At 45.0% G+C, this 273,168-nt stretch overlaps 34 protein-coding genes and 2 long non-coding RNA genes across 82 annotated transcripts; 23 read left to right on the forward strand and 13 right to left on the reverse strand.

The window, feature by feature from the left end:
- Nucleotides 1-678: 678 nt before the first annotated feature.
- LOC117188716 lies at nucleotides 679-1,119 on the forward strand. The gene has a single exon (XM_033392984.1). The coding sequence runs from the start codon at nucleotides 679-681 to the stop codon at nucleotides 1,117-1,119; it is 441 nt and encodes a 146-aa protein (XP_033248875.1).
- Nucleotides 1,120-6,341: 5,222 nt separating this feature from the next.
- On the forward strand, nucleotides 6,342-7,049 carry LOC117188938. Its single transcript, XR_004473005.1, has 3 exons — nucleotides 6,342-6,453; nucleotides 6,766-6,913; nucleotides 6,968-7,049. It is a non-coding gene; the product is annotated as an uncharacterized LOC117188938 (long non-coding RNA).
- A 40,813-nt stretch (nucleotides 7,050-47,862) lies between these two features.
- LOC117188717 (eukaryotic translation initiation factor 4 gamma-like) lies at nucleotides 47,863-48,555 on the forward strand. The gene has a single exon (XM_033392985.1). It carries the CDS (start codon nucleotides 47,863-47,865, stop codon nucleotides 48,553-48,555), a length of 693 nt encoding a protein of 230 aa, XP_033248876.1.
- On the reverse strand, nucleotides 48,550-51,882 carry LOC108164190. 2 transcript variants are annotated; one of them, XM_017299807.2, is made up of 3 exons: nucleotides 51,634-51,881; nucleotides 50,158-51,577; nucleotides 48,550-50,106 (listed from the first exon to the last, which is right to left on the reverse strand). In XM_017299807.2, exons 1-3 carry the CDS (start codon nucleotides 51,770-51,772, stop codon nucleotides 48,612-48,614), a joined length of 3,054 nt encoding a protein of 1,017 aa, XP_017155296.2. In that variant the 5' UTR covers nucleotides 51,773-51,881; the 3' UTR covers nucleotides 48,550-48,611. The 2 variants fall into 2 exon arrangements, with proteins under 2 accessions (XP_017155296.2, XP_017155297.2); XM_017299808.2 differs by having other exon boundaries at nucleotides 49,977-50,086; nucleotides 51,634-51,882.
- Nucleotides 51,883-53,806: 1,924 nt separating this feature from the next.
- On the forward strand, nucleotides 53,807-55,261 carry LOC108161162 (odorant receptor 23a). The gene is made up of 2 exons (XM_017295383.2): nucleotides 53,807-54,765; nucleotides 54,818-55,261. The coding sequence occupies exons 1-2, from the start codon at nucleotides 54,047-54,049 to the stop codon at nucleotides 55,257-55,259; spliced, it is 1,161 nt and encodes a 386-aa protein (XP_017150872.2). The 5' UTR covers nucleotides 53,807-54,046; the 3' UTR covers nucleotides 55,260-55,261.
- On the forward strand, nucleotides 55,258-56,109 carry LOC108161524 (probable proteasome subunit beta type-2). The gene is made up of 2 exons (XM_017295802.2): nucleotides 55,258-55,453; nucleotides 55,510-56,109. The coding sequence occupies exons 1-2, from the start codon at nucleotides 55,357-55,359 to the stop codon at nucleotides 56,043-56,045; spliced, it is 633 nt and encodes a 210-aa protein (XP_017151291.2). The 5' UTR covers nucleotides 55,258-55,356; the 3' UTR covers nucleotides 56,046-56,109.
- A 5,532-nt stretch (nucleotides 56,110-61,641) lies between these two features.
- LOC108164200 (serine-rich adhesin for platelets) lies at nucleotides 61,642-68,494 on the forward strand. Of its 29 annotated transcripts, none has more exons than XM_033393798.1 (29): nucleotides 61,646-62,655; nucleotides 62,712-62,807; nucleotides 62,865-62,960; nucleotides 63,009-63,098; nucleotides 63,158-63,223; nucleotides 63,281-63,376; nucleotides 63,434-63,529; nucleotides 63,587-63,682; nucleotides 63,740-63,835; nucleotides 63,893-63,988; nucleotides 64,046-64,079; nucleotides 64,174-64,235; nucleotides 64,598-64,693; nucleotides 64,750-64,845; nucleotides 65,057-65,152; nucleotides 65,210-65,305; nucleotides 65,363-65,458; nucleotides 65,516-65,611; nucleotides 65,821-65,916; nucleotides 65,974-66,069; nucleotides 66,127-66,222; nucleotides 66,280-66,375; nucleotides 66,433-66,528; nucleotides 66,586-66,681; nucleotides 66,739-66,834; nucleotides 66,892-66,987; nucleotides 67,045-67,143; nucleotides 67,199-67,294; nucleotides 67,347-68,494. In XM_033393798.1, exons 1-29 carry the CDS (start codon nucleotides 62,612-62,614, stop codon nucleotides 68,353-68,355), a joined length of 3,516 nt encoding a protein of 1,171 aa, XP_033249689.1. In that variant the 5' UTR covers nucleotides 61,646-62,611; the 3' UTR covers nucleotides 68,356-68,494. The 29 variants fall into 29 exon arrangements, with proteins under 29 accessions (XP_033249717.1, XP_033249705.1, XP_033249698.1 ...); XM_033393799.1 differs by having other exon boundaries at nucleotides 61,648-62,655; nucleotides 63,018-63,098; XM_033393807.1 differs by lacking the exon at nucleotides 66,127-66,222 and having other exon boundaries at nucleotides 61,644-62,655.
- A 4,437-nt stretch (nucleotides 68,495-72,931) lies between these two features.
- Nucleotides 72,932-75,779, forward strand: LOC108164202 (gustatory receptor 23a). Of its 2 annotated transcripts, none has more exons than XM_017299832.2 (3): nucleotides 72,932-74,403; nucleotides 75,429-75,587; nucleotides 75,647-75,779. In XM_017299832.2, exons 1-3 carry the CDS (start codon nucleotides 73,528-73,530, stop codon nucleotides 75,728-75,730), a joined length of 1,119 nt encoding a protein of 372 aa, XP_017155321.1. In that variant the 5' UTR covers nucleotides 72,932-73,527; the 3' UTR covers nucleotides 75,731-75,779. The 2 variants fall into 2 exon arrangements, with proteins under 2 accessions (XP_017155321.1, XP_033248485.1); XM_033392594.1 differs by lacking the exon at nucleotides 72,932-74,403 and adding an exon at nucleotides 74,509-75,369.
- Nucleotides 75,780-82,049: 6,270 nt separating this feature from the next.
- Nucleotides 82,050-125,730, forward strand: LOC108164146 (protein O-mannosyl-transferase TMTC1). Its single transcript, XM_033393424.1, is given in 9 exon segments — nucleotides 82,050-82,658; nucleotides 110,992-111,090; nucleotides 116,582-116,979; nucleotides 116,982-117,112; nucleotides 117,860-118,688; nucleotides 118,771-118,885; nucleotides 124,542-125,022; nucleotides 125,088-125,172; nucleotides 125,241-125,730. Coding segments are annotated over 8 exon segments (2,478 nt in total). The 5' UTR covers nucleotides 82,050-82,658; nucleotide 110,992; the 3' UTR covers nucleotides 125,582-125,730.
- LOC108164144 (TBP-related factor) lies at nucleotides 101,226-102,336 on the reverse strand. The gene is made up of 2 exons (XM_017299749.2): nucleotides 102,026-102,336; nucleotides 101,226-101,963 (listed from the first exon to the last, which is right to left on the reverse strand). Exons 1-2 carry the CDS (start codon nucleotides 102,187-102,189, stop codon nucleotides 101,345-101,347), a joined length of 783 nt encoding a protein of 260 aa, XP_017155238.1. The 5' UTR covers nucleotides 102,190-102,336; the 3' UTR covers nucleotides 101,226-101,344.
- Nucleotides 125,731-126,169: 439 nt separating the features above from the next.
- On the forward strand, nucleotides 126,170-131,845 carry LOC117188889. Of its 2 annotated transcripts, XR_004472939.1 has the most exons (3): nucleotides 126,170-130,918; nucleotides 130,979-131,469; nucleotides 131,526-131,845. It is a non-coding gene; the product is annotated as an uncharacterized LOC117188889 (long non-coding RNA). The 2 variants fall into 2 exon arrangements; XR_004472938.1 differs by having other exon boundaries at nucleotides 129,353-131,469.
- Nucleotides 131,846-141,918: 10,073 nt separating this feature from the next.
- On the forward strand, nucleotides 141,919-152,644 carry LOC108161723 (ATP-binding cassette sub-family G member 1). 3 transcript variants are annotated; one of them, XM_017296044.2, is made up of 11 exons: nucleotides 141,919-142,269; nucleotides 148,935-149,158; nucleotides 149,986-150,275; nucleotides 150,337-150,482; nucleotides 150,610-150,848; nucleotides 150,916-151,211; nucleotides 151,272-151,440; nucleotides 151,499-151,599; nucleotides 151,662-151,817; nucleotides 151,889-152,097; nucleotides 152,160-152,644. In XM_017296044.2, exons 2-11 carry the CDS (start codon nucleotides 149,068-149,070, stop codon nucleotides 152,296-152,298), a joined length of 1,836 nt encoding a protein of 611 aa, XP_017151533.1. In that variant the 5' UTR covers nucleotides 141,919-142,269; nucleotides 148,935-149,067; the 3' UTR covers nucleotides 152,299-152,644. The 3 variants fall into 3 exon arrangements, with proteins under 3 accessions (XP_017151533.1, XP_017151532.1, XP_017151534.1); XM_017296043.2 differs by lacking the exon at nucleotides 141,919-142,269 and adding an exon at nucleotides 148,452-148,535; XM_017296045.2 differs by lacking the exon at nucleotides 141,919-142,269 and adding an exon at nucleotides 148,605-148,729.
- Nucleotides 152,645-154,391: 1,747 nt separating this feature from the next.
- Nucleotides 154,392-157,573, forward strand: LOC108161722 (hepatocyte growth factor-regulated tyrosine kinase substrate). The gene is given in 6 exon segments (XM_017296042.2): nucleotides 154,392-154,536; nucleotides 154,714-154,798; nucleotides 154,866-155,130; nucleotides 155,422-155,814; nucleotides 155,873-156,824; nucleotides 156,827-157,573. Coding segments are annotated over 6 exon segments (2,253 nt in total). The 5' UTR covers nucleotides 154,392-154,505; the 3' UTR covers nucleotides 157,354-157,573.
- On the reverse strand, nucleotides 157,524-159,320 carry LOC108161161 (phosphoglycerate kinase). The gene is made up of 3 exons (XM_033393629.1): nucleotides 159,130-159,320; nucleotides 158,966-159,074; nucleotides 157,524-158,900 (listed from the first exon to the last, which is right to left on the reverse strand). The coding sequence occupies exons 1-3, from the start codon at nucleotides 159,285-159,287 to the stop codon at nucleotides 157,821-157,823; spliced, it is 1,347 nt and encodes a 448-aa protein (XP_033249520.1). The 5' UTR covers nucleotides 159,288-159,320; the 3' UTR covers nucleotides 157,524-157,820.
- A 452-nt stretch (nucleotides 159,321-159,772) lies between these two features.
- LOC108161724 (pre-mRNA-splicing factor CWC25 homolog) lies at nucleotides 159,773-161,641 on the forward strand. Its single transcript, XM_017296047.2, has 3 exons — nucleotides 159,773-159,884; nucleotides 159,940-160,162; nucleotides 160,225-161,641. The coding sequence occupies exons 1-3, from the start codon at nucleotides 159,867-159,869 to the stop codon at nucleotides 161,517-161,519; spliced, it is 1,536 nt and encodes a 511-aa protein (XP_017151536.2). The 5' UTR covers nucleotides 159,773-159,866; the 3' UTR covers nucleotides 161,520-161,641.
- LOC108161725 (phosphoglycerate kinase) lies at nucleotides 161,532-163,150 on the reverse strand. Its single transcript, XM_017296048.2, is given in 4 exon segments — nucleotides 161,532-161,908; nucleotides 161,980-162,595; nucleotides 162,598-162,923; nucleotides 162,998-163,150. Coding segments are annotated over 4 exon segments (1,245 nt in total). The 5' UTR covers nucleotides 163,060-163,150; the 3' UTR covers nucleotides 161,532-161,667.
- A 3,992-nt stretch (nucleotides 163,151-167,142) lies between these two features.
- LOC108161726 (bacchus) lies at nucleotides 167,143-171,762 on the forward strand. 2 transcript variants are annotated; one of them, XM_033393634.1, is made up of 4 exons: nucleotides 167,143-167,212; nucleotides 167,765-168,151; nucleotides 170,832-170,988; nucleotides 171,057-171,762. In XM_033393634.1, the coding sequence occupies exons 2-4, from the start codon at nucleotides 167,906-167,908 to the stop codon at nucleotides 171,104-171,106; spliced, it is 453 nt and encodes a 150-aa protein (XP_033249525.1). In that variant the 5' UTR covers nucleotides 167,143-167,212; nucleotides 167,765-167,905; the 3' UTR covers nucleotides 171,107-171,762. The 2 variants fall into 2 exon arrangements, with proteins under 2 accessions (XP_033249525.1, XP_017151538.1); XM_017296049.2 differs by lacking the exon at nucleotides 167,143-167,212 and having other exon boundaries at nucleotides 167,659-168,151.
- Nucleotides 171,763-176,095: 4,333 nt separating this feature from the next.
- On the forward strand, nucleotides 176,096-177,427 carry LOC108161160. Of its 5 annotated transcripts, none has more exons than XM_033393632.1 (8): nucleotides 176,110-176,194; nucleotides 176,246-176,297; nucleotides 176,367-176,437; nucleotides 176,502-176,531; nucleotides 176,593-176,628; nucleotides 176,691-176,902; nucleotides 177,077-177,230; nucleotides 177,290-177,427. In XM_033393632.1, exons 3-8 carry the CDS (start codon nucleotides 176,380-176,382, stop codon nucleotides 177,412-177,414), a joined length of 615 nt encoding a protein of 204 aa, XP_033249523.1. In that variant the 5' UTR covers nucleotides 176,110-176,194; nucleotides 176,246-176,297; nucleotides 176,367-176,379; the 3' UTR covers nucleotides 177,415-177,427. The 5 variants fall into 5 exon arrangements, with proteins under 5 accessions (XP_033249521.1, XP_017150870.2, XP_033249523.1 ...); XM_033393633.1 differs by having other exon boundaries at nucleotides 176,120-176,194; nucleotides 176,251-176,297; XM_033393630.1 differs by lacking the exon at nucleotides 176,246-176,297 and having other exon boundaries at nucleotides 176,096-176,194; nucleotides 176,703-176,902.
- A 566-nt stretch (nucleotides 177,428-177,993) lies between these two features.
- On the reverse strand, nucleotides 177,994-178,733 carry LOC108161719 (methyltransferase N6AMT1). The gene has a single exon (XM_017296039.2). It carries the CDS (start codon nucleotides 178,706-178,708, stop codon nucleotides 178,028-178,030), a length of 681 nt encoding a protein of 226 aa, XP_017151528.1. The 5' UTR covers nucleotides 178,709-178,733; the 3' UTR covers nucleotides 177,994-178,027.
- Nucleotides 178,700-179,195, reverse strand: LOC108161721 (SNAPIN protein homolog). Its single transcript, XM_017296041.2, has one exon. The coding sequence runs from the start codon at nucleotides 179,124-179,126 to the stop codon at nucleotides 178,716-178,718; it is 411 nt and encodes a 136-aa protein (XP_017151530.1). The 5' UTR covers nucleotides 179,127-179,195; the 3' UTR covers nucleotides 178,700-178,715.
- A 128-nt stretch (nucleotides 179,196-179,323) lies between these two features.
- Nucleotides 179,324-182,951, forward strand: LOC108161716 (transportin-3). Its single transcript, XM_017296035.2, has 5 exons — nucleotides 179,324-179,609; nucleotides 179,682-180,773; nucleotides 180,846-181,012; nucleotides 181,078-182,439; nucleotides 182,495-182,951. Exons 1-5 carry the CDS (start codon nucleotides 179,385-179,387, stop codon nucleotides 182,553-182,555), a joined length of 2,907 nt encoding a protein of 968 aa, XP_017151524.2. The 5' UTR covers nucleotides 179,324-179,384; the 3' UTR covers nucleotides 182,556-182,951.
- LOC108161717 (sorting nexin-21) lies at nucleotides 182,939-184,759 on the reverse strand. Its single transcript, XM_017296036.2, has 4 exons — nucleotides 184,559-184,759; nucleotides 184,351-184,491; nucleotides 183,594-184,287; nucleotides 182,939-183,534 (listed from the first exon to the last, which is right to left on the reverse strand). Coding segments are annotated over exons 1-4 (972 nt in total). The 5' UTR covers nucleotides 184,560-184,759; the 3' UTR covers nucleotides 182,939-183,398.
- Nucleotides 184,760-185,051: 292 nt separating this feature from the next.
- Nucleotides 185,052-186,037, forward strand: LOC108161718 (gamma-secretase subunit Aph-1). Its single transcript, XM_017296037.2, has 2 exons — nucleotides 185,052-185,548; nucleotides 185,617-186,037. Exons 1-2 carry the CDS (start codon nucleotides 185,153-185,155, stop codon nucleotides 185,938-185,940), a joined length of 720 nt encoding a protein of 239 aa, XP_017151526.1. The 5' UTR covers nucleotides 185,052-185,152; the 3' UTR covers nucleotides 185,941-186,037.
- Nucleotides 185,963-186,614, reverse strand: LOC108161720 (transcription initiation factor TFIID subunit 10b). Its single transcript, XM_017296040.2, has 2 exons — nucleotides 186,206-186,614; nucleotides 185,963-186,151 (listed from the first exon to the last, which is right to left on the reverse strand). Exons 1-2 carry the CDS (start codon nucleotides 186,569-186,571, stop codon nucleotides 186,056-186,058), a joined length of 462 nt encoding a protein of 153 aa, XP_017151529.1. The 5' UTR covers nucleotides 186,572-186,614; the 3' UTR covers nucleotides 185,963-186,055.
- A 541-nt stretch (nucleotides 186,615-187,155) lies between these two features.
- On the forward strand, nucleotides 187,156-187,855 carry LOC108163785 (transcription initiation factor TFIID subunit 10). Its single transcript, XM_017299268.2, has 2 exons — nucleotides 187,156-187,480; nucleotides 187,540-187,855. Exons 1-2 carry the CDS (start codon nucleotides 187,238-187,240, stop codon nucleotides 187,795-187,797), a joined length of 501 nt encoding a protein of 166 aa, XP_017154757.2. The 5' UTR covers nucleotides 187,156-187,237; the 3' UTR covers nucleotides 187,798-187,855.
- A 37-nt stretch (nucleotides 187,856-187,892) lies between these two features.
- LOC108163787 (histidine triad nucleotide-binding protein 1) lies at nucleotides 187,893-188,598 on the forward strand. Of its 2 annotated transcripts, none has more exons than XM_017299269.2 (3): nucleotides 187,893-187,982; nucleotides 188,033-188,180; nucleotides 188,269-188,598. In XM_017299269.2, exons 1-3 carry the CDS (start codon nucleotides 187,960-187,962, stop codon nucleotides 188,536-188,538), a joined length of 441 nt encoding a protein of 146 aa, XP_017154758.1. In that variant the 5' UTR covers nucleotides 187,893-187,959; the 3' UTR covers nucleotides 188,539-188,598. The 2 variants fall into 2 exon arrangements, with proteins under 2 accessions (XP_017154758.1, XP_017154759.1); XM_017299270.2 differs by having other exon boundaries at nucleotides 187,898-187,982; nucleotides 188,039-188,180.
- LOC108163784 (rab-like protein 3) lies at nucleotides 188,577-190,218 on the reverse strand. The gene is made up of 3 exons (XM_017299267.2): nucleotides 190,123-190,218; nucleotides 189,320-189,440; nucleotides 188,577-189,263 (listed from the first exon to the last, which is right to left on the reverse strand). Exons 2-3 carry the CDS (start codon nucleotides 189,405-189,407, stop codon nucleotides 188,614-188,616), a joined length of 738 nt encoding a protein of 245 aa, XP_017154756.2. The 5' UTR covers nucleotides 189,408-189,440; nucleotides 190,123-190,218; the 3' UTR covers nucleotides 188,577-188,613.
- Nucleotides 190,219-191,024: 806 nt separating this feature from the next.
- Nucleotides 191,025-213,482, reverse strand: LOC108163833 (synaptotagmin 1). Of its 8 annotated transcripts, XR_001775730.2 has the most exons (12): nucleotides 213,387-213,482; nucleotides 211,901-212,215; nucleotides 205,653-205,913; nucleotides 205,332-205,591; nucleotides 205,182-205,274; nucleotides 204,560-204,754; nucleotides 204,330-204,506; nucleotides 199,083-199,197; nucleotides 197,594-197,727; nucleotides 194,953-195,190; nucleotides 194,583-194,850; nucleotides 191,025-194,519 (listed from the first exon to the last, which is right to left on the reverse strand). XR_001775730.2 is itself a non-coding variant. In XM_017299340.2 (11 exons), the coding sequence occupies exons 3-10, from the start codon at nucleotides 205,891-205,893 to the stop codon at nucleotides 194,984-194,986; spliced, it is 1,422 nt and encodes a 473-aa protein (XP_017154829.1). In that variant the 5' UTR covers nucleotides 205,894-205,910; nucleotides 211,901-212,215; nucleotides 213,387-213,482; the 3' UTR covers nucleotides 191,025-194,850; nucleotides 194,953-194,983. The 8 variants fall into 8 exon arrangements, 7 of the variants coding, with proteins under 7 accessions (XP_017154829.1, XP_017154834.1, XP_017154833.1 ...); XM_017299340.2 differs by having other exon boundaries at nucleotides 191,025-194,850; nucleotides 205,653-205,910; XM_017299345.2 differs by having other exon boundaries at nucleotides 191,025-194,850; nucleotides 199,083-199,191; nucleotides 205,182-205,268.
- An 18,561-nt stretch (nucleotides 213,483-232,043) lies between these two features.
- LOC108164187 lies at nucleotides 232,044-234,446 on the reverse strand. Its single transcript, XM_017299805.2, is given in 4 exon segments — nucleotides 232,044-233,551; nucleotides 233,554-233,911; nucleotides 233,973-234,075; nucleotides 234,138-234,446. Coding segments are annotated over 4 exon segments (1,629 nt in total). The 5' UTR covers nucleotides 234,320-234,446; the 3' UTR covers nucleotides 232,044-232,565.
- A 2,519-nt stretch (nucleotides 234,447-236,965) lies between these two features.
- LOC108161521 (seminal metalloprotease 1) lies at nucleotides 236,966-237,891 on the reverse strand. Its single transcript, XM_017295799.2, has 2 exons — nucleotides 237,656-237,891; nucleotides 236,966-237,590 (listed from the first exon to the last, which is right to left on the reverse strand). The coding sequence occupies exons 1-2, from the start codon at nucleotides 237,858-237,860 to the stop codon at nucleotides 237,043-237,045; spliced, it is 753 nt and encodes a 250-aa protein (XP_017151288.2). The 5' UTR covers nucleotides 237,861-237,891; the 3' UTR covers nucleotides 236,966-237,042.
- A 6,776-nt stretch (nucleotides 237,892-244,667) lies between these two features.
- LOC108164260 (odorant receptor 35a) lies at nucleotides 244,668-246,088 on the forward strand. Its single transcript, XM_017299900.2, has 4 exons — nucleotides 244,668-245,553; nucleotides 245,612-245,707; nucleotides 245,773-245,955; nucleotides 246,020-246,088. Exons 1-4 carry the CDS (start codon nucleotides 244,672-244,674, stop codon nucleotides 246,086-246,088), a joined length of 1,230 nt encoding a protein of 409 aa, XP_017155389.2. The 5' UTR covers nucleotides 244,668-244,671.
- A 5,138-nt stretch (nucleotides 246,089-251,226) lies between these two features.
- LOC108161157 (seminal metalloprotease 1) lies at nucleotides 251,227-252,792 on the reverse strand. Its single transcript, XM_017295379.2, has one exon. It carries the CDS (start codon nucleotides 252,790-252,792, stop codon nucleotides 252,007-252,009), a length of 786 nt encoding a protein of 261 aa, XP_017150868.2. The 3' UTR covers nucleotides 251,227-252,006.
- Nucleotides 252,793-253,972: 1,180 nt separating this feature from the next.
- On the forward strand, nucleotides 253,973-254,981 carry LOC108164261 (seminal metalloprotease 1). Its single transcript, XM_017299901.2, is given in 3 exon segments — nucleotides 253,973-254,229; nucleotides 254,287-254,595; nucleotides 254,598-254,981. Coding segments are annotated over 3 exon segments (756 nt in total). The 5' UTR covers nucleotides 253,973-254,012; the 3' UTR covers nucleotides 254,828-254,981.
- An 874-nt stretch (nucleotides 254,982-255,855) lies between these two features.
- Nucleotides 255,856-256,801, forward strand: LOC108161432 (seminal metalloprotease 1). The gene is made up of 2 exons (XM_017295695.2): nucleotides 255,856-256,123; nucleotides 256,182-256,801. The coding sequence occupies exons 1-2, from the start codon at nucleotides 255,910-255,912 to the stop codon at nucleotides 256,727-256,729; spliced, it is 762 nt and encodes a 253-aa protein (XP_017151184.1). The 5' UTR covers nucleotides 255,856-255,909; the 3' UTR covers nucleotides 256,730-256,801.
- A 1,049-nt stretch (nucleotides 256,802-257,850) lies between these two features.
- On the forward strand, nucleotides 257,851-258,953 carry LOC108164285 (seminal metalloprotease 1-like). Its single transcript, XM_017299933.2, has 2 exons — nucleotides 257,851-258,105; nucleotides 258,155-258,953. Exons 1-2 carry the CDS (start codon nucleotides 257,883-257,885, stop codon nucleotides 258,775-258,777), a joined length of 846 nt encoding a protein of 281 aa, XP_017155422.2. The 5' UTR covers nucleotides 257,851-257,882; the 3' UTR covers nucleotides 258,778-258,953.
- A 2,628-nt stretch (nucleotides 258,954-261,581) lies between these two features.
- Nucleotides 261,582-262,571, forward strand: LOC108161397 (seminal metalloprotease 1). The gene has a single exon (XM_017295646.2). The coding sequence runs from the start codon at nucleotides 261,628-261,630 to the stop codon at nucleotides 262,414-262,416; it is 789 nt and encodes a 262-aa protein (XP_017151135.2). The 5' UTR covers nucleotides 261,582-261,627; the 3' UTR covers nucleotides 262,417-262,571.
- The last annotated feature ends 10,597 nt before the right edge of the window (nucleotides 262,572-273,168 follow it).

Raw genomic sequence — 273,168 nt, forward strand, 5'->3', positions numbered from 1 at the left:
GTACTTCGTTGGGTCCTTCCCTGCCAGGCCCCAGGACCTCCCTGTACGAGCATGTAAAATATATATAAACTTTGCACACTTTAAAATTCCATCTTTTAATCAATTTAATCACAGAGAGGTATGTGCTCTTTAATCAAATCCAAGCTGAAAATTAAATTGTTGCAAAAAACATGTTAAATTGAATTTGATTTGTTCGAGGCACTCCCTTTGAAGTTGTCACACATTCCCCCGCTGTATGCCCCTGTTCGCAGGAAGCTGGAAGGGGCCTGAGGTGGACAGACAGCCGGTATGTGTATGATGAGATTATTTGAATTACCTTTGCAATCAAATTGACACCACATAGACGTCCCGGACTGACGGGGACAGACAGTTGGACAGCAAACTGACGGCGCCAACCGGCTGCGAGCCCCAGCTCCAGCCCCACCTCCAGTCTTCCATCGAGGTCCCTTTGTCGGTGGAAAGTGCAGCAGGACACACCACAGGCTTCTCCCAGCTGTCAGTCCGAGGCACTTTACATAACATATTCTCCTACGAGCATGATTCAAATAAAAGGTACCCCAATCGCAAAGCAGGCCTGGAAGTAGGCCTTTAATTGGACGTTACAGGAACCCCACCCGTTCGTCATAAACAGTCGGGCTTTGGAAGGAAGCACATCTCGAAAAAAAAAAAAAAAAAATAATGTCTGATGTGAGAATAAAATTCGATTGGGGCGACGCCAGTGTGGATCAGCCCATGCCACAGGCCTTCAAGGAGAAGGAGGTGGCCAAGGCCGGCTGCCACACCCCCCGGGTCTACCGCTTCAAGGACATCTACGAGGGCAAGAGGAAGCAGCTGCTGAGCAAGTGCCTCGAGGCGGAGCGCAAGCAGCGCGAGTTCCACAGCCGTCCAGTGCCCAACTTTCCCCAGATCCACGAGCGCCAGGCGGCCAAGCCCGTCGTCCACCGTGTCACCCAGCCGGTCACCCCCAACGTGCTCAAGAACTCTGCTCCGGCGGAGATGAGGCGCCGCCAGCGGCTGGAGGAGCAGCGCCTCCGTAAGGAGCGTGAGGACTACCAGAAGCACCGCCAGTTGACCACGTTCCGGGCTAGTCCCAGCCCGTTCAGCACTACGCCACGTTAGTGGGGAGTGGCCTTCCTTTTTCCCGTCATCCCTTTGCCCCTTTTTCAATTTTGTTTTGTTGTTCGAAGAAATTAAATTACTATAATCAGCACAGACGTACACCCATGAGTGCATGAGTGTGAATGACTGCACAATCAATTTGTTCGGCATACCCTTGGCGAGGGGTACACCACCAAAGGGTCGAATATTGGCGCACTACAACGAAATCCACCTCGATAGGGTATCCCACAGTTCGGTCTCCCAGGCGAGACCCATTTTCTGGTTTAAAATGGCTCGGGTCGGTGGCTCCATCAATCAAGTGGCCCCCGACCCAGCCCCAGGCCAGGCCACAGCCAGTCCGCAGGGCAGGGCCACGCCCACGTGTGCCCGTACAAACAATTTGTTGTAAGTGTATCAATTGATGCGCCCCCGATGCACGTACGAGTGTGAGCTTTCCACGTGTGCCAGTGTGGAGGAGGAGTACGTCACATAATCAAAAGCACAAATACTAAAACAAGCACTCAAACTGTCAAAGCGATGATTGATAGTGTTGACATTCGCTTTTTGGCTCCATCAATGCCCCACCACCCCTGGCTGGGCCCCTGGAAGCTGACTTTTTGTGCATTGACTTTCTGTTAATGGGACGTTTTGGTGGCGGTGGGGAGGGGGGGCTTTGGGTTTTGTCCATTTGAAAAAGATTCTGATCCCTATCCCTCTCTTTCATTGATTGTGCGAGCGTGTGTGTGTGTGTCTGAATGATGAATTGCATTGCATGTGTTTATCGAGGTACACTGAAATTTGTATTTATTGCAAATTTGCTGGCCAGTTGAAAGGTGAGCATCCATCACCTGCTCCCCGATTGAATAGCAGTTAAGCAATTAAATTCCTACAAGACTCAACAGCAGATGAAATTAACACAATTACCTCATTCGATATATTCATTTCAGTTATACTTTTCGCTATATTTACTTATTGTTTCAATATAGAAAATTCTCTTCCCTCTTAACAGCTTGTGACAACGCATCTATGTTATTTCCAGACTGTTAATACAACATGTGGCCTGCTTAACAGTCTGTTAAATGATGCCAGAGCGAAAACTGTGCTAACGGTTAAGGCTGCCAGCGGGGAAGTTTACTTTTCCTGCAGCCTAACAGACCTTTGCTTCTGTTAAGGCGCACTTAACAGTGGTTTTGAATTAACGGACGAGAATATGTTAAGTTGATGGTGCTTTAACATACTCTGTTAAACGTGGAGCCAAGGGGTTTCTCTTATTAGTGGTTTTTCTGGGTAAGCAAAGGTCTCTCGCTGGCTAGATTCGCTTTAAAAATATACAAAAACAAACCAAATTGTACTCTACTTTCGTACCTATCATTGCTTTTAACCCTAGCTAGAATATTAAAGTACTAAATGCAGGAATTATATGATAATTTTAAAGGAAATGCATTAGTTTTAGAAGAAATATCGTTCATCGTTGAGCCTAGACAAGGGTCTTAGGAAAAATGTTTAATTTTTGTATATTTATAAAGTATTTGAAGAAAGGAGAAATCTGCCCAACACGACAGGTGTTCTATATAGAAAGGCAATAAGGGAGAAGAGCTCCTATATTCGATTAGTCATTATTCCACAGATATTCCATGCTGTATTGTTAAGAATTCTCAAGCTAAATGAGCAAAGTGGATAATAATCAATAGCAATGAGGACTCTACCGACTGAGAGTACCCCTCAGGAACTGGGCTTTTAAGATCTTTTGAAGATCAGTCCTATCTACCCTGTTCTATATATGTGGTATATGGTGAGGGTGAAATAGAATTACTTTTTGGATGTTTTACTTCTCCGAACACGACTTTATTTTCCTGATGCGCGATCTACCTACTCTTTATGTGGCCGTATCTTCGGTATTTTCCTAGAGTGGCCGTATATTTATGGATTATTGATTAGGATGACTATCGCTGATAGTTATCTACACAATATATAGGTCAAGTGTGAGCTGTTACAGACCTATGACTTATTCTACCTTTTTCTTCTACAAGAGAGGGATTTGTGTGCCAATGAAGTATTAAATATAACCAAGAAGATCCTGGGAGTAGGTCTCCCTTCCAAGCCTTAGCTCACGGGCTCTCTCCGGCTTAATAGAAGAACTACCTCTAAGATTTTCTTAGCTTTTCTTAGCTTGGATCAGGTAACGAAGAAGCTGCTACCAGCCTTTAAGGAAAGGCAAGGCGACAGGCATCGACAGGCCAGAAGCGGCGTGTCCCACATTCTGCAGACGGAGATGCAAAGCTCTGTGGCAACGGATCGGAGCTGAAAGGAGAGGAAAGGAGAGCCAAACATCGCAATTGGGTATTCAGCGCGGAACAATGTCCCGAATTTGATGGGCGGTTGCATGGGGTAACGGATGCGTGGGCGTGGGCGGGGGCGGGGCGGCGATGGGGGGGGGGGGGGGGGCGTGCGCTCGAGTATATGTTTCTGCTCGTCTTGGGCTTTTATTTTGTGGCTTTTATGAGAAGAAGCTTGCGGTTAAATGAGACGCCTGCCGGATACCGGATGCCGAATACCGGGTTGCGTCTCTCTTCCCCTCTGCTCCACTGTGTTACGGGGGAGCACGGAATTTAATAACGCTCTGATGCATGCAAAATAACACACATAAAAAGTAAAAATGCACACGCAAAAAAGCAAACAAAGCCCCCGCTCCGCCGGAGAATTGCACGCGGGATGCGAATGCGGCGGTATCCAAGAGGCGGTGGGCGGTGGGTGGTGGGCGGTAGTGGAGCTGCAAGCGCGTCGGTGAAAACAATTTTCGCAGTCAATTTTCTTTTATGAGCAGAAAATATTTCGCTGTGAAAATATTATATGAATATTGGCAGCCGTCAGCCGAAGGCGGTTTCAGCCTCTGACTCTCAAAAACGGAAGCCGAGCTTCGAGTGGCTTACCGGGGGCAGGGGGGGATCGCATATTGCAAAAAACTTGCACAGAAGTGGCCGTCATATTTAAGTGCCGCCCACCCCCCTTCCATAGGGGGAAGGGGGGGGTGCTACACACTTTAATTGCAGTGGCAGGCCTGACGTTGAAGCGTGCCACAATATTGAATCGCTCCAGTTTCCAGTTTCGAGTTTCGAGTTTCCATATTCAATTTCACTTTTCGGCTTTGTAAAGGTTTTGCCAAAGGGAACTTTGGACATGTCGAGGGCTGCATACTCGTATGTGGCGGATTCCCTTACAAACTTCCCTTACACCGACCAAGGGATACCCTATAGGCGAGCAGAGCTGGGGGAAGTGCAGGAGATTTACAAAAAGGAATCTTTGTATCTTTGTTCACAAAGAAATCAAAGCAGAAAAGGTCACAAATTTAAAGAAAGATCCATAAAAAGTGGGGTATAAAATCTGAGCGAACGCCCAGCGTCTTCAATGAGGCTCATAAAACGAAACAAAGGGCCAGGACCAGGACCATGGATGGCGATGGATATGGTGGGGCAGGGGGCAAGGGGGCAGGGGGCAGGGGGCGGGGGGTGTGGGGCTTGGGGTGGCCAGACGCACAGCAATTGCTGCAGAAAGTCAAAGTCATTAAAAAGTAATGTCATCGTCAACATTTCAGCGCTGCTCCAACCACCTCTCCACCCCGCCCACCGCCCTGCCCCACCCCCAACATCGCCCACAGTAGCCCCTGGCGCTTAGTTGCCGTTTCAACTCCTTCAGCCCTCGTGCGCTCCATTAATGATGGATGACGACTCGAGTCGACTAGCCCTCTCTCTCCACTCCTCGCCCCTCTCGGCCTGGGCCAGGGGTCTCGTCTCCGCTCACCGAAAATGATTTGATGAAAACATTTGAAATTTTTATCGGGTGCAAATTTATGCAGAACTGTGGATGTCATCGCCGTTGCGTTGGCCGCAGAAAAATGATGACGATGCCGTTGTGACGTTGAAATATGAAGGAACATTACCTTTCTCCTTGAGATCTGCTTCTGACGCCACCCCCCCCCCCCCCACCCATGGCAAAAAGGGAGCAATGCGAGTGCCGCCTGGTGGCTGCCGATAAGAAGTCTTTGTTGTTGTTTTTATGGGATTCCATTTTGATTAACATTAGGATTGCACTTAAAATTTGTAATAAATGACTTTGAAATTGATTGGAAGCTCACATTCCTCTCCTTTGTACGACCGTCAAGGCGTGCCACGCTCGAATACACTGCAAATTAAATCTACTTCGTTGCAAACGAAAGAGAAATCGATATTTCTCTCCCCAGCTTCGAGTTCTCTTACGGGGATCAATGAATTTAAAGGCGCTTCATCACCACCCACTTTGTGGGTATATAGAGGCTGTAGAAGGTAAATTTACCTGCTTACCGGCTACTTTTGCTTATGCTTATCTCTACTTCTGTCTTCTTCCTCTGCTACTGCAAAGAGAGATCAATTCATTTGCACTTCCATGCACTGCGCCTACACCGCGCACTGTAACTCTCTCACCAGTCTCTCCATCTCACTCTCACTCCCACACTCTGTTGATCTGAACACAAGCAGCATGCCGAAATTATAGAATGCGCTCTCTTTACGATTCTTATTTGCACACTTCGTTCTTCTCTTTCTCATTAAAAACGGTGCCAGAGTGCTCACCGTAGTGCTGAGACCCGAAAGAGAGTTAGCGAAACACGTTGAAAAAGTTCATCATGGCCGCGCTCTCACAACACGTGAAGTAAGAAGAGAGGATTAACTGGAATAGAATCTTGAACGCTTAAAATTTCACCCACGCACTCTCCATCTCCCCATACCACCCCCACAGAGCATAGACAACGAACAACAGACAATAGAAACAACGAAAAACGCACCCACATTACAAAAACAAAGACGCTCTCAACGTTTTTCCCAGCTTCGAGTCAATGCACTGTTCAAAAATGAGAGAAGAGAGGAAACGCGATGCAAATATTGCCGGTTTTAGATCCTCTCAGCGAAGGTGCGATATTGAAAGACATTATTAGCTGTTCTCCCCCGCTTCAGGTCTTCAAATTAATAAACCTTTCCTTTGCTAATGATCTCATCAATGCACTGCCCATCTCCACCCACCCCACCCGTCTAGAGCATAAGTTAACGCAACTGCAAGCACACACGCACACACTGCAAAAGCAAAAAGAGAGCGCTAACGCTCTCACCTATTACGTTTCGTTCACCTACGAGTGACCGAATGCTGTGTCAAATTTGAGTGGGAGAGAGAGCAACTATAAAGAAGATCAAAGAACAAACGCATTTGCGCCGCTCTCACTTTCATTTTTTCACCCGGTCGAAGCGCGCGTTCGGAAGTCAGCTCCGCGTTTCAATCCGAGAAAAGGCGGAAAATGGTGAAAAATCCAACGGGAAAAATGGCATGCAGGTGTGTGAAGTGTAGTTTTGTGTAGTGGTGTAGTGATCCGACATAAATATGCAAAAAAAAGTGTCTTAATTCAAGAAAATGTGTGGAATAAAGGGCGGGGGCGCAATAAGAGGTAGAAAGAGGAAAAATGGCGGCATAAATGCAGTTCGACGAAGGAAAAGTGCGGAAATTTGTGATATATATATTTGATATGTATGCAGATAAAATCTTTTTTTTGCATAATTTCTTTTTTTCATGTGTGAAAACTTAAAAGGTTTTATTTTTCCGTTGTCTTGCTTATTTTCGTTTCGTTTTTCGTTTTCGCAAAAGTAGCTAAAGAGAGAGGGCGTGAGAGAGCAATTAGGAACAGAAGCAGGAGATCAAAGAATGAACGAATTTGCACCGCTCCCTCTTTCATTTTTTTACCCGGTCATGAAAATGCGGAAAATGGTGAAAATTCCAACGGGTTTAAGCCACGCAGGTGCGTGAAGCAGTGATCAAATAAAAATTTATAAAATAAATTAGTTTTTTCAAGGGCTATGGCGCAGAAGCAGAACAAATGGCGGCAAAAATGCAGTTCAACGAAGGAAAAGTGCGGCAATGTGTGATAAATTTGATATACATACATATGTACATACATATGTATATGCAGTTAAACATATTTTTTTTTGCATAATTTCTTTTTTTTTATGTGTAAAAATCTAAAATGTGTTTTTGTCCCGTTGTTTGGTTTTTTTTTCGTCTGATCAACTTGGCAAAAAATTCGTCAAGTTTTGTCCCTTCCTCACTCTCATTCCTCGAGAGTAGTAGCGGGATGTTGCCAAGAAGAGAATCAAAAGGGAATGAGTGCTCTCGTTCCAAGGAGAAGTTTTGAGCTTCCAGCGCCGACGGTAAAACCGTGAAAACTGTTGTGAAAAGCCGAAAAAGCGATGAAAAGTGCTAAATAAGGCAAGAAAATTCTGGGCCATGTTTGTGGAGAGTCAAAAGCTTGGGAATAATTAAAAAAATATCGCAGAAAGTGTGAAAATGGCACAGGAAACATTGAGCGAAATGCATGGTACCACGCCATGATGTCACCTTCGAGCTTGAGTTTTTTTGCTCTCTTCTTTTTGTGAGAGCAATGCCCATCACGACGGCAAGCAGCGAAAGGCGATATGGGAAAAAAGTGAGTGAAAATGTCAGAGTTTGAGTTTAAAAAGAAATATAATTATAATTCTAATTCCTGATGAAAGTAAAATATGTTTCCCAATGAAGGGTTTATTGGGGAAGAAAGTAGGTAAATGAAGGTTGCTTCCGATGTGTTCTGTTCTGCATAAACTGGTGGGGGATACACACATTTCCTTCAACAATAAATATGTATGTTGGAATTTTCTCCGAAATACAGTGCAGTGTGTACCCTGCAGGTCATTGTTTCCTTTAAAGTGAATATTTCTATAGCTGTACAATGGTCTCTCATGTTTTTCCTGGAACATGCCTGTGGAACAACTTTGTACTTTGTCCGTTGCTCTTGGTTTATTATTGTCTATTCACCTTGCTGAATTTTTTATTACAGCGCATTTATTGCATAAACTTTAAGCAAATTGCAAATGAAAGTTTCTGGGATTTTACATGGCAGTTTATTGCATTGAAATGGGTTGTGAGGGGGATTGTATCTGGTACATGCGGGGGGTGTAAGGACCATTACGAGTACGAGTACGAATACGAGTACGATTATATGGTCATGTGCCGGTATGAAAGTTTTCCTTTTTTTTTTATGCGTATGTAGCCCCCAAGGGGCAGAGTGGCTACAACATTCTCGTACCGCTGTGTGGGACTTCAAGTTTTTATTGCCGACGGCTGTCTCAGGGATGGTTCTGGCGGATCTGTTGTGGGCACGTGAGCTCCCACAGGTGACGATGGCCTCGTTTATGAACAAACAGCAAAACAGCAAAATGTTGTCAACATTTCAAATTTATTTGTTCAATATAGTACAGTGCAAACACACACACAAACAGATGCCATCTCCTGTATTGTACATGTGTATGGCGGAGGTCTACATATGTCCGTGTTGTCTCTGCTTTGGTGGTGGGTGTGTGTGTGTGTGTGTGTGTGTGTGTGTGCGTCTGTGTGTGTGCGTGTTATTAAATTAAACACAGAGCCACCATCAGGACTGGGCCAAAAGCATTCATTAGCCACGTTTACTGCACCCGTGGCGACCTCCATTCTGGCTGATGAGTTTTTTTTTTGTTTTTGTTTTTCCTGAAAGGAAAACTTTTTGTGTTTGTTTTTTCGATATACCCTGGCTGATGGATTGGATAAGGGATAAGTTTTGGGGAATCACGGAATCAAGGGATGTCTGATACCATCAAAAAATTATTTGTTATAATATTCAAGGCATTGAAAGATTTCCCGAGAGGCGACCAATAAAATTTATTCCAAAGGAGCTTGCCTACTGGGTATCAATCGGTCGACACTTCCTTTGACGAAAGCGAGGGATCGAGCATTTTTTCATTACTTTGTCTATTTGCTTAGCATTGTTGTTTCTGTTGTTTCTGTCGCTTTTGCTGTTGTTGCGGCGGCTGCTGTCGCTTCGTGACTTTGCCGTCGGATGTTGGGTTTTAATATTTTGCTCTTGCTCGTCCTCCCCTCCCCCACCCCATTCGGCTCTCTAAAGCGTCACGATGACGACTACGTGAGCCTGTTCGCACTCAGAAATGATTATTGCACACCATTTTGGCAAATGGCGCTGGGTTTTCGCTCTCTTTGCAGAAAAACCATTGACATTTAAATAGAAACATACATATACTTGTTTGTTCGGGGGAAAGAGAGAGGCTGAGAGAGGTGGGCTGCCGGCAAATGCGATTCTCTGGGCCGCCCCGCGCATTAATTCTAATTAACTTTTTGCGGGCGCCTAAGCCAAAGAGGTCCGACCTCACTGGCCCCACCGCAGTCGGTTTATGAGTACTTTTTGGTGGCCTTCTAGGCCCCGGGCAGGGGGGTAGAGGGTCTGGCGCTGGAGGGGCGGAGGATTCTGGCTCCGAATTGCGCAACAAATGAAGTGCAGGCAATAAAAAGCGACAAAGGCAAATGGCAAAACGTAGTCGTTGCCGGTGTTGTCGGTGGGTCCCCCCCCCCCCCCCCCCCGGTCTCCTTGCTGCGTTTCATGCGTTGAGCCATGAAAATGGAAATGAAAATTTATACGCTCTGCGGCGGGTACGGGTCCTGGCCGCGTCCTCCGTGTGATTAAAACACCTGCGCCGACAGCTGCCAGGAGCAGACCAGGACCCAAACAGCAGTACCATTAGTAACTGGAATTTCCCCCGGAACGACTCGACTACGGCGCGTGATTGTCCCCGGCCGGCCGGATGGCTCGGCCCGGATCGGATCATACATAGGTTTTCATTTGGCCGGGCTAATGAAACGTCATGTTATTTATGGCCGGGATGCGATGCGCCCTAATGCAAACGCATTTCTTCTCATTTGGCTAGAAACCGGGCTAGAAAAGCATTTCCCACAGAGAGATTTCCCAGGGCTCGTGGGCAGCCTTCCGTGCGTACAACAAATATTATTAAGGAAATTAAGGAAGAAACATCTAACGGAAAAATAACATATAAGCGGAATGGATATGAGGTGTATTTTAAGGGGATATTCGTGGGTAATAATGATTATTTTGATTCGATTAAAAGAGAATTGAAAATGAAACAGAAGAATCATTTAGATCTATCGTTTATTCCCAGTTAAAAAGGAGAACCTCGTTAGAGAATTGTTTTGCGGCTAGAAGATGATAGTTTTTTTTGTGCCATGGAGGAAGTACATGACTTCCTGTTTATCTTCCCACTCTCTTCCACAAAGAACCAGATTCTTTGGATTATTTGGCGATCAGTACTACGTGAAGGAGATGGAAAGCAACAAAGAGATCTCCGAAAGACTCCTCTGTAAATGGGAGTTCAATCCGAAGTAAAGCCAGTAAAGCAAGAGGGAGTGCCTTTCGATTAACGCTCGTCTTCAAGCGGAAGATAAAGCAGGGAAGGGTACACACGATACCTTCTACATATTCGAGAGTGGAAATAATGGTATAGGAATTGATTGGATTGGCATGGGGATACATGCCACATGTGCTGTGCATTCTCCAAGGAAGTGGATCCCTAAGATGGCGTATTCTGTCATTCCGCTGGGGTTTCAGGAAAGGTTTTAAACACATTCCTGCCGGAATCATGCCAGGGAACTTCCAAACGTGTTTATATTTCAATTTTCCTTAGTTTTGAATTCTATTCCAGTAATTCTTAGATGAAACTATCATTAGTTGGTGTTTTCCGCTGTCCAAAATGCACATATATGGACCCTTAAGAGCCTAAATTGTGGTGCTACTGGAGGATGTTCAGGTCAAGTTGGAGGAGCAGCTCGGAGCCGTCGGATACTGCCCACAAAATGTAACAAATAGTAGTATTATCCGTATACTATTAGTAGTGGATATAGATTATGCCTTAAACCAACCTTAAAGTTAAACTCGAGACGAACCATTTGACACGCTGTTCAATTTGTCTTAAAAATCAGTGCAGGCCGGGAGTAGCCCCCAAGCCCCAATCCCCATACCCAAGCCTCAATACCCGACGAGAACCGATCCAGGCAGGCATATTGCTCACTTGTCGCTTCAGTGAATGGGCTTCGGCTTGAGCCGGGGTCTCTCGGACCTTTCGCAACCCAAACGTGTTCGGCATTGATAAATTTGCAGGCGGACTCGGGGGCTGGCCCCCCCCCTGGCCAACGGGGGACCCAAAATGACTTCCAGCGGTCACGCCATTAAGAATGCTAATGTGTCTATTCAATGCGAATTTTATGCAAATGGCGGGCGGCGGCAAGGTTAAAAGCAAAATAAGAGCCGCGCTCTGGTAATGCGATAAAAAATTTGACACATCATCACTTTTCAATAAAATCAACAAATTTTATTTGAGTCACCCAGAGGATGCGCCTCGCTGCGCCCCCCCCACCGCCACGAAACTTTCTCCCCAGTCGTTTTTCTTTCTTTCGAAAGCAAAAATGGTCGAAGGCCCGGAAGGATGTGGGGACGGGGCAATGGTAATGCCATTTTCTATAGGTGGTGGCTGGCGGGTGGCTGGCAAGGGGGGGGGGGGGGGGCTGGTCCCCATGGGAAGCTTATCCATTTTGGCCATACGGTTTCGGGCATGTTTCGTTCGTTGTGTGTGGAAGAGCTTTTCTTTATTTTCCTCCATTGTTGGCTGCCTTTTCTTTTGGCTTTTCGCTTTTGTCCGGGCTTTGGACCATGGCCATTGGCAGCATGATGGGATTTCAGCTGGAACTCGAAAATACTTTGCGTTTCGGCAAATTTGAAATCCGGTTATGTTACTAATTTCCCCCCCTTCCCCCCATTCCCCCGCTTTCCATCTGCGCGGCTCGAGTGCATCGTTCTTTTTAAAATGGGCTTTGGGGCTCACTGGCATTCGGCATCAATTACAGCTACGCTCTGGATGCCGCTCGATGCCGCTCTCGAAATGCTAACCCAAAATGTCAATCACGTGATTGATGGCACTGACAATTGAGCCGCCGCTGGGAGGGGGAGGGGGAGGGGCACTGGGACTGGCACTCGTTAGAATCGCTCTCTCCCAACCCCCGCTGCTCTGTACGGAGTGGAGCCTTCGAATCCCCTTGGCCTATGTCATGTCACGGACTGCGTTTTTCGTTGCTGTCAACTCACGAGCCGCATTTCGACGAATGTGGCAGCTCAATTCCACATTTAAAAGGGCGGCTTTCCAGCCTCTTCGATGGGGGGGTTTGCCACTGAGAACTATCTAGAAATAATACAGAATAATACCCTTAAATGCCAAAGTCTCACAGGCCTCATCCTCATCCCTGGAGCTGTGTAAATAATCACTTTTAACGCCTCGTTCGGCACGGGGTGCCAAAAACATTTACCTTTATTTTCTTTGCTTTAATTGCTTGTCCTTGTCCTTGCCCTTGTCCTTGTCTGGGCCAAGGCGTGGCCCATTCGAAATTTGCTTCAGCTTTCGTGTAAGCATCGCGTGCAATTAGTTTTTCCCCCTCAACCCAGGGAAAACATACACCATTCAATTGAACAAAACGAAACGCTTATCAAACCATTAAGCAAACAGCAGAAACGACAACCAACCAACAAACAACAAAAAACAATTAAGATTGCTGCACAGATCCGCGCTTTTGAGGAATATTTCGCCAATTCAAGGCATGGAAATGTCTTTCGTGACCATCGCTTGAAAGTGAAGAAGGAAAACCTTCAACTTTCTGAAGAAGTGGAACGGAAGGATAAGAGACTTGGACATCAACGTGATTCTGAAGTGGCAGAGATATCAGGGACTTGAGCTTCTGCCTCAAAACTCTTGGAACTCGAAGGAATGAAGGGTACAACGATGTGAGCCTTCTTTTTTCTTTGCAAATTGTAGGAGGAATGGTAGCTCCCTGACTCCGATGTACTACACAGAAAAGAACGAGCTGGATATCAAATCGGAATTCGTTATTTTATGGGATCATTTTTTTCGTATTTTCTCCTGGAAAACCTTTGGAAATCGAATAAGTAGGGAAACAGAAGGTGAACGGCTAACATAACCGTCCCGCTCGCACTAATGTCCGCCTTGTTCGACGTCCATTTCAACCCTTAAATCGTTGGGTTGTCGGTCTTTCCCATGATGCAATTATAAAAGGTGGTCTCGTCGGCAATTCGTCGTATAATTCCATCCATGGTCTTGTCAAATTGATATTATTTTCACTAAGGACCGTAAGTAAAGAATTTTATTGTTATTTTTGTGGTTCAGAAGAATTAAATATACCTATTGACTGCTTAAAAGAAAAAATCCATGCATTTCCAACAAAATTTCAATATTTTTGATTTTAGGAATAATCTTTGGTGATAATAATATTTATTTAATATATTATATATATATTATAATTTGTATTTATATTATATTTTGTATTTATATTATATTTTAAATTTATTTTATTTTATTATATTTTATTCTATATTTTATATAATACAAAAATAATTAATAATTCATTAATAATTAATTAATTAATAAAACAAATTTAAAATATAATATAAATACAAAATATAATATAAATACAAATTATAATATAAATATAAAATACAATATAGAATATAAATATCAATATAAAATATAATGTAGCATATTTAATTTTTATTATTTTTTTTATTTTATTTTAAATATCGATTGTTTTATTTTTAATAATACATATTGTAGTTTGCTATTTTAAGATCCAAAACTAAGGATTAGTTTTCTCTGAAGAGCTTGAAAGTCCTTTCTGTGCGACTGCTTTGAAGAAATCTTCAATAAAAAATCATTAATAAATTATATTTATATTTTCCAGGCGTCAGCACACCCTCGATAAAGAAATGCTCTTCCAAGTGGATGAAAGGTAAGCCAATGTCTCTGCCTATATTTTATCCTTTTAATAATCTAAAGACAGAAAGATTAAGGTCGCCCCTTAGAACCGGCCTCCCCCCTTTTATGTTTCGGGCCATCTCCGGAGGCAGTGCCCCCATCTCGGGGCAGCATTCCCATTGATCTTTCCTACATGGGAAACTATTAACTTTTGAATTCCTCTCGCAATCCTTCCTGAAGACTCTCGGGTCTCGTGGCATCATTAAAAAGAAAAAGAACGCTCTCTCTCTCTGTTTGGTGCAAACAAAAAACACACACAAAAAAAGAGAGAATTAAAAAAATGTGACGTCAATTTAATTAAAAACTTATGAATGAGTGAACAAAAAGTTTGCTCATCCTTAGACCTCAAGATGTTTTTATCGTTGTTGTTTGCACAGGCGGCCCACAAAGGCCCACCCTGCCACACACACACACACACACACACACACACACTGGGGCAGAAAGTTTACGCCTTTTTGTGTGGCAGTGGGGTGTTGGGGGGCGGGGGGCGGTGGCTACAGATCAGCATACGTACGGACGTACGACTCTGCCTGGAAAAATCATCAAACTTTCCATAGCGTAAAAATATAATTGGAGAAATTTAAAAAAAGTTTTGTTTTAGTTTTTTCCCAGAGAGCGATGAATGCCAGATATATCGTATGGTACGAGTATCGTATCGTTGGCTTTGCAGAATTATCTTGAACAAATCCAATTGCCAAATCGATTTCAAAAGCCGCCCCCAAAGTTTTCGTATCTTTGTATCTTTGTATCTTCGTATTTGGCCAACGCTCAAGAATGCACTGTAAATGTATTTACACAATTTTGTCTCTCTCTCTCTCTCTCTCTCCGTCTCTCCTTCTCTCGGTCGCAATTTCACATTGGCATTCCACATGGCATGAACCCCCCCCCCCTCCCCCTTGGTAGTAGTGCGGCTTTTGGCCATTTCATTGTGTGTGCAGTGGGGGAAAAAGTGAATAAGAAAATTTGTTTACCAACTTTCGGTGTAATTTGTAAACATCAAAGAGAATGGCAGGGAAAACATGTCGCCGACTGAGTCAAAGGGATCAAGAGTTGCTTTGCGAATTCGTGCGGAAATCTGCTACGTGTGCGGCATGCCAAGACGCCAAGAGACCCCATGTGCACGGGTTGGAGCCCCTCGGGGCCACTGACAATCCGCATTGGAAATGATCTGGGAGGAGGAGGCAGGAGGGGAGAGTAGATTCAAGGTAAAGCATCCATTTATGAAGGTTAGATTTAAATGCAAGGGAAGGCTCTTCAAGCCCAGGACTCTGTGGAACCTGCTGTTCCGCAAAGTTATGATAACAAAGAACTAATTAAGAAACATGACGTCCTTATGACAGCCGCTGCCTCGCCAGGCTACAGCATCGGCTACAGCATCGGCCCCAGCATCGGCCCCAGTGCCAGTGCCGGCCTCGGCCTCTGCCTCGCTGATAGCTTGATAGCCTGATGTACTAATTAAGTTTTGAACGTGACGAGAAATGGCAAGTAGCAATTCCGTTGTTTGATTTTTCGCAGCAAATTTCTTCGTTCTCGATTTTTTTTTGCCCCCCCCTCTACCCGCCCCTCTGAATAATTAGCTGCAAAGTGGCCAAAACTTGATGAGCTTCACGTCCAGCGTGGGCGTGCGGTTTACTGTGGGCGAAACTACAAATTAGAATTCATTTTCATGATGCCTCTTCGACGGAAACGAGATCCAAGCAGCAACGAGAGAGCATGGAGCATGGAGCATGGAGCATAGATTAATTATGGGTATTTGTAGGTATTACATATCCGATAAATGGACAGACACACACACAGTACATAGTAGAGGCGATTCAGTTACGGGTGGGTATGCCTGCCCTTCCAAGAGGGCACGAATCTCGGGACTAAGGTAACCATGATTGCTCTTAAGGCTCCTGCTTCTGGTTCTGGTGCTTCAAGTCGGCTCCTGAGACCTCTGACCTTTCAAAGTTGGTTTAAGAAACCTTTCGAACCCGCGAAAAGAGTGACAGCTGTGATACTTATTGTTTTGGATATTATAGGACCCCTCCTATGGCTCATATCCTGCTTTGTTTTCTCCTATTTTTTGGAGCTGGTTCTGCTTTCTAGTTGCAGAAACAACCGCCTTAATGTCTTTTCAAGATGTGACTGTTTTTAAAGCCCCAAAAACTACTTTAACAAATCCCAGATACACCATAGCTTTTTTTTAAGCCTTCTGTGTCTTCCGAAATTCAACAGAATGTTTTTTATTTCACGCATAACTGCAAAAATAGTAAAATAAATGAATACAATAATAAACCTGCTTTTTTCAGTGGTTTTAGGACTTTGTAAATACCTTATCGATAGGTTTTTAATGGCAAATTTGTGTCGCATCAGTGTAACTTTTCCCACTCAACACGTCTACGGGGAACCCTTCGAACGGTGGGATTTCTTGACAGATATGAGACCTCAATTCCTATCCATTTCAGGTGGACAGCCTAGGCTATCGCATTTAAGTAATTTTCAATCAATTTTCGTATATATACGGTGTACAGACAGTGCCGGACTTAAATGTTTTTCAAAGCACTAACTGTACAATTTACGGCTGTTTTAAGAGCTCTTCCATCGCAACTTTTAAAAGAAATATATTTTTATCCAATAAATTAGTCAATTTTCTATAAGGCTGACTAATTTTTAAAGGCCGGACCTTAATGCATTATTTTTTGCAATTTTTTAAGCCAAAAATGGTCTTTAATTTGTCGCAAAAAAGTGCAGGCACATGAGCTATGTTCTTCCTATTTCATGGCTCTGTAGGTACAAAGTATCTATGTATATACACTGCTCTTCAGTAGGTTAGACGCAGCCATTCTTGCATTTTTATTTTTCAAGAATTGAAAAAAAGTTGATATGCAAATATTGGCTAACCAAATAACCAATTCTTCAAGTATGTCATTCGAAAAAATAGAGAAATTTAGCAAAATAATGTTTTTCAAACAGTTTCTTAAAGCTGTGTTAAATAAGGTACTTTTTCTTGGTCACTAGAATAAACGCACTAAAACTAATTAATTTTTTGAAAGCAAAGTTACTTGTATTAAAATTTAATTTTTAGATTTATTAGAAAAAGAAATAAAATAATTTCAGTAATGACTACTGCCTCCCTTTTTCCGAAATAACTTCATATATCCGGTCCTTTTTTGGATTATATTTTATGATCTATCTTTTCCCATAGCCAAGACTTATTTTTACCAATTCCGCTCAGGCTCTGGCACTCAGGAACTCCGAGTAAAGCTCGAGAGTAATCCAGATGTCCCTGCGTCTCTGCACCTCTTTTCTGCTCCCCCCATATCTTTGATTCAGATCGGCTTTCGCGCTTCTTTTTGAGGTTTCATTTCATTTCGTTTCGTTTCGCTTAAGAAATGTAATTACCACGAGAGCGGAGAGGAGCGGAGTGGAGCGGAGAGGAGAGGAGAGGAGCTCCTGGTGGTGTTTTCCTTTCGGCTTCCTTTAATATGCATTTTTCGCGCTCTCCACTGCTTTTGTCTCCACCGAATGGGGGAACGGGGGAGTGGGGTAACGAGGAGCTATAAAAATTACCGTCGGGGATTAAGAAGTTGCGCTATTATCATTCAAATTATAATTACTTGCAATTGTTTTTATAATGTTCATTAACATTTAGGGCCTTCCGAAGCTGCCTTCCAGCAGTTTTCATAACATTTTCCGACATTTTCATAATTATTTTTTAAATTGTAATATTCCTCCGCCCTTGGGGGGGGGGGCTCTGATAGCACGTGTTAATTAGATTTTGGCCCGAAATCTCCTTGAGTGTCCTCCCCTCCTCTAGAACATATCTGACCTTCCCCCCCTCTCCGGGTCTCATGTGACTTTTGGTAAGTGTTAAATTTCGCGGCGCTTTCTTTGTTTTCTGCCAAAACAACAAATGGCCCGCAGACACGCAAATGTCTTCTGGCTTCATGGCTTTCCCCGCTGGAAATTTGGAAATTAATATTCCACAGACACGAAGAGAATGCTTCTCCCTGCTGTCATTTATCTGATGATAGTTTAATTAAATAATTTTCAAAGTGGAGTTCAATGCGACACTGCATTCGGAGAGGCAGAGGGAATTCCATCAGTCACAAATTTATGATTTATTTTTGCAGTTTTTTTGCAGTTCAACGCCCACAATTAGTTCCACTCGAATAAATCAAAACAACAGATCTGTAAATATTTGCACAGCATTCGGCTGGCATTTGCGGCTTTGTATTTTTATGCATTAAACCACAATGGTTTTTCTCTCTCTTATATTTATTTGCTTTCCATAACTCCTGGTGGAACAGACAGTAGACTTGCCCACAGATACATCTACGTATAGATATGTATCTGAGCCTTTAATTACGGCTAGGGGCACTAAATTCTCGGCTTACAAAAGCCCACCCGCCCAGTATTTGAATTGAATTTGCGTCGCCTTATCGAGATTTGACGTTGGACGTGCTCCGATTCTAATTTGTGTCCATCTAATGCTTCGCCATCGCCATTTCTCGCATTGCTCCCTGCTCGGGAGTCCCCTGCTCGGGAGTCCCCTGCTCGGGAGTCCCCTGCTCGGGAGTCCCCTGCTCGGAGTCCCCTGCTCGGAAGTCCCTGGTACTCTCGAAAGCCGAACAACTTTTCCCAACAGCACAGCACTTTGTTCCCAGACATTTGATTGAGAGCTCTGCGAAATGCAAATGCAATGCGGATGTCATTCAAAGAGTGACTGAAGTATGGGGAAGCCAGAGAACAAGTCACTCAATACCCGGACCCGTACCCGGACCCACACCCACACTCCACACTCCACACATCAGCACTTCGGATTGCATTCGATTGCAAGTTGATTGCGGCACTGCGAGACGAGCACTCCTCCGACAGGATCCTGGTACGAGTTTGGGGCGCTTTAAAAGTGCAACGGCCATTACTCCACGGGCTCTAAAATGTGGCAAAAACAAATACGATTTGATGCACAAATTTGAGTGGATTTAAGGATGTGTTGTTGGTGTTTGATTCCAGATGAAAATGCTATATAAAAACTGAAAGATACATTTATCCTTTTGTTCTTTAATGGAAGCCAAGCAAATAATTCTTGAAAAATCAACCAAAGATGCTCCTTGCTGGATTCCTGCCTTAAAGTGGAATTCAACATTTGGAAATCCTTTTTAAGAGTTCCATGCATTCCCATCCCCAGCCCCCTGTTCATTGAAATCCCAACAATATTCAGGCATAGTTTACCGACATTTGGGTATCAGTGGGTCGATCCTTTCCCTCCGAAGGGGAGAACGATAGTAGTTGTTGGCCAAATCTCAAATGGAGTCACATTTTCAATGGCTGTGCCACAACTTTTGTCAACGCGGGTGGGGAGAGGGGGAGAGGGGGGGGGGAAGCCGGAAGTTGAAGTTCTGTTGGGAATTGCAAAAATTTGCTGCCTGCCATTGTCATTTTTGTTTTGGGCCACGTCGCGGTGCTGGGCCATTCGTGCGTTTTATTCCCGGCCCAAAAACCGTGAATTCGGAGCCCAGCGGCGCAAAATCGAACAACCCAAACAGGTCCCACCCACCGCATCCCGGAGAGCCTTTTTCAGCCATTGAAATTTCAGTGCCATTGTCAGATTTCGGTGTTGCCTGTCATGCAAATCCCCGGCACAACGTGAGCAGACCGTCAAAATTATGTTTGGGCCGCGGCTGACTCTTAAATTTGCCAAAAATATCCACCGATTGGGTTTGAACTAGTTGCCAGCAGCAAGACGGACTCGATCTGCCCCAGAATGTGGCAACATTGTGAAGCCCAATGTCCGAATGTCCACTTAATGCCATTAATGGACTTTTAAGTGCCGGCCAACAATGTTCCACCCTCTGCCGCTTTGTTTGACTTCTTCTGCTGCTCCATTTGGGCCAGGCTACCACCCCACCCCACCACCCCACCCCACCCAATGGGGGGGGTCAGTCTCCACTGTGGTTCGAGGTGCTGATCCTGACGGTCCTCCTGCAACGGCTGCGACATTTAGCCAATAATCCCTTGGCTCGATGCTCCGACACGTGCGAACTTTTCGTCACTTGTTTTTGTGCCACTCTTGCCTCTTGCCACTTGCCACTTGCCACTTGCCTGGCCATTTTCGGCACGAAATTAAATAGTTTAAATAGGAAGAAACACTGTAGTGTGTGCTGGAAGTTTTGGGGCACACAAAGTGGAGTTTTGTTGATCAAAGAAGAACTGTTGCGGGGCCGTAAACTTGCTTCCTTTGGGGTTTCAGGGGAGCTCTTGCAGGTCCTTTTTATATATTTTCAGCCGCACCATAGATTGGTGTATAAATTTGCGTCTACTTTGCATCTTAATCTAATGAGTAATCTAGGGTTTAATCTCTGGAACTCTTCTAAGGAGCAACTAACTTTGAGCTGCCATGGCTTCGAGCAGGTTTCTTTCGCTTTAAGTTTCAATCAGAATTAAAGCAAGAAGTTCTGCCAGAAATTATACAGAAATCTTTGCACTTTTCCTTTTTCTATGTAAAATATACTCTTTAGAAATAGTTTATTGATATTTTTAATCGCCGTAGTTCTGGTTTTTTTTTAGAATAAAAGGGTTTTAAGGCGATGGCCTAATCTGGGCTGCGATCTGCTGCGCTGCTGCTGCTGAAGCTTCTGCTACGTCTGGCTGCTGCGACACTCGCTTTTTACGACTTCTTTTGCTGTTCTTCTTCTTCTCTTTCTGCTGTGCTCTCCTTATGTCGTTGCTGGCTTATCTGCTATTAATCTCAATCTGTTATTTCTGTTAATCTGCTGTTAATCTGCTCTTGTGCTGCTACTACTCTGCTATTGGTCTGCTGTTGATCTCCTGTTCATCTGTTGTTACACTGCTGTTGATCTGCTGCTTGTCTGCTGTTAGTGCTGTTGATCTGCTGTTACTCTGCTGTTCAACTGCTGTCGATCTACTGTTAACTTTATTGTTCTGCAGTTGCTCTGCTTTTTGTCTGCTTTTACTCTCAGCTGCTGTTCTTCTGCTGTTACTCTGCAGTTGCATTGCTGCCGATCTGCTGTTACTGTTATTGATCTGCTGTTTGTTTGCTTTTGATCTGCTGTTAATCTTCTGCTACTCTGTAGTAGATCTGCTGGTACTCTGCTGTTTTCTGCTGTTACTCTGATCTGCTGTTACTGCTGTTAATCTGCTGTTAATTCTGCTGTGGATCTGCCGCTACTCCTCTGTTACTACTCCTAATCTGTTGTCACTGCTGTTTGTCTGCTGTTACTGCTCTTACTCTGTTGTTGCTCTGCTGTTACTGCTCTTACTCTGCTGTTGCTAACCGCAGCCCCTTCGGTCAGCCTGCCCCACTCCCTCTTACGTCTAGGCCACAACATACCTGCCCTGCCATTAATTATCAAAACGTTCTCTTGAATTAATCAATAACGAAAACCAACCAAAGCCTCCCAAAACCAAATTCCAACCCCCCTTTAGGCCATGATTCATTCCATGTCCAGATTGGGCAGCTCCAATGGAGCGTAACAAGTGGTCGGCTCTCTTGAGGGTCTCGCATTTCAATATGCCCAACATTAATGGACCGCAAGTTCAAGAACCGCATAAAATACGGTGACTTGAGCTCTCGCCCAAGTCCGTTCTCATCCCGGCCTGTCTCGGAGGGATTTCCTTTCGACTGGCATAACTTGTGGAATTTATTTTATTTATGATGCTGGTCTCCCGGCATATGGCATGGTCTCTGGCTTTGCCTCTGCCACAAGATATTTAAAATCAAATTTGTTTAATTTACATGCATAAACGCGTCAAATTTGTTTTAGAATTTTGTGTAACAGGCCGGCCAAGAGGGTAGTAGGGGGGGGGAGCAAGGGAGCACATGTGTGCTCAAGGCAACAACTGTTTCCGTTAATATAAAATGCAAATTTTGAACAATTTTTAGCAGTGCCCCCGAAATTGGTCAGCCCTCTGCCTAGCCCTCCCACCCCCAGGCCACCCTGGGGCCACCCTGGCATTCGGTCCTGCGGTCAGCAGGAGGAGCACAAGATACGTTCAGACGAGCAAATCGGTTGGCTGGCGGTTTGTTCCTTTTGGTCCGTAATGGCGAGGGGGAGTGGCAGGGGGGCTGGGGGGCTGGGCTGATGTTTGGTCAAATGCAATGAGTAGTAAAATGCTGTTAGAAATTATGGACGCCGGATGTGGCTTATATCCCTTCTGTAAACGCACGGAAATGTGTAGCCAACAAAATGGAAATTTTTCCAAAGCAAATGATGTTGGAAAAACAATTTCATGATGTTTTGATTGCCACAGCTACCACAGCGGCCATATGTGCGTAAACAGAGCCCCAACGGATCCGGGATCCATCCATCCATCCATTCATCCATCCATTCATCCTTGGGTTGTGCCAGGACTTGTTTTCCTCGATTCGATTGACAGTTTTGTAATTTAAAGCAGGCCCTCAACAATTTACAGTTTAAGGACCTCGCCTTTGGGTGGGTGGGGGAGGAGTTGGGGATTCCGGACAGCTGCCATATAATTTCCATATGAATCGCCCGCCGGCGATTGACTTCGATTTTCGCCATATTTTTGCAGTCATTTTCTCGCCTTTCCCTACCCCCGCCTTACCCCCCGCCACCCCTGTGGGGGATTTATTTATTTAGTGCTTATCTCCGAGGCGCATAAATGAATATCAAATCGAATCGCTTCGATTCTATTTCCCTTCAATGGCTACCAACAACAGAGCCCCCATCCATGGGCCCCCCCCCCAATGGCTGTCCATTTACACGCGGCTGTCGACTGTTTACATTGGCCCCAAACCGGAGGCGGGCGTTCAAGAGGAAGAAGAAGAAAGCAGGGACCCCCTTGGCGCCCCCCTTGGCTCCCCCTTGGCGCCCCCCTTGCCACCCTCTCGTTGTTTTGTGGTGTGTGATAGTCCGGGCCGCCTCTCATTTTCAAATCCGATTATCATCATTCGGTAGGAGCCCAGTTATTGTTGACGGAAGGGTCTATTACTTCCATTAGATTGATTTCGCCTGAAGAGAGAGACCCCATTAAAGTGTCCCAAACGGTTAGCGGCAAAGGGATCCCCGGGATCCCAGGGATAGCCAAGGTAAGCCGACAACCAAGGGGTGCTTTTTTGGTGTTTGTTTGTCCTTGTTAGAGCCCCTGACAATAGATAAAAGAGGTGTTGCTTACTGGGGTATCGAGTATCAAGGACTACCCGGGAAATATCGGATAATAGCAGTCTATATTCTAGCAAAAAAAGCTACAAATTTGGAGCCCTTTTTGGGCACAGCTCGGTTATGGTCTTTAAAGAGTTTAAGGAGTTTCTCTGGCATAAATATTTGCGCTTAATTCGAGCGGATCTCTGGATCGGACACTGCCAGGCTCTGGCCAGGGCTCCGATCAAGCCTCAAATTGGGAATGCCATCAATCAGAGGCAGAGATCCTACCAGTTGGAGAGTCTCTAGGCTAGGCTAAGCGGAGGAGTTGGCTCTCGAGAGTAGGCTTTTGGCAGAATTTGATTGTCTTAAGGGTCCAGCCATTCGATTCGATATAAGAACAGCCTTCGTGATAATCGAAATCTGTTTCTGGGTTAAAGAATTTCACAGATACACAGTCGATGGCACTGCCTCGGGGATTAGGAAATCTCTAGCAAATCCCAGCCAGAAATGAATGCAATCCGACTCTAAAAAAACATAAATAGACTAAATAAAAGACATAGTGGGGATCGTGGAGGTTCGTGGAGGTGTTGGCCGACCGTGAAGTGGCAAAAGTTACCTTAAAAAATTGTAGAAAATCGAAGAATCGAAAAAGGAAAGACACATCTTGACAAATTGTTGCCTGGACAAGTGCCACATCCGGTGCCCCTGTCCCCTGCCCCCTTGTCACCCCTGAGGAACTTCAATTATCTCACACACTTTTGGATGGCAGATGGCAAAGTGTTTCACTCGCCAAACAAGCTCCAGATTGCGCCTTTATCTTGGCCTCTACATATTCTTGCAGGCAATAAAAGTTTCTGGGCAATAAATCTGCAAGTTTCCAGAGCGAGACGGAGACCGGGAGAGACCTCGAGAGGCAAAAACATCTGCAGTTGGCGATGCACACAAATTGCGAAAGAGTTGGGCACAAAACAGGTGGCCCAGGAGGGCCAGGGACCAGGCCAGGGACCAGGCCGTCGTCAGTGGAGGAGCATTTTATGTCTTGCAGGTCACTGATTTACTTGGCCTCCATTTGGCTGGGGCTGGAGCCTGGTTCGGGTCGGAGGGGGGGAGGGTGGCCAGGCTTATCAATAAGGCTTTTGATATTTGCGTTGATAAAAATGGAGCCCGGCCCACGGCCCCTGGCCCCTGGCACACCCCCCCCCGGCTCTGACGAAAGTGTTGACGCATACAAATTGTGCATTAGCGAAAAACTCGCAGCTTTCGACGCAAATGCATTGCGGGGGCAGCAAAGGGGTGAGGGGGGGTGGGACCAGTGGCCAGTGGCGAAAATCTGCGAGCATCCGCATTTGCATAAATGCAATTTAAAATCTGAATTATTCATGAGGCCCCCGCCATTTGGCCATTTGTCTGAATGACCACTTGTGGCTTGCTTTCTCCCCCCCCAGCCACCCACCCCCTGGTTGGGGAACCAATACTCGTCCGATTGTGTGTGTGTGTGTGTGTGTGTGTGCATTTTTTTTGTGGCACTCGGGGTCCTGGCATGTGACAACTTAATGGTTTTCGTCTGACGAAAGCAAAAGCATCGAGAATTGCCAATGTCAAATTGTCGATAAGGATTAACTCCTCCTTCGTACTCCTCCTTTGGCGCTGGGTTTTAGTTTTAGTTTTAGCTGCACTTTTGATTTGCCGCCCAGGATTGAAGCTTTGATGTTTATTTTCGATTTTGAATCTACTAGCTGTATGCCTTTGTGCAATTTATTGAACAAACAAGCGGCAAATGGCAATCGGTGAAGATATTTGCCCAAAACGTTGGCTAATGACGGCCTTTGATGCGGTCGAGGCACTTCGAGGCTTCGCTTTGTGCTAAAATCAATTTAGAGGGAGGAACAAAGGATAAACTAAGACAAAATATGCCACAAATCGGAGAAGAATAGTCAATGGAATGGTGTTAAAGCGGGTCGCTCCCGTGCAAGGAAGGGTGGGGCTGGATCTTGCCTGATTTGTATATGAAGAAGGATTGATACGGAAAATCACTTCAAATAAATGTAGGAAAGACATTAACGGGAGTACCATTAACATAGAGAGAGGAAACTATCGAATAGAAGAGAGGATCGAGTAATCGAAAGCCGAAGAGTAAGAGCCACGAGAGAGAGAGGTTGTGAGCGTGTCGTAAATGGAAGCGAAAGAAGAGAAAATTGGTAAACCCTTGTTAAAATTAAATACAAGACAAATGAACGAAATAAAGGTATAATTTATGTGAGATTTATAATAAAGTATCGTTTATTAATAATGTTTAGATCGAAAAAGAGTACAAAGTGTATAGTTTCAAGGTCACGATTATTGAGTCTGTTATCCCGACTTTTAATCAACTTTCTCGCTTCTGCTTCGAAAAACCGACTGACATATCGATAGCCCCCTATCGGCTAAGTCTGGTTATATCGGTTAGTTCTTATCGATGGTATCTTAAGATCAAATGAATCCATCGACAGCAATTATTGCGAGGAGGTAGCTTTAAATGCAATACAACAGGGAGGCGCCACATAAATTAAGCAAAAAGAATTAATTTTTAAAAATATTCTATGAAAATTAAATGAAAATTCTGCTGAAGGTGGAGGCCACCCCTGGGTGCGCCCTTGGACCCTTTTATCCTTGCTTATCTGAGTGGTAGTAAGAACATGGGGCCTTAGCCTAACAGTGGAGATAATTGTAGGGCTTTAAGGAGCTTTAAGGCTGTTCCAGGCCCCACATGGCCCCCCGTAGGGTCTCTGGATCGCAACATCATCCTCCAAAACATTGAATTTTGTGGGTTTTTTCTATCCGCAGAATAGAGTGGACAATGGAAGTAGATACCGGTGTTGGGCTCTCCTGGAGAATCTCTAATTTAGAAGACAAAACTATTATAACCCAATATTAATTTCTGTAATGGGCCAGACCGAAAGTCAAATATTTGATCTCCACTCTCCAACGTAAGTGCAATATCGCAAAGTTTTCGTTTGATGTCGGCTAGGCTTTGTCAAAAACTTAATCGCACTTTGCAAATTGGCTAATAACGAAAAAGGGGAGGAGAAGGCAGGGGGGAAGGAGGGAAGGAGGGAAACCTTTTTCACAAGAAAAACCAAAACCAAAACCAGAAACAAAGCAAAACTTTTCCACTCTCTTTTACAAAACGTGTTTTGGCTCCTTGCTCATTTTCCCACTTCCCCGCTTTCTTATTTTCCTTCTTTTTTTTATGTTAACAATATTATAAAACTTTGCCGATTTCTTCCGGGCGTCAGTTCAGGTGTAAAAAAGTTGTTGGCCGAACTTTGCCTCCGGGTCCGCGGCCCCGGGAAGTGTATTTAATTTTTCAATTACCCAGGGCCCCCATACTGTCCCCCATACCCATACTGGCCTTGAGTAAGCCCAGAGCATGTGGAAAGTGCAACATATAGGCTTCCGCCTCGGCCTAACCCGGGATCGGATTACGGGAATCCAATAAGTCCGAGGGGAAGTCCCGAGCAAGGATGAGCAACTGCAGATGTCACAGTCAAGAGTCGTAATCACAACAGAGTGAAATTGTTTTGGACGCCGGCCAATCGGGGACGGGGCGGAGTCGGATCCGGAGCCGGAGAAAGAGCCACAGACAGACCTCCGAGTCGGGGTCCATCGTGCTCTGTGAGATAATTTCCTGTCATTATTTTGTGGTCTTCCGCAGTCGAACGTAAAAATTGCGACTCAAAGGTTTATTTCCAGCAAAACGGACAAACTGCCGGACGGACAGCTGGCACAGATTGGGACTCGACTCGACTCGGGGCTGGAAGGGAGTCTGTACAGGGCAGTCGCAGAAATTGACTGCATTGCCCACGGGTCAACAAATAAATTGGTTGGCTGAGCGGCGGCCAGACAGACGGACGGACAGACGGACGGACGGACGGACCCCAGCCCGGGCTGCCATGTTGATTTTGAGGTCATCGCTGATATTGCGGATGCGAATCGTTTCTGATTGCATTGGCCAGCTCCAATTGCAGTGTCGGGCAGAGCCGGGCAGCCTCTGAGATGATGATGCAGTAACCGCAGTGCGAATGCCACTGCCGGACCGAGACCCGGACCCGGACCCGGACACGGACCCCGGCACGGACACAGATGCAAACCGACTCTACGGTGTATTAATTGTGGTCTCGACTGGTGAGAATTTCCATTTGCCATTTTAAGTGCGGCTTGACGTTGTTTTCATTCCAGTTAAGGCCATAAAAAGTCTCTGCGTCAAATATTTATTACAAACGGCCCACACACACACACACACACCACCCACACATAGACACTCCCCGTCGGAGGATGGAAGACAGCAACGTCCTTTTTTTTTTTGGCAAGCACACCTGCAGAATGCTAAATAAATCAAGATACTGCACTAGAAAGGAAGGATCGACTGGTAGTCGACCCTAGAAAAGAGCTCAAACCAGTTCACGTCTAGAATATGGAAATTATAGACCTTTTTTCTTTAAAAAAATTGTAAAAAATAAAGCATTAAAGTCAGGTTTATAGAAAATTGATTAATTTATTGGATAGAACTATTTTTCTTTTGAAAATCGCGACGGAAAAGCTCTTAAAACAGCAATAAACAGAAGAGTTACTGTGGTTTATTTTTGGTGCTAAATATTTGTTGGAATATATATCGCTAGGATCTAAAGAAATGTTCCCTCTTGAATGCATCGCTAAAGAACTTATTCATTTTAAATATAATAACCAAAACGAAGGACTGGCAGGAAATAAAGTAAATAGTAATAAAATAAATAATAAAATAATAAATAGTAAATAATAAAAAAATAATAAATAGTAAATAATAAAAATATAATACATAATACAAAAAACAATAAATAAATAATAAAAATATAATAAAATAATAAATAACAAAGAAAATATAAATAATACAAAATAATAAATAACAAAGAAAATTATAAATAATACAAAATAATAAAAAAAAAATAGTAAAGAATAATAAATAACAACAACAAAATTAAACAATAAAAAAATAATAAATAATAGTAAATAATAAATAATAAACAAATAATTAGTAAATAATAAATATACAATAAAAAAATTATAAATAAATAAAATGAGTAACGCAATACAAATTTTTGGCAGTCCGCCTTGCTTTTGAGCTGGCTTCAGGCTGTCTTGAATTTGCGTTGAAAAGCCAGAGAAAGAGCGCTCGAAAGGCGAGCTCGTAGAGTGGAATCGTGGAACAGAAGAAGGTCTCCTGATACTCTTATGGCAGCTCGATATTAAAATTCATTAAAATTAGAGTCAGCTTCAAACGGCAGATTAATACAAGATCTTTTCCCCTTCGTCCTGTATGAGGGCCACAAGCTGTTGGAGTTGTATGAGGAGAAGAAGCTCACTCTTCGCAGAGCAGCAGCGCCGATCAGGGACTCGAAAGAGCAGGAAAAAGAGCCTCCTATCGAAGGTTTCAGCGATGACGATCCAGAAGAGAAAAAAACCACATTATTGGGCAAAGTTTTGAACACATTTTGTACCAAAGAAGGCACTGTTTCGTCTGCTCTGGGCACCCCTATCCTACAAGCCCATCCATCAACATGTGGCACCCTCTTGGCCCCTGCGTGGGCATACCCCTGACACACCCTGCAGCCAACAGTTGCAGAATGCGAGCACAGGGTAGCGTTTTATCGGCTAACTCACCCCCACAGCTGCACAGACAAACATGTGTGTGGGTGTGGCTGGGTGGGTATGCGTGTGTGTGTGGGAGTATCTCTGTGAGTGTTTTTGGTGAATATTTCACGAATTGAGCTGTCATGCAAATGTGGCATTTCTGTTTTTGAAGTTGACAGGCCTCGAAAATTGCAGCATCGTACATCGAGATTGAGGAATTGACACGGACATGGGCGGGAGGGGGAGGGGGTAGGGGGGATACGGCAGTGTGTGCGTGTGTGACTTATTGTTGCACGGCTGCTGCCGCAATTGTCAGTTCCATCAATCAAAGCTGCCTGACAGGCACTTGAGCGAGAGCCCGGAGCAGCCTCCGTTGCCTGCCAGTCACGGCAGTGGGAACGGCAAAAAAACAATTTCAGTCTATGACTGTCACCACGAAACAGCACAAATTTTCACACTTAATACGCTAATAACTCGGCCCGAAGTGGGACCAGAGGAGGACCCAGGACGCAGGACCCAGGACCCTGCAAAGAGCCCAAGAAATGGCCAAAGTTTTATTGCAAACGCCACACAATTTGTTTGTATATTTAAATTATCATACAATTTCAGAAAGTTTCGTACAAAATGAGTGCTGACCACGCTGCCCTGCCCTCCCCACCCCCCTCCCCAACCCCCCTCTCTGCAGTCATCTTGGCCCACTTTCTCGTGGGTTCGCTTTGGGCGCTTTGCCAATTCGGTGGGGGCTCCGTCTCGTGGCATTTGAATTACATTTTGTGTAATTTTGCGGAAAAAAGTTTTTTATTTGCTAATTTCGTTAAATTAGAAAGGAAAATGAAAGAGAATTGCAAATGGAATTATAATACGCGCCGCGAACAATTTTTGACAGTCTCTGGAACGCTGGAACGATGGATCGTTGGCCAAAATAATTACACATGTAATTTCGAATTCTTTTTCAGAGCGAAAGCCTGCCCCAGAGTCCTGGGGCACCACCACTATCTCCGATTGCTGGCAGGCAGGCACTTAATTTGTACAAAAGTTAAATAAATAACAAGGAGGAACTCTGTGCATCTGTAAACGGGATTCGGGGGGCCTTGGGGGCCTGAGGGGGGGCTTGAGCTGACGTGCGGCTTTTATTCTCGTGAAAGGTGTTAATTGAGTGGCTTCATTTGTTCAGCGGAAATGCCCATCAATTAGGGTAATCACGCAACAAAGTCACAAAACGCCCCCCTCCCCCCGCCCCCCTACCAGCCGCTGATGCCACGCCCCAGAAGAGACCTGTCTCCGACTCCGCCTCCGCCTCGGACTCTGTCTGTGGCGGGCGTTAGTCTAAAAAACTGCGTGACTGACACGCCATGCCAGGACTTGAACGTCTACATCCACATCCGGTGTCCACTGGCCATGCCCATGCCCGTGTCTGTGCTCCAGCTCTGGCCGTGTCCTTTGTGTTTTGGCTTTGTTTGCCTGCCACAAAGGCAAAAAGCGCTCTTAATTGGGCGGCTAACAGAAAGTGGCTGCGTCTTTTCCTATTCACATGTCAATCAGGGCGAGGGGGGGTGCGGACTGCCATTAGGGGTATCAATTTCAAAAGAGAAAAGCAGGGGAGGCTCCCCCCCCCCCCCCCCCCCCTGCTGGCACAATCAATTTATTACACACGGCTGCCGACAAGTTCTGTAGAGTCCAGAGACCCAGACGGACGGGGCCCCCAGAGTGGACTCGACAAATTTACATCCCTCTACACACACACACACACACACACACACACACACACACACACAATGCAAATATTGTAGAGCATAAAACGGGGCATTGACGAACGTGCTGCAACATCAAATGATGAGATTATCGTAAACTCGAGCTGGACCATAAAGCACGGGCCCAGGCCGAGGCCTAGACCAGGACAACGGTCTGTTGTGGCCGTAAAAACGCTTAATAGTCCATTAAAGGGATTACGAGGGGGGGTGGAGGAGCAGAGCAGGATCAGGGACAAATGGGCCTCCGACTAGGAGAATGCTCTGTGGGGCCGGGCGTTAAAAATCAAACAGTCGTCTGGGCGTACGGGGCGTATGCGTATTATTGATAATTTCCTTAGCGCGCGGGAGATCGAGTGGGGGATGGGGAGTGGGGGGCGTCTAGGAGAAATGGCAGATTCTTTAGTGCAGACCATTTCGCCCGGAGGGGGCTTAATGCGAGCAAATTAAACTAAGCTCAGCAAATTGCGTTTCAGTCACGTTCCGAACCGAACCGAACCGAACAGAACGGAAAAATGGCTCCATTTCCATTCCATTTCCTGCCGCATTCCAAAATAAACACATGCATAGAATGGGGCCACGGGGGGGCGGGCCCTGCCCCGTTCAAAATAATGCAATAAAAGTGGCATAAAAATAAAAACCAGAAGGAAAAAAAAGAAACACTCATATATGTATCGTACAGCGGCGGAAAAATCTTGCAAAAGAGCAAAAGAAATCATAAATGTAATTGAGAATTTTATGGGGGGGTGGGTGGGTGGCTTAGGGCTGGGCAAATAAAAGTTGAAATTGTCGCGTAGGAAATTTCTAAGAATAAAACAGAGCCTAAAGCGGATCCGCATTCGCATTCGCATTCGCCTTTTCCCATGCATGACGTTGACGCTTTCCATTTAAACTTTCTGCGACAGCTGCGGGCAGGCAGGGGGGCGGGGGGGAACACACAAACACTCAAACACTCACAATGGGCGCCTGCCTGTTCGGTTTATTGCCGGCAATCAATTAAAACGAAAAAGTCATTTGTGACAAAAACATTCACAGAAAATTTGACTTTTTTGGTAAACTCCCAGCCTATGCCCGAGGAAAATCGATACACCCACACCCCCCGAACACATACACATGTAATATTTCAATGTCACAGAGTCGCCCACGCAGTGGAGGGGGTGGAGGGTGGTGGGTGGTGGCTCGTTGGCCTGCACTTGCCAAATCGAATGGAGGAAAACGGCACAGAGACATTATTTTAACCCTTAGAAATGCGCCTGTAATATTTTAGGGTTGGGATATTAAAGAGCTCCCTCTTCCTCTTCCTAATAATCTTTAATGTATTTTGTTTAATTTTTTTTTTTTAGTGGCTTTCAAACTCGATTCTTGCTGTTTGCTGGAAGAGCAATAGGTACAAAAAGGAGGGTCTGAGGGACTGTGGAAAGAGTCCAATGAGTGGGTCGAAGACCTCCTCTGTGATGGATGTGGCCTCTGACGATTGTAATGCTGTTGATTTTCTTGTGATTTAGATGGACTGGGGGTTGGGATGGTCTTCCAGTCTGAGTCTTCTGTCAGGTGCTCCTCTAGGGTTGTTGAAGAGTCTCTTAAGTGCTCCAACGAGATTCGGAAAAGGCGAAGGTATATGCTGTGGCTCTCTTGGTCTATTCATCTCTGAAAACTGTGGATATTCCACTCCCAAACTATTCTGGTTTATGGTTTTGGTGTATTCTGAAGTGTGGGAGTTCTTTTTTCTTAATTATAATACTGAATTCGATACTAATTTAATAATAATATGCAACAGATATATAATATGCTCTAATTTCAAAATGAAATGTATTTTTATAGAATATTTTTTGCTAGTTGAACCATCATTCTGTTTCGGTTTCTAATTAAACACAATATTTTTTTTGTATTTATTTATTACTTATTTATTTTATTTTGTTTATTTCTATATTATATTTCAATTCATATTTATTTATCTCTATATTATCTTATTTTCTGTTTCAGTTTTTAATTAAAAATAATAATATATTCAATTTATATATTAAATATCAATATTTCTATATCATATATTTTCTGCTTCACTTTTTATTTAAACTTAATATTTTTTTTTCTGAACTATATATTTCTATATTATATATTTCTATATTATATATTTCTTTATTATATATTTTTATATTGTATATTTCTCTATTTTCTGCTTCTGTTTTAATTAATTTTCTATTTCTATATTTTATATTTTATTTATATATGTTCTGCTTCTGTTTTGAATCAAACACAATATTTTCTATTATATATTTTATTTATTTTTATATTTCTATATTTTGTTTCTATTTTTCTCTATTTTCTGCTTCTGTTTTGAATTAAACACAATATTTTCCATTTCTACATTTTATATTTTATTTATTTTTCTATTTCTATATTTTATTTTTCTCTATTTTCTGCTTCAGTTTTTAATTAAACATAATATTTTCTAAAATTGCCATCTGTCGTCATAAATTCAATTTAAATAAAATTAAACATTTTCCCCAAGTGACGGATGCCCCAACCCCAACCCCAACCCCATCCCCAACTCCAATTCTGTACTGCTTTAAATAAATGTATCCGAATACCCGTACTGTGCTCGCTCGAGTACCCTTCACCTGCGTCTGTCTGTCTGCTCATCCGCTTATCGGCTTTGCGTAGTTTGTGGGCCAGAAACCCCCCCTATTACCCCCCGCCTCAAAGGAAAGCCCCTTCGACAGGGAGTTCGATTGCAATTAACTAAATACACGGAAAACCCAAGCGATTTTGGCACGGCCTAATGAATATGCATATACATTCCGATCCGATTCGTTCCGTTCATTAAATTAACATTAACATTATTTAATGTATGTATTGTTTCGGTGGCAGGGCCATTGTTGTTAGACTTTTTCGTGTCCTCCGCCCCTCCCCTCCCCGTCTCGTGCTTTTCTTTCTTGTGCATACATAGATTCTAATGGACACTAATACATCGGCGGGGCATGTGTGTGTGGCCCCAATAATTGATATTGATGGTCGTAATCTTATTTAATCCCTAATTGCAAACAAATGAATGGAACCGAAAGTGCGTCGCGGTTTGAGGCAGATACCAAACATCATACATAAATTATTTTTACACACACACACACACAAGCACAGGGGGGGGAAGGGGATACATGGGCTTTCATCTGAATTCCTAAAAACATGCAAATACTTGGGCGCAGGCCACCCGCCCACGCTTTCCACAGACAAATGGAAGTAATTTCTAATTAGTTTGATTAGTCGAAAATGCCACCCCCCTCCCCAGACCTCCCCCAGCCTATAGCCCTGCTTTAATTAGAGACACATTCCAAGGGAATAACAAATTAAAGCCACACTCCACAGAAGAAGAAACAAACAGTTTGAGGTTTGGCCAAAACATTAATTTGCCTAATTAAGAATCAATCATAATTGGATTCCAGAGCCTGGAAATACGTGACTCGCCTGAATGATTCGCCAGCTCGTAGTCGAGTTTATTCCGCAGCTAATTAACTTCCCGCTCGATATTACAATATACGACACGACTTGGATTTTTCAAACGGCATTAATTTGATTAAACGGCGGGGATCACGATTTATTGTGGCCAATGGAAGGCGGCATTTAATTGGGGAATGCACTAATTAATGGAGGATTTGAATGCCCTTTGTGCAGGGGATTGTCCACACGAAATTCAGGGAAATCTTTCATTTAATCTACGGATGAGTCTCTCCATGAAGGCACCTCCAAAGCCATCAGGGGACACTGTCTAGACTCTCAATCCTTCACAGTGAGTTCTGCAGGAGGAGGCGTGACGTCTGTGACAAGGAAGAGGAGCCATCGGTCCCCCAATTCTTCTGCCCTGGGAAATCGTCTACTTCGGCATCTCGGCGCCGCTCTCCTCACACACATTTCGGACCATCCAAGACCAAAGCGAGACCAAAACGAGACCAAACAAAAAGCGAGACCAAAAAAAAAAAAAAAAAAACGAGACAAAGCGAGACAAAACGAGACAAAAAAAAAAAAAAAAAAAAAAAAAAAAAAAAAAAAAAAAAAAAAAAAAAAAAAAAAAAAAAAAAAAAAAAAAAAAAAAAAAAAAAAAAAAACGAGACCAAAACGAGACCAAAGCGAGACCAAAACGAGACCAAAGCGAGACCAAAACGAGACCAAAGCGAGACCAAAACGAGACCAAAACGAGACCAAAGCGAGCCCAAAGATCCCTGTCCAAATTCTTCCAAGCCTCCAGATGGGACTGCCCTTAATCTGTACTAGTTTAGGCCTTGGGGGCAAGTTCTAGCTTTCCAAAGAAATGATTTTTGATAATTCCATTCCCCTCTTTTATGCGTTTAATCGATGCCATAGCTTTCCATAGAATTCAAGCTATGAAAATCCATTCCGCATATCAAAATCGAAGAGAATTCCCTCTGGGTGGAGTTCACTTAATGGATTTCTAATCCACACACACACACACACACAAAACACACACAAACGGACGAATTTTAATATAGAAGAAGCTTCTTTTTTGTTTTGCCTTTGGCATTTGCTTAAGTGCCGGGCCATAAGGATTTCCGCTTGTCAGCAGGAAATCGAGAGAAATAAAGAACTCCTGCCTGGCTCCCTGCTTCCCTCCTGTGGGGATATGCCCCCCAATCACAGCGGCAGGGCATTGCATATAAATGCAACAAATCCATGGAATAATATGGCTTCAGAGCGGAGCTTTCACGGGGATTACAGGTGGTCCCCCACATGTGGAGCGGGGGGGGACGGGACGCCCATTGTCACGGGAGCGACCAGTGGCGATGCCAGTTGTTGATTAAATAAAAGAGTCCTCACCAAAAAAAAAATCCCCAATAGACAGAGCGATAGAGAGGAAGAGCGAAAGAGAGATCTCAACAAAATCGTAGTAAAAACTAAACTGAGAAAAAAAAATTTACATTTCGCATCGATTCCCTCGGCAGTTGAGAGCGGAAAAAGTTGGGAAAGCAGCTGAGACGAGGGCCCCGCCGGGGGTGGAGGCGGGAGGCAGGAGCAGGAGGAAAAATGTAGAAAGTGCAACGAATAAATAATTCAGGCCGAAATGTCAAACAGCGTTGTTGCTGGATGATTTCTGCGGAAGGCAAGTCCTGGCAGGTCCTGTGTCTATGTCTATGTCCGTGTCCGTGTCCATGGAGGGACTCCATGCTCTGGAGCATGAATAAGTCAACTCTGCCAGCCATTGTCTGGCAGGACGAACCACTGGAGATGGAGATGGAGCATCCCCCTCCCCCATTCTGATCCTTCCCACCAGGACAGGGTCTTCAATGCTCGTCGCCTTTTGTTAAAAAGTTGTTGACGTTGATGCTCTCTACGTGTAAAAAGGTGAACAACATTTGTAGACGACTCCAGCTACGGCTCCAGCTCCAGCTCCAGCTTGTGCTCCTCCTCTGACTCTCCATCTCAATCTCTTCACAATTCAAGTGGCACTTCACACTCGGGCGTCATCTGTCTGCCAAGTGCCCCTTGGAGTTTGCTCACGTCACAATTATTTGCAGCAATGGAACTGGAAATGTATACTCCCAGTCGCAGTGGCAGTCGGAGGCTCCCCCGTCCCCTTCTCTATGGCTTCCAGAATTAATACATCAAACAGCAATCGCCTGATCCCCTGCTCCCCTGCTGGCCGGCCACAACAAAGCGAAATAACAAGTAATTTCCATCAGAGAGCTGTGGAAGCCACCCACCCTTAACCGCCCCCAGACCAACCCCCTTCTGGACCGAAGTCTCATTGTATTTCATTACTGGATGGCAGTTTATTAAAAAATTTGTGCCGGCCTCCGCACTGGAGAGAGGCAAGTAGCAGTGGAACGACACCAAAATGTAATAAAAATCTCAGAACTGAACCCGGAAACAGCCTGTGGCTGGGAATCACAACCCTCACGACTGTGAGACCAGACCAGACCGGGACTCTGGCCAGCGGATAGAACGAAGAACCATCAGGGGTTACGGACTAGTTTGCTGGGTTCTAGCCATACTCGTAGAGTAGAAAGGGTGTATACTGATCCATATACATACGAGTGCATTTAAGAGGCAGAGGAACGGGAGACTCTTCCTTTTCTTGCATTTTTGTTTGAGCGTCGAACGCAATGAGTCGTCGTGTTGTCTCTCTCTCAAATTCTTACGCCAGCAGCAGCCCTCTCTTCGCTCAAGCAATAACCGACACAGCACTGCCGCATTCCATTGCTCTCCTTCCTCCATTCCTTTGTGATCTCTCGCTCTCTCAAAGACAACAGCACCGCGCCGCACTCGGCTGAGACGGCTCTCTTTTGCTCGTTTTTGCGTCGCTCTCAGCATAAATGCGAGTCGAAGGCTTAAAAGAACACTCTACTGCGTGGTTTCGGTTCTTTTTTTATTGTTATTGTTTCTCAAGGCATACATCTCCGTCATACACATCCATACAAAGCCACAGATGTATTCTTACGCAGGATTATGAGACATTCAATCCGTTCTTTCGTTCTTTCGATCTACAGTGGCTCCTTTCACACTTGAAAGTGCTATAACTTTTAAACCATCCAACCTACCACTAAAAATCAAATGTATACTAATGGATATATATTTAAACTTATTCCAAACCAACCTCATATATTTTTAAACATTTTTTTAAAGACACTTAACAATTAAAAACAGCTTATACCACGACTTTTTTGAACCGGATTTCTTATAAATCTTTTTTTTGTATTTATTTGACTTTTAAACAAAAAATTAGTATTTGGTAAGCTCTCTTTATTGTTTATAGCCCTTTTCAAACTATTTTGCATCGAGTCGATCAATTTTCTTGTGATTTATCGTGTAATTTTCCCTTCTCTTTTCTACGGTTATGCCAAAATAAAGAAGGAGAAGATTTTTACAAGCAAAAGAAGGAGGCATTAAAAGTGTTTAACCAGTGGGTCATTCCCAGTGGTAGTACTTCCAGTATTTCCTATGGGATCCGAATTTTAAAGAGTTGTCTATTTTTGAGAGAACTTTCCATTTAAAAAAATTAAATAATGCAGAACACTGCTGAATATCGAAATATCTCGAAATATTCCCATATTTTGTCGCCTCTAATTAGATTTGCCCTCCAGCCTTCGAGCAGCCCTTTTGGAGGGGGTTTCATGGCATTTTTTTCGCTTATGGTCATCCCCCTCAGTCCAACCCTCTTTTGGGGGGTGTGCTGCAAGGGGGTGGCTTCCATTTCCCTCCCCCTGGGCACTCGGCACTCGGCAGAGCGACTTGTTTGTGCCACCGTGCAACTGTTGCTTCTGTTGTCTGGCGGGTCCTTTGTTTTTCCAGTGGGTCGCATCATTAATTCTGTACAGTTATTTGCCTGCATCCTGCCCAGACCGCCCCCCCCAAACCCCTCTGGCATCATATCACGCCCTCGTATCGGCGCCGCGGCGTTGGCTCCATAAATTTCGATAATGTGTCAATTTATGAATGCGGGCTCCGGCAGAGATACATATCTATCTGTATCTGTACGAGTGTATCTGTTTGACCAGGCGAAGGGATTTCAGCTGTCAGCGTCCATTGATTGTTTTATTGATGGCCAGAGCACAGATTGACTTTGAGGGCATTCCGGGCATGCTTTATGGCCTGACAAGTGAATAGCCGGATGAATAGGATAAACAACTGTGAATAAGCGAGTACGAGTGTGTGTGTGTGAGAATAAGTTGTCAGTTTAAAGATGTTTCCTCAATCGATGAAAAGAAAACAGGCAGTAGGAGATAAATGGGAGAGTTGAAGGCATTAGGAAATCAATAGAACGATAACCTGTGTTCCTGGTAATCACGAAGGGATATGCCTGTGGCATTATCCTTATCCCCGAATTAATCAAACATATTTCCACAAATTCCTAGAACTTCAGACAGCAAAATGCTTGAGAACTCGCCAGTAATTTGCTCAATTTTCATTCATTACTTGGCTTTGCTTTGCCGCTGGCTCTTTTTGTATCTCCGGGCGATGCTGCGGTCTCGGGTCTGGGATCCTCCTCAGCATCCTCGTCCTCATCTCTCGAGCATGCCGTGTAGCGACATGCGATAAAAGGCACTTCATTTGCATAAATGAATTCTGTAAATTCTGAGCAGCACTCGACGCGGCCGGAGATATCAGATCGGAGGGCACTGGGCTCATCCACAAACCGCCATTCAATGCGTGGGCGAAACAAATTGATATGAATGGAGCCCCCCATTGGGGGAGTCGGTGCCCCAGCACCAGAAGTCCTTGACTTGAGTTTTGAGAGGCACTGCATCGGGGGCTTTCTATTTAATTAACATGTGAGCGCCTCTCGAGCGGCTGAAGAGCTGCTCCTTCACTCGGAGGAGAGATGCTTTTTGTGTGATTTTCTGGAGAGGAGGGGAGAGGGGGAATGCCCTTTTGATTAGTACACCGCCATTTGGTTCATTAATGCTGCTGCAGCAATCAATTGCAGCGCGTTTCCACCCCCCCCCCCCCCTAAACCCCCGCACCCTCTGCACCCAGGGATATGAGCTGCAGGGATACACAACTTTTATCATTATGATGCGCAAATGTTGGCAACTTTTTCACACCGATTCATGGCCCGCAAAGCAAATTAGTTACATTTGCGGGTGGCTCTGGTAAGCGATTTAGTTTGCTGATAAAACTTTTCGCATAAACGCCAGGACCGCGCCTCGGGGTCACAGCCCAGACCGAAGCCACCCAACTCCTAGATTAAAGCAGGAATACGCATACGACGTGTGGAACGAATCATGACTTAATTCGTTAAAAATAGGGAAGGGCAAGTGGAAAAGGTCTAGCCCGAAAAAATTAATTGCCGTGGATCGAAAGAGTCGAACATTGGCATTGGAGCCCTAGTTTAGGCCACAAGAAGACACCTTGTAGAAGCCTCTCTCTGGCTGGCTCCCTCCTCAAAAGAATGCCCCTCAACCCCCGGATACTACCTCATGTCACACCTCATACTCGTATCTTCCCCGAGCACGAGAGAATTTGTAAATTGAAAAGTGCTATTTGGAAAATTACATTTGAATAATTGAAATGGCAAATGTTTGGCAGTTGAATTTCTGACATTTTCGAGACTAACGAGGTCGCTCAATTTGATGAGACAAAGCCGGATGAATAATTCATGCAAAGAATAAACTAAACCACTCGCAAGCACTCGAATGCCCATGCAGGTGGCAGCAAAAACAGGGTGGGGGGAGGGGGAGGCGTACCCCAAACATATGTACGTTTAATATAGCAAGCAAGGAGCAGGAGCCGGGAGCCAGGAGCCAGGAGTCAGGCACCAGCATTGTGTGCCTCGCCAGCTGTGTGGGTAATTTGTAAACGTCAAAAGGCAAACATCGAGTCCTGTCGGCTCGGAGGCTGTGGGCCCCAGCCATGTCAAAGATCAGTGCCAAACCGTACACGTTCTGAATGAATTCGCACGTGTCCGGAATGGAAGATGCTCTCTCTCTCTGTCTCTCTCTGTCTCTCTCTCTATCTCTATCTCTATCTGTGTCTGTGTCTCATTTTAAATACAATTTATTGTGCATGTTGCCCCCAGCCTTGGCTCATAATCCGCATTTGTTTCCATGGCTTTTAATATTTGATGTTGCCCCGTACCGAAATGTGCCAAAAATGTGATTAATAAAATAGCCAGCAAACATGTGTCATACCTCGAGTGCGTGCAACGTGCGAGTCTTGGAGGAAACATGGCTGGAAATTAGTCTGAATCCCCCTCTGTGCTCCGTTTGACAGCTGGGGAGGCGCCCCCCCACCCCTTAGAAAAGCTCACGTATGGGAAGACGTGTTCAATTTCAATTTACCAGGCCCCCTGGGCCTTAATAGTGCCAGTATCGCCAAAAGAAATGTACCATCGTGTAGCACATTCTTCTAGACGGCTACTGTCCAAATTTCAGCCGAAACGGACTCGTAGAACCCCCCTGAAAAAGAACCTTTCTGGAGGTCTGCAAAGGCGAGGCCTCTCATGGGCCTCGATGGGCTTCGGCGAATGACTTTTTCAAGCACGGGTTCAAATCTGAAGGCACTGGAGGGTAGAGGAGTGCCAGAAGGTTTGAGCCTCTCTCGTACGAGCCTCTACAGAGTCCCAGAGAACCAATAGAGGTCTTAGCCTGGTCTTTGCTGCAAAATAAATGTGGATCCTTGACGATCCCCTTTGATGGAAGCTCATTTCATGTTTGAAATATTTAATTTAATTTTAATTGCCATTCCGCGCCTTTGATTTCCATTTGTAGCCGGCAAAGAAACTCGCCTCAAGAGGCAATCATGTGCCGCGTGGGGCACTCCAGCCTCATGCCGAAAAGCATTTAATTTTCTTAAAGAGGCGCGTAATTAGTTCTGGGTCCCGGCAAGTGCTCCTTTGACACACTGTGGCTAGAAGTGGAGCCACTTGAAGGTCTTGCAATTATTATTTTCCAGAACTGGGACTCGGGGAAGTCGTGGCAACACGTTAGCTGCTCGTCCTTGCGGCTGGCCAGCAGATACGCTCGACATGCAGTCAATGGCAAACACATCTCGTTTCCAAGACGAGACCAAGTGCTGAGCACACACAATCAGGGCAGGGCAGGGCAGGCAGGGCCACCGCATCCGAGTGCACTCTACCCGGGGCACCACATTTGCCTATTGTTTGCCTCAGGTGCAGGCCAGGCTCCGGCAGGCTCTGCAGCTGTGGCACTTGGCACGTTCACCTCTCCATAGAGGGGCGGGAGGACTGCCTGTTTGGCAACATCCTTTCGAGTGCCCACTTGAAGACAACTTTGTCGCCGCGCCCCGACTCTCCATTTGGGACCCCCAGGCGCAGGACCAACGGCCCCTCCAAGTAATACAAAGGCCAGGCCTCCTTGAACTGCGTAATAGCGCCTTTCTAGAGTCGTTCAGCGTTCACGAGTTGTGCTCGAAAATTTGCATTTTTAATGAAATGACAATGCGAATGCCCACCGGTCGGCCATCCGTCAGAGTAATTACGAATATTTATTGTGGAAATTACTGCCAAGGAGAAGGGACCGAGCAGAGCCATGAAGGCCACCCATTCGCGCATCATAGAGGATGATTCACATGGAATTTTCGGAACTAATTGACCCTGGACCTCATATTGGGGATCATTTGATACAAGGGAACCTCATTTGAAGTCTCTGACTCTGGGTCTCATTGGGGTTGACGATTAACCAGATAATTCCTACCTTAACGTGTAGGTTCTGGGGAATATATGTAGCTACTGCGTAGCCCTTTTTGTAACCCTCTAGCACTAAAACGGATTCCGAATACAGTAGAAGAAGGAGCAGGAACGTTGCGAGCCGCGGCAAGGTCCGCGGCTCTACTTAGGCACCCGTTACTCAGTCAGTATATATGTAATCTTATGATTTAGGAACCTATTCGATTTTATTGTAAGCTCAGGAATTATTACCAGAGCCGATGACTGCCCTTCTGTCTCTGTTTTTTTGCAAAGCAGAGCGCGATTTGTCTCAATTTTGCTGGCACTTGTCGGGAGAGAAAAGAGAGAAGAAAGAGAGAGAAAAAGAGAGGCAAAAGAGAGAAAAAAGGAGAGAAAAAAGGAGAGAAAAAGAGAGAAAAAGGAGAGAAAAAATAGGTTTAAAAAAGAGGGAAAAAAAATACAGAAAAAAGAGAGAAAACAGAGAGAAAAAAGAGCGGATAAAAAGAGAGGAAAAAAGAGAGGAAAAAAGAGTGAAAAACAGTGAGAAAAAAGAGAGAGAAAAACAGATAGAAAAAAGTGAGAAAAATGAGAGAAAAAGGAGAGAAAAATTGGAAAAAATGTGATTAAAAAAGAGAGAAAAAGAGAGAAAAAGAGAGAAAAAAGAGAGAAAAAGAGAGAAAAAATAGTAAAAATGAGGAAAAACAGAAAAAAGGAGAGGAAAAAAGAGAGAAAAAACAGATAAAAAACAGATAAAAAGAGGAACCACGACCACGAAGAATGTATTTATTCATTCTGTCTATAAAATAGATCCATTCTTAACCGACTATCTTGTAGATAGGCTGCTACTCTCCACTACATCACTTGATTAGTGAATTAGAACTATCTTCAAAATTATAGATGCTACACTTCCGTCCTTTGTGGTTGTCCGGTTTTCACAGTAGTCTAGATAAAGCCGCTGACACTTGGATTTATCAGACATGGATATATCGTCTCGTCTATCGATGCTGATCAAGAATCTATAGTATTCCTCAAGGGGGAACCTTCTTCTCCTTCCACACAAAACCCATTAACCCCTATGCTCCTTGAGCACCTTGAGTAAAAAGATAAAATATCTGTGTATCTACATAATTGGGACAGGCTAGTGGCTAGTGGCTAGTGGCTAGAGGGGATGGGATGGGATGACGAGAGCCCAACGAAACCCCAATCGGGGGGGACACACCTTCAGCTCGAATCAAAGTCAAAAGTCACCGCCTTCGGGGTCGAGCCCGCCATTTGACACCGCCGTAGACGGCTGACTGACAACTTAATTGTGGTTCCTGGACAAACAAGTTCCGTATTTTGGACATTAACGAGCAGGTGGGAGCCAGGTGGGAGCCCGGTGAGAGCCGGGTTCGCGGCAGCCCCAAACCCAGTGACAACATTAATAATTCAATTTCTTGGGGGCCACAAACGGAAGAGGAACCAGAAACCAGGAACCGGGAACCGGGCACGTACCTCCCACATTCTCCACGGATGTTGTTGCCCCAATATTTGGCAATTACTTTCTGTTTGGCTCTAGCAGGCGCCAGGCGGCAGGTGAAAGCGATATCCTTAATCTATTTAACCTTCATGTCACTTGGGTCTAGGTGGTGACTGGTGGGGTGACGGGGGGGGGATGGGTTGGGATCTAAATTACCTCTCCTTGGGCGCCTTTGGGCGTGTCGGCACATCCTGTCACGGGGGCTAAAGTGTCGTTTTAATAAGCGCTTCGTAGAATCACCTTTTTCCCTCTCCCCTCTCCACCCCTCTCCACACCTCGATGTACAGGCCTGTTTTCATTTTTGCTAATGGCCCACACGACGGCCATTGTAAATTTTTGCCTAGACGACCCAAAACACCCTTCCTCCTAGCCATTTTTGATGCCAAAAACACTTGTGCCGGGCCCGAAGCTCCTTGGGGAGCTGCAGTTATGCATTCCGGCAAATGAAGTGGTTCTAAAGGCACCAACTTGAGTGTTTGTCCCTCCTTTTGGCACTTTCGAAGACCCAGCTGCGTGGAAATCTAAGGAATCCCCAGCAGAAAAATACAAACCGAAGGACATTTACAGGCCTGCTTCGGTGTCGTACGAATTTGTGTGCCTCTTGTGGGCTTTTTGCTTTTCGAAATTTAAATTATATTCCTTTTTAAAGGGAAGAAAACGAAGTATTCGTGACTTAAGGATGGGTTTTGTATAGTTTTGCCAGAGGAAAGCGTTTCCCACCTCAAAGTGCAGGCATATTGTTGATCAGATTGTCCTTTCCATCTCACACCCGATGAAACTGTGCCATTCCTCGGCCCTTGCCGCGGCTCACAGCGTGCCCTGTCGATTTTTGTCCCATTTGCGGCCACGCACTCGATCACTCTTCCTCCTTCTCCTCCTCAATATTTGTGGCTAATACGTTGCTAAGTGGCCGGCAACTGTGTGCTGTCTGTTATTGCATTAGGATGGATGGATGGATGGATGGAGAGTCTTTCAAGTGTCCATCAAATGCTGAAAGCTCTGAAATACAGCTCTATTTTGACATCCAATTCTCGAGTGGGGCTGCGGTTCGTAAATGCGTTGAGCCATTTGCAGATGTAACTAACAGATACAAATCTGCTGGAAATACATCTGCAGCTGCAGGACAACAAACATAATCAAAATTAAAATAAGAATCTCATCGCTCAGCCGCAGACAAAGCCAGACAGAGAGGGAGAGAGAGAGAAAGATACATTCCGGCAGATATGAGACACGGCGAACAAACGACAAACGACGCCAACAAATTACGCTTTTTCTTTCGCTTTATTGTCGGCAATTTATCCGCAGCTAAATTGAAATACACACCATTTACCTGCAGACAACTGACTCCTTGGACAGTGACAAAACGGGCACGGGTCGGAGTCGGGCTACGGGTGGGAAACTACGGAATGGCAAGGCTTGGCAGGGCTTGGGTTAGATCGTGACATCATCTTCTGGTGACCTGCAGTCAGATGGGTCGAAATAGAGGGGAATTCTTCCGAATACAAGGCTGAAATGGGGTCTGTGGTTCCTGGGGAAGTGCCTTGAGGGTCTGATGTCAATCGAAGGATGTTTTTGGGGTCGATTCGATTAAACCTTAAGGAAATGGAGCTTCAGACTCGTGTGTAGCCCCTAGGCCCTTGGAAAAAGTGCTACAATCACAGGTCTGCCCCCTGCCTGCCATGCCCCCATTGGCGTGGCGCTCGCGTCGGTCCGGGACTGGCAGAGTTTTTGATTTTAATTTAGATAAAGTGCGCGCTATGGAAATCAGTTTCGCTGTAACTTTCGCGGCTTATCCGCGCTCCGATCCGCGCCCAGACAACTAAACACTCCATGAAGGGGGGGGGCTGCCCCCCGTGGAGCTCAAGGTAAGCTGTAAATTGCACGCTTTCATGTAGATAATTAATCACCGGGAGCGTTCCGCCGGACTGGGGAGCGTGGGGGGGAGCAGTGGGGGTTTATTTTTGCATCGAACTCCATCCAGTGCGATATTTGGCCTGGGGCTGGCTTTTGCGGCGAATGTAACTGCACTCCTGTGTAGATTTATTCCCGATCTTATCCGTATAATTTCAGGCCGGACGGAGGTATTGTGTGGTTGGGGATTTATGGGGCTTGGGGGCGCGGAAGTGAAATCAATTATACGCCCCGTTAGACACTCGATGCACGAAAGGAAACCAAAATGATTTGCTAGAAATTAAAGCAATTAAACATTTGGCAGGAAATCGAAAGAGATGCAAGATTTTTGGGAAATCCAGGGATCGCACTGGCTTGGAGCCTGGCCAAAAAACAATCAAAACTTAACTATCGAGAGACACGGCCAGTGATGGAGCCAAGGACCTGCCAGTGCAGTGGGGAAAAGTGGGGAAAATGTGGAAAATATTCAAATGTAACTCAATTCCCAGCCAGCCACCAGAGGACGAGACATTCTGATTTGATTTATTTATAAGTTCAATTTGTGGACATTATTTTTGCAATACCAAAAGCCAAAGCCTTGATGTGGACACCAGGGACTGAATGCAGGCGAAAGTCAATTCAATTTGCCAGGGCCAATATTTCTAAGGGGCAAGCGACGGGCAGGGCGCCAGCCACATGCCACAAAAAGTTGCAGCAAACAACAACTACGGCTGTGCTCTGCCCCACACAACAACAGAATGGTGGGGGGAGGGAGGGGGCACCAAGAGACGGTGTGCTCTCTGTGCTGCACATAATTACATGAAAAGAAAATTAGTGTCGAGATTCGCCTCGAGAGCCGCTCCAGGTGAAAACTTTTAATGAGCAATTTTCTTACAAAATTTTCCAAGTGCTGGAGCATTTAATTTTTAATTAAGAAATTTCTTTTTCGGTTACGGTTCGCGGAAGGACAGAAAGCCTTTCTTCGACGTCGTTTAGGGCACCAATAATTCTTCTGTATTTGGCCTGTTCGAAGTTCGAGGAGTGCGTGTGGGAGGTGTTTGCTTTTATTTATCGGTGGCCAGGAGAGCGCGTCCAGACCCGTGCTAATGGCCGATTGACACGCCACTTGGCCTTGATGGGGAGGCTTTTAGCCCGGCTCGCACTAGACCGAAAAAAGCACAAAAAAAAAACGAGAGAGACGAAATGGTGCTTTCACACGATTAATGTGTGTCTGTGAAGGGGACGATGTGTCCGGTCCCCTCCCCCCTCACCGTACAGGGAGCCCTCTAATGAGGTGCTAACAGAGCGTGCTGATTGCTGCCATTTTTGATAAGCAGTCGGCATTAATATTTCCTTCCTGGCGTGGCTTTGCTTTCCAGCCCCGAGCCTTCCCCCCGACTATATTCTAGGGCTATTCGACCCCCCTATGGGGCCTTGGAATATAAGTCATTGATGAGCTCTAAAAACATGCTTTAATTTGGAATCAAATAAACCCCAAATCAAAATCTAAGGTGCAACGTCTCTCGGCTGCAGAAAAGGGCTACGAAAAAGAATGGCGGACTGCACGAATGTGTTCCGGTGCCGGCGCCTGGTGGTTGTGCGGGTAGTGCGTTGAGATGTGGCATGCCCCCGCCCTCCCAGGGTGAACAATTAAAGTGCCATTTCAAATATGTATTTCCATATTCATAAATCTGCCTGCATGCTGGGAAAACTCTCTTCTGTCTTCTGTTCTACGACCATCGACGTTGTGTCGTTGTGGGGGGCTTTCGGGGGGGCTTCCGGGGGGGGCCTGCTGCGACTAAATCAAGTGTCTGTTCGGTGTCAGTTTAATTGCAAACGTAAATTGGATGCTGTCATTTGGTACGTTTTCATTTGTTCGAAAGTTCATGTCGCCCTCGCCCCCGTCCCCGTCCCCGCCCCCACTGTGGGGGGTTGGGGGGTGTGCCCTAGAAAGATCCCAGAGCTGCTTCCATTGACTTTTGCTGCCTGTCCGTTCTGACGGAAGGACATGGCTGGCAGCTGCCTCGGCAGCAGGAATCTGCAGAGAATGCAAACGTTGCACAAATCTCAGAGCTCTGTTAATTAGACTCATTTCGGAAAACTGGCAGCTTGTGTATTCGTATTCGTGTTCCAAATTGTCATTTCTGGCAAGGAGCAGCAGGTCCTTGACGGCTGGCTTGTGGGGGAGTCCACAAATGTTAAAATCTAGACAAGATCGGGCTTCTAAGGACCCAGCTGCCAGAGAGGTCTCTGGCTCAAAATAGTGAGCGGAAACGCTCATTCGGATAAGATTTAAGGAATTATAGCTTCGAATGTGGTTTCAAAGACAGGAATAGACATTTTTGCGTTGATTTCGAGTTGATTCGGGATGAATTTCCATATAAAACATATAGAAACAATCCTTATAGACTTGCTTATAGCGAATCTCAAGGGGAATTCATGGGAATTCGTGGGAATTTGTGGGAATTTGTAATATAGAATTGATTTCTGCAGAATATGGCAATGCAGTGTTCTGGAAATAGATTCGTTGTATAGTAATAGGAAAGGTTCGACTGTATATGATCTAGTAATGGGGTATAAGGCACAGTTTAGTAGTCCCTATAATTATCGCTAGATCCATGGCAAGGAGACATCGATAGGTGTTATTTTGGGACTATATTGGATAGGTGTTTCCCCCCACTAGTGTTTTGTTGTTACAGATCTCCACTCACTGCTCACCCGATCACCCGTAATATCTGATTTGAATCTAGTGTCAGCAAAGAGTTAGCACCTTATATATTTTATACACCCCATACCTATACGAAAATATAGAAAATATTGAAATGGCTGCACGAAAAGAGCGGAATAACATAAGGATAAGGAAACTGGTGGCTGACTTCCGCGCCGCGTACGACCCGCGCGTGAAGCAACTGTACGCTGACATCCACGAATGGCAGCGCTCGCATGGAATCGGCCGGGAATGGACCGAGGAAAGGGCCGAGGAAAGGGCCGAGAAAGGGCCGAGGAAAGGGCCAAGGAAAGGGCCGAGGAAAGGGCCGAGGAAAGGGCCGAGGAAAGGTTCGAGAAAAGGGCCGAGAAAGGGTCCGAGGAAAGGGCCAAGGAAAGGGCCAAGGAAAGGGCCAAGGAAAGGGCCGAGAAAGAGGCCGAGGAAAGGGCCAAGGAAAGGGCCAAGGAAAGGGCCGAGGAAAGGGCCATGGAAAGGGCCGAGGAAAGGTTCGAGAAATGGGCCGAGGAAAGGGCCGAGGAAAGGGCCAAGGAAAGGGCCAAGGCAAGGGCCAAGGCAAGGGCCGAGGCAAGGGCCAAGGAAAAGGAAGAGTCGGCCAAGTCGGAGCACAAGAAAAGGAACGGAAACGGCAGCAGCAGTGGCAGTGGCAGTGGCAGTGGCAGTGGCAAGGAAAAGAACATAGCCGTCTACTGGCAGTACGATTTGAAGGACTTTATGCGGGGGGAGATTAGGCTGTGCCACCATGGCCATTCCCTGTATCTTCATGCGGTCTACGACTCCCGTAGACGGCCACGGGAAATGAATAGTGAAATTGTGCTGCCCGTGAATGTGGACCCGTGGAACATATCCACCAAATTATCATCCCGTGGCCTGCTGACTATTACCGCGCCTCTCAAGACCGATGTTCCCGAAGAAAAGAAGCGTTAAATATACATTTTGTTTCGTTATTGATGGTAGTTTTTGTATTTGGATCAAGACTGAGGCTAGAACGGGCAGGGTGCTTGAAGCGGAGGGCAGGGTGGCCAGGACACCACCGGCTCGGGGCTCCAGCAGGCAAAGGGGCAAGCGTTGGGCAGACACGGGGCATTGGGCAGACACGGAAGGAACATCAGGGGCGGAGCGGCGCCGAGGGCTGGGCTCTGGCCACTCCTCAAGTTCTGCAGCAGCTCCGTCTTCAAGTCCTCAATGGGGGTCTTGCGGCGGCAGCAGTTCGCATCCCATTCGTCGACAAGCGGGGGGCAGCCCGGCATTGAGAAACTGTCGCCGTACTCGCTCTGAGGACCGGCAGGACACGTCGGGTCACACACTGGGGGACTGGGATCCACTGTTTCTTCCCCGTTCTTTGGGTTTTTCTCATAGCTCGAAGAGCTCTTTCGACTAGAAGCACTGCCCAAGCTTGTCGCGGAATTCCTGGGCGTAGTTTTGCACGTGCAGGACGATCTAGTGTTCCTTCCCTGAGATCCTCTTTTCGGGGGCTTTGTGACGGAGTCTTTGCCGCAGCCCCTCGATACCACCTTTTTCTGCTTCGATTTCGACTGCTCTTTGGGGCCAGGCTTTGTATTTGAGGCCAAGGACTGTTTCTTAGCCTGTTTCAGGTCCCAGCTGTCTCGCGGGCTTCCCTTTTCCGGAGCGGGGCCACTGGAACCTGTTTTATTGGGGCACGTGGGGCAGGTGCAACTACCCATGGTGGGAGCACGGCCGGGGGGTTCTTTTTTGCGGCCCTTTTTCGGGAAAGACGTCGCTTGATTCCGGGGGCTGCTTGGAGTCTTGGGACATTGGAGTCTTACTTTTTTGGGGCAATTGTTTCGCGGTGCGTCGCCCGGCTCCGGGCACCCGCAGGGCTTTAGACATTTGGGGCTGGCGCTTTTGCGGCACGTCTGGCAGGGTCTGGGCGGCTCGGACGGACCTATCGGGCAAGGCGACTGGGGGCTTATCCTGCAAGGAGCAAGGATCCCCGGTGGGTTGTCCCCCGCGCGAATGGTCAGGCAGATGTTTATTTGACTGGGCTGCACGGGCTCGATCGATTCGTTGCGCTTATTCTCGTTGCCTCTACAGCTGGTACAACAGCTTTTGATGCACTGCTCGCTGCAGCTCTCGCTGCTGCTCTCGCTACAGTTGTCGCTGCTTCTCTCGCTACTCCTCTCGCTACAGCTTGCGCTCTCCATTGAGCTCTCGCTGAAATTGTCGGTGCTTCTGTTCCTCGAGTACTTCTCGCAAATACTGCACTCGTCAGAGCTACAATCAGAGCTTCCAGAAGACGAAGAGTCACAGCTTTCTTCGCGACTCCGAGCACCCTGGGCGTTCTCGTGGAGCACATTGAACATGGAATATTCCTGGTATTTTCTGCCATCATCTTCGTTGGGATTTTCCAGGCCCGGTCCTCTATACAAGGTGGGGTAGCGGCTGCCGCACCCACACCCTACAGAGGTCAAGTTGAAGGCATTACCCGGCTTGTAACCTTTTAGTACCAGAGATTTTCTATTAAAAAGATGAGATCTGTTGAGGCAAAGTTTCGATTTCTTAACAAACCTAGAGATTCGGTCCCTCAGTGTTTTCCGGCCAGGCTGTCTTCCATCTTGCCCAAGAGAGTGGTGCGATCCTTTATTGGCAGCCAGTTTGGTGGCAGATGTCGACGGTAGACTGTCGCAGCCTGCATCCAGGCCCTTGGGCGCCGACTTGTCTTTGTGGGGAAACAGGTGGTTCCGCTCTCTTCTCTTGTAGGGTATCTCGACGGTGGAAAAGGGCACAATTCTGCTTGCCTTCCTGTGGCATTTTAGCACGTAACGAGGTATTTCCGAGCTATCAGCGTAACCTTTACGTTTAGGGCAGTGTTTCGATTCTAGACCATCTGGGGAGTACTTGTGCGGCTCAGGAATGTCTACAAAGTATTCGTACAGCTTAGAGGGAGTTTCTCTTCTTGATTTGTGCTTTTTCTTCTCCTCGTAGTGCGGGTTTCGATGGGGAACTTCTTCCTTGATAAAGGGCCTGAACCGTCGCGGAGAGTCTTGGCTCTCCTTCGCATGTTTTTTCTCTTTTTTCGAAGAGGCCTGCTTCTCCTTGTGATTGAAGCTATCGCAGTGTCTGAGCCTAGCTTCCGTCTTATGATATCTATCAGGATATTTATCCACCTCCGGCTTGTAAAATTTATTAGACTTTCTTCTATAACCCTTTTCGTCTTCTCGTCGTGCAAGGTGCTTGGTATCAAACGTATCATAATATCTGGGGGCTCGCTTGGGGGCACGGTTGCGTGGGCTATGTCTTGCCTCACAATAATCGTTGCCTGAAAACTCCCTGGGTGCCTGCTTCTCATCACATATTTTTCTGTATTTGTGGAGGTCGTGGTGCGAACTCGAAGAATAATAGCCCGGGGAACTGCAGTTCGTTGGATATTCGGGAGGTACCGCCCTTGGCGGTCTATAAACGGGAATACTGGGCCCCGGCACTAAATACTCGCCGCTGCATACAGACCGAGAAGGGTGCTCCGAGTAGAGATTATAGGATGCCACCGACGGAACTTTTGCGTACGACAGATGCTCGTGGGACTCGTGGTACTGTCTGGGTACAGGTCTGTTCTGGTAGTACCCATAGCCGGGATCGGCATAGGCCTGAGCCCTGAATGGATTGGTTTCTTCGGGGTAAAGTGGTCTTAGGTCTGGCTCCCTTATCGCTTCCCGTTGGGGCTGCGGTGGATAATATCTGTCGCATGATCTCTCTGGGGCCCCGTACCAGGCGCCATTCCCTTCGGGAGACCCCTCAATGCTCCTGGCCGTCTTGTAGGTTCGATAATGAAAGTGTTTACGGCTTTTGGTGTACTCTTTGCGTCCAGGGATGCAATTTTTGTGATCGTTGTGCATAATATCATGACTTTGTGCATAGAACTTGTTGGGTTCTTCCAGCGACATGGCGCTTTCCCTCATTCGATTCCGTATCCCCCCACCAGGATTGCGACCTGGAAATAGTACTTTTATATTCGGGTGTTTTTGTGCGCACTTTGGATCGACTCACTTGGTCCATTGCGGTCCGCGTCTATCTGGTGGTATCGCACCTCCTCCGATATATCGATATTGAAGTGCATGCAGTCTCGGTTCTCCGTCTCGGTGCCCTCCATGCGGAAACGGCTCTTGGAGCTGATAGTTAACGCCATTCTCTACCAGCTGCGCCGCGCCACTCATTCTCCTACAACTAGCTGATATTATAGTGAATTTCTTACATGTTTAAAATTTGTTTATCAAGTGAGAAATAGGACAGGATTGTCTAAGACTACAATTTGTAAATATGTGCATCGAGAAATCAGTCTTTTATTTGGTTTTTCTACACAAAACTGTGCCTATTCATGTGCCCATCACTGTATTTTCCCCGCTCAAGCGCCTAGTTTTTTGCGCTTAGGTGTGCTGTTGTTGTTTCTGATCGAAAATCGAACTGTAAAGACTCTCACACGCACAGCCGAAGCCCGCCGCTGCACACGCATACACCTACATACAGGCTTGCGTTTCGTTTTTGCATTGCGACCGAAGCGCCGCGTCTTATCGCTTGATCTTTCGATTCTCCTTTTGCTCGACTTCTTCTTTGTGGATGGTTTGTGGAAATTTCTACCTGAAATGTTGTTCGCTTTACTGCCGCCTCACATCATAGAGCCATAGAAATGTGAATTTTTTGTTAGGGTTCACAAAGGGAAACAAATTAAAAAAAATTCTTTTCTTTATAAGGCTTGAGGTTCGATAATATAAAAATATTTTTTGGGTTTGAAATACACTTTGTTATTTAAATTGATGAGTAGCATTCCAGAAGAAGAACTTAAATTTGTATTTTTTTTATTAAAGAATAGAAGTTTGAATGGAAGTTGAAAAAAATATTTTATTGTTTTTTTTTATAGAAAATGCTTTGAGTCTGTACTACTGATCGTCTGTGTATAACCTGTAAGCCATCAGTATAAATATTAATATTAAATCAATATTTAAGATAATCCAGTAATTCTTAAACAGATGTACTCCTTATGGCGATCGCATCCACGACGTACCTTTTAGTGGACTTTGGACATACAATTTTATTGGTTCTCCAAACATGAGCGTGCTTTAAATATAATCTATCTATAATAAATTAATAAAGATAAATAATATTAAATCAAAATAATATTAATAAATAAATGATCCCGTAAAATATGTATTCCTTGAAAGAACTTTTAAGAACATGCGACTAAAAATGCAGTTCGACAGGAAAAATATATAAAAAAAATCCAGGGATCCAGAAAAGTTAATTGGCAAAAAGATTTGAAGAAAGAATTCGTGGAGGAAAGGTAACCATACTGAAAAGGTATCCAACATTCCTGGGATCGAATCTGACCCTGAGATACATTGAATAAAAGCGAGCGCCATTCGGTGGGAGTTTCCAGTCTGTGCAGCTCCAGCTTCCGCTTTTAATTGCAGCATTAATGCCCCAAGTGGCAACAACAAAGGATGTGAACGACATGGAATAGAGGGGAATGGGGAGCGGGAGCGGAGGGGGAATGGAATGGTCGTCATTACTTCAAGGGTGCTAGAAAATATGTTTTTAATTGCGGAAATATTTCCATTTCAAAAATGGATGTGATAATTATTCAGAATTGCGCAAATTTTCATCACATTAAAAGTGCAGACAATGGGGGGGATAGTAAAATGCAGCTAGCGGATAATGAAACCGTGTTCAAGTGCGGAAATGCTGAAAATTATTTCAATGAAACAGAACTAAGTGCTTTTTAAGTGCCCGCCGCAACCGGTGGGGCAGAGAAGAACTCGAATACGGACATGGACCCAGGCACGGACACGGACACGGGAACACTCTTTATAGAATGCCATGAAAAGCGACAAATGCTTGGTATCCTGTACAAACAGAAATCGAATTATTTCGGAGATTCCAGGATATTTACATTTTTGAGAGAATCTTTGTGACAGGCTTTGGGTAGATTTTTGCAGAATTATCCCCTAGTATGATAAGACAGACCTTCACGGAAGGTGGAACGAAGCTACAATCGAAGCCAAGTACAAACCGAAGATCAATCAATCTCCTCAACGACTTCTCCTTGCCGAAGACGGACTCCATCGTGGGGCATCTGCTTTGGTAGTGAGTGGAGAAATGGCTGTAGCCAGAGCCTAGTAGAGATCACTTTCCAGCGTGACGATCAATCCAGGTCTCTTGCGTTAGAAGTCCTCAACGGAAGACAATCATTTAAAACCCTCTTTTGTTCAGTGCATTGGCGGGTGTCTTGGGTACATACAGCTGGAGCTGGTCTTCTAGGGCCTGAAAATGACTTAATTGTCGGCTAATAGCCGACACGTGCCTTTGATGTGGCTAATTGCGCCAACTAAATGGTGACGTGGAGGTGCTATAAAAGCCATTACCTGAGCTGAACCTAAGCCGCATTCAGTGCAAATCAAATCAAGGAATGACACCCAAAGAGACCCCGACCAGGAGCGACTACTTCCGCGACCAGTGGCGTGCCTGGCGAGTCCTGGGAGCCCTGCAGCTCAATGCCGGGAAGTACTGGAGTGGAGCCATGGTCCTCAACATTGTCGTGGCCCTGTACGCGCCGGCGCTGCTGCTGTCCATGTTCAGCTTCGAAACGCCGCTGGAGAACATCACGAACTTCAGTCTGTCCATCACCTCGACGGCGACGGTCCTGAAGTTCTTCCTGTACGTCCTGCAGCTGGGCAGGGTCGGGGACCTGGAGGTGGTAATCGCGCGGCTGGACGACCGGGTGGAGGGGGCGGAACAGCTGCGGCGCCATCGCCTGATGGCCAAGAAGCTGCGGCACCTGTCCAACCTGTTCCTCTACACCTACGGCTTCGTGCTCTTGAACTCGGAGTTCTCGTTCCTTTTCAGGAGCGAGCGGAGCCTGCCGTTCCCCTCGTGGTTCCCCTTCGACTGGAAGACCTCGACGGTCAGCTACATCGGAGCCCTGGGCTTTCAGCTGGTCGCGATATTCGGTCAGATACTGCAGAACTTCGTGGACGACTCGTTTCCGCCGCTGGCCCTGTGCCTCTGTGCGGGGCACTGCCAGCTGCTGATCCTGCGCATCTCCAGAATTGGCCACGCGCCCAGCGAGCAGGAGGCCAACGAGGCAGAGCTCGTCGACTGCATCAAGGCCCAGAAGGAGCTGTACGGGTAGGCATCTCCAGCAGTACCCGATAAGAATCGTAAATGCCTCTCCTTTCAGCTTACTGGAGCTCACCAGAGACGTCATCTCGGGACCCATGCTGATTCAGTTCTTCGTGATGGCCCTCAACATTGGGGCCACCATGTTCGGGCTGGTCTTCTTCGCGGACACCATGCAGGACCGCATGTACTTCGTCTCGTACCTGCTGGCCCTCGTCCTGCAGACATATCCCGTCTGCTACTACGGCAGCCTCCTGGAAGATGCCTTCGGGCACCTCCACTATGCCGTCTTTGGCAGCAACTGGGTGAGCCAGAGCCGCAGCTACCGGGCCAGCATGACGATCCTCGGCGAGCGAACCAAGCGGCATCCGCGCCTGCTGGCGGGCAGCCTGGTGCCCATCCATCTGAGCACCTTCCAGGGGACCTGCAAGGCGGCCTACTCCTTCTTCACGCTGATCGGCAACACGCGCGAAAGGGTCGGGCCGGATCGCAGTCAGAACTAGTCGCCCGGCCGTACAACTCACAGTTTATCAATAAATAAACACTCTCCTACCCTCCCACCCTCCTCGTAAATCCTTTGTGCTTAAATTTCGCGTTAACATGGCTCTGGAGACAATTTTGGGAATCAAGGGACCCGACTTCGTGATGCTCGCCTCCGAGACAATGCAGGCCAAGTCCCTGATCTTCATGAAGGATGGTAGGGCCCACTCTTAGCTCCGTCTGATCTGATAGCTGATCTGTGCCTCTTTCCAGACCAATCGAAGATCCACCGCCTCTCGGACTTTTCCATGATTGCCACCGTCGGCGATGGCGGCGACACCCTGCAGTTCACGGACTTCATATCGAAGAACCTGCACCTGTACAAGATCGCCAACGGGTACCACCTGAGCCCCCGGGCCACGGCGCACTTCACGCGCAAGAATCTGGCCGACTACATACGCACCAACACCAGGTACCAGGTGGCCATGCTGCTGGCCGGCTACGACGCCGTCGAGGGGCCCGACCTGCACTACATCGACTCGTTCGGGGCGGCCCAGTCCATCAACCACGCCGGCCACGGCTGGGGCAGCATCTTCTGCGGCAGCATCCTGCAGCGCTTCTGGGACCAGAAGCTCACCCAGGAGCTGGCCGTCTCCATCCTCAAGAAGTGCGTGGCCGAGATCCAGAAGCGTCTGATCATCAACCAGCGCAACTGGGACGTCTTCGTGGTGGACGGCAGCGGCATGCGGCAGCTGGAGAGCATCAATCCGGCCTCCCTGAACTATGATGTCCTCAGCCTGAACTGGTAGAGCGGCAGCATTGTGTTCCACAGTTTCTTAAAGCCCCAATAATTGTGCTCTTCGTTTGGGCAAACTTTTATTTTAATGCTCGAACAATTTCCCGGGGATTAGTGGGCTTTGGCCGGCGGCCCAGCGTAGAGTGGGGTAAGCCTCTCTAGGGTGGACGAGGACGAGTACGAGTACATGCCACGGCTGACTGCGTCCATGTATTAGCATATGTGGCATCCTCTTGTTCTGCACATGGCCAGCCCGTACAAGCCATCTGTGTAGTGGGGCGAGTGGGTTTGTTTGTGCAATAATGACACGAGTACGAGTACGAGTACGAGTACGAGTACTCGTACAGCAATGGACTGGCGACTGACGACTGGCAACTGCTGCATGAAACGTCAACTGTTGCGAATCGGAAGCTGAAAAGCCAACATGTCTCTATTTCCCATTTGAACAGCATTCAGTCAGCCGGACAGACAGACACTCTGGCAGGGGCTGTGGGGGGTTCTGGGGGGAGGGTGGAGTCAGCAAAACTCATAAAAATGAGCACAGATTGCTGCAAAAATGCACTGACGTTGTGCAGTGTTTAGCTGAGGTTAGAGCTGGAGCTGGAGAAGGTTCTGTGTGTCTGCCCGCCGCTATAGTTGCAGTTTTCATTGCTAATTGGCCGCACATGACAGAGTATCAGCAATTGAGGGGGTCCTCGGGTCCGCGGCACCGTGAAATGTCAACAACGAGAGGCAATGAATGGCGAAAAAGCATTGTGGAAAGATCTCTGTAACCAGAGCCGATGGTCTCTAGAAAAAACCCAAGTGTGGGATTGAGTTGAGGGGTTTTTGGAGCCAGCAATAGAGGGAATAAAAGACCACACTCCAGCCGGGAAATTAAGGGAATTCAAGTATGTGGAGGCCTTTGGAATACCGCGTGCTAAATCATATTCATATGGCATTCCATATATCTCAAGGACCCCCGAATGTAGTGCGCCTGCCATTGGAAATTAATTAGCAATTAAATTGAATTTAATTTTCGAGCTCGGTTTCGAGAGTCTCTGAACAACCTGTTTCAATATCAATCACGTGGCCTGAAGCCTATTGAAATTTAATTGATTTATCTAAAAAAAAAGAATAGTTTTTCCATGTTTTCCAAAGTTTTTTTTTTTTGCTAGAGCAGGAAAAACTTTTGACATGTGAGCGTCTCAAATGAGTGCTGCTGTCGGACGGGGCACCTGGCACCTGGCACCGCGTCTCTCAAATATATGTGGAGGAGTACTTAGTGTCTCCACGCTGGGGAGATAATGTGCATGTAACCCCCGTGTAAGCGTGCCCCAACCGCCATCCAGCATCAGCAATTTGTGACGTTTAAGGGGCGCAACGAGGCGGCGACTTCTTGACAGGACATTAACTTACTTTTGCCAGGAGCAGGAGCAGGAGCAGCGTCTCCGACTGTCTGACTGTCTGACTTCTGTGCGGATGAGTGTGTGACGTCTCTGATGATGATTCATGATGATGATCCTTGCAGTTTTCTTCTTTCCTTTCTTGTTGTTTCCGTTGCCATTTTTCATTGGCAGACGAGGCGGATGGGGCGAGGGCGGACGGAGTGCCAGAGGGCCTTTTTCGACAGCCTATTAGTTTTTATTATTTGTTGCAATTAGTTTTCTCGGCCTGCGACGGATACGGGTCCAAGGACAACTCCGCACGGAGGCCTCTGCTCGTCTTTTATGACACTTTTCTGCACATTTTTCACCGGAATGAGCGTCATCTGTTGCCGCTGGCTGCCACGACTGCGTTTTTTTTCCCCCCCTCGCCGGCATTGACAAGAGCCCAACAATGGCTGGATGGCTGGCTGGCTGGCATTCCGGCCGTAGTACTATCTATGATAAATTATGGCCAAAAGTCAAAGTCATCAATCAGAGGGCCATGTTTTATTTGCCGCTCGTGGCCATTTGCCATTTGTTTCGAGCCCCACGCCCACACCCCGTCCAGCCCCTGGCATATGCACAAGGATCTGGGGGGGGGTACAGATGGTAGCCCGAAAGGATTAAATATATAATTCCGCAAGTGCGTAGACAGCCCAGGTGTCGGTGGCCGGGCGACAAGCATTTCGATTTAATTTTCATTAAAATTCAGCCATTAAATATTCAAAGGGTAAACTGCGGCCAAAGCCCATTAAAATTCCTTGAAGACTCGCAGAGCGACTCGAGCCCCAACAGGGCTCCCCCCTGGCCACCAGGTGACTCCTTTTCATTTTCGAGTGCTTATTAAAATTGCAAAGGTCCAGGATTTGCGGACATTATGATGCGGTGGCTGCGAATTTATGCGGCTCGTAGTTGAAGCCGAAACCGTAGCCCGGACCACCCGTTGCCGGGCCTCGGCTGCCTCCGTTTTTTACTCCTGTTTAATTATGCATTTTTATCTGGAAGTCGTTCGGACTGGGGGCCAGGCCACAGCCACTTTGCCATTCGAGGTATGAAAGCAGCAAATCTATGGCATCAACAGCTTCACAACACTGAGAGAAAGGAGTGGAAAATGGGAGGAAAAAGAGGTAGAACAAGTGACAAATAAGAGTTGGCTAGAACGGGGCCTAGAAGGCGGAATAAAGGGGGAAAAGAAACATACTTATGGCTAGGTTTCTGGGGTTTGTATTTCAGATGAAAGGGCCTTGCTTCCGAGGAAATGTGGGCTCTGTTCCGAGCAAACTGTGAGCTCCTATTTCCGGGAGAAAACCGCACAAGTTTCCTACTTCGAATCTGCACTCACAGATACGCATTCAGCCGCCATTGTATGGGTCCCCCAGGGGCCTCGTCGGGGTATCGAATGCCTGGCATTGATGTCACTCGCAGCAGCAGCAGCCGATGGGAACCCCAACAATTGACAACTAAAGTTGCAATTAGGAGCAAACGAAATCCTTTTTGCCCTGCTCCAAGGAATACAAAATAAAACGCAACGGAAACGGAAACTTTTACGACATTTACACGTACGTACGGGTGTGTGCGGGTGTGTGCGGGTGGGTACGGGTACACATTCACACGCACCCCGCCCTGCGTGGGTCCCCCGTGAAGGTGCGCTCAGGTTTTTAGTTATTCAGGGGAAAATGCCTTGGGGAAATTAGTGGAAAGCGAAAAATGCTGTACGCAAACATTCGTTCCGTAAGTATTTTGTTGGGGACCCGGTTACGTCGTTTAAAAAAAAACCTCAAGGAATTGTTGCCTCTAACGCGACGGAATCCGTGGATCTATCGGATAAGCTGGCCGCTAAAATTGCATTTTGTGCATCAATAAACGGCCCATAAATTCTCGTCTGTTGCGAGTTGCAAGCTATTTTAATTCGTTGCTTTCGAGGGGCATAAATCACGACACATGAGGGAGCCAGAAGGGCTGTGCCATCGATTGCCGATTGCTGGCAACAAAATGTTCCATCGACGGCATAATTTATGAGGATGCGCGGATTCCAGACCGCGACGAACCCGGATACACATGTGACATCAGCAGGGACCATTCCGACATTAATGCTGTCCTTCAGGCGTGGGCTTTCCGCTGCCAAAGCCGTGACATGTCGAGGCCTTAACTCGGACTGTGGGAGAGCTACTAGCTAGATCTGGGCTTAAACCATAAATAGGTACTGACGATGGGGATACAGAAAACACGCAAGGGATAGACTCTCTTTCTGTAAAGTTTATATCTCGTCTCTGGAAATTCATAATTTCTCTGGGAGTTGTAAAGTGAACAAATGTTTTCGTACCTCATGCCGGGGCATACTTTCAGCATATTTTATTCCAACATTCGTTCATTCGTCTATTCATTCGTCTATTGTGCTGTAAAAAAGTTCAGACACGAGTACGAGTGGGAGTACGAGTGGGTATAATACAGTTCTTTCTATCCAGCATCCTCCATTCTCCATCCACCATCCTCCATCCATGTTGATAATCCCTCAGACCATCACTTCACACACTTTTACCCATGTGGTGCTTCCTAAACTGCATCTGCAGCTGGAAAAAATACACACACACGAGCATAAAAGGGGGGAGGGACACAGAGAGAGGGAGTGGGAGTGGGAGTGGGTTTGTGGGGGAAAAATCCATAAAAAGTTGCAGTTAAACTTTTCAACATTTGTCAGAGTCAGAGGATTTGTTTGCCTTTGGGGCTGGCCAGAGCCAACATTCTCCCCCATCTCGAGGGATTGAAACCCCCTTCAATATCTACTCTGCCACCCTCTACCACCCCCTCCATTGGTACGTCTGTCCCTCTGATTGTTTGCCTATTTTGTTCGTACGTCCCACTATTTGTTTTCTTTCCAATTTTGTAATTTCAAACTTTTTCTATTGATTTCTTGGCACGCATGAACACCTTTAGCAACAGCGACGACAGCGGCAGAGTTGCCAAGTTCCTGGTGGATGACCATGCGTGGAAAAAAGAAGGAAAGTTCATGAAAAAAAAACAACAAAAAAAACAAAAGAAGTGGCAAAGAACTTTCCAATGCACTTAACACTCTGTTTCGAGGAAACCGAAGGAAGGAAAACGGAAAATGGAATGGAGGAATGGAGAAATGGAGGAAAAACTGTCAGTTGCATGGGCAACACATTTATTAATGTGTCAATCGGATTGAAGACCTCCGCAGTCGAAAGGAGAACGAAAAAGTTGCCCACGGGTGGGGCTCGAGACTCCCGGGTTAAAGCGTGCTCTATCTGCCCCAGCGCGAGTGTTAATCAATTTTCTAAAAAAAAAAAAAAAAAAGGGGGGAAACAATTCGAGCCACAAAATGATTACATGACCCCCGTCCCCGCCCCCACTCAGAGGTGGCCCCTTCCGGTGTTCCTCTTTACGGCCGCCACAAAGGAATTGTAATTATTCGAATTGTTACTCGTCGCTTGCCTAATGACTATTAGCTAAATGAAAACATTGCGTGCCGGCGACATTTTACTTGAATGGAGAGGAGGGGCCATGCACCACCACAGGCCCCAGCCACAGTGGGGGGCGAGTGCTTTATTTGCTATATTTCATGCCTGCCCGCCTGCCTGCTTGCCTGCCTGCCTGCCTGCACTTATCTCCGATTGTTCATCGGTGGGGAGTCGGAGGCTTCGGACTCGCCAAATGTAATTTGGCTTGGGGCAGAGCTTCGATTCCAGTTCCTCTTCAGGAGCGTTCGAGTACTCCTATGTATGTTCTAATTACTTGGCCCCTCACTGAAACGCCACTTCAATTTGAATTAAAATAAGTGGCGGGGGGAGGGGGAGGGGGTGCGCGGATCCTGGACACAGTTGGCGCCACAACTTTTAATTACAGCCGCACAAAATTGCAGATGCAGCGCGGCACTCACAGACCCTCAAACCCCAAACGGGAATGGGAACGGGAATGGAAATGGACAAATCCAAAAAGCATATTAATTGCGGACTGCGTAGGCGTCTGCCGTAATAGTATATAATCGATTTAAGCATGGGCATTATGCGGCCGGGCAAGGGTCCGTGTCCGGCTCTAAATTGCAATTCCATGTATGACAAATGGGTTTTCGGGTCTGGCACAAGGAAACAATATTCGCACTTTAAATTGAGTTTATTGAATGGGTATTTTTAGCCAGAGCCCGGGTCGGGCCGGTCCGGGCCTGGCCGTTCCCAAAGGGGAAGCTCAATCGATATTCTTCCATTCATCTGGGTGTCTTGGGCCGGCAGCTGGGGGTTACTTCCAATTAGAAGCTGTTGCATGTAGCAATTGATCATCAAAATCAGTCCACACGAGACGGTCCCAGTCCATCTGCATGCCCTGCCGATGTAAGCCATCCAGGGCTCGTTATTGTTGCCACTGGCTACCCCGTCAATTGCAGCTGGTGGTGGCTGCACCACAAAATTCAACGCAATTTGTAAAATGAAATCGATTCAATTGATTGTTGACTCCGACAAGCACCCACACACACACACACACACCCACACACACTGGCACAGCCATTGTGCAACCTCGCACACACAGAAGCACAGAGAAAGGAAGCACCATCCTGGTGCTGGTGCTGGTGCTGGTCCTCGTACGAGTAGGAGTAGGAGTAATGCCAAGCGACGACGGTGACAGGTGTCTGAGGGTCTGAGGGACGTGTTCATATCGGTCCCGGTCCCTGTCCCTGTCCCGGCCTGCTATACGTGTGTGTGTATGCCTCTGCCTCTGTGTGCGTTGCACTTTACTTGATTAAATTTCAATATTTACTAAAATGTCGCCGAACTCTTTCTGACAGCTCTGTAAATTTCATAACCGGAATCGACATAAAATATGGTCAACTGTGTGTAAATATAAGCCTGACAAGCGCATAAGTTGACTGAAATGGCTTTCGATGGTCCCCCGTTATCTGACTCTTCCTTTGTTGCTGTTGCAACAATTTGTTGGAGTTTGTCGTGTCCTTGCCGCCTAAATTTTGTGGCTAACTGCCATTTTGCGAGCACCAGATGTCAAAAGCAATTACTCAACTCCCGACTAAGGAGTTGCCTTTTACGTCAAAATACTGTATTTAGTTCATTTCGAAATACTCGGAATAGTCAGATTGAATGAAATAAAATTTCAAGCGAAGGAAAATACTTTCTGTTAAAAAAACTGCCCCTTCAAGTGATCTCAGATGGATAAAAGCAACACCCAGAAGACCGTCGCCATTGATTCGAGGTGAGTTCTCCAAGTGAGGAGCGTAGTATTCGTTATAGCCACGACCCTGTTTTCAGGAGTGAGGCTGAGAAAAGTTTATCTGAAGACTCCATATCTGATATGATGTCCCAGACGGCTATAAGCGATAATCCCAAGATCATTGTGGATGCGAAGTAAGTTCTCCTTGCAAGGTACACTCGTATTTCTTGTACCTACTGTACTTTTTCCAGAGATGAGGCTGAGAAAAGTTTATCTGAAGATTCTATATCTGATATAATGTCTGAGATGGCTATAAGTGATACTCCTACGATCGGTGTTGATGCGAAGTAAGTTCTCCTTGCAAGGTACACTCATATTTCTTGTACCTACTGTAGTTTTTTCAGAGATGAGGCTGAGAAAAGTTTATCTGAAGATTCTTTATCTGATATGCTGTCCAAGATGGCTATAGGAGACACCCATGAGAAGTAAGTTTTACAAGACACTCGTGCCTCAGAATGTCCTGTACTTACTGTACTGTTTCCAGAGATGAGGCTGATATGACGATCCACATGGATATAAGGGATACTTCTACGATCGTAGTGGATGCGAAGTAAGTTCCCCTTGCAAGATACACTCATATTTCTTGTACCTACTGTACTTTTTTCAGGCATGAGGCAGAGAAAAGTTTATATGAAGAAAGTACATCTTATATAACGTCTAAGATGGCTATAAGTGATACTCCTACGATCGTTGTTGATGCGAAGTAAGTTCTCCTTGCAAGGTACACTCATATTTCTTGTACCTACTGTACTTTTTTCAGGCATGAGGCAGAGAAAAGTTTATATGAAGAAAGTACATCTTATATAACGTCTAAGATGGCTATAAGTGATACTCCTACGATCGTCGTTGATGCGAAGTAAGTTCTCCTTGCAAGGTACACTCATATTTCTTGTACCAACTGTACTTTTTTCAGACATGAGGCTGAGAAAAGTTTATCTGAAGATTCTATATCTGATATAACGTCTAAGATGGCTATAATTGATACTTCTACGATCGTTGTTGATACGAAGTAAGTTCTCCTTGCAGGGTATACTCATTTTTCTTGTACCTACTGTACTTTTTCCAGAGATGAGGCTGAGAAAAGTTTATCTGAAGATTCTATTTCTGATATAATGTCTAAGATGGCTATAAGTGATACTCCTACGATCGTTGTTGACGCGAAGTAAGTTCTCCTTGCAGGGTACACTCATTTTTCTTGTACCTACTGTACTTTTTTCAGACATGAGGCTGAGAAAAGTTTATCTGAAGATTCTATATCTGATATAACGTCTAAGATGGCTATAAGTGATACTCCTACGATCGTCGTTGATGCGAAGTAAGTTCTCCTTGCAAGGTACACTCGTATTTCTTGTACCTACTGTACTTTTTCCAGAGATGAGGCTGAGAAAAGTTTATCTGAAGATTCTATATCTGATATCGTCAAGATGGCTATAGGAACCCATGAGAAGTAAGTTTTCAAGACATCTCTTGTAATGTCTTTTTACTGTACTGTTTTCTGAGATATCTGATATAACGTCTAAGATGGCTATAAGTGATACTCCTACGATCGTCGTTGATGCGAAGTAAGTTCTCCTTGCAAGGTACACTCATATTTCTTGTACCTACTGTACTTTTTTCAGGCATGAGGCAGAGAAAAGTTTATATGAAGAAGTACATCTTATATAACGTCTAAGATGGCTATAAGTGATACTCCTACGATCGTCGTTGATGCGAAGTAAGTTCTCCTTGCAAGGTACACTCATATTTCTTGTACCTACTGTACTTTTTTCAGGCATGAGGCAGAGAAAAGTTTATATGAAGAGAGTACATCTTATATAACGTCTAAGATGGCTATAAGTGATACTCCTACGATCGTCGTTGATGCGAAGTAAGTTCTCCTTGCAAGGTACACTCATATTTCTTGTACCAACTGTACTTTTTTCAGACATGAGGCTGAGAAAAGTTTATCTGAAGATTCTATATCTGATATAACGTCTAAGATGGCTATAATTGATACTTCTACGATCGTTGTTGATACGAAGTAAGTTCTCCTTGCAGGGTATACTCATTTTTCTTGTACCTACTGTATTTTTCCAGAGATGAGGCTGAGAAAAGTTTATCTGAAGATTCTATTTCTGATATAATGTCTAAGATGGCTATAAGTGATACTCCTACGATCGTCGTTGATGCGAAGTAAGTTCTCCTTGCAAGGTACACTCATATTTCTTGTACCTACTGTACTTTTTTCAGAGCATGAGGCTGAGAAAAGTTTATCTGAAGATTACTATTCTGATATAACGTCTAAGATGGCTATAAGTGATACTCCTACGATCGTCGTTGATGCGAAGTAAGTTCTCCTTGCAAGGTACACTCATATTTCTTGTACCAACTGTACTTTTTTCAGACATGAGGCTGAGAAAAGTTTATCTGAAGATTCTATATCTGATATAACGTCTAAGATGGCTATAATTGATACTTCTACGATCGTTGTTGATGCGAAGTAAGTTCTCCTTGCAAGGTACACTCATATTTCTTGTACCTACTGTACTTTTTTCAGACATGAGGCTGAGAAAAGTTTATCTGAAGATTCTATTTCTGATATAATGTCTAAGATGGCTATAAGTGATACTCCTACGATCGTTGTTGATGCGAAGTAAGTTCTCCTTGCAAGGTACACTCATATTTCTTGTACCTACTGTACTTTTTTCAGGCATGAGGCAGAGAAAAGTTTATATGAAGAAAGTACATCTTATATAACGTCTAAGATGGCTATAAGTGATACTCCTACGATCGTCGTTGATGCGAAGTAAGTTCTCCTTGCAAGGTACACTCATATTTCTTGTACCAACTGTACTTTTTTCAGGCATGAGGCAGAGAAAAGTTTATATGAAGAAAGTACATCTTATATAACGTCTAAGATGGCTATAAGTGATACTCCTACGATCGTCGTTGATGCGAAGTAAGTTCTCCTTGCAAGGTACACTCATATTTCTTGTACCAACTGTACTTTTTTCAGGCATGAGGCAGAGAAAAGTTTATATGAAGAAGTACATCTTATATAACGTCTAAGATGGCTATAAGTGATACTCCTACGATCGTTGTTGATGCGAAGTAAGTTCTCCTTGCAAGGTACACTCATATTTCTTGTACCTACTGTACTTTTTTCAGGCATGAGGCAGAGAAAAGTTTATATGAAGATTCTATATCTGATATAACGTCTAAGATGGCTATAATTGATACTTCTACGATCGTTGTTGATGCGAAGTAAGTTCTCCTTGCAGGGTACACTCATATTTCTTGTACCTACTGTACTTTTTTCAGGCATGAGGCAGAGAAAAGTTTATATGAAGAAAGTACATCTTATATAACGTCTAAGATGGCTATAAGTGATACTCCTACGATCGTTGTTGATGCGAAGTAAGTTCTCCTTGCAAGGTACACTCATATTTCTTGTACCTACTGTACTTTTTTCAGGCATGAGGCAGAGAAAAGTTTATATGAAGAAAGTACATCTTATATAACGTCTAAGATGGCTATAAGTGATACTCCTACGATCGTTGTTGACGCGAAGTAAGTTCTCCTTGCAAGACACACTCATATTTCTTGTACCTACTGTACTTTTTTCAGACATGAGGCTGAGAAAAGTTTATCTGAAGATTCTATATCTGATATAACGTCTAAGATGGCTATAATTGATACTTCTACGATCGTTGTTGATGCGAAGTAAGTTCTCCTTGCAGGGTATACTCATTTTTCTTGTACCTACTGTACTTTTTCCAGAGATGAGGCTGAGAAAAGTTTATCTGAAGATTCTATTTCTGATATAATGTCTAAGATGGCTATAAGTGATACTCCTACGATCGTTGTTGACGCGAAGTAAGTTCTCCTTGCAGGGTACACTCATTTTTCTTGTACCTACTGTACTTTTTCCAGAGATGAGGCTGAAAAAAATGTATCTGAAGATTCTATTTCTGATGTAACGTCTAAGATGGCTATAAGTGATACTCCTACGATCGTCGTTGATGCGAAGTAAGTTCTCCTTGCAAGGTACACTCATATTTCTTGTACCTACTGTACTTTTTTCAGGCATGAGGCAGAGAAAAGTTTATATGAAGAAAGTACATCTTATATAACGTCTAAGATGGCTATAAGTGATACTCCTACGATCGTTGTTGACGCGAAGTAAGTTCTCCTTGCAAGACACACTCATATTTTTTGTACCTACTGTACTTTTTTCAGACATGAGGCTGAGAAAAGTTTATCTGAAGATTCTATTTCTGATGTAACGTCTAAGATGGCTATAAGTGATACTCCTACGATCGTCGTTGATGCGAAGTAAGTTCTCCTTGCAAGGTACACTCATTTTTCTTGTACCTACTGTACTATTTTCAGGGATGAGGCTGAGAAAAGTGGGTCTCAGGAGGTCATATCTGATACAACGACCCAGACGGACCAGATAAGTGACTCTTCTAAGATCGTTGTGGATGTGGAGTAAGTTCTACAAGGTACGATCATATTCGGGTGTGACCCATGGACCTCTTTTCAGGAATGAGGCCGAGAAAAGTGTGTCTCACGTGTGCAAAACGTATTTGACGACCCAGATGGCTGTCGATGACTCCCTAGAGATCGACTGCAGTAGGAAGTGAGTTCTCCAATGTACTTTACTTTCGCTTTCCTTAGTCTAATTTCTCCAGTGCCGAGGCGGAGGACAGCGTAGATCAGTGGCCACAGAAAGACACATCTGTTGCGGTTACATTCGTGGAGCCCAAGACTGTTGACACAGATGATAAGGGACCTGAAGCTGAAGAGCAAGTGCCCAATATTGAGGAGCCTGTCGATACGTGGGGCCTGCTCACGGGTCTACAAAACCATAAGACTGTCGCCAGTGAGTCGGATAAGGTCAAAAAGCAAGTGGGGTCGAACTCTTATCGCTCCGGACAGCTTCCCGTGTTTATGTGGGACTCCAGCTCGGAGGAGGACGAATCCGTAAAGCCTCACGTGGATATTAATTACGAAAATATCTTTGAGGACGTGAGCAAGCTGAGCGCGGTGGAAAAGCATCTGCAGCTGCTGTACAGACCCTTCAGCTGTGTGATCGAGATGATCTGCCGGTTCAACATCTTCGAGCTGTGCATCCTGATCTCTGACTCCAGCTACGATCCGGGCTGCCATCCCTCGGTCTCGGTCCGCACCGTCAATCCCACTGGCCTGGTCAAGATCTATGCGGGCGGCAAGATGGTGTCCACCGCCTTGACCGCCGAGTCGGCTCTGACCTGTCTGTTCAAGGTGGTGCGGATGGTGGAGGAGTTGGACTTCAAGATGGACGTGAATAACCTCAGTCAGAACATCGTCCACGCCTCCTTCTGCATGCCCTTCAGCCTGGACCTGGACCGTCTTTACGAGCAGCATACCACGAAGGTGACCCGCAACTGTCGCGCTCGGCCCTTCATCACCTACAGCACCGAGGGGGAGGACATAGTCTTTGCTGTCTTTCCCAGCGGCTTCGTCCTGGTCCTGCACTCGACCAAGCACTCGAAAACCCGGGCCGCCATCGCCGCCCTCCTGCCGATCCTGGCCCAGTACAAGGACGGATCCACGAAGCAGTCCGAGAAGCAGGGACGCGTCTGCGGCGACGTTTCCTTCAAGCTGTTGTGGGAGCACAGGCTCGAGCAGGACAAGGATAGCCAGCTCCTCTACTCCTAGAATACCCCCCGCCCCCCAACCGCTCTCCTGCTCCCCGATCATAGGTTGGGATCTCGTTTGTTTTGTTTAATTTCATTTTTGTGCTCTGAAATACCGTGAACATTTGTCATAAACCAAAGTTCCGCACGTGCACTGTTTACACTTTCGAGTTGTGAAACTTGTTTAAATACGTGATTTATTTACCAGCCAGCTGCTCCAGCTACATCCAGCTACAGCTGCTCTACCGACCACCGAGCAGCACTATAGGATAGGGCTAGGCCTGGTCCAGGCCCGGAGTCGCCTCAGACATCACCCGGCCAAAGTTGCGCCCAAACACACAGAACAACAAACAAATTGCTGGAGAAGTTACCACTGGTTTCTGGGCGGCAACTGGGAGCTGCAACAGGCGCATACATAAATAACGAAACATTTTCGCATTCTTGCCGCAACTTTCCAGGCAGGATGTCACATTATGCGGAACAAGTTGCTGGAGGGAAGACCTCGAATACATTTCCGACGTGCTGAGAGCACCTACCCGAATGGCTCTGAACTTTCCGCATAAAACTGTGACAGGAAGTCCCATTTTTTGTATTCACAAATCTGCTATGCGTAATTACTGGAGTTACATTTTTCAATATTATGGTTTCCGCTCATACGAATGAGTCTTCCCTGAGATCCACTTTCAAGCGATCTAGAGCTAGAACTAAATGGTGTTTTAGGCGCTGCAAACATTTGGGAAAGACCGAAGGCTCTTCCTTTGGCAGCAGTTCAGGAAAACCGATGATCCTACTGCCCTAAAAGCTCCTAAACTATATGAATGGGATAAAAAGAGTGGATTTTTGACTCTATAAAAAGACCATCACTATATATTTCTTCATTAAGTCCACGAGTGAGTGCACAATTTCGCTCAGAAGTTGCCGAAAGTTGCCCCCAGCAAAGAACTACTCGTATAAAGTGCCTTTGGATATCACCGATACACAGTACAAATGAACCAAAAAATCCGACGGCTCTATCTCTTTCAAGTTGAGGTTTTAAACTTGGTTGCCCACGGGCACTTATTGGCCAAAAATGAGCTGGGAAAAAGCCACCAGAAGGGGGGAAAAACTACAGATATGATGCAGAAATCGATGGCGATGAGCTGATGTTGTGGCAATCCGGGGAATCCGATTAAAAAGTTGCACCATCAAAGTTTAAGAAAGGAGATGAAAACAGGGACGGAGGGAGGGGAGATACGTTCCATGAATTATGCATTTTTGCCCAAGGACTTTTTGCTTCAAAGCTACAAATTATCCAGCTTGCCGGCCAACGAAAAGGGTTGCGGCTGCCTTTGAAGATTAGGCAACTCTGGCCGTGGGGCACTGGCATTCTGACTGTTTTCGCATTTATAAGTGAACACCGACTGCATAAACGTGAGGGACAGCCTGAATTCGAAGTGCTCCCCACAAAGATTCTGGGGGAAAAACCAGACCACTTTCTGGAGGGAGAAAAGGAAAATCTCCCATAAAGATTTTAAAACAGTGGCAACTGTCTTCTGGCGGTTAACCTCGCCCACAAAGGTGTCGCAAATGGACTTTTGCAATTTTAATAATTGCTCAGAGTGGCAAACTGGTTCGTTAACCATCAACGGGCTGGCTGGCCCACAGCCGGAAAGACTTTTTGCATATTTAACAAGCCGGAATTTAAATGAAAATTAATCCCACTCCAGGAGCTGCAGCTGCAATCCTCAGTACCGTGCCGCAAATGTGTTTGCTTTGAAAAACGAAAGACCAAACAAATTATTCCGTGTGCATATGGGATTGCCCGTTTGCTCCTCTGTTCTGCAGTAAAGGTTTTAATCAGCCCTCACAAGACGGCCCAAAAAGGATCTAAATAAATCAAACGGTTTTGTTGGGACTTGAAGCCAACTAATTCTGGTTTTTTGTCCCATATGTTAACTCCATCACCGAAAGGCCAAGAATGGGGATATATTAGTTTTGTGTAGATGTGTGTAACATCAAAAAATGTTTGTATTGTGTAATCGATAAGCATCTATAGACGATTCCACAGAGATATGTCTCTCTGAACATCTGTCCACCCTTGCCTTGGTGAGTGCCTTTATCTCAGAGACTATCAACGCTAGAGCGACCGAATTTTGCATCCAGTCTCCTGAGATATCACACTGAAACAAGTTTTTTCTCAAAATCTTGCCACTACCTCCATAGGGCCTCCACACAGGATGAAAATCGGTGGCATCCACATGAAAAATCGGAGAAAACTGGCGGAGGGAAGCGCTTGGTATTGGTGTGGGAAGAGAGAGACAGTAGCGGAGAAATGGAAATAGATTAACGGAGTGCAAGATCTAACTATCGGTCCTGGTGCCTTTCTTTCTCTCTATGGGAAAAGCGCATCTCTCATGACAAGTGCGGTCTGCGTTGGCTGTCCTACCAATTAAACACCTTCCCCACAGGGGAACCCAACGAAAACGATACCAAAAGACAGACAGAGAGATATATTAAATATATTAAAAGAGTTCCATAAATCATAAGATTACATATAAACGGACAGAGCATCGGGTATACAAGTAGAGCTCTCGTTTTTGATGAACCAAAGATCTAGAAAACTGTGGGAAAAATACACAGCTTGCCCGAATCCCAGATGTGATTACAGGTGTCCATACCACAGACAATTTGTTAACCTGCAAAAACAACAAAAGCAAACATCGAAAGAGATTTTCGCAATTATACGGACTTTTTCCCTGTTCCATTCTGTGGAAAATTGGCAATTAGGCCTTGCTCGTCTCTAGCAAGAGAATGGCTAGAATGCAGGCAATGATTATTGGAAATTTTCTTCGGCACATGCCGGGCAGAACAAGTCCTCGTCCTCTGTCAATAGTCGTATCCTTGGGATTGGGGGCGAATACATAAATCTAAAATTCAAAGCGCCAATAAATTTTCATTTTGATAAACCCCCGTAAGCCTTTTCATGGCCAAAAACAAACTTCTGTGATTTATGAAGTTCTCGGCCACTTCCCTGCTCCTTGGGCAATAAAACACGCAGACTCGTCAGAGCCATCTATGAACACGATACGAAACTTTTGCCCCATGTCCCATGTCCCATTTCCCATCCCGTGCTCATAAGTATTCACATTTTAAAGACTCCATGCGCGCAAATAAAAAAGATACATATAATATTCACTAATGTTTATGGGGCGAAAGAGTGCTCTTTGCTGGCCATAAAAACGGAAAGTTCTCAAGTGTCAAAACAAATTACTTTTTAGTGTTCCTAAAAGCAAAGTGGGCTACCATAAAAGTTATTACAATAAAAACTGTTCATCTGTTAATACAATTTCCATGGAAAATCATCGATTTCAATTACAATATCGTTTGAGAGTCGAGTCGCCGGCCATGGGGCCACAGCTTGCGCTGATGTAAATCCATAAACAGAACAGAGACATGCTCGTCCCCTCTCAGATATTGCTGTATTGCTTTTCGCATGTGGTGGAGCACCAGGGGGGCGGCACGGGGCACATGTCATCAGGCCTGACATCTGCGTCAGCTGGCGATCAAAGTCAAATTAAATTGAAACAATTTTGTGACATCACGTCGGCCCCGGGCCCCCGGCCCCCTCTTCTAGTACTCATTTTCCTCTAAACAAAAAGACTTTTCTGCTTATGCCAATTATGGCAAGAACTCGGAAACGTGACCAATATGTGGGAATAATTTTCGGCGGCATTATTTTAGGGCTTAGAGAAGTCTCCCTGGCAACTGGCCAAAATTTAATGGCGCCACTAATGCCAAAGGGGAGCACCATAATATGCATGTGAAAAAGGAAACAAGCTTTTACCATAATGCGGTTTTGTGCGGATAATATAATGGTAAATTGCGTTTCAACCTGGATTTTCCACAGGAAAAACCAGCGAATGCTGGGCTAATCCATGGATTAGCTCGAAATGTATTCACAGACGCATTTATCTAATTTGCATTTACATTAATCGATTGACTTGGTGTTCCATTCATTTATTAATGTGTTAATTACTTTCATTAGTGGTCTGGCCACCACTGCGTATGCGCGATATCAAGCGCGGCATCAGTTGTTCGGCGAAGGCCGCATGGAAGCTTCGACCTGCGACGGAGGACATTACAAATATTACAAAACTATTTTTGAAAGGAATTTCCCAATGATTTCTACAAAGATTTGGCTGTTTTCTCCCACAGTTTAAAAAATGTTTCCGCTGGATAAAGAGATTCCGTATGTCCACCTCTACTACATTGGCAGGTACTACCTTCAGGTAGCTCCACGGGATTGTCGCGTTGCCGATGTCCCTCGTGGTCACCTTACGACTGCTGTTCTTGACGCACAGCTCAGCCCACAGTTCTCTCTGTATTTCAATAGGTACTTAATCCAGAACTTCAGCTGAGTCGCCTAGTCCTTAGAAGCTTTGGCGATGAACATTTTTGCTCCAAAGATTCCATAGTGTGGCTTTCGGTGCAGTCCAACACATCTGGGCGAGGTAGATGTCCCACAACAAGCGCCTTTTTATGATATTTCAGATACCCCACGCTCCATGGTTTGATCTCTTCTATGGCTCCTACTTTCTCTATTGGCTGCTTCTGCGTCTGGACAGATGTGCACTGTCTTTGTTATATATTCACAAATGAAAGTTATACACTTACAGGTGTCTGGTGCATGGCTTAGGGTATCCTCAGCGCTCTTTACTGGTGTATTACGGGCGGCTCTTGGACAAGTTGGGAGCCTGCTTCTTCGATTTACCACTCCTTGACCTAGCCAGCGATCGATTCAATCGATTTAAGCTCGAATCTTATGGGAAGATCTACCCCATCATTTGCTACTCCGTAAATTTTCCAGGCCTTTGAGCAGTAAGGCTAGTTGATATAAAAGTGAATAAATATCCAGAATTACTGGGAACTGCATGCAGAAACACTCACCCTTCCTATTGGCAACTTTCTCTGGTGTAAAAGCTCGATATGCGACCGGGTGCTGGTGATGGATGTCTTCATCAAAGCCACGACCTATCTGCCGTATTTGATCAGAGGGGACTCCAGCTTTAGTGAGTTTTAGCTGAGTCACTTAATAATTATAAATGGAACGTAGAACCCACTCCGACATGACAGTTACAATCGTTCCACTGATGAATAGTTGCCTCGAGTGCATCGAGTGTCGTTCACAACAATCACTTCCAGTTCTGACTACAGTATGAACTCATTCGAGTGTCTCACGCGACGTTGTCTGGCCGGAGTGTTCTGGCTAATGGGGCTAGTGCCGCTGCCCCCCAGCTCCCAGCCCTGCTCCCTGCTGCTGTCCTTGGCGATTCGCTGCTGTTGGATTGTGTACCTCGTATACCTGCTGGCAGTCGGCATCGGCTTCTGGTCGGTGGCCACGGAGAGTGTGGGCAATGTCGTGGGCACAATGCTCTTCATGGGCAGCACCGTTTTGGGTCTGCTGCTCCTCCTGGAGAGCGTGCTGAAGCAGAAGACCCACGGACAGCTGGAGGACCTGCGCTTCCAGTCGCAGCTCCAGCTGCAGCGCCTCGGGAGGTTCGGACGAGGACGCCAAGCCGCGTACCTGCTGCCTCTGATTGGGACCCAGTTCGTCTGCGATCTGGTGAGAGTCCTGATCAGCGCCGAAGTCGGGACAATGATATCCCCAGTGTTCTTGATCTCCCTGCCGCTCATGTGGCTGCTGCGCCTCCGCTACGTGCAGCTGGTGCAGCACGTGATGGATCTCAACCATCGCTCGCTCCAGCTGCGCCGCTCCCTGCTCGCCCTGGCCACGGGCAACGACCTCTGGCAGCCGTACGGCGTCCAGGAGTGGGCCCAGCTGCAGACCCTCCGGAAGACCTACCAACGCATCTTCGAGTGCTACGAGGTGCTTAGCGACTGCTACGGCTGGGGCATGCTGGGGCTGCACCTGGCGACCAGCTTCGAGTTTGTGACCAACGCCTATTGGATGCTCACGGGACTGTACGAGGAGCAGAACCTCTTGATCCTCACCTTCAACGGAGCCACCGCCGTGGACTTTGGCACGCCCATAGCCACTCTCTCGTGGTACGGCGATGCGGGGGCCGAAAATGTAAGTACACAGCTTGTAGTCTCTACCAATTAACACTGACAATGATGGATCTGATTTGTACGCCACTTGAGTGCCTAGCGAAGGGCTTGACTCGTGTCAGTAGTCATGTTTCCCTTGAGCAGAAAGCAAGCTTTCGCGCGAGTGGTCCTCAGGTTTCTCCACCTGGCGCTCTCCGCACTGGGCCTCAGATCCAGGCGACACAGTCGGCCTGTCCAGTGGCTTCAGTTCTGCTGCTGGCTGTGCTGGTACACAGCGATTTGGGCCCTGACTCTGCACAGAGCCACCCGGACCGAGGACTGCGATCTGGACTGTGTCCTGCGCTATGTCCTGCTCGTGTGTGAGACCGGGTCGCATGCCATTATCGTGACGAACAGCTTCCTGCAGCAGGACGACTCTGACTCGCTCGAGTGCTGTGATCCTGTGGTGGGTGTCACTGTAGTGGGCCTCCTGGTGCCCATCGTTGGAGCTCAGTACTTGGTGTGCTCCAATCTGGACAAGTTCTCGGCGAGAGTGATCTCGTATTACTGGAAGACACTGCCCAGCTTCCTGGGCCTGCAGTTCCAGATCATAGCATTCATCGCACAGGTCATGTATGTGAATCTGCGCGTCCGCCTGGCCCGTCGCCAGTTGCAGGCTCTGGCCCGGGAGCTGGCTTGTAGCTGGCCCCAGAGCAAGCTGCAGGCCATGTATCTGGACCATCAGACGGCTCGGTTAGTTGACCTGAAGCGGCGCTACAACGAGCTCTACCATTTGTACTCCCGCATCAACGAGAGATTTGGCTGCAGTCTGCTGATCATCTTCATTGTTTTCTTCGCGGGGTTCGTGTGCAACGCCTACTGGCTGTTCATCGATCTGCGGACCACGCCCTCTGGGCTGTATCCCATCTTGCAGAACTTGGGCTTCATCGTCAATGTGGCCCTTCAGATGTCGGCCGCCTGCTGGCACTGCCAGCAGAGCTACAACCTTGTGAGGCTCTATCCTCCCGACTTCTCCGTCTACTTACTTTCCTAACACCATCGTTTCAGGGTCGCGAGATCGGTTGTCTCATCTCCAAGCTGGTGAAGCCGCTGGGCAGCAGGCGCTACAACCATCTGGTCAGTGAGTTCTCCCTGCAGACGCTGCACCAGCGCTTTGTGGTCACCGCCAAGGACTTCTTCAGCCTCAATCTGCATCTGCTGAGTAGTGTAAGCGAATGGCCGCCATCGAGTGGGGGAGTGATGAGGCTTCAATCAATCCATTTCAGATGTTTGCAGCCGTCGTCACTTACTTGGTCATTCTCATACAGTTTATGTTTGCGGAGAGGAGTGCCAATGCGTATCCGGGATAGTGGATAGCAGAGGAGCGATGCTGGATTCCGCGAACAATCGTTTGGTAATTGTGGGATGGCAAACCGCAAATAAATAATTAAATGCATAGAAACCATTAAAAACTTAGATGCAGATGCTTATAAGATTAGAAAAATACATTTTTGAGCTCCCGCTGAATGCCTATAATATATAAATATATATCTTATGATTAAGCCAATTAATACAATATATTCCTGCACTCCGTCTATCCCATTTCCTCTCTGTATAAAAATTAAACATTAGGCGAAGTTTCTAATCAATTTTAAGAACTATTTGCATACATCCCACAAGAATTGAAAGCTTAAACAAACAATCCTCGAGCGAGCAGTGTTGAAAAACACTAAGAGACACCAAAAGTGCCGGAATAAGCAAAAATGAAACGCTATCATAAGTTCCTAATCAATTATAAAAGTTATTTGCACACATCCCTCATGGCAGGGCATCCCATCCCACACGTCACTGAAATCAGACAAACTTAAACAATCCATCCCAGAGCAGTGTTGGGAAGCGGCAGGAACATCGCGATGCCGACTAGCTTTGTCATAGTTGCCTCTGTGGCCCTAATTATTTATGCCGCCCACGCCGCAGTCCCCTCTCCCCAGTCCGGGTCGGAGCCGGAGTCGGGGCCGGGTGTGGGTGTGGGTATGGCCTGGGCGAAAAGTTAGATTGCGCAAAGTTTTATCTTCGCTTTCTTAAGCGCATTTTACAAGGAGGAGGCGGGCAGAACTACTTCACGCATATTAAACTGACATTTCACAAGCAGAAAACTTTTTCTAATATGCAAATTCATGCCGAATACCATGGAAGGGATAAAGCTGAGGCAGAGGCACAGGCAGAGGCAGGAGCACATCCTTGAATTAACACGTGCGAGTTCGCATTAATTTGTGTAAACTGGTGTTGGAACTGTTCGGGTTCGGGTTCGGGTTAGGTTTTTCGCATGTGTTCGAGCGGCCCCCACCCGAAGAGCAGTTTTTGTCGTTAGCTATGCAAATGCCGAGGCATGTAAATATTATTTACCACACTGGCAGATGCTCAAGATGCTCGAGATGTAACTGTGCCGGCACTTGTGGCCCAAAATTAACATAGAACAACTGAAACAGTCGCCTATAAATATTTATGAGGCTCCTCGATTAGCACTCGTTTTAGCCAGCCAGCGACTACTTCTAGGTAATCGTTGGAAGGGGGTTTCATAAGCCTGGCCTGTACCCCTGGAACCCCTCGGTTCTACGAATCGATTATTATATTTAAAAAGATGAGAATCGCTTAGGCTGATAATATTTTTAATACCTCTAATATTCTATTTATTGCAGGACCATCCCCAAGCCTCGGAATAACTGCCATGGAGTCCACTGGAAATGTTACCCATACAGTAAGACGATTTCTAATTTATTTACTATATTTATGATCAGCCTGCGGAATCCTCAAGATGTTAGAAAGCAGGCTGATTAATCCCTTACCACGATCTTCAACCCGTGATCCATCACCCAGAAGCGTGTCAATCCCTCTGCTTGTACGTTGAAACCTTTTCCAGCCAAAAATAAAGTAAAATGTAGCAACCTTTCAAGTAATTTTTAATGGGTCTTCAGTGGATAAAATCCCAAAATCAAAATCACTTTTGATCGATGGCAAGTTTTCCAATCGAAAGCAAGTCTTGTCCACTTTTCATCGCTTTTAAAGGCTTGGGCGGTGGCAAATTTCTGCACAGCAATAAGAGGTGTGCTAAGAGCGGTCTAATTGGTTTTTAGTGAATTATTAGCCAATCCAACTTTTCGACTAATATAAACTTGCATGCATGAATATTTTATCCACTTTACAAAGTGTTCAACTTTTTTGATGAATTTTCAATTCGAAGGCTTTGTCTTCACTCACAGCCACCGGCTGGGAATCATTTTTGGGGCCGAAAGTTTTTAAATATTCATAAAATTTGAACAGACGAACAGAACTTTGAAATGAAATTAGTCAAATGCACAAAAAGTTCATTTACACTCCATATACTCGTGCGACTCGCCCGGAAGCCCGTACTTACACAGTCCATTGTGCCCGGGCCCCGGGCACGGCCAAGCCGTAAAAGTTAGAATAAATTACTAATTAATGCAGGAGTATCGGTACACACGAGTATGTGTGGGAGAGTCGTCTCCGGCCGCAAATCCTGCCGCCTGCCGCCAGCCTGGTTTATAGTTGGCAATCGCAATCTATTGCGATTTGTTTGTTCGTTGGAAAATATGGTTCTCCCTCTGTCTCCCCAGCCCCAGCCCCAGCCCCAGCCCCAGCCCCAGCCTCTTGCTGCAACGGACGTGCGATGTGCGAAAGCGAAATTGAAGTTTTATGCTAATTTGCAGCCTTCATAGCTCTCTCGCTGAGCCTAGGACCTTATCTGGCTGTCGGAGTCCTGTCAACACAAGGCATTACAAGGCAATTACGAATTTGTTTATGGCACTGGATCTCCTCGTCGACTTGCCACTTGGCCACACATCCATCCATCTTCCACCGGCTGCTCAGAGAAGGGATACGGATACCTGGAAAAAAGCTTTCGAAACTGGATTCAATTTAGACCAAGGCCTGGCTTATTTGAGGGCTTTTGAAGGTACCTTTCCCTGTGAGGAGAGCCCACAGGAATCATTCAGCCCTTGCCACAAGTCATGAATTATAGGATTTTATGAAGGTTTTAGCATTGGTGCTGAGAGTTTAGAGAGCCTGAGGAAGGTCAAACCACAGCAGTGATATTAAATTATTTCCTCAAACCCTATATTTCGATATGAACTGTAGCTTCTGTAGGAACAACTATTTTGGAATGCTTCTGCTAAAATCCAATCAAAAGTCAAATATTGATAGCTTTCCTTCCCATATAAATGTGTTTCCTTCATCAACGATCCGTCTGCCAGGACATCTGAAGGCTCGTTGTTTCTCTGCTGTCTCCAGGGCGTTTGGAGACTCATATATTCCTCTCTGGCACCAATCATTTCACAGCTTAATGTCCACCTCGACTCCCCCCTCCCACATGTAGAGTTTAATCAACAACTACAAGCATTTGCTGGGACACATGTACGCACGAGTACGGTGTGTGGCAGATGGCCCATAAGTCAAGCCTAATAAAATTCCACTCTGCCAAATTCGAACGACAAAAGTAATCTCCGACACTGGCCCCACAAGGAGCCCCCTCCCGGACACTGGCTGAGAGGCTGTGGAAAGGGATAGAGTGGGTTGGGGTGGGGTGGGGTTGGGTGCGGGCAAAAAGTGCGTCACTTAAAACTTTTGCACTCACTTGACCAGAAACTTTTATTTTCTGTTAGTAGATTTCCCACGGGCAAACCAAAGAAGTAACAAAATGAGGGGCCATATGGATGGTGGCGGGGACGGGGACGGGGGCGTCTTGGCGAGTGAAACTTTTTCCGTGTCCACAATTTGAAAATATTTCACAGTAATATTTTATTTTTGCAGGGGTTTTTGCCCCAGGTCCCCCCCTAAATCTCGGAGGTAATCAAAGATTCGCACAATACTGGGTGTACGCCGGGTATACGCCGGGTGTACGCCGGGTATACGCCGGGTTTACGCCGGGTATATGTATTTAATTACTGTCCACGCCACGGGCCGCGAAACGGATCCGGCTTAAATTTCAAGCTCGTTGACAACGCCGAGCAATAAAAATGGTGAAATGGAGAAGTCAACGACAAAAGAAAATAATGAGCGATAGTCGAGAAAGAGCACAAAAAATGGGGAAGGAAAAAAAAGGTAAAGAAAACTATATAAATAATTCAGTATAAAATGTCAGGAGCACTGGGGAGCGTTAGCCGGAGACGACGAGTCCGCGCTACCTCTAAGATGCAGTCAAGGAAGCAATTGTATTGTCTGACTGCTGTTTTCCACTTTGGCCCGCCACGCCCTCCGTCCTCAGCAGTATCCCTACGCCCACGAGCATCGCATCCGCCCGCTGCTAACTTGTTGACGTTGATAGTCGTACGTGCCGAAGGTGAATGGCATCTGTGGACGCGAAATTGAATTCGTGCCTGGCAAGCTCCGCACAGAACTGAATTGAGTCACAGCACGGCGACAGATCCAGGAACTCGGGCACAGAACAGCAACAGGAGCAGGAGCTGGAGCTGGAGCAGGAGCAGGAGCAGGAGCAGGAGCACGACTAGTGACAGGAATAGGGATAGAAACGGACAAGATGTGTCAGGTGTGGCTGGGACCCAGGGCCAGAGCTAGAGCTGACTTTGTCTGCTGACTTCAATATTTTGTCGCATTACGTTGACAATTTAGATGTTTGTCTCGCGCATTCTCGCAGGATTCAATTTGGAGCAAATGCAGGCCGTCAGCCGGGGAAATCTGCAAAGTTAACAGGAAGACAGCACCCAAGAGCCACCTCCCCCCAACCACTCCCCAAGAGTGAGGCAGTCCCCAGCCAAATGTGAATCCTAACATAAACATCAGTCTTGTATGGCCTGGCCCTAGTCTTGTCATTCATTAGAGGTGTAATGTCCCAAATCTTTCGCCTAAAAATGGGACTTAGGGGGGGGGGATAGTAGGGATATTAGGGATAGTAGTTTTGAAATTATTTGAAAACCTTTTTAATAGTAATATGTCATGTTCCACAGAAATCAAATCAAAGATTGTAAGAGATTGCATTACCTGTGTGTAATTTTCTAAGAAATATTTGTTATTTTTTCGAGTTATGCAGAAATTTATCCAATTAATATTTGAGAATTATAAGAAAAGGCTTTACTCATTTCATGCCAAAGGCTTAAGGCTTTATAGGTTCTACTTACAGAGCTATACAATAGTAAAGTCGTCACAGGCATATGGTTATATCCTGTATAGCACTAGTACCATGAAAAACCAACTTCCATTCTCGTTCGCAGCTCTTTTTGCTTTCCAAGTCTAAAATTGGCAAGAATTTTTTCAGCTTTTTTCCTCTAAAAGAGTCACATGCTCTACGAAGACCCTCTCCGGAGGACGGGCAGCTCCAATCTCTTCACTTCTGACTCCCATTCGGTGGGAGTGGAGACCCACGCCTCAGATTGCCATGTAACTGTCGCCGTCAGCCCGAGAGCCCCTTAGCCCGAGTTGGCATTTCATTGTTGTGCTTTTCTTTTACCATTTTTCCCATTTTATTTATATAATGTCTTTCGAATGCGAGACTCTGCAAGTGTCGCTGCAAAGGGGGTGGTGGGGGGGTTCTTCTATCAAAGCCCAGGAAACACGTGCGGGTAAAACATTTTTCAAGCTTTTAGCGCTGCATACAAATCAACCCCGAAAAACAAAAAAAAAACCACCATTCACAATAATTTGTTGAACTTCATAAGAGCCAGTGCTCGCTCGGCGTTAGTTGGAGGAGGATTGTGCTCTAGTCCCGAGGGTGGGTTGTGGTGGGGGTGGGGGTGGCGCAGCACTCAGCCAGCTGTTGCATTATGTAAAGGCCGTCGTCGTCGTCCCTAATAGATCTGAGAATGTGGGAAAACTGTGGAATGAAGTACCAGGCGAGCAGGAAACTGCAGAAACCGGCAGCGGTTATGGCTGTGCCGTTTTTGTGGGCAAACCTATTACGGGCTAATTGGGTTTTATATGTACGCATAATATAAAGCACTTACTTATCAAACTCCACTTCCGTATTCCGTATTCTTTTCGCAGCGAGCTGCATATGCGAATGAGCCCATTTAAATGCCGCAAATGCAAATTAATTTAATTGAATCCAATTTGGCATTCGCATTATCTTTCCCATTGTTCCCTTAATTTAACAATTGCTGAGAGTGTGGGACAGGCAGACAGCGTGGGGAGGGGGGAGGAAATGGAAGAGGGCTTTTGTGGTGTGATGCTTGTGGGAAAGATTAACCACACAGTGGAAACTATTCAGATAATACAAGATTTGAAGGCGTATGTATATAGTTTTTAGACGAATAAACATTAAAATGCATTCCGAAAAATTGAAGTAGGAGCTGGTCTTCTTATATATCTAGGGAACTTTAAAAACCATTGATATTTGAATATAATTCCCTAATTCACTTCTGAATTAAACTTTTCTCCAGTCTTCAAATGGGAAACAGTCCCCTTTTGCCTAGAAACAGGGTTAAAATAGTTGAAGGGGACTGTTAAAATCAGTTTTATAGCAAGAGGGGAACTTTATCCGAATACCTCTGTACAGGCCACACCAAACTGTTGCTTCTCTAACAGCCGACGAGCATAACATTTCGGCGAAACCCACCACAGCACAGCACAGCAGCTCGGGGAGAGAGTCTGCGCAGAGCAGAGCCCACTGTCGTCGCGACGGCCCGAAGGCGAGCCACTCTTGAGCGAGTGTGTGGTACGCTCATTGGCGGGGCGCTCGTTCCGATGTCCACTCGCTGCTCCCGCCGGAGAACTCTGCCCGGCCGCACTCGCATTAGCACTCGCACTCAGTTGTTCGAATCGCGTGGTTGATGGTCGATGGTGAATTCGTCCGGCTTCGGTTTTCGCCGGGTCCGCTGAAGCTACGAATGTACGAGTCTGAAGCACGTGTGAGAATTGTCGAACCTCATGTCAGCCCAGATTGCAAGAGACTAGGCAAATACTCGTCTGTGCAACATATATTAAATCGATTTGAGTCCGCACGAGATTCAAAACTAAACCAAAGTCAAAATATTACAATAATTGCCGTACTGCCCAGCCCCGCAACACCCCCACCCCCCGCACACACGCACAACCCGCAGGGACGATTGTGTTTGTTTGTGTGCGCCCTGGCGACATCTGTTTGCGGGAGTGTGTGTGTGAATCCAATTTCCGCCGTACCCGGCTTTCAGCAGCGTTTATCCGCCGTGCCGTGGCGGCCCCGATTTTAATTGCGCCGCCATCCCCATCGGAATTCTTCCTTCAAGTTCAGGGCCGGAACGGGAAGGCCCACTGCCTGCAAACGGAAAATAAATCAGTGAATGGCTAAAGGTAAGATGAAAGATAATTCAATATGGTCTAAGCCTGGCCACATTCCCGGCAGATTTCTTCTTTATTTTTCGGTAAAAGGCCCATGGATAATCAAATTATACACGAGTTAAGTTCATAAGTATTGAGATTTATGGCCTGCTGAAGAATATTTCATGCCCCGCACAAGAAATACAATAAATACACCCAAAGTTAAAGCTCTCTCTCTCTTGCTCTCTGTTTCGGAACACATCCTGCGGAATTTAAAGCTGAATGGCATTTTAAATTTATTGCACAAACGGCCGTATATAAAATTTCATTGGATATGCGCATCATAAACAACATCCAGCACCGGAAGAGACAGCATATTAAAAATGTGACTATAACCTTGGCTCCGAAACGAATGTGGGTTATGCCCGTCCTGTCGGAATGCCAGGGTCTCGAACAGGACCCGGCCAGAGCAACCGCACCAAGGCCACAGCACAGCCGCCGCCCCGCCGCCCCGCCGCCCCCGCCGCCGCCGCCGATGCAATAACAGCAACACCAAAAGCAACAGCATCGAGTCGTCCAGGGTCCGCCTTTATGGCTTGTCCTAGTCCCTGTGCTACGCTCCCTGTTTGTTATTTGTTATTTTTACTGTACACATGACAATAACGCCGGCGGCGAGTGCTGCAGCAGAGGCGTGACGGCATGCAATGTCCGGACAGGGCGCAGGGGCCCCAGCCATCGGCTTGATCCACCCCAGACCAGGCCAGAGCAGAACCAACCCACCGGAATCCAGCCCAGTGCCTGTGCAATAGTTTCAAGTGGCTGGGCAACTTTTTCCATTATGAATGGTGCGGTTGCGCTTTTTCCATCCATTATTTACGAGTTTTGAGTGCAAACTTGTTTCGCCAGCAAACAAGTGGCGGCCAGAGGATTAGAACACTCGCTCGACCGCTTTCACACAGTGGGGGAGGGGGAGGGGGAGGGGGAGAACTGCCACTAAGTGCAAAAGTTCCTGGCATAAGCCAAAGGCAAAGCCACGCCTCATTCGGAAATATCCAGATAGCCAGGAAGTGCCTTGAATGGCAGAATCAACTTTTCACTATTGTTTATTAACGATTTCTTGTCAAAAAATATATATTTCCCACTGCATTCATGGCATTCATAGCACAGCATATCAGTTTCTTTCGCTCAAAGTCTACATATGTTTATATTCGTATAGAAAAGATCATTTGTTTTTATGCCCCAACCGCAATGGGTTGTACACATCTAGTATTACCTAGAAGGAAACGTTTCCGATCTGGTGAAACGTTATATAATATTAATGAGCATCATTAGACGAGTCGATATTTGCCTCTCTGAATGTCTGTCTTTCTTGATAATTCTAATTCCCAAAAAAAATGTCGAAAATCTTGATTATACGAAGAAACCAAAAGCACAGAAGCATTGGGTATGACCATATCTACCAGAAGGCCGTGTCTCATTCATATTACAACCTTATTAAAGCCAGAGTGCCTTGGCTACCCCTTCCAAGCGCTTACTTCTTCTCCCTATCTCTGTCTCTCTATCACTGGTCGAGGGAACCGAGATGTAACGGCTGGTTTTGGTGGGAAGAGCGAGAGAAGGGGAGGTAGGGGAATAAGCCGTATGGAATCAAATAAAATATTCTGAAATTCTAATAAAATAGGGGACTATCTGGAAATGGGATAGATATTAATTATTATTATTACCACATTACTAGGAATCGTGGTGCCTCTATTTATATCTCTACTTTTCCCATCTTTTATAATTATTGGGGGACAAAATTGAAAGAGATCGCGGCTTCCTTTGCCAGTCCCACCAAATGGTCGCGTTGATTGTGTTTTTATTATTATTAATCTTAAGACGATTAAATAATTGTTTTCTAATATTCCTCTTAGGATTGCTATGCGGAATTCGATTCGGAACGATTAGACAAACGATTTTCAATGTATCCATTAGCATATTTTGAGACACACCTCCTCGCAAGAGTACCGCTCCTCATATCGAATCAATTTGGATGCCCAGTTCTATATTTAGTTCGTGGTTATATATCAAGTACACCTCAATAACATTTACCTGCTGGTTTTATATCGATTTCGCCTAAAGAACGCGCTAGAATAAACCCCTATTCGTATGTTCTTCTCGGATCTCGGCCAGGGGCGATCTCAATTCTCTGCTGTAGCCAATCAGTACTCATTTTACTCGTTTCTGCAAAAGAATCAATGTATTAACGTACCTCTTTGATATACAAATCTGAGCGCTTATCTTTAAGTCGTTTCCATTGTAAAGAAAATTCTCTTTCTGGAATGCAATTTTCATAAAAAAGTTTTGCTCGTTTCTGAGGCGGATCGATGCATTTATGCGTGAGCATAATTTCGGAAATCACTTGGGTATTTTGCGAAACAAAGTCTGAAGTTTTGCCAACTTGTTTCACGCACTTTCAGTGCATGCTCGTAGGCCAGGCCGTCGCAATCTGCCGCCACACACACACACACACACACACACACACACAAGCGCTCTCGTGCGCAGTGGGAGTGTGCTGCATTCTCTGACATTGATAAATGATTTTCCCCCCTAAAGTTTAGCACAAGAAAACCCCAAAACAGGCAGGCGGGTACTAGGGGGAAATGCATTCATGGCAGCAGCAAAATTGTTGTTGCTCACTAAGCCGTGAAGCGAGAACTCTGGAAATTTGCCTGCTCGCCCGAAATTATCGCAGCTCGGCGTACACTTGAGGGGCAGTGACAAGAGCAAGAAAGAAGAAGAAATCATAAATAAAATATAGCAGTAGATATAGACTGTGCCGGGTACTTGTACCAAATTTAATTATCCTCACAGCCAGCCATAAGAAGTGGTCGACGCAGGCAGGCAGGCAGGGGAGGGGAAGGAGCGGAACCGGCAGAACCAAGAAATTTCATTCACTTAAAACTCCAGAACGAAGTTCTTCCGAGCGAATGCAAATGAAAAACCACAACGCATGCTCAAGCCGAGTTTTCCGTTTGAGTTTTCCTTCTGATCCCCCCCCCCCCCTGCCAGGCCCCTGGTTCAACATGTAATTAGAGTGCGAGGAATGCGCGCAGTTGCCAAAAATGTTGTGGGCGTGGGCGCACTTTGATGTATGTACGAGTATATCTATGCAGGCAGATACATACAAACATACATATATATATATAGATGTAAGTACTGTACCGTAGAGGACCCTCTGCAGGAGTCGTCTGAGCCATCTGGCTCTAGTTCTGGCTGGCCACAAAAGTTCAAGTTTGCCCGACTCCTACGCCGCCGCCGCCGCCGTAGCCGCAGCCGGAGGCACGATGATGCTTGTCTGGCGCTGAAGTCCTGCCTCGAGTGGCTCCGCCTGGCGGCTCCGGCACGAAACTTGTGTGTAAATTGGACGAATGTGCCGTTATGTCGATGTGTTGACAGCCAAAAGTGCACCCAAAAAGGGACGAAGAGAAACAAACTTTATTTCAAGTTGAAGATGCACCGAGGAAGAGCGAGACAGAGAGAGGGAGGGACAGAGGTGGATGGTGTGGTCAATGTAACAGTTTTCTTTTAAAATTTCGGTTAGGAGGAGGGCAACGAAATTGGGGTGACAGTTTAAGGCCTTTCTGGGATATTTGGCATACAAAAAAACTGTACCATTCCTTTAAGATCCGGGAATCGAAGAAGAACCTTTCAACTTCCAACATGTGGGGTTCCAAGAGGAGTTCTAATAGTTTATCTGGGATTCATGAAATGCTTCTCCCCCCCCGCACATTGAGTAAAATATTTAGTTACAATTTTTAATTATTTTTAAACAATTTTTTTTCGCCCCAGAAAACTCATGGAAGTTCTCGTTGGAATTATTGGCAGAGTCATATTTTTTCATTGATGATTCCAATATCATTTTCCCCGCAATAAACTTCCGCAACTGCTTTGCCGGAGATCCCATGCTTTCCTCCCATTTAAAATGAATGCCAAAAAGCATCATTAAAATCCCACACCCTCCCCACAAGCCCCCCACCCACCAAATGCCGGCTAGTTTATGTCCGTATTGTACGGCGTAGACAGTGCGGAATAAATTACTTTTGAAATTTTTGCTCTTTGTCAATAAAGAATGGAGAAAAAGTGGAAAAGCATTGCGCTCGTTCACTCGCATTATTAACGCACATAAAACTCACATATAAAGTGATTTAAATTTATTAAATATAAAACGAAACTGCACCGCATCGCCCCGCACCGCCCATCAAAGATGTGAGCGCATAACAATTGCAATAAAATTTAACGTGCATCGATAAAAAGAATATCAAGCCGAATAAAAACAACAAAAGCCACAGCCGATCCGCAGCGGAGAAGAGAACTTCATTACTTGTTTCCATGAATGGAAAAACACACAAAAAAAGTTGGAAAAAAAAAAGAGAGAGCGCAGAATATGATGGAAAACCCACTCACAATGGGCTCGACGGAAACAAGAGGCGGCCCCCCTGAATGGAAGGGGATGGGGAGGGGATTGCCGTGGCTTTATGCATTCAACAAATGAAGCGAATGAGTCGAGAGCTGTCTCCACAAAGGCCGGCGTTAAATGTTTTATATTTAAGAGCCGCCCGCCAAACAGCCAATATGAGCAGCGGACTGCCCATAAAGCACTCTCCGCAATGAATAATTATAATTTTCAATTTTAAGAACATTCTCATACCACGACCAGACTGTTTAATTGCTTTTCCTCTGCGCATCGATACAGAAATTGACTTGTCGACCGTCCATCGCATTGGCTAAAGAAAATTATGTTCTCCCAGGAATTCACCTTCAAAAGGAGTTTAAGTACACATAAGATGCTTATGGATGCTTTCTAAAGCCTGATCAAAGTGCAATTGGATTGGAGAGAAAGACCATTTGAAAGGCCGATAAGCAAATACAAAAATTGGTCTCCTTCAATGCTCATTCGATGCATAATTCATGCGGCAGGCACAAACACATATGAATATAATTTTAATGCAGCACTGCATGCAAATGAAACGAAATTGAAACGTGGCTAATTTTCTCCTCGCCTTTAAACGAAATCAATGGCAGCTGTCGACACGACATGCTCCGCCCCGTCCTGCCCTGCCCTGCCCTCCTCCTTATAGCAGGGGGAGCTCAATAAACATAATAAATAATAGAAAAATGCGCATAGAAATTGCCATTGGGCTCGCTTCGTGCCTGTGTCCTGGGAGAGTGGAGGAATGTGCGTGACACTCGCTCAACTCTTGGGCTTTGTTCTACAGAAATAAAAGAGGATAGGAATTGCCCTTGCAGAGCTTCAAGGGACTATAGAGAGGTATAGAGACCAACCCAGACTATAGACTGGACTATATATCTACTTTTTAAGATCTCTCCGAGGTAGTACTCCGATCGCACCATTTCGGGGGTACCTGGCAGTCGACTCCTTGCCCCGAACACGCTGAACGCTTCCGCGATATAGATTTTAAAATGTGTGCTCGCTCTGGGGTCTTTTGTATTATTGACTGCGACATTTATATGGCACCCAGTCGGCCATATGCGCATTTTCACATCATAGACACACGCGCACACCCCGCCCACACGCAAAACCAGAACCTGGGAGTCAGAGTCCGGGATGGTAGGCCTGGCTGTCGCTGGCATTTCAGCGGCTGACATTCTGACAAAATTTGCTGAAACAACAGCAGCCGCGAAAGCGGTTTGACAGCCAATAGATACACACACAGAGACTGCCACACACAGATGCAGATGCACATGCTGAAAGGCTTTCACTAATTAGGCAGCACTTTTTCAATTAAGCGCAGGCCAACGGCACGTAACGAAACAAAACGAAACAAAACAAACGTTGCAGCGAAACACAAAAAGTGTAAAGAAAATAGATGCAATATTAATGAATCGGAAATAATTGTCCGATATCAAACAAACAACGAGGCCATGTCGGAGATATTTAATAGTCACCCGATGCCGCCACAAAATAATTACCCCCGAAAATAATTTACTATGAATTAGATACACAAGCAAACAGAATGAAACAACAACAACAACACGCATTTTGCTTGGAATAAATTGGATGTCGAATTTGTTGTTTAATTGGAAATTTGATCCGAAATGGATTCCTCTAGTAATACCCCCTCCCACACGCCTCTGCGTCCATTCATCTTTCCTGCTGGTTTTTGCAAGGGGAAAATTGAGCTTTTCTCAACATATTAAATTTCATCAATATGTACCTTTCATTTCCAGCAACAGCATCGTTATTTCTGAAAATAAAATGTGTCCCCCAGCCGCTCCGCTCCCCGCCTCCACTGTGGGTTGTGGGCCATAGGAATCCCAGGTTTTCCATCAATTAGTCGCTGCTCTGTTCGGGGAGCACTCCAATCGAAACCAGCGTTTCGTGGTCATGTTTGAAATACATATTTCACCATATTTTTCTTCAAGACTTGTAGTGTAAAAGGATTTAGCTAAAGCCGCAAGAAAGAGAAGGAAAATCTTGGCGAAAATGCAAGGCAAATAGGAAAATGCACATGTATTTTCCAATATTATCTGTAGACATTGTTGCTTGAAGGATAGCCCTTAATCGATTGAATCACCGGAAGAGTTCCACCTTTCATGATGATTGCTTTCATCGCTTCATAATTGATGTATATGTCCTCTCGTTTAATTGGTCTGATGAAACACCTTGTTCGGCTTTCACCGAACACACAGCCCTTATTTAAAAACTGAAATCTGGAAACCTGGCAACCTAAACCGACCAGAAAATCCAAAAACTGCGCTGAATGGAGCAGAAAATGCGCCTCTGGCGAACCGTAAACATATACGTACATATTTTCTGTGTTCTTCACAACTATTTGTTGAACAGAAAAAAAAAACAAGAGAATTTAATGGAATAGAATTCTCCTTGCACTCGAGCAAAGTGTTTTCGGGGGTAAAAACACAGCCAGGATCGACGGAAATTTAATTAAACCACAAAGAATTCACTTGATTGAAAAACATGGCAACAAAAAAATAAAACAGAAATCCTCATTGTTGGAAATTCTTTAGTGGCATAAAATATGAAATTCATAAAATTGTAATACTGGCATTTGAATTAATTAAACCATGAGCAATGACAATCATCGGAGTCAGACAGGTCACCAGGTGTCCTCCATATATGTTGAAATATGGCCATCTAATAAAAGATATTGGCCACGTCTCGAAATCTTATGTTTTCATACCATTATGTGGGGCGGGGGGGGGATGGAAATTTAATAAGAGCCAAGAGCTTTTCTGCACATTCAAAATATTTTGACAAGTTTTTCAATAATGCAATAAAGTTGGCAACGAGCCCCCAAGGCGTTGGCCAGCACAGGCCGCCAAGGACGCTCCTGATGAAATGAAAATATTGCCCACAATTTGTTAGGACACGAGGACCAGGACCAGGACCAGGACTGGACTGTCCGTGTTCGCCATTTGCTTTGCGGCTACTTGTTTATCTTCCTGAATTACTTTCGCCGCTCCTTGGAGTTCGGGGAAGTCCATGAAAGAATTTTTCAATAGGCCAAAACGACGGACAGGCAACGCATAAACAAATAATAAAAAAAAAGCGCAGAAGAAGTAATCGCGACCCTGGCAACGACCTCTGGGCCACTCATTTGTCAACGGGCGCTGCAGGACGACCGGGAAGGCAGCGAAGCCCCGGGCATTCATCTTGGGCACATGGCAACCAAGACATATGGCCGCCCTCCAAGTGCGACAGGCAAATCCCGTCCAAAACAAATTAAAGTCGCACTTTAAGACACAGACAACAAATCAAGTCGACCCGAACAGACCCGACCAGGCCAGAGGCAAGGCCAGGCCCAGTGCAGAGAGCCAGACCAATACCAATCGAAACCAGAACATTTGATTTGACAACAGAACCAGAGACACACAGAGAGGAGAGAGAGAGAGAGGGGGACAGGGGACAATTTTTACAAGATTTACCTGACCGGCATAAGTAATCAGGCCTGACTACGGGTACGGATACGGGCCTGGCAGGGCCAAACGAGTTCTAAACTGTCGTCCGAAAACGATTTGGACACAATACTCGCATCGGACTGGAGTCGGACATCAGAGGGCAAGGACAAGGCGCCATCAATCGGCTTGTATCCCTGGGGTGTTCCGTCATCGATTTACGATCGAAAAGCTCAATATTTCCGGGAACCAAAGGTATGGGCTCCTAGATAAGCCATCATATTTTGATATCTCCCCGAAGCAGGCCTACCCCGAAGGCCATCAAGGCACAAAAGAGTACATAAATGGTGGCCATATTAAAGTTTAAGAGTTTCGAGGAACTGGGGCAATATCCTAACCTGAGACCGGGCCTATCCCATGTCCGTGTCCCCGTCCGTGTCGATGTCCTCATACATTCTGCAGCGGCAACTCATTAAAAAGCATTAAACGCCAGGAACGGAAGCCTGGAGGCTATCGGACGGAGACACGCTTCCGTTTCTCTACTTGAACTGCTCCTGCGCCCATCCTCCCCCCACCACTCGTGTGCCCGGACACAGATTTACGGGGCAAAAGTGCGTAAAGAAAGGAAAAAGACAGAGACGGAGACGGAGATTTCGCCGGGCCAATTGTGCAGAAGAGCAGAACTTCAAATGATTTATCGCCAGATAGTTGAGTTCAAAAGCGAAACGCAAAGAGACAGGCCGCCCAGCTCGCACAAATATTTATTTATAAAATTGTTATCCCAGACCCGATCCCAGTCCCAGTCCCAATCTGCTGCTTTGTTTCGTCCTGGGGCGGTCCTTGAGCCGCGTGTCTTGCTCATTGCCAGGCATTCGCTCATTTTCAAATCGGATTTTATCAACTGAATGCCATTCTTGTGCAAATATCTTATGCCGCTGCCGCCAAGGATAATGGCAACTTTTCCCCATCATCCCGGGACTCTCTTGGCCTTAGCGCAGGCTCAGCTTCGGCTTTGGCCCAGTTCATGCAACAAGGACAAGGACAGGAGCAGCATCAGCTTTTGTATGGCTTTGGAATTACTTCGAAAGCGGAAATTGATTTTCCTTTCTTATTGTGCACGGTTTTTCGTGTTTTGTGTTTCTGTTGCTCTGCGGATTCCTCCCCCTTAGTACGTATCTCTCTCCTCTCCTGTACACGCTTTACATATACATAATTTGGTGGAGGCAGTGGGTGGGGGGGGCATCTGGTATCTCACTTTCCCTTTCGTTGGGAGGCCTTTGGTATTATTGCGATGATAATGCTTAGATGATTATAGTCCTTCCATTAGAGCACAAAAAACACCGACTAAAGAGGCTAAATACTGAATGGTAGTTACCAGGCCAGGCCGTTTCTAGGCCAAGTTATCTGCTGCTGGCCCTGCTCTGCCCTGACCTGGCCCATTCATTCTCGCTGGTGTCGGGCCTAGTCCTCCGGCGAGGACGCGTCTTTGACATTATGAATGATCAGCATAAATTTCGCTCCAAAGCCCAGATGCAGCTGCCGCGTGGACCCAAAAAAAATTCGCGGGAAACGAAAGGAAAATCCAGATAACTAGCTCAGAGATTCGTTTCATTTCCTTTGTACGTGAGCCACCATTTTTATGCAATTCCGTGTAATAATTCTCTTTGCTTGTCGCCTTTTCACGCATGAATATTCATGTCCAGATCGGGCGACGCGACATGACTGTAAAACTGTAGAACTTGGGGGGGACTGGGGCTGGCTAATGAGACCCACTTTGTGGCAGTTCTTAAACAAATTTCGAGTCTGGATTAGTTTATTCTCCAGTTGCCCCAAAAGGCAGCGAATTCCTTGCCACTTGAATGGCCCCCAAAAATGTTTGGGAAACAAACTTGCACAATGGGCCGCCCCCAATAAGAAGGAGCAAATAATGTCAACCCCAAAGGGGTGGGGGAGGGGAAAGGGAGTGGGTGAAAACTAAATTCGGTTTACATAATATTGCTCATAAGATATTTTTCGCACATTCATTGCCCCACGCCACCGTCTTGGACCCGGACTGGGTCTCGGGGTCGTGTCGGGACCAAAACTAGGCCACACTCCAGTGCTCCTCAAACACAATTTGAGCATAAACAATAAAGTAAAATGACAATGAAGCCGGCGACGACGAACTTGAAGGGAAAATAACTTGAAACTCGAATATTTACATATGAAACGAAAACCACCCACGCGACACGAACAGACACAGGACCCCGGAAAAGTAAGGAAAAATGTGGTAAATTGTGTGGGGAGTGTGGGGGTGGGGATATGGATCAGGTTGGAACTGGAGCTGGGGGGGCAGCAGACTAAACAGCACTAAATTAATTCTGCACAATTTGCATTAAAATATGCAAATAAAAAAGTGAAAGAGACAGACACAGAAAGGAAGTAACCGTTTAAGCCCCCACCCCCCACCGAACTATATGGTCTGACAGGGGGATACCAAGGCCCACCCCCCAACCCACACCCAAATAAATACATACACCAGTGTATATAGTATATATGCCCAAAAGTGAGCGTTAAACATATGTGTGCTTGAGTGGCTCCAGACAATGGAGGAGAGCAGGTTTCCTTTTAAATTTCCAATGTGCCATTATTGCTTTAATGGGCCCAGAACCCCCAAGAGGTTTTCGGAGCACACCCCAGCTGTGAACTGGGGGGTGGGGAGGGGGATGGGGAGTGGGGGCTGCAGCTCAGTTATCGGTTGTGGGCTAGCTGGAGTGTTTCGATTATGAAAGTGCTCGGGCAGGAAACAAACACACACACGAGGCCACACACCACATCCTTGCAGTGGTGGAAGGGGGGGTGGGGCGGCTGCAGCAGACCCATGTCTGACTGGCTCGCCGGAATATTACACCCCGGGGCAGCCGCAGCAGCAGCAGCAGCTCGCTGCAAATTTGATTGTTCTTGGATAGCGAGTACGGTACCCCTCCGCCGCCGTTGCTGCCAAGAAAAGGGGCTCCGAGGAGCCCAGGAACCTGGCTCCGGCGTCGGTATCCAATGAAGCATGAAACTTTAGCACACTTGCAACAGTTTCCCATTTTTTTCCACCCGTTCCAAGACCGCGCTCCGCTCCTTTCCTTTTTTTGAGAAATATGTTCTGTGCGACTTTGGTAATCATCTGTGGGTGGACCTCGGAGGCAGTATATATATAGATACATATGTACATATCTTCTGGGAGAGAGAGAGAGATGGATACAAGTGGCATTCAACGCGAGAGAAATGCGTGCAGAGTGAAGTGGCAAGAAGTTGAAACACTTTCAAACACAACAGCAGAACAGCCAGTGTGGCTCCATTCCACAAGCCAAATGCGATTCTCGTCGATGGTTTCCCAATAACCAATTCCTGGGCCACTAAAAACTCCGCCTGGATGTACTCGTACATTGCTTCAAAAACTCACAGCTGCTGCTGCTTGAAACTCTGCTTTAGGTTCAAGTTAAAGATATAAAGAAGTTCCTACGAAGTTGGATACTTCGCTCGGAAATTCCACTTGAACTTTCCCTCGTGTTCGAATTTAATTTTGGCCAAAATTCAGGGCTTAGGTGAACTGTTTCTGTGCTGCCTTAAGTTTAAGGCCACCTCCTATAACGATGGACTTGAAATATTAAAATTAGAGCAAATAAAATTCTAAAAAATATATTAAAATCCGATTTAAATATTAAGAATTACATTTTCCAGAATTAATAACAAAAAATTATATTTTTAGTTTGAGAAAAAAATGGAAATAAAAATAAAAAAATTCGTAAAATTTTGGGAGAGTGAAATAGAAATACTTTTTGGATGTTTTACTTCTTCGAACACGACTTTATGCGATATTTATAATGCTTTTCATGTGACCGTATCATCGGTATTTTCCTAGAGTGGCCGTATATTTATGGATCTGTTAGGGGTTATCCTACCACTATTTCTTTAGAATGAAGCAGTGTAAAATCGAACATTTAAATACAAAAACCCATGGCAAAAATCGTATCTCACCATTGTGGCCAGTCCTTGTTCAGCTTCAATTGAAATCAACTCCAGTTGGGATGCCCATGGACTCTCTGGAGCGAGCGCTAGGGCCTCCCTGGAGAGCGCAAACATGTCAATATCCGCGCGGCTATGGCTGTGTTATTACCGTATTGCTACTCCCAACAAATATGAAAGCTGCAAAGCCAGAAGCCAAACGGCTATTATTGCTGGCCCGCTGCACTTCGGCACATCGGTACATCGGCGAATGGTTCAAGTGCATGTAATTTTTGTCGATGGTTTAGTTTTCTATACACAATATACGGCGGATATGTGTGTGGGGCAATCGATTTTTAATAAAAACTGCAAACGAAATCTGTAAGCATATTGTTTGGCTATAAAATTAAAAACCAACAATGGCGTGTGTACACAGAATCGAGAGTGCGCTCCGTGGCGCGTATAGGAGGGGGAGACCAGTGGTATTAGTAGCCATTTACAGTTACATTTCCCAGCAGTGGATACCCAATACCCAATGCCCGTGAATCCAAGAGGGTATATTCCATCTAATCCTGCTACAAAAAGGCCTGGGATGGCTAGCCATGGGCCTTGGTGGGTATCTTCTAGTCGAGCCATTGGAGAGCATTGTTCTCGCTATTCTTCCTCCCAAGCAAAACAATTTTTACAGATGAACGGATTTTTCATTGTTTTCTCTCTCCCCCTCTCTCTCTCTCTCCCTCTCTAGGTGGGTTTATGCCTCTCTCTTTCTCCTGTTTCCTGGCAAATAAAAACACGATTTTAGTTAATTACCGTTGGTGGATGGTGGATGGTGGCTGCTGGATGCTGGATGGCGGATGAGGAGCTGATGGAGAGACATCGTCTGCATTTTTTCCCATTGCTGATTCTCATCTGATGTTTTCCCATTGGGCTTAGGAAACAGCGAGAGAGAAAATGGAGGGGGAACAGAGGAGCAGGAGGAGAACAGGGGGAGGAGAAGGAGGAGAGGAGCAAGAACAATGCAGTCAATTGGCTAAAAATGAGTTTTTATGGGATTTGCATATTCTGAATGGGGAAATAAATGTAAGCAAAGCCGAGAAACAACAAAGTGGGCTCAAATTGCCCTGCAGTTTTGGCCCAGTCGCCTTTCGATTCCTTTCGGAGCTCCTCATATTGTTTGCTTTCGTTTTTCTGCTGTTGCTTCAAAAATTTGCATTTGCATAATTTTAATTTTTATGATACTCGACTCCCACCGACTCCGGCCACCGAGCGCTGTTTTTCTTAATTGTTTCTTGTTAAAAGAATGAAGCCACCGAAACAGCCAGCCCCCCAGCCAGCCATGCCTTCCGGGCGGGGCAAGTTCATAAAAACAGAACATATTTAATGCGCACAATTACTTTGCATACATTACGGCCGTAGTCGTACTCCGGACTCGTGTGCTCGCGCCTAACACACTGCACGCGGATTTGTGGAGTCGGCGAGTGCGTCGGCCGTCTGTTTATGGCCCCGGCGGAGCTCCCCGTCCGGTTGCCTATATAATAAAAGCGTAAACACGTTTCCACCATTGACCAGCCGGGCTTCGGCCCATTACAATGGCGCCAAGGCAGAGAGTCGGAGTCGTAGACGTAGACGTGGAAGGACCCTGAGACGCCGTCGGGCAACCACCACTTACGCGTGCCTGGAGCGAATAAAATTGGCTTTTTGTTTGGGCAGTTTTATGAATTGTTTCAATGCTCATTTACCGGTTGGCCTAATGGGTGCATTGCCTCCACCCACACACCCAATGGCCCACACACATGGCTATAATATGCGGTCCATAAAGTGCAGAAGTTTTTCCAGTTTTATTGCTGGGTGTCGGCACAAATAGATGTGGCATCATTGATAGAAGATTCTTGCGGTGGGTGGATGGGTTGAGCTTCCTTTAGGCACTACCAGCAACAGCCTCATCCCCACTACTCTCTAAATAACTTGTTTTCCATCTAGATATCTTCCTATTTCTAAGCTGTTTCCACCTCTTCCCACATAGATACTGTCCAGTTCGTCAAAAGTTTGATCGAAATGCATGTTGAGAAAGCCATTTCCTCTTCAGTTTTCCAAAAGTTACCCAAAAAAAAAAAACAACTTGGGCAGCCGTCACTCATTAACGCTCCAGTCGCTCCACTTGCAAATCAATTATCTGGTATGCCAGAAAAGTTGAGAAAGCATCAGAAAGTCGTTGATTTACTTGTTCAACATTCAACACTGGATCCTTCCTGGAGCACCCCCTCCTGGTCGAGTGCACATATCAAAGGGAACTCAACAATAAACTGGGCTAGGAATGCCAGAGTCGGCTCTCCCGACACGATTTCAATTTGCTTAGCTGATAAATGCCAAAAATTAATTCAGCCAGCACACAAAATGCCTCGTGCCTCATGCCCCATGCCCCATTCTCTATCTATCCACGAGTATGGTATGTGTATGTGTGTGTGTGTGTGTGTAACTAGAAAATATTTTCACTTTTTGCTGTGATTCGTTGGGGGTTTGGGGGGTCAGGGGGTCTCCTCGAGCACTCACTGGCACACACTGATATTTATGTAAAAAGAAAGAAAGTTGGCTTTCTTCTGGCAGTGTCAGGCACAAAGTTGCACCAGTTCTGCATCGCCTTCACGTCCGCCCGTGCCTCCCCCACCCCCTCCCCCTCCGTTACGTAGTAAACGTACTAAATAGTTTCTCACGTGACTTTTGCCCATAAAAAATGGCTTTATTGCTGCACACGTATTCATTAATGGCAGCAATGAACCCACATGTGAACTTTGCTGCAGAAGTACGGTACGGGCATGCTTGAGGAATGCCCCCCCGTGGCAGGCCCCCGCCTCCCTCCCTCCCCGCTGCTGCTGGCTGCATTCAGAAATGGTTGCAAGTCGTCTGCACAGGAAGTGCATATTAATTGTGAAAATTTGTACGGATATTTCTTCGAAAAATAGTTGCCCTCCTTTCGGTGTGTTGCTGTTGTTGCTGGAGCCAGAGGGGCCGGAATGGGGGAGAGTCCGTAGCCCGAACTCTGGCTTATTCCGTAAAATTCCTTAAATCCTGCATTGAACGTGAGCTTTGAAAACCTATAACAAGGAAACTGGAATGAATAGAGACCTCTGAAGGTTGGCAATAAGTGCTTCCGACATGGAATGTGCTACAATATATTTTTATATGTAACAAATATAGCAAGATATTGCAGATCCTTTGAAAGCCTTGATGGCTTAGCTACTGGAAAGTTCCTACGGAAAACATTTCGTAAATTTCGTATAGGAAAGTATAATAGGAGAACACTTTAAGAGAGTGATGCTATGGATCTCTGAAGAGAGTGCTGATTCTTGGATCCAATAGCAATGCAACTGTCTGTTTATGTACATAGGTTTGCAATCACCCAGAAGAAGTGTCCACATGGAAAACCTTAAGCCTCAGTCTCTACAAATTTGTGCCTTTGTGCATAAATGGTACTAAAAATCTGCTTAATCTCTTAATACACCGCTATAAAACGATCAATCTTCAAAGACATTCCCTTAATAAATCCTATGACACAGAATTTCCAGGTTTTTCCAGTTTCTTATGCATATTATTTTGCCCATGATGTAATTTTAAAAGATTTGTTTCAACTTAATCTTTCTTGCCTTTGGGGTACAATATTCGGAGATATTTGGGTACTCTTTGCCTCTTACTAATATACCACTGAATTATTGACGTTTGATAACTACTCCTCTCATCCCTCCTTCCTTCGAGGGCTCACAACCCACATATCATTTATAACTCAATCACTGGTTGGATAAACCATTTCCCCATGTTTTTTACAGTCTAAAGATTTCATATAAATGGTGAGATCTCATGGCAAAGATTCTTTAAGCAATCTTAATACTTATTATGCAAAATAATACTATATTTATTTCATTATAGGAATCCTTCAATAAGATACATTCGTGTCTGAAACGTTGGATGTAATGAATAAATTTCCCTGACGAGCGGACAATCATCCGTTGCTGTAGAGAATGGTAATGAATTTTTCATTGATTTCCCCCGAATCGAGGCTCCCCTTCGCCCCCTTTCGCTGCCTTTTCGCTCCCCGTGTACTTTCTGTCACTGTGTGTTTTCAATTATTCGCGAATTTCCAATAATTCAATGACGGGCATGCCTTGGCCCCTGTCATCCACTTGTAATTACGTAATAAGGCAGCGAATGCTTTAAAGCCGCTTACCGTTAACAATCATTCCGGAAATATCAGAAGGAACAGCGGCGGCAGAGGAGGCCGTCCGTGCCCGACTCCGTGTAAAATAACATGTTATTGCACTTTTCTTTTAACTGAATGCAGTAAGCTCCCCTGAGGGGAGCACGTAGTCGTAGTCCCCAGTCCCCAGTCACCACATGACAATTGCAAGGCGCTGATAAAAGTCGGCGTATTTGTGGTCGCTCCGTCCGCCTTCGGGGCGCCGGGTCTGTCCTTCGCCTTGACAGGCAGGGCGGGGGGCGGACAGGACAGGCAAAGGGCACGGGAAAATGCATTTTCAAACCACAAAAATAATTAAAAACTTTACGCGCTGTCATGTGTGCGGGCTCCGGGCCGTGGGGCCGTGGAGCCGTGGGGCCTTCGAGGCAGTTCTCGCATTTAATCCTGTCAGACAGGACACACAAACTCCCTCGCCTGCCCGTCGTCTGGCGGTCGGGCGATAAAAATCAAAGACACGTCTGATGGCCAGACCAGAGCGCAGTCTTGGCCTTTAAATGCCGCATCGGTTAATGAAATTGTCTTGCCATCCGGATAGGAGCGCCAGTCCTGGTGAACCAGGGAAAACTCCATGGCTGCCAATTGTCTCTTCTGATTTCGCGGGTGTAATTTATGCCTCTATCTCGATCTACAGGAGATCATCTCTATCGGGATAACTACCGGGTATTCTGTAGTCGCAATATCCCCTATACTAGTGTCTCTCTCTGATGGAAGTCCATGCTTCGTTTGCCCTCTGTTTGCAAAGTGCAAAAGCCAAAAGGTTTACGCACCATAGCGCCGGGGAAAAGTTCCTTTTTGGCCATCTTTTGCTCCGCTTCACAACTCCTTTGAGACTCCTGTATCCGGCAAAGCCTTAGCTCTTTAGTGGAGGGCCAGCAAAGGCAGCAGCAGCTGGCTTTGCCCCACCTGAAGATGTCCCCTTGCTGCTGACCATCCTCGTAATTATGCCCAAATTTGGGACTAACTTTTCATTTCGATTCAATTGTGGAGACGGAGACCAGTCCGGCCGGAGAGCACTGGCACCCAAGTGGGTTAAGGACCAAGGCCAAGACACAGCCACAGCCAGAGCCATCTTTAACGGACGCTGTTCCTCCTCGTAGGCCCGTAAAAAACATTTGCGCAATGTCAACAAATTTGCGCGCTTATTAGATTTTCGTGGTTGCACACAATTTCGCCAACTAAGACCGCCGCAGAGAGATAAAGTGCAGCCTGCGAAAATATGAATAAAATGGCGAAAACTTTTCACAAACGGAAGTGCATGCTGCGTTTTTCAGACCCGGAGTATGGCCAAGGCTACGGCTGCGGCTGCGGCTGCATGGGTCCGAGCCCGTCTTTTAGTCCTGCTGCTGGTCCTGGTCCTGGTCCTGGTCCTGGCTCTGGTTGCGGTTGACCGGGACGGGCCGAAACGGTGGGCCACGCCTTCTCGCGACGGTCGGTCACGGTCGCCGGGTTTGCTAATGAGTTTTGTTGTCAGTTCTCGCTGGCCAAGCAGAAATTGGGCGGCGGCGGCGGCATCATTTGGCTGCTCCTGGCACTCCCAGCTCCTGCTCCTTGCCCTTGCTGGGATTTATGTGGAGCACTGCCCTTGTGCACGGGTGTGCACGGATATCTGTGTGTGCGGTAAGTTAATATTTGCTGCATAAATTCCAGTGCGTTGGAATTTACTGCGCTCCGTTTCGTTCCTTTTGGCTTTTGTCGTCGTCCTGCTCGTTTTTGTTGTGCGGAAATTATGAAAATGCAGCCCCCCCCCGAACAGAAGGAGCAGAGGTCCAGGGACATCCATGGAGTCCGTTGGGGAGTCTGGCTCTGGCTCTGGCCACACAAGAATATTAATTACTTTTTGCATTTTTAGCTCTGTGCCTGGAATTCAAATGAGCAGATTTTGGTTAATTTGTTTCTAGCGAAAATATTTCTTAATTTAAGCGTTAAATCCGCTCCACAAAAAAGGCGAAAAGGCAGGGGGAGCACCCAAAACAAAGGGCTGGGGCCTGGGGCCAGCCAATATTCCAATATTCAGGAAACGACTCGTCTGCCGCTGAAGGGTCAAAGGGAAATGGCTCCCAATCTCCCCAAAACACACACGACGGCAGCACACAACTATGACACTGAATGGTCATAGTTTTCAAGCAAATCTCATCAGCCTGGGGAGCCTGGGAGCCTGCACATTCCAATTGACACATTCCCGCTCCCTTTCCCGATTCGCATTGTCATGCTCGTGGTTATTTTTATAATGTTAGTGGGAGTCTGGGGGTCTGGGGGTCTGCCAATGCAAACATTCGATTTCCAACCGGGCTTATTGGCTGCCGTCTGATTTTTGATTGCCCAGCGACTGACTTCTCGGGAATTGGTTGACGTTTTGGGAATTGAGAGAGCGAGATCTGTTCTTCCGCTTAATTTTGATGTCTTCCAGAGTTCTGAATGCCTGCCTGCCTACCAGAACAGAACAGACATAAAACTTTCCTCAAGTACTTGTCTCCAGGCAACGGCCCGACATTTATTACGGACACGCTCGTACATGAAAAGTTTATACATTCAGCAATCATGCCTCAGAAGGAGGCAACACCTGGGATGCAGATATGGACTACCAAGACATTGCGAAATCGTGCTGCTTTTGGAACTCTCCCTCCCAGTAGAGGCTGGAGCTGATGTCGCCGAGGCTCAGCGACAGGTCCGGCTGGGACCGGTTACTCTCCGCCTTGAAGCGGTACAGAATGGGCAAGATGAAGGCTATGGCATCATTGGTTTCGTTGGGCAGCCGGCAGCCCAGGACGTACACAAAGCCCGTGGGGAAGATGGCGAACTTGATTTCGGTCTTGGGCATTATGTGAAAGATGAACGGCTGGCTCTGGTCGAATATGATGTTGGTATAGGACTCCACCTTCAGCCACTCCAGATCCAGCTGAAAGGGCACACAGAAGGTGGCGTTCACCACATTGTACTTCAAATTGTAAAACGCCGGAGTGTAGCCCAGAACCTCCAGAATTTCCTCGAACTTCGAAAGGCCCTCTCGGGCACCATCGCGGCTGTAGCCCTTGCAGAAGACGTTCCCATTGGCGTAGATCGTCAGGGTGCACACCGGATAGACCCGTTGGGCGAACAGGGCCGAGTGCTTCTCCGGCTCGTACCGAGAGTTCTCAAGCACTTCGTGGAGTGCGTGGAGGTCGTACACGCAATTCGTGTTCACATGGCACGTGAAGGGTCTGCAGAGAGGGCAAGTCTTTAGTTACACAAATCCTAAGCCTGGGGATGCCGAACCACTCACCGATACAGCAGCTGGAGATGTCTTTCGATATCCGGCAGCACCGACAGGTTGCAAAAAATGTTCACCACATCGTCGTCTGTCGGAGTCCTGGGTGACACATCTTGTTTTTTCTGCTCATTGGTGGGTTTTTCGTCAATCATTTTGCTCTCCTTGTTGGTGGACATCGGGAAAGTTCTATTGCCGTAAATTTTCCTGGAAAAAATAAGTGAATACCTCTTCGCCCAGATTTTAACAAATTAAAGCGATTTGACAAGACTTTTCAACCCAATAAAAAGTTTACGTTTCAGTGTTGTGAAACGCAGAAAATTTACTCAGATTGAGCCACGCTGTGAGAAAACGGAACAGCTGTTCCGTGACAAGAACGGCGACAGTTGTTCTGTCACTGAGTAACACTTTTCTTAGTCACCAACCTCTTTTGACCAGTTTTTGAATAAATTACCCTTCTATAAGCAGTATATTTTCGGAATAAGCTTTCATTTTATATTAATTAAATCACAATACATTTTAGCGCCCATTCATTGTTTTCTTTGTCGCTAGATTGATATTTTTAGCTTCGAAAAATGTTAAAAATTCAAATCAAATTAATTAAAGATGCAATTTCCGCTAGACTAGTACTTTGGGAGGCCTCAGTGGATGCACATTGAACCGATTGACGCTTTGATTAAATTCAAACAATGCATTTGGGCATCGCATCGCAATTTGGAGCACTTGAATGAATGCTGCCCGGGCAGACAAACAATCGAAATATCACTCACATTCAAATCGCAGAGATTGCATAATTGAAACCCCATTGAAGTCCATTAATAACTTTGTGTTCGCTCATGGCTCCATCGAACGGAACACTCATATTTCTCAGATGGATTTGGTGAATGTGTAGAGGAGCTGGAGGGGTGGGGGAGGAGCGGGTATGGGAGGTATGGGGGGTATGGGACTTGACGTTAGCTCATCAAACCCGAAAAACCACTTTGCTCAACTCTTTTCAAAGTGCATACATCATCAGCGCTAAGCCAAAACAAAAAAGCAATGCAAAGGGAGTAAAATGAACGATGACGGTGGGGCCGATGGTGGGGGGCGGTGGGCGGCGGGTGCCGTTAGATGCGATAGATGTGGCGGCGATGGCGGGCGGAAAAGGAAGTGATGGGCCATGGAGAGGTGTACGAGATTGGCGGTACGAAGAGCGTTGAAAACTTTTGTGCAATGTTGATTTTTCCGCAAGAGTCGTTTTTTGCCATCCACTGGACGGACGGAGACGGTAGTCCCAGTCCTTAGTCCTTAGTCCTGGGTCCGTTGACGGAACAAACGGAAGCAGGGCCTGCCGCAAGCACTTTATAAAACCCCCAGCTCAGCAAAAGTCTTTCAATAATAATAATATTGGGGCGCAAGAGGGACAACAAAGGCAAATGGGCCAAAGTGCGCGGTGCACAACAGAGGCATAGGTGTAATAGAAAAGAAAACGATGTTGGATCAAGACTCTTACTTTTATTGAACCGAACCGGATGCTCGTTTCATTTATTATCCCGTTATATTGCATATATTACGACAGTCTCTAGGTGGAACGAACTCCTGGAACATCCCTCGCATTTAGTGACAGGCTCTGCGATGCCGAAACCAAATGGCAAATCGTGTAAATCACAGCCTTGACTTCAGCTCATACCCTTGTCCTGTAATGACCCTTGACCCCCGTGCCCGTGCCCGTGCCACCACCCGGTTGTTCGGCGAAAATGGATTGGAAGTGGGCCTGGGCCTGATGGGAGGGGACTGCAAGTGTTCCTGATCCTGATGATGACAAACAAAACAATGGAATCAAAGCGGTTAATGGCTTTTGTGTGTAAAATGAATGAGAATGCGGCAACGTTTCCTGCTTTCATTTGCAGCGTCATTTGCTCTGCTCTCCACATGGATGGGGCAGGAGTGCTCTATCTGCAACAGTTTTACTACCTATACAACAGATACACACACACACACTCGTGCAGTGAGTGTGTGAGACCCGTTATAGACGCTAATCGATATGAGGGGGTACCCCCACACCCACCCCCCGTCCTCTGTGGTGGCCTGGGGGCTGGAAGCTGCAACGACCAGCGTGCAACTCCACTTTCATTATTGGTTTTTTGTTACAGCCCTGCCACCGGCCACAAGGCTGACTGCTCTCAAGCTTGCCAAGATTTATCCTTCTGTCTGCCAGGAAAAGACAGACAGAGAGAGAGAGGGAGACAGAGAGGGTGGGAGCTTGCCACAACCGATAATTAAATCGAACAACAAAGGCTTCGATTTGACAGTCCTGCACTTGCACTCATATATCAAATGGGGAATAGACCTCCACTCCTCCACTGACCCGTAGATCTGCTCGAAGTTCACTTTGCGGGCAGTGAATGGACACTGAAACCAGCAGCTCCCCCTCTTCGAGCAATTAGTAGGCAAAAACAAATGGATTATCCGATACTTGTGATAAGACGCTTGTTTGCTTTGTTTTTTATTTCGCCGATAAAGAATATAAACCCTATTAAAGAGGGAGCATATTATTTGCAAGCTAGGCTTTCAATAAATTTGTTTGGGGCTTGGAGAACCGAAGGTAGAATACACTCTTCTTTATCCTAGAGTAGGCTATGAGTATAGATAGGTGGGAGAACCCACTGTTCCCCTTAAACTGTCGCTCAGATTGTCGTCTTGGTATAATAATATTTGCTTTACTCTGCTGCTGCTCTTTTTTCTTGGAATTTGCCTGCCCGCACAGCCCCCAGCCCACGGAGCGGGAAAATTAGGGGCAATCCGGGACCCAAGGCGACCAGCTAATTAGACGATCAAGGACTGCCAGGGGCCTGTCAGCACACGCCTACGAGCGTCATTATGGGCTGTCGGAATGGGGTAGAAAATCAATAGCTCTATTATTTCGCGGAATGTAGACGGCTCCGAGCCGAGGCTCGATGCGATGCGATGTGTTGATTGACAGCCTAATTGAGGTTTCTTGACTTCTTCAATTGGGGGCAGGCCAATGACCGTTTCTGTTTGTGCTAATAATAATATTGTTGGTGTAATATTGGAGCGGCAACGACGACGACAACGTCTTGTTTAGTTAGTCATTAGGCCTGGGAGACGCGGAGGGGGGGGAGGGTAAAACAAAGGACTCCAACCCAATCACATTAAATATTTGCCGAAACTCGCACTTGATTGCCCCTGTTGAGGGGGGTGGGGAGGTTTCGTTTTAATTTTTTATTGATTCAACTGTTTAATGTCAATTGCTGTGCAAATACTAATCAAACGCTTGGTTTGCGCAATTAAGATACAAATACTGGAGCGATAGAGATACAGATGGGACCAGCCCAACCCCTCAGATACGATTCGATTGCGTTTCCCTGCACTGTTCTGTTCCTGGTTACTGGTTCCCGGTCTTAATTAGCATTTACATTGCGTGCAACATGCTGCAAGACATAAAATTAACGCCCACACGAATGCCCCCAACTCTGCCCACCACTCCAGGGACCTCCTCTTCCTTTTGGTTCAATTTTTGGGCGAAACGTTCAATGGTCGGCCATTAAAAAGTCTGAGTGGCCGAACAGAACACAACTTTTTTGTTAATCCCAGCTCCCAACTTTCAAAGGGTTGATTGAACTCTTTATTGGCGGCAGAACTATACAGAAAAAAGCACCATCAAACACTCGTGCAGAGGGAAATACGAGTAATACAAATAAAAACCTGGTGCCTGGTGCCTGGTTCCTGGTTCCCGGCTCCTGGTTCCCGGTTCCTGCTTCCTGGCGGGGCAAAGTTTACAATCACTTGTTCGCTGGTTGGTTCAATGTCCCCTGAAGTTTCGTTTGTGAACTCAATTATGTGGGGATATCAAACATTTCAAAGGAAATATCTCCGGCCCGGCACCAACATAATCCAAAGCCATCCAAATTCACTCGGAACCGCAGACTCTTGGCCACAAAAAAAACCGAGAAACTTCTGCTGAAATAATCTTCTACCGAGTTGAACAGCTTTTGAGTGTTTTAAAATACTCGTGCTCGTCCTCAGAGAAGGAGAAACAGTGTGATATCCGTTTGTGCTCATTCAAATCGCATGTAAGAAGAATTTAGAGCATTTTTTGGCACTCGCAACAGACACCAAGAAGTCAGAAAGAAGCTTGGAACTGTTCCAGAACTAGAGACATCCTCCGAACTGGTCATAGAAATGGTGGAATGGTGGGGTGGGAAAGGGAAACGGAAGTTGCATAGCGCTGAAATACACTGATGCATACTGTTCGGGACGACAATAATAAAATATTACATATTTCGAGGCAACACAAGCATTCCGGGCACTTTTACTTGGGCGTTGCCGTTGCAACAAGCGACTGGCATTCCTTCCTATATTATTCGTATAATTATTTCCATCTTAAATAACCAAAATATTTTAAAACGAAACCAATGGAAATTTTGAAAGCCCGTACGAGGCACCTTTCCCTGGGATTTCCCACTAAAAATCATGTCAAATCACAATCGTGACTCCTGCGGGCAGTGTATTCCAACACCGTCACGTTCACGTCCACCTCGGGTGGACCACCTTCCGCTCTCCGCTCTCCACCGCTCTCTCTATGCTCTGCCTGCCCTCGGAGCTCTGCTTCCAATTTCAAAGTAAAACTTGAATGGCAACAAATGGTGCCCCGCCAGGTCCAGTGCCATTTTATATTTGATATTTTATTACATTACATTTCCCTGGCTTATTACATTTTGGCTTTTAAGCTGTTGACACAACTTGATTTCCGTCCCCGACCCGACCCTCTGCTCCGGGAGGATCCTGCCCAAGAGTGGCGTGGTCAGTGGCGTGTCCGCTGGATTCCTGTCAACCTCCCACGTCGTTTTGTTTCAGCTTTCTGCTGGGTGTCCTTTCCTGTCTCTGTCTCTGTCTTCGTCCCTGTCCCTGTCCCTGGCCCGGGCTCCTCTTCTTGCCTCTGGTTCTTGCCCCGTTCAGACAATTTTGACTTTTGCGTTTTTGTGCTTTCACTTTTGGAAGTTGGAACTGGACTGGGGCGGGCTGGGGGGGCTCCCCCGTCTGGCTGGTAGCGAGGACGATGACGATGACGACGACGACGACGACGATGATGACCCAGAAACAAAAGTGTGTCTAATGGGTTTCTGTTATGTTTTTTGACATTTTGGGAATAATGTTTCCTCTTCCGGTTTAAGGTGCGCTGCGCTTCTCCGTGTATATGCTGCAATTTCCGTCTGTGCCCAGCCGCCGCCGCCTCTGCCGCCGCCTCTGCCGCCGCCTCTGCCTCCGCCTCCGCCTCCGACGGGAATGAGGTCAACCTGCTCTTAAGTTGATTTCATAACGAGCAAAAAAGCACCGGGAGAGGGAGAAGGAGGAAAAGAAATGGCTAAAAAAGTGAAAAGTCATGGAAATTGTCGCCCGGAGATCAAAGATGTGCGATTCCGATACTGCCAGCTAATTTCAGCGCCGCGGCGCGTCGTAAACATGACAACCTAATTATTTTTTGCATTTTTTTCTTGTCTGGCCGAGTCCTTGCCGGCTGCAGCTCTGATTAATGGATAAAGTCTCCGCGTGCGACATTTGCATGCGAAATTGAAAATAAATATTTGCACAGATAAATGCAAAAGGGAAAATGGGAAAAGCAGCTCCAGCCGAAGGACACAGGCAGCTACTAATTTCACTTTGACTTCTCGAGTGCGTCCCGGCAATCAGAGGACACCCAGATACGGCCCTCACATCCCACAAATACAAACACTGCCAATAAGCAAGGACATATGGCCCTCGTCTGGGTCGCCAAGGAATTCCCGACGCCCGCTGACGAGGGGGGCTGGAGGCCTCTTCATGTCAGCAGACAAGACAGGTCTAGGGCGCGTCCCGGCGCCATTTGATTAATATACACTCTCCACACCACTCCACTCCCCCCCCCTGCCAGCCCTCGTCGCGCTTTCTTTTCGACAATCGAAATTAATTGCACTGCTGGAGGAGGTAATGTCTGTCCCTTTTATGCCCAACTTTCGCCAAACACCTGACGGCGTCTCGCGGAACTTTCGAAAGAAGAGCCAGGACTGGGGGGGGACTGGTGAGCAGCACCAGCACACCCCTCAGGCGTCTTCAAAGGCACAAAAAACTCAAAGCTTAAAATACAAAAATCAATAAATTTAATTAAAGAGCTTACTTAAAGCTATCGAGAGGGAATTAAGGGATTCTGGGAATGTATTTTAATAGTCGAAGGATTTTATAAAAGTTAAATTACATTTACGGATGGGAAGAAGAGACAAATTTGAATGGATTTATATTTATAGAATTTATGGAAGTAAACAACAAATACAACCATCAATGAATAGATTTTGAATGAAATTCTTTCGAAAATGGACAGAAATTAACATAAATACATAGATAGAAGTGTTGCAGCTTTCCTTTGTAGGTTTTCATAAGATAAAGCCAAGGAAAACGTAAAGGGTTCTCCATATTTTATTTAATCATATTGTAGATTGAAGGCACTCTGCAAATTGTTGGTATATTTTGAGATGTGTTTATAGCTATAGCTATATGACAATATAGGGGTATAACTACCATCGAACCCATGGGTTTGCCAAAGAAAAAGCAAGAGTTAATGTCAACAAACCAACACCCACCGCCACCCGCCCCTTTTTGTATGAAAGCCGCTTTGATATTTTTGGGAAAATCATTATATTTAAGAGGCATATTCCGGCAAACTATCGCTATCATCAGCTTCTACAATGCCAATCACATGCATCCCCCCGCAGGCCAGGAGCCGTTATCATCCCCGGCAAATGAGTGCTATTTATATGGGGGCCCCCACTATAAGCGTATTCCATACGGGCGTGCTCATACGTATAACTATATGTATTTATATTTACTATATTTGCTCGACCATCATTATCGTTATTAGAGCTCATTAGCAACGTCATTGGGAAGGCGGAGGGGCGAAAGGAAGCCGAGCCGAAGCGTTCGAGGGTGTGGCCCGAGAGAGCTCAAAGACCGTCAGAGACATAAGCCGAAACGGGGGGGATGGGGGGTGGGAGCCCCCTAGTTCAGAAGATTATTGAATGTGAGCTAATTTGCGTTTTGGGGCTTAATGCGCTTGATTGAACCCACATCTGCTATTAGGTGGAACTCAACGAGCAGCGATTCTCACTTGCTGGATCGTATTATACGACGGCGGAGACCCATGTCCCTGCCCGCTCCTGTGATCCAAACAATACACTTAATTAACATAAAGCCAAAGGAAACCGCAAACCGAAAGTGGAGACAAAATTCCACCTGGAGCTCGACCTGGACCTCGAACGGCAGACCCCCGTGGCCCCTGGAGATCCTGGATGGGAAAATCGCCGCGACCCACTGAGAGGCGAATGCCCAGGAATCCAGTGCCCCATTGTTGGGGCCATTGTCATTTGCAAACGGTGCGAACTTAATTTCTGCGACGATGTCACTCCTCTGGAATGCCCTGTGTGTGCACGCCAGGAGCTGCAGCCGAATCAGAACCGGAATCTGGATCAGAGTCGGAGCTGGCGAGCAATCGGCTTGTGACGTGGGGACAGACGTGGGGAGAATGCCTGCCGGAAATCGTCTGCAATGTGCGAGATAACAATTTTCATGCAGTGACCAAGGCGACGATTCAGCTAGCCACCAGGCCAGGCCAGAGCCAGAGCCAGAGCCAGAGACCAGTCATCCCCATCCACCATCAACCTTCCACCAACTGACAACGAGAACGACCGACAATACAACCCACCGACCGCACTCATTATTCGTAATGGCGCTGATGGTGATGATGACAACATCGGTGGCAGGAGCAACAATGGCGACCGCTGCGAAAGCAGGAGAGGAGTGCCCTCGGGCGAAACCATCCGGCGTGCGAGGACTACAATGGGAATGCCGATGACGATGCCGGTGCCGTATTCTGCATTTCGGACGGCTTGTGTTCCACTATTGCAGCGATCCAGAATGTCGTCGTAACATTTAATTTCCGTCAACACCGAGCAGAGGGGCAAGACGGCAAGCGGGAGAGAGAGGGGCATGCACGAGGTGTAGGTGGACTGGGGCACAGACACAACATGTCTGCGGCTAATATAAAACGAAGAATGCCATGACATACGGGTTGCAGCAAGACCAGATGACCAGCACCGCCACGAGGGTAACGGTGATGGGAATGGGAATGCGAATGGCAATGGGGATAATGATGGTAGTGATGATGACGACATTTGTCCGGCCGTAGCCATTCCGTTCCGCTCCGATGCGGCAATAATCATTAGGTACGTGCGTTAGGGTTTGTTTGCATTCAACAGTTTTGATTGCTGATTGCGCCCGTGGATGGGGATGTGGAGCTGGCGTTGGAGTGGAATGTTTTGGTCCCTGAGTGGGGGGAGGGGGGGATGACTGTCGGGAATTGGAAGCCCCTAGGGCTATAGTTTGTCATCAGAATGCATAGTAATTTTATGTTTACAGGAATTGCCTGTGATACGATCTTAGTAATCGAATACGATTATTCGTAGATGAGAAATTTATTGCTTCTATAGATAGGAGCAGATATATTTCCGTATATATATGTATTGTGTGTGTTTTACTCCTGATACCCTTCGTAGATTAGTTTTTAGTTGTGGAAATATGATTTATTATACCCAAAAATATTCCATTAAATATTCCGAAAAAAGCTTATTAGCTCTAAAATGTATTACATAGGGACTTGCAACATTTTTAAATAAGTAATTAATTCTTGCCAAAGGGGAAACAGTGACAGGCAACAGAAAAAATAACGAAGGAGACACACACAATGGAATTGCCGCAGAGAAGGGCCCATCTGGACGGAGGAGAATACCTGCCTGAGGCCGGGATTAAGTGCTTTGTTTTCCTGTTCCTGCTCCTGCTCCTGCTGTCGGAGAATGAATTTCAGCATATATTTTATGACACTTAACTTTAATATTAATGCACAGTTACTACATCTGCCCGTCTCTGTCTCTGTCTCTCTCTCTGTCTCCTTGCAGCATGGTGGGCCAGGACTTTGCAGGACTCGCTGGCTGCTCCGCATTGGCTTTTGTTTTGTACCTAAACACATTTAACGCTGGATTTGTCTACGATGACAGGTGAGAAAAATTCAAGCGAATTAAAAATTCCATATGTCAGCAGGTTGACGAAGGTAAATGGCTTTGACTTTGGTCAGGTCTGCCCTGTTCTGGCTATGACCCCCGGAGGCGACACTTTGTCGCCAGATTGGACCCAAAAAATATAGGGGGGAGGGGAAAAAGACAAAAGTTTATTATTAATTGTGCGCCAAGTGCCGCCATTTATTTGATAAAATCGCCATAATAAATTCTCGCCCCGCCTAATTGTAAAACTTGAGGCAGACCAGTTGCTGGGCCCTGCGCCGGGATGCGATTTACGGGGGACGGGGGGGGGACGGATGGGGGCAGCCTCTAGCCCCTGTGCCGTTGTCAGAATCAGACGACGGACGACGGAGAAAATTAAAAAACAAAATGTTGATTTATGTTCCACTCCGTTCACAATGGAATCGGAACGGGATTGGTCTTACTTGTCCCATACCAACCCACCCCACCCCACCCCACCCCGTCTCGTCTCTCACCTTGGCGCATTGAAATGCTGCAAACGCAAACGAAATTACCCATAAATATCAAAAGTCATGTACAATGGACAGGAATTTCCCCAAGGACTTGGCCACAGTTCGTAGTCCTCGCACACACACACACACACACACACAATGCCATCAGCCGCTCTGGTCGGGTTTGGTCTAGCTCTCTCTAGCCGGGAGTCAACCCCGTCTGACCGTTCTAGAAAACAAGTGACTCCTGGTCCTAGACCTCCTCCTGGTCCCCTCCTGCTCCTTCTGCTCCTGGTTAAACTACAATGCCAGCGAACAATTGTCGAGGGGGGGGGGGAATGGGCTGGGATTGGGCTCCGACTGTAGCTCGGAAGTTATGCACAAAGTGCTCTGCTCGGAGCGTTCGTTGTAGCTCGTTATTTTGTGCTGTCCAGAAAACAAGCACAAACTTGCCCACTCACACACACACACACACACACACACACACAAACAAATAATAAACGCAACTTATGTAACTCAGCCCCATCCCAGTCCCCCCACCCTCTCGCTTCATGGCACAAAAAGTTGTGTGCGAGTTTATGTTTTTGCTCGAACGGAAGCTCCTGCGGTCACTTTCACGCAGTTGCCAACACCACCCCAAGCCCGTAACCAGAGAACGGTAGAGACCCAAAGCTAGAGCCTACCTATTGGATGTGCCTGCGGTCATCCCGCAACACGGCCACAGTGACCACACGAGCCCAAGTTATTATTGTCAAGCCAGGGAGCAGAGAAAACATGATTTATTAAACGGCAGCATTCCCTTCAATTTGTTTCCTATCGGCTGGAAAAAGACCATTGACCATGAGGGGAACTTGCCAATAAGAAATCTCTGTTGTTGGCAATTGTTGAAGAGATATGAGGTTTTAATAAGTTATGGCCAGCCCGTAAAGCGATTGCCAACTTTTTGATCAAGTGCCGTATTTCTTCGGTAATTGAACGAATGCCATATATTGTATTGCCAGGGACACGGCTGGCTGAGTTCTGTTTAAAAATATTAAAGACCATTGCACACACATAATACCTTTTCTCCTGTGATGGTCATCCGATTCACACCTTCCGCTTGATATATTACGTTCTCAAAAATACCCAAAAAAAAAGGGCCGTAACAAAATGTTGTTGCCAAACATCCCCCAATCTCCAGTCTTACAATAATTTATGTGCCGTATTAAAAGAACAGCAGCGGCAACGCTACGTATACGTAATTTTGAAGGGCGGAGACTCTAGGAGGGAGGCACACTCCACCAATGAATAGGGGGAGCCGGAGTAACAGTATTTTGTGCTCCCTTTTTTATATAAAATCGAAAATTTGCACTTTACATAAGCAAAACAGCTACCTCCTCCGCTGTGGGGAGCCCTGAAGGTGCGGGAGGAGATGCAGAGGGTCTAGAGCTAAAGAGCGGAAGGCAAGAATGGTGTCCACGTTCGGCTACTGATGCTATGATATATTGTCTTCAACAAAAGCCAACCACAGCCCTGTTTGTCATGTGTGTGAGGGGCTGTAGGTAGGACCCACTGTGAGCCACAGCCACAACAAAAATTACACTTACAAATTGTGCTGACCTGCCAATGGCAGCTTTCTTTTCTGCTAATGGAGTTGGTGCATTGCCTATAAGAAAAAGCTTAAAAAAATACATAAATCCCATCTATAGCTGATTGTTTCTTCGCTGTGAATGTGGTGCTCGAGGTGAGTGGGCCCTTGAAGGATTGTTATAGTTTTTCTTAAGAACAATTAGGCCCAGAAAAGTTGGTATTGAACGATCACAGCCCACTGTGCATCGAGTGCGTTGTGGCTCCTCCTCGATTGCTGCCGACTCTGTCCTTGCCTCTAGCCCTGTCTCTGCCTGCGGGCCCTCCTGCTCGAGTCGAGAGTGAAAAGCGAACGATAACGGCAGCTACATGCCGCACTTTTAAGCTGCTTCAAGCTTGCCATTGTTGTTGCTGCTCAGTCTCTCCATATCTCTCACTCTCTCTCGCCGCCTGTGCTCCTGGCAAAGTGCCGCTGCTCTTGTCGTCCTCGTTGTCGTTGTTGCTGTTGTTGCTGCTGTTGCCGCTGGTGGGTGTTGACGTTTTGGATGTTGGCCCTGCTGCGAGTACTCGTATTGCTATTCATTCACTAGTTACGATGATAAAGCACAAAAAAGGGAGCTGCGGAAATTCTGCTGATGACGATAATGTTGACGCTGAGGATGGCCTCCCCCTCCCCCGCCGCCCTGTCGGATATTAAGCCCATCTAGCCCCCACCATGTGCAGGGGCGTCCAGGTATGAGTATGCAATGAAATTTCTTTTCAATATTTGCCCGTTACTCTCGCATCGCGCGCCCCCGCAAATGAGGCGTACAGCAATTTTTGGTATGTTTTTGTACCTGGCAATCATGGCGGTAGAAGGGTATGTTGTGTTTGTGGAGTGTTATGTGACCAGACCTTGGGGAATAGACGAAACAAGTCTTAAGATGTCATGGGCAGGGGTATCCTCCATAGCGGATGCCTCGTTTCATATTTTTTGTATGGTTAGGCAATCGAGGAATGCCTACAGCTAAACAAAACTAGAAGGTGCATTGCCCTCCAGCCCCGCCCACACCCACACATATGTACGGGTACGAGTGGCTTCTCAGTAAGCTGCTCCTTCATCATCGTCGTGTGCTTTTGCTTTGTGCTCTCCCGATAAGAATTTGTTTGCTCTCGAGGACATTTTTGTGGCTGCCTTGGCGCTGGGGGTCTGGGAATGCCAATTGGAATTGAAGTGTAGATGAGTGAGCACCCACGTCCACACCCGGACCCGGACCCGGACCCGGACCCACGCCCCAGCCACGACTCTCTCCTCGCAGTCCAGGGCCAATAACTTTGCCTCATAGTTGGGCACGTCTCTTCGGCGAATTTGTTAACCCAATTTGCGGCACCACCCACTCCTCTTCAAATCCTTTTTATTACCATATTCAAGCATTGAAAGCGTTGCACACAAACACAGACACAGACACGCACACCAATGAACTAAACCTTGCCACAATTCATATTTCCGGTCACCCATTCCATTCCATTCCATTCCATTCCAGAGCAGAGCAGAGCGTTCGAATACGAATAGGAAATAAAATATTAAATTGAAAACCGAATTTTTATTCAAAATGCTTTCAAACTTATGTGTTTGCACATGACTTTTCTTTGGAGTTTTCCCAATCCGCCCAATCCGCCCATTTGGCCCCGGGCCTCAGCGTATGCGTATGTGTTTGCTTAACCTTTGAACTTTTGTGTACCCAAAAACCCTAAAACTACACCTCGAGGCCGGCTCAAACATTAAGTAAATATCTGTGCAAATACCATCCGTATTTAACGAAAGTAAATTAAATTTTCAATTTAGATAATAAAAAGGTAAAAATTGTAATTTGCTTGCAATCCGGATTAAAGTGAGCGGAATCCGCAAACACCGGAATATGCCAATAGAAGATAAATCTATTTAAATACATAAGTGAATTAAAACACAATTAAATGCTCTGATATGCTCGTATGTATTACAATATTTGTAATGTTTTAGGAATTAAGGAATCAAACATTGAATAAGGACAATATTTGCAGTATCTATTGTATTCCGGAGAAAGGAGGAAGGAGAAAGTTACTTTTAAAATTACGACAGACTTTAGTCTACTGCCCTCCGCCTATGCCAAGCTCCAAGCCTCTTCGATGGGGAGATAATCCCCGAAAACATTCTCCAGGCATATCTCTGTAGAATCTGGGATCTATCTAGGTATCCAGAAACGAGGTCACGCCAATCGAATGTATCTAAACACTCTTCCCAGTGGACATTGATGGATATATTGATGCATGCCCCCCCCAGGCCCCTTCGTGTCGCCCTCCGGCTTCTGGGCAAAGTTTGAAAGTTAATTAATGACATTTACTGGAACATCTAAAAACTAATTATGCATAAAATGGCCAAGGTATTATTGCAAGCCCACTATAAATTTTCACAAACTGTGCAGCAATCGCACAAGCACGAACAACAAGAACAACACCGATAACAAACTAGCCCTGATTATACGAGTACGTACGGACGTACGTACGGACGTCCACCTGACCCAGAGCCAGTGTGCCGGGCAAATCGATTAGAACAACAAGGAGCGCTACAACGGTGAGGCAATTACCAGGGAGCCCCCGACAACACAATGACAATGGGGGTGGGTGTATGTACACGAGGTCTGTGTATGTGTGCGCGTTGTTCTATAACAACGGCACAAAATACGCCAACAAATCGGCAATTAATCAAGCCGCAACTGCATAGTAGGGGCGGAGCAGGAGCAGGAGCTGGAGCTGGAGCAGGAGAAGGAGCAGGAGAAGGAGAAGGAGCTAGAGCTGGAGGATAAGGATAAGGAGCAGTGGGTCAGCTAAAGGAGAAGTCGAGTCAACTGTCGCTTGGCACTTTAACAATATTTATGCCGAGTGGCAAAACAAAAGGACAATACACCAGACAGGGTATGCAAATGCTAGGGCTGAGGATACCCTATAAATACAGATGCTTCTTAGGATAGTATAATCTGGTTAGATTGGATCGATTTAATCATTTGCACCACCATCTCATCAGTAGGGGCATAGCCCATAGCCCAACCGATATACTCCTGATCAATCTTTGTGTCCTTGTAAGTAAAAGGATAACAAAGAGACACAAGCGGTCTTGGGAGTTCGAGGCGCTCCAGTTTCATGTACCAGTAGAGTGGAGGCGAATGGAGTCGAGTGGGGTTAAGTTGGGATAGGGAAGGACACTGGACCGGGGGGGGCAAGGGAAAGGACACCGAGCAGCGTCAGACTTCATTTCGCTCTGGGCCAGGACGGACAATTAATCATTTTAATTAATAGGACAGGTGTGCCACAGGTTGTTGTTGTCGAGACGACTCCCCGACTCGAGAGTAATGCGAGCTCCCTCCCCCTGCACATCCCCCTACATCTGAATATCTGTCTCTATCTCTCTGTCTCTCTCTCTTTGTGTCTCCTTGCAGGCGTGCCATCTTGACCAACGGAGACGTGACAGGAGCGCGAACATTGGCGGGGATTTGGAAGAACGATTATTGGGGCACTCCGCTGGCGGACAGCGGCTCCCACGGCTCCTGGCGCCCGTTGTGCGTGCTGAGCTTCCGTCTGAACTTCCTGGCGGGTGGCCTGGCGGCCACTGGCTACCACGTGATCAACGTGCTGCTCCACTGCCTGGCGACATGGCTGGTGGTGCTGGTGGGGCGTACCCTGCTCCCCACCCGAGCCGGAGTCCTGGCCGCTGGCGCACTCTTCGCCGCCCATCCCGCGCACACGGAGGCTGTGGCCGGCCTGGTGGGCCGTGCCGATCTGGCGGCCTGCGTCTGCTATCTGCTCACGTACCTGACCTATCAGCGGCACATGCGGAGCCGGAGTGGAGCTCCCTGGCCCTCACCCTCCTGCTCGCTCTGGCCGCGCTGCTCTGCAAGGAGACGGCCATCACGGCCGTCCTGCTCTGCGGGCTCTGCGACGTGCTGCGGGGCCTGGAACAGTCCGATAAGGTGAGTGCCCTACGTTTATCTTAGTTGTACGCATTAGTCGTCGTGGGGTTAGGTTTATGTATGTTTGATTGCAATCTTTTGAAGGCTATTGATGTCTATTGATTCTATTAGAATCCGCATCTGTTTCCATTGCAACACGACAAAAAGCGATCCACTCCGCGAGGCAACGGTGTGGATTCGGCGCTCTCCCGACTCATTTTTACGCAACACTCTCTGAGTATTGCCAAGCCATCGCTCTTAGACACTCATTTTCTGCGACGCAATTACAATGTCGCTCTTTCTCTTTCTTACCCACTTTCATGGCCGCAGAGGAACTCGCTCAACGCGCGCTCTCTTCTTCTTGTCGCTTTTGATCCTCTCTGAGCAAGTAGTCGCTCTCTCTCACTCCCACCTACACAGCATCGGGAAACACAGCGGACGAGCATAAACATGCACAGCAATCGGACAGGCGGTGGACAATAACATAGAAGGTAACGGAAGATCTCGTAATGAATTGTTGGACAGCAAACAGACAAAAATACACTGAGAATGGGAATTGGTAGCCGACATACATACATATGTATGTATACTCAAAACAAGTGATATTTAAGCTCCGTTTCCAGGAATGCCATCGAAATGCATTAACTCTTTAACTCTTTCTCACTTTCTGATCCAACCTTGACCCAACACAGCTTCTGTTCCGACTTTATCGCTATCAATTACTCCTAACTGCTTTCCCTGTTGCTAATTTCTCAAACATCCTTCCAGTATCGCCTTCGTTCGCTGTGCATTCTGAGCGTCTTCCTGTTTTGTGCCCTGTACTGCCGCCTGAGCCTGCTTCCCCGCCCTGCCACGCCTTTTGCGGCCGCAGACAACCCGACGGCCCACGAGGCGTGCTGGTGGACGCGGACTCTGACCTTCCTGTACCTGCCAGCGGCGAACTTCCGGCTGCTGCTGTGGCCGCAGGTCCTCAGCTTCGACTGGGGCATGGAGGCCGTGCCGCGGATCAGGACGCTGTGGGAGGCGCGGAACCTGCTGAGCGCCGGGTTTTACGGATCTCTCCTGGCCGTGGCCTGGCGGGGCGCCCGTCTGCGCTCGTGCTCCCCCGTGGACTATGCGGCTGTGGCAAGCATTTCGTTGCCGCTGCTGCGGCGCATTGGAAGCAACAGCTGCCACACCTGGCTGGGCCTGGCCTGCAACTGCCATCATCAACTGAAGGAGGAGCCCCGAACCGTGGAACGTCAGCACTCGACTGGCGGCACTGCATCCAGCGGTTCCTCGTCGTCGGTTCCCCTGATGGGTGTTGCCTTCCTGGTGCTGCCGTTCCTGCCCGCCAGCAATTTGCTCTTCCACGTTGGATTCGTGCTGGCCGAGCGCGTTCTGTACCTTCCGAGCGTGGGCTACTGCCTCCTCTTCGGCTACGGCTTCGGCAAGCTCTGGCAGCGCTCGAAGGGCTCCAAGGGCTCCAGGATGCTGCTCCTCTGCTGCCTGGGCGTGCTGCTGGGCGCCTTCAGCCACCGCACCGTGCGCCGCAACCTCGACTGGCGGGACGAGGAGCAGCTCTACCGCAGCGCCATTCCCGTGAATCCGCCCAAGGGTAAGCTGCACCATTACTGTCAACCTGTACACTCCATTATACAATATAGATCTACATATATGTATTTTCGCTTCTCCTGCAGCTCTGGCCAATCTGGGCAGCGTCCTGAGTGCCCACGGACGCTATGAGGAGGCGAAAGTGGCTCTGACGGCGGCCATCGCACACCGGCCCCACATGGCGGATGCACACTTCAATCTGTGAGTAAACGCTCCGTATCCAGTCACGCCCGCAACCCTTTTGCAAATTTAAGCGAAGTTCGCGCCTGCCTTTGCCCCCGTCCCCGCCCCCGCCCCCGCCCCTTTCTGTGGCACGAAACCTGAATCCCCAAAATGATGTCGGTGTTTGCTGGAAGCCTTTTCAAAATTCAAAAGCTCAAAGTGAATGGCTGTCGCGACCTTGGGCGCTTCGAGGTGGGTGGATTAGGGAGCGGCTATTGCACTGCATGGCTGCTCCTAATGCCAGATGGCAGCTGCTTCGGCATCGGCTTCTGTTTTGTGCTGTTCTGCTCTGTTCTGCTCTGTGCTGTTCATGCAAAAAACGTTCGGACAACATCTGAGGAAAAAAGCGAGAAAGTCGCAGAGGGAGCAGGGGGAGGAGTGGACCGAAGACCGCCCCAGACGCATCGCGCATACAAATCAACCCGGTCAGATCTTGAGCTCCTGCGCGTTCCGGCGCGGGGGTGCCTGTTTTGCATCTTTTGGATGGCAATTTGCATGCACTCGGCAGCCATCAACTGCAAATAGCTGCTGGATGCACTTTTTTTCTACCCAGAAGCACCCACCCGCACCCCCACCCGCAGCCCCACCGGGCTCTGTTTGGTCGTTGTCGAGCTTTGTACCTTTGAAAGAGGAGCGAATCGTTCGAAACAATATGGCCCAAATGAATGCAAGAAGCCTTTTCCGCCCTAATCCCCTCTAGATATGCTGTTAATTAGGCCAAAAGTGAATGGGGCTGCGCCAGGCCCTAGATTCCTCGAGATATACTCGTCGCACTACTTGCAGCTGGAACTGTTTGCACAGGGAGTTCTATTTGCGCATTCGAGGCACATGCTCCATCTAAATGAGGAGGAAATGGGCTGGCCAAGGGGGAAGTCCTGATTTGATTGCTGAGCAATGAGCTGTGACTGCTTGGATTCGGATTCATGCAGCACTCGTATCGGTTTACTTAACTTTAGAGAACGTCTTACACGATTATCCATCAGTAGACTTGAATCAGTCACAAAATTAACGAGGATGAGCCGTATTCTTAGAGTTTTGTGAATGAAAGTCGCCTTTGGCCCTTGTCTTTGCACTCTTAAGACAATAAATATACGAGTATTCGGTGTGTGTGTGCACGTACAGCCGTCGTACATCAATGCTTCATGCATCAGCTGTTTCGATTGCATTCATTCGGCATACCAAGGGCCATTCCCCTTGTCTTATACGAGTATTGCACAATAAATATACGATAGCTCCGACATATATTACGTACTGCTTGGAACAGAACAACAATAACATCACCGGGAGCCGTAATAGGGATTGGAATAGAAAAATTGTAACAACAATGGAGAAATTGGCATTTCTGCTTACAAGCTGCACTTGATGCAACAATATGAGAAAGGAAAACTGCTGACGCCTGACGCTGGCATCCTGCTTATCCCGCACTCCACGCCACGCCACGCCACCCATTTCTGGTGGGGCCAATGACACTCGACTTTGGACATATGGGTAACAGACTATCCCACACACACTCCCAGCAGTGCAGCTCTGGGTACTCCTAGTCGTATTGCAATGCACTCGCTGCCTCGACCGCCGACTGGGAACGCCGAGGGCAGACCCCACGGAGATTTGGGGGAGTGCTGTGCATTACGAGAGATGCGCCAACATGCCAACGCTTAACGCATCGCACTCGGTGCCCCATCGAAGCGGAGCCTGGGCCAGAGATGGCAAATGATTTCTGAAAAGTTTGGGGAGAATCCAAATATCACCAACCGGTTTTCCTTTAAAACAGAGCATTTCATTTGGCTTTATTTTTAGAAATTATTCGTATTACAAAAAAAACAGTGAGGGAGCTCTTACTAGTTGGTGTTTTGCTCCACAATTTCCCTGGCCGCATCCACTGTGGCCTGGGCATGCCAATTCTCCACTTCCTTTGAATATGGAGAACGTCATTTTCAATGCTGGTCGCTGCCCGGGCCCTCTCTCCCTCCGCCGCACACACACACACATACACACAGATGCTCCGTCGAGGCTCATACGCCGTGTTGGTGTTGTCATTATTGTTGCTGGCATTTCTGTCGTTGTTGCCGGTGCCGTCGCCCTGCTTCTTGTCGTTGTCGTTGTCGTTGATTATTGTGTTTGACATAATAGGCTTTACGCTCCAAAAAAGGAGAGTAAAAGACGTACACGAGAAATCCGTCCGCTTTGGTCCTTGGGCAAATTGTAGGTAAATCCCCTGTTCGCTGCCAAGTTTTTTCCCACTGCTTCTTTCTTGGGAGAAGCTGCTCCGGGATGGGGACGGGGACGGGGTACGGGGTACGGATAGCGATGTACGTCCAATACAAATAATTGCACAGAACTCCCGAGAGCTGTGGACAATGGCACGAGCTGGGGAGAAGCATTCATGGAAGGCGTAATCATACACGATTCCGTCCGCCTTCGTTGCGGAAAAGCGAACACTAAAACTATGGCAAAACCTTCAATGCACTGAGCCGCATATGCCGCACTGATTGTGTGTGTATTAAGCGCTTTGTTTCCATGGAAGCCCTACGAATATGGGTATTCTTCGTTTTCCTATTTAAATAAATACTTAACCGGAATGTTTTGTTTTACTCCCAAAAGCTTCTTTGCACTGCATTCTCGTATTTGTGTGCATATTATGTGCGTGTGTGCGTGTGTGTGTGTGTGCATATTTATATACAATGGGATTATCCGCTTATGGAAAACATGGACATTAATGCTCGTATTTTATTTGAAAAATGAGTTTGTTTTGAATTGTTTTTACAAAAACATTTCATTTATTTTTGAATAAAATGCGGAAATAAAAGTCTCTAGAGTAAATAATTTATTTTGTGGCTTAAATTAGTTTTTTTAATATAATTCTCTACAAATATCTCAGGTTTGGAAAATTAGTTCCCAAAAAATTTAAATTAATTTATGAATCCCCTGGAAAAATAGGAAAATAATGAAGACTAGAAAAACAATCAATAGAAGGAAACATACTCGTTTATATATCTTTGGACGTCTAAGAGTAAATTTCAAATAAGCCCAATGACATATAAGCAAAGCGCGAACTTCATAACTGCTAGGGCTTCACGCCTGGAGGTTATTAACTGGGCTCAAAGCGATACACGAGCCGTTCGGCCCGCGGGCTGCAAAGATGTCCAGGCCTTGGGGAAGCCAAGGCAAAGAACTCATTTCGAGGGCCGTAAAAGTTTAAAGCGCCTTTCGCTCCCATTCTGGCCTTCTTCAATCTCCGTCTCTCTGGCCTGTTCGTTATCCGCCTGCCTCTCGCCAGTGTTGCCTTTGCAGCTTATCGAAAAGTTGTCTGATTGAATTTTTGCCTTTTCCACTTGCAGAATGCAACAGTGGACCCCACAATACCCCACCCCACCCTACCCTACCCTACCCTTGTCTTGTCTTGTCTTGAAAGTCGGCAGAGGAGATTGAAACATTTACATTATGAAAGCTTTAAGAGATTGCCGAGCTGTGAAGTTTTCATTGTCGGAACGGGGCAGCACTTTCCGATTCCTAATCGAAAATCAATGTCGGGTGCCCTTCAACCGCCCAGCAGGGGGGGCTGGAACGCGGGGTGGGCGTGTGCGTCGCGGATAAGCAGCTGTTTGTACATTATTTACTCGTAAGCCATCAATAGCCCGGATATCTCTGGCTGTGCACCTTGCGCCCGATACCTGCGGCTACAAATTTTCAGTGCCTGCCACGTGCCTTCAGCCCCGTGAAGCATCCACCTTGCTGTCTGGCTCTGGATCTCCCCCTACATCTGCTCCCCGTCTAGTCGAGCGCCAGTCAACTGTCATGGATTTATTGTGCTCTGTGCTCTGTGCTGATGCTGCTCTGATTTTTAGCTGCAAAATGCCACAGCAAAGGATAAGTTGAGTGGTGGGTGGTGGCAGGTCCGAGGGGTGCCACCGCTGGTGGGGCGGAAGTCAAAGTAACAGGCAACCAAACACCAAAACCAAAAAATCACTGAGCTGTATAATTCGATTTCTCTTTTTCACTCTTTTTCCCTCCTTTTTCCCACTTTTTTCGCTCTTTTCCCCCCTATTCTGTGATTTTTGAGTCTTGCACTTATTTTGCTGCTGTGTTTTCCTACCTGCAAAAAAACAAAAAACTTTAAAATAAATAGAACAACATGGCTTGTTTTTCTTTTCCCCACATATGTGTACATATATGCACAGATCCGACCGGAATGGAATAGAATTCTATAGAATAGAATGGAATAGAATACTCAATATTCAGTTGAGCAAATCCCTCCGTTGTCCGTCTGCCATTCGTATGCATTCACTTGGCTCCATTTTGGTTGCGTTACTCCAGCGAGTTCTGGCGGGGGAAGGGGGGAGACGAAACTGTGGCCAACGAGATCTTTTCACAGAGAAAGCCGAGAATACAAATTTAAACAAATTGAACTCCTGCCACGGCGACATGTGCGAGTGTTTATTGAATAGTTGGCATGCCAGCCCGTCGGTGACTCCGAGGGGGGTTTTGATGTGCCAATATAAACATATGAAAGATACATTTTAGAGAACTTTTAATTCCGCATAGAACCTACAACATTTGAAGGGATTTTTAATAAGCTGCAATTCACATTTAGACTGCAGCAAAGAGCTCCAAAATGTGTGCAGCTATTGCCCGAATCTCCCTTCAAAGGCCCCTGTATGTACACATATGTATGTACATATTCTCGCACATATGTACACAGTACATGCACATGAAACAAACACATGTTGTGAGCTGCTTTTTGTCAAAATCCAAAGTCTCTTCAATCTGCCCTCTTGTTGATTTTATAGCCTTGTCGCAGCTCAACACAAATTTCAGAGCGCGCCGTTTGTTTGCACAACTTTGTTGGTTTCTACTTTTTTGCTGTTTGTTTTTTTTTGTATGCAGATATTTGGATATTGCTGCTGTGCCGGAGCAATCTGTGCTTCGGTTTATTTGGCACTGTTTTGGAATAAAATGCTGCCTTTATTTAAAACCACTTATCCATGCATACGGCCAGGCGAAACTGGGTGTATACCTAGCCAAATATTCAAATATCCCGATATCCCATCCCAGCCCAGGCATGTATGAATAGCCATCGGGGAGATCCAGCTCCACTGGGCATTGGGTATGGAATGGCACCACCCCTCTGGGGCAGCTATGTTAATTAAATGAAGCCCGGGGAAAGACCACTTGAAGGTCAACATTCAGCATTTTCCAGCACTCGAAGGACGCGCTGCAATTAGCAGTGGAAACCGCACAAAGCAGAGGCCTGGGCAGAGTCAGAGTCAGAGGCAGAGGAAGAGTTAATTTACTCCCAACACTATTAGTCGCTGCAATCCCCAAGTTAAGTAAGTTTACTTTCTCTCTTCTGCCCTCTTTACTCTTTTCTCGGCCCTGCCTTTTCTGAATTTTTAACAAATTTTGCTTTATGATGCCTCGCGAGTCGCCAGAGAGAAGGGGCAGAGAGAAGAGCTGTGGAGCGTGTTCCCAAAGTGGATTTCTTTGGAAATTTAGCTGCATTGTTGGCAGGGAAAACAATTTGGCGTTCCCCAAAGCAGCAGCAGAAATGGCGTAAATTTGCTTTAGTGGCTGGAACATTTTCGGGGATCCTTTTGCATCTATGTGCTCTCTGAGACGATATGCTTTCTATTTTCAGGGGCGTGGTGCATCAGAAGCAGCTCAACTTCAGTTCGGCCGTCTCCAGCTACCGGCGGGCCATCGGACTGCGGCCCCAGCTGGCCGTGGCATTCCTGAACCTGGGCACATCCCTGCTGTCGCTGGACAGTCAGCACGGGGAAGCCGACTCAGTATTCCGGTCTGGAGCGCGTCTGCAGGGGCATGGAGTACGAGATCGCGAGGCCCACGAGGAGGCGCGCTATGCCTGCTACCTGCAACTGGGCTCCCTGCACCGCTCTAGGAACAGGCTGCAAGAGGCAGCGGCCGTGCTGACAGAAGCCTTGGAAGCCCTCTTCCGGCCACGACAGGAGCAGCGAGCGACTCTGCACTTTCGCTTGGGCGAGATCTATGCGGAGATGCAGCATTGGGAGGAGGCGGAGCGGCAGCAGCGATTGGCCATGCAGCTGCAGCCCCAGCACGGAGCTGCCTATGTGAGCTTTGGCCAGACGCTGGCCAGGAATGTGAGTACAGATACGCCCAAAGGCCACCGAGACCGACTTGACTGACGTTTTGCCCAATCCTACAGAGCAGTCGCCATGCGGAGGCGGAGCTCTGGTTCAAGCGGGCCCTCCAGACAGCCCCCCTGGAGCCCAGCTCCCACCATTACTATGGTAAGTAGTCCACGGGGAGTCCTATTATGAGTGGGAAACACGTATGGTTATTTGCTTGTTCATCGCAGCTGATTTCCTGGAGCAGCAAGATCGTTACCAGGAGGCACTCAGCCTCCGCCTGAGGGCCGCCGCCTTGGCGCCCAAGGACTACGCCCTGCACTCGGCCGTGGCAGATGCCCTGCGTCTGCTGAACCGCCTGGTCGAGGCGGAGCTGTGGTATCGCAAGGCGGTAGCCCTCCAGCCACTGGCGGCCCACGCCCACGCCAATCTGGGTGCCATTCTGCAGATGCGGGGCATCAGGCAGGAGGCCGTCGATAGCTACCGCAGGGCCCTGCAACTGCAGCCAGGACACGCCACCAGTCGGGCCAATCTGGCGCGGATGAGGGCGGCCCTGGACACCAACACGTAGCAGAGGCAGAGCTTTACTTGTTGGGACTGAGGGCAAATAAATGTAGATAGCAATTGAAGGAACTGAACTTGAGATTAATTAAGGGACAGCTGGGAGTCCCATATATTTTTGAAATAAAGAAATATTCCAAAGTGTGTGTTTTCTGTGCGTAGTAGAGCTAGAGCCTTGCTGATGTGAAAGTGCCAATCTGTTGCACAAGTACGAGTATTCCAAAAGTCCTCAGCCGAAACCCGCACAAAGAAATATTTCCATATCAAGGGCCATCTCGAACCAGGACCAGGTGGCGACCCGAACATAGACGAACCATAGCTGAAACCAAAGAAAGGGCGACAAACGCAGGACCAGGACGATAGACAAAGCCAGAGACAGAAACAGACGTGATAATATCAAGTGGCTTTGGCAAAAAACGACATGGAAACGGAGCCACAGGGAAACCGCAGCAACAGACAGAGGTGTGCAGGGAACGGGGATGGGGTTGGGACTCTGGAACTCTGGGACTCAGAGAACTTCATGCGAGAAATAGTGCTTACTAAGCATTAAATTATAATTAAATTTTAAACAATGAAACGGAGCCAAGGACAAGGGCTGGGGCTGGGGGCTGGGGCGCGCGAGAGATCCCAAAAAGCTCTTAATCACAAACATGCGCAGCCACTTCAAAGGTGAGTCCCGTCCTCGTCATATCAATGCGGAGAATGGAATTGCCCAAACTGAGGAGCCCGACTGGATGTCTGCCAGCCACGCTGGCTGTTGGGTTGCCTGTTGGGCTGGCTAAGCATATGCGCATATAAATTAACATAGACACCCGAGTATTTAATTAAAATTCCATCAGCAGCACACCGAGATGGAGCGAACACACACACACAGATGCAGATACAGATACACACACACACACACACACATATGACAGGTGAATGGGTGTGTGGGTGTAGACACACATTTTAGCGCTAAGCCGAGCAGATGCTCTCGAGTAAATCCACCAAAAACCACACGGCAGACGGCCGCCCTAGACGCCGCACGTTCCACGTCCAACGTTCAACGTTCAACGAAATCTGTGAAACGCCTTTGGGGCCTACGCCGGTCCGGTCGAGAGTGCAAACAAAAGGGAGTAGCCCCAGAACACACACACACACCCACACCCACACCCCCACACGGAGACCCAGAAAGATAAGCGAGTGGGCTGGGAGACTTGGGTTCCAGTGGCAGGAGAGGCCCAGCCAGGACAGGTACGGATAGGTGGCAACAGGAGGTGCGGACAGCTGCCGGCGGGTCTTCTGCGTCGATACTGACTGATGAAGTGGCACTTCTGACACTGCCCCTCCCGCACGGAGCCAGAATTATAATGATAATCACGACGATAGTGACGGCGTGACGGCGACGATGACTATGATCACGTTGAGCACGGAATCTTAATTAAGTTTAAGCAGTCAGTCGAGCAAAGGTTGAACCGGACGAAGGCCTGGGATTCCATAATCAAGTATGAATTTGAGAGACAGAGTCCCTGCCCCTTGCCTTGTCCTGACATTTAGCAGATTAGTGCGTATTAGTTAGCTCAAAGCCATGTGGGGATGGCTTAACCCCTTGACACATGGTCTGCTCAGAATAGAGTTTTGAACCTATTCATTAGGAATCTTAAATGAGCTTATGAGGTGCATTTCTAAGAATACGTAGGTACACTAGTACGAGTACTAAAGGTACCCTTCTGGTATTCCCTACATATGTGGTACCCACAAAAGTAGTATCACCTGCACCATTTAGTCGTTCGAGGGTTAAATGAATCCACAGAGAACCACACCACACCTCAACATCACTGCCACAACCCCAGTCTCCCCCTCTCCCGCTCTCCCACTCTCAGTGGCTAAATCCGAGTCGGCAAGTTGCCAATGAGCATTTAATGCGTCAAACTGTTTAAATTTCTATTGGATTTTTTGTTTTGACTTTCTGTTTGACTTTTGTTTTGGCCACAGATGCTGTTGCTGTTGTTCTTGTTTCGGATTCGGATTCGGATTGTGCAAAAAGTGACGTTCGGCTTTCAACTTTTTGACCGGATACGGACACGGAAGAAGAGGCCCCACACACACACACACACACACACACACACATGCGATATACCCGTACAAGCACATCACGCAAATGGTCATCCTGTGGAACCATTTATTTTCCACTTTGGCCAAAAGACAAAAACAACAAAATCATACACACACGGAGATCCGAGTACGTTGGACATATCCCCGTGTGGGGGACAGAAAGAGACAGCGCACGAGGGAGGACTGGAATAAAAACTAAAGGAAAAAGAAAAGTTTTTAGTTAGCTTTTGATGAGGGTCAACTCAAACTCAACGGGTCTGTGGCGCAATTTTCAAGTGGCCTCCGCTCCCAAGCACCCAGGCTCCCAAGCCTGGGAAAAAAAACGATGACACACAATAGTTGGGACATTGTTTTTGACATGACTTTCTATCAAAAACAAATTTGCCCTTCTTTGTTCTCCTATTATTTCGTATTGCCCGTCTCTCGTTTTTGTCACAAATCGAGTCAAATATGTGGCGGCAGACGTGGCAGCATTGAGGAGGCGACATGGAAAGACAATTGCCAACTTAATTTGTGGAATTTGCTCGCAAAACATATACAAAAGAAATTTGAGAATGCATATTCCTAAATTAAGAGGTGCTCCAGGCCAGGTGCTCTTCAGAATGGTCCTGGAAAGGCACTAGATTACCCCTAACTCCTACCCTTTTGGGATATTATAATTCAGAGCCACAGAAACAAGTCTCTTTGACCACCACATATGTAGTAAATTATGATCATCCGCAGCAGCCTGTTTCTCAGCTATAAAGTTATCTCTGCGAATCATTGCTCTGGCCGCCGTAGAGCTACTAGCGATAGAGGATTAGACCAAAACGCTGTAGGTGGAAGACGGGGGATTAAGGCTGATATATAATATATCGAGAATGTAAATATGCATTTAAATAATTATGTTTGGAGTCGATTTAGGTATTCGACCCGCTCCTAATAGGTTTTTCGAGACACACAGCTCTGCAGGCGTCCGCGTCTGCTGTAAGCTGCGGCTAACCACAATCAGGCATGCAACAAACTGATTGCATCAGACGCATCGTAAGCCGCAATCAGAGAACGCAACAGACACAAAAATGTCTCTTCATAATGAGGGAGCCCATCAAAATCAGTGCAATGCACACACGCACTGCAGGGGGCAAAGGGCGAAGATAGACGCAGGGAGACGGTGGCAGACGGTGGCAGAGTGAGACAGAGAAAAGCCGCACACCGCTGCCGTCAGTTGCAGCAATTGTCTGATCCAACGCTAACGCCAACCCCAGCGACTGAGGCCGACCAACCAGCTAGATGGCAGTGGCAGCCGCGGCTTATACGTGCCCCATACACTCACACGCACACACAAGCACAAGGCCGCAAGCAGAGGCGGTCTCTCTGGAGCAAGACGGAGCAGGCAGCGCTGCCAACTGCTGTCAGAGTCGCAGGATCAGGCAGCGAGTGCTGCCAACTGCACGAACGCCTCCTGATAGCAGCGCCTGCCGTACTTAACTCGGCAAGCAATTAGTTAGAAATTAAATTCTCTCGATGGTTTCATGCCAGACGTTGCATGCAACATGCAACCAAAGTTCGGGGTGAAAGTGAAGTATTTTGGGTTAAGCCGCGATGTCAGCATCAGTAAGAGACAATGGGGACACGAACGCTCTTACGGCGTGCATAGTGGTAGTTACAGGGGGGTCGGTGGGTCGGGGGGTCGGGGGTCCAAGGACAAAGCATCATCACATCAGTGATGTATTTTTGATTGCAGCTGCTCCAAAACACAGCAATCAGCAAAAATTGCGGGGGCGAAGCAAAAACAAAACAAAACGCCAAAACAGAGAGGGCAGAGGACAGAGCACAGAGCAATCATCATAACCTGTAGCTTCGGGCGAGGCATAACCATCCGAACGTCCCTCTGCCAAATCTACCACTCCACTAGCACCAGCCCCAACGGAAATACAACTCCGGGATGACGAGATGACGAGATGACGAGATGCCGAGATGCCGAGATGCCGTGAACCCAAAAGCGAAAGTTCACACCGAAATTGAAACCCGGGCGGAATCTGTGGCATAATCTGAGGCGCAAAATGAAGATGACAATAAATTCGATTCGATTTCGGTTTTGATTTAGTTTAGTTTAGGGAATATCATCATCCTTGGATTACCACGCAGTGAACGCAAACGAGCGACTGCCAGTCCCTCCCCTGCTGATGCGGATGCCAGAGCCCAAGATGATGATGATGATGGGAACGATTGTCGCCTTATGGCAAAAGGAAAGTAAACACAAATAGATAACAGACAACAAATAAAAACCAGCAAAACGAAATGAAAATAAGACAAAGCACACACAAATATCCCAGAAGAGAACGGAACGAGGACGGTTCGCGATTCTTGGATACCAAATTCATGGAACCCAAGGACCCAAAATCCAGGGACCACCCCACTGCCAATGGCAAATACATCCTCCAAATCCTTCTCAGCTTAAGTTGGCTTTGAAATTTTGATTGAAAAAATCAGACAGAGAGTGAGAGAGAGAGAGACAGAGAAGGAAAAGACAAACTAAGTCAGGCACATCCCTCAGAAATGGGCGACAAATAGCGAAATGTTTCCACAGAATCCGATAATGACTGGGCGAGCGAGGGGTGGTCGGACCGGACCACCTTCTCTCAATAATTCATCCTCTGCACTGCTGCCGATATTTTGATTTGCGAAATTCCAATTATGAGACCCACTTCAGCTGGGTTTATCCGCTTTGCCGGACGGTCTCGAGTCTGACTGTTGATTCGTAGAGATACTCGTAATTGTGCGGGGCAATATAATTGGAATTTAAGTGCAATGACCGCGGTGAATGCTGGAATAGTAATATTTTTCATAGATTATGCCTTCCCTGATCATTCAATGGTTTCAAGAGATTTGTAATAGGAGGTTCCAATTACAACCCACTGGGAGGAGCATGGGAAAATTGTTATACCCCTTACCGTAATATAATAAAGCATTATTATTATGTGATACTGCCAACTTGAGAGAGTTACTTGACTGATGGAGAAGATAATTTTTTTAGGCAGACGTATAATTAACTAATCAAAATAACAGGTTACATAGATAATACAACTGTTTACATTATGTACAAACAAAATTTCGGGTAAGTTTTCCTTGCTTTCCCCCTTATTCGTCTTTTCCATAGACTATTTTTTCTTAGTTCTTCTTCTTTTAGTTTGCATTCCCTCCAGCTCTATTGGCCGAGATCCTCTCTGCCCACAAACTGCTATGCCGTGATCCCCTTCTTGTATAGCGCCAGGTAAAGTTATTAAGTTATTATTTAGTAATTTACTTAATTTAACTATTCCTTTCATTTTAGCAGGTCTCCCCCGTCGGGTGACCAGGCTACCAGAGGTTTCACCCCTCTGTTTTTCCGGTTCATATGAGCAAGTGCGCGCTCGATGACGGCTGTCCACTCCACTCTCTTGACCGGCTGACATCGCGAACTCCCCGCCTGATTCTGCGCGCGGGGCCATGATGCTCCTCTCGGGACATGATTCCTGCGCGAGAGGCTGTGATCTTTGGCCTAGGCGACCTTTGAGGCCAGCCCCTACCATGGTCCTCTTCCTTGCGTCCCACGGTACCTACTTCGCAGGTGATTCCTCCGAAACTCCTCGTCCCCTCGGGAGTTCCAAGAGATGTGATCCTGACTGGACTGCGGCAGCCACTGGCTTTCCTGCTGCGGGATATAGCCATGATGCCCCTGCTGTATCGCTGAGTCGACAATGTGCCATCCCATCCTCTGCAGCAGGGACAACCCCCCTATCCATACGCCGTCAAATCAAACGCTGGGCTTCAGCTTCGAGACGCGTAAGTTAATCAGTATATAATTGTATATATATTTTAAAATATATCTTCCTTCACAGAGGACCTATTTCCCCACGCAAGACGGAATCCAAGTCAGACAGAATCGTATTCCAGCAGGTTAGAAGCGCTCCTTTTGCAAGAGCCCGAACCTAACAAGCCGCCGCATCTTTTGACCTGGACATCGACAACTATCTCAAGGACTTTGGCCATGGCAACCAAGGAGCAGTTGCGCGGTCTACTAGACTCTAGATAGATCTCGTTGTTGCTAGATTTAAGAATACATACCTCTATACACATAGATAGTAGATATAAATGTTATCAACTTGTTCATTTATTTAAACTAAGTTAAGTTATGATGAATAAAACTATTGAATAATCATCCTTGCTGTATCCTGTATCGGGCAAACTATCCCAACTACAAAAAGGCGTGGCATGCCCAGATCGGTTCACAAATAACAGAGAACAAAAATATTTTTGATTGGGGAAAATGTCCTTGATCCTTGATAAGGACTTCATAAAATCAGGGACACTTTTCCGATCACAGGAAGCCGTCGCACGTCCCGATCAGGCCACAAAAAGCCGAGAAAACTAAATATGCGTTGTTGGAGTCCTTACCGAAGGATCAAGGACATTTTTATGATCACGGGGGACCATGGCACGCCCCGATCGGGCATATGTCTTAAGAAAATATCCTTGATCCTTGATAGGGACTGCATTAGATCAGGGACATTTTTCCGAATACAGGAAGCCGTCGCACGTCCCGATCGAGCCTCAAATAACGGAGAAAATGAATATTTTTGATCCTTGATATCCTTGGTCCTTGAAAAGGACTTCATAAAATCAGGGACATTTTGCCGATCACAGGAAGCCGTCGCACGCCCAAATCGGCCCACAAATAGCGGAGAAAACAAAAAATTTTTATTTGTTATTTTTGAAAATGTAGTTCAAGAGATCACCGATAGGGGCGCCACCGTACAAACAAAAAAACCTCGCGTCAAATGGCCAAAATCTGGATGGGATACCAGGCGAACAGAAATCAGCAGCAAGCAACTGCAGCAATTGCAAAAAAAAATTGCAGCATACTTTAGGGGGACCACAAATTTTTTTTAAAATTCAGTTACCTTCTGCTGATTTCTGTTCGCCTGGTATTTCAGCCATTTGACCCGAGGTTTTTATTTGTGTACGGTGGCGCCCCTATCGGTAATTTTTTGAACTACATTTTTAAAGACCGTTCTATGCCAATTTTGTTTTCTCCGCTATTTATGGGCCGATCGGGACGTGCGACGGCTTCCTGTGATCGGAAAAATGTCCCTGATTTTATGAAGTCCTTATCAAGGACCAAGGATCAAGGATATTTTCTAAAGACATATATATCTTGTTTTCTCCCTTATTCAGGGCCCGATCGGAACGTGCCATGGTCCCCCGTGATCAGAAAAATTTCCTTGATCCTTCGGTAAGGACTCCAACAACGCATATTTAGTTTTCTCGGCTTTTTGTGGCCTGATCGGGACGTGCGACGGCTTCCTGTGATCGGAAAATTGTCCCTGATTTTATGGAGTCCTTATCAAGGATCAAGGACATTTTTCCCAATCAAAAATATATTTTTTCTCTGTTATTTGTGAACCGATCTGGGCATGCCACGCCTTTTTGTAGTTGGGATAGTTTCCCCGATACAGGATACAGCAAGGATGATTATTCAATAGTTTTATTCATCATAACTTAACTTAGTTTAAATAAATTAACAAATTGATAACATTTATATCTACTATCTATGTGTATAGAGGTATGTATTCTTAAATCTAGCAACAACGAGATCTATCTAGAGTCTAGTAGACCGCGCAACTGCTCCTTGTTTGCCATGGCTAAAGTCCTTGAGATAGTTAGGAGCGCTTCTGACCTGCTGGAATACGATTCTGTCTGACTTGTATTCCGTCTTGCGTGGGGAAATAGGTCCTCTGTGAAGGAAGATATATTTTAAAATATATATACAATTATATACTGATGTACTTACGCGTCTCGAAGCTGAAGCCCAGCGTTTGATTTGACGGCGTATGGATAGGGGGGCTGCTGAAATTATTTCCCACGATGCTGTCACGATGCATGCGATCGATCCGCAAACACCCAAATGGGAAAGGCTCGGTTCAAAAGGAGCGCGCGCGCATTTGTCCATTTAAAAACAGAACCTGCAAATGTGTATGTGTTTATTTTTTTGCATTCGCATCAGAAAACGAGAAATGGGCAATAACAAAGCTGGACTGGCTGGCTCATGATCAATTTGCAATGACAAATCAGCTATTCTCGTTATGGGTAGACTTAGCATATGGATATGTAAGTAGTTTTTTTATAAACCGTAACCGTATAACTTACATATCTGCAGCCCAACTAAATGTCTCACTGGCGACACCTCACGACCACCGTCGAAAAGTGCAATTTTTCCATTTTACACGCTTTCTACATTCTACACTTTTTTGACGGACAGAACTTACAGAAAAACAACCATATTTTACTTAGAGAAGTAGATGTAAATGTAGTCTATATTAACTGAAAGCTCATCTGTTAAACTGCGGGAGGCAGTTTGAAAATTTCAGTGCTAAAAAACGAAATTAACCAAAACTGTTTAAGACTAGCGCGCGCGAATCTTTACTGATGAGAGCACTGGTTTGAGAGCAATTGGAAATATATTCGGAAAGTCCCTCATCTGGAGCTGCATTAACGGATTAAAATGTACAGGCGGTGGCTAAGATAATGACAATCTTTAAATCCCTTTGACTTTCATTACGTACAAATATTTATCCAGATTCCTTCTCAACTTCTAAACTATTCGATGCACCATTGCTAGCATCTTTTTAAAAAAATATGGTAAACATTTTGTATGTACATACTAAGTACTTTTTTCCTAAATTATATCCTAATATAAATCCAAAATTCAACACATTTCCACTTTTTTCAAGGCTGACAGTCCGAGAGTAAAATATAAATCAAACATGCACATTGTACATGCTATACTTCAGTTTATAAAAAAAATTCGATCTCGAAAGCAAAAAGATAGAAAGAATCGTTATAAGCTTTTGTTGTTTTTCAATAATTAAGACATTTAAATATTAATCTTAAAATTATAGACATACATACATTGAAAAAACACAAATATTGTATATAAGTGCTGGACTACCCTAATAAATAAATGAAGACCGAATCGAATGGTTCTTTTAAAATTTTGTTTGTTTTTGCTTTTTAGACAAAAGAACTTTATACGACTTTGAAAGCTTTTTTAAAATTATATGTTCTTTCTAAATTTAATTTATTTTCTTGGCAGATCAAGGTGTATTCAAAAAAACTCGATCTGCCCACTCATCATGAATGTCTGAATCTCAAAATGTAAATGCTCTAGATCGTAGAATCACGTGAAATTCAGGTAATTTTTCTCATATTCACAGACAGACGACAGACTAGCATCAGACGGATGAGTTCCACATTATTTATACATACATAATGTGGAAGCAATAATACCGATACATAAATTATTTTACATAATTTTTTTACGTAATTGGAATTAGAAACAGGGGAAATTGCCGATATTCTATCCAGAATCAAAAATTAGCGCTAGATCCGACTGGTTCTTAGTTCTTGCCGTGCAAGCATTTAATAGGATCATATACTAGTAGATGTTTAGCAAATTAGGTGTCAGAAGTCCCTGTCATTCGCCCAAGGTGGTCCAGCTACAAGTGTATTGAATGAAACAAAATTGAATGCGATTTGGACTTGTAATTGTAGCTGGCTAATTAATTCAAATGGCTTCCTGCATATCGACAGATCAAACATAAAGTCTATTGAGTTAGATCAAGACGAGTTGTACGATCACGTTTCGTTCACACCTCAAATTTCCCTTACTTGAATGCCTTTGCTTCATGATTAAATCGGATTAAAGCCGGTTAAAGGGTAAGCTCCCATTAAGTGCTTGCACTCATCGTTCATCGGAACCCCTACGCGAGGGTTAATGAAAAAATTCCACTCGGGAAATGGGCAAGCCATTAACACTATGGCCAATACTGATAATTGATAACCCAATCGACATATCTTTATAAATCATTGATGTCTTTTTCCACGAATTCTGATATTGTTATCGGCTTTACAGAGGAAGCGTTATCATCTAGAATTTCCGGAACTTAAATTGTGCCAACAAGGCGTCCTCCAACTTGATCTATTCGATCAGTTATTAACAATTTGTCAGATTGCTACAGTAACTGATGCTGTAAATTACACTAAATTTGTTAGCATTAGATTAATAGTGTACACCTTCAGTTTCCATGACAAATTGCTTTCTAGCTGAATTTAATATTTGTTAGAAAGCCAAATCTGGACATAACCAGGCCCAACATCTATAAAAAGTTAGTTAAAAAGCGATTTTTTATTGCTAGTTATATATAATTTAGTCGTACTTGAACTGTCTGGCGAACCTGACCAGCTTGTTAGGCGGGTCTGGCGGAACCGCGAGGCTGCCTTTAATGCTTGGACTGCCAGCTCAAGAGCAGCCTGTAATTAAATACAGTTAATTCGACATCATTCATTTTGATAAAAGCTTTTTTGCAAACACTGTTTGTATCACACTAGTCTCGTGTCGCACGTCAGATCGAACTAACGATATCTATTAATTATGAATGAGGTAAGCTGCATGTGATTCTAGTGCGGAAGGAGTTCTTAGAATAATCTCTAAAAATGTAGAAATCTAATCAAAAGTCTTCAATAGCTTCCCATTCAAAGTACCATAGTTGTATTATAAGATCCTTAATAGAATCCGTCTTTTAATTCAATGGTATAATCGATTCCTATTGGCTAATTTCGCATTACTTGTTATCCACCAATCTATATGCTTACTATGTTCAGATATTATCATGAAGTTAGGTAAATCCAGCTTAGCGGGATTGCCAATCCACCGATATTCCAAGGTTCTGGCTAAAACAAGACGGGAAACTACCGTCAAGTATTCCCGCTCTTACTATCCGAGAACTGGGTATCTATATGTTTAAATATCTTTACTTTTAAATAAATTAGGGCAAATCCATTAGATAGCATTTAAAGTGTAAAACGAACTACTCATAGAAGCCAATAAATGGAATTTCATAGAAGAAAATAAATATACCCTAGCTTTAGGAAATAGCTGATTGATTGCGAAATTTAATACAACAAAAAATGAAGGCAAGAGTTGTATGGGGGTGATGTTTCATGGCTATAGGCAATGTTCTCCGTTTACATCTTCTTGAGGAATATTGTTATCATAATTTGTACGCCAAGTCACGACTAGCATTTAAACCTGAAATACAATACACGTGATTATATTGTGTGCATTTAACTACATGTTTGTTCCCATATCCGGCTAATTCAGATGCATTGCATTAGACTATAATTTACAATCTTCGCCTATCAATTGAATGTACCCAGATTCAGAATGTTCAATTTTTTCCAGTGCGAAATTCTGGCAACGGCACAGTTGTACCTCGTGGAACAGATTTAATTGGAGTTCTACTTAAGAATAGACATTAAGCCGTTGGGTTACACCCCGTAATACCGAGATCAGCAACTAAAACCTTTATGGGTTAACAGCTGAAATGTTTGTTTCACATTTTAATTACTCCCATAACTGAAGGTTTATAATTATTAGCCTAACGTTGATGCATCAAGATAATTGTCAGGCATGTCCAAGCAATCAAACTCATTTTAAAATTATAATGCAAAAAATTAAAACAATTAAAACAGCCCCATCACCATCCACTTCAAGGATCTTTACTATCGACCAGAAAGGTTAATCCACTCCAAAGCAGATCCAGACATTTAGTGCTCTGCTGCTAGTATGTACATATGTATAATCGAACTGTTAAGTTCATTCAGAAATAGTGGCTAATAGTTTCAGCCGACTATTTGCATACGTGACTGCCTTACGAATTGAATGGTTGTAACTATTGAAAATCAGTCACATTTACGAGTATGCTGAAACGTCACCCAGGTCTAGAACACTTGTCAGACCATGTTGCCTGACTTGCAGTTTCAGCTGTCTTCGATTGCATTCGAATCACAATTACTTACACGTAATGCACTTACCATATTCTACAATCAATTTGATCGGCTCCAATCACAATTGATTTTCTTGAATGGCAATTGAGTATGTTTGACTTAATGGCGATTATCGTTAAAAGGAAAAGTGAGCAATTGACCAAATCAATTATCAATAAATATATTTGTTTTATGTTTAGGTTTCAGGTATATTGGGGTCTAAAAGGGGTTATCAGAGTTCATATACCATTAGAAAAGGGATTGGCTCCAATTTACAAACACTTTAACGTCGTTCGATTTCCATTTATAAAGATTAAAAGAAAGTAAATCAAACAAAGCGAGAACCAGAAAACTAGCACACAAATCAAAAGTTGAATCATTGTCTAATCGTATGTCTAATCACTACGTCACATCTTTTCAACAGTCCAATTTATGAGCTCTAAAACACTTCCATTTCCTTATCGAAGTCTTGGAGCCTCTATTACAATTCACATACATTAATTCGAGTTCCTATTTAAATATTCTGTTTGTAATAGTTAATCGTAAGCCTCTTTTTAATATTTTATACCCGATACTTGTACTCAAGTACACCTGGGCGTACGTTGCACTCGTGTGAAGAGGCTACAAGGAAGTTTTGAAACAATTAACATTACATTGCTTACTCAATGTTTCTGATCTGAGAATCAAAGTGTAATATGCAGACACACAATATTATGTACTGACCCGTAGACCCGTACATATGTAGGTGCTATTTTGATGAATTGAATGTGTTGGTTTTCCTTGGGCTATAAAGCAGATTTGGTGCAGATGGAAGTGGCGTAGATCTGGTTCGCCTTGATACCTGCCATTTATGCCGAAATGAACTTATTGTTTTTTAACCGTTGCCGTATCTTTCGAATCGTAACGAACGGGCCGTTTTCATACGATGCAGTTCAATGAAATTTTCATCTAAGGTGCGCGAATGTTCGATTTCGTCGAGTTCAGTCAACCGTGACGTGCTCACATGTCCCAGCCCAACCCGGCACAGTCACAGTCACAATCACAATCCCACCAAAGGCCGCACCAGGCGTCATCGAACGCCCCATAATAGAAAAGGTGTTTAAGGGGTGGCAGAAGTTGCCGGGAAGGGGGATCTTGCCGGGGTCGGCATTCCCAATGTGCTTTTTCAGGTGGTCAGTTTTTTATGCTCCGCTATGCGAGTGGCAGTCGGATGTCGCTGCTACTAGACTCGGTTTATTCCGATTTAGTAGGCTAAGAAGGCCAGCCGGTTGTCGTCGTCGGGTCGTTTCCATAGTTTTGGGAAGGGGGAAGAGACAAGACAAGACTTCTTACAGTAGTATTTTGATTGTTTTTTCATCGTTGTTTCTGTGTTCATAGCGTGTTTGTATGCGGCGGCATCCACGGCTTACGATGTTCGGTTTCAATGTCAATGTCAAACGCGATCACGATCGCATGTCGGATCGAAGCACGCAGCGGAGCAGTCGCCGCCGCTGGCGGCTTGTGGTTGTCTCTACTATTTGATAACCCATACTCACACATGAACATATAACTTAAAATATATATATATATGTATGTATTAGCAAGGAGAAATAGAACCCTGTGCATCGTCTACCTATCGTCTCGAGTCTGGAGAGACACAAAAGCCTCTGGCAACTTGATTTGTTTTATTGGCTTCAATTATCAACTGGTTTCGTTTGGGTTTTAGGTAGCTGCTGTTGCTGGTTTTTTGTTCTCAAAATCAATATCCAATGCAAAAAAAATTAATTAAGCACAATTTGGACAAAAATTAATAGATTTGAATAGAGAATCGAGATTTATAGCGATCGCTTAGAAGACAGAACTTCAGATTCTATATTTTTCGAATTTCGAGTTTTGAAATACAAGAAATGCATAAAAGACCCAAGAAATACATATGTACATACATATGTATGTCAAGAAGTCTCGTCAATTCATCAAGAAGTAGGAAAGCAGCTCCATTGAGAGATCTCATAACACAATGGCTACAGATGATTGCCTATCACGAGAAATATTGTACTAGTCTCAGAGGATTTTGATGAGGAAACCCCGACAAAGCGGTTAATATCGTCAATGATGTAATGTTAATTGGTCAATCAGTCAAGAGTCCCACCGATCAGACAAGTAATTATTAAATGTGTCACAATACAATTAATGGATAGAAAATAAATTAAAAATGTTACGTCTGTTAAAAGTGTGAAATTCCTCAGATTGCTTTATGGAAATGCATTTCCATTAATTCTTTAGCTGCATTTATTATTTAACGGCTTTAAATTGATAATTGGAAAAACAGGTAGAGTGATTAGATCCCCAGGAAAAGGTGTAATTAGTTCTGCAACTAAATTTTCTGGAACCGAAGGTTCTAAAGAAGATCTTGGGTGTCGAGCTGAAATAAATATATCAAGCTTCGACTTGAGATAATCAATACTGTAGATCTACCAACTAAAATAATATATTATTAGGGGTGAGCCCCCTGCTCACTTCACTCCTGCTCAAACCCCCGCCAAAATAAAATGAACAATTATTTTCATCGCAAAAGTGTTTCGCGGTTAATTTAAGCTCAATTATCAATCCATTTTAATAGGTTCGTACAAATTATTCACTATAGTGAACAGTTTTCAGAAATCTGTAGTTCAATAATCATTATTTGTCCAGTTGCACATTAAGTATTCAATAATGTTTTTATTTACAGAAGCCACAAATTGATTTTGATAAGACTATCAGTTATCAGTTGACGTGCGAAACAATCCATACTACTTTCAATATGGAATGCAGTGCGTTTCAGAACTACATATATATATATATATACTGATTTAGCTGAACAATTATTCAAATTCAACGTTATTGAAGTGCAAAAACACTATATTTATCATAATTAATACGTACAGACGACGAGTCGTAGGATTTCCAGTCTGATAACGGATACCAATGAAAAGAGTAAAGAAACAAATTTGTAGAATAGATGCTCCTTCAAGTGGTTCCGGTACCCCAAATGAAGCTATTCCCGCACCTATTAACAGACTCAACGTGCCCAAAGGAAGATCGGCTCAAAAATGTGACTTCGATGACAGATACAGTCAATTGCTGACTGAATCAATTAGCAAACCATTAGATTATCAATTATCGATTATCAGCTACTATTATTGCTGGTAATGAGAGGTGAGAAGTAATTTGTATCGAGTTATTTGAAGAGTGTGTGTTCATTGAACACCCTCCCCCATATCCCATATCCGCCCCCACAAAACAGAAGTTAAAAACTAATTACCATGCAAATATTTAGAAAGATTTCCTCTCGATGCGCAAACACGATCCTCAGCGCACTATGGGCACTGCAGTGCATTATTTCTGTTATCAAACAAATAAAGCTATAGCTGTGCATGATTCGACAGAGAACTGACCCTTACCCACCCAGCTATATTTGCATAGAGATTAGCAATCTCATGACAGAGCCTATTATAATAAAAATGGGATTCTACTGTCGCAATACGTTTGTCACCTAAGTAACTGTCGGGAAAACTATATCAATTTAATGGATTTTCTACGTTATCTATATTTGCATGTAGATAAGCGCATATATGTTGACTAATTTGTGTGTGAATTGTGATAAGGCCCTCAGGGTTTTCCAGGTACTCCCTCGACAATATACGCACAAGTACAATCCTCTGATCACCTTTGGCCTTAAAAGCTTTCATTGAGGGTTGTGTTGCGGGAAAACAACAAACCAGAATTCCCGATCAGATCCGATTCCAATTTCAATATTCATCTCCTGGGTAGGGCGCAATCTAAAGAAGCACCCGGATATAGCGGCCGCTTTAAAGATAGATGTGAACTGATGACTGGCAATCTTAAATCAAAATACAAGTCAGCGAACTACGAAACAGCAAAATCTAAACAGAGAAAATGTGCTGTACAGTGAAAGTTCTTTTGGGGCACAGCTTCCAGCCAAAGTTCTCAGTACCAGTCGCTCCGGGAACACTCTTTCTGAGGCGGACATCGAAATCGTCCAGGCAAAACCGCAAAACGGCGTCGATGGATGTCGATGGATGTCGATGTCCGCAGTGAGAGCTGCTCGAATATAATTTTCCACAATAGTTATTTGGTATACCATAAACAATGGAGACATCTGTCTGCTCGAAGACCCTCTCGGCTTCTCGGAGACTGATTTTATTAATAAAATTAGATACAGTGGGCCCTACGAGCGGTCGCCCGGTCTCGGTCTCGGTGTCGTTCTCGGTCGTGTCGCTTGTCGGGGCTGTTTCCCGTTCCGTAGTCGTCGGTCGGCCGCTCTCCAATGCGATATATCTACGGTGGGGCTGGCACAAATGCTTTTCAAAAAATAAACTATTCGAGCGCTCTGCGCTGTACTTAGCCAGTCGCTGTCTGAAAGTCGCCTCAGTCTCGCGTCGCAATTCGAGCGATTCGGAAGCGTTTTCCCCCACGTCCAAGCAAAAGAAATACACAATATATGCGAACACAAGCATATACAATCCCGTATATAAAATCAGAAACAAATGTATAAATTTGGTTCACAGACGCGCGTGTTGCAAATCAAAAATTGTGCATATTCCCAGAAATTATAAATAAATCTGAGTTTTTTGTGGGAAACAATTAAGTGCCAACTGTGCGTTCCGTTGGCTGTGTTCTGGGAGTGTGGAAATCTTAAAAACAAAACAAAACAAAACGAAAAATCTTCAAATAAAAGATTGCTGAATTCGGTTTTATTCACGATCAAGTGCAAGTTGTGTGAGTCAGCGGAAAAAGCGGAAAAAAATTAACCACAAATCGCAAACGCAAATGCAATCGAGGCGAATCGAATTGAATCGAATCCAATCGAAGCAAGAAACCAATCTAATCGAAACCATTACAGAATTCGACACCGAATGCAAAATGCAAAATGCAAACCGATCCGAACCGAACTGAACTCTGATATAGTTTGATTTAATTTGTGTTCCAGTTGTGTGTGTTTCCCTCTGTGTGTTTTTTGGCACGTTCCCTGGCTCTGCTCTGCTCTGTTTTTCGGGGCCAGTTTCTGGGTCTGGTCTGTGTTTATTGTAATGAAATCATACAGAAAATAGAGCACGCACACACTGCCGCAGACATGTATTGTATTGTGTGGTGGGGGTACGAGTACATTAACAAATTCAGAAGAACACAATTTATTCTCGGCAGAGTCTTATAGATCAAAGTTCGGTTGAAGATTATTTTGGTGGATGATGCTCTTGCGAGTATCTGTATGGGATATATGGAAAACCTCAATGCGAACACACGAAATTTTCCCCATTGCGCATACGGCCTGTGTGTACTCCGAGATGGACTATCGCGGAGGGCAAATATTTGCCACATATTTGGAATGGTGCTCGTGGCCTTTTCCTTGGCGCCGTGATCAAATAAACTGGAGTATTTATTTACATTTTATTAGTCAGCGATTATGCCTTGCCAAATTGTGATGATATCACCCATCACCGCCCACCAGCGGGGACCACCACTGTCATTGTCACTCTTATGGCCAGAACGGGGCCAGAACTCAGTGGTCCGAGTGGCCCTCGAAGTGGGTGTGCAAAAGTAACCATTTGTAATGCAATACCCTCCGCGGCCCAATCTAAGGCAAAAACAAACGGAGCCAGTGCCAGTGCCAGTGCCAGTCCGGGATGACTGGGTGCGGCTGGGCCAAAGCTCCAGTCTGACCCGCCTTATCATCTATTGGGGCATACAAATGACTTATCGAACCCATTATAATCGCTGGGGAAATGGGAATGCATTAGAACCTAAAATTTACATGAGACGAACACGCTATCGTCTCAGTTTTCGGTTCGTTCGGCCTTGAGCTCCGAATATTCTAATCAGTGACATAGATGATCCCGAATCACGAGTCACGAGCGAGCTCGAAACATAATTTGATTCCGTCCGACCTTGCCTCCACTTTACCCATCATGATATCTCTCGTCGGCGACTGAGCGCCTGTGACTGTGTTCGAGGGGCAGTGGAGAGTGGGGGGCACACGTGTTGATATCTTTAGTTCGGCAATAGGAGAATTCTATTTGTGGACCATAAAAGCATGAATGAGTGTCACTCAGAAACTGGCAATTGTCTAGAATTGCAAACAAATTCGCCGTTCTATCTAGTCTCGGAAATAAAAGTTCTTTTTTCAAAAGACTTATCAGAGTGTGACCCGCTTTGTCTATTTACGCCATCCCTTTGTTGTGTATGGTGACAAATGTGAAATTCTTTTCGATCTGGATTAACTGTGGAAAAGTTTTTATTGATGTACTTAGGGCTACGGCGATTGTAGATTGTAGAACTTTTTCTGACGCACTAAATTTCTGGACTTAGCTATCATTACATCGTAAATCAGCAAATCCTCCCACAAATTAATTATTTTCGTCAGAGAATTTATTGCCTAGTGCGAAAACACATTATATTAGAATATTTCAGTTACCAAGCAAACAGCTATAGCCATACTCCTACTAATTTTATTGCCTATTCCGAATTCCGAAATTCGTTTCGAGAACTCCCGCACTGTACTACTGCTCCAGCCATAATTATCTTTTGTTCACATTCCGCATTTACATACTTTCAGGAAGAGATTCGTAAATCCATTCTAAGAACTTGTTATTTCAGCTTAATTATACGTCAACAAGCAGTAAGGTAGGGGAAAACGTCAGTGGGACCGATAGCTCAAATACCCTGACAGTTTCAGAAACAAACCGCACGTGTTCCCCTGCGATCCACATACTACATGTATTCTGCTGCCTGCAGCAAGATTGTGAAGGGTTCATTGCCCATACTCTCGGCAATTTTGCAAGCTTTCAAGAAAACTGAAGAAAATAAGAGTCGGATATTATATTATGCTGACAGAATGGGAGAGAACCTGACACTTCCTGACGCGTTGACAGGTGATAATTGCAGTGCCTTAGCGTCTTCTTAATGTAAACGTCCAACGTCGTGTCAAGACCGTTGGATGAATGAGCTAATACACATACATATACGGTTATGTTATGCAACCTGCTAATGGAATGCAAATCTTGGATGCTAAATCACAAAGGGGTTGATGGATAAATTTGTGCACGGCTATGGCATCAGACCTATGCGATTAATTATGTCTTTTTACAGCGTCCAGTGCCCAGTGCCCAGTGGCAGTCCCCAGTGCCCACTGCAGTCGCAGTGCCCCAACAAAATTAGACAATTGATCGCGTACACGTGCATCGGGTTCAGGAACTTTTTCCTATCTGCTCGTAAAACGTTCAATTCCATTCCCTTAGGCTATAAAGTGATTGACGAGCTATACATTTCTCCTGCTAGAAATGTATAAACATGTGCGAGACCGAGTTTGTTTATACGATTCGTATTGTTTATGCAAGACTGAGATTAGAGCGGCCTACGACTGGAATTTGTTTACTCCTCCTAAAAAGCAAGGTGTAGTATGTTTATTGTGTTAGATACGACTTTTGAAATGTGGTTCTAAAAACAACTTTCCTTCAAGGACTGCAAGAAGTTTATTGTAGGATCCAAACCGCACGTGTGTGTCCACATTTGGATCTATAAAACCTCCGACGTAGGGAAACCTTGACAGTGATTAACATAATTGAATGTGTTAGATTATCATTACCTAATGACACACATTTCCAGTAATTTCCTCTAAAGATTAAATCAGTCAGGTTGTCGAGTTTTGCATTACTTACCCGTGTACGGTTGAGAGCGTGTCTTATCAGTTGAGTATTCTGTTTTTAATTAAATTATAATGTATATACATATGTATGTATTGGGATTATCAGACAGACTAGTACATTACTCATCCTTTCCTCGTGGAACCAAAATCGCAACGAATTATGTGTTGAGACTCTGAGCGTGAACCATTCTACCCCATGGTTTCATACATACTCGTACATATGTGGATCCCATAGGTTCTACAGAATGGAATATATTTATTCTTGATACTGATGAAAAGTGGGCCACTGCGCGCACCTGCTACTTCAAGGGAACAACTTGTGACGTAATTCAAAGAATACATGCACAAATGTTTGTACAAATATTCGAAAATTTGTTCAAAAAGTATACCCCAGAAAGATTCGTCAAGAGAAGTGACTCGATTCAGATGGGGAAAAGTCAAAGGCAATGCTATTACAATTTATTTTAATTGATAGCAAGTGGCATTCCAGAGTTCTGAGTTCCGAGCACAAGTGCTTGCTTTCCCAAGATACGAAAACACTTCACAATGTTGTTGTTGTTGTTGTTGTTGCCTGGTACGAGTATTTGGTATTTGTTATTGCTGTTTGTTGGATAGTCGGTTGCATTTGTAATTCATCGTCGAACCCGCAGGTCAGGCTTTGTGGGTCTTTGGCTCTTTGGCTCTCTGTGTAAAGGTAGCCGCAGACTTAATTGACATTATTTACAAAGCGGCGAAAGATAGCTGTGGGAACTCTGACAAGCCGCCCGATGGCCGGCAGCATATCGTTATAATGATAACCTCGGTCATAGAACTGTATAGAATGTGTATGAAATATTTGTTCGCTGTTTCCCATACCCTTTCAATCACAAAAAGTGTGCTTTTTTATGGAAGCTACTATTCTTTGTGTGCAAAATAGATCTTTCAGAGAGAGTTTTGAGGCCCCTAGATCAGCTCTCTCATGTCTCTTGTATCTATGGCCATGCCTTATATACATTCCACTCCTTCAGTATAGGATAGTCGCATAGTCGTACAACCAACTTCTATACAAAAATTTTAAGCCCTTAATTCACGTAATCCTACTCGAATTCTAAAGCCCATTCAGTCGCGTAGTCGGGAACCTGAGCCTGGCTCGGCCTCTGTCGCGGGAAGGAACTAACTGTATGTACGAGTTCATTACGCAAGCGACGTGTAATGAGAGAATTAAAAACACAGAAAAGAGAAGTAAATGCATTGCCGCTCTGCCCATTCTTTCCGCCAGAAGCTATCCACTCTCCCTCCCCCCTCCACCCACACCTCTTCGACACTCTATTCAGATTCGCTTTTTGCTGCCGATGCCAGCGCGATGGTGACGGCCGCGACCGACTCTCATTAAGCGCCGTTGAGCGCTGTTTACGCAGCTGCAGTACAGTGGATCCTCTCAAAAAATCACCTTGCTTTTCAAAGACATTACGGATATATGTTTGAGCCCAATTTGAAAATTCGATTGATCTATTCCTTCAGTAGTGACTTTTAAAAGAACTTTCAGAGCCCGCTACAAATGGGGAATCTAAAGGAAAATTTGAGACAAATCTAGAATACCAACATCCTTAAGAGATATTCTTACTCTTACATAGAAAGTTCTTTTATTCAACAAAGATATTTGGTCAAGTGAGGTTCGACTTTGTGAATGTTGACTGTAATGGTTCTTGTTTGCGTTGGTTCTATACAGTGACCACCGAAACGTTCTCTTTTTTTTTTGCCGTTTTCAGCTGTTTTTCTATGTTGCAATTTGTATGTTGCAATATTTTCCCCCCAGCGGATACCGCCTTTTCGGCCACACGGTCTGTTCTCAATCTCGTACTACTTTTTGTTCTGTAGATTTATTGAAGTATGTAGATTTTATCCCCTCGCGTACTCTTAGAAAGAGTAGGGGGGCTGATTGGGCGGGAGTGTTTGATGAATCAGCCTGGCTAGGGAATTACTGGACCATGGATGAATACAAAATTTCACTCTAACATTACGTGCATACTAAAAATTACAAAATTTCCCTACGAATTTTCCTGTTTATTGATTTGATTTACACTCGAATCAGCTTGAAGGCAAAAAACGATCCCATCATTCTAAGAAATTACTTTGAGACACATACAATGCAAATGATAATCACGCTGAAATATTTATTAGTTCTGTAATTTTATTTTAAAGATTGTTTTATGGCAGAATACTAATTAGTGGGTGAATGTTAAGAGATGACTGCGTTTTCTTTCGTAGCTGACATTGTACTACGCATACTAATATTTATGTTACTTATTCAACAAATTTCCCCAAGAATATCCGAGATAATTACATTCTACTCAACCACAAATGTGTTACCAACTGAGTAAATTGCAATCACCTGTGCAACTGTTTTCCCTAGAAATGACTAATGGAAGATCTCTAAATCTGTATGGGAAAAATTCAAATTACTTAGAAATCGGGGAGATATTGAACCATGGACAATGTACAACGGAATTGCAACGAATAATAGGTATTCTCCGCTTAAAACATTTTCTTCCATTATTTTGATGTTTGTTTTGTCTTGGCTGTCCTCGATATGGTCAAGGTCGTTGTTGGTCAACGCATATGGGTCGCACACTTTATGGCTTTTATTTAATAATTATTTGGATATCAATCTTTTGTTATTTTCAAACTATTTAATTGGCTGACCTGTTGCACAATACGTTTATACCGACGGTTCTTGTTGACGCTTCAATGGGTTCATCCGATGTACACGAAAAAACAGTTTCTTTTTAATATTTGTTTCAAGACGATACCGAATGAAGGTGGGACAGGACAGAGTTCTGTGTGAAAGGGAAACAACGCTGGACTACCAACGGTAGAAAACGTTCCGTTTAATAGCACCTTCGGAGACGTCAATTAATTAGCGTGACTTAAACTTGAACTCGAACGCCGCTCCGTCGGTCGGCCGGTCGGTCCGTCGGTCCGTCGGTCAGCTCCGAGTGTTGACTCCGACGCGGTGGACATTGCCAAATTTTACGAGTATTTGATATGCGAATGCGTATGATTTCTGTTGTTGCTTCTCAATATAATTCATTGTATGTATGTGTGTGTGGTGTGCTATCGACGCCGCTGCGACGCCGACGCTCGTTTGTCTACTTAGCCAGAAGCGGCCGCCTGCGGATTCTTCCGCAGTCATCAGTTGGCGGCTTAGGCGAGCGTCGGCGCAAGCGCATTGGCTAATTTGCAAATTGAAAACAGGACCCGGCCATTAAGCGATGTGACTAAAAAGAAATGCTCGAACATCTCCTATAGAATGAAAATAAAAGCGAACGCAGACCACTCTAGTGAAACGAGAAGGCGAGAAGTAGTATGTGGTGCCGTTTCAGTGACGCAGTTCTGTTTTGCTTTCAGCTTCGTCGCGCAGTTCCGTTTCGGGCTTTGCATTCGCAACTCGATTTCTTGTGCAAGAAGCTCATCTCGGCTCGGTTCGGTTCGGTTCGCTTCGGTTCAAGACGCGGTCTAATTGTGACTTTTGCAATCCCATGGAGTGCTGTGATTAAAGTCATTTTAATTTTAATACCCGCTTCCAATTAAACATTTAACTATTTGCCTTGAAAACACAAATTACGCTCCTGACCCCAGGCGCTTATACAAACATAAACCGAACCCCTGTTTGAAATGATATTTTTGTAATCCCTCACATGTGAACTAAGTGCAGACCGTCCTCGTAAAGTCTTAATGAATATCTTTTTTCCATATCACACAGCTATTTGAAACTCTCCTCTGGGTTTGATACGAGCAAATGATGAGCCAAAACTGGCACAAAACAAGTCTATAATCTGAGCAAATCAACAAGGAACGTTCGTCAACAGGAAGCGGTATAAAGTAAAACATTCAAAATGGATAGCAGCAAATTGTTGAAGAACGTCTACGGCATCGACATTCGCTTCGAAGATCTCGTCTACCAGGTCAACGTACCCAGACAGCACGGTAAGCATGCTCCTCCAAAAACGCACTACAATTGGAATTCGCATTGTGCCGGAAGGCCCTGCCCTCCTGGGAGCCACAGGTGTCGCAGCAGGCGCTGAGTCAAGTGGAGCCTTTTGTTTTATTATTCCCAGTCGTGCGTGTCGTATTCAAGACTATAAGTGCCGCACTGTGATCTCTTCGGTGATTGTGTCGGATTCCTGCTTTATTATAAGCATGTGCTTAGCTATGGTGTCATTTAATTGAGTTAATGATAACTGCGCGTTATATGGAATTTCATGTGTTTAAGGTTTTATTTTGTCACTTTTCGTAACTTCTAGCCTGCTGACCTCGAAACACATAACTTACTTGACTTACTTAACTGAATATTACTCGGTTTAAACGAGATTCATTTACATAAAATATGTAAGAATGGGTCCGACGATCTTACGCAAAGTTCAGCAGTTCAAAGAAGTTTAACCGCGGAATGCGTAGCTGTGTTGTGGAGTAAAAGTTCAAAGGTCTAGATGGGGGAAACGAACGTATGCAAATTTTGGTTATACTCAGGTGCAAAGGTCTAACGGAGAATGAATGATGGGTCAAGAAACAAGTCTAAGAAATATAGGCAGTGGAATTCCGAGTTTTAAAACCTACAGGGGCAAACTTCTCAAGAGCTGCTCTTTATAAGATGAGTGAAATGATTAAATACCTTTTTTGCCGTTTAGCTAGATCACGATAGGTTTCCCTTTAGTTTAGCTTTCATGTAATTGTGTATATGTTGATTCCTCTTCGTATGCTACAGCTCTGAACTAATAAGAATTTCATGTCTGTCTACACATTTGAATTTGCAGAAAAGAAGTCTGTACTGAAGGGCATAACAGGTACATTCAAATCTGGCGAGCTGACAGCCATCATGGGTCCCTCGGGGGCCGGAAAATCTAGTCTAATGAACATCCTGACGGGCCTAACAAAGTCCGGCGTCAGTGGGAAGATAGAGATCGGCAAGGCCCGGAAGCTGTGCGGCTACATAATGCAGGATGATCACTTCTTTCCCTACTTCACCGTGGAGGAGACGATGCTCATGGCGGCTACACTTAAAATCTCTAACAAATGCGTCAGTATGAAGGAGAAGCGGACTCTGGTGAGTGGAACGACCATCGAGTGGGAGTTGATCTATTGACTAATCATCCGTTGATTTGCAGATTGATTATTTGCTAAACTCGCTGAAGCTGACAAAAACGAGGCAAACAAAGTGCTCCAATCTGAGTGGCGGCCAAAAGAAGCGTCTATCAATTGCCCTGGAGCTTATAGACAATCCAGCTGTTCTATTTTTAGACGAGCCCACAACGTAAGTATCGACCGAGTGAGAGGACCAGACCAGAGGCAGCATCTGCCATGCGGTCGAGAAGAGAAGAGAAACCAGAGAGCTAAACCAGTTGCTGACTGACATTCCTCAACCTTGAACCATCCCACAGAGGCCTGGATAGTTCATCGTCCTTCGACACGATCCAACTGCTGCGAGGCCTGGCGAACGAGGGGCGCACCATTGTGTGCACGATCCACCAGCCTTCGACGAACATCTACAATCTGTTCAACCTGATCTACGTGCTCAGCGCCGGTCGATGCACCTACCAGGGCACGCCCCAGAACACCGTCATGTTTCTGAGCAGCGTAGGACTGGAGTGCCCGCCCTACCACAATCCCGCCGACTTCCGTGAGTGGCCAGTCCCAGTTCCCCCTTTCACCAATTAGCACAACTCAATCATTTTGTCATATTCCAGTGCTGGAATGCGTGAATGGGGACTACGATGATCACACCGAGGCTTTGGCGGAAAGCGCCAAGGACACCCGTTGGCGCTACGATCAGCAGCTGATGCAGGGCGAGTCTGCGGAGCCGCCCAGCGAGACCCAACTGGCCAAGTTCAATGAGTCACAGTCGCCCGGGCACATGCAGAAGGTCGAGATACAGAGCATGGACTCCTCCAAGGAGCTCACGCGCCACACATACCCGCCCGCGGAGTGGATGCGGCTGTGGCTGCTCATTGGACGCTGCCATCTGCAGTTCTTCAGGGATTGGGTAAGTTCACGCTTCGAAGAGAGCTCTTGAGCCAATAAGTTATGTCTTCATTCCCTCCAGACTCTCACCTATCTGAAACTTGGGGTGCACATAATCTGCGCCGTATTGATCGGCTTATTCTTCGGCGACTCTGGCAGCAATGCCACCAAGCAAATTTCGAATGTGGGCATGATTATGATCCACTGCGTCTATCTCTGGTACACCACCATTATGCCGGGCATATTGAGATGTAAGTAGACTCTAAGTACAATCAATATTCGGCTAACCGATTCGACAAAACCCTCCAGATCCATCCGAGATAGAGATCATCAAGAAGGAAACATTTAATAACTGGTACAAACTGAGAACCTATTACCTGGCCACCATTATCACTTCCACTCCAGTTCATGTAAGTTTTCAGATAGTACAATATACATTCTTTGTTCCAATTTACGAATATTTTGTTTTTAGATTATCTTTTCGACGGTATATATCACGATAGGATACCTCATGACAGAACAGCCCGTTGAGATGGATCGATTTGTTAAATATCTGCTCTCAGCCGTGGTGGTTACCATTTGCGCCGATGGCTTGGGCGTGTTCCTGGGCACGGTTCTGAATCCAGTTGTAAGTTGGGCAATCGAACCTTTAGGGGCACGAGTCACTCTTTTCAATGGGGATGTTTCAATGTTTTCCAGAATGGAACCTTCGTGGGTGCCGTGTCGACGTGCTTTATGCTGATGTTCTCCGGTTTCCTCATTCTGCTGAACCACATTCCGGCCGCGATGCGGATCGTCGCCTCACTGTCGCCACTACGGTATGCCTTGGAGAATATGGTCATCTCCCTTTATGGCAACCATCGGGAACAGTTGATCTGCCCACCCACGGAGTTCTACTGCCACTTCAAGTATGTCCAAATAACATCAGTTTATATGTTTATCAAATTTCAATGTAATCTTCTCCCTTCAGAAACGCCGTGACTGTGCTGCGCCAGTTTGGAATGGAGCAGGGCGACTTTGGCTACAACATCATGATGATTCTTGGCCAAATAACGCTGTTCAAGGTGTTGGCCTACTTCACGCTGAAGCACAAAATCAAAAGGATTTGAAGGATTTGAACTAGGAACTAATGTATGCTTGTAGTATTGGGCTGAATATGAATCGAATGTGATTTTACGTTACTTATCGCTTAGTTGCAAGTAAACCCAACCAACTCTCTTATATCGGCGTGTGATACTTTAACAAATGCAACGAACCCATTGCAATGCTAATGCTAACTGTTGCTGCAAACCCCCTAATCATAGCGAAGCATAGTTTTTATACTGTTTATGTATGTATGGCTTAACCACATCTGTATGTATGCATCTATCTTTATGTAAATGTAATTATCTGTGTAGTTAACCTAGATTTAAGCGAGACCTGTGTGAACAAACGAAATATATTGTACGAAAACGATTCCTCTCCTCTCCCAGACGTCACTTATTTAAATAGGAAAGGAAAAATCTATTTATTCTACAATGGGTAAATTGGTTCAATATGCGGGCCTATGCTCAAAAACAAAAACACAATACAAACAAAAATCTGATGGTGGAACGCGATTTATCAAGAATTTACGTGAAACTATTTGACGGTAAGACATGGTTTTCTTTAATGGAATTTTAGAGATTCATTTCCGCCCATACAAAATGTAATTATAATCAAATACGCTTTTGAATAAAATGTGAAAATTGGCACCATTTTTTTGCATTTTTAGCTTTTGATACTGTCGTTCCTAAAACTTAAAAAATATATTTTTTAAATCGCTTGATTTTAATCGACAGGGGCATAGGGAACATGTATAGAACATTTAAATTATTGATTAGTTAGGAACCAATTCGAAAAACACTTTCAGAGGCTGTGAGCTGCAGTCCTTTCAAGGTTCAATATGAGAGCTTGTAAGAGCAATTGAAATTGAAAATTCAAATTAAAATAAAATGTGGCAGTCATAAAATTGCTGCAGAGTGTCTTTCGTGACAAAGATTTTGAATCTGCCGCAAATTGCGCATATCGATTTTTCGGTATTCATATTATCGATAGTTGGAAACACACAATTTAATATTTTCCAGTCTAGTCTAATATAGTATACAAATATCAATATCAATACAAAAAGGACATACCTATATATTGATATATCAACATATATTTATATTTGTGACCAACAAACAATGTTGCCATTTACTATGTATTATACACTGTTCTGTCTATTTTGACGTCGAAATCGAGTTGAAGGTATATTGACGGTAAATCGGTATAGAATGGTATATTTATTCAATTTCATCAACCTATTAAATTCAATTTTTAAAGGTATATTAAAAACCTTCCGTACGCAGGATTTTTTAATTTTCTCTGTCTCAAATCGCTCGCAAAGATTATTTAAGCCTTTTAATCCATAAATTACTTAAAATCTGCGTAGGCTTAGTATCACATTTGTATAGTTGCCACTTGAAAAAGAAAAACTATATTTTGTTTGATTCAATCATTGAAATTCTCTGTTTTTGCGATTCCGCATATTTTATAGATCAAGCCTTATTTGGATACTAGGTAATATTCGTATAATATTAAGAGATCTTTATGCGCGACTTATTTTAATTGGGCGACTCTTCCGATGTCGGGCCGAGCATCAGGAGGTGGGTGAGCACAAGAATTTTTTTTGATATAGAAAAATAATTACAGTTTCGCTACAAACAAGTGAGATAATATACCGCTAATACATTAGATTTACTTTGAATATTGTGAATGCGTTGACTATGACAATATGATATATAGCTTCACAAAATGTCTGATAGTAGAAAAAACAGATAAAAGGTAACATAGGGTTTCAATCTCTCAATTCTTCCTTCCCTGCATCATTTGTTTCACTGTAATGCATTCATATCCTTGTCGAGGAATAAGATTTCTGATCTTAAAAACAGAACTATTAAGCCATTGTAGACAAGTGGGTCAACGTCCAAGAAGGTGGTATCAATATAGTCACCACGACTACTTGAAGAACCTTAGCGCAGCTCAGTAGAAAGATATCGTGGCGTTTTTTCTAAGTAAATAGGAACTTACAACTTGTTTAAGAAGAGGGGTTTCAGTGGGCTAAGTTCGTTTCTTTCATCGGTATATTTTTAAAATAATACGGTATATTTCGGTATATTGCTGAGGGTCAGACCGTATATATGGACCGTATCCACTGTCAACAACAAAATATATAAAAAAAAATAAAGATCGAGCCATTAAATAATAGGAAAACACAAGAAAAAGGACAAGAAAAAGAAGATATAGCACAAAAATCATGTTTCGGTCGAGCTTTGAAAAGAATCTAGGTAAAAGGGAAAATAAAAGTAAAAAACGAGTTGAATAAAACCAGCAAAAATGACTCATCAGAAAAGCAAGAAAAGAAACAAAATTAACAATAAAAGGGAATGACCTAGCAGCGCAATTCAATTGTGACGATTGTGGTGCTAAGTGCGCAGCGCCTGATATTTCTTTTTATGTTGCAGAGAGCGCCACGAGTCATCTGCGATTGGAGCCAGACTGGCCCTCCATCCTCCTCATCTGCGATGAAATCAACCAGAAAGATATCACGTATGTTGAGACTACCATTGATATCGAGCCCTATATCTAGTCTTAATTGAGATTTCTCCTACTGCAGACCGAAGAATGCCTTCGCCGCGATCAAGAAGAAAATGAACTCTCCCAATCCGCACTCGGCCTGCTATTCGCTCCTGGTGCTGGAGAGCATTGTGAAGAACTGTGGCGCCCCCGTGCACGAGGAGGTGTTCACCAAGGAGAACTGCGAGATGTTCAGCAGCTTCCTGGAGACAACGCCCCACGAGAACGTGCGCCAGAAAATGCTGGAGCTGGTGCAGACGTGGGCCAATGCCTTCCGCTCGTCGGACAAATATCAATCCATCAAGGTACGACCGCGTCGGATGACTCATATCTTATCTTATCCGTGCACTTGATTTGCTTATACATGCGAAAAACAACCCAGAAGAGTGTCGAAACGTCGACTTGCAAGACTCTTCCTCTGTCCGATTCTTATAATTTAATTAGTGAATAGCCTCTGTTAGTTGTTGCTTAAACGCAGTACAAACTGGTCTGTCAATTCAAAATGAGCTGCGAGGAGGAACTTAGCTTGGAGGAAGAATCCCTAGTAGGCTCTTGAGCAGTTGAATCCCTCGCCAATAATAATTCTGACCTTGCAGGACACCATGACCATCCTAAAGGCCAAGGGCCACACATTTCCCGAGATGAAGGAAGCCGATGCCATGTTCACGGCCGACACGGCACCCAACTGGTCCGACGGCAAGGTCTGCCACCGATGCCGCGTGGAGTTTACCTTCACCAACCGCAAGCACCACTGCCGTAACTGCGGCCAGGTGTTTTGTGGCCAGTGCACGGCCAAGCAGTGCCCCCTGCCGAAGTACGGCATTGAGAAGGAGGTTCGTGTGTGCGATGGCTGCTTTGCGGCACTCGTGCGCCCGGCTGGCAGCGGCAGTGGTGGAGTTGGTGTTGCCGGTAGCAAGCCTGGAGCACGTCCAGCGGATAGCGATTTGCCGGCGGAGTACTTGAACAGTTCCTTGTCGCAGCAGGTGCAGGTTTGTCAATCGAACAAATTGCACACAAAATATTCATGAAATAGCTTTTATCTTCCAGACGCCTGCTCGCAAAACCGAACAGGAACTCAAGGAGGAGGAGGAGCTACAACTGGCCCTGGCCCTCAGCCAGTCCGAGGCCGAGCAACAGAAGCCGAAACAAACGACCCTAACATCAGCGGCAGCCGCTTACCGAATGCAACAACGCTCGCCCAGTCCAGAGGCGCCTCCGGCCCCCAAGGAGTACCAACAGGAGGAGGCGTCAAACCCGGAATTGGCCAAATACTTGAACCGGAGCTACTGGGAGCAGCGTAAAATCAGCGAGTCCTCCTCCATGGCCAGCCCATCGGCTCCCAGTCCCATGCCCCCCACGCCACAACCACAGCAGACTTTGCCCGTGCAGCCCAAGACCGCTGATGAGGTGCAGATCGATGAGTTTGCCGCCAATATGCGCACCCAGGTGGAGATCTTCGTAAACCGCATGAAGTCGAACTCGAGCCGTGGTCGCAGCATTTCGAACGACTCCTCTGTGCAGACGCTGTTCATGACGCTGACCTCGCTGCACTCCCAGCAGCTGTCGTACATCAAGGAGAAGGACGACAAGCGCATGTGGTACGAGCAGCTGCAGGATAAACTAGCTCAGATCAAGGACTCGCGTGCCGCCTTGGACGTGCTGCGCCAGGAGCACGTGGAGAAGCTTCGGCGCATCGCCGAGGAGCAGGAGCGCCAGCGTCAGATGCAAATGGCTCAGAAGCTGGAAATTATGCGCAAGAAGAAGCAAGAATACCTTCAGTACCAACGCCAGTTGGCACTCCAACGCATTCAGGAGCAGGAGCGTGAGATGCAGCTGCGCCAAGAACAGCAGAAAGCCCATTATCTCATGGGACAATCGGCCCCATTCCCCTACCTCCCTCCATCCGGCGTAGCCCCGCATGGCTCCCCATCGCATCAACCGAACAGCGTCTATAATCCGTATGTAACTGCAGCTCCTGGCTATCCTCCTGCAGCTCCTGCACTGCACCCAATGGCCACGGACAGTTCCAGGGCATTCCGCCGGGCATGTACAACCCGGCCATCGCCCAGCCACCGACAAATGCAGCACCAGGAATGATGATGCCTCCGCATCTGCAGCAGGCGATGCATCAGCCACAGCCAGCCAATGCCCAGCTCCACCATCCGGCCCCCCCACCTCAACAGCCTCAAATTGGTCACGTGATGCTCCAGCAGCAACAGTTAGTTCAGTCTCACCCACCGCTGGCCAATCAGGCTCCGCCCCAGGTACTACCCCAAGCACCGCCCCAGGCACAACATCAGGCACCGCCCCAGGCACAACATCAAGCACCACCACAGGCACTTCCCCAAGCACCTCCCCAGGCACAACATCAAGCACCTTCGCAGCCACTTCCTCAAGCACCACCAGTCGCCGAGATCGCCAACAAACAAATGCAGGCCATTGCTGCTGCACCGGCTCCGCCACAGACTGAGCCGAAGCCTGTCAAAGCAGACGAGCCAGCCACAGCAGAGCTGATTAGCTTCGACTAAAACGGGAAAGCTTATCGTTTTGTATTATCCTCCAGAGTTGAACGAAATATACACCATATGGATCCTAAGCCGATTGAATACTGGTCCAAAAATTCCAGTTTCACGTCCTCTGAACACAAGTTTATGAATACTGGTAGGCAATCCTGTAAGAGATCGAAAACTCATTTACCTAATTTTAACCCACTCATGTTATTCCAAAATAAACCGCACTGTATTGTAACAGCCAGTTGTCTCTCAGTCCTGCGCCTGGACCGATTTTACAGTTAACATTTAACAACAAAATAATTGGAAATCGAATACCAATTCCACAGAAAAACCACACAAATAACTACGTTGGCAGAAAACGCAGTTGGGGAATAGAAAAAAACAAAGTACGTACAGCCAGGAAAAAAGAATATCAAATGCCGAACAGGCGGGTAAAATTAGATAGAGCCGGTTGTTACTGGTCGTAGCTTTTGTCCAGCATTTTAGGCATCGGAGAGGGCTGCGACGCCAGGAAGAACCTTTCCCTCGAGCAGCTCGAGGGAAGCCCCACCGCCCGTGGAGACGTGCGACACTTTGTCGGCCCCACCGAACTGCTTGCAGGCCGTGGCCGTATCCCCGCCGCCGACGATGGTGGTGGCTCCCCGTGTCGTGGCCCCGATGACCGCCTCCAACATGGCTCTGGTGCCATTGGCGAAGCGTTCGTTCTCAAATAGGCCCGGTGGACCGTTCCAAACAATCGTCTTAGAAGCGCAAATGGCTCCGGCAAATATTTCAATGGATATCTTGCCAACATCAAGACCCATCATCTCTTTGGGAATCCCCTGCTTTGCATCCACGGACTCGACTCTCTCCGGGTTCTTATCGATTTTGTTGGCGCACACAAAGTCCACGGGTAGGATTATATTGACCTTTTTCTCCTGCGCTTTTGCCATTATTTCGGGCACCATGGCGGCACCTTTCTCGTCGAACAACGACTTGCCAATCTCCATGGAGTTGAGGACTTTGAGAAATGTAAAGGACATGCCACCTGCCACAATCATGACAGAAACATTATTCAGAAGGTTGGTTATCAGTGGGATTTTGTCGGCGATCTTTGCTCCCCCCAGAATGGCTAGGAACGGCTTGACTGGTTCTTGAAGCGCCTTTGCAAAATATTCTAGCTCCTTGTCCATCAGAAACCCGGCGGCTCGCACTTTGTAGCCCTCGCCCATCATGGAACTGTGAGCCCGGTGAGCCGTGCCGAACGCATCGTTGACATAGATCTCGCCCAGCTTCGCCAACTTGGTCCGAAACTGCCTAACCTTCTCGGGATCAGTCTTGATCTTCTTTTTGTTCTTATCCTTGCTGCTGCCCGTCTCCTCGGCGTAGAAGCGAAGATTCTCCAGCAGCAGGACGCTACCCTCAGGAGGATTCTTCACCGCATCTAGGGTATTCTCCCCCACGCAGTCATCGAGAAAGCACACCGGCCTTCCCAACACCTTCTGCAGCTCCTTGGCCACCGGCTCGAGTGTGAATTTTTTGTTCTTTTTCCCATCCGGTCTACCCAAATGCGAAGCCAATACCTAATTTGGGTAATTGGAATCTCTAATGGACGTGCACAGGAGTGCATAGATGGAGATCTACTTACCAGAGACTTGCACTTGTTTTCCAGGGCATATTTGATGCTGGGCAGAGCCGCGACTATGCGCTGATTGTTGGTTATTTTTCCATCCTTCATGGGAACATTAAAGTCCACCCTGTAACAGAGGCCCGAAGTCATGAATGTGGGCATTTACTCTTTAGAATCCTTACCTCATGAAGACACGTTTGCCTGCCACATCAACGTTCTTCAGGCTCAACTTCTTTGGAGGTTTTCCAGCGTCTCCGCATTTTTGTTTGCTGCTAAAAAGTCGACCAGATGCAAATTTAAGAAGACTGGCGGCTCTAACCTGACGCCCAAAACCAAACATTTTCTTGTTAATGTACTTTGAAATAAAACGAAAAGTATTCTATTGACTTACTTGACAGTAAAGGAGCCGAGCATCTCCAAAGTGGTATAGAAGTTAAATGGAATACAGACAGGCGGTCCAATCAGGGTCGCCCCAATTCGCCTACGCCTAGCATTGGAGTGCTGCTTTTGCCCAGACTGGCCAAACTCCCTGGTGATCCATCTCCTCCACCGAACTCTGCTCCTTCGATCTCATCAACAAGCGTGGAGCGCTTGGCCACATTTAGATTCTCATGGTTTGGACTATGCCGTTTATCGAATTGGGAGTCGAAGTCTTCTCTGTGCCAGTTAACTCAGCAAGGTGAGGGCCGTGTTTGAATATAGCAGCATCGCCGCAACGCAATTTAAAAACACGAAATCTTTCACAATTTCAATGTTAAATTTTTCCGCACAGAAACAATCGATGTTCGGCTATGTTTTCAGCCATCGTTAATATCGATAGCGCTATCGATTTATTTTCCAGCCCTGATGCAAACAAGAAAAAACACAACAATAGCCAAATTATTTTTGTTTGCAGTAAAAACACAGATTCATTACAAAAATGGGTGGTGGTGATCTGGTAAGTAGTACCCCTCTGTATGGAGCCTTCAAGAATCATCGGAATTCTCGCACAGAACTTGAAGAAATCATGGCATCCGCACACGATGAAAAACCAGGAGCGGGTTTGGAAAGCAGAGGAGCAGGCCAAGATGGAAGAGAGGAAGTTACAAGACCTACGGAAGGAAATCCACGAGGAGCGGGATCGGGAAGATCTTAGGCGCCTGGGCGAGAGTTCTGGTGTGCTGGCCAGTAGTGGAGGAGCCGCCGGCGAGGCAAAGCTAGAGTGGATGTATAAAAGTGAGTTTGCGTTGCTGTTACATGAAAAGTAGCATCATTTATAGCCCTATACAACGTTACAGACAGCACGGAGCTAATCAACCGTGAAGAGTACCTGCTCGGCCGCAAGATCGACAAATCCTTTGAGACGCTGCAAGCCGAGGAGCGTCGGCAGGAACACGGCACTGTGGGCCTCAAACAGTCCATCAATCATGTCGAGCACGAGTGTGTTCCTTTCTCCATGCGGGCGTACCGCAACCTGCAGTCCACGGAGCAAGTAGACATGCAGCGCAAGACCATGGAGGACCCGCTGATGCTCATCAAGCAGCGCGAAATGGAATCGCGACGAAAGCTTTTGGAGAATCCAGTCAAACTCAAGGAAATCCATCGCATTCTTAAGACTGAGCAGGATCTGAAAGCCGCAAAGGAAAAGAAATCCAAAAAGAGTAAAAAATCAAAAAAGATGAAACATAGCAAGAGGTCCAGCAACGAATCGAGCAGCAGCGAAAGCGACGAGGACTTGGACAGAAAGCTGGCACGTCAAGTCAGCAAGCTGAAGGGAGACGCTGGGAATGAGGACTTGAAACTAGACAAGCTATTGGACGCAAAGTATCGGACCATATCCAAACAGCTGGACATTGCATCCAAGAGGAAGAAGAGCAAAAAGTCGAGACGCAAAAGCAGCGACAGTAGCAACGAAAGCAGCACCGATAAGCGGGCTCGAAGAAGGGAGTCTGAGCACAGGAGAAGAGATGACCGCAATGGGAGCTCAAGGCTCAGGGAAAACCGCAAAGGCAACAGTCCAGAGGAACCGAGAGCAAATCGTGGTGGCAGCAGCAGCCACAGCTCGCGACGACAGCAGCAGACAGAACGTCGAAGAAGCCCGGAAAGAGGGCCTCCACGTAGGGAACGAGATCAAAGAGACCGCAGCAGAGGACGCTCAGATCGCAGCAGGAATCACACAGGTCGAAGAGATCGCAGCACGGATCACACGGGTCGAAGAGAAGGCAGCAGGGACCGAAGTCCAATCCGTCGCCGCCGCAGCCCTAGCCCGCCGCCGAAACGACCGTCACCCCCTAAGCGCAACGCCGGCAAGCCCAAGCTCAGCGAAGCCGACCGCGAGGCTCGTCTGCGAGAGATGATGGACAACGCCACATGGCGAGAGGCCGACCGCACCCAAGCCGTGCGAAAGCACCGCGAGGCATATGCCCGGGAAGAAGCGCAAAACAGGGAGCGTGACTTTGACAAGGAGTTCATCAACAAGGAGGTGAAGAAGGCCATTTCTAATCACAACTCGATTGGCGATCGCATACGGGCCAATCTCAACAACATACAGCGCACCTCCTCCGCCATGGATACGAACTTTGCACGAAAGTAGAAGCCACGGCCGTAAGCTAAATAGTATTCCTTTATTTCATGTGCATAGAGTTCTGCAACAAAATGATTCAACTTTGTGTCTGTGAGGCTTACAAGATAAACGACGCGATTAACATACACGTATTTCGGAGAGTGTGTTCCATTTGAGTTTAGGCGTTGGAGAGAGCGGCAACGCCGGGCAGTGTCTTGCCCTCCAGCAGCTCCAGGGAGGCACCGCCACCGGTGGAGACGTGCGAGACGAGAGCTTCAGTGTTCCATTTGGCGCAGCACGAGGCTGTGTCGCCGCCACCAATGATGGAGATCGTGCCATTCTTAGTGGCCGCCACAACACCGTCCATGATGCCCTTTGTGCCATTGGCGAAGTTGGGGAACTCGAACACGCCGGGAGGTCTGTTTCACAGATTTAAGTTATAAGAAATTAAATTGGAATTGAGAATTGATACGAGAACAGAAACACTAACCCGTTCCAGACAATCAGCTTGGCGCGTGCCACAGGTGCCGCAAAGAGTTCACGGGTCTTGGGTCCCACATCCAGACCCATGTGTCCATCGGGAATGCCACTCTCAACGGTGGCCTCGCTAACGACTGCATTCTCAGCGAACTTGTCACCACAGACAAAGTCCACGGGCAAGTGCAGCTTGACGTTGTTCTTCTTTGCCTTCTCCACTAGGTTCTGGACTATCTTGGAGCCCTCCTCGTCGAACAGGGAGCCACCGATCTTCATGTTGTTCAGGACCTTAAGGAAGGTGAACGCCATTCCGCCGCCAATGATCATCTCATTGACTTTGTCGAGCAAGTTCTCGATCAGCTGGATCTTGTCGGCAACCTTGGCGCCACCTAGGATAGCCAGGAAGGGATTTGGGGGGTTGTCCAGGGCCTGAGAAAAGTACTTCAGCTCCTTGTTGAGCAGCAAGCCAGCAGCACGCTTTTCGAAGCCATCGCCCATCATGGAGCTATGGGCACGATGGGCAGTGCCGAAAGCATCATTGACGTAGACATCGCCCAGCTTGGCCAGGCTGCTACGGAACTCCTTGACCTTAGCGGGATCGGCCTTTACCTTTCCGCCGCTGGCGTCCAGGCCTTGCCCTCCTCCTCCACGTAGAAGCGCACGTTCTCGAGTAGAATGACAGAGCCCGGCGTGGGGTCCTTGCAAGCGGCCTCCACCTCACTGCCCACACAGTCGCTGAGGAATTTAACATCCTGCCCGAGCAGCTTCTTCAGCTCGTCGGCCACGGGGGCCAGCGTGTACTTGATGTTCTTGTTGCCATCGGGACGACCCAGGTGGGACATCAGCACCACGGACTTGGCCTTCTTGGACAGGGCCAGCTTTATGCTGTCCAGAGCAGCCACAATGCGCTGGTTGCTCGTGATCTTTCCATCCTTGATGGGCACATTGAAGTCCACTCTGCAGGGGAAGAGAACGAAACGGAGGTTTATGCAACCCAGTTGCCAGACACAACACCATAGCTCCACAATTACCGCATCAACACCCGCTTGCCCTCCAAGTCCAGGTTCTCAATGCTCAGCTTATTAAAGGCCATTTTAATAATTTTTATGGTGCGTGCGAACAACTCCAACAAATTTTTTACCACTGGCCTGGCGAATGTTCTTCATTCACAGCTGCTGTGCGGCAATGTCAGAGCAAGGTCATTAGTGGGTCGGTTGATTAGGGTTGCATGTTGTGCCTGTAACGGCTCCATATCAGTCAGCTTTGCGCCGCAACAAAGGCTGCGCATGGCAAAGATACAGATACACTAATCAGAACGGTCAATTCGTACATTCTTGTTAGACTAGGTTTTATCTGAATAAATAATACAAATTCGTACTGAAATGCAGCTCTGACAAGTGGCGCCAATTGGTGCTGCAAAATGGTTTCCAACCAGTGCTGTAAATGAGCTTATTTAAAAGCTTCGAAAAATGTACTGGCTAGTAGAAATAAAGGCAGTGGGAAGCCAGTCTAAATCTAAATACATTACAAAGGAATGCGTATATTTACTGCAGCTGCTAATGCAGGTCGTAAAACGTGCAAATGTAAATATATCTGTGACAATGCAACTCTGCCGTTTGGCTGCACAGTGCTGAGGAACACAACGGTTTTAGCGGCTAAATTTGAAAGAAGCTAGTCTTCTTTTTGTATAATCTTCAAAGTTAAATTAAAAAATAATTGTAACGTCGATTTTATGACCATATTGTGAAAAGTACTAAAATATTCATCGCTGAATTTTATAATCTCATTATGCCTTGGTTGGGAATAGCAATGTGTCCCAGAAAGATGAGCGTACATAGTATGTATGTAATTATTGTATAAATAAATGATTTTCACCCAAGCCAAATAACGAATTCGAGCATCCATGAGAGTGTATTGTATGTACATTCATACATAAATGAATGAACTTTCTGCTCTGGGCGATTGGCCATACAGTTTTATTTCGGCTGTTCAGAGACCACAGCCATGTACAAACAGATGCCCGGCGCGCACAGGCACGCTAACACACTCGCACAAACTGCCAATGATTCCAACATGGCTCTTCCCCAAAATGATTCATTCATGCGCCGCTCACTCGCTGACACTCTCTGCCACCGGTCTCTTCGGCGGACAGTTCAAGCAACAACCACCACGAGACATCACATCACCCACCACCTCCTGCAAGACCACCACCAACACCCACCGAACATACCCAGTGCAGCAAAATGCATGACGCAGATGGCAACAACGGCGATGGGGTAAGAGAGTGGATGAGATAAAGAGGGGAGGAGCGCAGAGAAAAGCATGGCGTGGGCCTATTCAAAGCATTTCAACCACAGCACTGCACCATCGGTGGAAGAATGTGCACGACGGGATGATATACCCTCTTGTTTCCCCATCAACCCATAAAAACGTCATAAGTGCAAGCCCACCACAGAGGACACTCTCACAATGGGCAGTGCGTCGTCCCCGACATTTCCCGTCCAGCTCCAGCCCCATCCACAGGTACGAGTACGAGCAGTATTGGAAATCGAAGACAATGGCACTGGTAAATTTAATTTTAATAATTGCGTGTGAAGTGCCCGTTGACGTAGGACAGCTGGGTATCGTACTAATCGCCGCACTCGTGTGGAGACATTAGCACACGCCAGCCAAACGCGACCCGAGACTGGAGATGAATGTCTTCCAGACCCGGCTCGGGCAACTCGGCCAAGCGAATCGCCTATCTATCATTCTAACAGCCGCTCAGAGCGAATTGTAAACCTGTTCCATGCTGTTCTCCAGAACGATTTCAGTTACCTAAAGTGAACGTTCATGGCTCTAGAGACTAGAACGGCAATCGCTATGCGGTACAGTATGACCTACAAGTATGATATGATTCAGGTTCAAACGCACGCACGAGTATACCAATATATGGATTCTAGTAAGTATATTGGTATCTTTGCTCCATTACAGACTATTAGCAGCCCAAGTTGAATAAAAACTTAGTGCCATGGTACATGCTAGGGTGTCACTGGTGTACCAGCATGTACGAGTACGTATGCATGTACATATGTATGTATCTAGATACACATGAGTGGTCAGGTATCGATTGTTTGCATTAAGATTTGTTCACACCTCTTTGCTACGGAAACTTTATGACGCATGTGTATGTAATTTTTATGAAGGAGATTCTGAACTAAGCAGGAATCTTGGGATAGGTTATGGACGAACTTTGAGGCAACGAGATTTTTTATAACGAACACCGAATGGCAGATGTTGGTATTCCTGGAAATAGGACCTTTCTAGAAAGGTCTATAATCAACTTCCTGCCTGCCTTTCCATCCGCGATTAGCACCTGTGTTATCGCGAATGATCCTCCATTTTGAATCACGGACTAACCTTGGCATATTACCGGTCAAACAGTGCCCGTATCTTTACGGGATCCTCTTGAATCTAGATACAACAGCTTGTTGACCGCATGTACGAATGCCGCCCGCTATTGTCCAAGACTATCCGTCAAAGGCCCCATCGCGGCTGATGAGAGCCACCGACTCATATCGTAACAATGCGCGAATGCTGCACGAACGGGGGAACAACGAACGCCATGCCGTGCCACTCCAATGGGGACTACTCGTAAGAGTTCAGGCCACGGAGAGAAGAAAGCCTTAAAGCCTAACCGCACCGCGTGGCGGCTTGAAAAACGAAGACGCAAATCGGCTTATCGTCAGCATTCAGTCCCAAAGGCAGCCAAGAGTCAGAGCTATTTGTCGCGGCTGCTGCCGGCGCTGCTGCTCAAATATGATAACTCAATGATGTCCCACGATTACAGGTGTTTACCACGAATGCCTTCAACGTGAGCGGGCGAACAGGTTCGCCGCTTTTAATTAGCGAGCTGACGGACGGCTGCTCTGCCGTCTCCCGTATTATTCAGATTACGAACTATAGCTACATACATATGTACACACATGCATGTGTATTTATTGTTGCTTATGCACGAAAATAGCTGACAAACAAGAATGTTTTAAGCGAGAGCCCCGACTACCTGATACTCAGTATACGTTTTTATAAGTAATTCAGCAGAGAATTGCTTACATTTTGCACCATTATCGGCGACAAATTGTGTTTGAATTGAATGGAAAATAACTTAAATGTTTTGAATTAATACTTAATACATGTATGCCTTTGCCTTCAATCCCCATATACATTCATATGTATGGATATACCCTTGTTTTGTTTGGATACCAGGTGTAATGGCTGAGACACGGCAAATCGTACGGACCGAAATAAGAACGACTACAATGCCAATAGCTCATCAGCCAATTCCTGAACCAACATGGTTCGTGTAACGAACAGAGCCAGCAAATTGTCGAACCACAAATGCGGGATCAACGGGAGAAATGGCACATAAGAACAAACTAAGGGTGGACCATGTTCGAACATAAGCTGATAAGCGATGATGGGTTCAATGTGGTCATTTGAACCTAGAAAGCTATTGCGGTTATCCCACTACTCACTGTAGAACGATCCCAGACTTTACTCCAGCCAAGTCGTGGGTATACTCTGAGGTGTACGAATTAATAGGCCCAAAAAATAGACGTCTGCCTGAGCACCTTCTTCCTCCACTCACATTGCTAATCAATTGACCCCAATACGCGAGCATATTCCGGCCCACGTTGGTCCACTCTATAAATACAAGCACTGCCAACCGCCCAGTAGAAGGCGCTCTACACACATCTGCATCAACAGCACTGCAGCAACACTTCCCATGAGCAACAACAAGAAAGGGGAGCGTCGGACAAACGGTCGGACTCACGCACGCGTCGACTGGTGATTCCAACAGAACGTCGAAGCAACGGAACGACTGCACCACACCCCCAATCCATGCCGCCCTAAAGTTCGCCAACTACATCGGCCGGCAAATTTTCAAATTTAGCGCCAAACGTGCCGGCGACTGTACTCACGGAACCCAAGCAGATTTTGTATGGAATTAATCAAGAAACCCACTCATTTTGTCAATTCCGGATATAGTTTTGATCGTATCGGCTTCGAAAAAATACCAAAATTAAGGGGACCATTAGTAGTACCCCCTCGATCTGTTTCGGATCCGATCTGAATAAAGGAATCAGAGAAATGGGCGAAATTATCGGGGCGCAACTTTTTGTGAAGAAGAAGCTGGCGGCAATTTGTAAACGCTGCCGCGCGAGCATGTTCATTCTTGTTCGAGCCTTCAACGGGTACATATCGTGGTCAGCAAAACAGAAAATACCCAGCAGTTAGCAGTAGTATCCTTCTTCCATGCAAGATGAATACTATCTGTTTTTCGCAGTGCCTCTGACTGATTCCTCCTGCACTGCAAATACTCTATATAATACTTGATCCAAAATTATTGCAAAATATTTCAAAAATCTCTCGATTGCTTGGACGCAAACTCTGTTGTTGTTGCCTTCTCTCTACTTTGCTGCCGACTGCGGCTGTACAGATGCCGCAGAGGTTTTTCTTCAGTGTATTCCGAGGGAGAGAGGCAACACCAACCGACCGTGTGATAAGCCGGCCAGAAAGAAAGCAAGCGAGAGAGGACTAGAGAAAACGAGAGCGAGAGTGCCTAAGTGTGTGTGTGTGTGTGTGCGTGTGCGATTTGTATCTGTGTCGTGTCAACGCTTCTCTTCCGCTGCTTAAATACACTGGACGTACCACAAATCCAAACACTGTGTTTGTGTTCTCGTGCGGTGCGGTTCTCGTTTTCTCCCCTGACTATTTTGCGCTAATTTTTGTCAACAACCCACATTTTCCGAATACAGCAATAAAAAGAAATAAACGGAGTATACATACAAGGAGCATCAATCATTCAAATCATCCAGCTAAAGCCCATATAACCGTTAAGCGTTATATAAATTAAACAAATAAGTTTTTAAAAAAACTACAAAACAACCAGAAACAAAATGTCTGCAGCCACAGAACAACAGAATAACGGTGATGTTGCCGTCGAGAAGGTGGCCGTCAAGGACGACGTCGCCGCGGTGAAGGATGATCTCAAAGCCAAGGCAGCCAGCGAGGATAAGGCAGCAGCAGATGCCGCCGGCGACGCGGTCGCCGATAACGGTACGGCAAAGGACGGCGAGGATGCTGCCGATGCCGCTGCCGCGCCCGCTAAGGAATCAGTGAAAGGCACCAAGAGGCCAGCAGAAGTAAGTACACCTGTCCACCAGTGCGCTCCAGTTGCGAAGGGAAGAGGAACAGAGGAGATCATCTTCATTGTACAGTTTCACGTTTTTGGTTTGTGCGTTTCCCAACACTTCTCCCCTCCTGTCGCTATCGCTATCGATCGCCTTATCGATTGATGTGATTTTTGTTTACGCGCTCGAATTCCTCGGTACAAAGTGATTCATTCGAATTCGTGAGTTCCACTTTTCGAATATTACAAAACGACGAAAAATTCTGGAAATAGATATACACACGTTTTCCGATTTCAAACGCTGCTTCTGAGAGCGGGATTGTTACGCTCAGAGAGCCTGTTCACAGGCGCTTATATACCAACAAGGGAGAGAATACATGTATAGAGAGAGAGAGTTGTTTACGATTAACCAAGATGATTGTCGGTCGGTAATCAAGAATTATTGTTGTTGGGTTCAAATCGAGGTTAGAGGGCCCATCCACACCACTCGACAACGCTCGTGATGATGCAGTTGCGGTACAGTTCTGTTCTGGCTCAGATAGAGAAGTCCCGCTCCCGAGCGAGAGCGTGCGCTAATGTATTTTTAATAAACTTAACCAAATCAGATGAATACTAGAACAGGTCATTAACATTGACGTGAGCAAAGGAAAGACGCAAAAAGCTTAACCGAGAAAGAGAGCAGAATAAAGATACATAGAGTAAGCGAGGTGTGTACATAGATAGCTTGTAAGCGGCCTTGCAACACCAACACCTACACTGCCTGCGAGTGTTTCTCTGTTGGGTTCAGAACAATAGATGCAATAACACTTCATTATTTGCACACTTGGCCTTATTTATCATCGGGGACACGGCATTTTACTATTGCGTTTGCAAAAAATATTGGCAACGCCGCAACAATAACAGTACTCTCTCTGTCTCTCTCTCAGCGAAAACATTGCCGGCCGGCGACTGTGTGCGCGCGGTATTCAAACTTCTTTTGTATCGTCTGTCACATTCCATTCTGTCATTCCCCCATTTGGGGCCATAATCGAAAAGCACATTTCTGATAAAAATAAAAGCCATGAGGTAGCACGCTAGTGAGAACTATAAATTGGCAAATGAAACGATTTGACTCGAACTCGAAACGAAAATGTACAGTAACGGGTTCTCTCTCGCTCTCTCATCGTTTATGCGTCTCGCTCTCTATCCACCTCTCTCTCGTAATTGGTTATGTATACACACATACACTCCCATGTGTAAGATGTTTGTGTTTGCGCTTACATTTATCTTTCACTTTTTCCCCTCTCCCTTTTATGCGTATTTATTTTGGTACATGGCGATGCGTACATAAAACAAGGCCTGTACAGGGTGTCAAACTGCCCTTTTGAGGTTATGTAATGGAGGTACAGGGTGTTTTTTGGATTCCTCTGTGGTTAGGTCTTTGATGGGCAGTACTCTCCTTTTAAATTAGTCATTACAGGGTATTACCAATTGAATTTGTGCTTACCTAAATACAGATTCGAGTGAATTTCATTGTTTTTAAGGAAAATATTAGACATGAGAATGGAAAACTATACAGGTAGAAACTATCAATAAACACCATTAATAGTCAGTGTGGAAAATAATTTCCCACCAAATCCCTTTGAACTTACCCCCTCTACTTAAATCCTTGATGACCCTGTTTTATCATTTATTTGTATTTCTTTTGTATTGCACATTTCTCAAGAGCTCAGTCTCGTGACTTATGTATGTTGTCCTCTCAAGAGTGGGGGCACATATTTTGCACACTTTTCAGCAGTTATCTTGTTTTCACATGTAACAGTCGGCTTCGCCTAGTAAATATATATACTACGGGTTTTTTTTTAGATGGTTACCTCTTATGTACGGCCGCTTGTTGTTGGTTGGCTGCTGCTTAACAAACGTGAACCCACGCATACGACGCTGACAGAGACGCAGACGCAGGCGGCGACGCTAGCGCACTCTGCTTCAGCAGCTGTGGGTGTGTGTGTGTACGAGCGGCATTCATTCATGCAACTATGTCGTGACGCGTTCTCAGGTACAGTTCTGTCTCGGCAGCGCTCTCTTTGGCGGTCTTTCTCTCCCTCGCTCTCTCTGGCGGTCTTTTTCTCTCTCGCTCGCTCTCTCTCTCCCTCACAGCTGCTGTGTGTCGAGCACACGCTTGGCTTGGCTGTAGTATCCCACGGATATGGATATGGCTACATATGCTTATTGCCTTTTTGTTTTTTTTGTGTATTACACACGTACGCACACCACAGAGAGAGGAGGAAGATACATACGAGTATGTAAAAGAGAGTGCACTTGTAATTTCATGCTCTTTTACTCGTTCCTCTGTCTCTCTCTCCCTTTTTGCTCTCTCTCTCTCTCTCTCTATATATATGTATATAACTTGCGTGCGTGTGCGTGCTTGCAGCGAATTACATTGGCGCGCGCATTTTTCAAATGTTTTTTACGGCGAAAATAACGATTTTCCCGCTGCTCTGCCAGAAGACTACAAAAATGAGAAGGGGAGCGAAGTGGTTTCCCGTTTTGTGGGCTGAAAATATACTTTTTATGGCCATGTATAGTGTGTGAAGGGAGAATTCGATGGAGCTTTTGCTTTGCCCTTGATCAAGGAGATGTGTGGGTTTGAGTTGGGCGCACAGGACCAGAATCCGATTCAGAATCGTTATGCTCATTTCTCTCTATTTTTCCAGGCCAAATCCGCCGAATCAAAGAAGGCCAAGAAGGCCGCCGACGGCGATTCCGACGAGGAGGAAGCTCTGGAAGAAATTATCGAGGGCGACAGTGAAATCGAGAGCGACGAATACGACATACCCTATGATGGTGAGGAGGATGACATTGAATGTGATGGTAGGTGTATATATAGACGGGATTTTCTTCCGAATATTCGAACTAATCTTAAATTTCTTTTCGAACAGACGACGATGATGATAACGACGATGGCTCCGGCTCGGACGATCAGGCGTAATAATAATGTAGTCAAAATACAATACAACAAAACAAACAAACAATTTAAATTAATAATAAATAAAAGTTACAAGCAAAAACAAATAAGAAAGCAACCAGAAAATAAACAACAACAACCAACAAAGGAAAAACACAAAAAAATTGCAAAATTATATAATTTTTATGTTTAAGGAATAATTTTTATTTCTTACCTTATTTTAATTGTATTTTATGTGTACTTTTTTTATAAAAAAATACAAAACCACAAAAATTGTAATTGAGAAAGGTTCGTATATGTCGATCTATACGAAAAGAACGAAATGAAACGTAATCATCCCCACTATATACAAATACGACACGAAATCCACAAAAAAAAAAAACTAAACCAAAATCTTTCTTTCCTTTATGTATAAGTCCTAATTTATAGAAGTTTATGCTTAAAAACAAATATACAAAGATTGAGCATGAAGAAGCGTAAATCTATACAGACACATACACACCCACACACAAACAAAAACCACATAATAAAAAAAACTCATTATTAAAATTAGACGTTACATTTATGAAAGAATGAAAGAGACAAAAATACAAAATTGAAGAAACAGCAAATGCAATTAAATACAAAACAAATAAACATACAAATTGTATTGAATAAATCGAGGCACTATTGAAAGCATATTTCGACACACTTCGACACTCAAGTTTTACGTATGGTTTCAAAATTTTTGCGCCCTCTGTGGCCCCTACATCATCCACACTTACACCGACATCGACGCAGCCCCCCACCCACAAGGGGGAGTGACGCGACTCGACTCAACTGTGTGGGTTTTTCGTTCTAGGGCGCGTTCGAGCAACGGGAAGATTGAGTTCTGTTCGGGGTCCCCAACCAAGGGAGCCTCGGAGAGGCTTCTTTTGTTTCGTTTCAGCATTTAGCTCTAAGCCATGAATAATCTTAAGTATTTATGTCAGTATTAAACGAGGGTTTACATTTTGTTGAGCAAATCGAATAATAACGATAAACCCAATTCATTTGTAAATTGTATAAACAAACTCGAGAATCGAAATATGGACAAGAATAAACTTTTAATGTTACATATACTCGTACGTATATCAATTAGTGAGGGCAGGCCAGCGCCTACCCAAGATACAATATATACATGCAATAATACCAAGTTCTGAAAATATAACGACTGATATTTGACAAAGCAGTGCGCAGAGTTGGTCAATCAGAGTATGCACTCGTACTTATATGCCGCTAATACGATTCGACCCTCAACATACCCAACCAACCACCTACCCACACCCACTTTCCCTTAATAAAATCTACACAGACACCCACTGACCCAATTCCCACAGCGAGAGGCATTTCAGGGCTTTAAGCTTAAGTTGTGTACAACAGTTGAATTGAATATACAGAGCAATCAAACATATGCCGCTGAATACAATAACGATACCAATTTGATACCGGTACCGATACCGATACCACAGACAATGAATATTGAAGAATCAAGCGTTTTTGTAAATACTTATTATATACCTACATAAACACATACCTATGTATCTGCATTAGATCTGAAAAAGCGAACAACAAGAATAAAATCAACAAGCAACCAGTAGTAGTGAAAGGCAGACAACAGAACCACTCAAAAAGGAAGAGAAGAAGAAGAATATAAAGCATTTTTGAACGATGAAATAAATTATTGTAATTACGTAAAAGAGAAAACCATATTCAAGCTCGTGCATCCCTCTATTGGCATTTCTCAGATGCCAATAAAAAGTTTGTTTCAATTGGGCAGGCGGATGGAAAAGAACCCCTGTGGGTGTGGGGAAAAGAACCCCTAACTGGTATGTGTAGGGGTCGTTTGGGTAGGGACCGCTCATGGGTACATAATTCATTGATTCTTTCTTTACTCTCTCCTGGTGCACATGTGCGACCGATGATGATTCTCATTCCTCTCATTTCCCTGGATTGCATACAGAGGGTTGACAATACTGGTTATCAAACCCTTTCCTCTTGCGGTGGCGGTGATATATGAAAGGGAAACAAATTTCCGCTGTTTCCATGTAACAAATATTTTTGGTGCCAGCCTTAACACGGTGTACTTACAGATGTATGTACATATGTAAGGTGAGGCCTTTCAGCTACGTTCCAGACTCAACAAACAGTAGTTCTACATGTTTATCTATAGCTATTAAAAGTATCTCGCTAAGCCAGTTTTAATAATAGGTAATAATTCAACTAAAAATACATATTTATGTATATCCTTTCCAAATTCCAAGTAGCTAAATCAATTTTCGTCTCCCTGATTTTTCACTAACGTTTGTTTCGGACTTCACGTACATAAATCTATTACGTTATCTGCGATTATTGCAAAATTGTTATCAGCCAATAATACGAAACTCTTGATAACTTACCTAGAATGTATTTGCGAATCCGACTTTCAAATTCCTGAGGCGTAGGAGAATGTTTTGGCTGAGAACGCATTGTGCACAAAAAATGTTCCAGATGGTCCAGCGACAACCTGCTAGTTATCACGTATTCCATGTCATACTTTTCTGCCACATAACATCTCAAAAAATCCAGCGACGAACTGCTAATCAAAATGCCCTCTTGGAAGGGCCAACGCTCTTCTTTCGACCCAGGTTTAATAGGGGTGGCCATCCAAGCCGACATTTGCTGTAGAACACTACACAGCATCCAGCTTGAGGTGGGCAATTTTGAGTTGAAGAGATCGAACCAGCTTTCCACCATCGTAACAAATTCTGCTGTTTCCTCACCATTACCCACATGTAGGCCAAGTTCCAAGCAGCGCGTTATTACAGAAGCAGTGGAGTTGGACAGAAGCTGTGTGGCCAATTCAATATTCTTTCTTTCTGGGCCGCTGACAATCAGGTGCTCCCGTGCCACCTTCCAAGTTAATGAAAGATCCAAATGAGAAAAATGATCCAGCGTTTCCTCAATGGCTTTGGCACCAATTACTTTCTCGCCCCACATAAGTCCACAATCGAGAAAGTGATATCTTATGTCCTTTATGAGGTGGGGCACATCTGCAAACACGAAAACGTTCATATCTGATTGAACTGGATGCGGGAACCACGACTTCTCTAAAAGAAGAAAGGAAACATCAGTACAAGTGTCTCACAAACCTTTTTTGGTAATCTTACCAGGAGAGATCTTAAGCTCTGACCACAGCTTACAGTTTTTTGGTCCCACGTCACACACCAATGCCACTACAGTGTATCCTGCAGTGTATATCTTTCGGATGAGGATATTTATCATTTCTGCGGTCATGGACGTATTGTAATCAAAGTAGATTGGTTGCTTCCATGATTTTTTCAGGCCCTGTACCATCGCCACTTGGACATAGTTTTCTGGTGGCGGAACAGATCTTTCTGTCGACGTCGATTCGTGCTCTGAAGCAACTTTCATCTTGTCAAAAGAGAGGACGCAAAGTTTATCCTTATCATCTATGTCCACAGAATTGGACAAAAGGTTGAGCACAAAATCCAATGTACCAGGCTGAATTTTCACTGTCTGCAAACAGTTTCTTAAAGTGCGCTCGTGGGGGAACGGAAATCCCTTCTTGCAGAGGTGGCGATATGCTCGAGGTCCCACTGTGTGGAGGCAAACGGCGTAGGCAATGTCTTCCGGATTCCAACAGACTCGCTTGCCATCGTTCCGAAGCTGCCTGAGTTGCGAAGTCGTGAATAGTTTATCGAGGGACTTCATCATTGTATGCATTTGTTGTACCTCCTGAGTGAGTCGTTTGTTTTCCCGCTGCAATTCTGTTACTTGCAATTTCAGCCGTAAATTTTCTAGCATGATGCCGGATTCTATGACTTCTTTCCTACAAATTAATAGATTTTTTAACGGTAAACCAGTTATTCCCAGTATTATTAACCGTACTTACTCTGTCTGAGAACTGAAATCTGTAGCATTGGATGCCGAAGAAGAGTTTATGTGCTCCGTGAATATGCCAACAAATTTTTCTGGAATGGCTTTGGCATTCAACCGGACACGTTTATTGCCGTTGTCACTCTCACTGGGATAATGAAAGTCACTGTCTTTGAAATGCTTTTCGCAGATCCTTGACGAATCAGATAGTACAACTCCAAGAGATTGTGTCCATTGTTTACGTTTGGTTTCATTTTTTGGTAGTTTAAAAATTTTTTTATTCGTCTTGGTTCGACAGATCCCGCAGTAGCCTGACATTTTTCAGTGTTCTAGAAAATTAACAAGAATGAAAAGCTTAAAACAAAACCGAATATCACAATCAAAGTGGTGTATTTATGTATATGTATGTTAGAAGGAAAGTCAACTAACGTCCCGTGCCGCACCCTGTATAAATACACCTTGCGAATACGCATGTGCATATGTATTACTTTTTTTAGGTGCGCGCTTCTGCATATACTTCTGCACTTAGAATGGTGTTAAGAATTTGCAAACTAAATGCAAAAAAAGAGCTATCTCTGCTTTCCAGTTGCTCAGGGAGCATTGCAGGCGGTAGCTTATGGATTGTTTACTAGATAACATAACATAATTGTTAAATCCTTGCTTACCGGACCTAGTACGAGTCGTCTTACCTGAACACCTCCGATGATGGTAAAACTTGGAACACTGCCGAACAAGGATGTTTCAGTAGACTAAGTCATTGATACCATCACATATTGCACCGTTTCGCCCGATTTGAATGCACTTTAGCTAAGCTATGAATAAACATGAAACTACAGCAAGTTAAGTTTTGATCGAATTTGTTTGGAAACAATGTTTTGGGCTCGCGCCCGAAAATTACACAGCTGTTCGATTGAATTATCGGTGTCGGCTACCAACACTAATTTATCGATGCATCTCTCTTAAGTGTAGATTTTCAGTGAAGTCTAGTGGAATACCTTCTAATTTTTGGCGCAAACGGTCTCGAACAATTTGTAAACACACGATGGGTAAGCGGGATAGATAGAGCATACATTGTATGTATGTATGTAAATATGGTGAGAATTCACTTGTGACACTTTTCATGACTAAACTCATGACTCAGCTGACGTGACGCCGACGTCGGCAGAACCAAGTGAAAAAAATGCACAATATTGTTGACGCTTGTGAGGAGGAAAGGTCAGCTTTGTTTATATTTAGTGTTTTAATAATTACAATTGTTCCTTGCAGTTTAGTGCTTTAATTGGTTAAACTAAAGTGAAATCAGGGCACGTTCTAGAGGGTAAACTATCCGGGAAATAAATTGAACGTACCAAAATGTAAGATCTGAAAGTAAAGAATATATTTTTAGGCGAGACCAGGCGATGGCTGACGAAGAACCGCCTTTTAAAATCGGATGCATAAAGTTTGAAGCAGAGGATGGTAAGTAATACTTGCGTATTAAAATATATAATATGTATGAGAAATTTTAATCTTATTTTTACAGAATTCCAGCAGGCGGTCCCATTAATATCGCGTAAGTATAAGCATTTTTTAAGTGTAACTGCGCTATTGATAGAAATATATTTTTATTACAGACTCAGCTGAAGAACGGATTATCAATGTTCTTAAAGGTAGGTAATCCCAAATATTTTATAGCTTAAAATTCGTATTCCTTACAATTATATTGATGTAGAAATTTCCGAAGAGAATAAAGAACTACGCGATCAAGTTGAGGTCGTTTCTAAAAAGCTCGATGTGATGGCGGACAAACTGGCGGAGGCAACTGCTTTAATGAAGACCCAGGTTCCAAATGAGACGGATGATATAAAATTCCCATTAAAATCAGTGATGGAGCTGGAGAACCTCGACTCCATAATAACAACTACGGAGCTGTCGGATATGTATGTAAGTGGTAATCAAAAAAGAAAGGAAGCTAGCTTTGATAACTCCCTGAAGTCATTTTATATGTAAGTCCGATCCGTACGGTTTCTAAGCTTGATCTTGCGTGGGTAAAAAATACGAATATTGTAAAAGTTGTATGTATATTTCTTTTCAACTGAGCGACTTATATATTCGCAGATCAGAAAGATATGGAGCTTAATTGCAAATGGACCATTATCAAAAAGTATAAAAAACGTGATGGACGAGGGACTGATTTTTGTTTTTAATTTGGACGGAACAGCGGGCAAGATGGCCCTAAAGGGATATAACAGGTTTTACAGTGTCTTGGAAAGTAAGTCTAAGCTAACACACAAAAAGGATTTATAAATTAATCCATATATTTAATTTCAGTGGCGACGCGGATGAAGAGCCCCGGCGACTGCCCCAAAAAGGCTCTACGAAAAGCAATACAAAATGTTAAAAATAATAGTATAAAAAAAAATTCAAGAGCTAGAAAGGTACACATATTAAAATAAAATAAAACTAAAATATTATAATAAACAATTGTATTCACTCATGACTTCAGTAATTATTTTTTTCAAAAATTGGGATGATATAAAATTCATATTAAATTCAGTGATGGAGCTGGAGAACCTCGACTCCATAATAACAACTACGGAGCTGTCGGAGCTGATGTCACTGATGAGAACGCCATCCTTGAACCACCCATAGGAACTCGCTCATTTGAAATTCACCTGTTCTTTGTTTTGGGGCGGGCCATGAGAAGTAGGACTGAGGTCACCAGGTACATATGATTCCTGATACTTACTGCAGATGTACATAGATCTCTCGCCAAACCATTCGCTTTAAGAGTGGGAATACTAATCGCTGTGTCAGTCAATTGTCTTAAAATTGGATTTCCGTCCAGTCTGGTCCCCACAGCCATTCCAGAGAAATCGACTCTAGATGCCATTACATTTTGCAGAAAAGATTTCATAGAATCTGAATCATACCAGGATCATTTACTGTTGAAGTTGCCAGTGGAAATCTTTGCAGTCGTATCTTGTACAGCTACATAAATGGTTCTCAATAAAAACAGAACGAAAATGCAAGCCTTTGAAGAACGAGAAAAATCGTTTATTGCTAAAGTCATGATGGCAACCTGGTTACTTTCAGTATGTACAGATATTCGCCGGGAATGCGTCGTTCCATGAACTTAACAGCCTTAAATCGCAGACTATCCAATCGTTTGATAATTTCGTTCGGTTTGTTCTCCCGCAGCAGCAGCAAATAGAGGACGCCAAGCGGCGAGAGAATGTCATCGAGTTGCTGTATTAGAGTGTCGGTAACGCGACGGCCATCCTTGCCGCCGGCCCACGAGTAAACTAGATTGCGCTCCGTCGAAAGGTTGCTTTCTCCTGCCGACCCAGGCCCGAACATCTGACACTGCAACTCATCGTCACTGGTCACAACGTAGGGAGGATTGAAAAGCAGCACGTCCACTAAACGCTTGCGAAGAACATCAGCCAAATTGCAGTTTACGCTGTCAACGCGTGCTCCATTGTGCCTTGCAGTGCGTCTGGTGGCGTCACAGGCCTTTGGATTTATGTCCGTGGCCAGGCAAAGGGAGGTGTTGGCGAGCTGCTTGGATAGGGCAGTAATGATGATCCCCGAGCCTGATCCAATCTCAACGCAAAGACGTGGCTGCAGCCCATTCAAGAACGGCAAATCGGCTTCCAAGGCGTCGAGCAGCAAAAACGAATCTTCGGCCGGCTCGTAGACGTGCTCGTAGTCCTGCGAGGTAAGATGGTCGAAGTGTGGCGTTTCCATGTCTTGCCTACGATATGTTCGTACTAAGCGCCGAGTCTAGAAGGGCCTGACGCCTCCGCTGCTCCTTCTCTATGAGCTTGTGCAGCCCCGTCAGCCGCTCTTGGCTCGTGCTCAGCACGTTGCTGATGATGGTCACCTTGTGCTTTACGTTGAGCAGCTCCTTCACCTTGTCTGCGAATTCGGGAATTTGATGCTGGGCTTTCTCGATGTCCCGCAGTTGGGCGGCGAGGGCGGCCAGCTGTCCACGCAGCTCCGTCTGCAGTTGTATGGTGGAAGCAACGCGTTCGTCCAACTTCTCGATGGTGGGCTTAAAGAGGTTCGTGATGCCCTCGGCCAAGATGTCGCGGGTGGGATTGGTGCAGAAGTTTTCTGTGTTCTCGTCCAAAGATGTTACAGTGCTATCAGAGTCTTTGTCCATGGCAAAATCTAATCGAGTTAAACAGGAAAGTCTTGCACTGGGGCAGATCTGGTGCAGTGTTGCAAAACGTCAAAGGCCTCTTGGAGGGTTGAAATAAACACGGAAAAGAATCAAATATTCAATAGCAGTTAAATACATTAGCTAATATCAACAGTAATATATTTTTTTATCAGCTTGTAAATAAAATTCAATCTCGATACAGAAAATAGTAACACTAGAACAGTCAGAGCTTAGACTAACTTAGAACAGACAGGACTCATGCACATCTCTAGCCAGCGATGTCGTTTCGATATATGGGTGCATCCCAGCCATCCATCGCTAATAAATTATAATAATAGCCAAATAGCACCGATTACAACAGCCGGTGAAATGGATACATACTCAGTGGACGTAGTATATCAAGCAATCAGTGCACTCTTTCAAGGCAATAACCCCAAGGAGCAGGAGAAGGCCAACAAATGGCTGCAGGAGTTCCAGAAGTCGGTGAGTGTCGGGCTGAGCCCCGATAGTGCCCGTGTCCAATGCGTTTAATTGATCTGGTATTTCCCTGTGAAGATATACTCGTGGACGATTGCGGACGAGTTGCTGCACCAGAAGCGGGACCTGCATGCCAACTACTTCGCGGCCCAGACGATGCGGAACAAGATACAGAACTCCTTCAGTGAGTTGCCTCCGCACACACACGAGTCCCTGCGGGACTCTCTGATCACCCACATCGGACAGATCGACGCGCAGACGGACATTGTAATTGTGACGCAGCTGAGTCTGGCTGTGGCCGACCTGGCCCTGCTGATGGCCTCCTGGCAGGAGCCGATAAACGATCTACTAAAGACACTGGCCCCGCATCCTGCGGCCATATGGCCACTCTTGGAGGTACTCAAGGTGCTGCCCGAGGAGATCGACTCACGCTATCTGCGCCTGGGCGCCAACCGCCGGGAGGAGGTCCACAAACAGCTAGATGCCAGTGCAGAGTGTGTTTTGAAGTTTTTGTGCATGTGCCTGCAACGAGACGACCTGGACCAGCAGCGCGTATGGAACGCAGCTCTGCGGACCTACAGTGCCTGGATGGTGATTCACGTCTTCCCCTTCTCCCACATCTGCAATAACACTCTAACCCAGCTTGCCTTTCGACTGCTCAACCAGCCCGAGACGGCTGGCAAGCTCCACGACAATGCCACGGAGTGCGTTTGTGCTTTGCTATCCTGCATGACCACGCGCCATGATAGCGACAACGCAAACGATGCGCCCGTGGAGGCTCAAGTCTTCAGTGCCGTGTGCATGTTGGAGACCCCCTATCACTTGAGTGTGGCGCACGAGGACACGGACAAAACTATTAACTTCTGTCGCATCTTCACTTCACTCTGCGATGCCTTCTTTTATAAGATGCTGTCGGACCAGCAGACGCCGCACTACTCCATGAAAGGCTTAGATCTGGTGCTGCTATGTGTCGGACATTTCGACTACGAGGTGGCGGAGATCACCTTTCATTTGTGGTACAAGCTTAGCGAGGACCTTTTTCAGCGCTACGATGACAAGTTGACTGCGAAATTCAGGCCGCACATCGAGCGACTGATCAGCGCTCTCTACCGCCATTCGCAGATGGAAAGTGACCACGAAGGGCTCATCGAAGAGAACAATAATTTCTATGTGAGCTTAAAGAAGCATTCCTTATTCGCTTGCACTGTTCAAATATCAATGACTATTTCTCTTCTCTTCCAGGACTTTCGGCGGAAGGTTTCAGACCTGATCAAGGATGTGGCTTTTATAGTTGGTTCAGGAGCGTGCTTCAAGCAAATGTTTATGATCCTCCAAGCGCCAGAAACGACCTGGGAGTCTACAGAGGCGGCGCTTTTCGTCATGCTGAATGTGGCCAAAAATATATTACCGTAAATTTGAAGGCTCTTTAAACTCGTATTGTGTCCAACTATCATTTGATTAACTCCCATTGCAGAGACGAGAATGATGTAATACCCAAGGTGGTGGAAGCAATCCTCACTATGTCGGAACAAACGCATATAGCAGTTCGTTACACAGCCATCCTCCTGATTGGAGAGCTCTGCGACTGGATTGAGAATCATTCGGAATCTCTGGAGGCAGTACTCAACTTTTTACTTTACGCGCTGCAGCAGAAGAATGGCTTGGCACCAGCGGCGGCTATAGCTTTGACCTCGATCTGTACCGCCTGCAGGCACAAGATGGTGTGCCACATCAGTGGCTTGGTGGAGATTGCTCGCAGCTTGGACAGCTTTCAGATCAACAACGATGTGGCCATTGGACTGCTTAAGGGTATTTCATTGATATTGACGCGGCTGACGCGGGAACAGCTTCAATCTGCACTGAGGGAGATTGTGGGCTTTCAGCTGGAGCCGCTCGCTCATCTACTGGAGTCCAGCACCGGAAGCGTGCAGAAGGGAGAGCGTGAGGATCCAGTGTATTGGATAGACAGAGCCTGTGCCATCATACGGCACACAAACCCCGATGTCCCTGACAATGTGGAGCACCCGACGGTGGCCATACTCAACGACGCCTGGCCGCTGATATCGCAGGTGATGAACAAGTTTCAAAATGACTTGCGCATCATGGAGAGAACCTGTCGGCTAATCCGCTATGGCATCAGGATGGTCAGAAAGCAGGCTATGCACCTGGTGGAGCCGCTAATCAAGCAAATGGTTGTCCTGTATGCTGTACAACACCACAGCTGTTTCCTTTACGTAGGTTCCATACTAGTCGACGAGTTTGCCAAGTCGAGTGAGTGCATTACCGGCTTGTTGGAGATGCTACAGGCTTTCATCGAGCCCACCTTTGGTCTGCTGCAAATGGAAAATGGACTACGCAATAATCCCGACACTGTAGACGACTTCTTCCGTCTGGCCTCGCGCTACCTCGACTGCTGCCCGCTGCAGCTCATACAAAGCAGTCTCATTACCCCGATCTTCCAGTGTGCCCTGATCGCCTGCTCCCTGGACCACCGCGAGGCGAACTCCTCAGTGATGAAGTTTTTCATCAATCTACTCATCTGGGGACGCACCACGCACAGCAGGCATGCGGAGTGTCGACCCCTGGTCGTTGATCTGGCCAACCAACACGGTGGCGCCCTGGTCATGAACCTCATCCAGGCTTCCGTCTTCCAGCTGCATTCGTACATGCTGGCCGATGTCGCCGAGGTGCTCAATGAGCTGAAACAGGTGGTCACCAACGAGCAGATGCAGCCGTTCCTGGCCAACGCCCTGGAAGCTTTACCCAAGAAGAACAGTGGCGGCTATGTGACGGTCACGCAACAGCAATTGGATGAGTTCAGCAACACGGTCCTGAGGTGAGTCCACTTCAATTGATTCTCCAAACCAGTTCTAAAATATATTCTCTCAAAGGGCGGACACCACAAAGGCCATCTCCCAGGCGCTGAAAACATTTACGCGACTCTTTCGTTGAAACGAACCCAGAAACGAATCCAAAATAGGATCGGGACTGTAGGAAAGAAATGGCAATGATGTTAATGAAGTGTACATTTCAAATGATGTATGTATATTAGGATGGGCGGTGGCGCAGTGTCAACTGCTGCAAACAATTTGTTGAAAACGCACTTGCCCTTCAATCTTTATTATAGTTGAATCAATTGTTTGACGTCTTAAGTTATAATTTATAAACTATAAAACAAAATTTTATAATTCTGAGTGCGGTCACGAGATCCTCACAACCCCTAGAATTAAGCATATTACTAATTAGTGCACTCTTAGAATTAAAGTTCAGCCCCCAATGACTCTAAAACTCTAAAAACAAAGAAAAACCAACCGTAAAATATAAACCAAGCAAAGTTCAATGACAAAACGATTGAGTATGGTATTTATTCACAATTCATTAAGGCTAGGCCAACGGCACAAACAAATAAATAATTATGGGAGCTGTGCTTTAAATGACATACATAGATATGATATTGTAATCGTTCGTATGAGGTGATACGAACGCGATATTCTGATACGAGGCCACCAGACTGGAAATGTCTCCTTCTACCGGTCACAAACATTTGGACGCCATTACAATTCCGATCTAGTAGTTAAACGGACTTGAAGCTCACACAACTCCTCTTGGGACAAAACAACATAGATGGATACACAAATACATATGTACGTATATAAGACATTGACGTGCGAAAACTACGGCTTAGCGAATCATTTTACGCTTAATTCTAATTGCACAAGTTAACTAATTGCACTTTTCGCTTAGCAGATACGCTACGGGATGCCGATCATAATTTGGGCATAATCTAGTGGAGATTTAAATGGTTTCGGTTCGCGGATCGATCTTGTGTATAGCCTGCATGAGGCTGGCGGTTTGGGCCGTGTTGATGCCCTGCTTGGACATGTCCGTTAGCCGGTCGGTAATGGGTTTTTGGTCCTGCCCGCGCTGCCACCTGCAACGAGAAGTACAGTCTAGAGTGGGGCATATGGTTTCGCAGCTTCTGGCACTTACCACAGATGAGCACAGGTGTGGAGCAGGGGAATATAGAGCGGCAGTAGATCAATGTCGCTTACAGTCTCAAAGCGACCCAGGGCCAATAGAGCCCAGCGCTCGGCGGAGTGGTGGGGCACTGGAGAAGACGTGCAGGCTGCCACCAGGCGGCAGAGTATCAGAAGTACTGGGCGAGCGCGATTCATGTATATCTTGTTCAGCAGACGAAAACAGTTCTCGAGTATGGGAATGGCGTTCTCGTGGCGACGCTCGTCCAAGAACTGGCATGCACGGGACAGCTCATCGTTCTGCAGAAAGTGCAGAAAGTCGTCCGAATCGCGCAGTTTGGAGTGGCTGGCCACGAACGTAAGGAACTGCTCAAAGGCAGCGCTGCGTTCGCCAATCAACTCGGACTTGAAGTTGCCCATGAGCACTTTGTTGGGGAAGTACATGTTCGCCATCTCAGCGGGGTGCTGGCGCTTCAGGCAAAGATACAGCTCACGAAAATCCGTATAGCGACGCTCGATCTTTGCTGGCTGAGCGTCTTCTTCGGTGCCGTCTTGGCGCACGGTGACCTCGTAGACTACATAACGCTTGATTTTCACATCCTCCCCGTCTGGGGGCATGATGTGGGCGAGTAGAATGTCAAACCGCAGCACAGTTCCTTCGCTGGGTGGCTCATACGTGGTGGACGATGTGGGGCGCTCCCAGAAACCTACGGAAAACTGCATTTGTCAGACCAGACCCACGGCTTAGTGTGCACCAATCAGCGTCGAACCTTTTTGAAGTGTCCTATCTGTTACTTGCGACGGAATGTCTAAGGCCGCCGCCTCTATGGCTGGGCTGTCGAGCTCGTCGGGACCAGGCCCCTCGAACGAGGGTTCATGGGGGAGAAGACGTTTCGCCATCACAGCATGCACTGAAGAAAGAAATCAAAGGTGAGCTCTCGTCTGCTACAGTTGTCTGCCAATTGCAGGTTTGCTTACTCTCAGAAATGGGAACAGAAGAGTATTGCCCGCAGCTGTGCTGGTGCGAATCGCTTCTGGTTATGGAATATTACTTAGACTGCATAGTGTGTGCGGGAGAATGCAGCTGTGATGATTGACTCAATATTGCAATGACTAATCCCGCCCCAAACAAAATGCTGGCAGAGAGTTGAGCGGAAAGTGGGCCGCCTTTGTCTTAGTGCCAGAGAAACGCTCATAGTCGACTACGAACACACTCTAAGGCGTGGGAGGTTTGGTCAGAATGAGCTTAGGTCAGATCTTCTGTTTATGAAGCGCACCGAATGAGCTGCATATATTTGCAGGCATTGCTTAATGATACATCATTATCAATCATCAAGCAATCGTTTGTTAGGATTATTCCTAAACATAATTCATCTAAAGTCGTAACAACCGTCATTGTGTGGGGTATAATAATATTACAAGCAGTCAAGTCCGGCAACCTCGGACGCAGTCTAGCCCTCTGGCAGCGCTTGGGAATTGTCTGTCTCTGCTTCCTCTTGCTGCCAAAAACCAAAACACCCACAGACGGGGAGAAAAATATTCAATACACACAAGTAAAGCAAATCAGAAAAGATGACTCTGCCCGAGTTCTTCGGCTGCACTTTTATTGCATTTGGTCCTCCATTCGCGCTGTTTGTCTTCACCATCGCCAATGATCCGGTGCGCATCATCATACTTATTGCAGCGGCATTTTTCTGGCTGCTGTCCCTGTTGCTCTCGTCGCTGCTGTGGTTTGCCATGATTCCGCTGCGCGATGTCCTGGCATTCGGGGTGTTCTTCTCGGTGGTCTTTCAGGAATGCTTCCGGTATATCATTTATCGCATTTTACGCAGCACGGAACAGGGCTTGCAAGCCGTGGCCGAGGACACCAGAGTGACGGACAACAAGCATATTCTGTCGTATGTCTCCGGCCTAGGATTCGGAATCATATCCGGCATGTTTGCGCTGGTCAATGTTCTGGCTGATATGGTGAGTGTGACTGAGGTTTGCCCAACAGACGGTGGCTTTAGTTGTCTAATCAACCTATATTGGAACAGAGTGGACCCGGAACCATGGGCCTCCAGAGTGGCACTGAGCTATTCTTTGTCACCTCAGCAGCTCAGGCACTGTCCATCATACTGCTGCACACCTTCTGGAGCGTGATCTTTTTCAACGCCTGCGACACGAACAACTATCTGCACATTGCCTACGTAGTAGGCAGCCATCTGTTCGTATCTCTCCTGACCCTCCTCAATGCCAGTGAGTTATACACGGCTACTTTGATGACCAATTATATCATCACCATTCTCACGGGACTTCTGGCATTTCGAGTGGCGGGCGGAACCTCGCGCAGTTTCAAGAAATTCGTAACATGCCAATGAACAACATTTTAGTATTAACCACTTAGATGTTAGTGTCTGGATATTTATAATTGAACAATAATCGACTTTTGAATAAACTTAAAACTAGGTGAGAGAATTTATAATGTGCAGAGATCTACTGGCTATAGTCCATTTTGCGAACATTGATTCCGTAGTCGGCCAGCGCTGGTTGCAGATCTTCCATGGTCAATGTAAACTTGCGATCCTTTGCCTGTAAATGACGGATATGCTTTAACTCAGTTCGTTAGAAAATTTCATCCGTTACCTTTGATCCGCCAGGTGTGTTGGTAGTTTGCAAGTGCGTACGCGCTTTGGAGTGCTGCAGAGCATCGTCCATGATCTCCGACATGTATTTCTGGGCTGCAATGCTAATGAGACGCACAATCCGTTTGTCGTCCGCCTGGAATCCACCTAAATTCAAATAATGCGCTGTCACGGCATCGGGAATCAACGGCGTGTAGTCTTCCAGCTGCAACATGAAGTCGCTGAGATGGGCCGCGGTGGTAAGGCGGTCGCGGTCTGCACTTCCTCCACCAGCAGCCATGCCTGCTCCGCCCTGTCCAGCTGAGGAGGCTCCTTGGTTTGAAGGGCCCGTCAGGCCGTAGATTATACCAAAATTGGATCCGACCATTATCAAGAAAAATATGCAAAAGCAACACAAAACAACAGTGTGACTGACTGAATAGAAATATACCGAAACATACCGTCTCATTTAAAAAATATACCGTAAATATACTGACAAATTCAAATTCTAGTTTACATATTCCTCGTTATTGATCTTCCGTGGAATATTACTAGCTTTTTTATTTTTTGTGCGATTAACGGTTTCAATTTATTCCCATTTTTAAGCAAACAAGAATAGTTTTATACCTTACTATCGTAATTTTGAGTGTTTTACAGCTTTCTAATGTTTTCTAGTTTCACCTCGTTGTGCTAATACACCGTTTATGGCAAATGTATCAAATGTGTAGTTATCAAACAGTGTAAAACAAGAATTTTGTTCAATTTTTGATGACCCTTTTTCATTAAACTTTGTATGATGAACAATCATATAAAAGGGAGTATTTAAAACTAGCAAATCTTGTAGAAAATTTAATAATTCATCGAATAAAATTATATGATCAGTGCGGAAGGTTCTATCTAGCAAGTAATTCTATGCCGAATATCAAGATCGAGGAATGTCAACGCAGTCACGGATGGTGGCGCTGCGGGTGTCGTTGCTTCACTCGTTTCTTCCACTCGCTTGTTCCAGAAGCAGCTGTTATTGTTACAAATAAAAAATAGCAACTCAATAATTATGGCTTCAGATGGAGAGGATGTTAATCTAACGCCTACAGAGTCTCTGGCGACCGACACGGAGGATGAGGAGCACCCGTTAAGCCCTCAGCAGCACTCCGACCAGGAAACGGATGAGGAAGACTTGGAAGTGGAGGAGGCGCCAGCCTCGTCCGAAGATGCTGATGTGGATGAACTTCTCCGACAGCTAGAGGATTACACTCCCACGCTACCCGACGCCCTAACGGTCAACGTACTCAAATCTGTACGTATTGAATGAAGGGTGCACTATACTATTTCTTGACCCAATTTTTGTGACTGCAGGCTGGGTTCTCAAAGGTGGACCCACAGATTGTGCGTTTGGTGTCTGTATCGGCGCAAAAGTTCATATCGGATATCGCCAATGATGCACTGCAGCACTGCAAGACCCGCAACACCAACATTCAGCACTCCAGTGGACACAGCACCAGCAAGGACAAAAAGAACCCCAAGGATCGCAAATACACATTGGCCATGGAAGATTTGGTTCCAGCTCTGGCTGACCATGGCATAACCATGCGAAAGCCCCAATACTTTGTTTAGTTAATTGTTCAAGCATTAAGCGAAGAGTTGTACTTTAATATATACCATCTAAATTTAATAATTTTAATGTAATAAATAATGCTCACGCTTTTGTGAGCAAAACAATGCACAAAAAATCCCTAGTGCGTTCGTAATTGCCACCAGTTGGCAGTCCGCCTTTTGATGAATTTTGTTCGTGTTTTAAGGTAATTCGCATCTTACAGTCCAATTTCAATCAAATAATTTATCATTTTAGTTGCAGTTCTCGGTCTTTTGCTACAACTTTCGCTAGAATGGCGAGCGAGGTAGATAAGGCGCAAACGGCTGCTCCAAGCGAAGACACAATTTTTGGCAAGATTTTGCGCAAGGAGATACCATGCAACTTTATCCACGAGGATGACAAGGTAAGTTTGGGGACAAAGTTCAGACCTATTCGTATTCCTATTACATAAATAATAATCGGCATTCATACATACACATGTACGTCCCTAGTGCGTGGCTTTCCATGATGTGGCTCCCCAGGCTCCCACTCATTTTCTTGTGATTCCAAGAAAACCAATTGCCCAGCTCTCCCTGGCGGAAGATGGCGATGGCGAACTGCTTGGTCACCTCTTGCTCGTGGGCCGCAAGGTGGCCAATGACCTGGGCCTGGAGAAGGGCTATCGCGTGGTCATCAACAATGGCCAACATGGAGCGCAGTCGGTGTACCATTTGCACTTGCATTTCCTCGGCGGTCGTCAATTGCAGTGGCCCCCTGGCTAAGAACCTCTCCCCATAGGCGATAAAATCTACCAAATATATATATATATTATGGCATATGTATTTGACGTAAAGTATTCATTTGGAGTTACACATCTTAAAGTCGACGGCTCTGTTCAAGAATTTGCACACTTTTCCGTAGTTGTCGGTTTTTTCAGCCATTAAGTCTGGATCCAGGCAATTAAGGAATATCTCCTCAGCCCCCAATTGATGAGCAATGGTTCCAAAGCGTCGTAGTGGGCGCGTGCGCACCGTATCCAACATGGTGCCCACGACTAGGATGGGCACATGATGACGGTCTAATATACGTTTGCGTTTTTTGTGCCGGTGCTGGCTTATCTCGAGCAGTGGGCCGTATATCCAGTCGTGCAAATGATCCTGGGATTCCATGTCCTTCATATTATAAACCAAGACGATTCCGTCCATATTCTTGTACAAGGGATGTCTGTCCACTCGACTCTTGCTCATTGAGCTGTTCTTATCGTAGAACTCTACGAAATATATCACATTAGAAGCTGGTGGCGGTTCTCTGGGGAACATCCTTTGGTTTGGGCGGTCCGAAGAGGAGGGCGACGTCCACTCGGGAGTGAGCGGCAGATGTCCCATGATGGGGTACTCGTGCAGGCGCGCTTGGACGGTCCATTCGCTGTTGGAAACAGTTCTGGAGGAGGGTGTTGGCGTGATCGCGCTGTTAGCCAGTAAGTTAGTCAAACATGACTTTCCAACTCCTACAGATTTGTTTAACTGTAAAGCTGCTGTTATATCTTAATTCATCGACTCTCACCTGGGTCACCCAGTATTAAAATGCGGACCGTGCGCACTTCCGCCTCAAGCCGTTGCAATTCCTGCTTCCAATTCTGGAATCGTGTCATTGTAGTCCAGTTTTATTTTTGTTCTAGCACGAACTGTAATTGTGTCGTGAATATATGGATCTGAAGTGCCGACCAGGAATTAAATAGTGCCCTGACCTACTTCGATTTCACTTAGCCAATGCATTTTTCAAAATGACACTTCACTGAATACTGAATGTTAATTCTAATTTGTTAGCTTGGCAGTAGGCGAAAATTTTATTGTTTTGATTAAAATAATTTTCAATGAAGCCTGAATACTTATGAATGTACAGTGGAGCAGTGACATATCACAGAAGTCTGGATCCAAAACATCGTTGCTCTAGCTCTTATAGTCTTTGAGCACTAGGCGCTGAAGGGGACGGACAGACGGACGGACGGACAGACGGACAGACGGACAGACTGACATGGCTCAATCGACTCGGCTATTGATGCTGATCAAGAATATATATACTTTATGGGGTCGGAAACGATTCCTTCTGGACGTTACACACATCCACTTTTACCACAAATCTAATATACCCCAATACTCATTTTGAGTATCGGGTATAACAATTAGCTTGTACTCTCCATTGCTATCCCGCTCCCCTCTTCCAGAGGAAATTATTTATGAAACAATAAAGAGAACAATTAGAAAAACATTTTTGATATATGCACTTTCAAATCAGCTACGAGTTAGGGTCCTGTTTCGTACAAGTACATACAGACCACTGTTTAGTTCTTTAATGGAATACCATACTTAAATCGCTCGAGGCGTCGCCGTTCGTGTGACCGATGACTTTGACTTCAAATGGACTTGTAACTTCAGAATGCCGAATCTCATTACTATAATATACGATATGCAAGGGCTCTATTTATCAAAGACACACGATCCGGGTAGCACACAGACGGCTTCTTATAAGTGTTATCATCGTCAGCATAAGCCGCATAGATAATAAGGATTTGGTTTATAAACCATTGTTGTGCACATGTACATACGTGAGCTGTGGTTTTACATCACAACCTTTGTCGATAAGAGGAGCGAATAGGTATAGTAATCCTAATCCCTTAACTAAATGTATTAGGTGTACCAAAGTATTGATTTGATAAGCCAAAAGTGAAGCTGTAATATATTTCCGGAAGATTTTGTTGGCTTAATTTTCTCGCTGTATGACCGATTCCTTTGGCTTAAGCCTATGCACTGACTCCCAGAATCGGGGGGCCAATATACAGCTGTCCAGTGCAACGCGATTTATAGCTAATGTGTCAGCAAAAAAGACTGCAAGATCGGGATGTAACCAGATACGATACCGAAGAGCTGAGAAAACGAGCTGGTGAAACGAAGTGGAATTAAAGGCCACTGTTAATAGTTTTCAAACATTTGTTTATTGTTTATAAACATTCCTCGTTTCATTTCACATATGTTAGTTCTTGAGTTTCGTGTGTGTGGGTTACATTGGTATTTGCAATGGATCGTGACACGGCGTGACTGCTGGAACCGTGTGTGATCGATCAGTCGATCTGCCGCTTACCGCTTACCCTATATAGGAGTGTGTGTATCTATATGGGGGTGTGTCGGGGGGGAGCGTGTTGGCCTGTGTTAAATTCATTTGCCTTTGAAATAAAATGATATACTTGTCTTGCAATACAGTTGCATTATCGTATGTTTATATATGCAGTTTATTCAGTAATATTCATTCGTTCGACGCTTCCCGCAAAGCCTCAATTCAAGATTCGTTTGTATTAGCATTTAAAACATACATACATACATTACTATCATATATGGTTTCGCACGCATATGGTTTTGTTTTTGTTTTTGTTTAGGTATTAGGTATTATTTGCCTTTGCCATATAGTAAATATAATTTATTTAAAATTCAAAAACATCTATAAACAGTTTATCATAAACAACAAAACTCCGGAAAGAGTCATAAAATGATATCCGCGAGTGGTATGGTGCTGAGTGAGTGTAGGTATTGTAGATTCTGAACTGAGAGATGGCTACTCCATCGCAACTCCCAGATGGAGTATGGATGCCGCTCGTATGTATGTATATCGTTTATTTATGTAATTATTTATATATCGTATGGTATCTTCATACTATGCGGTGCTCGTGATGGTTTTGTATAAATGTCTAGGGTACTTCCCAGCTCGCCTAGGATACCGGGCATACCGGGTATACCCTGCTCCTGGGATTGTACTCGAGTTGGATGTATGTATGTATGTATATGTATGTATACTCGTATATGCATATAATGCGCACGCTATGTGGCCAGATTAACTCATATCAACATCAAACATTGTCCTATATTTTAGGTGGCTTGTACCTTTAACGCATATTTCTATATCTTGTATTTGTCGCTATTCATTTCTCTACACAGACCCTCTCGATCGTGCGCCCTACACACATACATATACACATATGTATACGTATGTATAACACTATAGTGAATACCCTTTGTGATGACATCGATCTCGTCCAATCAAGATTTGTTTCAGGTTTCCGAATCAAATCTCGCACTGCTATACTCGTAGATCGGTTGTTCGGATGCTCTTCTCTGGTTTCTAAATGCATTTATGCCTGATTTATCGATAGAAATTACATACATACATATCTATAAAATAAAGATACATACATGGACTGCTACATTATCTTTATGGTATCTTCTTACTTCCATCTTCTTTATGTTATTGTTACCTATTTAATATTATTTTTTGTTTTTGTTTTGTTTTGTTTGGCGTCATTTCGCCTTTCCTACTGATTTGTGCTTTACGTGATGGCTTTGCGCTGCTTTTGAATGCTGCTTTGAAAACGTATCTTTCGAATCTCTCTGCTTTCGACTTTAGGAAATAATAGTACAAGTACATATACATATACAGATACAGATATTGTTGTATAACTAACTTTATAATACATTTACGTGTACGACTTGCTTTTTGGTCAGTTCGTGTGGTCAGTTTTACTGTGTGTCTGTGTGTGTATCTGTGTTTGCGTCTGTGTCTCTGTGTATGTATGTATGTACATCCGGATTTTAGAGGGGCTCACACTTACATTCTTCTCACAAGGGGGTTCTGTGTGTGGCCCAGTGTAACGCTGTTTAACTAAAAATACTGAAACTGAAGGAAAACACAAATGAAATTTTCTGCTTTTGTCTGGTTTAATATTATATATATGTATGTATATATATATATATATATATATAGGTGTATATATAATTTGTTTTATTCACTTTCTCAGTTTAAATTTAAATCAATAATCAACATCATTTCATATAATTTCATATAATTTGTTTAAATACGCAAGTATATATAGTTTGTTTCTCTTTGTTGTTGTTGTTTTTTTCTTTGTTTTTGTGATTAGGTTATGTTAATTTGTTGTTATTTAAGATTTATTTCGTGTCTTTGTGTCATTGTTCTTGGGTTTTGAGATAATTTACAGTAACTATTTGGAAAAGCAAAGTACTTTATTTTGTTTAATTTTTGTATTGAAGAATACTCGTAATTTCTTATAGATCTGTTTTTCCTGTCTTCCATCGAGCCCATTTCGAGTTCTTTTTAATTTAGATGAATTATATTACATAAATATTTGTTATTTGCATTTGCATCTTGTGTGCACTCATATTTTGTATGCATCTCTGGCTGTTTCGGTGAACATAACTACAACTGTGTAGGTGTGTGTACAGGGAATACACCGATCCCTAACTACGCATTATCATTACCATTACATAATATACCATTTACAGGACAAAAAACATCTAATTTATTAGTGGAATTTCATTACTTTCAATATGGAAAAAATCAGAAAATTATGGCTCATCCTATTCTCTTTTCTCACTTTCAATTTTTCATTTTATACCCGATTTTCCCTTGGAAACGCGCTGCCCTTGCCTCCTATTCAACTCTGAGACTGTTTCTATGGGAAGATAGAAGTTCTTTTTGCGGGCCATATTAAAAGATCCGATTTCTTAGTAGGCTTGTGCAGCAAGAGCACTATGTTATATAAGTATATATAAATGTATATTGTTTAGATGTCGTATATATATACTTGAATATAATATAAATAGTAATAACTATTATTGTTCTTAATATTTCTTTTTCTGTTTTAACATTTTGCCATAATCATTTAGTTAGTATGTATATTTTCATTAGGTCCTAATATGATTTCTAAATTATTGAGTGTGGTAGAGTCCAAAACGAAGAAATGGAGAAACCTCAAGACTTGAGTCGAAGAAGCAACAAAGGGATAGATTCTAGTCGAAAATAAATGAGGATTTTAATAAGGAGATCCACAAATAAAGAAGGTTAAAAGTTCGCGTTAAAAAAATGAGTTTTCAGATAAAAAAAAATTGAGCCGTAATATAGTACCTTTTCCTCTTACCTAACATACTTTAAAATAAATAATCAAAAAACAAAGATTCCAATCTGATCCACGGTGCAAAATGTTCGATATTTTTTAAAGATTAAACTGATGATATATTCCATTGAAATCACGCTTTAAAGTTTAACTTTTGTTATTTGCTTTTGGTTTTGGGGCTTCCTCTCTACTTACGAATATACGTCTGATTTTGTTAGGTCTTCAAAACTCAGATCTGTGTATACATACATAACATTAGTCTATGCAAGGGTTACATAATATTTATATATGTATAATATATATAATTTATGATTCTGCTTTCTTTCCTCTGTTTCTGGTTCATACATATGTCTGTCATGTGTTGCTTCTTTGTCTATTATCCATATATGTTGATTTATACTTACACAGTTAAGTACATTCTCATAATTTAAACATAATAAATAATTTACATAACAGTTGCGATGCCTTTGTTTATGTTCATTAGTAATATTATTCGCTAGTAATCCTTCAACAGTTGAAAAGCAAAGTGAAAACTGGTTAGATTCCGACACTTTGTCGCTGGACTAATTTAAAATCGAATGAAACTTAACTTTTAAAATGATACCCCACAACTTCCGTTTTGTTTAATTAATTTATCCATACGTCCATACGCTGAGTATGTAGAACATTTCTGTATTCATTTTAGCGTTAATTTATTTGGAAAAATCGCAATCAGTGACAACAATAAGGTCCTGCGAGTAGTAGATCTGGAAATGAACACTCGCACGAATATATAACTGTGTCCAAGCCAAATCATTTCGGTTACTGGAAACATTTCATTAGTTTTAAGTTTTCATTTCATTTTCCTGTTCAACCAATGAGATATACCTTATATTCCTAAAGTTATCATTAAATCGGCTTTGATTCCTGTGTGTATGTGTGTGTGTTTTTTTTTGGTATGTGTGGGTTAACTGCATAGATGAACAATTTGCTTTAACTACGATATTTCATTTGATTGTTGTTTGTCGTTCCGGGTGAGGATCAGGAGGATCTGTTAGATCAGTTAGAGCTGATGATGAATCGATTTCTATGCTTGACGGCTTTCTTATGTGGTTTCTTTGGTTATTTTCATACGTTTGATAGATGTGCTGTAAGTCTTTAATTGGAAAAAGTAGCTGTTGATTCTGATCAAGAGTAAATACTTTATGGGATTGGCAGCCTCTTTGGGCGTTGTGTACAATGTGTATAGTCAGCCCACCTGCATTTGTCAGCCATGGCCATGTAGCGCTTTACTTCATGTTCTTCAGTATCTCGTCGGTCTCCTCGGGGTCCTTGAGTGTGTGCCACTGGGCAATGGGTCGACGCGGGGAGGCCAACATGTCCGACCAGTGGCGCAGCTCAGTTCCGGTTCCCATACAGCCGAGTATGCAGCGTCCTATGGGCTCAGAGGTACCAATACGATCGTAGTCCACAACGGTCACAACGAGACAGATTTTCTATATTCAAGTGTTAGCGGAAAGTGTTCAAGGGGAAAGTGTTCGCATTAGTATTGAGTAATTGGCTTTAAGCTGCTTCAACGGTCTCTTTTTCTGAGTGGGGTGGGGTTTTCGCTTTTGATTAGAAGAACTTTTTGTTATTTCGATACACGTGTTCTGTTTGGTTTTGGTTGGTTGGGGCTGGGCTGGACTGGGGAGCAGTGGGATCTGTTGTTTGGTTAACAGGCAGACACTACAAAATGCTGTTTTGGGAAGCTATAGAAGTTATAGACAAAGGTCTTATCTACGTGGAGTATTGCTTGGCGGTTGAGTGCTGTATATTGTATATATAAGATATGGTGCAGGCTACTTCAGACTTGAAGTTCTGTTGGGATCGTTGAGATCATTCGGTGGGTGATGCGATTCATCTTCGATCTTCATTCGATGACCTTGGGCTTGCACAAGCTTTGGGTTCTTTGGTTATTTTGTTTGTAAACACATCTAAAGGCTTTCAAGCATTACAAAAAGCTCCTTGAAACGGAAATGTTTGCTGTGGAGTATATACGAGTATTTTTTGTATATTTTCTTGTATGGTATTTTGGTGGGATGGTGAGGTATCAAGCAGAACATGCAAATGTCTAAAGCTAGGGATGAGCAGCATAAAACAACAAACAATTTGAAAACTCAAAACTAATTCCTAAAAGCTTTCGATCAGCGTAAGGTGAGAAGCAAATGAATCGGTTGTTTTGTCGATGATGATATCTGTTGGCAGATAAGAGTATATATCTCTTCTCTTTTCTTAAACCTCGGCGGGGACTAATGAACAAATTACTTTTCTTGAAACTCGATAGCATTTCATTAAAGCTGTGGCAAAAAGAAAAATGTTCATTAAATACGTGTAAACGAAAATGTATAATATTCAATCCCATTCGTCGTAGTTTTTCTTTTGTCAGCATGGGGGTCCTACTTATAGAGGGGGAGATTTGATATTCTTGCACAAGCACACGTAACCGAAACAGAGTTCTCCCTCTTGACTTTGCTGTTCGATCGTTCCAAATTGTTTGGCAAGATGTGGTTTATGGTGGTATTTATTATGTTTTTTCTTTGGTTTTTATGGTGATGGATACGCTATACTTCTCTGTGGTGGCATTTGGTATTTATTGTGTATTCTGTATTTGTACTGTAGCTGTTGTGGTGCGATTGGTATTCGATATTCAAATCAGAAGACAGTGTCAAAATAATGTACCCACTTCGCTTCGTGTTTTCGTGGTGCATTATTGACGCCGCTGAGTTAGGGAGTTTGCGATAGTTTGTATTATGGAAAGAGTAGTTTAAGTAAGTATTCTTGTTTCTTGTTGTTCTTGGAGTGAGCGTAGTGTGTGGGTGGGCACGTGCACATTCTTGCTTGGCTGCTTGACTGCTTGACTGCTTGAATGCTTAACTGCTACACTGCTTGAATGTTTTACTGCTTGAAATGCTCGGCTGCTTGGCTGAGGGCGGCTCTCCACGAGTCGTGAGACCGAAGCGGGCACACTACTGCTTGCTCTCCATTCAACTGGACTGTGTGTCTAGGACTGTGTGTACAAGTTGGGCTGGGCGTCTATAATGCTTTTTTTTGGAACAGACCTAGACCTAGGGCATGCCTGTATTTGCTATTATAATTATCCTTTACCAGATTGTCTTTCAAATACACATTTATCAACTAAAACAGAAACCCAATCGGCTGGTCAAAGCACATATCGAGGCTGATACAAATCTAACAAAAAAGTTGCTTTTTTTTAAAATCATTTTACCAAACTACTCAAATTAAAGCATAACAACAAATTTTCAACCGGCTTCTTCTATTTTTTTTGTTGGATTGATAATAATTTTGTTTTTGTTTTTGTAATATTTACAACCGTAAGAAAAGCGTTTAGAAAATAAAAAAGCTTAGTAAATTTTGGTTTAAATTTTAAATTACAACATTGAACATTGAGTACGTTTTTGATAGGTCTTATAGAACACAAGGTTTTGGTTTGGTTTGGTTTGGTTAAGTTTGTTTTGGGGGGAGTTTATAGATATCTTTATGGGTAATACGAAAGAATTGGCACTAAACGTGTTCGGTTTGTTTGTTTAGAGTTGGTGTTGTTGTCTTTTGGAATACAAGTATTCAATATATGGATATATCGTATATATATATAGTATATATAGTATATATAGTATAGTTAACAACAACGATTGCACGTAAGAGGCTAGTGTGTGTTGAGAGGGAGGTTGGGTACTCAAAACTCGGTTTGTTTGGTTTGTATGATAGATAGTTCAGAAGAGGACAGCAGTAACAGTAGTAGTAGTAGTAGGTAAGTTTGTATAGGTAGTTGTAGTAGAGTAGTAGTAGTAGTAGTAGTTGTGGTTTTTTATAGGATAGTATAATACATTCTCGCATACTTGTATTTGTTCAAATGGTACTTCAAATGAGAACGACTCATTATAGTAAGGGTTGAGGGTGCATTTTTTGATACTTGTCTTCTTCTTTTTCAAACGTTTGCCATTTTGCATGATTGCAATTTTCACATATGGATCTATAATATAGGAAAGAATTGAAAGAAAGAAAAAGAAAACATTTTTTCGTTTTTATAACAAAGTAAAATTTTTGCAACAATTTGAGGAACACATTTTCTTGATTTCTTTTTGGTTTTTGCTTTGCACACACATATAAGAAATTTACGCAAAAAACTTGGGTTAATTATAATTATATACGTGTTATATATAGAATAGGTTTTTGGCAAATTTTTACTTTGCAAACACAAAACAAACGAAAACTAAAACGATAATACGAACTCGTACGAGAGGAACGAACCAAAGTAAAAACCCGTACGCTATTCAGATTTCATAAACGATAATTGCTCGTCTCGTTGGATTGCAATTATAGTAGTAGAAGAATAATAATAGTTTTCCTTTGGTTCGTTCTCTTTGGAAATTAATTCACAAATTTAAAATCATTTACATACGGTATACTGTATACTGGTTTTTGTTTTTGAAACAGTAACTCTTGGAACTCAAGGCATACAAATGTGTTTAATTGTAAATTATATAAAAAGAATATTTGCTCTTTGAAAAATTTTGTTAGTAAGAATTTTGTTTGGAATCCGAATAATGTTCGAGCATTTGAAAACATACTGGAAAATGTTCTGTTGTTTGTAAAAGCCTAGAAGAACTTTAATTGTTTGGATATATTCAGCGGCAACGTTTTGTTTCTTCGGTGTGGAACCGAAACGGTGTCGAGTGTTAAGTTGAAAATATTGAATTCAAATTGTTAGATTACATGCAAAAGTGAAGCTAAAAGCAAGCGAGATTTTGACAGGTCTTTTCGGTTCGGAAAGAGCTTTAGTTGATTCAATTTTGGGTTCTATTTCGGTTTGCCAGGCATACAAGTAAGTAAAAACTGTGCGAGATTTCGGTATGGAAACGTTGCCGGGCGAAAATATATCCATTTGTATTGGTTTTTTGTATTGATTTGAGAGTAAATGAATTTAGTTGAATTTTAGCGTACGCGATTCAAGACAAATACGGGAAAATATGCAAGTCGAGAAAGTTGGCGCTATTTGATAGTTGAAAAGTTGACAAAATATTAGTTGGATTGGAATAAAATTGGTTGGACTCGGCTCTCAGAGCACTTTTTCTTTTTTGTTTTTTTTGTTGTTTTTTTTTCTGCGAGCAAACGTTGCCTTGGCGTTTGCATTGCCTTGGACGTTTGAAAATCAAAGGAAAATGATTCAACTCAAAAGGAAAACCAAACGAGGTACAACTCCACACATCTAAGTAATTACACAAACAGATAACAACAAAAACGCTGCCAGAACCGCCGGGAGCCCAACAAAAACATCTTTGGCCCTGGCCCCAGTCCTGACAGCGCATCGGTAGCACTCCATATTACCAGACAGTCCGCCCACGTCCATCTTCTTCAGGTTCTTGGCCTCCAGTATGACGACGGTTAGCTTGCCAGCAGTCGGGACGTAGCGCAGCGAGAAGCAGATGTCTCCAAGCTTTTCCTGTGTGGCGAGATCCGAAGAAGAGTTAGGAGAAACGAGAGTGGGGTTGTGATTAGTAGGTTTCGCTACGGGGCCGGTACGGTTTGCAACAAGCAACATGTCACATAAAGACTAGAGGTACAGTTAAATACATATCCACATAAAAGTATAGTTTATATATAAGTTATATATGCGTTTCTATATTCGTTTGGGTCGGCACTATGGCAGGGTTCAAACAGAGGGTACTGCAGGTCTTAGATATTCTGCAAGGTTATGCATTTTAAAGATTAAACTCATTTTAGATCCGTTTAAGATCGTTATGCTTGGGTATTTGGATATACCCAAGGAATATAGGAAGCATTGAAATTGTTGAGATATACACTTCGGAGTATACCAACAAATATAAAATCGATTTATACAGTAACACAATATCAAGTTTATATATGTAATAACAACCAAGGATATCAGGTACAAAACATTAAGACAGTTCATAAACAAGAAAATCAGGATAAATCAAACACACTTCGGATTTGGGGGCGGGGTGAACAGTACAGTACAGTATATTATATTATATTATATCATATTTATTTGATTGATTGGTAAGCAATTTGTACGTAAGGTTTACGGATAGTTCATGGTTATATCGACACAAAACGAAAACGCCACAAAAAATTACATTTAAAACATTTACTGCACGTCATAGTCATAGAGCTTCGATTCTGGTAAGTGTAAACGTAAACATATATCTATATACACGCGTGTACGAGTATACAGGGGTATCGAGAGAAGAGTATCGAGTATTGTATTGTATTGTATATCCAAACGAAGAGTTAAGGAACCAAGGAAAATGATTCAACTGAAAGAAAACTAATTGATATTGTTCAAGTGTTGAAGTTTCCTGTATTCTGGGCACCGAGTGTATTATGTATTGTATATTTATAACCATACCAAAACTTACAGCTTTACTTTGAGTTATAGTCTAAACAAGATCTAATCTTGGGGTTCTTGAGTTTCGTATGTCGTTGGTCTCGTTTTCGGTATTCGTTTAATAACACCCAGCTCAAAACCGACTGCACAAAATGCAAAAATATTTGGTTTCAAAAATGGTTTCTTAGACATTATTGATATTAGATTAGGAGAAGATAGATAGAGAAGATAAAATAGTTTGAAGTCAAGCATAGTTGAACCGATCTTGTATGTACAATAGAAACTAATTTGAGGGGTTCTAATGGACCCGTTTCGGAGGCATATCCAAAAAAAGAGTGTAAATATATAGATATGTATATATTGTATGTATATAGAGAAATAGAGATGTGGATTCTTATGTACATGAAGGGGCATACAATACTCGCATATCGTACAAATGAAAGTTCTAGCTAGATTAGATTCAGAGTTCTACGAGTATATAAATATAGTATGTAGGACCCTAGGCTGGTTCGAGCCGCTTGCAGTAGTGGTTCATGGTATTCATAATTTGGACTTTCGAAACAGCAGCCAATGTCAATCCGATCTGCCAATTCCTCGTACACCTCTTCAAGGGCCCAACTAGCCCGGGCAATGAAAATTCTATTTGCTGGACTATATTAGGTATTTGTTTAGTTGTTGTTTTAAGCTATACGGTAGTATATGTGGTTGTGTGTTTTATTTAAAAAAGTTTCAAGACAGAGACAGAAACAGAGAGCGAGCGAGCGAGACAGACAGAGAGCGAGCGAGCGAGCGTTATTGTGAAGTTATAGATTTTAGATCGGAGTCACTTACCGCAACTGTTTTAAATAGTTTGAGTCTTGGAATTGGAGTCATATTCTGATTATTATTCTTTTTTCTTTTTGACTTGATCTGATTTGATTTGCTTTGGTATCTGGCATTTTCTCCAAATACGAGATACGAGTTGTTTAATTGTTGACTGTTGGGTGAATGTTCAATGGAAACGAAAATACGTATGTAATCATAATCGAAAGAAACCAAAAAGTACAACTGGAAAAACATTGTCGAGCATTTGTTGTTGAGGTATTTGACTGTCGAAGATCGAAGCTCTGCTTAAACATTACAGCACACAAACAAGTCAATACGAGTATGCAACCGAAAAGATAATAATTACATCATACACATATCGGGCGAGACAGTGACAGAGAGCTAAGCACAAGAGTTTAAGGTTCAAAGAAGCGTATTATATGCATATTTTTTTTGTTATTGTCCTTCCTCAGATGGAGCAATCAGCAATCAGCATTCAGGATCCTGATTCGATTTTGCTGGTCGAGTTGAACAGAATTTGAACACAAACACAACGAACAGAACTGGGAACACATTTATGACGACAACAACCAAAGCAAATAACGATAATAATGAGTTTTCTTCTCTCCATTCGTATACTTACATGTTTCAGGCCGATTCAGGTTTCGGATTGATTTGTCCATGGCATGAGTCAAAAATTTCGAGTTCAAGTTCGAGTTCGAGTACAGTTTGGAAATTTTCAAGTAATTTCAAATCGAATTTTGTGATAACAGGTTTTTTGATTTGGTTTTGTTTTTGGTTTGTTTGGTTTTTAGCGATACGTTCAAAAATAATTAAAGAGAAAAATGAAGAGCATATTAAAAATTTTTGAATTCCATATCCATCATAATTTTGATAAGTACGAGTAGTATTTCTTGTGGTATAAAAGTAAATGTTTTTCTTTTTTTTCGTTTTTTTCTGTAACCAATTGATGGTCGCGTGTCCGTGTTCTGGGTGTGTGTTTTAGTGTCTGGAGTATTCGATTCTAATACTTAGTGTGAATCATATAGTATATAAGTATTTAGTATTTAGTCGTAAGCAAAAGGAAAACATGCAGTAGGGTAGTAAATGGTTCAATAGGTATTTTGCAGTGTTGCTAAACTATTGTTGTACTGTTTTATATTTTATTAGATACATAGAGAAAAATTTATAATGGCTGTCTCTGGGCAATAAAGCTGGGGATTGTTTTCCTTGCACCGAGAATCGACTTTATGCGACAGTTTTCTATACACTTGCTGGATTTGTACACATTTTCGGACAAGATTAAGATTAAATCCTTAGCTAAAGAGCTAAAGAGTAATCCAGTAAGAGTATAGGCATGTCGGCTATCTTCGTTTTCTTATTAATTTTATTTTCCAGTCTGGCATTCACAGGCGAAAACTTTAAGCTTTTGCTGAAACTGTATCTGTGTTTCTGTGTTTGTGTGTGTGTGTGTTATGTATCTGTATTTGCATTTGTGTGGGAGTGTATCTGTGTCCGATCTTGTCAAAGCATTCATATCATCACTATACCAATTCAATGAAATCAATGCAAATATTTTACAACATTTTAATTTAATTATTTATTTCGAAGATTCTTTTGTGCGTGTCTGTGGCTGTGTCTGTGTCTGTGTCTGCGTGTTAGATAGAGAAATAGAGGGTGTCTGAGTGTGTGTATTATGTTTGTATCTATGTAATAAAAGTTTGACGGACTTTATGCAAAGAACGGGGGGTGCAATAGTTGGTACTACTTTAAGAAAGTATTTTCGGCGTTAAATTGTTCCAATCAAAGTGCAAACAAAAATTAGTGTGTGATTAGTGTTTCGGAGATACTTTTTGAGATAGTTGGGCAGCGTGGCAATGGGCCCCGACAAAGGCAATAACATTTGGAAGAATGAAGGAAGATTGAGGGGGTTTCTGGTGGAGAAGAAGCCACGCTGATGTTTGCGTTGGTTTTTTTCTTATGCCACAGATTTTCTCAGCAAAATAATATTGCAGTGTGATTATTTGCATATATGGAAATGTGAAAACATTTATCAGAAAATGCCTTTCTATTCGTTAGTATTTCGTTGCAAACAAGACAGCTCAAACATAGACAAAATTGCTTATATCAATACAAAAATTCAACTACAATATTAATGATGCGAGAAAGAATGCAGACATAACAATATATCAGGATATATAAGTATGTATTGTATGTATATATATAGAGAGAGAGAGAGAGAGAGAAGAAGAACAATCGCTCAAGACGAAAGTGATTGATTAGGATGATCAGACAAAGAAGTTTGGAAGATATGCAGTAGTATTGTTAGAGTTTGCTTTGGATACAATGATTATTATAGACAGATTTCATGTACAAGAGCGACAGTTCAGAGAGCAGGTTATACAGAGGTTAGAGGGTTAGAGGTTAGAGGGTACAAATGATAAACTCAAATCAAGTATGCAAAAGTGTAACAGAGTTCTCTTTGGTTTGTTGTTAGATTTGTAATTATTGTATGTTTCGTATTTACCTTCTACAAAAGTTCAAGAAAACAAGAGATTATATGTTTCGAAAACAATTTTTGTTTTTTTTGTTTTGGATGGGGGATTGGAGAAAGAGAAATTTAGAGTTTTATTTTTTGCTGTAGTTGTAGAGTAGAGTAGAGTACAGAGTAGAGAGGGAAATCATAATGCTGTCAGAGAGTGGGTGGTTGGGGGGTGGGGATGGGATGGGGAGGAGCAAATTCAGTTGTGATTTCCGAATTGGATTCTCCCGTCTGTTTTCTGTGGATTTTTTGTTGTTGCATCGTTATATTATTCGTTTTTTATTCATGTTTTTATATTTGCATTTTGAACTGGGTGTGTTTCATGGGAGTTTCATAGGAGATTCGATAAACTTTTGCTTGTCTGTTCCGCGAAGAAGGAGTTTTCATTGTTTTGTTGATATTGTTTCTGTTCTGGAGAGTTTTCTTTGTAATTGTTTTTGTTCCATGTACTTGAACGAGGGCGGGGGTCGGTTTGGAAATACTTGAATCGTCTTGGAGCGATTGATTGCTTTCTGCTGTACGAGTATTTATCGCCTTATCGATTGTCGACTTCCGATTGAAATTGCAATGCAAATACGTATACACACAAAACACAATCGTCTTAACAACAGAAGACTGCACTGCTTGCTCAGTCGTCGGTTGGGAGAGGACTTGCATAACTTAGAGAAAACAAATAACAGACCCAATAAATCATAGGACACAGATAACGGAAAACATCGTTCTTTGGTTGGACAAAAACAAAAAAACTTAGAGGCACACCGAGTGTTATACATAGACAGAGAGAGAGAGAGTTACAGATATTCTGGAGAGAGGTACGAGACGTGGCCTCGCCCCTCGACCTCGACTGCCCCGGCCTTGTGGCGGGCCCAGCTCTACATACCTGTCCGCCTTCACCCTCAACGCTGACGAGGTCGCGCCACTCCTCGATGGTCTGCGCCAGATCGATCGTGCACAGAGGGACCTTCACTTCGCCGATCTGGTCGTGCTTGGAGAAGCGATCGAAGTCGAAAATGGCAAACACGAGCGTTTTGTTCATGGCATCGGCGTAGGGTAAACTCTGTAATCGACCATTAAATACCATAGCCAAGTATGGATGTGCTCCTCCCTTACCTTAAAGGTGAACGTCTCATTGAAGACCGGACTCAGCGTTTTGCGATGCACTTTGGTCTCGAACTTCTTCTTCTTGTCCGGCAGCAGGTAGACCTTGACATAGGGATCCGAGGTGCCGCCCATGTCCAGGGCGGGCAGCTCTTCGGCCTGTATGACCGTAACGGCCAAGCTATTCGAATTGAAGTCGTATTCCAGCTGCAAGATACAAAATCGAAGAAAGGGGGCCACAACAGGGGATATTCGGATTTTGAGAGAGGAATAACGAGATTATGTTAGTCCAAGGTATTGACAATTCGTGATTATTTCATACGATTATGTGCAGTTTCAGTTTCAGATTTGAGCTTGTTCGCACTGAGAGAGATATACATCTCATCGGTGCCAACAACTAACTAATTTTGATCTAATCTAATGTTGTTCAGTGGGTGAGTTCGAGTGTGATTGAAACATAAGGGTATACTTGTGGGAAGCAAGAGTTATAAGAGTGAGTTGTGGTCCTTGTTCTTTGTGTGTGTGTTCCTGTGCACACATCTTACACCTATCTGAGTTTGGCTTTGGTTAGTTCTGTATTCTTTGGGATTAGTTAAGAGTGGTGTGCTCTGGGGGAATGAGCGGTAGGACCCACCTTGAAGTTGAGACGCCCCAGCTTCTGTTCGCTCTGCTTGTCCTCCTCGTCCTCTTCGGCATTTTCGGCGAGTTCCTCCATATCAGGCTGAACCTATGGCATACCAGAACCCAATAACTACTAATATTTGATGGCGGCTCAGATACTTACTTTCTCCTTGTAGGCCGATCCCAACAATTGTACCGATTTCATATCGACACCCTTCTTACCCTTACCATCTTTGGTTCTTCGCTTCTTCAGGAACCTCCGCACACAGAAGAATATAATACCAAAGACGACGAGGAATACGAGTATTATGATGGCCACTACGCCCCATGTCGGCAGGCCCGTGCGCTCCGCAATCGCCTCGGTGACAACTTCGCCGGCATGCTCAATCTTTTTGATGACCGGCAAGGAGGTGGTAGTTGATTCTGCAACACCACAACACAGTCCATATATAACTCTGGCTCCTTTGGTGTCTATGGTACTCACCCTGAGCCTCTGTGGTTGCGCTCCTTGTTGTTGTCTCCACCTGTGCGATTCGTTGACTTTCGGCGGCCGCTGCCGCTGCCTCTTCGGCGGCCGACTCCTGTTCCTGCTTCTCCAGCTCGCGGAACCGGGAGTGATGTGTTTCTTCCAGCTTCTGGTCCACGGAATCTAGTTCTGTTGCCGACTCGGGCGCTGGCTCGGCGTCCGGCTTGGCGTCCGCTTCCGATTTTGCATTTGGCGGCATTTTGTTGTGTTGTGATTCTGCTGGAAAAACAAACAAATAATACAATATAATACCTACAATAATCAAGTATCTTCTGTGCCTCAAACAACACTTAGACTCATCGCTCCTGCTTCTAATTTTATAATTACCTAATTTAAGGAGCCTATATTGTCAGGTTTCTAATTTGTAGACCATTTTTATTTAAATTCTTCTTACTTTAACCATCATTTGTTTAATGTGCGGTCAATTTCCATATTGTAGAAGCATCCGTTTTAAGAATAGCCGGAATGCCGACGATGTTGCCACAAAGAAATCCCACAAAAGTCATTACAAACTTTTCCTACACTGGCGGTGTCCTTGAAACACTAGAAATGCGCTGACGGCGTCTACGCGGTGCGGTGGGGTGGGAGAAAGCTGGGATAGAACGCACCCAGCAAAAGTGCTTATCCCAGCATGCCAAGGGCACGCACTCTGTCACACACAACGATAAATGTATATATATGTATCCGCAATAGCAACCCACATAAAAAGCTTACACTCGTGGGGGTCCTTATACACTTTGCTCTTATTTCTTTCTCTTTTTCTTTTGCTTGTTCCTTTCTAATTTTCCCGCCTTCTTTTCTAATTGAATTCATTAATATTAATCTGCCTTGTAGTCCCTCGTTTTGAATTTTTTCATATTTTATTCCTTGGTTCTTTGCTCCTTTTGGCCTTTCACTTACTTTAACAATTTGAGCCTACTTATGGATAAAGTGAATCTGCTTGAGTCGGGTCCTTTGCTATTGTTGTCTGATGTCCTTTGACCCTGAATTGCCATTGTTAGGGAGCTAAGCCGCGGACCCTCGGGTATTTGTGTTTCTACTTATTAAAAAATATACTCATAATTTCTTGATTGACAATAAGCTGTCACTGGTCTGGCTGCGCGAAATTGAGACTGAGTAGCTGACCCCTCGTACTCGCAAGTTGAATGACACCCGTCCTGGGCCTTGGGGGTTTGATGAACCCCATTAAAAATGTATGCAAACCCGAACTTTGAGCTTTTAGAATGGTTTTTCTTCATAAAACGAATAATTATGAATTTACGTAAAAGAAAAGATATTCGAATAGCTGGGATTCAGTATTAGGATCGATATAAAACAAGATATATGTATGTACGTATGGCAGAAGATACACTGGAATGGAGAAGAAACACTGGCACTGGGAGGGACTGGGGAATCTAAATATCTATACATATATGTAACTGAAGAGTGAAAAATGTATAGAATTACATTACTTAAGAATGGCTGGAAAATTTTGGAAATGTTATTTATTTCTCTTATAGAAAAAAATCTCAGCCGTAAATAGTGGGCGAAGGGGCAATTAATATTGAGTTATTTGCTTGATTAATGCCTGCTTTTAGACGATCAATACTTAGACAGCTAATATTGAGTTATTTGCTTAATTATTGCCTGCTTTTAGACGATCAAAACTTGGACGACGTGCACGTCATGCAATAAATAGTTAGAATTTCAATTATAATCAAACGCAAGACGAAAATAAAAGAAGACTAATCGGAAATGAAGACTTGAATGCTTTCGAATAGGATTCCGCAATCGCCTACAAAGATCTGTCGTATGCCAGCATTGCAAACCATTTTGCCGTTTTGACTCATCCTCTCGAACCATTCCATTCGTTTCTCTATGGAAATACTATCCAATCAAAACATTTGAAGCCTAACTTGTTGATCAACCAGGCTACTATAGAAGCTAAGAGGTAATTGCTTCCAAAAATTCAGATTCAAGGATTCAAATTCCCATCGAGCGGACGAACGAGAATCATAACTTCCATCAGATCTATTTCCTAGGTGATTCGGCAACTGAACTAGATAAAAGGTGTCCAATTTTCACTGCGAAATCTTCAGCAAGAGCATTATAAATATTGGATGCAATGCAAAATCATTGTTAGAGCAGATAAAAGACCCGCTGGAGGACAGTCGCAGTGGTAATAGTGGCGAGAATGTGGAATTACGCGATAGTGTTCTAGGCCCTCGGGATGGTGGACACTTGCAACGCGTGTACGAGACTCATCGGTCATATGATGCACCCATTGGCGGGATGTCATGGAGAATGATGGCGTGACTTCGATATAAAGATACCCAAACCAACGACAGTCATTAATTCTTTCATTCCATAACTATTTCAGGAGTCAGTCAAACGAATAAGAAGGTCAGTTCAATGAATTTCGCCGGTTGATTCAACTGTACTGCGTCGACACGCACGTAAAGGTCAAATCAGTCGTTTCAATCAGTCAATCAGACGAGTACATCGACTTGCGTGATTGGAGGGAACACGGTAAACATCGGTTGTTTGACCATTCTCCCAGCTACTTATGTAGCTCTCGCCACATGAATGATACGCTCAAGATGGGATGACGTTCGTGCGGAATCACGGACAATCCGGATTCATTTATCACGTTCACTAGCCATCCGAAATGGCCCATTAAGATAAAATCATATAGAAATATGAACTATCAGTGTTAAATTATCACTCTACGGTTTATCTGAAGTCCGCTAGTATCTCTAACGATATAATATGTTTAACAATACTCTAAATTATGTTTCAAGCAATTGGATAAGGTTTTGATCTATCAAAGGTTAAACTAAAGACAAATACGAGAGAGATGCTGTCTGTCATGAAGAGGAAAAGAAGCAACTTTTCTGCACCTTGTCCTCCTCGTAATCCTACTGCCCGTACCAATTTCTACTAGAACCGATGCACACATTTTTCCATCAAGAGATGCTGCTGTATTTGGAATAAATCACAAGCACTCGAGATGAATTATAATAGGCACTGCTAGAGGCTGTGCACCACTGCACCTAGGAAAAACAGCTTTAGTTTCCCCTAGAGCTCCCTGCGCACAAGATAAATTATAATGGCCACCCACTTAGCCCCCCACTGGGAGGATAAAAGAGGAAGCCAACAACAAACTGGGATAAGAGCAATTTAGGAGCAAAGTGACTTCAAATTGCTGGCAACCGCGTGAGCTGCTGCCTGATGCCTGCTGCCTGCTGCCCGACAATTGTTTACTTGGCAAATGACGTCAAAGGACACACATATACGAGTATACGAGTACCCTTGCTAAGGTCCCGTCACACACACACACACAGACAGCTGCACGTACTATACGAGAGGAGAAAAACTCCGAGAGAGCTTCTTAAATGGAAAGGCCCGAGGACATCTTTGCCCATCCGACCCCATAAATATGCCTAAAACTCAACCACGGGTCGAAAAGTTGTGTTTATTTAACAAGAACTGCCCTCGAAGGCGCCGATATGGGCGCGACTAAACGCAATTTGCATAGAAAATATGCGAAATTATGCTGTTTGCGCTTCTTATATAATTTATGAAAATGTAGTCTGAAGGGGGGCCCCAAGCAGGCTGCTCGAAAGAGATCCTGACCACGCCTTACACAAATCAATACATTTAAAAGCAGCTTAAAGAAGTTTTCTCATGGGAATGCCGACTGGAAATCATTTTGTGGACAGAAGGAAATCAAATAAGAGGATGGAATGACAGCTGCGTTCCCAGAAAGCGCCACGAGTCGGAAAATCGCCCTAGGATAGGAAACTCAGATTCACTGCATAACGTTTTGTTCTGGAAAAACCCCTGAAAAGTGAAAGCCGGTGCACCAAAAATCTCAAGCTAAATAATGTCCTGTCATAAACCCAAATTTGCAGGTTAATAAGCGCCAGAAGCCTAAGTAGAGGAGCGGAAAAGAAGGCCAGCACCATCCCGGAACCAGCTCTGCGGAACAGTCCAGAAATTCTGTCAGTCTGCCAGTTCTTGTGCCACTCGCTGCCCACAGGTCAAATAGGTGTATAGTATATGAGTATGTATTATTTTTTGGTGCCAATTTGTCTGGGGCCCAAGCGGAAAACTACGCAGTCCAAGCGCCTCGTACGAGAGGCTCTTTTAGGGCCCCAACAGCTGCCTCTCTCGCTCTTTGATGGTGTTGTAAGTCCTCGTTATGAGGACCTGTAAAGAGCTTAAATGTGCACTGAGAACTGATGGGCAAACATTTCCCATTTCGAAATTTTGTCATCAAAGCAAACCATTAAATGTGCAGTAGGCATAGGGAATACTTATACAGACGAGCATGTATTCCATATCTTAAAGATGATGGGCCTACAAGTCTTTATTGCTAGAAACTTGGGGATGATCCCGGACGTAGAAGATGAGGATTTGCCTGCAAAGGAGCTCCATCTCAATCAATAGTTTGCAAGGGGTCAAAATTTAATGATCCCAGGATACCATTAAGGGCATAGTTTTTGGTAATTTTTTCCGCAGACTCATTTCAGAAAATGGTGTCCAATCATACCTCTCATAGCATGGTATATATGTCGTTATCCCAACCAATTATTATATAGATTTTTTTCTATTAGTATGCATAATAATTTCTGCGCTTTGACCTTTCGCGGCTGTCTATAAATAGAATAGCTGTCTGCTCCACCGGTAGTGGGTGGAACAGACTCATGATAGATGGGAGGGAGGTAGGCCGATAGGGTTGTGGCAGTGAAAAAAAGAAAATATCAACAATTGGCTGTTCATTTACGAGTAGATTAGGGGCAAATTCGTTTAGCGATAAGATAATTTTTGCATCATCAAACATTCAGTAGATAAACGAGGCCAAAAGCCCATCAGGTCGGAACACGGGATGAGAGAGAGAGATACGTACAGGATATACGTAAATGCCAAGAGCTGACAATCAAGCTGTCAAAACAAATTAGAGAGCACTGACAGGCCAGCCATTACCTGCAATGGATAAACAAAAACAGGGAAGACCGCCCCCCCCACATGGAAAAAGGATTCAGATCTACTGGTAACATCTGTGGAATACACGCACAAAAGGCCAAAATGAACCAGAATCAAACGAAAGGGGGGGCCCATGTTCCACGGCCCGAGCTTCCCTCGCCGTCGTTTGGATGAGCTTCGGAGCAGGAATCGGTTAAACTTTTTTTGGCGAGAGAGCTCTCTCTTTGCCGCTTTCTCTGCCTCTCTTTGCCCTCTACTGCGCACATAACCCAGAGAAGGCAACAAAATAAAAACTCTGCACAAAAAATAGGGGAAAAATATAGGAAGAAACCGAAACGAGACGGCGAAGAAGGACAAGACGGTGGCTGAGACATGAAGAATGCCCGAGGAGAAAAACCAATTTTCCACATCATTATGCTTTTCGCTTTCATTGAACAAACGCTTTTCCATTGATTGACCAAAAATTGCTTTCCAAAATCATATTCTAAGAGTATCAAAAACAGTACTCACTGCACTCACGGGGGAATATCTATGCAAGGGGTCAAAAGACTGGTAGGTGTCCCACTATGTCTGTGTTGGAGGGGGGAGGGGGCTGGGGGCCCAACTTGATTATTGGCTATTATGTGCGGTTTCCATACTTCGCAGGAGCCTTTTTATCCCCATGGCCTCCTCCATCTACATATCTCAAATTCCCGCTTCCTCTCCTTCCGTCTGTCTGTCTGTCTTTCAAAGCTAATTAGCCAAAGAGATGCTTAATCAAGTTTAGCCGGCATTAGACAGAGATAAGAGGAACATAATGAATAAGATACGAGTATCTTGTGCGGGCTTGAACGTGGGCAGAGGATTTGGGTGGCAGGGAAATGAATCTTCCATGGAAAATTCCCAACGCCAAGTACAAGAAGGCAACTTATTCATTGTAATTTATACGGAATGTGGTCTTACATTTAATCTAGTTTTTCTACGGAAAGCACTAATATGTAGCCATGTTGTTTTCATACAAATCCTAGGCTAATTTTGTCTCAAAATACCACAAGGCCTAATCCAATTCAAGGTAATACAATAAATCCAACATGAATGTACATTTTCTTGGTTTAACTTTCTGTAATATAGTAATTCCTCCTAGGGATATATGTAATTGCAGTCCTTACTCTCCTGTGAGTGGCATTCTACCATTCTACCAGCCCCTTCTTTATTATAGCTCTTACCCAATCCTTTCTTGTTTAATTTATTCGACCTACCTCCTAGTCAGACAGTGTTGCCGCTCTTTCCGATGATGCCTCTCCCCAATCAAAGTCTGGGCCTCCCTGCGCTTTGCCTTGGACTTAATGTGCCTGTTTATAGTCAGTTTTACTGGTTAGATGATGGGTTTTGAGCAGCGTCTAACGAAGTGTGACTCCGGGGCAAGGGCGGCAGCAGTGGCGACGACTGGGCAGGATAGATGATGATGCGGGTCCTTCGGTGTGTGTGAGTTGCTCCTGCTGCTGCTCCTTGGTACGTGGCTAGCTTTGGCTAGGGGCCGCGGCTCGCTAGTCTCACATGAATTTTGTATAAGTCTGATTTGTATTTATCACGATTTGCATTGAATTTGTTGGGAGTTTAATTTGTTAATTTATGACAATTTCGTGTATTTTGCACCAAACATTGCGAGAGCACCGGACCGAACAGTGAGCGAGAGAGCGAGATAAGGGAGAAATAGAGAGAGAGAGAGAGAGAAAGAGAGACAAAGTAAGTACGAGTGCGGGAGAGTAACGGAGCGAATACGTAATATCAAAATACAATGGTATGCGTAAATATTGATAGAGCGAATCTCGTATGCGTCTGTGTGTGTGTGTGTGTGTGTGTGGGCGGGTGTGTATTTTGTCTCTTTGCTCAAAAGGTTACTTGTGTGGGTGCGTGTGCATGTAGGGGCAAAGAGAGAGCGAGAGAGTGCGAGGTTAAGTTGGCAAATACGCTTTTCCTTCAAAGACGACGTTGAAAGCAAATTCAGGATAGAGATTTTCTTAGAGCCGTAACGCCTGAGCTTTCCTCTTTTCTTTTTCTCTCGCACAGTCACACACACACACACACACACACTTGAAATGGATAAAGAACGCTCTTCCTTTTCTTTTCCTTTCCTTCCTTTCGTTTCCTTAATTTATTTAATAATTATTATTTATATTATACTCGAAAACGCTTTCCATTAAAAGCGTTTGTATTTCTTTTCTTTTTTAATGTCATCTCTTTTTGCACTCAGACCACACTGCCACAGAAATCATGTGGAAAAATCAATAACCCAGCAAGTGGCTCACATGCGTTTTCACTTTCAACAATGCCCCATTCTGTATTTCTCAATTTTTACTAAATTTTTTGCATTGCACATTGGATTTTTCAATTAGAATCTCCTTTAGACGGCTCCTACATTATTTTTGTCTCGTCCGTTTGCTCGTGGTTTTTGACTAAACAGCACCGAAAAATTCTGATACACAAAAAATGTTCTCCTTTTTCGTCAGCGCGTGCAAACACACACACACAACCACAGACACACACACACACGCGCTCGGACACTTTTCGGGGCTTTCGATGGAATTTCCTTTTACATAACCGTCGAGAATCACTTGTCAGGGTTTTTGTTAGCTTTTTACCAATTATTCCATAGATTTGATTTGATTATTTCATCATTTATTTCGAATTATCGGTCGGATTTTGTAAGCGTTTCCCTTGTAGAATTTTCCTGTTCTCATTCACCTTCAGCCTAGCGCTTTGTACTGCTGCAGCCAACTTCCACGGTCGATGTTCATTCGCGTTTTGGCACACACGTTCAAGGAACAGCGAGGAAAAAGCTGCTGGCCAAGCCAGAGACACAGAGAGAGAGAGCGAACCGGTTGGGCATCGATTTTGGGTGCTCGGCCAGTGGGTGGTCGGGGCTCTGTGGCGGGAGCAGAACTTTTGGCGAGTGGAGACTTTGAAGGAGAAAGTTTGGGCAAGGTATTTGTCTTAGATCCCTTGCAGTCGGACTTTATTTTTGGTCAATGAAATTAACGAATACTCTTCTATGCCGATCAATAGGCTACATTTTACAAGATTTTTTTGTGTTATAAAAAACATCTAAAAAGGATTTTCCTTAAGCATGTGACTTTGTATTTGATTCTTCCTTTATGTGTTATTTTTTTGTATTCACAGTTACTAGTTTCTGCCTAAGCCCACGCAAAAGCCCTCTCATCCTCGTCCTTCGATGAACATCTGACATGCGGCCACATGTTACGGCAAAAGCTCCCGCAAAGCCTCGAAACCTGCGCGTGGGGACTCTACGCTCTACAGTGCATGCGTACTGCCGTGGAAATTTGTCAATGACCACATTATACAGGTTTCGGCATGGCCCGGCAAGGACATTACAAGGGTCGTGGGGGGTTGACTGGAGTGGAACCGAGTAAATGATAAGCTCACTCGCTACAAAGGAGCTTGGGCGGCTAAAGCGGCTGAATAAAGTTTAGTTGTTGAGCTTTAGCCTGCGAAAGCTTCGATAGTACCGCCAATGGCTGGGCAGGGGGAGCCAGAGTGCACCACAGTCCACTGTCCACAGTCCAGAGCCCACTGTCCACTGACTAAACATCTAAACAAAATCAAAATGCACGGCCAGCATCATTAATGGCCACTCTGCACTTCCGGTGCGCAATTACGCATGGCAAACACAAATCAAGAGCCGCAAGCCCAAATTGTGATATGAAAATCATGTCTGGCAGGCACGTGATCCTCCCCGAAGGATAAGCGTCAATTATAAATTGCGTAATCAAATAAATTTCCCAAAATTATTTAACTTATTTATAAGCCAAACACAAACCGAACTGCACGGTACTGAGCCGGACCGGACCGGACCGAACACATTTTCAGGCAAAAACTTTTTGCCAAACAAAATGGCAGGACACTCAGACACGCGTGCACAAAATAGTTGTACATCTATGCACAATATTTACATTTTATGAGCAGGACATTGGCGTTCTGTCAACAGAATTCAAATCAAATAAACTATAAATGTCCGTGGGACTGGGACACATCGCAGCTTCGGCTTGAGCCCTGACCAAAGGAATTGATATTCCCTGGCCCTGCTCCGGCTCCTGTTTCTGTGTTTGGGTTCGTGCTGAAATCGTTATCCTGTTACTTGTCATTAATTCGAACCTCTGTGCATATTGTTATTCCTGTCATTATTGTTGTGATTGTTGTTCCTGCTGTTCGTCGGGCCGTTAAATTAGCCAACCCGCTTATCAATTATGTATTTGAATTTAATTGGCCAACTAGCAGGCTCCTGGGACCCGCTGCCCATCCTAGGCTGGCTGTCGTCTGACACGCATTTGATTAATTCTTACTTGCATTTTAATTTACAAAAATGAAATACTATATTTCAGCTAAAGGATAGCCGCTTTTCAGTTAAATATAGTACGGATTGCAAGTGCGAGCAAAACGGCTGGAATTCAGGACTTGTGCAATTATTTCAAAATGAATTACAATTAGCTTTGAAGTTTTCTTCTACGGGTATGTACATTAATCACAACTAATAACATTGCATATTAACAAAGCATCGTATATTTAATTTCATATCTCAATGTCCCAACTGGATCGCACAGGATTAAAAAATTCTCTCTTTGGTTTCTTGTTTTGTAAGGTTTTTTGCCAGTTTTTATTATTCCATTTATATTATTTATATTCATATTCAGCAGGGATTCTAAGGTCAATATATTCCCTATTTATTTAACTAGTTAACAACTATTTGATAATAATTGTTTAAGATACTAAACGAACTACCATAAATACAGGAGAGTATGAAAGAGCAGAACTTACAAAGTTTAGGGATTGTAAATATTAAGGGCATTAATATTAAGGTATAGTTCAGGGATAAGGTATGCCAAATATAATTATAGCTTATATGGATTGGTATATATGGATATAATGATGTATGTAGATATGATACCTTGGCTTTAGAACGTGTTGTAGATCTAGGCGATAAGCTATGACAAAGGGAGTTAAAATTCCTTAATGTTAGGTATGATACCTTGGTTTTTGGACTGTCTTTTAGATCATGCAGTCTTTGGAATATAAAGAATACGTATAATATTCTAAAGAAATTAATTAATAAAAATGCAAGTATTTTAAAAAGTAAGAGGGCTGTTTTTAAGGTAACTTTAAAAGTTTTTACTGGTTCCACACCGAAAAACATTATACTTATTCATTCAAAGAAGCGTTTGTCAAGCAAAATAATGGCAATAGAAAAAGGTTTTGAGATTGTATAGGCAGATGGAAAGACATACATCTATCAACCCCCGATAAGCATTAAATGGAACCATCTAGCTGGCCACCTTTTCTTAGAACCTCCCATTCGCATGGAACTCCGATTGAAGCTTTGTTTGAACACCTGGCCTTCGAAAACCACGAAGCTATAGAAGCCCACTGTGGCCGAAGAGTACACAAATCAAGAGAACCATACCAGGACAGGTAAAGGACTCGTATATAGACATTTCCAATGATTTTCCACCAATTAAACCGATAGCTCTGAATACTCTTCGGTCGATTAAATATGTTATTAAAAAAAAAGATACAAATTAAATTGTCACTCCAGGATTGAGCCAGACTGCACTTGAATCAAATTGAATGGGCATGCGATTTGAAGACCAGCTCAAAACTCGATCTTGATGGTCTGCCTGGTCAGTTCTTTGTGTGTTGTGTGGCTGCAATTGAAATTTGTGTGATTTTGGTCGTATTTGTCGTGGTTATTTGGTTATTTTGGCCGCTGCAGGGCCCCCGATGCCAGTGTGATTTATTCATTAAATAATGTGCGGCGAGAGTCCAGGGCCCCGGGCCCACTTGGTCGCCTGCTCCCTCATGCGTCATGATTTTCTACAAATAAATTGATTTCAGTTTTCAACATTAATTTAATAGTTGTTGTTATGGCCTGGCCGAGTGGTTTGTCAGTTTTTATTGTTACGGCCACTGCCACGGCCATTGTTGCTGTTGCTGTTGCTGGATCTGTTTCTGTTTCTGTTGCTGTTGATGGTTACATTTTGTAATTTCATTCCTCATGGATCCAGGGATCCGCGGATTCCGGCAATTGAGCATTATGCAATGCATTTGCATTTCCATTTCCATTTCCATATACGAGTGTATGTAGGAGTGTCCGAGAGTATTCAGGCAATCGTTTAATTGCAATTCAGGGGTTTTTCTTTTCTGATTTCTGATTTGGCTTTTAATATTTGCATTGTTTGCCACCAATTTGCAATTGCATTCTGCCATTCTGTTGTACTGCCATTCTGCCATTTGCATTTCTTTCCTCATTTGAACGACTTGAATGCTGTCCTGTCCTCCCCGATCATAATCGTAAGCCGAGCAGCATTTTCATTTACGAATTTTACGATTTTCGTTGTTAATAAAGCATAATATGTTGACCAGAGAACTGCCACAGTCTGGTCCCTGGCTTTCATTCCAGTTTTGCTGCGGCTTCTGTGGAGACCGGTCCTCGGCACCCCCCAACCACAGAAAGCAATTTGCATTTGCACTTTTCGCATTTCGTATTTCGTATTGCGCTTGTTTATGGCCATTTTGGATACTGGGGGCTTGACGAGTCCTTAGTGAAATGGAGCGGGCGGGATTAGGGCTTTTAAGGGGCTTTTGGGGGGCGTGCAAAAGAGCTGGGGAAAGGATTAAAGAGTAATACAGATACCGATACGGATATGGATACTGATAAATTTGGGTATTGTCTAATTGATTAGGAAACCCTTTGAGGTTTCGGCTGTTAAATTTTTCCACTCCCTTAACCGAATGCCTGGAGCCCCCCAAAAGCCAAGAAACAATTTAATCAATCACTAGGGGGGAACAACAAAAATCTGGAACCTGTTTGACTTCCGAGAGTTCCATTGCGCAAATTGATAAATCCTTGAATGTTTCCACGGAACACAAGGACGAAATGCCAAGGGCTCAGCAGGGGCCTGACACAGTGACACACACGGGGGGGGGAAGGAAATCAACTTTCGATTTCGCCGAAATAAATCCACTTTACAGATTGAGACGTCGCTGGAGGAGCGACACACACGTGCGCGATGAGAGAGACAGCCATATGCCCGACAGAGAGGGTAGTTTGTTGTGCTCGGATAATTGAATTCATCAAAGTTAACTCGCACAATTGTTAACTGGTTGGAATGGAGGCACAGCCCCTGCCACTGCCACTGCCACAGCCAGCATCTTCAATGCCTGAAGCTCCTCTCGATGGCGGATCCAGCATTTGTTCGAGTTTAGTTCGGCAAACTTTGGGTGTGTGCGCGCGGCCTTTGATGATGGCACGGGAGTCGGCGCCTAAACTCGCTAAAAAGAATGGCGTCTAAAAAGATTTGCGAATTGACAAAGTGCAAGTAGGTCTCGGGGCACGAACACGGCAAATGAACGAACGGGTGGCTTCACATGCAGGGTGGATGGGGGTGGGCGGGCCCCCTAAGGACACGCAACGACAAACAACTTGAAAATCCATGTCAGTGTCACGTAGCAGCGTGTGCCACACACACACAAGAAGAACAATACGAGTCGCAACACCCGCCGCAACAACAAAGCAAGAGCAACCAAAGTGTGCTCAAGACAATACAGAAGGCGGATACAGTCAATATGACAAATCTCGGATACACTAATAGATAGATAGATGGCAGGAATGTAACCAATAGGATGGTCCAGAAGTAGGGATTGGTAAGCGATTATACCGACTGAAACGTGGTGCCCACAAACCTCCTCCCTCAGCCCATGTACCTTCCTGCGGCGCTTATTCTCCACCTCTATTAAGGTCTCTGGCTTTATCTGCTGCCCCTGCCCGCCTTGCGATTTCATGGCCTTCATTGTTTTTGTCTGCTGATTGGTGTCTTTGTGTTTTGTTTTTTGTCTCTGTTGTGTATCCGACGCCCCCGCTCATCACATCATCTCAGGCTTCATTGGCATCCCCTCGAAGATGCTCGTAAAAATGTTCTGCTCACATTGCGTATACGCCACGTTGCACGCTCCCTTGATTAAGTCGTTCGTTTGGCGTGTTTAATCAATTATGCGACGTTTGCATATTCACAGAGCTCCTCGAGTTATTTTCGCTAATCCAGTGGATTACAATAAACAAAAGCCAGTCCCCTCAGAGGTAATGTCCCGAAAGCGAGGGATTCAGAGGCACCTTGGTCTCGTCTTAAGGCCTCTTCAAGTGGTTTATGCAGCCCCCTGTCCAGGTCATTTTTCATTCTGATGAAAATATTGATTTCCATTCACTTCCGTTTTCCACTCTCCTCGTTCCACTACTGCGATGTTGATGTCTGTTTGTCAGTCTAACGATTGCTGGTTCAATGGTTACCTAGAGGGGAGTGCCACCCATCAATGGAAAAGAGAAACTTTCCCCCGATTACATTCGTTTGCCCATCGATTGGCTGGTCCCCGCAAAGATTTATGAGTTGTCCGCCTCGGAGTCGGGGCCAGGCAAATGAAATATCGCCAGTGGGCAAATATTTGCGATGCGGAAGGCGCGTGATTCGATTCTGGAGCCAAACGCAGCCAGGTGAGCTCCGCTCCACTGCTTCCGCTCGAAGCAAACCAAATCAAGGACCAGCCAGCCAGCCAGCCAGCCAGCCACTGCACCTGGGTGGCACAGTGGCACAGTGGTTCAAGGGGTATTCGGTATTCAATCGGTAATAATTGAGCTGCAGTGATATGAAAGACATGGCGTTTACACTAGAAATATCACTATAAACCTATTTCTGTTTTTACACGGTAGATTGGTTCCTGAAAAAACCGTGTAAAAACAGAGCTAGGTGTAAATTCAATAAGAATTTCAAATTGGTTTAGAGGGAGAAGCCAGCGCCTTGAAGATCTGGTTAGATATGGAATCTTTCCTGGACTCCGACAGGGACATCAGAGAGGTGCGTTCAGGGACGTTCTTAAAAGTAAAATTGATTAACCAAAAGGTATTTAAGATTTGAAGAGCTCTATTGAAATGTGTTTTATACTTTTAATAGCATTAAATCGTATAAATCTTGACAGAACTACTCCACCAACTATAGTAAATATTGTTGAAAGCTAAAGGCCTTCAGAAAGTTGAAATGAAATGGCATCGGAGGATATTTTTCATGAGGATTATTTAGAAGAGCAAATAGATTCCACTTGTAATGTCTTCTTGATGTTTTCCATCCCATCAAAAGTTATCGCCCTTTATTCCATCCAAGCTTAAGTTCTAATCGATAGTTGCACACATCGATACATTCATCTCGTGTTGCCAAAGTTTCATCGATAAATACTAGATTATTCTTCTTGATAAATACCAATGAATCTAGGAATCGATACACTTGATCTGATGCAATTTCTTCCCTTAAAATACCCACCTTGCACCACGGTGCATCGTTTAAATATTTACCATTGCTTAGCTCCTGGAATTGCGACTGCTGGATGACAAGTAATAAGGTCATCAAAACGCCAACGTTCGATGCGGTTTTGTCGACTGATTTATGAAGTTGTGTGGTCAGCATACAGCTCGGAGATGGTGGAGAACCGAGGGACACGGGAAGCCAGCCCGGCATGACAACTCAATTGAGGACATCGAGCATACGCCACGTTGTTCGCAGCTACCTTTTTCGGGGGGCAAGGCAAGGCAAGGATGTGTCGCTTGGCCAGTCACAGATTTGCTTTGTGCCTGTGCCGGGAGCTTCCTCTTGTCGGTGGCTTTTTCGGGAAAGCGATTTATAAACGTTGCCAGCATAAATAAACCAACAGATGTTTTGGGGGAAAACCCATAAAGAACTGAACGGCAACATGTGCTCGGACTCGAACTCGAACTCGGACACGGACACGGCCTTCGTTTTTTCGCTCTTCTCGCTGTATTTATTTACTTTTTCTTTACTCTTTTATAAAATATTTTTTAATGCAGCCACAGTGTTGCCAATTTGTGCAGATTTATAGAGGCTGCCAACGTCATCGTCCTGGGAGTAGCCAACAAAAGCAAAAAAGGAAACAGCCAACCAACGGTGGTCTGGTATGGTCTGGGTCTGGTCTGGTCTGTTGACAATCGCCACAGGAAGTGGGCAAGCAAAATGCAAGGATGGATCGTGCATTGTTGCTGGCCCTGCCTCGAAAGGGTCATAACTGATTGCTGCAAACACTTATGCGATGGGGCAGGGGGAAGGGCAGAAACACACGTCGGTTGACTGGACAACACGCAGCGGCCAGACGGCCGGACGGCCGGCAGGAAGCAGGCCCCTGGGAGCACTCGAACGGAGGACAATGCCGCGCATCGAATGAGCATTTGATGGGTGTTCTTGGCAACGACTCTTTGCACTGGGGTTACTCATGAGCGGCAAGGCGGGAAAATAAACATTTCGACACGATTTTAATAGTTTTATCACAAAATATAGCCCAAAATGATTCATTTATTAATTGTTGAGAGTTTTGAGACTGAATTTTTCCAGCAGTCGCTGCACGTGTCCGGTATACCCGTGAATACCCATAATGTGGTGCATTGATGGCGGGTCTGGGGGCAAATAAAGAATCGAGTTTGTCAATTTGAGGGGATAATAGATTTAGTATGTTATGCCTGGCATTTACAAAGCTGTCAGCCACTGGTTGTTGTCTCTCATGGTCCGGGCCTGTGGAGACTGCAATTGAATTGCTTTTCACCCTTCGCCTGGCCATCGTCATCGTTGTCGTCGCCGTCGCCGTCGTCGTCGTGGCAGGATGTGGTGCTGTCGTTGTGTAAGTGGGCGTGACTGTCTGCCAAATATGAGCACCGGAAATTAGCACACAACAGCCACGCCCTCGTGGGCGGCGGCGCAAATTGAATGGACTTGGTGGGGCGGGGGGACAAGCCCTAACCGTATAATTACTTTCGTCCCAGAAGTGGGACAGGCCCATTGCTTTTAGTGCCTGTCCATCTCCAATGACCCGGCCGGATCACCGGATCTAAATTAACAAAAGGACTCAAATTAAAGGCTAATCAGGCACTTGTCCACTTGACCCAAGCGCAGCCCTGGGCCGCGCCACAAATGGATTTATGATGCGTTGCACAGCAAACAAACCTGCAGCCACTCGAAAACTTCACACATTTTTCAGCCAAGGCCCTCCATCTCCAAAGGGGGAGCTTTGCCAGCACAACTGCAATTCACTGGAGTTCAACTTCAGCTTAAACTTTTACAATGATTCGGCTTCGGAATGCCTGTGGCAAGGAAGCTCTTGCGAGGATATTTCGAGCGGGGGCAGGGGCAGGGGCAGGGGCATGCCACGATTATGTCAGCGTTTGATTGGCGTTCGTTGTTGAAAGGCGGAATGATTTTCTTCAGAGATGCTGGGTTTTCTTTTTCTGAATGCTACCGATTTTGCGATCATCAAAGGCACTTTGCGAAGGTCGAAGACTTAACAGATGTTAAAAAAGATCTTCAAAAAATATATCTCCAATAGACATAATTGAAATTAATATTAACTTAAGGCCTTCGGCTTGAAGATCGACTAATTTTTGACCTTTTTTCGTTTAAAAATTCTTTAAAAATAATGAAATATAATTAAAAGAGCAGTTACGGTCAGGGTTGTATTTCCACAAAGAGCGCAGATAGCACGTGGATTGGGTTCTTGAGTACTGAAACAGGAATCAGGGGGCTGTATAACAGAACCACAAGGTCCTTCTCGTCTAATGGGACCCTCGTATTTCTGTTATGATTTCCTACAAGACTGCAAGCGAGTTCGGGAATAAAAGAGCTGTATTTTCCTTTAAGTATACCCATAATCAGGCCGCGCGTCATGCAGCAGCGCTCCTCGGTCGGTTGGGCGGGAGGAGGGCTGCATTTTGCCTGGGATGCGCAAGTAACGGCGTTCTGCTGGTGTCACACAAGCCTCTTGATGGTACAGTCACTTCCAAATATACAAAAAAACACATCAAAAAAATATACATATACCATTTATACAGGATCTTCTGGCCAGGGATCTCTTTCGAGGCCTGCTCGGTCGTATTTTGCGGTCTGTAGCGCTGCCTCCTGGCGATATACCCGCTTATTTCTGAAACTCTCAGCGGGCACAAGAGAAAACGGTCCCTCTCACAGAAAGAGAAAAATTCGTAAAGGGAAAACAAACTTTCTTCACACACACACAGAGGCACACAGGCCCACACACACAGCCTGGCACAAAGTAAGGGAAAAATCCGTGCTGGAGCCGCAGCTGGAGGCCGAGCAGATGCAACTTTGCTTGCTTTTGTGATGCTGCAACTTCGTTTGCGCCCATTTGAAATTCAGCAATGTGTGAGTGGACGGGAGAGAGAGTGTGTGTGTGTGTGTGTGTGAGGCATACATTAGCATCTCTTGTGCCGTGTGTGCGGCTGCATACATTTAGGCGCGGACAAAGAAGAAATCCCGGGCAATGCAGTGCACAATTGCTTATGAAATTGAGCAAACAAAATTGCGGAATACTCGTACTGTAAATGGGAGCTAATGAGCCGAGACCCACTCAGGGGTTAATACGCAGTTCTGAAAGCCCCGCTCGAGCGCGTTCCTGTGCACGCCTTAACCCTCTACAGCCTGCAGCAGGAATGACTGATTGAGGAGCTGGCATAAAAAACATATTGATAAGAAAATGAATATTATATGAAAATACGAGGAATGGAAGACTGGACGATGATATGCATACTACAAGATACCCTTTAATAAGTGTCCTAGTGTCTGACAATGAGAAAATTCAGGATCATAATATCTCATAGTAGCATCATAGTATCTCACGAGTCTCCCTATAATTATAGATATAGCTCCGACTTTTGCCCAGTTCCAGCCTGAAGGAAGGGAGGGTTCCACTCTGCCAGGGAGTCTCACTGTTCTCTACTGTTCCATGAATACAATATACCTTTGTGTTCTACGAGTAGCAGGTCTAAAAACGGCTCTGCCTTTATGGGACAACTCGCCATTCTTGAAGGAAACAAACTCATTAAAAGGTTTCTGGCCAGTCAGCCAGTCAGGCAGTCAACAACTTTGAGCCACAAAACAAGCCATTAAAAAATGTTTAGTACATTGACTGGGGCAGAGACAGCCACAGCTCCATCCCCTGGCCCCAGCCTCGGCCCCCAGAAACGGCAACAAACTGCCAAACAAGTTCGAAGGGCAAAAAGTGTAGAAAAAAAGCGTTCGCTCTGGCAACGGCAACAACAAAATTGAAGGCAAATGTTTAGTGGAAGTTTAGGAGAGTTACGGAAAAAAGTTGGCCAGAAAAAGTGTCCCCAGGGTGCATTTGGCAGAACGAGAAAACGGGGGCGAGCTCCGACCCCGCCCCCGCCTCCACCAACGCTCACCTGTCACGTGTACAACGCCGCCAGCGGCAGTTCTGACCCGAGAAGAGTGTCCTTCGGCCCTGCCTGCCGGTGTGTCCTTCCGAGCCGTGTTCATGTAAATTGAAAACAGTCACCAAACGGCATTAAGAAGGCGAATGAGGCCCGAATGGGAGGGCCTCTGTCTGTCTGTGTCTGTGTGTGTCTGTGTGTGTGTGTGTGTGTCCGTGCAGGCGAGGAAATGTACATTAAATTAAAAATTAACTGTCGCCAGGGATAAATTGTCGAACGACGCGACAGGCAACAGGCAATAATTGTTGCTTAAATGAAGGATCTTCGTGGGACAGAGTCGCGAAAGGTGGCTCATAAATGAGTGACGCACGAGTTTCAATCTGGAAAAAATCAATTCCAGGTATTCTTGGATCCACTCGTATCAGGTGATCTAGGAATTAAAAGGAGAATTAACTTGTGTTACAGCATATGTACCCATTTTTCATATTATATGTATATTTGTATTACGCAAGCAAAACGACTCAAATGATTTCCAATAAGAGCAGCATCGCACTTCTACTCAATAATAAGTTAATCTACATATGTATGCACATATATAGCAAATATGTATACAAATGCTTTATTACGGTGAGAGCGCTCTCGAGCGGTGCAAATGTTCTCTCACCCACGCTCTCTTCAGCTACTTTTGCTTATGCTTGTCTCTGCTTCTTGTCTTCACCCTCTGCTACTGCAAAATGAGATCAATTGAGTAATTTTACCATTCGCTGCACCTACACCGCGGACTGTAACTCTCTCACCAGATTCTACATCTCACTCACACTCCCACGCTCTTTTGATCTCTCTTTGCAGTAGCAGAGGAACAAGACAATGATCATGACGAAATTATGCAAGGCGCTCTCTTTACGGTTCTTATTTTGCTTAGTACAAAAGCACTTTTCGTTTTTCTATCCATCTCTCCTCATACACGGCGTCAAAGCGCTCTCAGCAGTGCTGAGACCCGGTCGCGCTTAGTTCCTCTCAGCCAAGGTGCGCTCTTAACTCGCCCCCGCTTCAGTTCATTGCTCTCACAACACGTGAAGTAAGAAGAGAAGATTAACTGGAATAGAATCTTGAGCGCTTAAAATATCACCCACGCTCTCTCCATCTCCCCATACCGCCCCACAGAGCATAGATAATGAACAATAGACGATAGCAACAACAACAAACGCACTCACATTGCAAAAGCAAAGACGCTCTTAACTTTTTTTCTCAGCTTCGAGTCAATGCACTGTTCAAAAATGAGAGAAGAGAGGAAACGCAATGCAAATATTGCCGGCTAGAGATCCTCTCAGCGAAGGTGCGATATTACACGGCATTATTAACTGTTCGCCCCCCCCTTCAGGTCTTCAAATTAATAAACCTTTTCTTTACTGATGATCTCATCAATGCACTGCCCATCTCCACCCACCCCACCCGTCTAGAGCATAAGCTAACGCAACTGCAAGCACTCACGCACACACAGAAAAAGTAAAAAGAGAGCGCTAATGCTCTCACCTATTACGTTTCGTTCACCTACGAGTGACCGAATGCTGTGTCAAATTTGAGTGGGAGAGAGAGCAACTATAAAGAAGATCAAAGAACAAACGCATTTGCGCCGCTCTCACTTTCATTTTTTCACCCGGTCGAAGCGCGCGCTCGGTCGTCAGCTCCGCGTTTCAATCCGAGAAAATGCGGAAAATGGTGAAAAATCCAGCGGGAAAAATGGCATGCAGGTGTGTGAAGTGTAGTTTAGTGTAGTGGTGCAGTAATTAGACATAAATATGCAAAAAAAGTTTCTTAATTCACGAAAATTTGTGGAATAAAAGGCGGGGGCGCAATAAGAGGCAGAAGGAGGAAAAATGGCGGCAAAAATTCAGCTCAACGAAGGAAAATTTCGGCAGTTTGTGATATATCTGTATATATTTGATATGTATGCAGATAAACATATTTTTTTTTGCATAATTTCTTTTTTTTCATGTGTGAAAACTTAAAAGGTTTGTGTTTTCGGTTGTCTAGCTTTATTTCGTTTTCGCAAAAGTAGCTGAAGAGAGAGTGCGTGAGAGAGCAATTAGGAACAGAAGCAGGCGATCAAAGAATGAACGAATTTGCGCCGCTCTCTCTTTCATTTTTTCACCCGGTCAAAGAGCGCTTTCGGAAGTCAGCTCCGGGCAGGGCGGGGGCGCCAAAACTGCAGCTCAACGAAGGAAAAGTGCGGCAATGTGTGATATGCATGTGTTTTTGATATATATGCAGTAAACATATTTATTTTTTTTTGCATAATTTTTTGTTTTGTGGTCCCTTTCCCACTCTCATTCCTCGAGAGTAGTAGCGGAATGCTGTGAAGAAGAGAATCAAAACGGAATGAGTGCTCTCGTTCCGAGCAGAAGTTTTGAGCTCCCAGCGCCGATGCCGACGGAAAAACAGTATCATAGAAAAGATCGTGAAAAATAGACAAAAATGTTCGGGAAATTATATAAAAACCCGTGTGATAAGTGTAGCAAGTGTTTCTAATGAAAATGTGCCAGAAAAGTCTGGTAAAACGGTGGAAAAATGGTGAAAAGCCGAAATGTGATGAATAGTGGTCGAAATGGCAAGAAAATTCAAGGCCACGAGTGTGGAGAGCCTAATGCTTGGGAATAATTAAAGAAAAGATCGTAGAAAGTGTAAAAATGGAGTAAGGAAACATTTGAGCGAAAATCACGGCACCAAGGCATGATGTCACCTTTGAGTTTGAGTTTTTTTCTGCCTCTCTTTCTGCGAGAGTTAGAGCGAAGCGGAATGGTCAGCAGTTTGTTGATTAAAACGAAAGGTGAGTCTGCACCGCACATCACATGATATTTTTAGCTCTATATTTTATTGGAATTATTATGTATGGAGAATAGGCGGCGGTTTGGGGGGAATTGCATTTAAAAATACCTGCACCTTTGTTAATAGATCCATCTGAAACACACACAAATACCCCAAATAAACAAGGGAATATTATATATTTTTACCAAACCTGTACCTGTACCTGTACCAGTGCCTCTCGCCACTGACTCGCTTGTGTTTTGTTGAAGGAGAACTAGCTCTTCAGATATGCTCTTAAAGATGCACGCCCTTCTCCATTCGGAGTATTCATTTTCATTCATACATGTACAATATTCATCGAGGGCAGTCGTGCAAATCTAGAAATAAACTTCAAAGCATTTAACATTTGCTCAGTGACCAAGAACGCCCCCCCGCCCCCCTGGTTCGCCTGGCGATGTAATCTACACAATGTCCTGGTCGAGTTTTAATTGCTATGACACTGCCAAGACACGGCTGACTGGATAATGGGAGGAAGGAGGATTGCGATTGGGAGTGGGAGGGGGAGTGGGATGGGGCTGGCTCAGGTCAGGTCAGGTCTGGATAGAGTCCTTGGGCTTGGGCTTGGACTTGCTGTCCGTTTGCTGTTGTCGTTTTCTAATTTGATAAAGATAAAAATCATTTTATAAATGGCGTCGCCCGGTACTGGCGATGCCGTCAAGTGAGCATGGCCCTGACAGACACGGAAGAGAGGACGGTGGACAGTCACTCCCTGGTCCTTGGTCCCTGGCTCGGGACACGCTCTCGCAGCTCGTTGGCTGCTCCTTAATTGAATGCTCATTTCAACAAGCTACGCTCCGGCTCTCTAGCGTCGCCGGCTTTAATTGCATTTTTATTTCATTTCCCAGCAATTATCGCAAGTTCGTGTGCAAATTTTATAAACTGAAGGAAGGGGGGGCAGCGCCAGAGCCAGAAGCGTCGAGGTGCTGCCACCTGGCAACATCCCGAAGCCAAAAGGTCAATCGTGTCATGAGTGTACGAGTATCTGTAGCCGCAACCCGCAGCCCGCCACCAGCCACCAGCCACTAGCCATGTGCAACTAGTACTACGAGTACCCGTAGTACTCGTACTCGCCATGTGAGTGTGAGTGTGAGTGTGCGGTCGGTTGGTCCGATGTCCTGCAAACCGTAATTAAAGGCAGCCAGGACTTGTAGCCAGCTCCTTCCTTCGTTGCTGTTACTGATATTTATTGTCGTTGCTGCGCTTTCTGCTCTCTCTCTCTCTCTTATTGTCAGTGCAACTCCAAGTTGCCGCTGCTGTTGTTACTGCGAGTTGTTAGCAAAGCAATTAGCATGAGTTTGCTATTGCAACACACGGCCGGAGACGACACGGCGACCTCTGTTCTGGCACCTGCTGAAAGTTTTACCGTTACGTTACGGCTAACCAAAGCCGGAGGCAACTTCCCGATGCTGCAGCCAGCAAATAAGAATTTAATTTATTTACTCTGCAGCAGGCCAAGTGCCGGCTAATGGCCATGTAGCATTTAGCACTTGGCAAACAAATCAAACGTAAGTGAAACTTATGAAAGGTAACCCAATCCCTGCCAGGGAGCCTGTATCATGGCAGGATCAAAGCGGTGCATTTAAAAAATTATTATGATTGTCTCTGTAAGAGGCACGTTTTGATCCCCTGACTGGATACGAATCTGTTGGTAATGGTTTACAGGGGACTCTAGATATCTACAGCCACAAAGGCTAACTCGTTTATTGGTTACCCTGTTACTTGCTGTCTTTTATTGCATATTGGATGGAACATGAAAACCTGTAAAGACCCGTGATCGTGTGTTTTGGCAGAGCAGCGCTGCCACTGCACTGTTAGGGTGTTAACAGCGCTCTGTTGCCAACTCGCTCTCTTTTCTGCTCTCACGGCGCTCATCGTTTGGTGGGCTGTAAGCTAGATTTGGATACGATCCCATCCCCGCTGTCGTGTTTCTTTCACTGTTAAGCTGTTAACAGCGCTCTGTTGCGCTCTTACGATCCACACGGCACTCACTGTTGGGTGGGCTATAAGCTAGATTTTAATACGATCCCACCCCCACTACAATCTGCCGTTTTTCTTTTGCCTTTGTAGATCTACCACAAAAATACATGGAGGGGAATATGTTTTGGAACCAATGCACCCTGACCTCTCTGGCGGTCTCTACGTTGGATAACGACGTTTCAAACCGGCCTACTAAAAGCACTGTGGAATGGGCGCGGTAAGTAAAACAATTACCGTATATGTAGGTGCATAAAAATACTGATTCCAAAAGTTTAAAAGGGGCTCTGAGACAAACCAAAATCTTATCGGTGATTTATAAATTAAAAAAAAAAGAAATGCCATCAATTATGGAATTTAAAGCCCAACGTGTGATGCAGGGAGTGTCAAATCAGGTTTCAGGTAATTTTTAATACACCTACTGGAACCTAGAACAGCTTCCTTTGTGCCCCTAATAGTATATGAATATATGAATATTAATTTAGGCCAATAATTAGCCCATTTGTGGGGCACTTCCTCACTGTTAGAGGCAGCCGAGCCTCTGATTTCACATTTAGGAATAAAATTCCACCATTGCTAGATTTTACTTAAGGGTTTTTTTCTTTCGATGGTTGAGGCCTTGAATAACAGATCATTCAAGACCATTCAGGTAGACTTTCTCAAAAGTGATTATGGAAAAATGTCTCTTAGAGGCTGCCACTCCTGAAACAAAAGCCTGTCTTGGTATGCTCCCGTTTCATTTCATTCAGTTAGGCACAAGTTAAATACCTGGGAAAATGGCTAATTTAAAGCACATTAAAGCCGCATCTGTGTGTGCCCAAGTTTGGGAGGAAACCTTGTTTTCCATGTCCTAAGCTCCCTTCAAAAGAAAAACCTCAATATGCATCGCAAAGTTCCTGTCCGTTTGATCTATTCTCAGCCATTTTTCACATTCAGTTTTCGCCGCTGCGATTCCCTTTGAAAGTTCTGCTGCCATTTTCCCATTTTGCCATTTTCCCAGCAACGGCTTCGATTTAGTACAACTTTCTCAGCCCCGGACCACAAAGACTAAGCCGTCTCATCACTCTCTTCTTGGGCGGTAACCTTCAACACCTTTTAAGCCGCTTGGCCTGTCCTTCGATACCCCGGGGGGCCCTCCGTCCTCTGTCTCCACCGAAAAAAGCTGTTGCTTTGTCCTGGCCCTCTTCTATTGCGTTTTTTATTCACTCGATGGGGAGTTGCCATCCCGCAAAGGATTTCGCTTGGGTGCATTTCGAGCGCATGGATGGGGTTGGGGGTTGGGGGTTGGGGGAGTGTCTGGCATTTGGTTTGATTTTGGTGGCTGCACCTTCCCCTAGCCCCTTCATCGTAGATTATGCAAAAAGTTTTTCATTAATGTAGGATTTAGATATTTTTTCACGCTCTGTAACTGCTTTTCCTGCTCTCCTCCTTCCTGGTCCCCCCCCTGAGCTTTCCCGGTGCCCATTTTTTCGCACAGTTTCCCTCGTTTCGTTTTTCCCCATTCGACTATTCGACTATTCTCTTTGGCTTTTGGCTTTTTTTCCTGCGTTCTGGTTGTTGACAACGCAACTTTGGTCCCAGGATACGGTAACTTTTGTGCACCATGCCGCACCATGCCGCACCATGCCGCACCATGCCGCACCGCACTGCCACGCACCGCAGTGCCGCACAGCGAGCGCCGAGCTCCAGCGCACTGCAATGAAAGTTGGCACCACCGCAAAACACAGATACACAGATACACAGATACGTTCGGATGGATGGATAGACAGCTAGACAAACACTTAACAACAGAACCCATGAAGACGCCACAAAGCGAATTTGCCTTCCCCAAATCCGAAAAGCCAAACAAAGAGTGGATTAAAACGGAAGTCTTCTGCGTTTCAAGCTAGTTTTTATAGTTTTTGTTTTTTCTAGATTTTTCTAGAGGGTGGTGGCAAAATTGAGATATATCTAGGAATTTATATATTTTTTAAACTAGACATAGATTTAGACCATTTGTCGTTTAAAAAATTGCAGAAAATAATGCCATAAAGTAGGGCTTGTACAAATTAGCAAATCTTATAGAAAATTGATTAACTTATGGGTTAAAAGTAGTTTTCTTTGGAAAACGCGATGGAAAGGTTCCTAAAACAGCAGTAAACTAAAAAGTTAGGACTGTGTCAATATTTAGGTCCAGCACTGTACATAGATACTGTGGATATTTCTGTAGAATATGTGGCACCTTTTTCAAGAACCTTTCAAGAAGATTTTGCGTACATTTTCTTTATAGATCTTTTTTTTTTTAAACTGGAAGTCTTCTCCATGGTCTTTTCCATAGTCTTCTGCATAGTCTTCTCCACAGTCTTCTCCTTAGTCTTCTCCATAGTCTTCTCCATGGTCTCCTCCATAGTCTCCTCCATAGTCTTCTCCACAGTCTTCTCCTTAGTCTTCTGCATAGTCTTCTCCTTAGTCTTCTCCATGGTCTTCTCCAGAGTCTCCTCCTTAGCCTTCTCCATAGTCTTCTCCACAGTCTTCTCCTTAGTCTTCTCCATAGTCTTCTCCATGGTCTTCTCCACAGTCTTCTCCCTAGTCTTCTCCATGGTCTTCTCTATAGCCTTCTCCCTACTCTTCCCTCCAGTCACTCCTTACAGTGCCCTCAATTCCTGCTGCCCCATCGCTGGCTCCTTGGCTGCCTTCCAATTAATTTATTAACGAGTTCCTTCATTTCTCTCAGTGAGCCGCCACATACAGTTTTTCTTTTAATTTTTTTTCTGCACATCCCCAAACATAACTTGGACTTTCTTTCCGCTCTTACATATACACACACATATGTACATGTGTATATGTGTATGTGTATCCTTTTTTTTCGTATCTGATTCTGGTTTTGGTGGTTGTTTCTTTGGAGACACTTTTGCCGCTTTGCAGTGCAAATTGTTGGGTTTTTCCAGTTCTATTCTTGTAGATTTTTTTTGTGTGTGGTTTTTATTTTCCTTTTTTTTTTTCTTTCTTTTGTGGTGTTTTCGATTTGTCCTGGCCCCTCGACTCTCTGCTTCCGCGCTTCAGCATTTATTTGAGTGTGTAAACTTTTGCTACTTGCATTTTTTTTTTTTTGGGATTTTCTGTGGCAATTTCACAGTTGGATCCCCCATCCCCCCACCGCCAACCCCATCGTCCCAGCCCCTTGCCAACTTTGATAGTTTTGTCAAAAGTTTTTATTGCGATTTGTTGCAGCTGCAAGTCGAAGTCCTGTAAAAGTAATGCTCATCCCAAAAGAAAGGCAACAAAAATGAATGAAAATACTGGAATTCCCCAATTGATATTTTCTGTGTGAGATCTTTTGGTGGATTCAGGCAGAGGAATCGACGGGAATAATGCTTTCAAGTGATTTTTATAGCAGATACAAGTTTTCATCATAAATGAGGCTTATAGAAGATAATTGTATTCCCATATTTGTTGTGTATTTGTTGTGTCTTTCATTGCTTAGTAGTATATATGTATCGTTGTGTATGTGTATTAAGCTCTCGTAGCTGCTCTGTGAGTTTCTCTCTTACAAGCTAAGGCCGCCCGGAGCCGAGTGGATCGTGTGCTTCGTGTGGATCGTGATAACAGTGCCAGACCGCTCTCACAGCGCGCTGTTAGAGAGCGCTACAGCTGGCTGTTAACTGAGAGCGGCAGCCGGTAGCTGTTAACATGGAGTGCTGTTACCGCGCTGTTAGGTTGCCCTGTTAAAGCTGTTCCCCTGCACAAACAGCATCCACTTTAAATATTTCTTAGCTAAATCGAATGTTTCTTCCTGGCTTTGGTTCACTTCACTTGTTATCACAATTGTCGATGACCACAACGTCCCCGTAGTTGGGTGGCGGCGTCTCAGGTCGCGCCGCTGCCTCGTCCGTGTAGAAACGGGAGGTGCTCTCCGGCGGGGGGGTGGTGGGTGTGACGGGCTCCCGATCGCGACTGCTGAAGAGGTTGCTGCGGCTGAGGCGGCGGATCAGGGTGGCCGTGTTCTGGTTGATGGTGCGGTAGTACTGAGAGCGGGCCGGCCGCCCAAAGATGCGGTTCACAAAGCTGTCCTGCGGCCCGTAGGGCTGGCGGACCACGGCCCGCGAGGCACGCTGCGGGTTGGATCGCCGGGGATTGCGAGTCCTGTGCGGCGACCAGGTGTGAATAGTGGGCAGGGTCTCCTGCGAGGGATCCAGAGGCGTTTCGCCCTCCGGCGACTCCAGAGTGGACTTCTTCTTGCGCATCTCGCAGCAGCTCTTGAGGCACAGGGCGAAGGTGATGATGAAGATGACCATGCAGATGCCTGTGGCACCGCCCACAACAAAGGCCAGCTTGAGGTCATCCGAGTCGTACTTGAGCGTCCGTTCGATCTCGTCTGGCAGCTGGGCGCCTCCGCCGGCCAGGAGCATGTGGCTCACGCGCTCCAGGCAGGTGCGGTAGTTCAGGCAGAGCTTCTCCCGACTGCCCTCGCAGACGTCGCTGAGGGAAGACAGCTCCTGCTCCTCCTCCTCGTCGCCGGTGCTCTCCTCGCTGGAGTCCAGCTCCCGCCACACGGCCAGCACGGACTGCGGCCCTTGGGTGGTGGGCTCCAGGTGCTCGAGGCGTTCGAACTTCATCGTCGGCCCCCCCTGCAGCTCCACCTCCTCCGGCGGCGGCAGAGCCGGCTCCTCATCCACGCAGTCGCTCATGAAGAGGGCCACGCCCCGCTGACGCAGTCCTGTGGCCACTTTGCTCAAGGCTCGATCGCAGTTGAAGGGATTCTCCTCGAGGTTGAGGGAGGCCAGGTAGCGGGGGCGTGGAACACCCCCGCGCTGAGGGTGAGCAACAGATTCTGGGCCACGTCCAGCTGCCGCAGCTGGGGCAGGCCGCTGAGGAGCTCTGCCCCCAGCTGGTTGATCTGCGAGTTGCGCAGGTTGAGGGAGCGCAGCGAGGGGCTTCGCAGCAGGGGGCCACTGCCCAGGGTGGCCAGCTTGTTGCCCTCCAGATTGAGGTGGATCAGCTGGGCATTCGACTCCAGCAGGTGCTCGTCGATCTGCTCCAGCCGGTTGTAGGACAGATCCAGGTGCCGCAGACGCCGCAGCTCCGCAAAGCCATCGCCGTACAGCGTGTGGATGGCATTGTGGGACAGGGAGAGGTTCACCAAGTGAACGGTGCTCTGGGGGACAGGGGATATATCAGTATTTATCGATCAATCTCTGGAAAACTCTTCGACCTACCTGGAAGGAGTCATTGTCTATGCTGGTGATGTCATTGTAGCTCAGATCCAGCAACTCCACCGTTTTGGGCATTTCTATATTGGCGCTTATCAGTCGCCTCGCACTGCCGCCAAAGGGGGAAACATTCGATAGAAAAGTGGATAGATAAAGGGGAAGACAACCCACCTGCAGACCGCCCGATTGCGCTGGAGATGGAGATCGCACCGACAGACCGTGGGGCAGTACATCTGCAGCTGGGTCTTGCTGCGGCACACCTGCAGCAGCACGCACAGCAGGAGGCCCACGTAGAGCAGGATCTGCTTAACACCGAGCCACATCTTGGGCTTGATCACGCATTGCAGAGCCATATATAAAATGTGTATCTGTGATTGTTTTGGGAGGGGCCTTCCTCGGTCAGAGTTTCGTCATTATCGGCGCCGTGGGACTTGCAGGCTTACGGGAATGCTTTTGTTCACTGAATGGGGGGCCTCTATAGGGGCTTTCGGCCTACAATCGTGACTAACTGAGGCGCTGCCTTCCAGTGCTCGGGAGACTGGATTCTGCCTGGGGCTGCCCTGTCGCTGTGCTCTACACTTCCAGTCCGATAAGATAAGATAGGCTTCTTTGTTGGTATCTAATCTGCGGCTATTTTCGAGTCTTTTTGAGCGCAGCAGAGCGGAGAGTGGGACGAGTCACATTTCCACGGATTTCCATGAATAGCCGCACCTGGAAAGAGTGACTGATAACTGATAAGGGCTATGTTTTACTTTCACTTTGGGGCCTCGCAATGGGTACTACAGGGTGTATAGATTTGTTAGTAGACTACTTAGTTTTGTGGGTTTTTGGTACATTTTTGATCGTACGATTTCCTAGGGGAGGGCCCAAAGCAGCTTATGGCCAGCCGACAATGGAAGATCTTCGATATTCCAGCAGTCTCATATTTCCGGGCTTGGGCAATGATTCTCTTCTTCTACGGATAAGAAAATGCCACCACCACCACCTATCTGAGGCAGTGCATTGGAGATTGAAGAAATCCCTGTTTAAACGAGGGGGAACGTTGTGAGTCGTTGCTACGGCCGCGACTCTACATCTACACATTGCACGACGAAAAATGCGTGAGGAAGAGCCACTGGCTAGAATAATGATCCGATCTGAGCCAGATTCGGCAACCTAGAAGATAGGGTCATTGTCTACGATTCTGCATTGTGGAATATCGGGTACAAAAACACCATCAGGAGGAGTACGAGTATGAGCGGAAGCCTATCACCTTGAATGCCAAATTTAGGAGTGAAAAGTTGGTTGTAGGGCACTGGAAACATATTTTTAGACACGAGAGAACATTTATTTATCAGAGAAGGAGTCGCTGGCCTGGGCCGTAGCCCACCGCAGAGGTGCAACCCTTCTCCCTGGTGGTCACGAAAACGAAGTTCTCCTGCGGCTCAACGGCGGGCACAAAGCGAATGCAACTGGAGAGCTCTATGAGCTTCATGGCCAGCTCTATGTGGGCCGCTTGGGCGGCATCTGCAATCACATCGAACGGAGCTCAACGAGGAGCGATTCTCTGGGCAAAGGCCTCATCGATCTTGTACGGCACTGATCCATTGGGCCACCGCTGCGTTTCTTTTATAAGGCCATTCCGCTCAAACTCCACTTCCAAGTCGCCCTCAAAGTAGCCAGCGGCCAGTTCGGGATCGGTTTCGGTCTCTTCGTTGGAGGTACGATTAATCGCAGCGATAAGATTTACAGCCAGTCTGACCAAGACCTAAATACAACCCTTACAAAGCCCTTGGGGAAAGTGTTAGCAGAGCAGAAGCCAGTTGTGCATTCCTCCAGCCGGCCAGCACTTTTAAGCCGGGAAACAGTTGACTTTCATTCGTGGGATGTTCCAAAATGACGACCTTGGTTAGAATGTAATTCCATTGGTACTTTGAATCCTGTTTATTGATAAATTATTGATAAACCATCTTGATTTGGCATCGGCTATACTTCGGGCCACTTGCTGAAATAATCAATATGACAACTCGATAGTCGGCCTAGTAGATTTTCCCCTTCGTTACACTGTCCTACACCTGAGATTGTTCGTATCGAATAAGTCCCTAATCTCCTCCAGGGTAAAGTGTTGACAGTCTCTCGAGGTGTATCACTTTTAGTCTCGCTTCTCGGCTGGCTCTTCGGCTGGCTCTTCGGCTGGCTCTTCGGCTGGCTCTTCGGCTGGCGCTTCGGCTGGCTCTTCGGCTGGCTCTTCGGCGTGCTCATCGTCTCTTTGGAATGCGATAACCTCCATCACTGCTTCGTTCTATGATTGCCTAAGGACCCTCCCAATTTGGGAAACCCTAATACTTTCTTTCTTTGTGATCTCTCTGTGTAGTATTACGACTCCCAAAAGTCGGGAAATATACGACTATGCCCCGTGGAAGATCCGCTAGCTCCTAGAGTATAAAATATAACAAAGATCTGGTTTTACAGAGAGATGTAGAAACGGTTAAAGCACTTTCTAGTGAAAAAAAGGGATACGCTGGTAGGGGTACTCATATATTTTTACCGCACGAAAGTCGAGTAAACGCCATGGAGTGCAGGACACGATTATAGCTCTTTTCCCAAGCCAATCACCATCTACAAATCATGACCATTCGATAGGTCATGCCTCAGATAATACAGAAAACGCTGTTTCCCTCAGAAATATGACCTTCACCTCGAAATCTGTGTAGCCGAAAGGGCACGAGGATAAGTGCAATTGTTGCAGCATTTTTTGGGTTTGGATTTTGAAACGATAAATCCAACAAAGAAACCGAAATCGCCTGAAAGAATTCGAAGTACATTTCCGCATTCCACAGAAGAGGTTTTCCCCTGCTAGATGGGGCACTGTGCTGTGAGGGGAGTGTTCGAGATGTTCGAAGCACTCCAGATGAGGGCAAACCCTCCCTGGTTCTTGTGCCGAGGTTCATTCGTCACGAAACCAAACTCATCTGGCAGCTAATCCATCATTAATACCCATATCTCTAGCCTCTAGAATCTATATCTCGATCTGATAGCCCGTTTATTATCGGCACACCGTCAGAGTCTAGCGAAACGCCTGGAAACAAAGGTATTTTCACAATTGAACGGGACACTTGTACATGGTGTTGAGGCGCTGGACATCGGTGGAGCTCATGGCCAGGCGTTGGCCCATCAGGGGCTGCCCCTCCGGCCGCAGGGCCACGATGGTCGGCTCCCCGTTGACCGAGAAGGCCAATGAGCTGTAGTGCAGGATGCTGCCGTAGTCGTAGGGCTGGTCGTAGTCCCCGACATCGGTGTCCTCGTACTTGACAAAGTTCTTGGCGTGGCCCTCGGAGATGTTCTCCTCCACGATCTGCACGTAGTCGTCGCGATCCGGGGAGCACTGCTGGTGGTGGAAGCCGAGCGTGTGGAGCAGCTCGTGCTGGATGGTGCCCAGACGGAAGCAGCCCGTGTCCAGCTCGGCGGGCTTCAGCTTGACGGTCCTTTCGCCGGGCTGGTAGCCCACCTTCGAGCTGCAGCCCGACGTGGAGGGAATCACGATCAGATAGTTCTCCTCGGCCTCGTCGGCGGGCACGAACCGGATGCACGAGGATAGCTCTATGATCCTCATTCCCAGCTCAATGTGGGCCACGTGGGGGGCATCTGCAACCAAGGGGGGGGCTGTCAAGGGGTGTCTGCCAGCTTTGGAGGCTCTGTCCCTCTCTTACCGAACGCCTCGTCGATCCTGTAGGGGACTGTGGCGTTGGGCCAGCGCCGCGTTTCGCTCAGCTGGCCATTCCGCTCAAAGTCCACGTCCATGTCGCCCTGGAAGTAGCCAGCCGTCTGCTCGGGATCTTCCTCCCCAATCGGAGCCCCAAGGGCACTGGCTCCCAGGAGCCCCACCAAGGCCAAGTGGATCCAAGCGGCGCACATTCTTCACTAATCGACTGCTAATATTCCACTAATCGCTGGGCAAAGAATTATAATCGGGTACTTCAGCGTTCGATTGCAGATAAGGGCTAACAGAATTAGCCGCTCTGAAGTTCTTTTGGGTCTCGATACGGAGAATAGTGTGGGGACTCTGAGGGGGGGCACTCTTTTTCGGCTGCACAGCCCCCCCTCGAGGCTACTTAACAGCCCAGCTGGGGCTTCCGTTCGCTGGCCAAAACCCAGTCCTAGGGCCTTCCGCCTTTCGCTTTAATTTATGGCCCTGCCAAAGGCGCCTTCTGTCAGTCAGAATGGGGCGTGGTCAGTGGCTCCCCCGCCCCCCCATCGAATGATCACCGCAATGTGCAACTTTTTCGCACACATTCGCAGCTCTGAAGCTCTGGAGCTCTGGAGCTCTGGAGCGTCGGAAATAGTTAACTTTTATATGCATTTCAAATCAGAAAGTTTTGCATTCAAACTTTATTAAAATTACGCTACGGCCCCCTGCCCCCCCCGCCATGCCTTTGGATATTTTTTCAATTTCAATTGTTGGCCCGAAATGTTAGTTGTTGGCCATCTTCAGGGCCACTGTCGTGGGTTCCCCAGAGGCGTTCCATCCGCTTCTTTGTTTCCAGAAGCATTTGGGAACATATCTGTGATCTAGGGGGTTGTAGGCTCTGGGAACAGACATAAACGGAGGTCCTTATGGGGCTATAAGGTGGTATAAACCCATCTGATCCGAGTTTCTAGGGGAAAGATGCTTCCCAGTTCCAAAGGGATTCAAGGTTTCTTCGTAGCCTCAAAGGGTAGATCCCCATGGTCTCCCCCTGGGCAGGGTACATCTGTCCCCCGTCCCCTGGGAAGGGTATTCCAGCTTCTCCCAAGTGGCAGACAGCTTTCCTCTCTCTCTCGCTTTTTGGTCGCACATTTGCATTGTTGTTGTGACTGCTGGTGCCCTTTTTGTGGTATCTACTGCCCCCCCTGCCACCAGTCTCCGCCCCTCCCACTCTCTGGGCGCCCGCACTAATGACCGACATTGCTTCCTAATTACAAAAGTTTTGCATGCACTCGCACTCGTCGCTGCAATCGCCACGGAGGGGGAGGGGGGGCACAAAAAAGAAAGAAAGAAAGAAAACATTGGAGTTTATTTTATTTCCTTTAGTAAATGTTTGAGCGCTTAAAGTTGGGCTTTTCATTCGGTTTTTAGTGGCACCAACTAACGACTCCATTATGGGGAAGCGCGGCTCGAAGCCGCAATACACATGTTTCGGGGGTCAAGAGAGCGGCAGCCAACAAAAATGTGGGTCCCGGCTGGGGCTCAGTGCATTCCCGTTACACATATGTCATGTGACACATGGCAGCCCCCCAGAAGGGGGTCCAGGAGGGGGTCCAGAAGGGGGTCCAGAAGGGAGTCCAGGCCTAGGCCCCGACTGTCACCCACTTCTCGTTCTGGCCCTGGTCCGCACTTAATGATAAACAATGCTTGCGGTCAGTTTAACATGCCGCGCTATTACCCTGCCACTCTGGCACTCTGCCACTCTTTCGTGGCCCCACCTACCCCACCGCCCACCGCCCACCGCCCACCGCCCACCGCCCACATAACGAGAGGACAATTTACACGCTGAAACCGAACGACGAGGTCGCTCCAGGGCGGGGTCTTGACTTCTGGATACTCCTTAGAACTGGAAGGAACTGCGATGATAAGGGATTCTAATGGTTCTATATGGTGTATAGCTCATCAATAGGTTAGACGCACTCATCCTTGGACTCAAATTTGAATTATAACTTTTTATTTTTAAAGAATTGCCAAAAAGTTGATGTGCAAAAATCTTCCTTATCTAATGATTCTTCAATGTTATTCGAAAAAGTAGAGAAATTTAGCAAAATAATGTTTAAATAAAGTACTTTTTTCCTGGTCACTAGAAGTAATTTATTTTTTGAAGGAAAAGTAAATTATATTAAAATTTAGTTTTTATATATTGTGATTCTTAGATAAGAATCTTATTAGAAAAAGAATACAAATAATTTTAGTCATACGTAATGTAATGTATAGCATATATAATATGATCCAGTACAGTAGTCTCTGACGGACGGCACTGGGTGTTTTAGAGTTTTTTTCTTGACTTGGGAGTAATTTGAGCATTTAGGGTCCTGTTTCTTGCAAGACTTTGATACTCGTAGTGGAGGATAACTGATTCGGACTACAAATTTCAGGTGAAAAAGGGTCGTTGGATACCGTTGGATACGTTGGAGATATTAGAATATACTCGTATGTACATACACTAAAAATGTACACTTTAGGCACTAATATTTCCGGCACAAGCCAAAGAAAACGGTCAAATATAATAGCAATATTCATTAAAGTAGATTAAGGAAAGACATTTTATTGAAATAACTCAAATCTTCGTTCTTAAAAAGTGCGAAATTCATATTGAAAATTGTTTTATTTTTGATGTCATCGTGACCGGGACATTGAAAAAACTCTCAAAAATCAATTAGAGTGTCCTTGTAATGAGAAAGAAATTTGGGATATGGTAAGCTCTTTGCAAGGGACGAAAGATCGGAAATAAAAAAGCAGCGAAGGAAGTTTTTTATTGTTATTTTTAATATTTTTTGTGAGACTGAAACGAATTTGTTATTTGGATGACTTTTATATCTCTATTTCTCCAAAAACGACTTCCGTTTTTTTGGTGAGACATTTAGAATGATAGAGCGTCCATCGATCTCCATACTTTTATCAGTGGCTGAATATTCGTTATTCTTCCAGGGTGGCCGTAGACTTGGGGACTATTAATATAACCCTAGCTTATATGTCGTAGGTTATAAAGATAGGGGCTGTCCTACCACATATTTAATATAAGATTAGCTCGGGACTACAAACAGTGGTTTGAGAGACTTAAATGAGACTTTTCGTGTGTCTTGAGAGAGTTCGGGGAGTCTTGGCTCTTGGCCACTCTTTGTTCGAATCGAAGGCCGCATTCTATCCCTCTCTCTCTCTCTCTCTCTCTCTCTCAATCTCTATTTCTATCTTCATCTCTATCTCCATCTCTTTCTCTATCTTTTGTCGCCTGTTGTTTGAGTTTAGTTTTAAATAAATTATTAATAATAAAGAAAAAGCAAAAAGAAATAAATATAATAATATTAAATATATAATAATAAATAAATAATAATAAATAAATAATAATAAATAAATAATAATTAATAAATAATAATTAATAAATAATAATAAATAAATAATAATTAATAAATAATAATAAATAAGTAATAATAAATAAATAATAAAAAATAATAAAAATAATAATAAATATAAATAAATAAGAAATATATTTAAATAATAAATATATAATAATAATTATATATTTAGTAAAATCTATTTTAGATTTGGTTTTGATATTTTCCGAAACCCTGAAACCTGCCAACTCCGTTGAAGACTTCCTCTGACATACTCCCTTACGTATTATTCCCCTTTAATCCAATGCCACTCCCACGTGTTCTGGCATACCCCGACTAACCCAATGCCCTCTAGTGGCTGCAACTAGCGACAAGCGAAGGCTAAGAAGAAGCAGCAGCAAAAACAGCACATGCTTAAAAGAGCAGTAAATGAGAATTTATCCACTTGCTGGCCAGCGCGTGCCCCTGTCCCCGGTCCTGGCTCCACACACACACAAACACCAACACAAACAGACAAAGCGACAGATGGGTGGCAGGAGGGGGGCCAGAAGAGAGAGAGAGAGAGAGAGGAATACACGCACATCGTAAAGTTTTAATCGGATGTTGTCCAGCTTTACATGACGCCATCTACTGGCTTAGAGTGCAATATCCTGTGGCACGCGATAACATCGGGCAAAAGAGTTGGCGGCCAGGAAGGGGCGGCAGTGGCAGGGGGAGGCGGAGTCCTTGTTTATGTGAAGCGCCCGGGCAAAACGCTTGTGGTCCTCTGCTTTTTGACGGCATTTGGCATGGGGATGCCCACGCACAGCCCCCCCCAGCCCCCTAGCCCCCAGCCACAGCCCTAGACCCAGCAGCCGACAGCCAACAATTCCATCTACGTGGAACAAAGAACAGTTACAGATGCCGGCTCTATGCCAAGGCTAAAGCAGCAACAGCCGCTACAAAGGCTTAAAATGCGCTCCACAAGGGGGGAGGGGGGGGGGGGGGGGGTAGAAAAAAGCAACCAAAGAGGAGAACAAGCAAAGCGGAATGGCCAAAAGGTTTCATTCGGGGATGTCGAAGCATTTATGCTCTTTAGACTTTGAACAAAAAAAAATGGGAGTACAGGAAGAGGTCAATAGAATGCAGGAGAAAGTAACAAAGCGAATCTCAAGGGGAGTGCCCCCCCTTTTATACGGAATAGAGCACTGCAAATAAGATCTTTATATAGAAAACTTTGTTGTGCGGAAGATCTTAAAAGAGAAGATCGATTACAGACCTTAAAAAAACTACTTAATCGAGTACTTACCCAAAGAATTTCCTTGGCCTGGAGCTACATCGTATAATGACCAAAAAAAGGTTCAAAAACTATCATAAAAGATCGATTGTGTGGGACTTTTCCTGTACTCCCAAGGTTCGTGACTCCATGGGTATTACCGGCTCTAGAAAACCCGCTCCCCCCTACAAAGACACCTCGCATCTTTGACTCCACCGATCAGCAAAACAGCTCCATCTTGCTGGCCCCAAGTGCTCGCCGAATGTGCAGTGAAATGTCCTGTTCCTGTTGTGGGTCTGGGCCTGGTCGGCCACACGCTCCGCGCACTCTTGGCTGGACAGGAAGTCCAGAACGGAGCCCGCCAAGCAGCCAGGCGACCGACCACCGACCACCGACCACCGACGAACGTCGTTGTCATTGTCGTGACAGGAAATTAAGATGAATGTGGCGAGCAAACTGCAGTTTCTACACCCGCTCGGTCCGGTCCGGCCCGGGCCCGGGCCCTGCGTTGGGTCGGAGGTTCTCCTCTGTTGTGTGTCGTTTTTCTATTCGGTTAGACAGGGGAGGGACGACCGGCTGGCTGACTGGCTGCCTCTTAAAATATTCATAACACAAACTGTTGCCACTATCTCCAGTGCAGAGCACAGCAGACCACAGACGACGCGATAGAGGAGCCCCGACTTGATGGGAGGGAGAGACAAATGGCAGAAATCCTGCCAAAAGCTGCGAAAGTTGCGCGTTTGAATTAATTGATTTTTATGAATTTGTTAAGTGAGTTTTGTATGCCCCAGAAGCCCCAAAAAGGAGTTGCAGGCTGTGTAGGAGAGGAGTGCAGGTTGGACACTATATCATGGGCTGGACTGGGAGGGTGTAGGGTGGAGGGCTCTCGGAGTGCAAAAATATGTTTGATAATTACAATAAACTCGGTGATTAGGGCAAGGGACTACAAGGGACAGAGGAGTAGTTGCGAGAAGAGAAGGAGAGCAAGAAGGGATTGAATTGTACTAAGGAAAGTATTAGTTATGAAGTACCCTCGGTATTTGGGCATAGACTTAAGGCTAGAATAGTATATTGTAAATAGTGGACCATTAATTGATTTTTTGCACTGTCCAGTATGATTATGTGGAGGATTCCTGTGTGTTTGGGCTTTGCTAAACCGCTGTGAGTCCTACAATACCAGCCGAGGGGATACCCCCTTTTGCTCAATTCAGACACAGCCCGGTACCTTATCTAAGATCCGACTGGTGTTCCAATCCCTTCTGCTGTTAATTTGGGAGTGGATACTTGGCTTGAGGCCCCATGTTCTACCAAAAAGTCTATTGCAGGCAAAGAATGTTCGGGATGATGGTCGTTCCTGGCTGTTGAGACTGAAGAGAAGTCCAGAAAAGAGTGGAGACTACACCTCCTTGTGGGCCTCCTCCTCTGGCGGTCATCGAGCTCATTATTCCACCCAAATGTACAGATGAGATCTCTCTTTCCAGCTTTCCCAGAATCCCTCTGCTGATTGATGGCTGATTTTCCAATCAGAGCGATATTTATCGCATCGTAACTACCTCTTTGAGAGCTCAGGGTCTATTCGATTGTAGTCGTACGGAAGTGTAAGACTTTCCAGTTTGATAAGCAAAGGGGATTCTTGCGAAGAGGATTTAGCTAGAGACTTACCTCTCTTATAAGGTGGCCTATGATTTTTCTCCTTTGTTTTTGGAAAAAATCCCTCCGCATGCCTTAGATCACAGCTTTACTTCGTTCAATCGTGTCATATTTAATCAACTAAGGTTTCTACAATTCCTTCCTCTTTCGCACAGAGCACTAACACTCTCTCTCGTAGCTCTCCTCTCTCTCTTCAAGCTAGTTTGAACGCTCTTTCGATTACTCGCTCCTCGATCCTCGCTCCCCTTTACTCAATTCTGCGTTCCTATTCGAGCATTCCCTCTCTCCGCATTAGTGGTACTCCCGTTAAAGCCTTTCCTACACTCTTTCGATTATACCCATTCCCAGGAGCTCGAAGAGATGAATTCTTGATCTATGAATATTTTATAATCATTACTAAACTAAGACATTCCTTTCGGGAAAACTTTCAACTTCTTTTCCGGCTGTTTGTTTGCTTTTGTTGACATCCACAAACCTGCGTTTCACAGGCGGTAATTGTCCTTCCTGCCCCAAAATATCCAAGAACAAGCCATTAAATCCTAAATGAGGCAATATTAATGTGAAACTTTCAAATGTTCCGAGGGGGATAATGGCCATTAATTGAGCCATTGCACGCATGGGAGAGTTCCTTTGAAAGTTGTGAATGGGAGGGGGGGGGGGGGGGGGCACACTCCCATCGGTAATCCTTGATTTTCGGGTGTATATAAGACGGAGCTGTTGGGAGGTGGAAGCCAGTCCGTTATGGTTCGTTACGTGCCGCGATTGGCCGATGGCCAGAGGGTGAGGCTGGCCTGGCCGTTGGCCCTGTTCCGCCTGAATCACATCTTCTGGCCGCTGGATCCCAGCACCGGCAAGTGGGGCCGGTACCTGGATCGGGCCCTCGCCGTGCTGGGCTGCCTGATCTTTGTGCAGCACAACGATGCCGAGCTGCGGTACCTGCGCACGGAGGCGTCCAACCTGAACATGGACGCCTTTCTGACGGGCATGCCCACCTACCTGATACTGGTGGAGGCCCAGTTCCGCAGTCTGCACGTCCTGCTGCACTTCGAGGAGCTGCAGCTGTTCCTGCAGCGCTTCTACTCCACCATTTACATCGATCCGCGGCAGGAGCCGGACATGTTCCGCCGCGTGGACGGGAAAATGCTCGTCAATCGCCTCGTCTCGGCCATGTACGGAGCCGTCATCTCGGGCTACCTCATCTCGCCGGTTCTGTCGGTCATCAACAGGCGCAAGGACTTTCTCTACTCGATGGTCTTTCCCTTCGACACGGAGCCCCTGGCCGTGTTCGTGCCCCTGCTGCTGAGCAACGTGTGGGTGGGCATCGTCATCGATTCGATGATGTTTGGGGAGACGAGTTTGCTCTGCGAGCTGATTGTTCACCTGAACGGGCGCTACCTCCTGCTCAAAAGGGACTTGGAGGAGTCCATCCAGAGAATTTTGGCGGAGCGACGGCGTCCCCAAATGTCCAGACAGTTGAGGGAGCTGATCATCGAAACGCTGCGCCAGAACGTGGCTCTGAATCAGTTTGGGGAACAGCTGGAGGCCCAGTACACGGTGAGAGTGTTCATCATGTTTGCCTTTGCAGCGGGCCTGCTCTGTGCCCTGTCCTTCAAGGCCTATACGGTGGGTGGGCATCTACCAGATCAGAGTGGAATTTATCAGGGTTTCCCCTCCTCCACAGAACCCCATGGCCAACTATATCTATGCCATTTGGTTTGGGGCCAAGACGGTGGAGCTGCTGTCGCTGGGCCAGCTGGGTTCTAGCCTGGCCTACACGGTGAGCATTCCACATTTGAAGCCTTGGGTGATCTGTGCCTTGATACTCCTCCTCCCAACCAACAGACGGACTCCCTCAGCTCCATGTACTATCAGACGCACTGGGAGCAGGTCCTCGAGCAGTCCAGCAATCCCCTGGAGACCCTGCGCCTGCTGCGGCTCATCCAACTGGCCATCGAGATGAACAGCCGGCCCTTCTACGTGACGGGTCTGAAGTACTTTCGCGTCAGCCTCCAGGCGGGCCTGAAGGTGCGTGTCATCGCCATAGCGCAACTCATCGCGTTTCAATATCCCCCCATTTCCCCCCTCGCAGATACTGCAGGCCTCCTTCTCCTACTTCACGTTCCTCACCTCGATGCAGCGTCGACAAATGAGCAATTAAATAATTCACAATTTTTAATGGAGCTCCCGGCTCCTGGCTGACGGCTCCCGGCTCCCGGCTGGCCCCTCTAGTCCGTCGCTACAAATGATTGCATATTAAAAGTCAATTATTGGTGAATTAATTTTAATTAAATTAAATTGATAAAAGGCGCTGGCTCACACGCATCATTGACTTTTGCTTCTTTGCCTCTCTCTCTCTCTCTCTGTGTGTGTGTGTGTGTGTGTGTGTGTGTTGGGAGGGGGGGGGCCCTGGAGCATGCAATAAAATATTCATGATTTCTGTGCAGCAAAAACTTGCAAAAAGTTAATAAAACTTTTGCCTGTGCCCCTGCCTGTGCCTCCTCCTCTCCCTCTGCCTCTTTGGGTAATGAAATTAGAATACCCTTCAAGAAAAAATCCCCAAATTTTCAGCATTCCCATGTTTTTGCATCTCTTCAAATGATCAGCGGCCATTAAGTACGGATTAGAGCCAGAATCAGAGTCAGAGTCGGAGTCGGAGTCTCGTCGTGGGCCATAAATCTTCAACTTCTGTGCGGCTCCTCCGCCATGTTTCAATTTCCTTTTGGCAGGAACATTTTTGGTAAATTAATCCATTAAAGTTCCGCCATGAAAATGCACAAAACTTTTCGCATAAAAACACTGTGCATCTCCGTCTCACTCCCTCTCTATCGCATTGCCATAACTCCATCGGAGCAGGAAGTCGAACTTCGACAGGCGTCGCCTCCCCTCGCCACGCCTCGCCCCGCGCTCATTGATAATTAGACTCCGTCGACGCCTCCGACTCCGATTCCGCCGAGCCGCCCCATTAGCCAATTTGTACTTCATTAGCGGCTGGTTGTTCCGACCGAGTCATTGGCAATGGCTAATGAGTTCTTATATTCCCTGACTGGATGCGAGCAAAAGGGCCATCTAAGGCCAGCATTTGAGGCACGGATCTGAGCAGAACCGAAACCGTGTGTGGAGGAATTAATTTGAATGATTAAAGCAGTACATAAATAGGAGTTTGTAGGCCAGTTATTGGGGGTTTGTGGGGTATTATAGTAGAGGTATATGGTATATGGCATATAGTATGGTATAGTATTTTAATGTAGGGATTTGGCTGTGGTTTCAGCCACTAGATTCATTTTAAGGCCTCTGTAGGTATAGCCCCATACTTTGGTAATACCTTTACCTTTTTTTTAAACTTTTTATTAGATTTATATAATAATAATAAAAATAATAATAATAAAATAAAAATACAATAAGAATAAAAATAATAATAATAATAAAAATAATAATAATAAAATAAAATTAATAATAATAATAAAAATAATATAAATAATAAAAATAGTAATAATAATAAAAATAATACTAAAAAATAATAATAATAATTATTATAAGTTCTTTAATAACACTAATTAACAAAAATTTTTGTTTAAAGATTTTTGCAATTTTTTTTTTTTTTTTTTTTTTTTTATCGACTAGCATATTATTGAATATCAAAAGGCTGCACTTTAAAAATTTATCCATAGATTTTTACAAGCAATAACTTAAACGACGCGGAATTTATGTACCTCTACTAAAAATATACAAAACCCCCAGGGAAAAATCTATTTTCACTTTTGGCCAAAATTTGGTTGAAAAATAAAACCAAAAATTTGCAATATAAAAAACTTAAATTTTCTATATGATATGCTTATGTAAAAAAATATGATATACTACTAAACTAGTATTTAGCTGGCACTTAGTATAATTTACAATAAAAGGCGATATTCGTCTTCCAATTTCACACGATTTTTGACCGATTTGGAGACTGTTACTCCTGTTTTAGCCCGATTGGGGCGTCTGATATGTTAATACGCCGCATTGACTGGCAGCTCTTTATGATACTGTAGTGCTTAATTAGAACCGACAGACACAGCGTCTGCCCTGCACTCGCAGGATCTGCCCTTATCGGTCCCTCGGGCTTTGCTGAACTTTCGAGCTAACCGCTGAAAAATTTTATATTTATGCTCGTGTTGCCAACTGAAGCTAAAAGCAAATAGACAAACGGAAGGGGGAGTGGGATAGGGGTGTTAAGGGGGGGGCTAGCGAATGTAGGAAAAGTTTTTAGCTTGTAATTATCATTAGCGATATTGTGTCTAAACTTTTCAAGCCGCGTATGAAGCAACACAAGGGGAATGGCATGGAATGGCATGGAATGGAACGGGGTGGAATGGGCTGGAAGAGAGCTTTTCACACCCCGAGAACTTTAACTTGGTTCAACTTTGATTTGAATGCCTCGACGGCGGGGCGGGGGCGGGGGGGTTTGGTGCTAAATCAATTACACAAAAAGAAAGAAACTTGTTAATTGACAGATAAAGGAGGAGCACTTCCTTTATTCGTTTCGTGTCATGCCACATACTCGACGGCGCACGCCTAATTAATTTTAAATGCACTTTAAAAGTCTCCTCCCACGGGCAGGACTGGGCCACGGCTTTAAGCCAACTTTCGCCCTGTCCGCAAAAAGTGAAAATGGACTAGACCAAAAAAGGCGCTAAAGAAGAAATACCTGGAAGAGAGCTTATTCATGTGTGACTGCATTTGTCAGTCCGTGGCTCTGGCTCCTGTCGCTGTCTCTTGGCCCGGTCTGAGCCGTTCCGTGCCGTGCCGTGCCGTGCCGTGAGTTGTGTGTGTAATTATGTCTGAGATTATGCCCACAGTCATGGCGGTGCTTCTTCTGCTACAGCTGTCTGTCTTTAATATGGCACCGCAGCCCTCATCCTGTGGCATGTCCCATGCCATCGCCTTGCCACTCCCCCCCCACCCCACCCTCCCCCCTGTCGACAACGTCAAAAGTTTCTGTGGCTGTGGCTGTGTCCCTGCCCTGCCCTGCCTCTCTCCCCGTCTCACCGAATCGCTGATGTGTTGGCATTTGCTTTTGCTTTTACTCGCTGGCTGCTTTAAGTGGAGGTCTTGAGATATTTTTCAGGGCTTGCCTTCGCCACGCCGTTTGTATGCAGTGCTTCTTCTGCCAAACACTGACAGAAAACACTAGCTAAATTGTAGATAAAACGGGTAATTCTAACATAGATGTAAATATATGTAGATGGCTAAATTGTACACGTTTAAAGGAAGTTTCAAGATCATAAACAGTCGAAATTCTTTATCACGAACTTCCGGACAACAAAGTTTTCTATATAAAGACTTTATTTATTCTATATTACGAATTTTCCGTATAATTAATTCCACTCTAGATTCGCTATATGGAAGTTAGACTGTATTTCGGATGCTAGATGTCGGAGCCTGGATAGTGGTCGAGCGGCACATCGAGTTTATGATTTTCCTCAGCCATTTTGTCCATAAATGTCCGATAAAGCACCGCAAGTCGAAAGCGTTTCATTGACTCTCTTTCTGCATCCAAATAATCCAATTCAGACTTAATTCCGCTCTTCACTTGTGATCTTCTCCCTCTCACTTATCTTTCCTTCTCAGTCATCTCTCCTTCTTCTATTCCACAACAACACCAACACTAGTGCCATGCTCATTTGAGACGCGCTCTCGCTCTCAGGCTCTTGGACTATGCTCTCAGCAACATTGTGTCTAAGCAAGATGTGTCGCAGCAGCTTTCGTTGCAGATAATGTTTATTGAATATCGTTTGCCTATTTCATAGCGAAATAGCAACATTATTTCTGCATCGCCGACACATATGTATACACATATGTTTATGTACATATGTATATGTTGCTGCCCAGTGAGCATACATTTATATATAAACATGTACTTCAAGATATACAGTGGCGGACAGTGAAATGTGGACACTCATGTAAGCTATCTTCGCTGTAGATTCGCTAAATAAATATAAAATAATATAATATAATATACAATAATACTTATAATAAAAATAATAATAATTATAATAATAATAATAATAATAATAATTATAATAATAATAATAATAGTTATAATAATAATGATAATTATAATAATAATAATATAAAATATTAATATAAAAAAATAATAATTGTAAAGAAAAAAAAATATTTATATAAAAATACAAAGAAATAAAAAAATGTATGTATATAAAATTAAAATATATATAAATATGCATATTAACCATTGACATTCCTTGAAATTTTTTTTAGATGGTTTCCCTAAAATTACGTTTCTTCAAACTACAAAAATTTAAGTACAATGCTTTTGGTGAGTAAATATAATTTAAATATTTATCTAATATAATTTAAATTAAATTCTTAGTTTGTTTTATTGCTGTAAAAGTGATTAGCAGCAGTGTATAAAGCAGAATATAAAATTCAGCTTTCGGTTTTATCTGTATATTTTAATTTTATATATTTATATATTATTTTTATTTCGATTTTTATCTGTTCCATATTTTATTTATTATTTTATTTATATAATTTATTGGCTTTATTTGGGAATATATGTATGTATGTATTTATTCAAGCCTGCTTGCTTCGTTGCAGTGTACTCCTGCTTAAGTATTCTCATATTCCTGTTGTTGTTGTTGTTGTTGTTGTTGTTGTTGTTGCTGCTGGTGGGAATTCGGCTTTTGCCTTGGCTCGTAAAGTCGCAGGAAGTTATTATCCTAAAAACTTTACCCCTGAGGGCAATACAAACAAAGGCGTAGCAGGGCAACAAAGCGCAGCATTCATGTCTGACTATGAAATGGCTATGGCTGCACTCGTTCAGACCTCCACGGAGGCACTCCCCCCCCCCCCCCCCACACACACACACACACACATGCGTCTGCTCTTCTATGCATGAAAACAGAATGTCATAAAATTAGAACGATCATAAGCAGGGGCGGGGGGCGGGGAGACAGGCCAAGGCACCAAAGAAAGGACCAAGGAATGGAAAGGAAAGGAAAAGAAAAGAAAAGCTAGCCGAGGCAGCTGACTTTTTTACTGCTCTTGGCGAAAAGTTGATGGCCAGGCGTCCTAGTGCCCGCCTTAACCCATTAAATCCTCTTTATTATTCCAGCAATATTTTCATAAAATAAAAACCAAAGAAATCCCCAAGACATTCTCGCTGGAAAGAGTGATAATCGCGCTAGGCAGCCGGGAAGCTGGGCAAGAGCTTTAATTGAGTTAATTGAGGGCAGGGACAAGGGCTCCCAAAGCGTTTCAGGAGGGCAGATATATATATACCACATTAAAGACTCCTCTATAGATCACAAGATCAAGCAAGAAACCTATTTTGCTAGGGAATATCCTAAGGAGAGACCCCAAAACAGAAGCTATACCCTATAAAGCCCTTACGCGCCTTTCTTGCACTTTCCATTCACTTTCTTTAACCAGATATTCGATCAGGGCCCGCTTAATGTCCCAGAGCATTGCCGCTAATGCAGTCCTACTTGCCACATGCCGCACAGATAAGGTGGATGTCGCTGCAGGCCCCAGGAACTGCTCCCTGGCCGTCCCTGGCCCTCCCTGGCAGACGATATTAGCCCATCTTTAGATGCAGCTAAAAAACTGAATGCATTGCTTGCATAAATTAAATGTTTACGACTTCCGTTCGGTGTTTGCAGGTAGCCCCCAGCTCTGGCCGGGTGGGGCTTTGTGCCATTAAAAAACCAAATATATGTACGACTACATGCGGGTCCTTGTGTGGCAGATAGTTGGTCCTGGGATTACGAGCCATGGCTGAGGAAGCACACGGCTCTTGGTAGCTGGCTGGCTGGCTTGTTGGTTAGTTGCCCAGCGTGCTAATTTTTAATTACGACCACTAAATATTCAATTTTTAGTTGCCGGCAAAGGCAAAGGCAAACACTTCCTCTAGCACGGCTGAAGCTCTTTTTGTTTTGTGGATTAACGGAGGAGGAGGAGGCCTCCCCCCTTAGGAGGCCGGGGAGGAGGAGGAGATTCTTGTTTCCTGTCAAGTGCCACAACTCGTTGGAATTGCAAATGTGGCGATTACTTGGAGAAGGGATGCGGTTGCCCTTAGTTTCCTCTGCAGTACATGCGGTTTAGCTTCCGCACATCCTTTGCGCTCAGGCCCTTGGCCTGGCCAATCCGCACGCCCCTCCGAAGCGGCACTATCGTCGGCTGGCCGTTCCTGGAGAAGGCGTACTCCCCGTAGTGCATGAGGCTTTCGTAGTCGTAGCCCAGGCCGAAGTCTGTCCCTTGGTCTGGGCCGACGCCGAGCAGTCGGAAGTTGTGCTCGTAGCCGGGCTTCAGGTTCTCCGGGTGGATCTTCACGTACTGATCGCGCCGCGGGTCGCAGTGCGTGTGGAGCAGCCCCAGGGCGTGGAGTATCTCGTGCTGAATCGTGCCGCTGCACATGCACCGCTCGCCGAGATTGAGGAGCTGCTGCTGTCTGGCCAGGAAGCCCACGTACGACCAGCAGCCGGCCTCCTTCCGCTGCATGACCACCTGCGGCTCCTGGGCATTCCGAGTCCTGCGAAATCGCACACAGGTTTTGGAGGCTATCGCCGCCATGGCTTTTTCGATTAGATCGGTCTCCCGGGGGCTGTAAAAGCAAGGAAGTGCTACAGGATGTGTCAGGGAATACTCTGGCATACATACACAGCCTTCACCGAAGCTGTAGACGAGGGTGCCACCCTTCCAGTAGTATCCCGACCAGGAAAGGGCTATGCGAGCGCCTCCATTCAGATACTGGATCTGCTCTGCGGTGAGTCGCAAGTCATCCTCCTCGAATGTGCTCGGAGGACGAGCATGGACTCCTTGGAGTCCAATCGAGAGAAGCAATACAATAGTAAGATGCATTTTGGAACTGGCGCCTGACTTCCCAACGTCTGGTTTTTTATAGGGACTGGGGAATGGAGTGAGGTAATAGGGGTACAGATAAACGCAGCAAGACTTTTTATTTAATTTCATTTAGGGGCCAAAAGACTCGCGGGTCATTGACTGGGGAGCTCGAAGATTTCGTGGGGAAACTAAACCCCTGAACCGGAACCCCCTGCTGTATTCCGAGTCATGTGTGAAGGACCGATAAGCTTCTAGCAGTTCCACGACCCATAGATCTTTCTCGCTTACGTTTTGTTGCGAAGGAATCTCCATATTTGAGGCAGAAGTCAGATTTTGACATACATAGAAAGATGATCTCTCCCCCAATTTAATGCATTAAATTGATACCCAGGGCACACCACGGAGAGGCCATGGCGATCCCATGGAGTCACTCTAGACCTCTAGGACCTCGTTCGATTATGACAAATGGCATGGAAAGAGAAAAGTTAAAGAAAAGTCTGGACATTTGAGTTGAGTTTAGTTATAACTTGGAACTACATTTTATTCTTGAAATCCAGGTCTTATATAGGATCTAACACTGTGGTATGTGGGCACCATTTTGTGTTCTCATATGATCGCTAGAGCCATGGAAAGAGGTGGCTATTTTGGACTATATCGTTAAGTGCTCAGTTGTTGCGCTGTAGATCTGCTAACAGCGGGACTTTCTTCTATTAAATTTAGAGATCGACTGTACAATAATGTGTTTATGTTTGGACAGGTATCGGCTTCTCAAAGGAAGAGGTAGGTATCCCAAGAAGCTGGGACAGTAGGACAATATCTCCAAATAACTCTATATATCTCCAATGGAGGATCTCCATGCATCATATATCTGAATAAATCACAAACCTAACCATTTATATATTTCCAAAGTTTCCTTTCGTCGATGCCTTCTCTCCATGCCTTGCAAATGTCTCCTACATTCCAAAATCCCCTCCTCAAGGGCAGAAGGGTATATGCTACTCCTGGCTTGCCTTATCAGTTATGCCTCCGAACAGGTAGCACCATTCGTAAGTCACCAGATAAGAGCAGTAATTGGAGCTGCCCGCCCACGTGTATACGATAAACCCCCCCGATAAGATACCCACCTTGCAGTCACCTTTGGTCGCGCCGTCATAAAACCCATATAGATTAAGCCCTTGTCGAAGACCTTTGCGGAAGGCTGTCCGGCCAGTAGTAGATTTGGAAGTCCAGCGGAAGACATGCACGCCTTTGCCCCACTAATACTTTCCCTGGTGCTGTTGCTGTCCAGGAGCATTCGGGGGGCACCCGTAGAGCGCCTGGAGACAGATCCCGAGCTGACGGGCGGCTACATTGAGGGGGATATGGTGCCAGACGGGGCTCAGAGGAACATTTGGCGCAATGAAACCTACCGCTGGCCCAATCGCATTGTCTACTACCACATCAATAGCTACATTGGTAAGATGCAGAAGGTCCTTCGAGATACCATGGCTAATTGAAGCGATCCCCGCACAGATCAAGAGCACCGGAACCAGATTGTGAGGGCCATACAGAAGATCGAGTCCGTCTCGTGCCTCACCTTCCGGGAGGCCACCACCGACCAGGAGTACTACGTGAACGTGACGTCGGAAGAGGGCGGCTGCTACTCGTACATTGGCCACCTCGACCGCGTCCAGCAGCTGAATCTGCAGCCCTACGAAGTGGGCACCGGCTGCTTCCGGCTCTACACCATCGTGCACGAGTTCCTGCACGCCCTGGGCTTCTTCCACCAGCAGAGCGCCGCCAACCGGGACGAGTACGTGCGGATCGTCGAGGAGAACATCACCGAGGCATGGAGTTCAACTTCGACAAGTACAGCGCGGAGATGGTCAACGACTTCGACGCGGAGTACGACTACGGCAGCGTCATGCACTACGGCCCGCTGGCCTTCTCCAAGAACAACGAGAGCACCATAGTGCCGCTGCAGGAGGGCATGCAAGAGGTCATAGGGCAGCGCCTGCAGCTGAGCCAGACGGACATCGACAAGCTGAACGCCATGTACAGGTGTCCCAAATGAGATGGAGTCGAGGTTGGGGCTGGTTTCCATTCATATTCCGCTAACGATGATGAATGTTCGTCTCCTCCCGCACGGAATTGCAATCTGTTTATTGTGTTGACAAATTCAATTAAGTGTCTGAACGTCGCTGTCATGCCTAAGGCGCGAAAATGGAGCTCAGTAAACGATTGTGATTGGGGTGGTGGGGGTGGCAGGGGTGCAAAGGGGATGGGGATGTAATTTTCGGCCTGAATGAAAGCGATATTAAGGCAGAACCTCCGAGAAAATGGATGGATCCCAGGAGCAAACTGGAACGGGCTTAAACGATTCTACTCTATGGTCGTTTTTGGTGGGAAGCTGAAGGCCTCCTGCTCTTATGGCCTTTAAGTATTCCGACGAAGACTCGGTGTCCGTGTTATGGGTAGTTCTTGGCTCGGCAAAGGGACTGGGACACTGCTAGAACCTTCCTTATAGACCTGCATTCAAGGCACCCTCTCGGAATATGTTATGGGGCATTACCTCTAGGGATTATGGACTCCCTAGACTCTTTTGGGTCCGATGGACTTTGCGGTACCCGTACTTTTCGGCCTCTCCGCTTAGCATTCTGTGGGCCAAACCACGCCCAGAAAAAACCATGCATTATAGTGCCCTTTGCCATATCCTATACCCCAAAATATCTCTCAAGATTATTGCTTTTAATATCTATATTTCATGTACATATTTCTCCCGTATTTATCGCTAGTTTTTAGTATTTTCCCAATCCATTAAAAGCATAAATAAAGCTTACCTAAAATTATGCCCCAAACCCCGAAATAAAACCCACAAAATGGTTTATGTATCTGCAGAAATCGAGGAATAACGACCCACAGAAAACAACAACTAGTGATATGGAAATGGAAATACCTTAAATACCTGGAAGATTGCGTATCTAAGCCCATATTTTGCCGGCCACATCCAACGATTAGATAGCTCTTAGCGGTCAATGTGGGCTGTAAAAACCACATGCCACCACACCATAAATTAGCCACTACCCATAAAGACCACTTCGAAGCCATGTCGGGGGCCAGCGGCTATAGTTTCGTGGCACTCGTCAAGCCAGCAATATGAAGGGTCTGGCTCTAGCTTCTCTGCTGCTCCTGGCCGGCAGCTGCCTGGCTGCCCCGGCGCCCAGGGAGCGAACGGAAACCGATCCCGAGCTAAGCGCAGGCTACGTGGAGGGGGACATGGTGCCCAGTCCTGGGGCAAGGAACGGACTGCGCAACGAGACGTACCGCTGGCCCGATCGCATCGTCTACTACTACATCAATAGGGATATCGGTGAGGCCTCCCAAAGAGAATACTGAACCAGAATAGTGAACCGAAACTCCCAAATTAGATACCGATCATCGCAACCACATACTGCGCGGCATTCGGATCCTCGAGCAGAACTCCTGCCTGGTGTTCAAGGAGGCCACCACCGACCAGGAATACTACGTGAACGTCACCTCCGAGGCGGGTGGCTGCTACTCGTACGTGGGCCATCTGAACCGGGTCCAGCAGCTGAATCTGCAAAACTATGCCCTGGACACGGGCTGCTTCCGGCTCGGCACCATCGTGCACGAGTTCCTGCACGCCCTGGGCTTCTACCACCAGCAGAGCACTTGGGATCGCGACGAGTACGTGCAGATCGTCGAGGAGAACATCACCGAGGGCACGGAGAACAACTTCAACAAGTACGACAGCGACACCGTCGAGGACTACGGCGAGCCGTACGACTACGCCAGTGTCCTGCACTACACGGCCTATGCCTTCTCCAAGAACGGAGAGATGACCATCGTACCCCTGCAGGAGGGCGCCGAGGAGGTGATGGGACAGCGTCTGCAAATGTCCCAGTCGGATATCAACAAACTAAATGTCATGTACAAGTGCCCCAGACAGGTCTAAGAGGAGTCAAAGCAGGTTCCTCTTTGAGAGAAATTAAAGATCTGATAAATAATACTCGTATGTCAGCGGGAAGTTCTTCATCTTTCAGTGGAAGTCTAGTTCTGGCTCATAGTTTTCTGTAGATGTGATTTCCAAAGGGAAGCGTAAATCGTGTGAGTTTCCAGGCTCTTGGTTCATGTATCGTAAGACTCCTTCTTGTCTATGACAGACAACATTAATTCAAGACTAGTTCGTGCTTTAAGACCTAACATTCTTTGATTTGGAAAAACTGGCCATCGATTTCTCAACGTAGTCTCCTCTTAGGTCGTTGCACTTCACCCAGCGGTGCTCCAACTTCTTTAACCCCTCTGAAAAATACGTTTTCTCGAGGTCTGCAAAGTAGGCCTCTTCATTCGACTCAACTTCCTGTCCAGCGAGTGATTTTTTCAAGTTTAGAACTAAAAGAAGGTCGCACTGGGCCAAATCTTGAGAATACGGTGGATGGGGCAAAAGTTCGTAGTGCAATTCGACCTATTTGGCCGTGGCGATGGCGGAGGTGTGAGCCATGGTGGAAGAGCACTTTTTTCTCCTCCAAATGGGGCCGTTTTTATCTGCAACTCGTCGAGTCGCCAATAATGCCCGATTTCCAGTAGTCGATGTAGATCATACCTTGGGAAGCCCAGAAAACGATGGTCCTATCACCACTCCGACCTATAGGACAGTCTTGCCGTTCTGCGGATCACATTCGCCAGTTAATGACCACTGTTTCGAGCGTTCCTGGTGTGTCTGGTGTGTACCAGTAGATCCATGTTTTCTGTAAGCATGTTCCAAGGACATCAGAACACAGGGAAACCGGCTTAAGTGTGCCTCAGTCTAAGCCTATGTCAATCTACGACTGTGTCATAGCAACGAGAAGAGAAGAGAGAGAGACACCACTCGTTGAAGAACCAGCGAGTAGCAAGTGGCAGGCAGGGCCAGGGCCAGTGCCCATACGAAGCGGTCTGCAGTCGCTGTCGGTCTGCTGTGACAGCCCTGCAGTTGAACCCTAATTGAAATCGGTAAAAATGCGTGGAGAAATGTATCCATGAGCATGACGAATAAAGTAATGAAGGGCGAGTGTCAAGTGTGAAAGTGTGGAAGTGGCTTTTGCTACAGTTTGAGTTTTGGCCCCAAAATGAACACGTTCGCCCTGGCGCTAACTTTGCTGCTGGCCAAAACCTCTTGGAGCTTCTACCCAGGGCACTGGCGAGAAGATCCCGAGCTCTTGCCGGGTCGTTTCCAGGGCGACATCTTGAGGAGACCCGGAAAAAGGAACTGGTGGAGAAATGTGATAACAAACGAAAGCTATCACTGGCCAAACCGCACTGTCCTGTACTTTATCGAAGAGGGAACCTTTGGTAAGCCAACAGGATGTCTCAGTAATGATATATAATGCTTTCTGCCCAGACAAACCCCATCTGCAGTATGTGGAGCGGGCAATGCGCACCATAGAGAACGGATCCTGCGTGAAATTCAAGAAAGCCTCCAGGGATGACAAGTATTTTGTCAATATAACATCGCACGATGCCGGCTGCTATTGCGAGATAATCGGCTGGAGAAACGAACGGATAAAGGTGAATCTGCAGCTGGATTCTTTGGACTCGGGCTGCTTTCGCATGGGCTCCCTCAAGCACGAGCTCCTGCACGTGCTGGGCTTCGAGCACCAGCACGTGGCCCAGGACCGCGACGAATACGTGCAGATCGTGTGGGAAAACATTCACCCGGACCATGAAATCAACTTCTGGAACAACGAGACGGAGATCGGCTGGAACAACTACGGCGAGACCTACGACTACGGCAGCGTGATGCACTACATGGAAAATGCCTTCGCCAAGAACGCATCGCAGCCGACGATTGTGGCCCTCAAGGAAGGAGGCTCCAAAATGGGCCAGCGCCGAGGAATGAGCAAAACAGATGTTCGCAAACTGAACAAAATGTACCAGTGTCCGGGCTACGAAACCACGGAGCCTCCTGAAGAAACTGACGAGGAAAATATAACTTCAAGTGATCAATATACCCCTGAAGACTAATCGCCCCTACAGTCCATTCTATTCGGCAGTTTATTATTACATTTCCCTGTTTCCAAAGAGCCTCTAACGATATTTATGGTAATATATTTGATTGGGATTAGCCGTGACCCACGTACCGCCGTTTCGGAGCGGAGATATCTAAATTTGTGTACAGAATTAAAATTTCATGGCCCACACACTGCTGAAGCATGGCAAATTGGATCTCTTCCAGAGGGATTGGTGGGACCGAACGGATTCGAGTCGGCCACAATAGTCGTCCGACCAGCCGCCCAACCAGTCAAGCCATGAATTTGACCTACGTGCTACTGGCCCTCGGCCTGTTCCTCCTTGAGGAAGCTGCGGCCGTCTGCTGTCCGGCCTTGCCCATCTGCGGGGACGGCCAAATGGTGGTGGGGGCCTATTGCGGTGTCGGCGGGTGCAACGTCTTCGGCTGCAACTGCTCCGGTGGATGCAGAAAAAAATCGGAATAGGAATAGAAACCGGAAGGAAGTTATCATTGGTCTAAGTTGCCCCAAACAATAAAGCTAATCCTTGCGTTCTACGTAGAGCTCTCATCAAGGGAAAGTCTGTGCAGGACATTGGTTCTATGGGTGGTATTGGTGGAAATTCGAGCTCCTAAAAGGCCTTATATAGAGTTCATGATCGAGTATTGGATCGAATATTCTTAGCGTGGAAATTACAATTCTCAACATCAACAGAACCATGAAATATTTCAGAACTTCTTTCTTTTTCTCGTGTTGTAGAATTTAAAGCAAACGAATGGATACATACAGTGCCGGACGTTAGTGATGGAACAGAAGAAACTTTTCAGTTTACTGCTGTTTTAAGAGCTTTTCCATCGTGATTTTGAAAGCAAAAATAGTTTAATTCGATAAATTAATACTTTTTTTACAAGATTGGCTAGTTTTTTTGTAAACGTGACTTTATTGCATTTATAAAAACATTTTTTAAACGTAAAATGGCCTAAAATTTGTCGTACCATCAGCTATGTTCTGCTAATTTCATTGATCTGGTCATCATTTTTATTGGAAGGGATATGAAAATTTTACAAATGTTGGAAAAGGTTCGTAGAGCTAAAAAAGACTATCCAAAAAACTGGTTTCATTCAAAGAGCCACTGAGTTATTGAACAGCCCTCGTATATACCCTTCGAATTGAGGGAAAATGGAAGAGTAAACATAAACACACCGATATTTAAATAAAAATATTCGGTTTTTGGATATAAACAAAGTGAAATTAAATAGAATTCACTTTCATATGTATATAAATATATAAATACACATATAAATATATAAAGAAATTTCTATAAAGAATATATAATACAAATCAAAATAATAACAATAAAAAAAATAATAATAAAACATAAAAAAATAGTATAAAAATAAAGATATAAATATAAATTAAAACTCTTTATTTATTTATTATGCCCATTTTTTTGTATTAATTTTTTTTTCTTTTTTATTATTATTTTTTTTTTAAGTCGTAATTTGTCTTGCATAAGTTGCTCCAACAGTAACAGCAAACAACATACATATGTATATAATTTGTATAAGTGATATTATTTTATAATTAAAAATACAAAACACAATCGTAATTATAAAAAAAAAGGAAAAAAATTTACGGCCAATATTAAATCAAAATATAAATAGCTGAAAAATAAATATTTTATTTAAAAATTTTTAAGAAATATATTTCATTTAAATAAGAAATTATTTAATTTAAATATACAATTTATTTAGATCAAATATTTTAATATTAATCGCAAAATATAAGTGAAAACACATTCATTTGAATATTTCCACGCTCGAGGCACATGCAAATATAATGGTATAAATATTTAAATCTAAGCGAAAATATTCGGGGCTCAGGGGTTTTTCTCTGTGTACTCTGAGAGCCACCATTGTTTCTTGGAGTTGCATATCAAACAATATCTAAAACTAGTTAAATGTGTGAATTTTCCAATTGAGATATCTTTCCATGGGTATCTTTCCACAATATATCCTTGTATCTGCTCTGGCGCATCCGTGTATCCCCGCACGAACACTTGAGGCAAATCGATCAGTAGTAGAACGCCGCCCAAAAGTATACAGCACCCCGAAACGAGTACTTGCTCAGCTTTCTAACAGTTCTGGCCATTGTTGGATTGTGGCCAAGGGTGATCCCACAATCGGGTTTTATTTGTACAGACTAGAATGGATTCTGATAGTGTCTGCCTTCGAGATAGCTCGGGGAAACGTCGCTGACGAGAGCCGGATAGTATTGCCTGATAATGCTGAGAGGCTCGGAATGGCAGTCGACGGACGGGAGCCCCGATAAGGCCCAAACACCGCAAAGACAGCGACGAGCACTCGTGTTAAGCGAAACGATTACCCGTGTATTGGCTGTACGGACGTAATCGGACATGTTGTACGGGTATGTACACAGCTGACGGTACGAGAATTCAGGCAAATTACTCATCAGGGAAGCGGCGGTTTTAATTAATTTTTTTGTCAGATTCCGTCGGCCACTCGAAGTTTCAATCAGTTGGTGGTTTTGCCTTTGATTTGGGGTCTATATTTATATACGCTGGAGCGTGAATGAATTGCCGCAGCCGCTGGGGCAACCTGTTACGTAGGAGATGCGCATCGGACACAGTATTTACATGACTAATGCCGAGTGTCTATTGGGCGCCTGCCCGGGGCATGACAACTGCCGTAAACCCTGATCTAATTGGCCGGCATTGGTCGTGACTATCAGTTTGCGAAATACTTTTTGCCCGTTTTGTATCTAATCTTTGCCGTGGCGATCGTACTTATGTGCTGCGGCTCCACGGCCCGGCCGTTAGTTTACGCTGAGAAACAGAGCAGGAAAGATGTCGAGGCTTGGCCTAATCGTAGTGCTACTTGTGTCCGTGAGGCTTGGCCAGGGCAAGCCCTTGCCCCTGCCGGCTGGAGTGTACGATCCGGAGGAGGCAGGTGGCTTCGCCGGCGGAGATATGGTGCTGACGGAGGAGCAGCAAGCGGACCTGCTGCATGGACCCAAGGCACGCAATGGTCTCGTGAATACGGACAGGAGGTGGCCCAACAATGTGGTGGTGTACCACATTTCAGAGGACTTTGATGCCACCCACAGGGAGGCGATACTGCAGGGCATCGAGACCCTGGAGGAGAACTCCTGCGTGAAGTTCAGGGAGGCCACCGACCAGGACACGGCCTACCTCACGATAACCGCCAATGTGGGGGGCTGCTACACGGATGTGGGCTATCGCGCAGAACCGCAGGAAATGAACCTGGAGATCTACCCGATCGGGCAGGGCTGCTTCCGGCCCGGCACCATCCTGCACGAGTTCATGCACGCCCTGGGCTTCTACCACGAGCAGAGCTCGGCGCTGCGCGACGACTACGTGGACGTGGTCTACGACAACATCGTGCCCGGCAAGGAGTTCAACTTCCAGAAGTACTCCGAGTCGCTGGTGACCGACTTCGACGTGGGCTACGACTACGACAGCTGCCTCCACTACCGGCCCGGCGCCTTCTCCATCAACGGCGAGGACACCATCGTGCCGCTGGACCCCGACGCCGTGATAGGCCAGCGCCTGGGCCTCAGCCCCAAGGATATTGACAAGATCAACATCATGTACAAGTGCCCCATTCTGCTGTGATCCCGAATGGGGGGAGGACTCTGTACGAAGTCAATTGTGATATGTATTTCACCGGCTGAGGCGATTGGATCGGTTTTATGATCCACGCTGTCATTGTCATTGTGCCATTGTATTTATAGAAATCCTAATTAAAGCTATAACTCTTTATGCCATAACCCCGCCGGACCGCCGGCCCGTGGCTGATTATTTCTGGTTTCTTATCGCAGGTGTGCAAAATCCCAAACTATCAGTGGAATGCACCCTCAGTGGAACCCAAAGTTTCCGTTTGGAAACCGCAGGGCCCTGGCGTGCCACTAATGCGATTTATATGCGAGGCATCTGGGGCTTCCTCCATGTTTGGCTAGCGGTTCGGTACGGCAGAGGCCTAGGACCCAGCCAGGAGCCAGCAGCCAGGAGCCAGTAGCCAGGAGCCAGGAGCAGGCACTCAATTCTCACATTTTGACAGCGCTTGTTCGACCATAAATTCGATTCTCGTGCCGACGACATGTTTTTCCTACCCCCCTCCTGCCAAACCCCTGCTCGAACATTTGGCAATGTCTTCCTGTGCGCATTGTTTCATTCGAAATTAAGAAAGGGCTTCCATCACCCAGACACAGGGCCCGACCATGTTTGCCAAAATTAGCATAGACCGGAGAGAGGCACAGAGGGCCAAGAGAGGGCCCGAAGGAGGCCTGGAACGTGGCTGGTGATCGATGTGATGCCAGGCAGATGGGTCCCCAATATAGCTCTGGTCTAGGGCTATTTATAATCCCTCCGTTTTTATTACCCCAATGAACAGCGTTTTTTCTAATCAAAGCTTAACTGATCGCCCCCGAAAAAGAAAGTGATCTAATGGCCGCAATCCACAATCGATTGGTGGCCATAATCGTTCTAGGTTCCAGGTTTTGGTATCATTTTGTGATTAAAAGTTGTTAATGTGGTTTTATGCCTCCAATGAGCGGCAATTAAAATTCAAAGACGTTTCAACGGGAGGAAAGGGGCACGAACTTTGTATTGTATTTTGTATATTTGAATATTTGTAGCCCACAATCCAAATAAATACAAAGTTTGCCCATAACTTTGATCCCTTGGGGGAGAGATGTGCCGAAAGAACGTAGAAGATTTTAGATTCCGATTTGGAAAGCAAAGGAGGAGGAGTATCTTCCGGATTGCATCACCATCGAAGAGACTTGGAATTTGTTTGGGACGAGCAAGATTAGGCGGAGGGAGAGATTAAGTGGGGGATTAAGTAGGTTGACTATTAAAAGAAATAGTAAAAAAAATAATAAGAAAATATTGGCCTGAATATTGGGCCTGAAATAGTAAAAACAAATAGTAAAAAAGGGTTAACCAAATATTAAAAAATGATTAAACAAATATTATAAATAGAAAAAAAAATAATACAAAAAAATCAAAAATAGTAAAAAATGGGGGAAAAAGAAAAAGTAAAAAAAAAACAGTCCAAAATAATTTAAAAAATATTATAAATAGATTAAAAAAATAGTAAAAATGGTTAAAAAAAACAGTACAAAAAATTGTAAAAAAAAAGAAGAAAAAATAGTAAAAAAATTTAAAAAAATAGAAAAGTAAAAAATAGAAAGAAAAGAAAAAGAAAATAGTAAGAAATCCTACTAAAAAAATAGTACAAAAGGGGAAATAGAACAAAAAAATAATAAAAAAAAAAAAAAATAGAAAAAATAGGACAATATAGTGAAAAATAGTAAAGAATGGTACAAATTTCCCTAGGAAATAAAACCTTTCAAAATAATAATAGCAAACCACTTCCTGTCCCCGCTTTTCAATCTATAATACAAACCATAGAAACGTTATCTGGTATAATATATATTTTGATATATAATTCGAAGCAGAACTCGTGTTTTTTTTTGATAAGGTTCTAAACGACAAGAACCATCGTTGTTTATTATTTACTTGCAGGCGAGCAAATAACTCTTTATCGATGTCGAACAGATCCGGCACTTTGTATTAATAATCTGTGTGTATTCTGTTGCATCGTTTTCTTGGAACCACAAAATTTGCATGCAAATTTTACAAAATGATGGGACTACAGAAGGAATACTGAACACAGGGGGGAAGGGCTATAATAATAGATCTAAATCAATAACTATTTAAATAATATATAGTACTTGTGCAAAAATGTCTTATTGTGGGGGTTTCTCAGTGCCATCTCCCGCCCTTCCAGGTTGTAGTCCCAGCTGGTGCTCCTCTTAGTGGTCCCTACTTTCCTCCTCCTACTTTTCCTCTAACAGATGATACTGAGTGGTGTTGTCGGGCTCCTTACTGGATTAAAAAATACGTATAATAATCGCATAATCGGTCTCTCCTGCTCCTGGTCTAATGCGACATTTCGTTGGACACTCCGCACGTTTATTGGAGGGCGATGGCCAGTACTCGATAGGCCTTCCGCCAGCCATATATCACACAGGCTTTAATTGGCATTGAACGATCTATGATCGTGCAAAAAACCCAGTGACAGGAATATCTGGCACTATGGGCCAGAACTGAGTCATTCAAGTGCCCAATAAAGGTCTACATTTTCGACATCTTTACAGCTTTAAAGTTTATAAATGGGTTTATAAACATTTATACAAACTATAAATATAATATCTGCTGTTTTATGGGTAGTCTGGGGCTTGGGGGAAGAACATTTTTCACAATTCTGAACACAATTCTTGACTCATAGAAATTTCACAATTATTTTTATGATCGTTTTTTGCCCGATGAAAGCTGAAAAGTATGCAAGTTTTTGGGGAAAAGCTATACCCATCCACCTGGAAGCAAGCCACCGCAAACCATAAATAAGGAGAGCACTTTTCTATTGCATTGCATTCTAAATGCAAATCAGCTCGCAAACAATTCTGTTTTGGTGTCGTTGATCTTTGAGGGATTCGGCGTATTGGCGCTTGCCAAAAATAACTCATGCGAAAAAGAGAAACAGAAAAACCCCGAAGCCACATGAAATATGAAACGAATTGTGGCAATTTCCCCAATGGCAGAAACGCATATGTGACCGGCCGGGTCCGGGTCCGGGTCCGGGTCCGAGACAGAGACCAAAGCCAGGAAGGAGCCGTGGATGCAGGAGCCGGCGCTGCCTGGGGGCCAAGGCGATTTATTGCTGACGAATGCGTATTCAATTTTAAGGCATCCGAAAAGATGATTTATACATTTAATTTTATTCTGCGTGCCAAGGCAGCCGCTTAGCGGATATGGGAAATCACTTGCAAGGACCCCATTGCCGGTTCCGGACTTGCATCTCATCCTTGCCCATCCTCGTCCTTCCAGTCGCTTTTTACGATTCATGTTTGGGGCCACAATTTCTCATCGTTCATATTTATGGCTATGACGTCGTAAAAAATTATGCTTTAATTTGATTATGGCGTTCAAAAGTGTTGTTTGTGCTGTCTTGTCGCCTTGTCGGCTCACGCTGCGTATACGCAATCTGCCTCCTTGAAAATGCGTTAAAACTTATGGGTTAAAGGGGGGCGCACGCATGAGCGTGTCGCAGTCGTGATTGACTTTTTCGGGCACTTTGTCGCTAAGCTGATCAAAGCTGACTTGCAGTTGGGGCGGGGCCGCCACTGGTCGCGAAGGGGTGGGGTCTGGCATCCCCCCAACATGTCTCTTTCGAGATTGAGTTCTTTTCTGCCATTTCATAACTTTCAAACATCCCCCAGCTCCACAATTTTGATACACAATCCTGAATAAGCTTAACGAGATTTTCTTTAAGGAAATTCGAATGAAGGAACTCTAGTATATTGGAGTATATTTATCGTTTCATAAAGACCTAAATTATTCTAAGATTTTTTATACATATTTGTGTTCAAACTGTTTTAAGAACTGCCAAGAAAACGAGGGATTGCGGAGCGCCACTGGTTCCCAGGATCAACCCTTACTCTATGGGTTCTTTTTATCAAGGAGCCTCTTTCTAGCGGACAGGCCTGAGTCGGTCCCTGTTGCTGAACATCCTGTCCGCGGTCCACTAGAGTTGTGATTACTGCGGGTTTGTTGGCCTCCTTCAAGTGGTCTGCCCTGTATTGTGGTCGGCGTTGTCTGCTTTCAAAAAAGCTTTCTTCTGACCCAAATTTTTAGGAGATTTTCTAAGTGAATTTTGCACTAGTTGTTGAAATGTTTAAATATTTTAAGAAGTCCCTGGGTTGTTGTCCCAAAAAGATAGAAAATACAAATGTTTGTCAGGTTTTTTTTATTCGATTTGAAAGCATTTTGGTAGCTTGTTTAGTTCAAAAGATAGGGTTAATCGAGTTTTAGTTTTCATAATGATAGCAATAAATATAAATAGAAGTCGACTCTGGCTTAATCTAGTAGAATGGAAAAATCCTAGAAGCCGGAACAGAATATTCTAAACCGTTTAATTTATTATAACAAAGGATTTATGTAGGTTTCTATCCAGTATTTAGACAATAAATTATCGCTGTTGGTGTGTTTTAAACTGAATTAAGTGCCAGTACGATTTTTCCATGTGTTTTGATTATTTCATCACCTCACATTCATCACAATCATTTCATATTTTCTTAACGAACATCTTAGTTGGATTTCAAGAGAGACGTTGAGGAACAACTTTTGGCAAGAATCATCTTTCTTGTAGGAGAAAATTGTAAAGGAAAAAAAACCCTATAAAAATACCGAAAAATACCGAGAAATACCGAAAAATACCAGAAAAACGATTTTTTGCTTAATTTAATAGGTTTTCAGATGAAAGTTAATGAAATTATGTGCCAATTGTTTAAATTAGATATTATCGGGTCAAAAGTATATGGAAATGTGTTTTTATTGGCTTTTAATTTTTGGACTCCTTTGAAATTTCAACGGAAATGCTCATGTAAGAAGTTTTTTGATAAAAAATAAATTAAATAAAAATAAAAATAGATAAAAAACACATTCTTAAAGATACTGATATGTGACTTTGATGTGTTACACTTTTTAACAGGTTAAAAAAAATTTACCGATCCATTTGAATTTCCACCAATCATCGGGTGATTATTACACACTGTTTGTAGAGATAGTATAGGGTATGGAGGACTAAAGGCCATGCTAAAGGACTAAAAAGGCACTAATATGGAAGCTATAGATAAATAATTACATAGCTTATATTAAGCAGGCAGATATATAGCAAAAAAGTTAAATGAATCCAAAAAATACATTATTCCAGAATTGAATACGAATTAAAGCCGTGGGATCAGTTTTTGTCCCCTTTGTGGCTATTCGGATGCCATATTTTTGAACAGCTCCTCATCAAATTTCCATGCATTACCATTTCCCCCCCCCTATCCATATATTTCTATTGTAATTTCATGGCCCCCGTTTGGCCCCCTGCCCATGCCATTAACGGGTCTATTATCCGTTCCGAAAACCCGATGGGAACAAACGATTGCGCTAAGCTACTTAGCAGCGACTCAATCAAACGGCAACTAATTAATTTGCATTTGCATTTCTTTGGCATCCTTTTGGGCCATCAACCTGCCCAGCCCCCCCACATGGGGGGCCCAAATGCCGCCAGATACACGCACACGAACACGCACACGAACACGCACACATAACTGTTATTTTGGAATGGCCGCCTTTTGTGTGAACATTAAAATCTTAATTTGAATATGTAACCGCTTGTCTATGCCACTTTTAATCCCCATTTGGCACACTCCCCACCTGGGGGCTGGTGGGGCACCCGACACTACTTGTTGTCCGTGTTGTCCGTGTTGTCCGCCGGGGTGGCAGGCAGCATCATGTTCATTTAAAAAGGTAATTTCGGCACTGAGCTTATTATGCTCATTAAGTCATCAGAGGCGGAGGCAGCACCGAAATCGGGCCAGGACCTGGCCAGGACCTGGTCTGGAGCCGGGCGAACGGAACACTGTAAAGTGCACACGCCAGGCCACCGCAAACCGTGTGCATTCATTCGCTGTTGTTGTTTAGCCCGGGCCCGGGCTCCTGGCTCCTGGCTCCTCCTCCTTTTTTTTTTTAACCGGGGCCAGGACATCGAGCGTGAATTAATTTTTAATGATGTTGTGTGCGGCTCACGGTGAAAGCAACTCCCATTTTGTAGCCGCTGCCGCTGCCGTCGCCACTGCCATTGCCGGTTGCCGGTTGCTATCTGTGGACGCGACTGTAAGTGCGTGCCTGTCCTGCACCGGATGTGGGTCATTTCAAAAAAAATTGTTTGCTTTAAATTGCATTTGGCGTTGGCCATGCGCTGACATGATTCACTATCCACCAGCCACAAGTGCAGCGCCAGGGACCACGCAACCACGCACAACCATGTCACAGGTTGGGGAGCGGCAGATGTGCCATTAGGGGGGACGGGGAGTGGGTCAAATGCCTAATTAAAAATATTATTATTTTTCAAATGCTTTATGACACCTCCTCATAGCAGGTTCTGTCTCTCTCTCAAAGACTGCTTAAATCCCTCAAAGACTCGGAGCCGATTAACCTCGTGGCCCTTGGACACCGCCCCCTTCCGCCCCCACCGCCCCCACCGCCCCCACCGACCTCCACCGCCTCATACCACCCTTTTTCCCTTGATCTGAGAATGCACTTAATTTGTTTGATCAACTTCTGTGTTAAACATTCGCTTGGCCTCGCCGGCAGAGCAATTAAGCGATTAATTCGCATTCATGCCACACACAGTCCCCCCTCTCCCCCCTTCGTATGACGACACATTGGGTATAAATCAGAAAGGGATTTTTATTTTTATTGTGGCAGTCGCCGTCGGCGTTTGGCGGCCACTTTATTCCCATGGATTTCGACTTTGTTGCCGTTCTTTATCGGCTCCCCTTTCCGTAGTTTTTGGTCCGTTTTGTTCTTTGGCTACTGCTCGGCGTTGATTCAATTGCAGGCACTGTCGTGTGGCAAAAGGTTTATGCAAATGCAATAAATTACATTTTATTATGAAAATTTAAATGCTTGCCACACCCCGGAGCCCCCTTCGCCCCAACCGTGGGGTTGTTAAAAATCCAATTAATTGTTATTTTTATTTGTTTATTGGATTCTGATTACGGGCTCCAGCCATCGAGCTATTTTTTGGCTGAGCTCGCAATTTGATTTATTTCATTTATAAATTATAATTCAATTAAAATGTATTTGGTGATATATGGCTATTTGAGGATGTATTTTATTTAATTTTCTGTGGAATCCTTCCATTTGCAGACGTCTAAACAAACGAAGAAACGAACAAATTATGTGGTACTGGAGCCCCACCTTGGAGCCACCTTGGAGCCACCTTGGAGCCACCTGACGACTCACTTGAAATTCCTGGCGAACGTTTTTACAGGTACGTATGTACACCCTACACTCGGTCCTGCCTTCATTTGGCCTGTCAGTTTGCACTCATTTATCACCGCCAAATGTCTCCTTTCTGTATTTATTTATGCCCCACCGCGGGGACAGCTTAGAGGAGAGCAGTACGTCGGCAGAGCCGCGTATGTGATCCTTTTTCCCTCCGACTGCGGCGCGGTTGACAAGCCGCCGGAGCAAGATAAATTATTATTTTAATTGCATTTAAATTACACGTTGCAAGAGAAGGGGCGGGCCGGGGCGTATACGCAATGTTCTACATTTCAGGAAGGTGCCAGGATATGGACGGTGGCCGGGGTCCTGGTGACCACCCGCTGCTAGATTACCAGTTACCCATGGCGAGGACACTTGACCAGCAACATGGTCGGGAGTGGGTCCTTTTGGGGGTCCTTTTGGGGATTTATTGAGATGATTTTACCCTCCGAGTCTTCTTTTTCCTACACTGTTGCATTGGGGTATCGGAAAATATATTTCCGAAATTTATTTTATGTTAAATAATTCTTAATTTAATTCGGGAATTTCTCTTTGAAGTTGTTGTATCTGTAATTTTGTATATTAGAATTTATTTTAGTTCAGTTTCATGCAAGTCTTATCTTGATTTATCACTTAAGCCAACTAAATTTTAATATATTTATTTAGTTTTAATTATTTATTTAACTTTAATTAATTATTTAACTAATTATTTTATGGTGATTTTTTTATTGTGTATTTTTGTATTATTTTTTATTATTATTATTTACTTTTTTATTTATTTAACTTAAATATTTATTTATTTTTATTTTAATTTTTTTATTATTTTTTGTTTGTTTAATTATATTATTTTATTTTAAATTTTTTATTTAATATATTTATTTAGTTTTCATTTTGATTAATTTTTTTTTTTTTTAATTTTTTAGTATTATTATTTTGTTTTGTATTAATTTATTTTTTTTTTTTATTTATTATTTATTCAATTATAATTAATTTAACTAATTTTTTTTTAATAAAATATTTTATTTTATATATTTTTTATTTAATCTATATTAATTATATTATATTATTATTAATAATTAAATATATATTTATTTAATTATTATATTTAATATATTATTATTAAAATTTGTAATCCCAGCATACACATTTATCAATTTTTCAGAGAAGGAATGTCTTCGACAGCAGTCAGTAATTTTCGAAAATATTTTCCATCTACGCACTTTTTTATATACATATATATATATACATATGTATATATTTTTTTTTATTTAAAATTATTTTTTGTTTTATTATTTTTTGTTTTTTTTTTTGTTTGTTTTTAATGTAATTGTTATCTGATTATAAAATATCATTACAGATACAATTATGTTGTTTGCTGCTATTGTTAGAGCACAAAATACTACGCATATATTTTCATATTTATGTATTTTAAAACCACGTAAGGGTATTCCCGCACCGTTCCTCAAAGGTCCTTCGGCTCTTTTTGATATATGACGACCCCTGAGAAACGGCGCAGACTCAGCCTCAGCCCCAGCCTCAGCCACAGCCTCGAGCAACATTAATAAATGCTGGCAATACTTGTGTCCTTAAATCCCGATTCACCTGCGCCGTCTGCTTCGCTTCTCTTCTCTTTATTTTTTTTGTGGCAGTTTGTGGCATTATAATTGCCACCCGCGGCGACTTCAACTTTGGCGAACAATCTCTTGGAGCCGCCGACTGCTTCTTTTTGGCCGAAAAGTGAGGCGGCAATTTATATTCATGAGTTGTTGTGATGCATGTGGCGACTGTTGCTGGAGAGTGGCGGGTGGTGCGGGTGGTGCCGCTTTCCCCCAGAGCATGCTTATTGTTATCCGTGAATTAACTTCTCTTATCGCGACGCCTGTGCCTGTGCCTGTGCCCCCGCCTTGATTGTCGTGTCTGACTTGTGGTTTATGCTCGGATATTAAGCCCATTAGGGTCGTACGCAAAATGGCTTTAATTACAGCTGTCTCTCTCTCTCAGGCACATATCTAGAGCTCACGCAGGAAATAATTGCCAAAATATAAACTAGTTATAAATTATTAGCCAGGCACTGGCCCCAGCAACGGCTGCACATCCTGTCCGAGAGGACAGCAGCAGCCAAGACAGGCTCAAGATGTACACACACTGAGCTCTTGACTGGAGACTGGCATATTTTATAAGTCCTGGCTGGCTGGCTGGCTGGCTGGCTGGCTGTGTGGTTGAAAATTTAAACAAAACCCCAGCCACAGACTCACACGAGGAGCCACCTTTCTGGGGGCATCGAAGCGGCAATACACTGCAAGAAAGCAGGTCATTTCCATCTTCCAGATCTCCAGGTTCGGGGCAGGCTGCTCCTCAAAGTTCTGATACCCTGGATAAAGGGTACACACACAACACAACAGGCAGTCTTCCACTGTCGTCAGCAACGCATTAAAGCATCTTCATTGTCCTTGGCTGTTCTGACGGGGGGAATAAGGGGACTCCAGTGGATGTTGTGTGGCTTGTAAGCAGATAAAGTCATTTGCTTTGATATCTTTTGCTAATTATTGCCAAAGCGAAGTCTAAGCCAGTGTCTTCTCCTGCAGCAGCAGCAGCAACAACGGGCTTAATAAATGGCAACGATTCCAGCTAACGGCGGCTGCTCGAATCCTTTTTTCCGGAAAACCCATACACCCAGGCACAGACCACAACAACCCGGCCCCAGAGGAGGATGGGGCGGGGGCGGGGCGACTGGGGATAACATTAACAGCATATTATACTTCTATGGATCCTCTCAAACAAAACAAAAGCCAACGAAGCGTAGACCCAGAGCCAGTGCCAGGAAGGGGCTTTCTATGGGGCTGACGATTGAGTTTTCCTGCCGGCGGAGGCTGCTGTTGTTTTTAAGGAAAGTGAAAAATATGATGAAATTAATTTTTGTGTGTTGCGACTTAAGCGATTCCTGCTGAAAGGTTGAAACGGAGGAGAGCCGAGCCGAAGAGCCGAAACTCTTTCAGATTAAATTAAAGCCTGCTGAAACGTTGTCATTTATAATTTCGCACAATTGCCGCTAATCAAATTGTTGTAGCAGGGAAGCGAGAAAAAGGGGGGCTAAAACGGATTCCGTAAAGCTTTCTCTCCCCCCTTCACACACACTGAGAAATGGGGAAGGGGGGTGGAACGGGGGTGTTTTCGTAAGCTTTTTGCACGCTTTCCTTTTTAATATGCCATAAAATCCAATGGCTGGCTGGAGGGAAGCTGCTGCCTCTGGCTGTGGCAGGACGAGGCGATAAAGTAGACAAACCCAAAACAGCATGCCCCTGTCCCTGCCCCCGCCCCTTGCCCCAATCCCAGCCATTTATTGTACGAATCTATTAAGTGGAAATTTATTTTAGCAAAAGAAAAAAAAACTCTACCCCATAAAATGTTGCTTTTTTTGTTGTTGTTGTTGCTGCAGTAGGAGTATATAAAAATATTAAAAAATACGAAATACGAAAT

The sequence above is a fragment of the Drosophila miranda genome, chromosome 4 (genome assembly GCF_003369915.1).
Source record: "Drosophila miranda strain MSH22 chromosome 4, D.miranda_PacBio2.1, whole genome shotgun sequence".
Lineage (NCBI taxonomy): Eukaryota > Metazoa > Arthropoda > Insecta > Diptera > Drosophilidae > Drosophila > Drosophila miranda.

What these genes read in the sequence shown, in the direction of transcription:
- LOC108161721 (XM_017296041.2), bottom strand. Translation starts at nt 179,126, where the DNA reads ATGGACAAAGACTCTGATAGCACTGTAACATCTTTGGACGAGAACACA.
- LOC108161524 (XM_017295802.2), top strand. Translation starts at nt 55,357, where the DNA reads ATGGCTCTGGAGACAATTTTGGGAATCAAGGGACCCGACTTCGTGATG. An exon ending in CCTGATCTTCATGAAGGATG is followed by an intron (nt 55,454 to 55,509) that starts GTAGGGCCCACT and finishes GCCTCTTTCCAG; the next exon opens with ACCAATCGAAGATCCACCGC.
- LOC108161521 (XM_017295799.2), bottom strand. Translation starts at nt 237,860, where the DNA reads ATGTGCGCCGCTTGGATCCACTTGGCCTTGGTGGGGCTCCTGGGAGCC. An exon ending in CAGGATCGACGAGGCGTTCG is followed by an intron (nt 237,591 to 237,655) that starts GTAAGAGAGGGA and finishes CCTTGGTTGCAG; the next exon opens with ATGCCCCCCACGTGGCCCAC.
- LOC108161162 (XM_017295383.2), top strand. Translation starts at nt 54,047, where the DNA reads ATGACACCCAAAGAGACCCCGACCAGGAGCGACTACTTCCGCGACCAG. An exon ending in GCCCAGAAGGAGCTGTACGG is followed by an intron (nt 54,766 to 54,817) that starts GTAGGCATCTCC and finishes CTCTCCTTTCAG; the next exon opens with CTTACTGGAGCTCACCAGAG.
- LOC108161161 (XM_033393629.1), bottom strand. Translation starts at nt 159,287, where the DNA reads ATGTTTGGTTTTGGGCGTCAGGTTAGAGCCGCCAGTCTTCTTAAATTT. An exon ending in GGCAAACGTGTCTTCATGAG is followed by an intron (nt 159,075 to 159,129) that starts GTAAGGATTCTA and finishes CCTCTGTTACAG; the next exon opens with GGTGGACTTTAATGTTCCCA. An exon ending in AAAACAAGTGCAAGTCTCTG is followed by an intron (nt 158,901 to 158,965) that starts GTAAGTAGATCT and finishes TACCCAAATTAG; the next exon opens with GTATTGGCTTCGCATTTGGG.
- LOC108161397 (XM_017295646.2), top strand. Translation starts at nt 261,628, where the DNA reads ATGTCGAGGCTTGGCCTAATCGTAGTGCTACTTGTGTCCGTGAGGCTT.
- LOC108164144 (XM_017299749.2), bottom strand. Translation starts at nt 102,189, where the DNA reads ATGTCCACCAACAAGGAGAGCAAAATGATTGACGAAAAACCCACCAAT. An exon ending in CATCTCCAGCTGCTGTATCG is followed by an intron (nt 101,964 to 102,025) that starts GTGAGTGGTTCG and finishes CCCTCTCTGCAG; the next exon opens with ACCCTTCACGTGCCATGTGA.
- LOC108163785 (XM_017299268.2), top strand. Translation starts at nt 187,238, where the DNA reads ATGGCTTCAGATGGAGAGGATGTTAATCTAACGCCTACAGAGTCTCTG. An exon ending in CGGTCAACGTACTCAAATCT is followed by an intron (nt 187,481 to 187,539) that starts GTACGTATTGAA and finishes TTGTGACTGCAG; the next exon opens with GCTGGGTTCTCAAAGGTGGA.
- LOC108164260 (XM_017299900.2), top strand. Translation starts at nt 244,672, where the DNA reads ATGGTTCGTTACGTGCCGCGATTGGCCGATGGCCAGAGGGTGAGGCTG. An exon ending in GTTCTAGCCTGGCCTACACG is followed by an intron (nt 245,708 to 245,772) that starts GTGAGCATTCCA and finishes CCCAACCAACAG; the next exon opens with ACGGACTCCCTCAGCTCCAT. An exon ending in GCCTCCAGGCGGGCCTGAAG is followed by an intron (nt 245,956 to 246,019) that starts GTGCGTGTCATC and finishes CCCCCCTCGCAG; the next exon opens with ATACTGCAGGCCTCCTTCTC.
- LOC108161724 (XM_017296047.2), top strand. An exon ending in GCTAGAGTGGATGTATAAAA is followed by an intron (nt 160,163 to 160,224) that starts GTGAGTTTGCGT and finishes ACAACGTTACAG; the next exon opens with ACAGCACGGAGCTAATCAAC.
- LOC108161160 (XM_017295381.2), top strand. Translation starts at nt 176,160, where the DNA reads ATGCACAATATTGTTGACGCTTGTGAGGAGGAAAG. An exon ending in AAAGTTTGAAGCAGAGGATG is followed by an intron (nt 176,438 to 176,501) that starts GTAAGTAATACT and finishes TTATTTTTACAG; the next exon opens with AATTCCAGCAGGCGGTCCCA. An exon ending in GATTATCAATGTTCTTAAAG is followed by an intron (nt 176,629 to 176,690) that starts GTAGGTAATCCC and finishes ATATTGATGTAG; the next exon opens with AAATTTCCGAAGAGAATAAA.
- LOC108164190 (XM_017299807.2), bottom strand. Translation starts at nt 51,772, where the DNA reads ATGGCGTTAACTATCAGCTCCAAGAGCCGTTTCCGCATGGAGGGCACC. An exon ending in CGCGGACCGCAATGGACCAA is followed by an intron (nt 51,578 to 51,633) that starts GTGAGTCGATCC and finishes TACTATTTCCAG; the next exon opens with GTCGCAATCCTGGTGGGGGG. An exon ending in CTGAGGGACCGAATCTCTAG is followed by an intron (nt 50,107 to 50,157) that starts GTTTGTTAAGAA and finishes TCTTTTTAATAG; the next exon opens with AAAATCTCTGGTACTAAAAG.
- LOC117188717 (XM_033392985.1), top strand. Translation starts at nt 47,863, where the DNA reads ATGGACCGAGGAAAGGGCCGAGGAAAGGGCCGAGAAAGGGCCGAGGAA.
- LOC108161716 (XM_017296035.2), top strand. Translation starts at nt 179,385, where the DNA reads ATGCACATCTCTAGCCAGCGATGTCGTTTCGATATATGGGTGCATCCC. An exon ending in AAGAGAACAATAATTTCTAT is followed by an intron (nt 180,774 to 180,845) that starts GTGAGCTTAAAG and finishes CTTCTCTTCCAG; the next exon opens with GACTTTCGGCGGAAGGTTTC. An exon ending in TTCAGCAACACGGTCCTGAG is followed by an intron (nt 182,440 to 182,494) that starts GTGAGTCCACTT and finishes ATTCTCTCAAAG; the next exon opens with GGCGGACACCACAAAGGCCA.
- LOC108161157 (XM_017295379.2), bottom strand. Translation starts at nt 252,792, where the DNA reads ATGCATCTTACTATTGTATTGCTTCTCTCGATTGGACTCCAAGGAGTC.
- LOC108163784 (XM_017299267.2), bottom strand. Translation starts at nt 189,407, where the DNA reads ATGACACGATTCCAGAATTGGAAGCAGGAATTGCAACGGCTTGAGGCG. An exon ending in TTTAATACTGGGTGACCCAG is followed by an intron (nt 189,264 to 189,319) that starts GTGAGAGTCGAT and finishes ACAAATCTGTAG; the next exon opens with GAGTTGGAAAGTCATGTTTG.
- LOC108163787 (XM_017299269.2), top strand. Translation starts at nt 187,960, where the DNA reads ATGAATTTTGTTCGTGTTTTAAG. An exon ending in AATTTTGTTCGTGTTTTAAG is followed by an intron (nt 187,983 to 188,032) that starts GTAATTCGCATC and finishes TTATCATTTTAG; the next exon opens with TTGCAGTTCTCGGTCTTTTG. An exon ending in TTATCCACGAGGATGACAAG is followed by an intron (nt 188,181 to 188,268) that starts GTAAGTTTGGGG and finishes GTACGTCCCTAG; the next exon opens with TGCGTGGCTTTCCATGATGT.
- LOC108164202 (XM_017299832.2), top strand. Translation starts at nt 73,528, where the DNA reads ATGAACTCATTCGAGTGTCTCACGCGACGTTGTCTGGCCGGAGTGTTC. An exon ending in GCGATGCGGGGGCCGAAAAT is followed by an intron (nt 74,404 to 75,428) that starts GTAAGTACACAG and finishes CCATCGTTTCAG; the next exon opens with GGTCGCGAGATCGGTTGTCT. An exon ending in ATCTGCATCTGCTGAGTAGT is followed by an intron (nt 75,588 to 75,646) that starts GTAAGCGAATGG and finishes AATCCATTTCAG; the next exon opens with ATGTTTGCAGCCGTCGTCAC.
- LOC108161719 (XM_017296039.2), bottom strand. Translation starts at nt 178,708, where the DNA reads ATGGAAACGCCACACTTCGACCATCTTACCTCGCAGGACTACGAGCAC.
- LOC117188716 (XM_033392984.1), top strand. Translation starts at nt 679, where the DNA reads ATGTCTGATGTGAGAATAAAATTCGATTGGGGCGACGCCAGTGTGGAT.
- LOC108161717 (XM_017296036.2), bottom strand. An exon ending in AGATAGGACACTTCAAAAAG is followed by an intron (nt 184,288 to 184,350) that starts GTTCGACGCTGA and finishes AGTTTTCCGTAG; the next exon opens with GTTTCTGGGAGCGCCCCACA. An exon ending in CACACCTGTGCTCATCTGTG is followed by an intron (nt 183,535 to 183,593) that starts GTAAGTGCCAGA and finishes TTCTCGTTGCAG; the next exon opens with GTGGCAGCGCGGGCAGGACC.
- LOC108164285 (XM_017299933.2), top strand. Translation starts at nt 257,883, where the DNA reads ATGAACACGTTCGCCCTGGCGCTAACTTTGCTGCTGGCCAAAACCTCT. An exon ending in TATCGAAGAGGGAACCTTTG is followed by an intron (nt 258,106 to 258,154) that starts GTAAGCCAACAG and finishes CTTTCTGCCCAG; the next exon opens with ACAAACCCCATCTGCAGTAT.
- LOC108163833 (XM_017299340.2), bottom strand. Translation starts at nt 205,893, where the DNA reads ATGCCGCCAAATGCAAAATCGGAAGCGGACGCCAAGCCGGACGCCGAG. An exon ending in TGGGGCGTCTCAACTTCAAG is followed by an intron (nt 204,755 to 205,181) that starts GTGGGTCCTACC and finishes TGTATCTTGCAG; the next exon opens with CTGGAATACGACTTCAATTC. An exon ending in TTGAGGGTGAAGGCGGACAG is followed by an intron (nt 199,198 to 204,329) that starts GTATGTAGAGCT and finishes CTCGCCACACAG; the next exon opens with GAAAAGCTTGGAGACATCTG.
- LOC108161726 (XM_033393634.1), top strand. Translation starts at nt 167,906, where the DNA reads ATGTCTGCAGCCACAGAACAACAGAATAACGGTGATGTTGCCGTCGAG. An exon ending in GCACCAAGAGGCCAGCAGAA is followed by an intron (nt 168,152 to 170,831) that starts GTAAGTACACCT and finishes CTATTTTTCCAG; the next exon opens with GCCAAATCCGCCGAATCAAA. An exon ending in GGATGACATTGAATGTGATG is followed by an intron (nt 170,989 to 171,056) that starts GTAGGTGTATAT and finishes CTTTTCGAACAG; the next exon opens with ACGACGATGATGATAACGAC.
- LOC108161723 (XM_017296044.2), top strand. Translation starts at nt 149,068, where the DNA reads ATGGATAGCAGCAAATTGTTGAAGAACGTCTACGGCATCGACATTCGC. An exon ending in TCACTTCCACTCCAGTTCAT is followed by an intron (nt 151,600 to 151,661) that starts GTAAGTTTTCAG and finishes TTTTGTTTTTAG; the next exon opens with ATTATCTTTTCGACGGTATA. An exon ending in GAGTTCTACTGCCACTTCAA is followed by an intron (nt 152,098 to 152,159) that starts GTATGTCCAAAT and finishes TTCTCCCTTCAG; the next exon opens with AAACGCCGTGACTGTGCTGC.
- LOC108164200 (XM_033393798.1), top strand. Translation starts at nt 62,612, where the DNA reads ATGGATAAAAGCAACACCCAGAAGACCGTCGCCATTGATTCGAG. An exon ending in ACGATCGGTGTTGATGCGAA is followed by an intron (nt 62,961 to 63,008) that starts GTAAGTTCTCCT and finishes TACCTACTGTAG; the next exon opens with TTTTTTCAGAGATGAGGCTG. An exon ending in ACGATCGTTGTTGATGCGAA is followed by an intron (nt 65,306 to 65,362) that starts GTAAGTTCTCCT and finishes TACTTTTTTCAG; the next exon opens with GCATGAGGCAGAGAAAAGTT.
- LOC108161432 (XM_017295695.2), top strand. Translation starts at nt 255,910, where the DNA reads ATGAAGGGTCTGGCTCTAGCTTCTCTGCTGCTCCTGGCCGGCAGCTGC. An exon ending in CTACATCAATAGGGATATCG is followed by an intron (nt 256,124 to 256,181) that starts GTGAGGCCTCCC and finishes CTCCCAAATTAG; the next exon opens with ATACCGATCATCGCAACCAC.
- LOC108161720 (XM_017296040.2), bottom strand. Translation starts at nt 186,571, where the DNA reads ATGGTCGGATCCAATTTTGGTATAATCTACGGCCTGACGGGCCCTTCA. An exon ending in ACACACCTGGCGGATCAAAG is followed by an intron (nt 186,152 to 186,205) that starts GTAACGGATGAA and finishes CGTCATTTACAG; the next exon opens with GCAAAGGATCGCAAGTTTAC.
- LOC108161718 (XM_017296037.2), top strand. Translation starts at nt 185,153, where the DNA reads ATGACTCTGCCCGAGTTCTTCGGCTGCACTTTTATTGCATTTGGTCCT. An exon ending in TCAATGTTCTGGCTGATATG is followed by an intron (nt 185,549 to 185,616) that starts GTGAGTGTGACT and finishes ATATTGGAACAG; the next exon opens with AGTGGACCCGGAACCATGGG.